At 39.6% G+C, this 288,358-nt stretch overlaps 2 protein-coding genes and 2 long non-coding RNA genes across 6 annotated transcripts; 2 read left to right on the forward strand and 2 right to left on the reverse strand.

Moving 5' to 3' along the window:
- Nucleotides 1-14,011: 14,011 nt before the first annotated feature.
- LOC141579692 (uncharacterized) lies at nucleotides 14,012-17,638 on the reverse strand. The gene is made up of 3 exons (XR_012511549.1): nucleotides 17,480-17,638; nucleotides 15,794-15,990; nucleotides 14,012-14,192 (listed from the first exon to the last, which is right to left on the reverse strand). It is a non-coding gene; the product is annotated as an uncharacterized LOC141579692 (long non-coding RNA).
- Nucleotides 17,639-44,846: 27,208 nt separating this feature from the next.
- Nucleotides 44,847-201,413, reverse strand: HS2ST1 (heparan sulfate 2-O-sulfotransferase 1). Of its 2 annotated transcripts, none has more exons than XM_045522998.2 (7): nucleotides 200,931-201,413; nucleotides 78,706-78,944; nucleotides 69,485-69,570; nucleotides 59,980-60,118; nucleotides 52,946-53,043; nucleotides 50,256-50,413; nucleotides 44,847-48,845 (listed from the first exon to the last, which is right to left on the reverse strand). In XM_045522998.2, exons 1-7 carry the CDS (start codon nucleotides 201,052-201,054, stop codon nucleotides 48,616-48,618), a joined length of 1,074 nt encoding a protein of 357 aa, XP_045378954.2. In that variant the 5' UTR covers nucleotides 201,055-201,413; the 3' UTR covers nucleotides 44,847-48,615. The 2 variants fall into 2 exon arrangements, with proteins under 2 accessions (XP_045378954.2, XP_010961605.2); XM_010963303.3 differs by having other exon boundaries at nucleotides 44,847-48,842; nucleotides 200,931-201,410.
- Nucleotides 201,414-201,948: 535 nt separating this feature from the next.
- On the forward strand, nucleotides 201,949-240,474 carry SELENOF (selenoprotein F). 2 transcript variants are annotated; one of them, XM_010963305.3, is made up of 5 exons: nucleotides 201,949-202,106; nucleotides 210,285-210,452; nucleotides 229,237-229,300; nucleotides 237,055-237,104; nucleotides 239,599-240,474. In XM_010963305.3, the coding sequence occupies exons 1-5, from the start codon at nucleotides 202,032-202,034 to the stop codon at nucleotides 239,728-239,730; spliced, it is 489 nt and encodes a 162-aa protein (XP_010961607.2). In that variant the 5' UTR covers nucleotides 201,949-202,031; the 3' UTR covers nucleotides 239,731-240,474. The 2 variants fall into 2 exon arrangements, with proteins under 2 accessions (XP_010961607.2, XP_045378898.1); XM_045522942.2 differs by lacking the exon at nucleotides 237,055-237,104.
- Nucleotides 240,475-273,488: 33,014 nt separating this feature from the next.
- LOC141579559 (uncharacterized) lies at nucleotides 273,489-285,083 on the forward strand. Its single transcript, XR_012511136.1, has 2 exons — nucleotides 273,489-274,629; nucleotides 284,530-285,083. It is a non-coding gene; the product is annotated as an uncharacterized LOC141579559 (long non-coding RNA).
- Nucleotides 285,084-288,358: the final 3,275 nt, after the last annotated feature.

The following is a 288,358-nucleotide window of genomic DNA, read 5'->3' on the forward strand; positions in this document are numbered from 1 at the left end:
CATTTGGGACGGTTTTCCCTTTTTATTTTATTTTTTCTCTTCCCTCTTTTTTCTTAAACAAGCTCTAAAAAACTCAAGTCATAAGGCGGAAGAGCCAGGGCTTGGATCTCTCTGCCCTGTTCTAATATTCCTTCTGAATCCAAACGGATCGTTTCCTTTTCCATGAAATCTTCAGCAGGGCGGCACTTCTTTTGTTATCAGAATGTTGTCGCCATCAGCAAGCCCGCCTGCCTCTCATGGAGGCAGTTTAGTGTCTGACACTGGAGCAACCCTGTGCGGGCCTAGGTTTGCCTCATGAGCAGGGATGCCAAGGGGACCTGCAGGAAGGCTGCACCGGCCCCAGGGTCACCTAGGGGGCACCCCTCACCCAGTTCTCTGAGTTCTCCAGCTGGCCTTGGGTTTCTTGGGGCAGGCAGGTTCTTTCTTTCTGAGAAAGTTCAGCCGGTGGCAGGGACACTCTACAAGCTTATCCTGACCCCCAGTGGCCGGCCCTGTCATCAGACCCACACCAGCTCCCACTTGAACCGCCAGGAAGGTTCTCTAGATCCCAGGGACCCAGCCACCATTCTCTTTAATTGACAATTAAAACAAACTTCGGTTCTCACAAGAATCAACCGGGTGAAATTTCGCAACTTCAAGTTTCACAATTCAATTCCCTTGAAGCCAAACCACCAGTTTCCCTGAGGTTTCACTCCACACCTCTCCCCTTGTTGTTGAACTTCCCCCTCAAGTTTCTCTTCCCACATCGCGCTTTATTTCAGAGTCAGTCATGGAAATGGTCTCATTACGCGTCTGGGGGTCCCCCCGGCCTGGTGCCTGCCCTGGCGCTGAGTCAGCATCTCCGCGCAGCCCCCGGCCCAGCCCGGCCCTGGCATTTACGGCTTCCGCTGTCCCGCCTGCCCGTTCAAGCTGTTTCATTTCGTCAGCCACCCAAATCAAACCACCTGAAATAAAGCATCCACAGTCCTGAAAAGGATGGAGTCAGCAAACCCATCCGACCCCGGTGGTAGCGTTGCTGGATTTAGCAAGCAAAAGTGCAGGGCTCTGTGGGACCCAGTAATACTGAAATCATTGCTGTTCATCTAAATTTGGGGTTCTCTCTCTCTCTCTCTTTTTTTAATCTCCAAAGCCCACCTTGTGAAGAAAGCAGAGGTTCTGTTCTGTAGTTTTACAGATCAGCTTCTGACCAGACCCTTGGATGGTCCAGGGGGCCTGGGTGCCCCCTAAGGGTTAGGTGAGGATTATTTTTTTTCTCAGTAGGAAAATAGAAAGAAAGTATTTTCCAGTGTCCTCTCGGCAGGCTTTGGCCCGTTTCTCAGACTTCAGTCCTGTTCCACCTCTCCCCCTTCCTGGCTCTCCAGGGCACAGGCCCGCCCCTGTCCTTAGGGTCCCTTTTACACAGTCAGCCTCACCTGACATCCCCAGTGTTCTTGCCCACAGATGTTAAAACAAAAGTCACAACCAAGGTAACTACTTTTAGGGGGCCATAGATTAAATGGCGGCTGGGTCTTGAAGGGGTAGGAGCAATGACTTTCTGAAGTGCTGTTTATATCTACTGAAATGTAAAAAAGCTTTGAAAAAACCCAAGTTTTGCATTACTGTTATCGCCCATTAAAAAAAAAGTCTGTTGCCTTGGGAATTCGGTACATATCTGTGACCGACAACTCTGAAAACCACCTCTGCAGGCTTGTCAGTTAAACCAAATGTTAAATGGAAAATATTTGGCGGGATTTAAAATTAGACCCGCACACATTACTTACAGATGTTTCCGTGAAAAACACTTGAAACTGAACCACACCAAGTAATAAACCCCACAATGGTGTACTTTTTATACCCCAAGTTAATTTTTATTATATAAGTAGCTCTAAGAAGAAGGTATTGCATACTGCTTAAATTAAATACGGAGGAATGAAATCAGCAGTGTCCCTTTACAGCATATGGCCCAGCAAATCAAATTACAAAGCTTTCCACATCTCATTAACTGCAATGAGTACAGTGAGTTTTCTAATAAGTCACATCTTTTTCATGTGAGTGGTGAGCAGTGACTTATTGTAAGAATTCACAGGATGACCCTTGTGCTGAAATTAAGAACTAATCTAAAAGGGGCAGGGTCATCTGGTCAAGACTGATCATAACATTTCCTCATTATTGTTTTAGTTGGCATTGAAGCATATGTTTTCCTGGTGCCCCAGCTGAAAAATGCCTTTGATAATTTCACTGACAGCGAATAACACACACACTGCCATTTAATGAGTTCAGGCAGGATTAGCTGACAATGAAGAATAGAGTATAAATGTTTTTATTAGAACTGATTTATTTTTTAGCTGCAAAAAAAAAAAAAAGAAAGAAAAGAAAAGAAACAGAAGAAGTCACATGGAGATGCTGAGCTGACCTCCCCTCGTGATAGCCCTGGCAGTGAAACGGGCAAAGGGCAGGAGGTGCCCGGAGCCCGTGATAGCCCTGGCAGTGAAACGGGCAAAGGGCAGGAGGTGCCCGGAGCCCGGGGCTGGCCAAGATAGTGCCTTTCGGCTGCAAACGGTCAAAGGCAAATACCAGCTGGAATCCACACTCAGATGTCGGGTTCCTGTTTTGCACAACAAGGAAAAAAATCCTTCTACAATTGCTCATCATGTGGCCTTTGGTGGAGATGAATTACCAATTTACAACCTCTTGTGTTTGGAGAGAAGCAAACTGTGCTCTTTTGAGGCGAGAATCAGGAACCTAAAATCATTCAAGCCCCCTTGTTTATAAGGCCAGAGTGAGGCCAAAAATCCATTTCCCTCTGTGCTCTAAGCCCTTTCAATGACGAGTCTCTCACCATCTGCACTAATAAATATGGACTGGTGTGTGGATAACCATACACTGAGGAGAAGGGAAGAATGAAAGGATTTTAAATGGTTGCAAATTGCTCTCCTGCCGAGATAACAGCAGTTTGCATGTGAGCCTCAGTCGTTACACATTAAGAATGGGCATTTGGCTTCTTTTCATGCAGCTGTGAGAGAAGTGGTAGGTTTCGCAACGACTGGAGAGGAAAGGGGTCTGTTGTTCTTAGGGACACAGGCTTGCTAGTGGCATCTTGCCCAGAAGCTCTTTCTTCACAGCTCCCATCATGGGGACTGAAGACAGGCTAAGCAGACCAGTCCCCGGCGCTGGAAGCAGAGGGGTCCCTGGAACTGGGGAGGTGAGCCCCGAGATGGGAGCCTCAGGCTCAGCAGAGACCAGGGGAGCATCAACAGAGGCAAGGCCAGAAGATCTGATACAGCCTAGCAGGTAAAAAGTTATCCCTGAAGTCAAGGATTGTTTCCTGGGAGGATCTGGAGGCTTGCAACTGGCCCCTCGGCACAAGGGGTTGTAGGGAATTCTGTCCTAGGAAGATGCAAAAGACTGACCGCATTAAGAAGGTAGGGTCAGTGGGGCGCAGCAGTGAGCAGCAGCCTAGAAAATCACCCAGAGCTGAGACTCGGAGGTCGCCTCCCAGCCAGAAAGAAGCGACTCCCTGTTCTCAGCACAAAGTAACGTCACTCGGGGGAGCTTCAGGGTGACGACCCAGTGAACCGTGCAAGAGTCCCAGGAGCAGAAGGGCAGCCACGGAGAGCGGGGTGCCCTGCACATCGGCAGGTGCGGGGAGTAAACGCTCGCGAGCACGAGAAGGTCTGGGGTCCAGACACCTCAATAGGGCGCCCCAGCAGGAGGCAGCCTGCCGGAGCGGGAAGGTGGGACCCGAGTCGCCTGCCTCCCCTGTCAGGGCATGAAGAGCTGAGGGCAGCGGGCTCTGGGCAGCCAGGGGGCCTCTGAAGCATGGAGTCCAAGGAGGAGCCGGAGACAGCAACCAAAACTGAGCAGAGTTTGCCACTGGGACCAGGCTCGGAAGACAGAGGCCAAAGAGACACCCAGAAGGGGAGACTCTTAAGAAGCACCTGTGGCTGAACCTGTGGGAAGAGCTGTGAAGGGTGCCGAGCCTTCAGGAACGCCCGAGACAAAATGGTGGGAGGTTGAGGGGCTGCACATTAAATGCCATCCCTGGTATAAAACACAACCCAGTCCCCGGTGGGAAGGGGTTTGTAGTTAGCACCCAAGCAACTGTTCAGGAAAACTGCACTAGGTGAAGCCCGCGCCGGAACCTCTGTCATCTAACCTCACCCATCGGTCGTAGCTGAACCCGCCCACCTTCAGTTACACGGTCCTGGCTACTTAACTGGAACCCAGACAGGGACAGTCCCTGAGGATTGCCAGATAACAGTGACAAACCAACTCATATTTGCACAGCTTTATAGTTTGCAGAGTGTTGTCATAACGTTTCTCATTTGCCTTTCGTTACTACGCTGTGAAGAAGGCAACTCAGCCGTAGCTAGGAAGCAAAAAAGCTGGGTCTCAGACCTCAGTCTGCAGATCCCAGCCTGGTGGAGTTTTTGTTATAGCAAATCGTTTTTATGGACTATTCAGACAACACTTAAGTGCTCTGGCAGCCTGAGGAAATATGTAGGTTCCACTCTTGAGAGGACATATTCAAGGCTTGAGGCAAAGTTCTCCAGAAGAAACCATCCTCTCCTTATCTCCCTCAGAATCAGTCTATATCTAAAGTGTATGTGACGAGCCTTCTGCCTTTATTTCCTCCCTGATGGGGACAGACAGAGCAGTGTTGCCAAGAAAACATTCTCAGGACAGATGACTTTGAGGACCCCTCTCGGTAGCTGCTTATTGACTGCTTGGAATCAGAGCCATAGTTGCTTTTGTGGCAAAAGAAGATCATGAGGGGAAACAAAATCACATCCAGACTTGCATGACAGACAAAAGGACATAGTAAAGGACCAGCATGGCTTTTAAGCAGCATCAGCCGGGGGCGGGCAGCTGGCCCAAGGGGACTGGAGCCGCCAGGTGGTGCCCTCTGTGCACACCTGTGCCCCGCTTCCCCAGTCCTTCCTCTTTATTCCAGCTCCACCGCCGGTGATGCTCAGAGTGTCGTCACCATCTGAAGGGAAATAGGAAGCTCCCTTGTCTCTCTGCATTCTTGCCCCCAGCTCTAATGGGTGACCAGGCCCCAATATAAAGAGGGTTCTGGCTGAAGAAAGAAATGCTCTGGAAGAATGAAAGGTTGATTGTGCAAGCAGATTATAAAAATTCTGCTCCACGGAGGAGGCTGCGGCGGCCTCGTGTCCACCACGGTTTCCTGAACGCAGCGCAGGCAGACCGCACTTTACGGTGCTTCGCTTTACTGCACTTCGCAGATACTGCGGTTTTGACAGATTGAAGGTTTGTGGAAACCCTGCCTTGTCAGATGATGGTTAGCATTTTTTAAGCACTGAACTGTTTTCTAATTAAGGTAGGCACATTGGATTTTTACACATAATGCTACTGCACACTTAATAGACTACAGTATAGTGTAAACACAACTTTTATATGCACTGGGAAACCAGAAGATTCATGTGACTGACTTTATTGCAATATTCACTTTATGGAGGTGGTCTGGAACTGGACCCACAGTATCTCTGAGGTCTGCCTGTACTGTGCACTCCTTATCCATTTACTGGAAGCAGCCAAGCGTAGTAGAGAAGGCCCAAGGCACCCCTGTGCAGATAATTGACATAAGGCACGAGCCTTGTGTCAGTGAATAAGAAAAAGGTTTAAGCTCAGGAAAACATCCCTCCTGTTCCTCCGCTTCCTTCCCAAACCTCCCCAGTGCTACCGCTCGGCCCCTCGCTATGCCTTGCAGCCCTCCTTCGTTCCAGCCAGCGACGGTCTCTGGCAGTCCCACCATCCTCCTCCATGTCCCCTCCAAGCTGCTGCCCAAGCTTCCCGCGAGAACTGGGAGCATCTCCTTTGTGTCTTCTGTGCCGCCTCCCTGTCTTCCTTTGAAGATTCTGCTCACTGACTCTAGGAAGACTTCGTGTGCAGTTGTCCTTCTGCACCTGCGGAGGACTGGTTCCAAGACTGCCCACCCCTCTGTGGTGACAAAACGTGGATGCTCGGGTGCCTGATATAAAACGGTGCTGTGCCGTCGGCCTTCTGGAAACTGAGTGACTGCACTGCATTTCCCAACTGGCAGGTCACCAAAGCCCGTGACGGGTGTGTTATTTTCATATTGAAAAATTCAACAGTCATTTACAGGTTAAGATTCATACAATCTTAGAGGCTGGAAGGGACACCAGTATCATGGAATTTGCCAGTTTTCAAACACTTCTCTAGCTTGTAACAACTTTCATCTGTAAAATGCGGGTTCCAGGCCTTCATTTCTAATGTTCTAGAAGTCTGCAGCTTGCTTACAGTCACACAGCAAGAGGGGACTAAAATCTGAGCCAGAGGGACAGCTTCCACCCTCGCCTCCATCAACCGTGTGTGCAGATACCCCCAGAAGCCAACCTGCCTGCCTCCACCCCTTTCTGAGAATGCTAGCCGATTGGAGACCAAGGAGCAATTCTTATCCTTTATATCCTTAAGGACTTAATACAGTATTGGCGACTGGACTGAGTCTTCTTAATTGCAGGCACTCAGCATCCATCTCTTGTTCCACCAATCACCCCCCGCCCTTCATGCTTTGCTTATGATGATGCCTGATAAATGCATCTGGATGAATGAATGAATGGAGAACCTCCCATTTTGGGTTATCTCAATGGTACTGCTCACCAGGTGACTGGAGCCAGACTCCCTAATTCCCAGGCTAGGTTTCCCTCCAGACGTGTTCTTCTACGGTCTTGGTTCCACCACTAAATAGCTGCATCACTCAGCAGTTACACAGTCTTGCTGCACCTCCATTTCCTCATCTGTAAAATGGGGATAAAATAGTACTTACCTCCTAGGTTACTATCAAGATTAAATGAGAGAATCCATTAAAAGCGCTGGGAACGTTGCCTAGCAATACATGGCAAAATGCTCCCTAAATATTAGCTATTGTCGTTTTATCCTTCATCGAGCATAACCTTTGTCACACATCACTGTGATTCTTCTTTAATTTGTGGACTTTCCAGAAAGATTGTAACGTCACGTCTGTCTTGGTCTTATGCTCAGCATGGTGGTCTGGCAGGTGGTCTGGGGGTCAATAAATGTCTAAGTGCAGCCATGCAAGGAGGGGAATACTTTACAGCTGACACAAATTTCCCCAACCTTTGGACATTTTAAATAATAGTTTTAACTTGTGCTCCTACACCATTTAAGAAGCAGGCGGGGGACCCTATTGCAAAGTGTTTAAGAGCCACAGACAGCAAAGCCAGAGAGAATGGATCTGAATCCCAGCTTCGCCACTTACCAGAATGCAACTTTGTATCACTTAACTTGTGAGCCTCTATTTCCTCATCTGTAAACTGGGAATAATAATAATAATAGTACCAACCTCAGAGGGGTCTTATAAAGATTCGATGAGTTAATGTTTGAAAGTCCTTAGCTGCTCTCATGACCATCATCATCATCACTTGTAAGAACGTGACCCAAAGAAGACCTGAGAAAGAAAAAAAAATGTGTGCAGCTTTGCACTTAAAGGAAAGCATTTTGCAGCAAATACAGAGAATTCGTGGGATGGCTGAAAGGCAATGTTCCAAATAAACACAGTGCTGTGCCATTAATATACTGTCACAATATTGTAGGTTCACACAGTCAAGGCCACGCTTGCGGTAGGGGGTTACGGGAGGAGGGTTTTCAGAAGAGTGTCTGCTTTGCAATGTGCCACCATTGCCTTGCCCACCCGCTTTCTCCGCAAACCCTGCTCTCCAGTTAGGTGGAAATACATCTACAGCCCAGCAACCCTCCTTGAGACTTGATGTGGCCGGGACCACCTCGCCAGCTCCTCCTGACGTGGGTGTTGTCATCACCGCAGTTCAAGGGCCCTTCAGGAACCTAGGGCGGCTGTTTGCTTCTTGGCTGCTGTGCCCCCAAAGGCACAGGGCCTCAGAGAAGGCCAGCTGCCCAGACGACAGCCGCCTCCCCACTGGGCCTCACCGTCGCTGGACCACAGGTCCCCAGGGATGTTCCAGAGCGCCGCCGGGCCTCTCCAGCATCCCCCACCCCACCTTCAGCAGGAGGCGGGGGTGCGGCTTCACCCTCTGACTGAGGAGGGCGGGCGTCAGGGCTCAGCTCTGGGACGATGGGGGACTCTGAAGCTCCAAGAAACCTCAGGGATCTTAGGGAAGGGACCTTAGGTCTCAGAGCAGCTGAAGAGCAGAAATGGGGTCGGAGGAAAGAATGCGAGAGCTTTACATGTTCTGCTTTCTGTTTTAATCAGATACAGTTGACATACAATAAGATGTCAGTTTCAGGTGTACAACACAGTGATTTGACATTTACACACGTTGTGAGATGATCGCCATGGTAAGTCTAGCAACCATGTCCCCATGCAATTATTACAATATTATTGACCATATGCTTTATGCTGTGTATTACATCCCTGTGGCCTATACGTGGTTTTATTCCGTTTCCGCACAAGGGCTTCCCCTGCAGCCCAAAGCAGTAAGGTGATGTGAAGCTCACCGCATGTAGCCACAGACTGACTTTAAAAGTATCCGTGATTCACCAGCTCACCACTATCTACCTGCCTCAAGATTAGATGCTGTCCCTATCTCACCGTCCTCTTATAAGAGGCTAAAATCAAAATCTCTTCATGGGTGAAATTAGTCTCTCTAGTTGTGACCAGGTGCTGTGGTTTATTATCGTAGAGTTCTCTATTCTAGCATTTGCTTAACCTGCCTATCTAGTTTGTTACATGCATTCGTTTTTCTATCGCAAGTCCTATGTTAGGTATGGGAAGAAAATCGCAGGGGAACCTGTCGTGGTTCTATTACAATCAGTACCTTACTTGTTGCATCCGTTGCATATCAGGACCTTTTGTCGATTAACACCCAGCCTCCCCCCTTACACGTACACACACACTAACATGGGTCTCTGACGATACATCGTAAATGGGTCAAATTTGCTCAAGATCCATGGATTTTACATAATACTATTAAATACTAGTGCACATATTTAAATCATCTTATGTTACAAGATGTTAATCAGTGAATCTCATCTCCTTGGGATGGCCAAACTATCGCATCATGAGACAACATGAATGCTGACGTGGATGCCTGGCTGCCAACAGAAGTTACAGAACCGGGTATCAGGAAGGGTCTCTGGAGGGACCCAGAATGTGGTCCATGCAGTTTCTCACTTGATAGAGCAGCATGGAAAGCTTCATTCATCATTGCCTGACCCTGGTGGGCACATTCTGTCTATATACCATACAATTTTTAAAAGATTTTTAAGATGCATAATGGCCCTCTTTAAATTGGCCATGCAGTGGTATAAAGGCTGAAATGAAAATTCCTCATGGCCTTCCCATGAGTGGCATCACAGTCTTCGGAGAGAGAGGCGGGGGGAAGGCTGGGGATACGTGTGCTGGAGTGTGCTGGGCTCGTGGCACCACTCTTCTGGGATACCAGACAGGTGCAGATCTCTTGAAGCCAGCTGGAGACCAAGGTGAGCTGCTTCACAAACACTCAGCCGATATATAATCAAATGTTTGGAAAAGCACTTAGACGTCATATGTTGCGGTGGTAACTCAGTGGAAGCTTCCGCTCCTGTGAAGAGGGACTATGTGGGAATGGAGTGATGTTGTGGGGCGGAAAGAGCCCTGCCCCACGCCGCAGGCACACAAGAAGGCCCCCTGGACGGGGTAGGCGGCCAGTTGGGCCCAGAATGATGATGGCATGCCCAAGAGAGGTCCGGCTGATACCCAGATGGTCTTCAGACTCCTCGATGCCTCTGGGTTCGAGTCAGGCTTCTTGATTCAGGACTCTCCCTGGGCTTACTATCCACCAGACCTTCTAGGACCAACCACTACACTTATCCCTCCAGCCCCTTCTTGGCCATATGCTCAAAAGCTGAGGACCATGCCGAGACATCCTGGAGTATATGGACTGTTTGCCTCCACTGGTTCCCTAGGTTTTGTATGACATCCCCCTAGAGCCTCTCACAAGCCGCAGGGACATCCTCCGGCTCAGGAAGCTCTCCTGCCAGAACATGACATCAGTTCTCCATCACTGCCACTTGGTGATTGTTCTTCTTGGAACGTCGTTTCCTATCAAAGCGTTGCCCTCAAAAGGATTTCAGCCGCCGAACTTCCTGTGACCGCGTCACGCCCTGAGCACCACTGCTAGCACCGGGGCCATCTGGCAGCCATCCTGGGCCAGGGGCTGGGCACCGAGGCCGAAGACCGGCTCAAACACACACTGCCCGACACACGCCCTCCCACGCTCTTCTGCGGTGCGTGATGCGGGGCTGAGTCATCGGCCAGCGCAGTGCGTGATGCGGGGCTGAGTCATCGGCCAGCTGGATGCCTCCCGGACCCACGCTGCCGACTCGTCCGAACAGCGTTCACAGCGCTGCGGTCGGCTCAGCAACAGCGTGACGCCGTGACAGGCACCCTTCAGCAGGGTTGCCCAGTCTCCTAGCCCGGGGTTTATAATGTTCACTGAAACAGATAATGCATCTGTTTAATGAAAGGACAAAAACAACATGATTGTTTACCTAGAGAAGGGGACAGACCTCTGCCAGCCCAGGTGAAGACGCAGGGCCCTGGGGTGTGATTTTCCTGATTACACAGAGCTTTCGGATCGGGCTGGTCGAAAGGACACTTTGTTCCCCTCCTTGTTGTCATGATTGCTCTGCTGAAGCTAATCACCCTCTAATCCATTAGAAACCCAGACAAGAAACAGAAGAGAAGAAGGTGCAATGGCTTCTGCCGGCCGTCCTAGCCCTGTGGGAAACCCTGGTTAAACCTGGTGCCCGGGCTGCGCTGCAACGTGCTCTCCGCGAGCGCAGAGGCCTCGTCCGGCTTGTTTACTAACATGTCTGCACTGCCTAGATGAGCTCCTGATGCACTGTGGTCACTTAAAAAGTATTTGCTCAATGAAGCCGTGAATGAACGAATGGACAAACCAGGCCAGGGTCATCCACAGCAGCAGAGGGGCCCAGGGTCATAGCGGACAGAATATGCCATTGAAATAAAACGCCTTAGGCTGAGTCCCAAGTCGTCTTCTTTTTTTAATTGACACATAGTCAGTTTACAGTGTGTCAATGTCTGGTGCACAGCATAATGTTTCAGTCATACATATACACACACGTATTCCCTTGCATAGTCCTTTTCATTATAGGTTACTACAAGGTACTGAATATAGTTCTCTGTGCTGTACAGGAGAAACCTGTTGTTTTTCTGTTTTATATATAGTAGCTAGTATCTGCAAATCTCAGACTCCCAATTTATCCCTTCCCACCCCCAAGTCTTCTGACTGCACGCACTTGAGTAAATTACCTGATTTCTCTGAGCTATTTCTCCACCATAAATTGGAAGTAACAGAAATAGATATTCCACAGGGCTATTTTATGGATTAAATGATAAAGGTTGTGTGAGTGTATTTCATAAAGTACCAGTTGCCCACACTTGTAATCTGGAAGTTACCCTGGATCCCGCTGACTCGCCCGCCCCCACGCTCCTAATATTTCCCATCTCCGCTTCCTCCCCAGCCCCGCCACCGCTGCCTTGGCTGTGGTTCTCATGACTCATCACCCAGACAGCTGGTCCCTTCCTAATGGGTTTCCTGCCTTGAGCCCGGCTCTTCTACAGCCCCCTCTGCCAAAAGCTTCATGGGTAAGGAACCCCTACAATTGCACAAAAGGGCCCCCCCATTTGAGGTTTAATGCTCTGTGATTGCCATCTTGAAATTCTTAATAATTTTGTGTTTTGGAAGTGAAGTCCACGGGATGACAGACCACGCGTTGGGGGCTTAGGGCCTCGGCTCATCTTGGCAAATTAAAAAAATACCGTGACAGACTGAGGGACTGCAGAATAAAGGGAAAAGCTCTATATTGTAGTACCTTCTTCAGCACTGTTTTTTCTTGGTTTTTTCGTTTTGCCCGGGGCGCCAGTGGCTGGGCCCGGCTCCTGGTATGACTCTTCCAGAGCCTGCACCTGAGCATCTCACTCACCTGGAGTCTCCTTCAGCGCCTTCCCGTTACACGCAGCATAAAGCTGAAGCTTCCTGGCCAGAACCCCGTACTCTTCCTCGTCTGGCCCGTGCTGACTTCCTTAGCCTCGTCCCCTTCCACTCACCCCCTCTCTCCCTCCTTCTTGGCCGTCGTGAAATATTAGCAGCTTCCCAGACGTGCCCTGCTGCCTTCTGTCACCGGTCCTCACATATCCTTCCCTCGGTTGCCATTCCCCTCCCCCGACTTTCATCTGACTGTGATCACTCAAGCTCCACTTCCTTCCATGACCCTCACGGACCACCCCCAGCCCGCCGGGCTGAGATGGGTGCTCCTCCACTGTGCCCTGACAGCAAGCCTCCCTCCCCACCGGAGGAACCTTATCATGGCCCTTATCACTCTGTCCTATAATCACGGATGTTCCTACCGGACTTCTCATCAGACTCATGCCATGTGGTCCTGAGAACAGGGACCGTGTCTCCTGTGATCGTCTATTCCTAGCACCAGGCAGAGTGTCTGGCACTTTAGAGGGGACTGTATTCAATATGAAGCCAGACATGCTGGCTCTGTCTGCTCGTTGCCTCCACTGCCTGCTTAGCGAGATGATTAGAATCACACAAGTCACTTTCACAGCAGCCACTGTCCCCTGAGAGAGGAGTCTTAATACCAGAGGTGCCCAAGGCACCATTTTAAACCCGTTTTATAGACCTCCCACTTTCTGACCACGTTGCCTTCAGTGTGCCCATGGGTGTCAGCCCTTGCTGAGCCAACCCCAGCCACAGAAATCGGGGGTAGGAGACCTGAGGCTCCCGTCGGTAAACAAACAAATCATCTCTACTTTTCAGCATATTCTTAACGGTCTAGCAACTCAAGCCCAGGACCAGGATCTCCCCCATCACGTCCCATGGAGACCAGTGCCCCCACCATGGGGTTCACAGTCTTACACCTGGGTCCTCAGCGTAAGCTGGCCCATCGTCTGGTCCACACCTGTCGCCTTGCAGTTGCAGGAGGCCACGTGGCTGCCGACCCCTGGGCCCAAGCTCCCTCCACGGCTCCATACAGTCTCTTGTGAACTGGGAATATTATTTCCTAGCTTTTAATTCACCCTTTTACCCATCTCTCTTTGAAGATCAAGGTCATGCCTCTGGGTTTCTTTTTTTCAGATCTCTAGAATGTTATCTATTGAATTACCCAGTAACTCAAAACCTACAAGCCTGTACTAAGGTGATCCACGATTCTGGCATTCTCCCCCGTCACTTCCCACCGGTGCTTCCCCCAGCCCCTGCATGCCCATCGGGTGGTGTAGTAAGAATTGGGAAGAGGAGGGGTGAGACCGTTGATAGCTATCAGCGATGAGACAATACAGCCGACTTCACTAAAGTACGGCGGGGGGTGGGGGCAGTGGTGAAGAAGTGATGCTCACTGACAAGCAGCACTGGCAGTGTCCACACGAGTCACATGCAGTCTCTCTAAGCCAGCCGCTCACTGGCTTTTGGGGGCAAAATAATTACTTCTACCACGATTTCATGAAGAACCCCCTTCTTATCCCACCCCCATTAATGGATGAGCTAAGCCTGTAGGTTTCTGTTCCAGGCAGAGAGCAATCTGCAAATCTGAAGCTTTCCAAAGAGACTGGAAATGGGTAGTTTTATCGTACACATCCCCAGTCACCTTTCTTACAGCCCTCAGGTGTCAGAAATGTCAGTAAATATTCTTTTCAAGAAAAACAGGAGCCCCTAAATCTGACCTCCCTCCTCACCACCACCCTCCCCACTGTCTGCATCCCCCAGGCACATTCCACACTCAGAGCAATGTGGCCAGGAGAGAGTTAGGCTGTTCCGTGTGATGCGATACGGCCTGCTCAACTTTTGCATAGCAATTCGGCAAACACAGTTTTAAGCATTCAATTCTACTTCTACAGCTTCTTAAAATTCCCTGCAATATAATTATACTGATGGGAATGCAGAAAGATAATTGCTTTTAGAGGAAAGTTTCTCCTTTGTTCCATGTTCATCTGGCTTCCAGAAATGGAACAAGAGCCCTTGAACAGCAGAAATACGCATCCATGTGTCTCTAGTTATCATTTATTTACAAAGATAGACCTTGACAAATGTAATTTGTTCAATAAAATTAAAAGGATGCACGATAATTCACTTAGACAAAGAGACTTGAAAGGGGACGTCATCGACAGCCGGGCCGTCCATCATTCCAAATGATCAGCTGACTTTGAAGAAGTGGCAGGTGTTCCCCTTTTGGAATGCAGCATTGAAATAGTATTTAGAAGGGGGGGAAAAGAGAGCTAGGAATTGGAGCAATTCTTTATTCAGGCAATAATTATACAAATTAGATCTATGAAAGCCAGAGAATGACTGTGCCTTGAACCCTGTCTGTGTGCATAGAACAATGGGGAAATTAATAATTAAATCTATTACATATGCTCATAATTCAATACAAAGGATACCTCCATAGTTCAAACACTCCTGTATTTTCATTTGAATGAGGCTTTCACACATTCTCCTCATTATATATGTATTATATTTTAAATTTAACAGCTTATTTTGTTGCCTTTATGTTTGAATTAATAAGGGCACACTTTAATGCACTAATGGGGGATTGCATTAGCCGGCTCTGCAGACATAACTTTGAAAAATCTCCAGTTTCCCGAGGGTGAAATCAATTTGCCCCAGAACGTGTCGTCTCACAGACACATCTGGAACCTTGGAAGAACAGCTCCCCTCTACAAGCTTCTGATTGGGTCTCTGTATCTGAAAGAGGATCCCCGGAGTAGAAACATTTGCTACATTGACCCGACCCATCGAGATCAAATTCTGGATCTGGCAACCTCTTAGCCAGCTGACATGGTTTCCCCACCTGGCCCATGTTATTTTTCCAGAGAGCAAAAATAATTTGCTTATGAAAAAGTAAAGGTTTATTTTGAATCCAATCATTCATTTTCCATTTTTTGCGTTCCCTCTTTCCCTCTGGCTCCTTCATATCCGTATTTTTAACTCTTCATATGACCTCTGAACCAGGGAGGGTGGCAAAGGGAAGTTAGAGAAGGAAAGAGAGAGAGAGGAAGGAACGCATATCTTATGGTGGGCGATGTTGGGGTTCAGGAGGGGGTGCCACAGTTGCCGGGGTGTGAGGTGCCAATTAACAGCTCCGGAATGACTGGGGTTCTGGGACACGGGGAACATTGGGTAACCTGGAGCACTGAAATCCAAGCGAGCAAAATGAGTTCACAAAGCGGGGGCCCCAGTTACCAAGAAAATAGAGTGACTCCACTGGGGAGATTCAGTGCTAAAGATGTAAGCAAGGCAAACAGCCATCCCCCTGCAGCTCAGAGAAGAGACAAAGGAATCAGTAGCTGAGACAGAGAAAGATAGGAAGCCTAACCAAATGCTCCTATTTCGGTGCGAAGCGGCTGCCAGCACCCCCGGCCGCCCAGGCACACGAGGAGGCGCATGCCGCTGCCACCACTGCAGGATGACGAGGAGTTCTGTGCCTTCGGAGGAGCACCAAATCCAATGATGCTAATTGCATTGCAGATTTCTAGCATCATTAGCAATTCTTAAAATTACATTTGCCCTGCTTAAGTTCTCTATTTCCAGCTTGGCCTATGGAGGGGGCAGGTCTCTGAAGGGGATATGGGTTACAGAGAAATTCAATCGGACACTTCAGTTTCAGGTGTGCAGGTGGAGGCTGGCCGGTGGGGATTCACGGACCAGGAAAAAAAAAATGCTTGTTTGTCTTATTTTAAATGCTGATTGCCGGGAGAATAAACAAAACCTGCAGCTAAATGGGCCTTAAAGGAACACTGGGAATTTTGGAAAGAAAAAAAAAGCCTTACCGAATGACAGTCGGAACTAGCCCTGTGGGTCCTATGGTGACAAGCACCATCCAAACACCCCGAGCGATGGAGTAACTTGCATTTGAAATAGTTGGTGCAGAAAAAACCGCTTCTCCTCTCTCCTTTCGTTTGTTTTCATTTAAGACAAATGAATAAAATCCAGATGAATTGATGTTTTTGCTTTGTTTGTTTGTTTCCTTAAAGAGAACATATTTGCTCATTAGGAAAGCTAGACAGTCAGCTCCGGAAACAAAAGCCCCAAGTCCATATCTCTTTTTCGCAAGGACACTTTGCCCCGACACATCCCAGCTCAAGCATCTCAGTACCATTGGGAAGGGAAGGGACATCCTGGTGCAAGAGCAGAGGTCAGAACCCGCCTCTCCCCAGGCTCCGACTCCCGACACTGGGGCAGGGCTCCGAGCAGATGGGACTTGCACCGTGGAGAAGCCACCAACGCCACACCTCCAGGATGTACCCCCTATGCTGATCTAGCAACAGAAGGGAGGCCAGCTCCTGGGCATTTTTTTATATCATGTAATTAAATACACACACATAGTATCTACACATACACACATGCGTATACACACAGACACTTAGAAATGAATGTTGTATGTACCAGCTCTACGTATACACACACACATAGAAGGGATGTACAGCTTTTGATTGGGTCATCTTTTCACAGTAATTAAGCCAGTTTTAATACAATACTGTTGATGGCTGTTGGCCATCTTTTGCAGAGCAGAAATAAAGTGAGTGTCTCGCACTAGAGGCTGGCTGGCTGGATCAGTCACGTTTGTAGTTATATATTCATTAACAAGCCTAGTTCTCTGCCCGGGGCCAAGGACCACAGGGTCAGGAACACTGAAACCCTGGCAGCAAGTCCGGGTCTCCCGCTGACCGTCACGGAGGGTCATCAGATCTGTGTGAGGGGTTCACGGTCTGCGAAGGACCGGAAGAAGGGTTTGCCTCCTGTCAGACAGGATCACAGCAAGAACCCAGGCCCATCTGTTCTGCCCATGGAATGACGAGGTGACCAACGCCAGGCTGGTGAGCCTTCAGAGCTGCCTGGAGTACCGATGGGCGCGCCAGACCAGGCCGAGGAAAGCTGGATGAGTGGCGGGAGGTCCCCCTTCTATATTCAAGTATCCTCATCTACGGAGTCAATGAAGATAACTGCTTGTCTACCCCATAATATCAGCAAGATAAAAACACAGAGAGGTTTACTCAGATGTGAGGTGTGGACAGTGTTACTATTTTAAACTCCTGAAAGGAGGGTCGTACACCTTAAACGAACACAGTGTTAGAAGTCAATTACATCTCAGTAAACCTGGAAGGGAAAAAACCAGGGCAGCCATTCTCCAACAGGACATACATGATCTCTGCAGGACAAAAATTTAAATAAGGCTTTTCTTTATATCTTTGGCGGCAAAAGGTATTTAGAGGCAAAGAAATGCTTGGTTTCATTTTTAGTCAAAGGGATGGTTTACACAGTCTCACACTGAGAAATTTTTACAAACTCTGACTCACAAAAGCTGAGCAATGGACTTGCCACATGCAGCTGCATTCCAATGAGATGGTACAGCAATATTGGGTGTCCCAAAATATTTTTTGAAAGGAAGGGGCCTGTGTGAAATCCCCCACCGTCCACACGAGGAAACCGACGTGCCACAGGGTTGCACCACTTACCGCCGGCGGCACGGCTACATCAGGAATCCCTCTTCAAGAGTCCCGGGAGGAGAGAGGGGGAAAAGAGTACGCCAGTTAACCCTCTCTTCCTTTCTACCAAGGAAAGGAGGTGACATCGTGGCTCATAAAACGAAGGAAAACACTCATATTTCAGGGAAAGTTACTCCTAACCTCAGACTGGGGGATGGGAGGGGCAGGTACTTCCGGAAGTCTGTGAAATCAGTCTGCGAGGCGAGAGCAATGGCTTTGATCTGATCGAGCTAGCAGCTATCACACTTGAGCCCTCCTTACTGCCAGGAGGGCACTTCACAGGCGTACTAGTTCGTAACCTCCACCACAACCCTATGAAGTCGGCGGCAGTATTCCCATTGTACAGAACAGGAAATTGAGGCTCAAGAAGCGGAGCGACTCACCCCCAGTCCCAGAGCTCTCGGCCGCAGAGGCAGCTTTCAGACACTGCCGCTCCGCAGCCACGGAGCCTGGTTCTTGTAACCCTTCCTGATCCTCCCTTCCCCTTTTCCTTCGGCCAACTCTTCACGCTCTGTCTGGCGTCTCTTTGGCTTCACAGCTGAGGCTTAATTTAGTTGAAGTTTCCATCCACTTGCCAGGCCTGCACTCCTAGGACATTGTACTCACCGGTAAAAGGCAACTTCGGGGGCATAAAAAAGAGAGAGAGGAGAAAGAAACTGCCCTTACCCTCAAATCACGCCCATATCTGACAGTCACGGTGAACAGGAAAAGAATACCTGAGGTGTGCTTTCCGCCCAGAGAAGGAAGGAAAGGGACCACACTTGGCTTAATTTCTGATTCTGCAGAATCGGGGAGTGGAGGGATGTCTTAGTGTGGGGAGGGGTCCCTGATCCGCCGGGTCCAGCCCAGCGAGCGGTCCTCGGAGGAAGGAGCGGAGATCTGAGGCCTGAGAACCAGTGGGGCCCAGAAGCCATTTGTGCGGACGGGGCAGAAGAAACGGGCGCGGTGTCGCGGGCGATGCAGACCGGGACGTGAGAGGACAGCAGTTGACTGAAACGGGGAAGCTTTATTGCGGTTTGAGAGGCACCTGAGAACCTGGGCGGGATCCGGGGGAAGGGAGCCCCGCCCGCCTCCAGGGGGCGCTCGCGGCGGCAGGGCCGGAGGGCACGCGGGTCCGGGACGCGCCTGGCGGAAGAGCCTCGCGACACCTCCAGGCACGGAAGCCCCCGCCGCAGCCTCTCTAGGCCTTTCGGGGGCGCCCATCAGGCAAGCATAGTTGGTATTACGTCTGCAGCCTTTTAACACTAGAGAGATGGGGAGGTCCATTTAGCGACCCCAAACCCTTGGAGCGGTGCCACTCAAAGCAAATGAACCGTTAATGACACAGGGGGCGCCGGCTGGGGCGGGGGCGGGGGGCGACGGAGGAGGAACAGACATCCTCGGCCCTTCGGTGTTTCCAGCGCTGGGTGATCCCAGCACCAAATGGGGCACCACTCCCATCGCCGGGCAGGACGACACCGGGCTCTCCCCTAGAGAGGAGCCGTCCTTCTGCTGGGAGGACAGCGTGGCGAGAGGCGGCCACAGCCGGAAGGAACCCTGACCCTGCTTGGAAACCCCGCGAACGCCTCGGCGCCGCGGAGAGTCCTCCCCGGCTGCGACCGCGCCTCGGGCCGCGAGGATGTTCCTTTGGCGCCACCTAGTGTCTGTGGCGGGGACAACGCCCTGGCCAGGGCTGCAAGGACAGGCTGACTCCCGCCCTGGGACCTCAGACTCAGGCCCCCGACCTTGGAATAGGCCTGTCATCTTGTGGACCAGTAACACCCTTCGGCTGAGCAAAAAGTCTCCCAAGACCCCTGTTCCTGCTGCCATCAAAGCGAAACAGAAAATTTGCCAGAATGAGTGGAATAAATGAGGCTCCCTTTCGATGAGACATCCATGAGGTGATGTCTGGTTTTTCCTAAATACAATGGCAAGTCCATAATTAATTCATCTTGAAAAAAAATACTGATGCTGTCATCGTATAAACACGAGTCCCGAGCAGAACTGAGCCTTAGACCATCTGGATGGGCTGCCTCTGAGAAACACTGAATTAGAACTTTGGGTGGGTCTAAGAAGATTTTTACTTTTTATTTAATGGTAGATGGAAGACCTCCAGGGAGAGATCCCGCAGTGCAATGGAAAGAACAGGGATCAGGGAGCCAGGATACTAAGGTTCTGACATTGGCTCTGCCCCCAGTTATCTGTGTGACCTGGACCAGGGCATCCAGTTTTTACCTCTCACAACAATGAAAGGTCTAGGTTGTTACCACTAAGTGATGGACAGAAAAAGGGGCTTCAGGAGGTTACTCAAGGTCAGAGAGCAGGTCAGTGTCAAAGCCAAGCTTCAAAGCCAGGGCTGCTCAACTCTAAAGAGACATTGACTCCCTCTGTGCTTGGCTTCCCCGTCCACAGCGTGACGGGGCCGTGCCAAGTGGTCCCTTGGTCCCTTCCACAATCAGCAAACCCTGATCTAAGGTCTACTCGTCCCTCAAAACTCACTTTTAGTGCTCACAGGCCCCATGGTGATAACAAAAGGGCCTTTAAAAACCTGAAGTCCCACCTCTAAAAACCATCGGATTTTATTTTCAGCTGTGGGCAAGAGAACACCGGAACAGATGTGTTGGAACATCAAACCTCCTTTGAAATTTACGATGGAGGGGAAAGAAAATCTGCAGGGGCCGGAGTGACAACTTCTGGGTCTGTGGCAGAAACCAGACATGTTGGGCATGGCTTATCTCTTGAGCCACTGGCCTCCCACGGGATAATTGCCTTCTGATAATTGTGTAGACTTGATAAATATGTGAAACCAAGCAGTGAACAGTTTATCAGGCTACCAGTTCAGATCTGGACAGAACTAGATTAAAGACTCAGGCACATTTGCAATAACCTCAAAGATAAACCCTTCCTATCAGAGACAGTTTATCTCCTCAAGGGTGATACCAGCCAGTAACTGTCCCCTCAGAAAGAAGGAAGGGAGAGACACACCAAAGGGCTGCAAATCGGCCTTGAACCCTCTCTTCCTGCTGACCCTCACAGGTCACCAGCTCCAGAGCAAGGGGGTGGGACTCTGCCCTTGCCTGGAAAGCCTGGGGAAATATGTTGGCCAAGTGGTGACCTCAAAGCCAAGGTCACCTGCCTCCGAGGCCAATGTTTTCCTCATGGGCTCTCCCTCTACCTCAGAGGGACAAGCTGAAGGAACTTCAGACGTCCCCTGCAAAGATAAGACAGGAACGGCGGCTGAGATCTTGGCCCTAACTGGGCCACGAATTAACCGTGTTACCAACGTCAAGTTCCAACTTCTCTGGATCTGTTTCCTCAAGTCTAAACTCAGGGCTTAAAGTTGTGTAGTCTCTAAGACCCTACTGAGCCATTTCATGGACCAGAATCAAAATGACACATATCCTTTAGGGTTTTAGAGGCCACAGGCTTCCCTGAAGTACCGTCTCCCTCACTTACATTCTCCCTCAGCTCCCTTCCCAAAGGCGTCCTCTCGTTTCCCAGCATCCTCCTCTCATTCCCTGGTCACACCCCTGCACCCTCAAGCCCCTCCTGCCTGGCTCCCCGGGAAAGCGTCGCCTCATGTCGCAGCCCCGCCGGGAGGACAGCTGAGCGCTTCCCATGGATGGTGGACGCACCTTTCGTTTTCCACCTGTCATCAAGAAGCGAAGCCCCGGCTCCCATTCCCTCCTCGCACCCTTCTGCCTCCCGGCCAGCAGACTCTGGAGCTTTCCCAGCGCTCTGCTGGGGGTGGCCGGAGTCTTCCTCAGACCAGGTCACTTGGCTCCGGTTACTGGGCCAGCCCCAGCCTGGCGCACCGCCCGCCCTCGCCCCCAGCCCTGAAGCAGGCTCCGTTGGGCTCAGCCGAGCAGTAGCCAACAGTCTTTTCCACCTGCTCTAAAGCACTGGCCTGACACCGTCTCTTTTGGGGACCCATAATTGGGCTATATTCCAGGAAAGAACCTTAATGAGAAAGCCATAAAGCGTTGTTTTTCTGAGAGCCTTTTCTCCCTCATCTTGCACCTTTTCTTCCCCAGCGGTCATAGGAGAGGGCAAGGGGTAGGGACAGTCTGTCCTCTGCAGCCACGGGTTCAGCCAACTTGGATTGAAAATGTTTGGAAAAAACAAATTCCAAAAAGTTCTGAAAAGCAAAACTTGAATTTGCCCCACTCCAGCAGCTCTTTATATAGTGTTCTGTTTTAGTAGGTGTCATGAGTAATCTAGAGATGACAGAGTACACAGGAGGGTGTGTGTAGGTTAAGTGCAAATACTATGCCATTTTCTATAGAGACTTGAGCATCCCTGCTCTTTGGTATCCACGGATTTGGTATCAGCAGGGGCCCTGGAGCCAGCCTTTCAGGATGCTGAGGGGCGACTGTACTGCCTTTTTTGGGAAAGAGACGTCCCAGAGGGTTGAGATAATTCCTTTGTGGTGACAGAATGCTCGCCTTTCAGAGCTCCCCCACTGTGCTGGCCGCACAACGAGCATTTATTAGGTGCTGGTTAATTGAGCAGATGCAACGTCCTGGTGGATCTCCTCAGTATAGCAGATTACAGAGCTAGACGCCAGCAGAGGCTAAGCACGCCGCCCCAGCCTTCAACCCACCCGCAGCCCCACCTCCCTCCCTGCCCAGCCTCACAGCAAAGCGAGGGGAGGAAGTGAGGATGTACCCCCAAGGAAGCTGCTCCCCGACCTCCAGGCCAGTGTGCTGTCCCTGGGGGCCCTCTGTTTTCTTCAGTGATTCATGAGCAATAATATATATTAGGGAGGAAACAGCATCCTTCAATTCTTTCTACCATTTCTCTTATCTTTTCAGGGTTCTTATTAAGCACTATCTACAGACTTATTTATGTGATGTCATGATAAGCAGCCCCATTGTCAACATGCCACTTGCCATGAGCACTGAGTTCAGTAAAAATAAAAGCCAAATAAATGCCACATTGTCTCCATGCAGAATCTTCTCTGTGTGTGACTGGGAGGCTGGCTATCCACAGAGAGAGAGGGGGAACCCCTGGAGATGATCAGATAATGGTCACTTTTGCTTCCTGGATAGTTGAAGAGCTCTCCTTCCCCCTCCTCCGGAGCGATGAATCCAGGGAGGCCTGCTTCTTACCGGAGCGCAACCTCCGTATGCTCTCAGAAGCCGACTCAGAACTGGGGGCACAGAATCATGGGGGGCTGTTTATTGCCAAAGAGCCAAGTCATTGTCCTTTGCGCCACGTTTTTGTTAGCTTCTCTCTGAGTGGTGGGAAGGACACACAGATACGTCTTTGATCCTTGTTTTCATATTGGAAATGAAGGGGCGGGAGGAGATGGGGAAGGAGCCAGCTTTGGGGCACATCGGTGCCCAGCACCACGCGGGGAGCTTGGACTCCTGCCCAAGCCCTCCGACCCTGGCCGGCGGGGTCAGGGGGCGGGCGTCACCTCTTCTTCCGTATTTGAATAAATGCTTGTATTTGAAAACGGCTTGAACCACAACCACAGACAGTGGGGCGCCTCCACACGACCCCCACGTGTTCTCCCAGAGCACCCCTTTCTTCTGGGCAGGGAGCCCGCCCTGCGTTTCTCGTCCTCTGATCGTGCATTCCCTTTCTGCAGTGCCTTCCCCCCTCCACGCCCTCATGCTCAACCCCCTTCTACTTTTCAAGACTTATGCAGACATAAACCTCGAGAAAGCTTCCTTAATCCTCCCTTGTCTGATTGACGCCATCGGGCTGGGCACCGCTGTGCACAGACGCCTTGTGCCACACTGGTCACCAGGGCGTTGTCATGCTCTGCTGGCTCTCCTCTTCCCCAGGCTACCCGGGGCTCTTTGAACACAGGGTCTTGTTCATGTTTGCATCCTTAGCACCTATTGGTTGAATTCTAGGCCCCACCACCACCCCTCTGTATTCTAAGGAAAAGATGCGTTTTCGGGAAGAAGGCAGATGCATCGCTCCCACCCACCCCATAGGAGACTCTCTGTCTGCTGTGGAGACCCCACGCAAGGCTTGACCAGCATATGACTCCCTTGTCCAAATCAGAAGAAGACACCCCTTTGTCCTCGCAGACGCAGTCCAGGGCAAGGAGCGAGGCTTGGCGAGCAGCACGTGAGCCGGATTTCTGCACCCTGCACCCCTGCAGCCTGCAGGCCACCTGCCAGTCAGTCACCCAGTCATGAGCACCGTGACCATTTCTCCTGACCTCCAGCTCAGGCTCCAAGACTCCAGGCTGCCTTTCTACTTTGCTTCCCACCACCTCACCACCGCCCCTCATGAAGGGAACAGTGTGTGTGTGTGTCCGAAGTCACAACACCCCGTGAAACCCAAACACAGACCCCAGGAGGGAGGCTGAAGAGGTCCTACTTTTTCCAGCCGCTGTCTGGGCCTGGCCACGTGGGCCCGTTTACATGGCTGGTTGCGAGCCTTTGGCAGACGGAAGTGCTCAGATAGTTGATACGTGTTGGTCATCATTAAACCTCCCCTTCAGGGTTTCTTGCCACCTTTGGTTTGTGTCTCAATCTGGAGCAAATTTAAGCCAAAGTTTAGGCCTCTGCGTTTCCTTGGTCTAATTAATAATTCATGATGAAGATTTAATCAAGGCACTAGCTTTTGTGGAAGTTTGTAAAACACTTTTATTTGCCCTGGAGATCAGAAGGACCACTTTCTAAATCTGTGAAATCATTTCTTCCCCCAAGATGAGGAACTTTTACTCTCAACTGTAAATTTCAGCTGTTTGCCATATGTAACCACAGAGAACCTGTTTATTGACTTAGTATATTAGAAGTAGTTAGGCAGGAAGGAAAAGGAACCCAAACTCCAGCCAGGAGAGGGTGTGGGGAGGGGATGGGGGGGCCGGCGCTAGAACTGAGCCTCGGAGAATCAGAGGAGGGACAAAGGCTCACGTCCCGAAGGAGAGGGAGACGGGCAGTCGGTGCCCGCTCAGCACAAGCCCTTTGGAGACATAAGCAGAGAACTTGATGGAAAATGGGGGACTGAAGGGGCTGTCAGACACTGGGAGGCCCCAGGGGATGGAGGCCTGTTTGTTAAAGTCTCTAACACGGGACAGGTTTCCACCCGCCTGGAATCGCAGAACGGAGTTCTTGACAAGTGACAGACAGAGGGTCTAGGCAAGGGGGGCTCAAGACCCCACGTGCAGAGGCTTTGCAGCCGCAAAGCCAAATCACTAGGAAAGCAACTTAAAGATGCAGATTGCTCAGCATCCACTTTAAATGCCTCTTGAAGCTCTGCAGGTGACTGATGTGCGGCCAGGTTTGGGAGCCAGTTGTCCAGATGACCTTTCAAGGACCAGCACTAACTCTGGGATTTTTTTAAAATTAAGTCAAGAGAGAAAGGACAAAGTTGGTGCAGAAGAGCTGGACACCATCTGAGAATTCAGGCGCTCACACACAGTGATCAGTGGTTCTTCAGAAGAATCATTAGAGTAATGACACCATATTAAGTGTGTGGTTACCCCCACTTAATCTGACAGCAATCCAGAGAGAAGGGGATCCCTGTCCCCAGTTTACAGAGGCGGGGATGGAGTCTCAGAGAGGTGGGGTGACTGGCCCAAAGCCACTGCTGGTGAGTGGCAGGGGGTGCCGGGTTTGGGGTCTCCTGATCGCAGGTGCCTTCCTCAACCCCGTATACCCTCTGTGGACCGGTCCTGCTTATGGCCTGCTTGAAGTTAGACAACATATAACAAGGAGGTTTGTAGGTGTTAAAAGTTAAAAGGAGAAGCCCTGCAGACCCCAGCCACCTCTGGTCCAGGCTTATGAGGACAGACCAGGATGAGTGAAAAGAAATGAACTCTTCAGGGGCTAATAGCCACCAACACATTTCTCATGTGGAATCATGGCCAAACAAAAAGTTGGGGGTGGGGAGGTGGGATCTGGTTTGTCAGAGAATTCAGTGACCAGAACAAGAGAAAAACAAACCTGGCTAGTGAAATAAGCCAGTCACAAGAGGACAAACACTGTACCATTCCACTTATGAGGAACCTGGGGTCGTCACATTCATCAGGACAGAAAGCAGAATGGCGGGTTCCCGGGGCTGGATGGGAAGGAACAGGGAGTTAGGGTTTACTGGGTACAGAGTTTCGATTTGGGAAGAGGAAAGAGTTCAGGAGATGGACGGGGGTGATGGTTGCAGAACCTGGTGAGGATATTTAATGCCACTGACCTGTAAACTTAAACATGGTTAAGATGGTAACTCCTATGTTCTGTGTATTTTTAAGATGTATAACGTAAAAAATGAAAAACAAAAAAATGTAAACAAACAAACGAAATACAGCCAGGCCCTCAGGAGAGGACAAACCACTTCTGATACTGAGACAAGGACAGAGTTTCTCCTTAGAGATCCAGCAGGGGAGACTTGGTAAGGCTGTGGGAGATGGCCTCACAGCAAGACCGCAGGAGATGCGTCTCCCAACCCTCAGTGTATGTTGATGACTTGACTCTAAAATGCGGTTCAGTGAAGCTACTCAGGGGGCCGGGGCGATGTCAGGCGTTCAGACAAGCACACTGTGGCTCAGGGAGGCCGGAGGAGCCATGGCCCACGTGGCTGTGGGACCACTTGGCAACCTGCCTGGCCGTCAGCGCCAGCAGGAGGGACCCTGTGGCAGCACCACTGTTACCCAGGCTACAGGAGACTTGCAAATAGTGTCACCTGACCACCCACTTCAGTCAACACCAGTGTGAGACTAGTGTCTCCAGGTTTTCCAGCCTCCAAGGCTGAACTCTGTCCTGAACCCAGCATCCAAGCTAGAAGACCGCTGGTCTTCAGTGCGTCCTTCCTGCCCCAGGTATTTCTGAGAATCCCCCCAGAATATGTCCACATCCTGGAGTTCAGGCCTGTTTGTCACTTGTCATATTGCCCCGGACTGTGTTCCACTCCCTCTCAGTCCCTCTGGATCCTCCACTGCATTAACACTGGCCCCTCCACTAGACCAGAACATAATCACGACCAGCCTATATAACCTTGATCAAGATTTTCTGAAAGCTTAAAGACAGCAGAAGGGAATTACAAAATACAAACAAAAGGTTTACACCCTGGAGGTAGGGAGTCTGAGCTGTCATAGTCCGTAGCCCCTCGCTTGACCCCACATTTCAGAGTCACCTACTTCCCCCAGGGAAATGCTGTGTCTCTGTCCCTGCTCCCGAGAATCTAGGTTCCTCGGTGCCTTTCACAGTCCAGCAAGATACAGAAACATCTCAGCTGGCCTCCAAGGCAATGCAATAATCATCTCAGAGACGCAGCTCTGCGCGCAGAGGAGACAACCCGTCACATGAGTTTACGGAGGCACCTAGTTCCTCTTTGTCTCAAACATCTTCATTCCACGTAGGCTTTGCTCGAACATGACCGAGTGCCCATTAAAGTGCTTCCTCCAAGATAAAGCGCCACTTCCCTCCACGATGAATCATGAACCTGCAGTTTGTCCCCGTTTCTAGTTATCATGTTTCCAGAAGTGGAGGGGGTGCCATCTAAGCTCCAGCCACACCCTCCGCCCACTCCCATCGCCGTGGAGAGGATGGGGGTCAGCCTCGTTCCTTCTGCCCACTGGACTCCTTCCGGCCGTGGGTAGGATGGCTTCAAATGTTTGTGGCTCAGTGATTTTAGGACTCATTTGCAAAGCAAATGCAGACCATCTCAAATGAAGGTTCAGTGAAGTGGGCGCTGGCTGAGGACTTCTTTGGTTTGTTTTGTTTGAAAACCGCAGTCTTGCTCTAGAAAATTACCACAGAGCTAGCAAGACGGCTGATAGCTTCTTTTCGCTGTATTCTACTCTTCCAGATAAAGCTGCGATGGACGTGTCCTAATGCAACAGGCTATTGAGGTGGGGTATTTGGCTGGTGGCAGCTGAGTACCGGTGCCCTTAGGGACAGGCCAGCCTGGAAAGTTGGCCTGGGCACTGGTCTCCGTGTTGGTGTGATGGGTCATGGTCCCCAGTGTGTGTGTGAGGAGGGGTGGGGTTGGGCTCTGATTCTTCTTAGGGAAGTGTGGTGTAGTGTTTGGTCAACTTCAAAGCCCCATGCAACTGCCTCAGATCTGTATTTCAGACGCAACCCAAGTGTCATCCAAATGTGGAGGATGGGGGCGGGGAGCAGCGCTGCCCCCTTCCACTCAGTTTACTCTTGGCAAAACAGATATTCCTGAGTCTCGGGGGGAAAAAGCAGCTTAGACAGACATAAACAGGCCCTGAGGCCCTTTGGACATCAAATAACGCTAGCAAAACAACATTTAGATGAGTTAAGTGTAGATCAGTCAAAAACATATGGACCATATTTCCCTGAAAATACACAGGGGTTTACAAATTACAGGCACGGGGGTTTGGCAAAATGCAGCTCAGGTTTTGCCAAACCTAAAATGTTTGGAGAAGATTTAAAGAAAGTAGACTGACCCCAGATGCCTTCAACTCTGCTCATCCCTGACACTGATAATATCCCACACAACCACAAGCATTTAAGTGCATGGGTTTTAAGAGATTTATATGTTGAATAAACTTAACTACTCACAACAAGCTGAGATTCTTTTCCAAATGAACGTTCGCAGAAAGCTGAAACTGCCAAGAGACCCGCTCACAAAAGGGGAAAATACCCACCTTCTGAGTTGGGCCAAGGAGACCTACGTCGGTGTTTAAACTAGCAACAAAGTGGAGTATTCTGAGCTTTACAGCCTATAATTGCACATTTGTGGAGCAGAGGCTTGGCTCTGCCCCAGCACGGGTCTGTCTTTGCACGACTAATGGTATGTGTCCATTGGCTGTGTATGCGGACAATGTGTGGATGAAAACACTCGTTCCTCCATTGTGTGGTGACATTCCCACATGTGGCAGGGCCATGAGGCATTCCTGTCTCGAAGGAAGGCTGTCCCAGTGGAACCAGGGAACCCAAGATCCAAATGTTTGGGTTTTGAGACTCAAAAATGGAGATATAAAAGATCTTGGCGGACCCCATCCTGAGATGAGATCAAGTCCTCAGGCTGGATGGGGCCAAGGGGAGCGAATGGAAAATAAGAAGACACTGAAAACGGCCCTGCCTCTCGGAGGACGGAGGGGAATGAGGGAGCTTGGGGCACAGAAGAGCAAAGGTCCCCTCTGCCCTTCTCCCTGAGTCCAGGGGACAGCAGTGTTACAGGGGAGCTGCCCCTCCCCACTCCCAACATGGGCGGGAGCAACGGAGTGAGAGTGATTCCCGAGTCCCCAGATCGAGTCCTGTGACAGCCCTAAGGAGTCCCCACAGCTCAGCGGCAGGGTGGGGGGGGGGGCAGAATTTCTCCAGGGCTTCCAAAGAGGCGGGGTAAGTAGTAGGAAGGAGGCGGGGCGGGGGCTGTGTGGGTCAGTGCCCAAGAATGGGAGGGGATGGTACAGACCTGGGAGGCTGGCGTGGACAGAGGGACAGAGGCCCTGGTCCAAGCTCCCCCCCACTCCCTACCCCCACCCCCCATACCACTGTGGCAATAACAAGCCATCCAGAATGCGGACAAAATCCCGAGGGATAGAAAACTATCCGGCAGTAACCGAAATTGTCAGCCACCAAGAAGAATGGGATTTGAAATGGAAATGACATTAATTTAAACACGAAGTCATGTTTCTTGCACACCTGAGCAGTGGTCCTAGATTCGTGCCCTTGCATCGCATGGATGAGGTGACAGAGCGGGTCAGGGGCAGGTCCCTTTATACTGTGCAGGACACACCCTGACCTCTAGGAGGCAGTCAAAGCTTCCGCAACCTCACTCCATCCCAGGGAGGAAAGGAAACAAACTCCTTTGGGTCCTCAGGGAGGAGCTGAGGGGCCGCGGGGGCTTGGAGAGGGTGCAGGTTTCCACTGAAGAAGGGGTTGTCACGGGACAGAATTTTAAAACCCCCTTTTGTTGTTTCTCTCCTCATGGAATCCCAGACCTGTGAGCAGCTGCTGGAGGGAGGTGGGGCCCACAGACAGGAGAGAGCCTCGTGCCACCCTCCACCCCCGCCCGCACGAGAAGGCTGAGGGCCTGGGGACGCTGCGGAGTAAAGCGGGGCGAGGTGGGGGCCCGGGGGGCGGGGAGCCAACCTGGGAAGCTCAGCCTCGCTTGCTTTGTCCCGTCACTGGGACTGGAGGCTCCCTTCGGTCTTCGGAGCCGTCCGCACCAGGCCAGGCCGGGCGCGGGCCGGGGGCTGGGGGCCAGGCAGATGCCCCGAACAGGGAAGACCCGCCCCTGGTATTTCGCTGAACAGGGTGAGAAAATGCAAATTACACCAGTAAAAACACAGGGGGTGTAATGTTGTGTGTTTGGTTACTAAAATCCCGTAGTGGGGACCTGGGACAGGGTTTGGGGAATTCTGCGTGTTGGTAGTTGGAGGAACAAACTGGCCATTCAGAAATGAACAGAAAATTGGCTTCCTTTGTCCTTAAGGCAGAAGCTGGAGTTCGGACAGAGGTTTTCCCTCTTCTGGAGGTTCCCTCTCGTGACTCTCTGGGTCATATAGATGTCAGTGAAGTGTCTCCTCTGGTTCTGACCTTGGCCAAGTTCTCCATGTGCAAAGAACATGCTTCAGACTGTGGCATTAGGAGCAGAAAGTCTTTGTTACCGACTAACTCTGGGATAGGCACTTCATAGGAGACGACTTGAGAGAGAGTTTTATAACAATTAGGAGGGGGAAAAAGGTTTGATTGGGGCTTGAACTTGAAAAATAAAACTCAGTTATGAAATTAAGTTTTTAAAAATCTAATATTTAACACAATTTCAGGTATAGTTACAAATGCACATTCTTAGACTAAAAAAAGATGAACCATTAATTTTAGAAAAAAACTTCAAAATTTAGAAATATTTGTGCAACAGCACCGCATCCTCTGCCTTGCATTTTACTTCTCTGGCCAATCTCACGTGAAGGGACATTTTCACAAAAGCATGCAAGGGCTTTATGAGTTTTCCCAAAGGCTTCTCATAGTGATCGATGGACACACTTTTCCCTTTGAAGTGCCTCTGAGGGTCACTCTCTCTGCCGATTCGTGAGTTTTCCTGTTGTTAAGTGGCACACCTCCACCACTCCCCTGTTTTTAAGGGCTTGCTGTGATTTGGGCAATGTTCCAACTTCATCCCCCTCGATCTTTTGCAAGACTTGAAATTTGCCTTTGAAATCGATTTGCATCACTTGCACTGTCCTGTCAGATGTGTGTAATCCCCACAGTCATCAGGTAACTAAGCCAAAAAGGGCTTCGTGAGGTGGGCAGGAGAGGGGCCATGGTGGGTGTTCGCGAGCAAATATTTCTGCGTTTTCATGACTTTCATTTCCCTGCACAACCTTGTAACTACAGGGACTCCAATAATGAATCTCTGGATAACCTCTATAATTCTGTTCATTGTTCATTAAAATAAGGGGGGAAGCAGTACTTCCCTACAGGAAGAGTTGCTGTTTTGTGGTTTGGTTTTAAACTCTTCCCTTTCCATGCTCCTTCCTCCTCTTGGCCTTTTTGAGGCAGACATCCAGCAGGTGCAGCCTCTAGTCGAGGCCTTAAATTGGCAATTCAGAATAATTCCCAGGCGTTTGCACGAGGTCCACGGCCGATCACCGAGGAGGAGCTTGAATGATGGTTGGAGGCCGACACTCTGGCTGAAAAGAGTGTTCGCTTGCCTGGGTGTCCATGGAATCAGAAATAGAAACAGTGAGGACGACATAATCGGTATCTTTAACAGGTAGGAAATAAAGGGTGTCATTGGAAAACCCTTGTATTCGCTCCTGCCCCGCAGCCCGTCTAGGCCGACCTGGCCCCTGCACCCCTGTGAAATCTCAGGTGCCCTAGAGCATATCCTTTCAGTTGAGATCATTAAGTCTCTGGCCACTTCCGATCACAGGAACAGACAGTTCAGGGACCAACGTGTCCAGTTCCGTGTAACATTAGAAGAGGGCTCCTCCCACCCTGCGGTGCCCAACCTGCAAAGGATGGAGAGCGAGTGAGAGGTCAAGGGTTCTCTGAGAGTGAAAGAGGGGCGTGGAGCAGAGGGGGGCGAGGGACCACCCCTGGGTTGGGCGTGGTTGTCCTTGCCCACGGAGGAGGGCAGTTCTGTAATCTCTTGTCCAAGCCCAGACACCTCTGAGACTGGAGGGGGAGCCCCGGTCTCCCAGGGGGCCCTCCCATCTGAAGTTCTGCTAACCCAGGCCGTGCGTCCTCCTCCACTGGCTTCTTACCCCCGCCGCCCGCCTCCGAGTTCTGCAGCCCATTCCCCACCCATTCTCTTGTGGGGGTCCCACAGCCCCTCCAGAAGGTCCTCTTAGACCTGGAAGACCACTCCGGGCCACCCTCCATGGGGCCCGTCAGGTCCGCAGGAAACATGCTCACTGCCGAGCTGGTGAGGGAGGGGTGCCACAGAACACAAAATAATTCTTTTGAAAGAAATTTTCTCTCCAATCTCTGCTGCTCTTTTGGCTTCTGAATCTTCTGATGGTCAGTCAGCCAGTGGTTGGAACACCGGTTCTGGCCACCTCCTTTGCACACTGTGCTTTTGTGGTCAGCGTCTCACTATGAAAAATGGAAGAAATTGGCACCTGTCTTACACTGACTACAACAGAAAGGGTCCATGTACACCATCCTTTTATAACAACAAAAATAACAGTTCCCCTCGCCTCCTGTTACTATAAAATAGCAACTGTGCTAAGGGCTTATGGGATCATCGCATTTAATGCTTACAGCAACCCCATGAGGCAGGTACTAATTACTAGCCGTAGTTTAGAGATGAAGAAAATGAGAAGTTAGTTGGCTGCACTTCACACAGAGCAGAGACTCACACTCGTATTTCTCTCACCAGAGAGGATTTTGGAATCCGGAACCCTGATTCTCTTGAGAGAGAACTCTTTGGGACTAGTTAATTGCTCCCCCCTGCAGGGTAGATTTGGAACTGGCTGAGGGAATCAAAACATCAGCTCTATCGCTGGAGAAAGCTGGGTTGGGGAATGCAGCTGAACTCATAACCAGACAAGACTTCCTGCTCCTTCTCCTCTGAGTGGACCTTACCCCCCTCCGCCCACTGGTCAGATGCTCTCTGAGGGAGCCCACCCAAGTGCACTTGTCATGGGGGCTGCGGGGTGGGGGGGCATGCAGGCCCCTCGGGGGGGTCAGCAGATCTCAAAGGCAGACCCGTGTCCCATTGCCCCCTCCAGCAGAAATCATGTTCCAGGCTTTCCAGGCTGTCAGGCCAGCCAGCTACCCCTGCCTGCTCTGGGAAGGCCAGGGAGGAGCTGAGAGGTGGAGTTCCAAGAGGGATGGTGCATAAAAGCTTTGCTTGATTCTGGAGTCAGCAGTGGCCTAGAAACATAAGAACTTTGGGGAAGGGGGGGAACTTGGAATTGTTCGTATATGCGCCATATTTGCTTTAAGGGGCTGGCCTACAAAAGGGAAGTTAAGTGTAAGAGAGGAGCCAGCGGGGACACAAGAAGGTCTACATCGTCTGCCTGCTTGTGTGGCACATCGAGTGGTTGAGGACGGCCCATAGTGGGGATTTTCCCTGCCTCCCTCCTCTTGGTTAGAACGTGGTGCGAGGCACGGGGACTTGCAGCCATTGACTGTGAGGTGGCACCCACGTCCAGGAAAGTACCCAGAGGTTTTACACATCTCCTGCCTCCTCCTCGGCAGGAGGGGCCCAGAGAGCTGGAGAACCACCCCACTTTCCCACACCCCCAGTATTTCACAGCTGAAGCCAGTTACTGAAGACTCAGTGACCTACAGATTTATCATCTTACGGTTCTCAAGGTCAGAAGGCCAAAATGGGTCTCACTAGACTAAACTCAAGGTGTCACCAGAGCTCCATTCCTTTCTGGAATCCACGTTCTTACATTTTTTTAGATTTTAGAAGCTGCCCATCCTCCTTGGCTCAGGGGCTCCCTTCCGACTTCAAAGCCAGAAAGAGCACGTCGAGTCTTTTTCACATTGCATCACCTGACACGGATTTTTCTTCCTCTTCCATCTTTGTGATGACACTGGGCTCACCTGGAAAATTCCGGCTAATCTCCTGATTTTAAGGTCAGCTGATTAGCAAACTGAATTCCTTCTGCAACCTTAATTCCCCCTTGTTCCCAGAACACGTTCCCAGGCTGCGGGCGTTAGGACTTAGGACGGGGACACTTTTGGGAGGTCATTATTCCAACTAGCACTCTCCCCTCAACCCTGCCAAGCTTCGACCGGTGTGCGCACACACACACGCACGCACACACACACAACGTGCCTAAATACTCCTAAAGAGGCAATTTGAACAATGAGCTCACTCAGGTCTACCAGCCTCTGCCTCCGTTCTGTACGGTCCCTCTTCCAAGTGAGGCTGATGTGTTACTTTTCCAGACGTTAGAGATTCACTGCTTGGTGGGTTTTAATCTTATATTAAGTTGGAAAGGTTTTAACCCAATTGGGAACAGCATGCTGCCTTCAGATGTGAGCTCAGGCCGGCTCTTTATTTCCACCAGTGTCAGCTGAGCAGAGCCCCGGCCGGCCGGCCCTCTCCCGGAGGTGTGCTCCGGAGGGTCTGTCCCAACCTCCACAACCACGTCTGTAGATTTCAGAGCAGCTTCCTAGCAGTGGAAGTGTTAACTGCATGATTAAAGATCATGAGAAGAAAAGAACTATTTTATATTTTTTAAACCCCACAGTTATCAATCTTTATTATAAAAAACATATGTGCCTCCCCTTCTGTAATAGACGAGTTCCTGACTGAGTATATGTAAATCAAATTCTTTATAAATTGAGTCATATTTTAAATGCACTAGGGGAGCTGGCTATTTAAAGGGATCCTGCTGTGAATATTTTTGTCAAGCCAAGAGGCTGTTGGTGATGTTAATTTTCACCCCTTAATTTGTCTGTTTCGTAGGTGCAGATTTTCATCAAACCCCAGCAATTCACAAAGCAAAGCAAGGCACACCTGTATCCTGTATTTCAAGGCTATCTTTTTCATGAGGGCTCGGAAAGCTGTCAGGTGGACTATCTCATTTATCTTCCAACATTCTCCCAGAGGAGTGGGGGGCGGTCATCATTATCCTCGAAGGAGGTGTAACTCTGTCCCCAACAGCCACCGCGTGGCGGGGGCCCCGTGAGAGGCGGAGGCTGCTCAGCTGAGAGCCATTATTCTCCAGTTCACAGCCAGCCCTGTGCCGGGAGGGGTGCTTGGGCAGGTTTTCTCTAGAGCGCGGAATGTTCTTTTGGCTCCTCTTCGCCACTGCTGTTCTGAGAGAGAGAAACTGAGGAGCAAAGAAATTAAGTGCTTTACAAAAGTCTTAAATGTTTACTGAATGCCCACTATGCACAGACATGGTGCTGAAGTTGAGTGGGGTACCAATGTCATGATGGCCTGACCACTGTCACCTAGAGCTGGCTGCCTAGTGGGGGAGGCTGGCAGGTGACGGCACCAAGAACCCAACATTAGGAAACACCGAAGCCTTCAACTTGCCCACGGTTTTCTTCTCCCAAGGACTTTATAGATGTGACCTCATTCAATCTTCACAACTCTGTAAGGTAAGGTTGGCTTTGGTTTTACTTTTTTCAGCACAAAGAAACTTAGAGATTGGTGATTTTTCAAAAGGCACATGGCAGGTAAGTGAGTGAGCCAGGATCTGAATTCAAGTCTGTCTCATCCAAAGCATGTGCTTCACACGCCACTGTTATTGAACATAAGCACAAGCAATGAGCTTTGTGGTTATCGTGGCAGGAATAATAGATTCTGACCATCAGGATGAAAGAAACTGTCACAGAGAAATGCTCTTTGATCCAGGCCTTGAATGGTGAGAAGGATTTCCACAGAGAACTGGGAAAAGAAACTGGACAAAGGCATGAAAGTATATGTGAATGGTCTGGTGCACCCAGGTTACAAGAGAGCTATAGTGCTAAACAAGGCTGAGAGTTAGGGACATATCATAGAAGGTCTTAAATTCTTCTTTAAAGGAGGTGAAACTCCTTCCCACAGTGGTGGGAAGCCACTGAGACTTTTCGGTGGGTGGGAGCAAATTCTTTCTGGAAGACATTCTGTCATCAGTGCGGAGAATAAATCTGAACCAGAAGATTGAATCTTGATCGTTAGATAGTATTTCAACAAAACCTTGTAGCACTGCTCGAACCCCTGGTAAGAAAAAGGGCAGGCAGAACTGGAAGCCATGTTGCCTCACTCCCCGCTGTCTCCTAAGCCACACACAGAGAAGCTGGGCTTAGAAAGCACAGCTCTGGGGCACGAGAGGCAAACGGAATCATCTGAACTTCATCTCTTCTTCTCAGACACAAGTCCATTAGACTATCCAAATGGAATTCCAAGGACTCTGAGCTGCCAAACCAGAGAAAGAGAAGATGGGAGAGCTGGTGGGGTCTGAGGCCACCAGAAGCCTCGGGTCTCCTTCCCCGAGTCAGACCCACCCACCAAAGTTTATAAATCTTTAATATCCACCCTTCAAAGCAACTTTGCCAGGCTGTGAAGGAGGAAGGGAATTGGAATAAGGTGTACATTTGCCCTCGGTTTCTATTTTTTTGGCCTGCAGCATACATCTTGCATTTGTTAAAGACCTCGGGGCTCCTGGAAGAAAGGAAATTCAAGTAGAAAAGCCATTATGAGCGTACTGCTATTAGCAGTCGTGGGTTTGGCAGGAGGCCTGGGCCACCCGGACTCCAGAGGCCTGAGTGACTCAATGGGAGGCTCCGTCTGACTCAGAGGGGCCCGTGCTGTCAGCCAGGGAGGTGCCGGGAAACCGCCCCTGAACACAAAGGGAGCTGGGGGGCCCGGGAGGTGGGTGCACAGGGGGATGGGGAGAGGCGTAGCAGGGGGTGGGACCGGACTCACGGGTCTCTGAGTAGTCCAGAGCAGGTACCACCTATGAAGTGGCCCTCCTACTCACTTGCCAATGTGCCCCCCCTCCCGGCTCCAGGGTGCCGGGCTCCCACGAAGCAGAGGTTTTTATTCCTTTGGCTGCAGGCCTTGTGTACACTGTAAGTTTCCAACTCTGCCTTCCCACCCTGGAAGGGTGAGACTCACCAGGCAGAGATCTCTCCAAACCCTTCTTTGCAGAAAGGGCCTGGGTACATGGTGGGAGAGAGTGTGTGAACCGTAAGCCCTGGCAGAGGGTAGCGAGGGCCAACCGGCAGGGGGCAGAGGCCCTGGGAGACCAGACTTTGCTGGGTCCCCATGTTGGATCCGGGCCAAGGCTGCCCCAAGCAGCACCTGGGGGGAGGCTCCGCACCTTCTCCCTCCCCAGAGCAGCCCGGACAACCTCCTGCCGCGGCGGCTGCTGTGCAAAGGCAAGGTTTGCACCCGGGGTTGCTCCCAGCACCAGAGAGCCCCAGGAGAATTCCTGAGACGCCCTGGCTGGCCCGGGACCCAGAACTCGGCCTGGCCCGCGCGTGGAAGGGCAGACCCAAAGCGCCTACAACGATTTTTCAGTGACTCTGGGAATCTGGTTGCCCTTTAGACAGCAACAACAGCAAATGCCCGTTTATGGACGGGGTATGAAGTATGAAGTCAGAAGTTAGAAAGACACCTTTCCAAAAACCAAAATGGCCCAAGCGTGCCCCTCCCAACCCTTGCAAGCCTTCCTGCTGGAGGCCTTTGCTGAGCTGCAGCCGCAGCTGTGGCCCACATGGAGGAGGCCGTCGCCCTGGGGTCTCACTGCCCCTGTTGCCAAGCCCTGTGGGGCTGTAGGAAAGAGGCTGGAACAGACATGTGGCAAGACTTTCAAAACAGACCCTCTCCCCAGCCTGTCACAGCTGTCAGAGCCTGTGTCGCACGATGGTTAAGAGCTAGAAATTTGCAGTCAGACCTGGATTTGAATCCTGCCTCCACCACTCCCCGGCTGTGTGATCGTGGGAAAGTGTCTGGACCTCTGTGAGCCTCATTTTCCTCATCTGTAAAATGGAGCTGATAGTAGCCTCTTCCTTGGAGCTTTAAGAGGACAAAATAACACAGGGAAAGTGCTTAGCACGGTGCCCGCAGACAGGACATGCTCTCTACACCGAAAGCAGTTTCAAAAAGAACGTTTTGAAGAGAATGCATTGCGCCTGAGGGTTCGGCCGCTGCTTGGCTGATCTGCAGAGCCTGGGGAAGGAAGGCTTTGCTGTGCAGGATGGGGACCGGTCCGGATTTCTCTGGAAGACCTTTGAGCTAGGGACTAAGCCTTGGTTTGGCCCCTTGCTTCATTTCAAGGAGAAAAAAAAAACTGCAGAAGAAACTTATGGGAGGCACGTGGGTGCTTTTGTTTATGCCGCACAGCGGATCTCAGCCAGTAGGGAGAGCACCAGGGATTTTCAAGTAGCTGCAGGGACTCCCACAGCACCTCAAGCCATAGCTACACAGGTGTCGCAAGGCGGGGAGCAGGGAGCCCTCCTGCCATTAACGCCTTCACAGGGAAAAATTAGGAGTGGACAAGGAACTTGGGCCAGGAAGGATCCGGGCGAAATGTGCTTATTCTGGATGGCTGCTTCGGACCCTCAGCTGTCTTCCTGGATTCCCTGGCCTCGGACATCCAGTAGCCTTTCTGAGGACCATCCCTCCTGTTCGTCTCACCTAGAAACTCATTAGATGGGGCAGAATGGGCGCCTTACTCCAGAAGGACACATTCAGAGACACTTTTCTTCTATTGACCTTCTCTCCTCCCTCCCAGAGGATATTTCAGAAAAGAATTGTCTAAAATGGAAAATCTAAGCTAGGCTAGAATAAGGGAGCCAAGATAGAAAACAGGTGCCGTTGGAGCCAGACAGACCTGGCTCACATCCTCGCTCACAGCTCCTTCGTTAGGAGAGGACTTGCACGGGTCACAGCCTCGGTGAGCCTGTCATCTCATCTGTCGGCCTAGCACTGGTGCTCTAGGCCAGTGGGCCTTGAACTTTGGTCGGAGTCAGGACCACCCCGAGGGCTTGTGAACACGCAGACTGCTGACCCTGCGCAGAAGGCCTGGGCTCATTAGCCTTTAACAAGCTCCCGGGTCACGCTACTGGTCCAGAGACAGGATTCCAGGTCGAGAGCCACTGAAGCTGTTACCCTGGCTCAGAGTCCTTGTTCACGCAAAGAGGCAGAGACAAGAAGGACATCAGAGTCTGGTGGAGGGAGACTCATGACTTCTGGGTGCGTCCGACTTCCTCTGACTAGCTGTGTCAGCATCCTCAATTGTGAAGTGAAGAGGACGCCCACCTTTCAAGTGAGAGGGTAGTGAGGTCCATATGAAACAGCCTCGTGAAGCGCAACGCTCTGGACAGCTGTAAAGGGTTAAAGGCGAGGACTGTTCTGAGGGTTAAAGTCCACAGGGCACGAAGAGGTCTGTGGTGCAGGGACTGGCACACAGTGGGGCTCAGTGAATATTAATTAAATCTAAAAACGCAGTAACTCAAAATAGCCACTGACTCCATGCCAGAGGTTTTGGTCTCTGTCATCCATTAAACAAAAAATGGTAATAAAGTTACAACACATGAAATTCACATTCCAGGCGTGGGTGGCAGAGACCTCCTTGGCTTCCGATCCAATTCATTATTCAATCCTTTTACCAGCAAGCTCCCTCCACTGCTTAATGTGGAACCAACTGTGGATCTTGATAAGAGGGAAAGACTGGGCTCTGTTTCCACTTTGCTCTTGGCAGTCCTCGGGCCTCCAGTATAACTTTCTTACAAAATGAATAGTGTTGGATCCCAGAGAGACAAATCTAATCTCATCTTGTCCACTCAGAAGATCCGTATCAAGCAGTGCAGACTGTCTGACTGCAGTCAGGGGCATCTGATCCCATCTGGATTTGGACCAGAGTTTAAATGATCAAGTGGGGAGCCATTAGCATGTAACTGACCCACTTTTTTAAACGTTGTTCTTGTCTAAAGTTTTATTTGAACAGCCCCCATGTAAGAGGCAGAGAGAGAAACAAAGAGAGAAAGAGCAAGAAGGGAGTTTCAAGTCCATCACCTCCTTTAGCAACATACGAATGCGTCAGCATCCCGCATTTTCACTGTTTATGGGCAGGGCGGTCTGATCAGATAACCGTGCTATGCCAGGAGACCTAATTACCAAGCCTCTGGAGAATGTAAATTACTCCTCAAGGAAAAAAATAAGTCTCTGGTTACTCTTGGTTGAATAAAATGTCACTTATTTCCACTCCGTCATTTTCAGAAAGGTTCTGCCCACTGCAGATGGAATTACTGGTGACCTGTTACCCAGAAAAGGTATACCTCAGCCAGTCAGTTTTGAGCGATGCTTAAAAACATCAGTTTTTCATGCATGACTCTCTACATTGTTTTTTTTTTCTTCTATATCTCAACCTGGCTGTGTTATTAAGGAAACACCCAGAATCAGTAAAAACAGATATAAACTAAATGTTGCTGCCACAAATGACATCTCTAGGGATGCGATGTGAAATTCCCTGATTTAGGTCAAACTGGTTCCTATTTGTGAAAGGAAACCGAAGTTCAGACACAAGATCACTTGGGGACTGTAGATCTACCCTTTGCCGAATTCCAATACTCGATTAGATGCAGACGAAGGCTTTAATTTGGTACTTTAAGAAGGCACCATCTTTTAAAAAATCATAAATTAGGTGTTTAAGTGTCAGAGTATCTTTGATGTTAAGTTTTCTCCTAAGAGACTGAAAGATTTAAATTGGAAAGAAGGAAGAAGGAGAAGGAGACAGAGAGGGAAAGAAAGAACTCAACTCTGGTTCCAGCCTCTCAGTGGACTGCTTAGGGAGAGGAATTTCTTAACATTCTTACAATTCAAAATACTTGGCATCATGTCGCCTGTTCACTGGGGATGGAGGGTGGGGGGTAGTACTGAGCAACAAAACCTGAGCAGGAGGTGTTTTACTGAACTTAGGGCTCATCCTGTTTCTTATCCAGCATCACTGAGAGGCTGACAAATCTGGTAATCTAGTTGCCCAAACCTTTGAAACCCTACGATGAAAAGCAATCCCACTATTTCCCTGTGAGGTCTCTCAGGGCTAAGGATGGGAAGCGTTTCCAGGCATGACTTCAGCTTTGGAGCGTCAGCTTTGGGGAAGTCACAGAGATAAGGTAGGGGCTGAAGTTGGCTGGTTTCACAAGATGCCTCTGTCATCAAACCACGGGGCAGTAGGGAATTTTGCGGGAGGTTCTTTTCTCGCCTAACCCAGGTAAAATCTTAATGAGCAAAAAGAGACAGGGGAATCAAATATTTGAAAGCAAGACAGTGAGTCCTGTCTTTGTGATCCTAGGTTCTTGGGCAGACACTAGTCTGTTTCATAAACTTTCATCTGGAAAACAGCCATCACTGGGGGAAAACAGCAGAAAAAGATGGTGAGCTCCTGGAATGACATGGCCCTCAGGTTGCTCTGCTCTGATGAAGGGATAAAGCCACGAGTGTTTAGATGAACATGTGGTTAGGCCCACATACATAATATTGGTTCTACATGGATTTCAAACAGCCAGTTTATACTGAATTCTGAGAATACAGCCCCTTTGTAGATTGGGACTAGGTGCATTGCTTTGTTCGTGTTACTTATTGTTTCAATGACTTTGGAATTAAAATGCACTGGAATTAAAAATTACATCTGAATGTCATCAATGGCTCTGGCGGTAAAACCTTATTCTTTTAACTTATGAACCCAATTCAGTGTCTAGATTAGTGGGAGGACCATTCACCTGTCGTGCAATTAAGCCTGTCATATAGATAAAGATCGAGTTTACTCGTTAGCGCAAAATAACAGGGACTAGGTGTCTAGAACTTGATTACCTGGGTGAGGTTGGCGCTTCTGCTAGCTCAAGGGTGAAACTAAGAGAGGAAGCTGTTAAGCGTATTAAAAGGTCCAGGGCAGTGGGTTATGAATCCTTAATAACAACATCAACAACAAAAGAGGTGGTTTGTCGGGAAGGAAGAGATTCTTGCATGATTTTTTGCTTTGTGTTTCTTCTTTACCTCCTCTCTCCTCAACAAACAGAGGCCATGTCTCTTTTGCTCATCGTTTATCTCCCTCCTGCCCGGCACATGTTAATGAGTGACTGGGTGGATACACGCTTCAACACAGCATGTCCAAGTAGGTGGTCTCTCATCTTTTACTTTCTTATTTATCATAGATGGTAATGTTGGTACTTCCGTAGTGTTTACTACATAGCAGGGGCCAAGTAAGTGCTAAGGAAGTTTATACATATATTATCTCACTTAATCCTCAAACTCAGTCTAGCTATTAGTGTTATTCCCATTTTACAGGTGAGGAAATTAAGAGGTGGGGACATTAGTTTGTTCACGACCAGACAGCTGCTCAGTGCTGGTGCTGGAGGGCCCATGTCCTCACATCCGTGCAAACTGCCCTTTCCCCAGCCCCTCAGAGATCTGTACCATGAGAATGCATCCTTCAAAAGTGCCCTCCAGTTGTCCAGCCTCATGAGCATCTCCAGAAGCAGTATGTATATGGTGAAGGACTGGTGGGGGGTGGGGAGGGAGAGAAGGAGGCAAGTACTCAACCTTAGAAATCACATGAAATCAGATGAGAGCTCCGTTTTCAAGGAAAAGGGAAGCAAAGCTATCGAGTCTCACAAAAAAAGGATATGGTGGTCTTACCAAGCCGGTCATCTGGTTTTGAATAAACACAGGACCAAAAGGTGGGAAGAAAGGAGTACCGGCTAGCCAGCTCTTAGGGGTTATCTTTTCATGGTTTCCCACTGTCCCTGTTTTCAGTCCAAAAATAATCTGTTCAAGGGACTAAGTATTCTCCCTCACAGAATAAAACAAGTGGAAGGAAAAAAAAATCCTTTTACATATTTCCTGTTGTTTCCCCTCACGGGTCTTAAGAATTAAATAGAGTACCTAGAAGTCCATTATACCTTAAATCGGGCCTTGAAATATTTTTAAAGTGTATTTTAGTCTAATGTTACTAGAACAGAGCAAATCACAAAGAGAACAGAGACTGTGTAGTTTCCCCTTGTTTGTTCATCTGCTTATTCCTGAAATACACAGTGGGGGAAACTCGCACTGTGATGTCAGTTTTGTTGTTGACGCTGCTCTTATGTTTTTGTTTGGTTGCAAGGTGCCAGGCTGACACAGGTGAGCCAGGGCGTGATGGAGGCGAGGAAACAGAACGGGTGAGCCAATGCCTTCCGAGAAAGAAGACAAGTGGACGGAGATCTGGAATTTGCATTTTTGCACCTGTTACCCCTGGAAGAAAGTCCAGGAAGTTCAACTGCTGCTTTAAAAAAAAAAAAAAGAGCTGGTGATGCTGGGAGTGCAGTGAAAATATGCTTAAGGCAATGACTGTTACATACTGAGTTTACTTTCCAGATATCTTAAAAGCCTGGGATTCTAACATGACCAGTTAACTTGTAACTAAGGCAAATGTCCTCTTTGCTTAGAGTATGGACAGTTTTCTTGCTGTTGAAAGACTGCAGATCATACTCCAGGCCTCCTCAGTTTTACACACGTACAACCTCGCAGTCTGCACTGTTCAAACATAGTAATATGTGAACACGGACCCTTCTGGAACGAGTAAGTCCCGTCTCCTTTAGAATCATCAGCAGCCCCCCGTCTCCTTTCTCATAGAAAATTTGTAGGTAGAAACAACAGTAGGGATCAGAACCAAGAATATTTATGCTATAGGCAAATAAAAAGTAAAAGACATTCATAGGTGGTCAGTAAAAAGTAAAACTCAGTGGTATTCAAAAATATTTATAAAAATACCTTCTCTAAAGTGACACAGCTGGTCTTCCCCAGAGCCCGAAGGGCAGGCCGGCTTCCTGACAAAACTCTCACGCAGCACAGAAAAGCTACCAGTTATTAGTCTGTCCTGGGCCAGTACTTGGTATCTGTCTTGTCCAACCTTTACACCAATATTGTTCTCCCTGCTGACTAGTCACATTGCTAAACGCGGGTCCATTTGACTCTCAAATCCGTGCTCTGTTCTGCCTCTGTGGATACAGACCAAATTCCCTGTTGAGAAAATGTGTCACTGAACTGGCATTTTATTTTAACCCAGTATCATCTAATACTTGCTGGGAACAATGAGCCAGTGGCTGAGAGCTGGGAATCTGTGCAGTTGAGAGTTTCTCCTTTAAGGGTCAGAAATGTGTATCTCTCAAAGAAATATTACAGACGTGTCTCAACTGTGCAATAATGTTAATCACATTAACTTTTTTTCTTTCAAATTCCCTTTTGATTCTAAGTTGATAGCTCTTTCCTTATTTCCTCTTTTTTTCTAATTAAGTATATCCATCCGAAGTCTACTTTGGAAACTTTCTCTCTGAAATTTCAGTTCCCATGATGAAGTCCAAAGCAAAAAGCAGCAGAGGCCTGTCAGTGTGCATGTCACAAATCGGCCAGAAAACCGCGACAGACCAGGGGGGACGCGCACCCCTTTCGGTGACAGTGATGCCTGAGGGTTAAGGTGATGACGCTGAACACTGAGGTCCGTCAGTGTCAAGGCTATGGAAGAAGATACGAAAACAGGACACCAAACCATTTTTCCCCTTCCCACTGAGTGTTTATTTTATAGCTTTTGCATCAGGTAGTCAACTGAAACACTTTGACAACAGAAAGCTGGCAGAATGGTAAGGAAAAGGAGTGATTATCTCTCCAACAGATGTGACAAAATGGTTTCAAGTTGGAAACAGTATTGCATAAATGAATCAACTGAACAGGGGAGGGAGAGAAGAGAGAGAGAAAGCAGACAGAGGAAGGAGCCAGTATCTTCCAACATGGATTGTGAGGGCTAAAAAGGCACTGTTTAGCTGTCTGTGTATTCATAAAACCAAAGTCAAAATATACAATCCACGTTTGTCAAAATTACATTCGACACTGCTTCAGAGATGCCCACACACCTGACTCCCAAAGGAAAGCTACAGAAGCTGTCTGAAAAAATCAAGTGGACAGGACCAGTCTGTCTTCCTCACAGGGTCACCTGCCATGTGTTTTAAAGAGATGCCCATCAGGATCCTTCTATAAATAGTACTGCAAAGGTCACAAAGCTGCGCGAACTTAAGTTACAGGATAAATCTGACTAGCTGATCGCCCAGTTCAGTCTTCACAATTCCCACTCCAGGAAATCAGAAAGGAAGCTCCACTCCAGAGGAGCTGAATTGGCAGTGCATCTGGAGCAGAGTTGCGTTTCTCCTCAAAAGGCTGCCTGAACAGCAGTTTAGCTGGCATCTGCTGGCAGCTTTGCGGAGGGTAAATGGATGCAAAAATTCAACAGCAATTGCCTTGCTTCCTCTCAAAAGCAAATGGCACTAATTTATGAAGAGGCGAATTTTCAGATCATGAAGTAGAAGCACCTGGGCCTCTTAAAGCCAGACTTTGTAAAAAGTTTACAGTACTGGGTGCTTCTCATAACAAAGGATTCTGGGACCATAGGTGTGTGTTGGAGGATGATCAATGGGAAAACCTGGATAGATGGTTTACACACATGTTCTCTATGTAGAATCTGAATATAAATTAAAGTACCAGCTATGCATTTGGGAACCAGCCTTTAGTTAAATTCTCTAGTGCTTTTAGAATTTTTATTTCATTTTATTAGAAAAAGAGAATCATTGTCTACAAACTATTTTCTTTCTAGCTATGCAAATACAATGAGCAAATCATTTGCAATATCAAAATACGTTTGTAAATCACTGATGGCACTGACAAGTTTAGGAATTTCCAATAGGACATATATTGAGGAAGAGCAACAGTAGATTTCAAATTATAGGCATTAACTGAATTTTTAAGAATAGAAAGTAAAATGCAAAGTTTAAAAGTCAGTAAGGTTTTCTCTGATTTTCAGTCATTTAAACCCAATCATCAGGGATTCGGAAGCACCCAATATGTTCCAAGTTGCACAAATGCGTATGGATGATAGAAAAGTAACCCCCATGCAATATTTTAAGTGTTGCTATCAGATATATTTAAGTGATACTTTACAGATTAAAGCTGGGTAAAATCAAAATATATCCTCCCCAGTACGTTTTAAAACAGTCACAATAATTTATCAACAGTTGCCATTTCACAGCAATTAGAAAACAGGAGTTGATACAAGTTGAACAAAAACATACTTTTTCCTCTTTCAGGAAATAAACATATAGATACATACACATACACACGTAACATCATCTTTTAAAATTCAAAGTGGTTAATTTGCTTTTGTATTATATAAAAAAAATTTTTTTTCTCCCATGATCAAAAGACTGAAAAAGCGCAAAGGCTAAAAAAAGAAAACCACATTTGCCACTTTAAAAAAATACATTATTGTCTCAGTGGTTCTATTGATTGGATTATAAAGTTAGGTATCATAAGGACTCTGCGCTTGTCAGACTCCTAGGATGACACTGGACCACACGGAGTTAGATGGAGCCCTTCCCCAGTCTCTCAGAAGGATGCTTCTAACCCACCCTAAAAGGTGACGGAGTAAATGCCCCTATTCTGAACTGCTACACTGGGAAAGAAAAACATGCCCACCTGGAAGCAATCTATGTCGTATAAGTTTATGAATCTGTGGGAGAGGCCGCCTGAATCAGAAAGCTATTCTTTGGATATATGTTAGGAGCTTTTGGGGAAGTATATAAACTCTTTGAGGCCCTCTCTAGAGTACAGGTTCAAAAGTGATTTCTCCATAAATAATCATGTTACAGGGATTGGTGAAGTACAACCCATGGTCCCTATCTGGCATGTCACCTGTGTTAGTAATAAAGTTTTATTGGGACCCAGCCATGCTCACTCGTTTATGTGCCGTCTACGACTGCTTCTGTGCTGAGACGGCGGAGCTGAGTCGTCATGAAGGCGACCGATGGCCTGCAAGGTCTGAAACACTCTTCATTCTCTGGACCTTTATAGACGAAGTTTACTGACCCCAGACCTAGTGCGCTATGTGCTACTCCAGGAACCTAACGGAAGTGATGCTCCTCAAGAGGAGGTCAGCATGTGCTCCAAGCACAACCTGCCTCCTGGGGCTCCTCAGCAGATGAGTGTCGGGTGCCCTGTCCTGAGCTGGTGCTTCACTTCCACGCAAGGAAACCACTCATATGTATTTTCAATAAATATCTGAAAAGAGTATTAAGTACACAAAAAAAGAAAGAAAGCCAAACAAGGAAAGTACGCCTGTTGGTGTCCTCTTAATATGTTCCTATTTCGGGGGGCAAGGGGTGCTAAAGTGATTCTTTCTGTCAATGTCCTTGAACTTCAATTTTGTTTATACATGTCTTTTAATTAGCAGTGTTCCCTCCTTTTTCCTCCCATGTAATTGATAACCTTTAAAGCAACCTGCCTAAAATGCTTTCATCGTTTGGTGAGGCCTTGTTCAGGAACATGTATTTAAACGAAACATATTAAAGATTCTTCTTTTAGAAAATGTTTCTAAAAATTCTTTATCTCTGTGACTCCAAGAAGCGGAAGAAGATAAAGAATGCACAGGGAAATTAAACTCTGCAAAATAGAATATACCTTAAAAACCAGAGGTATAAAATAGCTACCATTTCTGAATGGTTAACGTAAAGTCAAAACAGAAAAATCTTCCAAATTTGAAGAGCAAATTTTCCCCTGTCCTGAGTCAGCTAATGAAGTCTTTTTTTTTCCCCCCCAAACAGGTAACCTCCTGAACTCAAGCAGCTGCTCATGAATCTGTAAGAGTTCACAGGTGTTTCAATATTTCAATAGTTGTTGAAACAGGGAAGATAAAACACCGAGAAGCTATTTATCAAACACAAATTTATATCAGGGTTAACTTTTTTTTTTCAACCAGCTTAAGTGGACTTTTCTCCTTCTTTGTTAAAAAATGAATGGTGTAAACTATACGTTAAAGATGTTTCCATAACACCTTACATTTCTAGAGCGCGCTACAGTTTTCAAAGTGCTTTCACATGCCATCTCGTTTAATCCTCACAACACCCCTGTGAGGTAGGTACAGCAGGTATTATCATCCTCATTTCAAGATGAGGAAACTGAGGCAAAGAGAGGTTAAGTGACTTGCCCAAGGTCACACAGCTGGTAAGTGGCAGAGCCAGGAGAAGAAACCAAGTTTTCTGACTTCTTGTCCCGCACTCTTTCCACTTGAACTACCGCCTCCGATCATGAATAATGTACTGTCTATCCAAATGGAAAGGTTACTGAAGTTCATTTCAGTGATGTCTTAACAGTAAAGTTAAATGAGAAATACAAGAACAGTAGGTCTGATGGTCTTACTCGACATAATAAAACTGGTGCAAAACCACTTTTGTCTAATTACTTATAACTTTTTGGTCCAAATACATAAAATATGCAATATTTACAGCATTTTCCTTTTTTTATTTTTTGTAAATGCAATGCTTTAAAACACATTATAAAGCACCTTAGTAAAAATAGTCTACAAGAAAAAGTACAGAAGAAGTAGGAAAACCCTACCCATACCACAGCTCACTGATGGAATTATAATATGGAGTCACCGGTACCTCAGTTTACAGCTTGATAAATAACCCATGGAGAAACAAATGCTAAACTTACTTTTTTGATATGAATGTGTGGAAGCCTTAGCTAAAACTTCAGGCAATGTCAACATTCTTTGAAGTGTTTCCCCAATCCTAGATATGGGGGAGACAGGAATGAGAAATACTGCTTTGATTCTTTTTACAGTATTAGTAATGGTTTAAATTGATTTTTAACACTAATAATCTTTTTTTTTAAGAAAATAAAACGATCTACATAAATATGGGCAATTCCAACTGCAGCAGAAACATCCTCAGCAAACATGATCAAACATCCCAACAAATGTCATGAGACGTGATTCACAAAAACAAAAACAAAGCACGCACTGCCAGTTAATAACACTATTCAGTAGAGGTGTATAACCCAAACCTCCAGGTGAAGGTGGAAATAGCAAATGGATTCATCTTCACTCATGGTTAGTTGAAAAAAAAAATGCTTTATCAAAAACAGAGTATCAGAACTTTTCTGAAACTGTATTTACCTTTTCTGAATTTGTATAAACCTGCTATGTGTTTTTGTTAGCTGATGTGTAGGTTTTGTCTAGGCAGGAGGTTATGACTCCCACCAAAATTTAACCAGGAAAAAAAAAAAAAAAAAAAAGGCTGAAACTTAAAGTTCCTAGGCCACTGACATATCAGGCAGAATCTACTTCCTTGAGGTCACTGTATCCTAACTCAGCTCAGTACACACTGTCTTGTACACCGATCAGCAGTCCAAGTTGTGGAGCTGAGAACTAAGGTGAAGACGGGCTCAAAGTTTTAGCTGGAGACTCTAACTGCCATACCTTGGATTCAGTTCGATTTAGGGTAAATCTTTTCATAGAAAAAGTTTTGGGCGAGGATGTAGAGGTCTCCGTCTTTTTCCCGCACGGCATGGGCTCGGATGAACTGGAACTGCTCCAGTGCAAACTCGTAGAACTCGTTCTCCATTTTCCAAACGTCAGACTGCTGTAGCTTCGCGATGGTTTGTTTGGTAGGGAGCTTCTTCTCTGTGGTTTTCCTAAGATGGGATTTCTTTCCTACTTACAAAGGGAAAAAAGACAAGGAAAATAAATCCCAAGAACACACAAAAGACCAATGCCCCTTTATTTGAAGAGTTGGTTTAAGTTAATATGGCACATGGAAGGGAGGTAACGTAACTGTCTTGTATTGATATCATTCAGGCAAAAATGGTGCCCTAATCATACTAGAACTGTGATTTGTTCGTTTATAATGTAAATCCTTACCCTTGCTAAAGAATGAGATGTCAAATAACAAAAATTAGAATCGCCACTCCGTAAAGCGTACAGGCTGTCCTTACAACGCTGCATTCTCAAAGGCTTGCTGCTCTAACTAGTTTATTTTTTTAAAGTATGATAAAGTATCTATTTTCAAACTTGGTGCTAGTTTCTCATAACCTGTAGTCTCTAGAACTATGTGCTAGAAGCTAGGGCATATGCACACCCTAGGCAAAGAAGTTTTTTGTTTTTGTATGTTTGTCTTCTTTTGCTTTTATAATTTAATCAAAATAAAGATTGCACACTTTCAGAACTACAAAGTTCAGTAGTTATTACACGAGGTGAATTAAAGTAGTATATCTAGTCATAGTGATAAAACCATTTATCCACATTCCCATTTAATTACATTAAAATGATAATTATAAAAACAGGTAAAATTTTGTGAAAATATCCCTGTTTATTCTAGCTTAGAGGAGTTGTGCCCCCAACAATGGACCATCAGCACAGCATCAGGTCCTCAGTCATACACCAAGTTTTCCATCCACAGAATTTGTCAAACGGATTTGGTGGCCCGACAGCGATCTGTTAGCCCATGTACCAGATCAAGCATGCCGCTCTCCTCATCAGCGACTGCTCCTTATTTCTCTAACATGCGCTCTTCAAAGGTGAGGGGACAGGTGGAGAAAACCAAGGCTCCCTCACACATTCCCAAACCATCAATATCCATGAGTGTATCTTATCAAAGAACAACAACAAAAAAATCAGAATGAGCTGGACGAGCGCAGTCACATGCAGACGTGGAATCCGGTCGAGGCTGCCGGGGCACTCTCAGGAGTCCTGTGACAGACACAGCACAGGACCGTGACTAACGTGAGCCCGCCTCGGAACTCTGAAGGGAGGAAGGCATGGCCAGCACCACTGACCACCACACGTTTCTGCGGCTGGCTCTCCAGGCTGCCTTTCCACTGTTTCCACAATGCCTTTGAATTATCATCTCATGCATGTTTATTCCTTCAAAAAATATTTAATGGACACCATCTGTGCGCCAAATACTGTTTTGTATTGAAAATGGTGAGGAGGAACAGACAATATGCCTGCCTTTCCAGAGTTACTTCTTGTGCTTTACTCAAGAAACTTCAAGTTACACATATGATTTCATGTTGCCAACAAACAAAGTAAAGGACAACTTTAAAAAGAAACCCATCCTTTGTGTACCTGTACGGTAGAGTTCTGTGGCGCCCCTGAAGAACCGAGGCAAAGCTGCCTCCAATAACATGATAAAATCTTCAAGCTCTTCTGTAACTCCCACCAGAAAGTATTCATTAACCAGGTTGTACTTGGCTTGATCCATAGCCCACCTGCTTCCCACATTCCTAAAACCAAAGAAAAGGAATAAAAAAAAAAAACCTGATTGTGAAATCTGTTAAGTATTTTTGATGCTTTTGATAACGTATGTTATGGAAAAAAACAGATAAACACACGTTCATCCAAAGCCTTACTGCCCTTTTATTAATGTCCTTTGGGAGGCACTCCTGTTCCTAATTTCCTTTGCTTCTGTCCCCAATTTCTGCTCAACTATGCAGTGCTAATTCAGACTTTATTAGGGGATACTTAATATGAACAAAGTTGAGGGCAGTATAAAAATGCGCATATATATCCTCCCATCTGATTTAGTGTAAGTGCATTTAATTTTTTTTCAACTACAGCTGACCCTTGAAAAACATGGATTTGACCTGTGCGCATCCACTTCTATGCAAAGATTTTTCAGCAGTAAATACTGCAATACTACATGGTCCGTGGTTGGTTAAATCTGCAGATGCCAAGGAACCTCAGATACAAAGGGGCCAACTATAAATTATACTTGGATTAACCCCCACCTTATTCAAAGGTCAACTGTAAACGAAACTTTATTCATTTTGAGAGCTCTCTAGTAATTCTGTTTACTGCCTATCTTAATTTATGAGGTTAGGTTTTTTCTGAAATTTCTTAAAAATAGAAATAGGGTAAGCAAATGGTTCTGCTAAGAATTCTTTATTTTTATTTTTCACATTGTCAGCTAGTGGCTGGTAATGGAGATTTGGCCCTGAAGAAACTATGCCTTTGAGTTCTTTTTAGCAATGGCATTCGCTGATCCGAACTCTAAGCTCTGCCTTTAAGCAGTGTGATACTGCTGGCGACCTCGCCTTTCTAAGTTTGCCTTCTCAGCCATTAAAAGGCTGGGATGGGGAAGTAAAATAGTTGATTTCTAAGGTCCCTCCCAGTTCTATGAATCTATGAAAATGAACTTCTAAAGAGATAATGCCCAATACTCTTTATTGTTCTAAGATGGGGGGTTGGCAGACTCTCCCTATGGACTCTGCAGGCCACACGGTCTTGGTCACAATCACTTAACTCTGCCCTTGCACTGTGAAAACAGCCGCAGACAGCAAGCAAACAAATGGATGTGGTTGTCTTCCAATAAAACCTTATAAAAACAGTGTCCAAATTGCAATTTGCCAATTCCTGTCATAAGAAAATGATTAAAAATTGAGAAGACATCCTTTCTATGCTTCCAATTTTTCTTATGCTCCTAGAGTTGGCCCTTTAACAACATGGGAGTTTATGGGCACCAGTCTGATCCAACCCCCCCACTCAGCCAGTCAAAAATCTGTGGGTAACTTTACAGCCAGCCTTCCAGATCCCCAGTTCCATAACCACAGATTCCAACTGTGGATTGTGTAGTACTGTAATATGTATTTATTGAAAAAAATTTGCATATAAGTGAACTCACAAAGTTCAAATCTGTTGATCAAGGGTCAACTGTATTGTGCTTTGATGTAATCTACTGACCACGACCTTACAGTTCACAGTAACCCAGTGATGACCAGGACCTTACAGTTCCCAGTAACCCAATGATATGTCCCAAATAATGAAGTAAAGAACAGAAGGCATTCCTTTCATCTTTTATCATGGTTTTAAGGAAGATACTAACTTTGAATGTGTTCCTGTTTTTTTTTCTACTTTTACTTTTAAAATGATTGATTAGAACAAATATATATGTACATTATTTTTGTTTGTTTGTTTGTTTGTTTTTAACAGACTGTTTTTTTTTTTTAAAACAGTTTCAGGTTCACAACAGAACTGAGCAGAAAATATAGAGAGTTTGTACACAGCCCTCCCCACCCACACATATGTACTCCCCTACCCTCAGCGTCCCTTGTCAGTGTGGCATATTTAGTACAATCGATGAACCTACATGGGCACATTATTATCAACCAGAGTCCATAGTTTACATTAGGGCTCACTCTTGATGCTGTACGTTCTATGGGTTTTGACAAATGCATAGTAACATGTAGCCACCACTACAGTATCATATGGAATAATTTCATTGCCCTAAAAATCCCCTGTGCTCCATCTATTCACTATGTACCATTATTTTAAATTGAAAACTCAGCACATTCTGAGGAAATAAACCATTAAAAAATAAAGTATCTTTACTTTACCTTGGCATTTCTCAAAGTCAGATCGGTCTAACCAGGTGAATCATTTACCCAGTGAGCCTTTTTTGATCTAAGATGGATAGCTGAAGCATTAAGCTCAGGAGAATGAGGTTTATGAAATGACCCCGCCTCCTGATTCAGACGTCCACTAGGACAGAGCAAAGTACGTAGCACCAAAAACAAAACCAAAACAAAAAGAGAGAAAAAAACCAGCATCCGAGAAACCACTGCAGGCATGTTATATGTAAGAACCCTTTTCATGCACCTAAAGGTAACCACACAACTAGGCACTACTTAATTACGTGCTATCTTCAGTCTAGTCTCTCACTCATTCCTTACGCCCAGCCCCTGACTAACACATTCCCCCTTGAGAAACAGATTCTGGAGAGAACAGATTACTGATGGAGGCTAACTGCATTTCCCTACCAGCATTCTGAGCTGTGGCCGCAGAAGAACGGGATTTGAAGCCAGAGCTTCTCGGGAGCACAGTCTGAGCCGCCCTCAGCCACACATTCATCAAAGGTCTGGAATAAAGACAAAGCAGCACATGTGAGCCAGAAACCCAAGTCTCACCTATCAAGTATCTTAATGTGGTAAGTTATTAAATAAATGGCAGCAGTGGGTGGGATGAGATAGTGAATTGAAGTGATCGGTTACAAAAACATACTTGAGATACTGAAGAAAGTTAAGCACGGATATCTCTCACATCTTCATTTTATGCCAATGTTTACAAGGATTCTTTTACTATACGAATGGAACACTCCCCCAGATAATAACCTGTCCTCGAAAATAAGTAGTGGTTTATGTTGAATTTGTGTATTTATATTTTCTATCCCCTTACCAAAGGAAATTAAATAAAAACAAGGATAAAGATACTCCTTGTGAAATAATTATTTGTAAAGAATATGAAGTCGGACTACACAAGTCTTTTCCCCTTTTCTTATTAAAACAAACAAGAAAATCATCGTACAAAGCAGAAATGACCTCAGATTCTCATGACTTGCATGCCCTCCTCTCCAAATGCATCTCACTAAATTAATTAGAAGGGAAAGAGACTCACAGATTATGGATCTACAATTAAATCAACTCCACTTTCTTGAGTACCTACTGTCTGTCACAGGCATTTTAACAGGAGGCATTATCTATGTGAAATGACATCAAGATACCAGAGAACAAACTGAGAAGCTCAGCCTTGCATTAGACATCTATAAACACCACCCGTTATTTGAGGAGAGGGAGGATGAGAGAGTAGAAATGGAACACACCCAGGTCCAGATCCCCGAGTTTCCAGAACCATGTTTAACTCTATTTTAAGTAAGTCTTTACAGCCTTCAGACCTCACTTTCTAATCTATAAAATTAGATAAATTCAAAGGTCCCTTTCAACCAAAAATCTATTGAGAATAGGGCCCCAGATCCTTAGACCTGGCTATGGGTGAAGCTATAGTGGAATAATTATCTCCGCTCAGGCCAACATTTAAGAGGCATCGGCAAACTGCAGCCCACAACTGATCTGCCCATTTCTTTTACAAATGACCTTCGCCATGATTTAGGAAGAAGATCTACAACTTGGGTTTGAATCCTGAAGCCCAGAAAACCTAAGTTTTATGTTAGCTTCCTTATCCAAAAAAGGAGGGCACAATCTTCCTCTGAGGAGGAAATAAAATCATGGATGTAAAAGAATCCACCTCAAAGACTGGTTCACTGCAGGCATTCAATAAATGGGATGTGTCTATGTCTGAGTGTGTCTCTGTCCCCACCTCTCCTCCCTAATAGTCAAATATAATGTTTTGTTGGTCCTTATTCTCCCTGACCTGTATAGCATTTGTCTGTTTCCATAGAGTCACTATGGGGACAAATTTGGGAATGTAAACATCCACTATTGGAATTAAAACTGTTTAAATGAATAAGCACATAAAATGGCTATTTTAACCCAAATTCTCTAGTTAGCCAACTCCTAATCCTGGGTTGTTAGAAGTATTTTAATATTTCAAACAAAGACAATTTGTAGCTAATCTTCAAGCCTATTTTTGACCAGTAGTTTAAAATGTACTGGCCTCCTCTAGCAGTCTTAAGAGTTACCATTAAAATCCATTCCTCCTTTCCTCCACAGTCCTAGAGTTTAGCCTCTTGTGTAGTTAGGTATGGCCATATGACTCAGTTCTTGCCAGCGGACTGGGGGCAGAAGTGATGTGAGCAGGTTCTGAGTCACTTGGTTAAAAGGAAATTGGTGGCCCTTCACTTCCCTCCTTCCCATGAGCTGGAAGGCAGATGTGGTGGTGACTCAAATTCAACCAAGTGCATAAGGCAAGTCCCTAAAGGACAGCAGAGCAACAATATGGCAGGAACCCAGCTCCCTGAATGACAATGTGGAGTAAAGCAGCTCTATAGCCTGGCCCTTCACCTTTAGACTTTTAATGTATGATAGAAAAAAAATCTTATTTAAACATTTGGGTTTCTTTGTTTTAGAAGCTTAATATCTACACTAACTAATCCACCTATTAAACATTTTATTAGACAATATAAAAAGTAGAAAAACAGTTTGAGTTTTGCCTCCTTTATGGCTCCTTTTTACCATTTGGCAGAGGTGTTTCACTCCCATCAACTAAAAGAAACAAGCCAGAGATGGCCAGTAGCAAGGGAGAAGGAAAGAAAAATAACAACTATGAATTATCAAAAATTGGTGAGCATATATGAATGTACTAGGTCTTAGCATATAACGGAAATTCCTGTTTCTTTATAAATATGTGATGAATAAAACTTCCTAGTGAGAGAAGCCAAGTTAACGCAACTCCATACCATCTTTACTACATATAACTTGATGAATCAGTCCACTAAGGTTTTATTCAGGATGAACTGCTGCACTCACTCCAACAGTGACATGAGCCCCGGGCTTCTCATATCACAGAAGAAGACTGTCACTCAAACGCTGGTCACCAGAACTATCCCGCTTAGTTGCTAACTTCTACTAGTCTTCTCCTAAACATTTTGGTCACATTTGAGAAATAGAATTTTTCTATAAATAAATATTTCTCTCTTACAAAACTTCAAGTTCTTAAAATAAAAAGCAAAAACAAACAAATGACATAAAAACACTCCAGATCCCGTCCTCTCCCACAAAACCTAGTTCAGTATACCAGAGAAACAAAAAGTGATGGTCCGCTTTTCCACTTAAAAACCGTCAATGCTTAGAAAAAGCAATTCTTTGTGACCTAGATACAGATGTTTTTTACAGGTACAAAATATCAAAATATTCTTTACACTATTTAGATTATTAGCTCAGATACTTAATTCCTAAAATTGAAGGTTAAAGTCATTAAACAAAATTTGATGCTTGATAGTGATGGAAATTATATTTACATTCAAACCCTTTTCTGCAAATGATCTTGCTTCTTATCTTATATAGAAAACTGATGCTAAGAGTGAACTCCTGTGATTTCCTGCTTAGGTTCAAGCTTATCTGCATCTGCAGCCCCCACTGCTCTCATCTTTAAAGAAGCATTTCCTCCTATCTTTGAATACCATTCTCACTCCCCTCTGAGACCCTGCTCCATCCATTTTTTCCCAGTTTCTTCTATCATCACCCCTTGCTCTCTTCAGCTCTATTAATATGCCCAAGTGTCTGTCATCTTAAAGAAGTATTTTCTGATTTCTTTTGTTCCTTTCAAAGCCAAACTTGTATTCAAGAGCAGTCTTTCCTCTCGGTCTTAATTTCGTCTCTCATTTACTCCTCCATCTTTTTGATTCCACTTAAACTCCTTTCTCGGACATCCCTAATGACCTCCGTGCTGACAAATCTAACAGCCTCAATTCAGTAGCCTCTTTGCAGCTGAAATTATTTTCCCATGCATTTCAAGGACTTGTCAGGTTTGTCTTCGGATTCTCTGACCTCGGTCTCCTCGGTGTGCTCCCCTCCTTCCTCTGTCTACTCCTTAAATGTCGGTACTCCCCAGAGCTACAGATTTGCACACCCTCTCCTTCTTCATCCATTTTTCATTTAGTCCTCTCTTCATGCTCTCTGTGTCTCCCAAGGGCAATTTCATTCAGTCCCTTGTTTCGACTCCCACCTTATGCTGATGACTGAGACAGAGGAGACTGGTCTACGACAAAAAGTTACCAAACCTTTAAATATAAACTGCAGAGATATTACCTTGCTTTCCTGTGGCACTTTTTACATATAAAATACTTTCTAAGCAAACAGTAGTAAGCTCTCAAATGCCTTTGTGAGACAGGATAGTAAAAGCCATGCTCCACAAGTAAAAACCGTGGTCAGGGGTAATGAACTGCTAAGGACTAGGGAGGCAACACTTTGTAAGCCAGTGGTGGGACCACGTAGTGGCTAAGTATGGATTTCTTCTAACCTCATCAATATCTTTTATAAATTAATACATATTTTAGGTAGAATATTCTAAATTCATTATAATTCAAGAAGTCTAGTTATTTTAGAGTAGGAAATACAAAAAGCAAATTGGAGAAGGAACTAGGGTCTCTGGGACCAGTGGGGACTTCTTAAACATAACCAGATTGGCCCCTTAGATTGTTACTTACACTTAGGAAAAGAGTATATAGTTATGTGCAGTGACTCCCTTGCTGTTCTGCTGACAAAACAATTAATAAAAATGTTTAATAATCTATAGGGCAATACAAACCCAAAATATCTATAAAAGATATTTACATATTTAGAAAATGTGAGTGATGAGGTTTCCATGCATAGTTCTTTGGAAGCCATAAAAAGGCTCATGCTGAAAGGAGGATTGAGAAACAAACTATTCAGACTTGGGTATTTGGTTATATAAACAAATATATTTTTATATAAATATATATAAATAACTATTTATGAATAAATAAATATAAATATAATATAAAAACAAAGTGTGCCCGTCACTTGAAAGAAAACAACAGACAGTGGTTCTCAACTGGAGTGTTCCGACCCCAGGGTGACATCTGGCAATGTTCAGAGACATTTTGGGTTCTCACACCCAGAGGGTGTCAGGGGGGATGCTATGAGGCAGAGGCCAGAGATGCTGGTAAATACCCTACGATGGACAGCCCCACAACAAAGTGCTATCTGGCCCAGAGCAACAGTGATGCCAAGACTGAGAAATCCTATGGGAGCCAGTGATAAAAGTTAAGCTTTCAAGTAAAAAAATAAAAAACTTTAAATTTATTTTTGGAAAACTTCATCTGTCACCATAAGCCTGAAAGTGTCCCAATACTTCAAGACTTTTCTGATGAGGTCAGAGGTGATAGTAATGAATGTGAATTTTTGACACTCAAAAAATAAATAAATAAACAGGTGCATTGAGATGTATTTTATAATGACATAAACAGCCAATCCAAGCCCTATCATCATTAGGGTGAAAAATGGTTACATTTCCAGGCTGGAGATGGCATACTTACCCAAAACATTCAAAGATGAAAGGGAAATTAAATTAAAATATCTGCCTGCATTTTTCTGTGGAAAGTTTTTCCCATAGAACATTTTTCTCTGGAACATACCTCATAAAAATATCGAGTAACATGCTGCATTCCCTCCCTCCTTTTTAAAGGATATAGAGAGGTTGAGACTGTGAGCTCTGGAGTCAGGGTGCTAGGGTTTAAGTTCCAGCTCCCCCACTCACTGGCAGTGTAATGCCGGGCGCGGTACTTAACCTTTTCGTGCTCTGGCTTCCTTAATCTGTTAACAGAGACAATTACAGCAACTATCCCATAGAACGGTTGTGTAGACCACTTGCAAAACTACACAATATGACTTAAAACAGAGCTGGATACACAATAAGCACTCAAGAGATGTGAGCTATTATTGTTATTCTATTAAGTATTATTATGACCAAATTCCCCAAACCACACAGGACAGCAGCCACAGAACCAGGGTATCCAGGTGTGACGTGACAAATGGTGGACGCAGGAACCTACGTGACTATGAATCCGTTCCTTACCAACGTTAATTCTCCTTTAGTTGAAGGAGGGAGGTGGATACTAACAATTACCAGATGAGAGCTAGTGTAAATGATGGGGCTAAAATTAAAATAGAAAGCAAGCAGTTAGCACGGAAGTGAATTCAGAAATAACTAACAATAAATTCTAAAGCACTAGGTCACAACAGATTTTATAAAATTTTGCACAATCTCCATAGTAATATAATTACACATTTTTTTTCAGAAGATTAAATAATACTAAGAGATGAGTGGACAGTGGGGGAAAAAAAGGTACTGTTTGGCTCAGAACCTTCTGTCTAAAGCTTTGAGACAAAGGAAAGAAACAACAATTTCTAGAAAACATAAAAAAGTAAAACAACAAAAAAATTGCCTCCGCATGTGACACAAAGGGCACATCTAACTTAGAAAAAAACTCTTTGTTGGATGTTAGTTATTACAGTACATCAAGTATCTAGCATCACTACCACACATCAGTTTGGGTTGAGAAGGTGCAGAACTCCCTCGCTGAGCCATCTGCTCAGCACTTACAGATGACTCGGCACCATGCTAGATACGGGGCAGACAAAAGTGAATGAAATACAGCCCCTGCTTCAGGAACTTCACAGCCTCCTGAAGAAGACACACATGTGAACAAATAATTCTCGTACCACAAAATAAATGCTTAAAAAATAGAGATTTGAATGGAGTGCAGTGGTCTGGAAGCCTTGAAAGGGACAAGAGGTTAACATTTGAGTTGGATCTTGAAGGTGGACAAAGAGTTTTCCAGAATGAAGCAGAAACATTCTAAATACAGGGAACAACACACGTGCAAAAGGTATAAAGCAGTAAGTTTGGAGGATGGTGACATCTCACATGGCTGGGGTGCTGGGCGCCTCAGGGAAAATGAGGTGGAGAGGGTGGTCTCAGGTCACATCAGACTCTGTCTCCTGTGCCCTGGGCAATCCTGTGAGCAATGAGGTCCCAGTAAGGGCTTTCCACCAGAAAAGTGACACAGTTTGGTTTCTTAGAAAAACAACTCTGGGGCGACTCTGGAGGATGCACTTAAATAGAAGACAACTCCATCTGAACCTGCTAAGTAAGAACTCTTTTGAGCTACTGTTCTCGTCTTGCCTGAAAAAAAGTAGCTTCTTTAACAGAAGAATGTCCCTAAAGAGATGATCACAAATCAATATAAACCGCTATCATCAACACTATGAGAACCAAAGCATGTACACAAACATCTCAAGTGATAAATAACTATAATGGCCTTGTAGAAAATTCTTAACAGGACTATAATAAAACAAATATTCAGCTCTGGAACAAAAGTAAAATGGCTTTTAAAAGGACAAAACATCACATATACTTCAAAATATCAACTACAAAGTGGTTTGACTTTCGCTTCTTTGTACTGTTGGGTTCTTTTCAAAATTTCCTCAATAAGCAAGCAACGTCCTTGTAACCACTAATAAATTTTAAAAGCACCCTGTTCATTGCATTTCATAAACAATTATCTTTACAAAACATCTTAAGACTAAAATATTACCTTTTTGTCTCCTTGTTTTCGTCGTCTTAACCCTGGTCTATAATCATCTCCAAATCGCAGAAAGTAATAGTAAGAAACTAGCCTCTCGATAGGGTCCCTTATGACATTGATGTAAACTGGCTTCCTCTTCACACCAAACCTGAAACGGGACAAAGTTCGAAAGATGAAATCGACATTTTCACTCCCTGTGGGGTGTCCTGAAATTACGCGTTTGAGGTGTTAATTCTATACTGAAAGAACATGAATTAATGTAAATAAAATAGAGTATGTGGAGATTGACGAACTATTTTGTGATTATTTATGTTACAATCCAGCAAAAAATAAGAATTTTAAATTTACAACTGAAGATAAAGGAGAGAAGGGAAAATTGAATGAAAAATAATTTAAAATTTTACAGGCAAGAATTACATAAAACATTTCAATTCCACGGAGCAACGAGTCCTCATTTCTGGCCCATCAAGCTAGATAAACACTATCAATGGATACAGCAGAGGCCCACACACATGTGACCATTTGAGCCTACCTTCTGTGGCTGCTAATTTTTTTTATTTTTTTAAACATTTTTTATTGAGTTATAGTCATTTTACAATGTATGTGTCAAACATACATATATTCATTGTCACTTTTTTTTCGCTGTGAGCTACCACAAGATCTTGTATATATTAACAAAAACAGACTCATAGACGTAGAATACAAACTTGTGGTTGCCAAGGGGGTGGGAAGGGACAGACAGGGATTTCAAAATTTGTAGATACTGACAGGCTTATGCAGAATAGATAAACAAGATTATACTGTATAGCACAGGGAAATATATACAAGATCTTGCTGCTAATTTTAAAGATGAGATAGAAGTGAAAGCCTTTAAGTTCTCAGCATTATTTCCTTAAGGAATGACAGAAAGTTGAAGGAAAACAAAAGGCTTTTACTTCAGCAACCCCTGCAGACCCCAGACCTACCTAGCTGGTCCCTGTTCCTATCCTCACTCGTCCCAGTCTTGAACCTTAATGTTATCTCGACACTCTGCGTTCCTTCATTCTTCCTTTAGCAGTTACAACAAGCCCTTTTGTTTTTCTCTTTTGTGGGCCTTCTCACAGACTTGACCGGTCTTCATCATTACCGAGTTTCTCTTCACAACTGCCCTCTTCACAGGCCCCTTGCTTGGATGACTGAAACTAGCTGGTTTTCTTGAATCCAGTCTCTCCCCTTTCAACCCATCTTCATAACAATTCTCAACTGCTATTCCTAAAACACTGTTAATGGGCTCACTCATCTTAGGAACCTGAAATAACTCTGCTGTTTACGCTGACATCACACCCAAACTCCTTTGCCTGGTTGCTAATGTCTGTTTGCCTTACGCCTTGGGTACCACTTTACTGACCTAACTTTATTTTCAACTATCCTCAAACAAGAAACCACCTACCCGTGATGGTTAGGCCCCCCCCGTCCACCTTCACCAATGTACCATACATATTCCTATTTCTCTTTCCATGCCTTTGCTCATTGTATCTTCCTTAACTGGAATGCCATTCTTGTTTTCTATTCTTTCCTTCTATTATATCAATTCATCCAAAAAAACACCATTTTTGTGTGTGTGTGTGTAACCAATATATGCCAGGAACTATTCTAACACTAGGAATAGAGCAGTGAATAAAAAAAAAAAAAAAGACAAAATTCCTTGTCCTTCTGAAATTAGCATTCTACTTGGGAGAGAGAGAATATAAACCATTAAATAAGTTAGACAGTAAAAACACTAGTACCAATGTTAGACAGTAAACACACTAAGGGGAAAAGCAGTGCAGCGGAAGAGGATACAGAGACATGGGGAGAGCACAGTGCAAAACAGGGCATCACCATCATTATGTGATGAGAAGAGAGCCATGTAGATGCCTGGGAGAAGGGGTTCCAGGAAGCTCAGACTGCCAAGTCAGAAGGCCCTGAAGCAGCTAAGTGCCAGGCGTTTTGGAGGAATAGCAAGGAGGTCAGTCTGGCTGCCGCAGTCAGAAAGGGGAGAATAACGGAGAATGGGAGCGGAGAGACGGGGGTGGAGGGAGAGCAGGTCACGTGGGCCCTACAGGCCGTGAGCACCAGGAGGGGGCCTGAGTCAGCAGAGAAGGTCACAGTGCGGAATCTGACTTATGGCACGGTGACTACAGCTAACAGCACTGTACTGTGTACTTGAAAGTTGCTATGGGAATAGATTTTAAATGTCCTCACCAAAACCACAGATCGGCAGTCATGCGAGGTGAGGATGTGTTAACTAACCTTACTGTGGTAAACATTTCACAATATATATGTGCATCAAATCACCACACTGTACACCTCAAATGTGCAAGATTGTATATCAACAATGTATCAATTATGTCTCAGTAAAGCTGGTGGGGGAGGCCACTGGCTGGTGTTTTGGAGTCAACTATGGGGGCAACAACATCTTGTGAGGTCTAGGAAGTCTTGCTGGGGCTCGCAGGTAGTGCTGTCTGCTTTCCTTTAACACCTGCACCCAGGAGCTACTGCTGTCCCACAATTTCACTCTATACCTTTGCCTGCTAGCGCTTCTCTTTTAAGCCCGTTCTCCCCAGGAGCATTATAAGCCACCTGAGGGTAGGCACAGTGCTTCACTCTACCTTTATATATTTCACAGGGCCCAGTACACAGTACTTGCCCACTGACTAGCACTATTTGGAAGACTAAAAAAAATAGCAGTCTCTCTTAAAATGGGACTCACTGTGTGAGATGCAGTAAACCTAAGCTGTATGACTCTGAGCAGGAGGCAGTGAAAACTGCTTCCTGTTTTGACCAGTCTTGCTATGTTCACTCGTCTGTCCACAGAAACCCTGAATTTAGCTAACTGCTTACAATTTAAATTTCCTTTTTCTACCAAAATCTTTTTTCAAAGGCACTAAAAAGCATTCAGCTAACCTAACCAGTTTTACATTTTCCCCTTCCTTCTGCTTATTACAATGCATGTCTTACACACAGCAGGCATCCTATAAATGTTTTATAAGAAACTCTTAAGCAAATGAGTAGTGAAAAGAGGCCACGGAAGAGAAAAAAGCAAGGTACCTACATAACTCGTTACTTTCAGCCTCTGAATTACTGAAAATTAACTGAACAGGAAGTTCCTAACTTACAAACGGGTTATCTTCGATAAGAACTGCTTTGTGCGCAAAAAAAGGGGTCAGCTCTCTTGAATTCTAGCCTTTTTCTATTAAGTAAGTCTAGGTCATTAAACTTGATATATATATGGAAATACTGGAAACTACAGAGAATTTTTTTTTTGCAAAACATCATTACATTAATGATGTTGTTGGCTGATCAGAACTTAGGATGTATTTTTTCACTGAACAAACCATAAACCTATAAAACCAACAACAATGCAGTAAAAAATTTTTTACAGATTTTTAAAAGAGGAAACAGTATTGCTGCAAGTATATGCAAGGGAGTATTGTTGCAAATGCATTAGAGTAGACGCTCCAGGAGGGCAGGGGGCTGTTTCTGTCTCGTTCACGGCTGTGTCACTAGTGCTCAATGTCAGGCACAGAGGTGTTGGATAGTAGAACCAGGTTGAACAGACTGTTGGGAACTAACCACTTACAGAAGCCCTCCTGTGGGAGAGTGCACTCACTAGTGAGAAGAAGGTAGGGAGGGCAGGCAGAAGGGATACACAGTCGCTCCCTTTACTGAGAGAGCTGAGAGTCTTGTAATAGGGATGTAAAAGAAGGGGGAAGCACAGGACAGCCGGGCAACAACTCCATTCTTAAGACTATGGGATTCCCTGGAATCCAATTGGTCACCTCCATTTTTAGCCACTGATCCACCAGAACTATTCCCTTGGGAACTACATCCTCCCAGAACCTCTCCCACCAATGCTTCTGTCCTCTTTCCTCCTTTCCCCCAGTCCCCGACACGTGGAACAGACAGCAATTTACCACGGAGAAGTGAAAAGGGGACCTGGGACTTGACAAAACTCTTCTTGCTGTCTGGGAAATGACTTCCTGGGGCGCCACTTTGGGTGACACTTCTATGTATGAAACATAATTTTAATGCGATAACCTAGGTCAACTTCTTCTGAAAATGGATCAGAACTATTAGTTGTAGGTTAGGGTATAGCTGTGCAGACAAAGAGGCAAGGAATTAGAACTGGAAATAGGCACGATAAAATGGTAGCAGGCCATCCAGCTCAGTTAGTTAGGAAACAAATGTCCTTTAGGTTTGTAGGTTTAATTCTTTTACTAACCAGGTGGTTTTGTACAAGGGGGAAAAAACGTTGGGTAGTTGCAGACTCCACCTTTAACCCTGGCCAGGCATCTCAGCTGCTCCTCAGGAAGGCTTGGGAGGAGGAGCAGAAAATCCATCTTCACTCCAGGAAATAAAACTACTATTGACTTATTAGGTAAATAACATATTTGGTAGGAATCTGAAAAGTTATATGATGAGCAGAAGGGAAAAAATATAATCTGAGCAGCAGGGTGGTTAAGAAGACATCTCAGAAACTTTACTCCAGCCATGTCAGCATGCACAGCACGGCACAGCCAGGAGCACCAGCGAGCCTCCTTTCTTCACAACCGCCCCATACGGCTTTGAGAGATGGACCAACGAGAGGATGGTTAAAAGAACAAGCACGTACCCAGAACAGGTGAAAGGAACCTTGTCAGCTGGCTGGGCCAAGCCTCAATGGACGGCGGTGAAGCTGAAAGGGGGCTGGACCGCCTTTGGGAAGCATTATGCTTTGAGATTTCTGCTTCCTGCTAGATTGAACCTTTTTAGTCACGTGGCAGTCTCTCACTGGGGACGCTGACCCATGGTCAGGTGAATCTGGGGATGCGGAAGCTGCAAATACCAAGGGAGGACTGTGCACATTTCTTCTGGACTCTCTTATCCCTAAAGGGTTCACAGAAACTTTTTCAAATCCTTCTAGTGGTAAGTTCCCACTGTCTTGTTTCAAAAATAGTGAATGACCTGCTGAAATGTGTTGGTCCCACTGATACTAATGTTAAGAAGGAAAGATTTTAAAAGTATTTATCTCCTAAAAAGGGTGTATGTCTGTTAGAATGGCCCAAATTAAAAAAAAAAAATATATATATATATATATATATGACAGTAGCAAATGCTGGCAAGGATACACAGCAACTGGAACTCTTGTGCACTTTTGGTGAGATTGCAAAATAATTTAGCCACTCGGGAAGACAGCTTAGCAGGGTCTTAGAGAGTCACCACATAATCCAGGCATCCCACTTCTAGGTTTTACCCAAGAGAAATGAAGGCCTTGTGTCCACACAAAACCTGACTGCAAATGATTTTGGCAGCTTTACTCACAATCCGCAAAAGCCAGAAACAGGTGAGGTAACCAGACTGGTGAATGGATACAACTGTGGTGCTTCCATCCTTACTACTCAGTATGCATCCATCCTGCTCGGTCAGGAACTAACTACTGATTCAGGCATCAAATTGGATGCCCGTCAAAAGCATCAGACTAAGTGAAAAAAGCCAGGTTCAAAAGACTTGGTGACTGACTAGACAGACGTGGTGAAGAAAAGCGTTGTTCAAGACAACACTAAGGTTTCTTGCTTGGATGTCTTGATTAATAAAAATGGGTAAACCCCCCCAAAAGAGAATGATGTTGGCAAAGACAGAGCCCTGAGCAGTGCCTTCCTAGGAGCTGGGGATGAGGAGGGCCAGCAGAGATTCAGGCCGGGAGAGGAGAACACCCGTAAGACAGCGCGGTAACTGAAAGGAGACAGCGTTTTAAAAGACCCTGACAGCTCTGTGTGAGACCCAAACTCAGAGCTCCCCACACATGATCGTGTTCACTCCTCACAGCCACCCGTGCCGTAGTTACTTGAATGATCCTCATTTGGCAAACGGGGAAGCTGAAGCTCAGAAGGCGTGGGGCTGAGGCTGCCGAGCTGGTGGGGGACTGAGGGGCTAACGCGGAGCTGTCTGACTTAGGGGCTGCTCCTTGGCAGCCGGCAGGACTGAGGCTGCAGAAAGAGCCAGCAACACAAGGTGAACAACGAGGCAACCTCCACATACCGCCTATGACGGTGACAATCATTTTTAAAAACGTTTCTACAGTGTGGTGATATGCTTGCTGAAATGCTGCCAGTTTCAACCAGTTCAGCAGAGAAGTACAAGGTAAAAGGGACAATCTCACGTGGATCTATATACTACCACACTCTCCTCAGGCCTAAAATGTCATCACTTTGTTAGTTCTCTTGCATATTTTAGACCTAGGGAAGCATTCAGTTATTTGTTCTTGTCCCGACAAAGCTGCTTCTTTACTGATTCGCCTCAGTTATTCTGAAAAAGACAACGGGGGTGATATGAGAAACCAAGTGACAGTGATGAAAACCCAGACTCACTCCTGGGGACGCCACAAAGGCACACACCTGACGTGTGTCTGAATAAAACTGACTGCCGTATCGAAAATAATTTCCAAACATCTTCCTAAGACAGATGCTGACATGTGACCCTCGGTAGCTAAATCACAAAAAAATCTCAGCAGAGTCTGAGCGAAACCAGCATGAAAATAGTTTGCCTTCAGCTGCACATTTTTCTTTACAAAGGAAAATGTTTTGAGAAGGATTTTTGAAAGAGATGTTCAAATGTTTTTCTTTTGCAAATTTGAAGAAATTGGAAGTGGGAGTAACAGATGCTGTTGGTAAATGAGTGGGATGGATTTAAAAGGGAAGGTAATCTGTAATATTTTCATTGTTTATAAAGAAACAATAAAAAATGTACAATTATAGGGAAAAAAGGGGTTTCACTCATGACAAGATCTGCAACTTATTCAACTTTATATTGCCTGCACCCTAGGACATTTTGAAAATGTCCAAGCTATAGAATTTTTTTAAATTAGAAATTTCTAAATTTATGATGTTAGCATATCGACATTATTTTAAAATTGTGTTGTCTATCAATTAAAAAAAACTAATTAAACTCTAAAGGGAAAAACTGAAGGAAATGTGCTTAAAAAGTAAGAATACGGTTAAGACAAAAAGGAACAAGACAGGACAGGAATGCAAATATGTAACGAGAAGATATTTTTGTTATTATTCTAAAGTTCGGAATAAAACCAGATAAAGAAAACCAAAGCATGGCTTGAGCAGACTTAGGCTTCCAAATAAAATGTGTGCCTTTTAGTGATCAGTCTAAATTAGAGGGAACTTTTCACTTTTTATTTCTCTATCTCACTGCCTGGGTTTCCACTCCTTTCAGTGTTTCTGCTAAGGCACCTGAAAAGCTATGTGATTAAGTATTTCTTTCACCAAATTTGACCGTTTTCTCCTGAAAGCAAGTATTTTAATGGACTCAGTATAGTACGACACTAGTTAAGACTATGTTTTCAAAATTAAGGTATTTTAAAAATTAGTAGGTTGCTGTTTCTTTCCTCTTTCTTACACATTCGTGGTATGACAGTCAAACTAAAAATTATTTTAAAGATACAAGTTACATCTAAAATAGTTCATGACTCCATACATCAAAATATATTTCCTCTAGTTGATTTTTTAAGCTATTTGTTAGAAATCTTACAGAAGTCTATTACAATTTTTCATAATACTTTTTGCTCCCAATAACATGAAACACATTATGAAAATATTCAAACCCTTAAACGTTCATGTTAGTATTTAATCAGTGAGATTAATCTTTCCAAGAATCTTTATACTTTTTCAACTACAAGAACCCTAGCTTCATTCTAAGTCTAAGACTTTTGCCAAAAGCAAAAGCACTCAATATATTATTTTAATAATGAAAACCTCAAGTATGAGAAACCAAGCAGTGTGTGGACAAAAAATAAATCATTTAGGTGAAAGGGTAACAAACACTCAATTGAAGGATAATGCAGCCCGGAGGGAAAATATGCACATGAATGACGTTTATAAAATCGGTTCAATGCCTCTGCAAAGAAAAAATAATTAGTTTACTTTAAAGCTGCCTACAAAATGTTTTCAGTATTGCCGTATGAATCATTTATAGAAAAATGTGCATCTGACTTTAAAGCTACCACTTTGCTGAAAGATCTTGAGGGCTGCGGGAGGAACTAGAAAGAAGAACACACTGTGATATGTATGTAACATTTGGGGGGTTCCTTTTAATTACATGCTTTTCACAAAAGTTAAAGAGTTATTATCAGTGTGAATCAGTGATATTTCATTCAACTCTTTCTTTCCAAATTTCAGAGGTCAAAATAACAGTGGGAGATCACTTTACTTTTCAGATTTTATGCAGAATGCCCTTTTAAAGTTGACAGACACATGAGGGTGTTATTACTTTGAAGTCATGGATGCTAATGAAATGACTGAGCAAATATGTCTAAGCTGAAATAATTAAAAAAACACTTTAAATGTTTTTCAAGTTATTGCAGAATCTTATTAGGGAAAAGATTTGGATTTGAGGTTTTACTATAATGGTATTCTACGTGCTACCAAAAAACGTTCAAATGGATTCACCAAGTCACGTATATTTAGAATATTCCTTTTGACCAGTTTTCTTATTAGTATTTGTTTTGGATGTTTTGGGTTTTTTTCTTCTTTTTTTTAAATTGAAGCATAGTCAGTTTACAATGTTGGGTCAATTTCTGGTGTACAGCGTAACGTTTCAGTCATACATAGACATACATTTATTCCTTTTCATATTCTTTTTCATTATAGGTTACTACAAGATATTAAGTATAGTTCCCTGTGCTGTACAGTATAAACTTGTTATCTATTTTATATATAGTAGTTAGTATCTGCAAATCTTGAGCTCCCACCCCTCACCCCCGCCACCAACCGTGAGTCTGTTTTCCGGTGGCACAGACTCGAGGGGGAGCCACACAATGCTGGATACTGTACCCAGGACTGTAGTTTTTACGAACTTTTCTTGAGAGAATTATGACAGGAATACCCTGATCCCACTCCTCCCCAAAATTATGGAAATTGAGTTATTTATCTCCAGCTTCAGGCAAATCACTATAAAGGAAAATCATTTTTAAAAAAAAAAAAAGTCTCTTTAGAATATATCCCAACTTTAAAGCTAAAACAAGGAATCCCAAGGGGACCTGACTGCGTCTTGGCTGTGAAGCAGACGCTTCAGAGAACCAGTAACTGAGTGATGGCTTCTTTGCTTTCTCTGTTCTCGGTCAACGACATGGTTAAGTCATAATCCAACTGGCCTCTAGGTTAAAACTTGGGGCTCTCCTAAAATAGTGTCATTTGGCTGTACAGGAAGCAGAAAAATAATAATGATGAATAACTTTAAAGGGTATTACCTAAATTTAATCTACCTTGAATTTCTAAAACTAATATAATAATTATCAATTTATGAACACTAGAGGGCAGTAAAATACTAGAAGGTATACTTAAATTACATAGCTAAAAGTGGCAAAGGCAAGCCAAAGTCGTAATAATTTAAGTCAAAAATTGTAACTTTTTTAAAGTCAAAATCATAACAATTTAATGAATTTAGTCCTTTTTAGGCTGTTAAAGTACAAAGCATTCTTTTGTGTGTCATTTTAGGTATAACTTACTTTGCAAAATCCAGATAAGAAACGTGCCCATGATAAAATCCTGGCTTCATCTCTTTCCAGGAAGTTATATTCTTTACAAAGCGCACCTGAAAAGGGAGAACATATTCATTACTAAAGTACAACTTGAGGAAATTTGGTGATAGCAAAATATTTTCCACTGAGGCATTTATAACCAGTCACACCACTTTGACAATTACAGAGCTTGACATACAGTCTTCAGCTAAGGAAAGCAGAGGGTGACCTGTAACTACTAATTCATCATAGAGAAAGCTACTGTCACCACACTCAGAAAGGAGTGAAAGAGGACCCTGGAAACAAAAATGCAAACATTACAATACTGTGCAGTGAGTACGTTTATATGGGGTGAGGGGAAGGTGGGTACCAACACACACGTTGAAGCAGGCGCACTTCAGCACAGGGGTGTTCTATGCAAATCTGTTTTCTTCTCAGAGACTTGTTATTCATAAGAATTCCTATTTATCAGTGACTCAACAAATAAAACAAAAATCGCTAATCCTTAAGCCAAATGATTAAAGACGACTATCAGAAGACTTTGAAGAGCTAAGAGCAGACTTCATTAGCTTGTTGATGAGAAAGATGAATAAAATTAGAGAGGTAAATACAGGTAAAATTAAAAAAAAATCTAAATATCAATTCACTGTAATTAATTTACTATTAATTCACTGGAATTAAAAATATACAAAAGATAAGTTAATATAAAAAATCCTTTAAGTGTAAGTGTATTTAAAGAACTGGTGAATATAGAACTCAATCAACCAGCTGCAAAGCAGTGATACATAATTTCTCCAAGAAAAATGGTACATATTTTTGACAAGCAAATCTCTGTGTGATAAACAGCAAGTGACTGAGAATCCCTTCTGGAGACTAGAGACGGTGAGGGGGTGGGTGAGGGGTGGGCGCCCACCCCCCTCGGCTGCACTGAAAGCATCCACAGGCTGGGACCTCGGCCTCTAACGCACAGCCCTGTCAACTGCGTACTTCTGACAGTTTATCAGTCTTTCATTTACATTTTAGAATAGAGTTAGTCACAAGGAGATATTCTGGAACACTTCTTACCAGCTTTGCAGTAAATTAGTAGCAGTGAATGTTGATGGCTGCCTTCTGGATAAGGCCTATTGGAAGGACAGAGGAGGGAAATGGTGCAGAAGCAGCCTTATGTCGGAGGATGTGGACTAAGAGGAGAGGGGAGAGTCTGGAAGAAGAATTTATTTTTTTAGGGAAGGCATCACTAATTCGTTTACTGAAAGAAATAATGGAGTTTTTAGAAGGGAAATGAAATAAACCTTATTTCATTATTTTACACACCGACATACACACACCTTTAAAATAAAATATGAAAATTCAGTTAGAAAACAAAATTATATCACTTTAGAAAATTCAGATATTTACAGTAGATATTTACAGTTTTTTCCCCACCAAAACCAAGAGCCAAAAAAAAAAAAAAAAAAAATGAGATTCCCAGGTTCCTTCCTATTTGTTCTTCAAGTAAGGCCCCAAATGGAACAAAAATACCAAATGGCAAATAAAAAAAACAGAAAATTAAAAAATTAGATGACCCACGAACTGAACCCTTAAAAAACTGTACCTGTTGAATATGAAAAGTCCTTATAATTTCCACTTAATGGTAAATTATATAAGCCTTTGATCCTGTGAAAATCAATTCCAGTATTTCAGCCCCAAATGAGGGAGAAATCAAAGGCAAAGGAAACAGGAATGGGAGGTGGAGGTTCAAGGCTGCTTAAGACATATTTACAACTCCGCTCTATCTTCCAGAAGCTGAGATTTAGTATGGATGTGATGGTGTTAGAGGGAAAACAACAGGAGATGCTGGATTGAAGTCTGAGAAAACTGGGCTACAGAAGCCAAATGTTAGAGGATGCTGTGATGAAAGACTCAGGGACAAACTTCGTTCCCTTTTCCCCTCCTCCCTTCCAAAGGACAGTCAGGATCAAACTAAACCCTCCTAATGGCACACTTCATCCAACGTGTGCCCTTCAATGTGCGGTGAAGAGCCTGGGATGCCGGGTAAGATCTGGACTGCTGCCAGGCTTCCCAAACTCGGTGCGCGAATGAATCACCTGGGACTCTGGTTAAAACGCCGGTTCGGAGTCAGCAGGTGTGGCATGGGGCCCAAGACTCTGCACTTCTCATGGGTTTCCACCTGCTGGCCAGGTCAGTGGGCCACACTGAGGACCATGCCTCCAGCACGTGTGTGTGAGCTCAGCAGCTAGCTCTTGGTTTTAGGAACTTGAAGCCTGTTTCTATAGTGCCTGCAAAGGAGGCCTGGGGTCTGCAGAAGCTTTTTAGCAAGGACATGCTGTCACAGTCACTGTTTTCATGACTCGGGAATAAGTACACTGAAATAGAATGATTTTTTAAGGATTATCTTATAAAACAATAGATAAAACAGAATGCGGGACAGGAGCGGAATGGACCCTGCCCACTCAGTCTTCTCCTGTCACCCTGAAGCACACTGAAACCAGAGCATTTCAGGAAACACAGTTTAAAAACTAACGAAGGAAGAAAAAGGGTTGTGCCTCCACTTGGGCTCAGGGAAGAGTCTGGTGAAGGCAGAACAGAACAAGGCATGAATCTTCCACTGCAGTCACCGGTCTCAATCTGTCTTAACTACACAATCAGCATTTTCGAGGGGAAAGGGGCCGAGGATATCCTGTACTCTTTAATTTTATCAATAAAGAAACTGAAGCCCAAGAACCACCTACCTCAGATTTTGGTCCATCACCCTCTGTGCCACTAGCTAACTTCCTTCATCTATTACTGTCCAATTTAAACAAGGAGGGGAAACCAGAAGGATATGAAAGGAAAGAAGAGCAGACAGACATCATTCATATCGTGATTCTGGTCAACAGACTTGAACACAGAGAATTCCAGGTTTTATCCACTATGGAGGAAAGCCCTCAGATCCAGTCATTCAAGACTCCTCAACCTCTGAGATCTCAGAGCTCTGCTGACATCTCTCTCTCTCTCTCAGTTGCTTATTTTCCTCATTACATTCATTATAATCTCAACTTCCAATCTACCCTGTTCACAACTCTCATGTTGAATAACCCTTTTTCAACAAGACTTATTCATGCCTTTTTCTTGTCTTGAGTAACCTCGGGAGTCGCTAAACACTGCCGGTCAAAACTAAGAGACCCAGTCTAAATGTCCCTGTAGGACTTTGAATTGTATTTTCCTAAATTCATTCCGAGGTAAATTCCGGTGGGTTATTAGTGCTTTTAAATTCTCTACACTCTGTGAAAGTCTCTAAAACACACAGAATCTTTCTCTAATCTCCAGCTAAGAGAACACTGAAGGCCACAGACTTAATGTATGTGCGTATGTATTTTTTCTCTTTCATCTCATCAACATTTAACTAAGGCAATCTGTTAAAGTCTCATTAATAAAGCTGTGGCTGATTTACAATTTGCAATAAATCAAAAGATGCTGAGCTGAGATTTACCTACCCTTCCCGGGGAAGAAAAAAGTGCTAAGCAAACAAATAATGTCAATAAGGTTAAAGCGGTGGTTCACACTAATCTGGAGAATAGGCTGAGCGTTTAGAAGTGTCATTTATAAACGACTGAAATCCTACACCATCCTAATCTCCTCTTCAAAAGTAACCTCCAGGGACATAAGGGTCTAATTCATCCCCTTTGAAGAACCATATTTTTAAAAAGCTTTCCTTTCAAAGTATTAATTTAGCCCTTTCTCCTTTTAGCCATGTTTAATATTTATCCTCTCAGTTCTTCGCAACTTTCCCTGCCTCTCCTCTCCTCTTCACCTTCCCCCTTTCATCAGTTCCTGCTCTGTCATTTCCTGCCCTCTCGCCTCTCCTGCACCACTTGCCTCCACAGTGACTTTATTCAAAGAGGATTTTCATACTCTGAATGCAGTGGGCTATCAGGACAGACGTTCCAGAGGCAGTCGTCAGATACAGTACATGAAAAGAAGTGTTTTTATGGGTAGCCTGGAGCAGCTCCTCAGCGGCGATTTTCATTAGATTTCATTAGGCACAGGCAGGCTAGCAAGTGATCAGAAGAGGCCTTTAGGGAAAACACAAGAAACACAGGGAGTGGTGTTGTGACTTATTTATCAGCTGAACCAGACCTGAACCAGCACTTATAGGAAAAGTCAATAAAGCACCATCTTGCTAACACTGTATCTAGACCTACATTCTTAATAAGATTAATCTCAACATTATGATTATCTGTGATCACAAGGGAACTTATTTTCACTACCTAAAAGTAGAAATGTCACCCTGAACTTCCTGGCCGAATTCCATCTCTGTAATTACTACCTACTGAATGAACACTACCATTAGCTGGGTGATTACAGATTCCGAACTCCTACCCGTGCATATAGTGAAACATCCATTGTACAGCTGTGGGTAGTTTCATGAGACTAGAGAGGAAGTTTTCTGTGCAAAGAGAAAACCTGAGTGATAGTTGGATAAAATATAAGAAAGGTTCAACAGCAATAGAACACAATCTTGTCAGTAAAATTCAGAACTGCATTGTTCAATCCTTTTTTTTTTTTTTTTTTGGCGGGAGAGGATGTGTGTCCCAAATCACTTGAGGAAAGGGTCAATCATACTGCCTTCAACAGAGGGGCTCACTCTGCCAGTAATTATCATTGTGGTACTATGTTCAGCTAAGGACTACTTTCAGAATCTAAGTTGGTTCATTTGGTCATTCATTCACTCAACAAAGAAATTACGGACTCTCTACTATGTCTCAGGCACTGTTCTAAGCACAGGGATACAGTGGTGAACAAGAAGACAAGGTCCCTGCCCTTAAGGAGTTTATATTATAACAGAGGAAAAGACAGACAGCCAACAAATAAATCAATAAATAATAGGAAAGATACTGAAAAAGTGATGGCACTCAGTAACTTGGAACAGGAGTTTATATCTAGGATGGCCAAGTAAGGTTTTGCTATGAGGGTGTCACCAGGCTGAAACCTTACATGAAGCCAACTGTGAGAAGCCAGAAGTGGCAAGAAGAAACAACTAAGAGGAAACGCCAAGTGCAGAGGCCATGAAGTGGGAAAGGCCTGGTGTGTCCAGCGCACCAAAGGGCCAGCGTGGCTAGTACACGAGGTTGATGCAGTGGACAAGGGCTTGATTAAGAAGGGCCTGCAGGCCTAGGTAAGGAAGTTGGATTTTGGTGGGGAGGTAGAAATACGAACTTAAAGATAAGAAACTCACCATCTGGGGAAGATCATAATATGCATCTTCCCATCACCTCACTGAGAATCACATTCTAGATCTTTGCTATTCAAACTACGGTTCAAGGACCAGAAGCATCAGTTTTGGCATTGGCAAGAAGCCTTTTTACAAATTCAGAGTATCAGGCCGTATCTTAGTCCTTCTGAATTGGAATCCGTGTTTTAACTGATGATTCATGTACACATTACAGGTTGAGAAGCATTCATCTAACGCCTTGCTCTGAAAATCAGTATCTGCAGCTGATATCAAGTTACACATTCTAGTGCAAAGGACCAGAAATGGGCTTAACAGCAAATTAAAAAGAAAAGAAAAAAAATTACCATCTTGTCCTACAGAGAATGCAAATTCTAGATGTTACCAATTTCTTAGAAAACGGGTTAAATATGATCAGACCTAAATATGTGAGAGCAGAAGAAAATTAAGAAAGATCAAAAAGATGCTGTACTTCCACTTACCTTCCTTTAACGTTACTATAAGGCATATAGACGTAGCTACTTTAAAGACAAGGTGTTTTCTAGTATAGAGATCTCTTCGTGATAGCAGGGTAAACTTCACTGTCCACTGCAAGAGCTGACTTCCTGTCTCCTGCCACCTCCTGTCTATTAATGGAGTAAAAGCTCATCTCAAAAATGCAACTTTCATGACTGAGTCCACCTCATTCTTACGCCTCCTCATGCCTTATGTTCTCAAAGGTTTACCTTTTGATCCCCTTGTTCTAACTTTTCCTCTTATTTTATCCCAACTTCTTAACTTTGAAAAATTCCTAAACTACAGAAAACTTGAAAGAATAGTAGTCAACATCTATACACTTTTCACCAAGAGTCATGGGTGACATGTTGCCACTTTTGATTCGCCCTTTTTTCCCTCTCTCTATGCACACACACCACACACTTAATTTTTTCTGAACCATCTGAAAGCAAGTAGCAAACATTTTTGATCAAGGATCCAGCCACAGGTCACCAAGCACACGTGGTTTCCATGTCTCTTCACAGTCTCCTCTAGGCTAGAGAAGACTGTCCCACTCCAGTCCTGACCCCACCTTTCTTGTTGTTGGTGTCATGACATTGACACTTTAGAAGAGTTCAGGACAGTTGTTTTAGAGAATGTTCTACAATGTTGATTTGTCTGTTTCCTCAAGATGAGGTCCAGGTTAAACATTTTGGTGAGGATACCATAAAGTCATGTTTTCTTTGAAAAGTCTTCGTAGCTCCTGCAACTATGTTTTACGTTTTCTGGTAAACTATAAATAATCTCCTTGAAAGATGGAGACTTGCTTTTTATTTCCTTGATAATTCCCCAAAGAATGAAGCAGAATCTCTGTACACATGACATACTCAATAAATAAATGAAAACCTAAAAGCAGCGTTGAGAACAGTTTCTGAGGACAGCAGAATACAGATAGCTGTGACACACTGAATATTTTTACACCAGTTTTTGAGAGAAATTTTGAGGGAAATAATTGAGCATGTACACAATTTAGCGCAGCGTCTAGTGCAAGATACATCAGGAAAGAGCTTGGGCCAGAGGCAGATTCTAAGCAGACTGCACTGCTGAGACTGGAAGGCAAGGGAATAAATACTACATCCCAAGTATTTTTTTATGAGTAAACTGGGCTTTAAATGGAAGATGGGGACAACAGCAGATTTAATAAAAATCTCATCTTTTACGTCTCACTTGAGTTAGATACTGATTAGAAACTACTTCTCAGGGAAGAAAAAAGAGTAAAGTAGGCCATTTAATTCCTATTTAAGTAAGAAGGCAGCTGAGACCAGCACATAAGGACAGCAAAAATATGGTATTAAAATCAAAGAATGTTACACAAGATGCGGCTCAGGGAATATTTAAAAAATTATTTTCAAGGCACCGAGTATAATTTAAAAGTTTACATTTCGATGAAGCTTACTAGGTTGAAAGTGAAATTAAAATGTTAACATGTCACGCAAAGGAAAGGGAAGTGGTACCTATAATTTATCTGAAGAACTGCTTCTGTGCAGGAGAGACCAGTAAACAATTTAGATGTGATGTATTAGAACATTTGGTATATAAGCCATTTCTAATTAAGACCAGGTGTTGAACTACCAGCTGACATCTTGAAGTATGTCAACTAATGATTAAGACTGTTTTCCCCAGGGGGAGGGTACAGCTCAAGTGGTAGAGCGCACACTTAGCATGCAGAAGGTTCTAGGTTCAATCCCCAGTACCTCCTCCAAAAATAAATGAATCTAGTTACCTCCGCCAAAATAAAATAATTACATAATACAATAATAAATAAATAAAATACTTTTTAAAAAGACTATTCTTCCCCTCTGCCCTACACATATTTTAAGTGCTGCACATTATGTAAGTCAGTTGCCTTTAAGATAGTGTTTATGCTTCTCTTCTGCTGTGTGTGTGTGTGTGTGTGTGTATCTGTTAAGCTATTGAAACAAAAGTTTTATCTCAACCAAATGCAACTGGGAAAAAGTACCACTACAAGGTGCTTATAAATGCCTCTGTGATGAACTCCTGTAGATTTATATTTCATGGGAAAAAAAATAGTCAGTGTCGTTATTTGAAATCTTTTAGCTGCCAGACAACTTTGTAACGCTGAACACAAAACAACTCTAAAATCTGAACAAACAAGCTCACTTTATTTTTTTAACAATACTACTGAAGAAATCAAATTAGTATGTGAGTATTAAGAAATGTTCTTTTTAAACCAAGATATATTCTGAAAAGCAATCATGCAAATAGATTTAAAATCTACTACACACTGTATAAAAATGGATAATTTAGGATACTTGCCCTTGAGACATACAATATTACATAATGAATAGTTTTTATGACCCACTTAGCTAAATAAGCTCATGTTTCTTCTCATTTACAGAAGAGTTATTTGATTTGGCTGATGAATGTAGATTTTTGGTTCTATTAAAAAAAGGAATTGAGGACACTACAGAGAGCCAAGAATTATATGAGCAGATGATAGGCCGTAAACAATTAGCCTTCACAGACAGCTCTCCAGCAAGAAAGCGAACCTCGCCTGCGTATCAACGTCACTCTCCCGCTGCAGTGTGAGGACTCCAGGTAAGCTAAAAAGTGGGGTACAGTCCGTTCTGTGACAATAGAACAAGTCCAGCTATTTTCAAACAGATAAATAACATTCAAACTATGTGACTATCACAGATGCCTTTAATAAGCTCCCCCAACATGGTATTTGATCCTATCTAATACTTTCAAATATTACGTTTTCTTCTCATGGAGCCCGATTCTCATTCCCTTCAATATTGGTAGAGAGAACTTTGTTTATAATTACAGTCAGATCTCCATGTGTGAAGAAAATGTCTGCGACTGCTGCCAAAGAGGGGAGTAAATTTCATCTCATGGGATAACTTCCTCCACTTTTCTTAAAACCATTTCATACAATTATCTAGCCACCTGTTTATCTAAAAAGTCTTGACAATTTAAAAGGCAAGATTATGTCACAATCCCTGTTCCCCATGAGTTTATAGCTAATATTTATACAAATTATGGTGAAGATAAGATGAAATTCAGGAGTGTAGTCACAAAATTGAGCCATACAGACAAGAGAGATTCATCGAGTAAAGATTTCTCAATCATAAGTTGAGACAATGTAATGACATTGTAGGGTATCTGTTAAAATATATTTCACATTTTTAAAAGGATACCATACTGAAGAGTGTCAGTTTTCTCTTCAGAAAGTCAAGCTATTAATTAATTCATTTATTTCACAAATATTTGAATACACACTATATGCAAGGAAATGTACCAAACACTGTGAAGAAAGTAAAATTACAGATGAGTTTGGTTGACTTACCGTTCCCCTCAAGAGATTTAAAATTCCCCCAAGAGACTTAACAACTCATTGGAATCAGCACACACATCCCTTAAAATGCTTTATCTCCTTGGAATACAAAATTCGAATGAGGAAGTGTCAGGAAACATTACACATCCCCACCGTGGTATTTACCTGATCTTGTAGTGACATTACTGGATTATTTTTGGTAGTGTTGATGTGAAGAACGTGGTATTTGTTCTTTGCACACAGGTCATAGGCAATATTGGTAAAAGAGGTGCTTGCTGTTTTGGGGACTCTGTTATAAATGATCACCATGTCCTCTTCCTCATCTAAAGCTGCATCTTGCCGAGGGCCATCCATCGTGTGTCTCTGCTCAATTTCTCGGACTTCATGCCTTGCAATAGCCCTTTCTGCAGAGAAAAACAGATATGAACTCAGTTTTAAAAGACACTATGAGAAAGTTATAAAACACTGAAAATAACCTCCTATTCCTGGAACATCGTTTTCCTATTCAAGAACTGGGTAAGAACAGTTGAAATGGTCTGAGGACTAAAATTTCAGAATTACCTTTGAAGGCTAATGCATTACGCGTACGAGGAACAAAAGAATAAACAGAGTCATCAAGTTGAGAATACTGCAGAGCAGAGAGCCCTTCAGTGTAGTTCAAAAGTCATTTTACATTCTAACAGAATTTCTGCAGCTTGAATTAATTCTCAAACACACAAAGACAGATTGCACGGAAGACTAAACTCCACAGTAAAACAATGCACTCAGAAGATAAATCACTTATAATTTAAGCATGGATTTTGAAATGTATCACTCAGCATGTAGTTACTCCCTGGTTTATCAAAAGGTAGCAAGGCAGTGATTATAAACGCTGGTGTGATTTTCCGTAGCAAGAGCAAAAACAACACCATCAGAAAACCTTTTTCTTTTTGGTGTTGCATTACAGCTAACTCCTGGCTATGTTTATTCCTTAAATTCCATGGTTCCCCTAATTCAAATCACTGTCTACCAAGCAGCTTGAAAAGCAGTTACATTTTGCTTTTTCTACTATTCTCTACTTCGTATAAACGTCAGCTTCAAATATTTTTTAGAATAGGAAAGCAAGAAAGGGGGAAGGAAGAAATAAGGGGAAAAACATAACAAGATTGTAAATTACTTTGTACAAGACAATTATGCAAATAGCATGTACCCTCTATCACCAGATCTTTGTGCGAGCTCTTACCTGCCTTGAACTCATCCGTTTTCCTTCTACACTAACCATGCCTAGTGAGCTCCTCAAACTTCACATTGAATTTAATCATCATCTGCAAGAAAAGCATCATCTAATCTCCCTAGCTAGGTCAAGTCATACGCGCACACACACACACACAGAGACACACACACACACAATGTATGTATATGTACCTCATACTACATGTCTCATACTTATCATAACTGCAATTTTACATTGTAGGTGCATTAGCATCTGCCTACCATATTGCCAACAATTAAGTAAAGTGACATAAAAAAATCAGTGTGGTATAATTACAATAATAAGTTCAGGCTTCAAATATTGTCTGATCATGCATCTTAAATCTTGGTTCAGAAGATACAGTCATGACGTTATAGAGTATGCTCTGAGTTGAGGATTAGCATTTAGAAGACTTGAATTATTTTTCTTTACATTAAAAATTTTTTTTTAAATTTTTATTGAAGTGTAGTTGATTTACAATGTTAGTTTCAGGTATACAACAAAGCGATTCAATTATACATATACACACATACATATTTAATTTTTAGATTCTTTTCCATTATATCTCATTACAAGAAACTGAATATAGTTCCCTGTGCTATACAGTAGGTCCTTATTGTTTATCTATTTTATATACAGTGATGAGTATCTGTTAATCCCAAACTCCTAAATTATCCCTCTCTCATCCTTTCCCCTTGATAACCATAGTTTATTTTCCACTCCTGTGAGTCTGTGAGTTTGGTTTTTTTTTAAATTTTTTTTGTGGGAGGAGGTAATTAGGCTTATTTATTTATTTTTAATGTTGGTACTAGGAATTGAACCCAGGACCTCAGGCATGCTAGGTATGTTCTCTACTACTGAGCTATACCCTCCCCATTTTGGGTTTGTAAACAGAATTTGTATCTTTTTTTTTTTAAGATTCCACATACAAGTGATAGCATATGATATTTGTCTTTCTCTGTCTGACTTATTTCACTTAATATGATAATCTTTAGGTCCATCCATGTTGCTGCAAATGGCATTATTCCATTTTTATGGCTGAGTAATATTCCATTATATATATATTATATATATACACACAGATACACACACACACAGATACACACACAGATACACACACACACACATATACACACATACATACATACACACACACTACATCTTCTTTATCCAATCATTTGTCGATGGACATTTAGGTTGTTTCTATGCAGACATGAATTAAACTTCCAGGCCTGCTGCTTATTAGCAGTGGGCTCTCCAAAACAGGAAGAGAAGCACATACATGTACTTATATGTATCCTTTTTTGGGGAGGGGAGCTGGTAGGCAACGTGGGGAAAAAAGAGATGAGATTCATGTTGAACACACTGTTGGACTGGGTGGGACATCCAGGAGATGTTAGGTAGATAACTAGGCACATAGGTCAAGTGTTGAGAATAAAGGTTCATGTAGAGGAAAGACATTTGGAAAGACCATGGGAATAGATGAAACTATCCAGATAATGCAGAATACATAGCATGGAAAGAGAGCTTAATCTTAGAACAGAATCTTAGGAAATACTAACATTTCAGAGGCAAGAGAAAAAGACACAAGGCGAAGAAGAAATAGAAAGTAAAAGAAATCAGGACAGACTTCAGAAACACACATCACATATTAGAAAGCATGGTATTTTTCATATTGACAGTGCTTTCCAAAATGCTCCTATATATCAAGGTACTGTGTGATGTTACAAACATCTACGTAGGATTTGGAAGTTGTCTCAGATTAAATTCAGCATGTATCTATAGAGAGCCTATGCATATTATTATATTCAATGATTCTAAAAGGAATCTTGTCTTCCAAACAACTGCAAACTGCCACCATAGTCCAAAACTATTGTGGCTCTGTTATGTCCACACACCCTCCTTTGTGTACTCAGGAAAATAAACAGTGCTGCTGTCATTTAAGTGCCGACAGAAGTCGGAGAGGCTTCCTACAGCAGCGCAGATATGCATGAAATTACTTTCAAAGGCTACACCTACAACCAACAATGCTGAGTTTACTTTCGCTAGTTTTTCTGAAATCTAAGTATTTGGAAAAGAAGCAGATTTTTTTGTGTTATTTCACAAATGATTATCCATTTTACTTATAGGAAACTTAATATTAAAGAAAATCTATTAATAGTTTTTGTATTACTCCACATACTTATAAAATTTTACATGCCCAGTAACTACTTTGAAAATTAGCTAATAAATTAATTAAAATATTTTTTAAAGAAGTTATTTAGTCTGTGGTTTTTTAAATTTTTTAATGTGCTAAAACTCTAGCTGGGGCATGAAACTAGCATGTTTTAAGAATTAATCATTGTTCTTGGTTCATTATGTAAATTAAATCATACGAACTGTATATTTCACACAATTTTTAAAAATCTGTTACAGTAGGAAAAGATATAAATTCAGGTAACTACTTTCTTCATTTAAATAATATATTTACAGGCATTTTCTACTTTTCAAATGTTTTTACTTTACTTAAACAAACAAGACAATAAAAATTATGGCCTATTAAGAGAATTTTTGTTGTTAATAGTAGTCTATAAAGTCAAATCTCACTTGGTTGAACAGTAACAGTAACTACTGCTGATGGCAAACTGCTGTTTCTTTTTCCTGTGACAAGACTTAAAATCAGCACAGATGTTTGCAATACAGCCATTTTCTTTACTTAGTAAGTATCTGATAGTTCCAATTCTTTCTTTTTAATTAAGTTAAAAAATTTTTAATAGAGGTGCTGGGGATTGAACCTAGGACCTCGTGTATGCTAAGTATACACTCTGCACACACCTGAGCTATACTCACCCCCACCCCCGCCAATTCTTTTTATCACAGAGGCTCTGCACCTGATTAGTAGAACTTCTTCTGAGACTCTCTTAAATCAATGGGGAAGCTTTATTAGTTACAGCACACTTGGAGTGCACTTAGAAAATGGAGGCAGTATATTTAAAATACTAAAGATGCATTTTGAAGTAATGTATTTTTCATGTTTGAGTAATGAATGACAGTGAACCTGCTATGCAAGCTATTTCAGAACCACCACATTACGCACAGCCTACAGATGACATGGAGCGCGATCCGAGTCACACATCACAGGCAGGCCAGGCGCCGCTGGCACTACCATTCTCAACACTGAAGATGGACACTGAACTCCAAGGCAGTTCTAATTCTTCCAGGCTCCTGTTGAACATGACACATACCTCACCTCCACAAACCTCTCCACGTGGCAGAGTATCAACGTACTCAAGTCTTTTAAAAGACCATTCATAACAGCAATAATTACCAATTTTTGCACTGACAGGGCATTAAAGGCTTATTTATTGAAAGAATATAATGATCAAGCTAAGTATATAACACTGAGTTCAATATACCAAACTAAATCCTATACAGCATTAAAGTCACAAAGATATATATATTAGACTACAGAAAAAAAGAAAAAAGAACTGAAGAAAAGATTTTATTTCCTGAAATCACAACATATCTTTTCATGACCAGTTTTTTTTTTTTTAACATTAAAATTGTTGTTTTGGGAAACACCTTTTCTTTTTGAATATTTAATCAAATGTTCAATGTATTAAATAATTTATATAGATAAATAAATTTTGTGTTCTGTACAAATTAAAGGACCCATGAGTATAACCCTCTCTACCAACAAAGCTTAATTGTGAATGGTCTCAGCAAAAAATAAATATTTCACAGATGTGCAAAATTTGTAGTATTTCTGTACTGTGGGTAACACTTCAGGATTATAGGGATTAAAAAAAAAAAAGCAAATGGGAAGAACAGAAAATTGCCTTGCCTTCAAATACTGAATCTTGGGCATGTTAAAGTAAAAAATATATAGTTTTAGAGAATGGGTAAATAGATAATAAATAAAAGGCAAAGAACATTAAGGAAAAAATGACCAAATTTTTATTATCTATAATTATAGAAAGAAAACATAGAAATTGACAATAATAATATTAAGACTTCAGTAGATAATAAAGGTGGTTTATAAGAGATTTAAACTACATACACATAATACAGCAGAGCAAAAATATGCATTAGCGACTCATAATGATTTTGGGGTGGCAGACCCCTTTGAGAATATGGTGAAAGCTAAGGACCTGTCTCAAAATAGGTTGACTTGTGCATTTCAGAGCTTCCTCTTAGAAACTACGGGCAGGGGACTCCCTGACCTCAGTTAAATTACTCCTAAAAAAAATGGCTCCCAGGACAGCAAGGCCTGATGGTAAAATGTCTAAAAGCACTAATACGTATATTGAGAAAAAAGGTTACTCATAGTAAGGACTGCAGGAAAAGAGAAATGACTGAAGAAACTGGCAGTGTCTACTGGAGAAATGTCTACAGGGAGGGCGCCTTGGCACAAAACTTGACTTGTCAGGACTCCCTGGCAAATACGCCTACTGGAGCTGTAGGTAAGTTGGGCTCTTTGAGCTGGGTGCCATCAAATATCTGAATTAAAGTGGATCCTTAGCTCTCTCTAGGGTTAGATCCTGAGTTATTGAATCCCCAATACTGTTCTGAAGTGTAATTTAGTCCCCATAAAATGTGTACACAATGAGAAGCAGGAAGCAACAAAGCTGCACCAAAAAGCAAGCTGTCAGAAGGTTACCGAACTGATCCCTCTTCCAGCACCACTCACTGCGAATGTGCTGTCCAGCCAAACGCTGTCTGATCCTTGTGGAAGTAGTATTTTGTAATCATTATGAATTAAATAAATTGGTCGTCTGATGGTATACATCCTTTTCTTATGAATATTTTTAGCCTGAATCAGTCTCCTTGAACTCAATCACCATGGGGACTGACAAAATAAATTTCTACATGGAAGACTGAAGGCTGGACTCTGAACACTGGCAAACGCTTTCTTGTGTGGATTCCAGGCAGTCAGCAAGGGTTGCATGTATATATCATCAAAACTTGCAAGTATGTTTATGTGAGTCACCCTATAAGAAAGAGCTGATAGCACCTTCCACTTCAAGGAAGATGCAATGAACCTGTTTTGCTAGTCCTCCTATGAAGTGCAACTAAAAACCCCGGACATTTTCTACAAGACAAACATAAGACTCTAAAAGGTGGGAAGAAGAAGACAGACGAGTTAGGGCCTTTGGGGCCCAAGCAACAACAGAGTGATGAGTTCCTTAAGTTTTCTTTAGCCTCATACATCCCAGACTTAGAGCAGTAGAAGCTGGCAACCCAGAAGAAAGCATACATAAAAAGAAACCCAACGAAAGCCTGCCCTCTCTTGCCAACGCACCAAGAAAGGGATAGCACAGTAAGACAGAAATTTTCTAGACAATAACCACTCTGCTTTAGTTGAACTCCACAGAAGAAACTGTGGTCCCACTTCCATTCTCACAGGCCGGGTGGGGAGCCTAGACTTCCACCCTCACACGGCTGTAATCAGGTGCCCAGTATCTTTGATGGAGTGATGTCAGAGAAGACCAAATAGGGAGCCAGGACTTTCATCCCAGGCAGCAGGTGACAAGGCACCTCTGCAGTGCCAGTGAAGACCAAGCAAGGAGCCAGGATGTCACCCATTACATGGCAGTAATGAGAGGTCCCTTCCCCTCCCCACTTGGTGGTGTCAGAGGAGACCTAGCAGAGAGTCAGGACTTCCACCATCATCCTGTGTAATGAGGCCACTCCCAACCCTCCCCATCAGTAACAATGAGCCCCCAGCTGTTGATGGAGGCTGAGTGGGGAGTCCCGACCTCTACCTCCACTTGGCAGCAACAAAGCAGCACCCCTTTCCTTGCCAGAGCGGTGTTGGAAAAGTCAACTAAAACACAAGGTTTAAATAAGATCCAGAGTCTCCACAGATAGAGAACAACCAGTGGTTACCATGGGGAGAGGGAAGGGGAAGGGGCAACAGAGAAGTGGAGGGCAAAAGGGGTTAGTATGAGATTATATAAAATTATGCATGTGAAACTTTAGGAAATTGTAAAGTACTATAGAACTTAAAGAAGTTTTCATTCAATAATTTAAAAAAAAATCCAGAGTCTCACAACATAATATAAAAAGGTCCAGGTTTCAGTCAAACCCTACTCAACATATCAAGAACCAGGAGCATCTCAAACTCAATAAATACAGACAATTAAGAAATGACAACATCAAGAGGACAGAGATACATGTTAGAATTAACAGAGATTTAAAGCAGTCATGATAAAAATGCTTTCATGAACAATTACAACCAAGCTTGAACCAAATGAAAAAAATAGCCTCAGCAAATAGGCTCAGTAATGAAACAGGACATATAAGGAAGAACCAAATGGAAATTTGAGAAATTAATCACCTGTATGAAATAAAAATACTGTTAATAGCTAACACTTGAGTTCTCACTACGTGTTGTAAATGCATCATCTATTATATGCATGCTCTGTGTTAAGCATTTTATGTGCATTATGTTTTGATTCTTAAAACAACCCTAGGAGGCACTATTACTGGTCTCATCTAGATGACGAAACTGAGTCTCAAAGAAGTTAAGTGATCATCAGCGGAATGCTCATGTAAAGATACCATTCCAGGTCAGCCTGACCAGAGCCTGCGTTCCACGTTATGCTGGTTGTCTCAGATTCAGTCTGTTTCTGTATTAGGAAGGAGTACAGCCGCATAGTTAAACACAGCATGATGACACTATGGAAGTACCAACTATTTTCCAAGCACTTATCTTTAAAATATATCATAGTTAAAAATCACAGCTGAGCTTACTTTAAGACTTCACTCTTTACAGATCGCAATGACGTGAAATGAATACCGATGGAAAATGGGGACTCCAGCTAATGTGCTTTTTCCTTTTCTCAAGCTTTACCAAGATAGGACATTTCAAAACATCCCTCACATCTTTTTACATACTTCTCAAGTGATCTATTCCTATTTTAAGTTTCCATCTTAAAAGCTTTTAACACAATTTGTTTGTACAAAATCAAACAAATACCATTGTAATAAATGCTAAAACAGGGAACAAAATACTTCTGAAACCAAGAATTGGGGTAAAAACGTAAGGAGAAAGATACACTGGATAAGTTGAGCCTTGAAAGGATGGGGCAGGCTTTCAAAATGTAGAGATGGGTCATGGGGGAAGCCACAAAAGCCTGCAGAGTGACTACATTGATACATAACAAATATACTAGCATAATTTGATAATAAAGGTATTTAACAACAGTAGTGTGAAACAGCTAAAAGAAAACCTACGACAATTGTAGCCAACACTGATAAGCATATAATTATCACAGTAACAACTGTTCCACTTACTGGGGCTTTATTGTGGGCCAGAAGCAATGCTGCCGTCTGAGAATTCAGGGCAGGAGGAAGAGCAATTAGCGCAAGAGAAGAGAGGAATTCAGGACATTTGGAAATCTACACTGAAGTTCCAGCTGAGAAGTCAAAGATGTAGGTGGTTTGTTGAAGAGTATTTTCATAAGGGCTTTAATTTGAACTAAGGTAAGAATACTGCCAAATCCAACAGGTCTAAGAGACAGGGTAGAGCACTGCACACGGCAGGAAAGATCTGGACTGGAGAGTGTCATACGGCATCTCTCTGCTCCCAGCCCCATGGGTGACCATATAGCCAAGCGTCTGAGCTTTTGGAGAAAGAGAGTGCAGATGATGATGAAGGAGCTGTTTTAATGAAGGGCTCTGTAATACACAGGGCACCATTTAAGTTAGGGAAACATCACCTACTATAATAAATAAAATTTCTATTGTTTACTGCAACAAAAGTTTAGTTCCTGTTCAAGTTCCAATGTGAGTGCTCCTGGTTTGGTAGGTGGCCTTGTACACAATGATTCAAGGAACCAGGCTCCTTCCTTCTGGTGACGCTGGCATTCCCTCAGGACCTCAAAGTCTTTTGCATCCAGCTAGTTGACAGGAGAAGAGTAGAGAAAAAAATAACAGTTTCTAAACGGCCTTGGCAAACACGAGTCACATGGCTACACCTAGGCGTGGGGCGTTTTTAAGAAGCTTCATCCTTGGGTGGGCAGTTGCTTCCTAGAAATAAATAGATATATCAGAGGATGTGCAGGAACAGCTGGTGCATGGTGGCCGCCTCCTCACACAGGCACACAAAGCCGACCCACAAGTGATGAAGTACATCCCAGATGGGGGGATGTAAGAACTTTCTCCATTTGTACATGGAACATAGCATCAATCTCAACACCATGAGGGCTCTGGTATTTTCTGACATTTCCTCTTGGGGCAGCAGCAGAGATAATTATGCTTGCTTGATGGCAGAGGTTGCCCAGTTGACAAACAGGTGGCCGAGCACATGCCTGGACGTTACCAACACTATCTATACTAAGTATATGTGCGATCCTGAAACACATGGCAAGATCACGCCCTTACCTACCGATGACTATTTTAGGTGTTTATTGGCCATACTGTCCACTTTTAAATATCTGTACTTACTACACTTCGACATGTAAAGCAGTTTTAAGACATACACCCTTGCTTCACATCTTACTGATACACCTTTGGAATGCTTTAAGAGCTTGATAAATTTTGTAACTTACAAAGCACATATTTGAGCCTTACTACTAGAGAACGCATTTAACTAAAATAAATCTCTGCTAGTATCCTTTTTTAAAGTAAAAACAAAGATGTGAAAATGTGGAAGTTGTGAAGAAGGTAGAAAGTTATTCAGAGAAGAGACTTTTGTTCTTAAAATGTAAACACTTCAGGAAAAATACAGTAGGTGGACGTGATTATATGTAAGCTTTGGAACCCATTTAAAGTATTAATTTTGTTATTAAACTGGCAGGAAGATTCAGAGATTTGCTCAACTTTTAGCAGAGGTCCAAACTGTTATAAAATAGATGTGCTTCGACTGTTGAAATAAATGCCATACCAAAAAGATTAAAGCATTTTCAAAATCAAGAAAGAAATGCCAATATTGTCTACGGAGCTGAATTACCCTCACACTTCAACAACTGCACCTGGTGCTCCACTGACAAGTACGTGAAAGAGTAAGGAGTAACTGGGACTCAACTCCAGCGGGGCTGGAAGATCATTAACTAAAACCTATGCAGCAGCTGTTTGAAAATGAGCTTAGTGATGCTGAAAACTTGTCATTATTTCACGAGAGCTTGATACACAGCATATTCTACAGCAGTGGGTTTCAATTTGAGCATGAATCAGGGTGATTTGCAAGGTTTGTTACAATACAGATCGCTGACTTCCCGCCTTCTCCAGTTACTCATTCAGGGTCCAATAATCTGCTATCAAGTTCCCAGGTGATTCTGATATCATAGTTCAGGAACACTTTGAGAATAAATGTTCTAGAGAATATGTCTATTGTGGTTTATTAAGATACTGGGAGAATATTCTCTTTTCTATGTAATTAATTAATTTGTATCCCCGTTAATTTGGAATTTGCAGTAATTTTAGATAAAGTTTACAGATGTGGAAAACAACACTACTAAGTTTCTTGGTATAACCAAATGGTGAGGATGTTCTAATCAAAACGCCTGTTACCCTTTCACTCATGGCACTCATTCTGCTGAGCAAGGTGAGTGTTCCATCTCCCTCATGGCTGCCCACCAACCATTAGGTCCCCAAAGGTTAGCAGTTCCTCCTTCAAGGATGCTATAACCATTATTATGGATGCACAAGGGAAATGTTTCAACTGTTCCTGAGAATAAACTGTTATCAAACCCTTTAATATGCAACATTTATTAATTTTGACTGACTTTCACTACCCCTTACCCTTTCTGTCTGCAATCATTATTTCTGGATACATTCAAGAACCACAGGCATTCATTTTGTAGCACTCTACGTATATGGAGAAATTCTGATCAGACTACAGTTTCCAGTATTAATTTGCAAAAGAATTAGTTAAGTTCAGGTAGACTACACATTACTGTCAAGACTGAAAAAAATTTAATACTAATTTTATATTTTATAGTTTTGTATCTTCTGAGAAACTGTGTTACACTATAGCTTTCTAGTTGGATGCATATTTTTAATGAGTTTTTAAAAATTAGTTACAGGTTTTAAGATTCTAGAGAACTTCATCATTAAGTGTCAATTTCCAAAATTCTCCCTCTGCATTGTCTTGTGTAACAAAAAACAGTCAATTGTCCAGTGTCCTGTTAACTACAATTCTTTACTAGCAGACAATTTCATGTGCCCACAGTGCAATGATGATTGGTATTCTCAATAATGACCTAACATATAGGAAAATTCTAGATTGTAGTATCAATCAATGAAGACTAACACTTGATGACTTGGATCTTATGTGTGTTTTATTGTATTTTAATTGTGTGACACATTGATAATCCAAGTATCACACAGATAAAATTCTCAGTTAAGTAGCACATTCTTCATCTTGCCAATATTTTCCACACAATACTATTAATGGTCATTTTAATATGTACTTTACAGTAAACTATTGTAAAACAATCCGCACCTATCCCATATTAGCTTCAAATTCATTAATGTGAGGGAGGGGCTTATTTCCCTCTGTCAAAAATAAAACTATACTCTTTATGTAAAGGTATGAGTTGATGAAATTAATGGAGATGAGTAATTGTTTATTCTGTAAACTTATTAATCTATTTGAATCAGGCAACACAAATAAGTACATTCTAATTCTACACTGGGGCCAACAAAATTGTGGAAATTGGAAAATCACAGTAGAATTAATGTGACCTTTTTATTTTAAGAAGGGGCTGCACAATTTTTTACAAAATTACCTTCTTTCTTGGAAAAAAAATGGTGGTGACCATTATTACCCAGCATAGAGTAGATATTAAATAAACTTGCTTAATGAAGACCATATGGTATTACTAAGTTAATCCATACAGAAGATACAGTTCTTTACTGAGCAATCCAAGATAGGACAATTTTAAAAATAAGGGAATGTTTGATATGATTTGATCCCTACTAACTTAGCAAAGTCACACTCAGCATGGTCAAAGCTGAAGCTCCATACATATAAGACTATTTACACGTGTAGGTTTGATATTTGAGGTTTGTCAAATCTAATCCTCAGGATTTTTTCCACTAAAGGTGCCAAGACTGTGTGAGAGAGGATAAGAAGCAGAAAAGTTAGAGATTAAAGGAGTCAAATAACCAGGGTAGGACCATGGTTTCTAAGCCTAGATGAATCTAAAAATCCTAAGAAGAGCTATGTTATATTAAAATAGATTCCAGGGCATAACAAATTCTGTAGGGCGGGGAAGTATTAGGAATGAGTATTTTTACAAAGCGCCCAAGGTGGTAACGTGTCTGAGTGACGTGAAACCTACACAAATTGGAAACATTACAAAGCATAATAGGACAACACTGGAACCTGGCTAAAAATTTTTAACTCTGGTTTATGACCCTATAGGTATCATTCTCCATTTTATACATAAATAAGATATTATGGAAGAAATCTTAGTAGCATAATTTCTCATCTTTGGAGGCTGTGGTATTTCTTATTGAGTCAAGTTTCTTTCTCCATTTTGGCTTTTTTTTTTTTTTTGGTGGCTTAATATAAACTGAAAATAATAAGTCTAAATAAAACAAAGTGGTTTTAAGGAAAATTAAGATTTAGGAACAAAATTATTCTAATTCTTAAATCCTTATTTATAATTACAAAAATCGATGTTTAGACATTAAGAATAAAAGATTTATACACCCCAATGAAAAGGCAGAAATTGTCAGACTGGATCTGACATATTTCAACATAGTAAGAGCTATTTATGACAAATCCACAGCATAATATGGTGAAAAGCTGAGCGCCTTCTGGCTAAATTCTAGAACAGGAAAAAGAGGTCCACTCTCACCACTTCTATTCAACACAGTATTGGAAGTCCTAGCCACAGTCATCAGACAAGCAGAAGAAATAAAAGGTACCCAAAACAGAAATAAAGAGGTACAACTTTCCCTATATGCAGACGACATGATATTTTATATAGAAAACCCTAAAAACTCTAAAGAAGAACTATTAGAATAAATGAACTCGGCAAGGTAGCAGGATACAAGACCAACATACAGAAATCTGTTGCACTTCTTTACATTAACCATGAAATATCAGAATGAGAACATTAAACAAAAAAATCCCTCTTGAAATCGTTTCAGGGGGAAAAAAAAAACCCTAGGAATAAACTTAACCAAGGATGTGAAAGACCTATACATTGAGAACTATAAAACACTTATAAAAGAAACTGAAGATGAGACAAGGATATCCCCTGCTCTTGGATTGGGAGAATTAATATTGTTAAAATGGCAATACTACCCAAAGCAATCTACAGATTTAATGCAATCCCTACCAAATTACCTAGGACATTTTCCACAGAACTGGAACAAATAATCCTAAAATTTCTACAGGATCACAAAAGACCCATAATTGCCAAAGCAATTGTGAGGAAAAAGAACAAAGTTGGAGGTATAAACCGCCCAGATTTTAGACAATACCTCAAAGCTACAGTAATCAAAACAGGGTGGTATTGGCACAAAAACAGGCATATAGATAAATGGAACAAAGTAGAGAGCCCAGAAATAAACCCACACACCAATGGTCAATTAATCTTCAACAAAGGAGGCATGAACATATAACAGAGAAAAGACAGGCTTTTCAGCAAGTGGTGTTGGGAAAGCTGGACAGCTGCATGAATATCAATGAAGTAAGAACATTCTGTCACCTCATACACAAAAACAAACTCAAAATGGCTTAAAGATTTAAATATGAGACATGACACCATGAAACTCCTACAAGAGAACATAGGCAAAACATTCTTCCACATAAATCTTAGCAATGTTCTCCTAGGGCAGTCTACCAAAGCATAGAAATAAAAGCAAAAATAAACAAATGGGACCTAATCAAACTCATAAGCTTTTGCATAGCAAAGAAAATCATAAACAAAATGAAAAGACAACTTACGGACTGGGAAAAAAATTTTAACACCTTTATTGTGGTCTGGTTCCTGTACAGTAAACTACACTTATTTCAGATGTTTGATTCCATAAAACCACCACCCCAATAAAGATAGCTAACATTTCCATCATTCCCCAAGAGGTGCAATTATCAAATTCCCAATTTATTCCTTCCCACCCCCTTTATCCCCTGGTAACTATAAGTTTGTTATCTATGTCTATAAGTCTGTTTCTGTTTTGTAGATAAGTTCATTTGTGTTTTTTTAGATTTCACATATAAGCAATATCATATGGCATTTTTCTTTCTTTTTCTGGCTTACTTCACTTAGAATGACGATCACCAGGTCCATCCATGTCGCTGAAAATGATATTCTTTTATTCTTTTTATGGCTGAGTTGTATTCCATTCCAGTAATCTTCTTTATCCAGTAATCTGTCGATGGACATCTGGGTTGTTTCCATGTCTTGGCTGTTGTAAATAGTGCTGTTGTGAACACTGGGGTGTATGTGTCTTTTTAAATTATATTTTTCTCCAGATATATGCCCAGGAGTGGGATTGTTGGATCATACAGTAAGTCTATTTTCAGTTTTTTAAGGAACCTCCATATTGTCCTCCATAGTGGCTGCACCACATTACCTTCCCACCAACAGAGTAGGAGGGTCCTTTTCCTCCACATTCTCTCTAGCATTTATCCTTTGTAGGCTTTTTAATGATGGCCATTCTGACTGATATGAGGTGATATCTCATTGTAGTTTTGACTTGCATTTCTCTAGCAATTTGTGATGTTGAGCATCTTTTCATGTGCTTGTTGGCCATCTGGATGTCTTCTTTGGAGAGATGTCTATTTTGGTCTCCTGCCCACTTATTGATTGGGTTGCTTGTTTCTTTGATATTAAGGTGTATGAGTTGTTTGTATATTTTGGAAATTAGTCCCTTGTCAGTCACATCATTTGCAAATATTTTCTCCCATTCTGAAGGTGGTCTTTTTGTTTTGTTGATGGTATCCTCAGCTGTGCAAAAGCTTTTAAGTTTAATTAGATCCCATTTGTTTATCTCTGCTTTTATCTCCATTACTCCAGAAACTGGTTCAAAAAATATACTGCTGTGATTTATGTTCAAGAGTGTTCTGCCTATGTTTTCCTCTAGGAGTTTTATAGTATCTGGTCTTATTCACGTCTTTAAACCATTTTGAGTTTATTTTTGTATATAGTGTTAAAAAATGTTCTAATTTCAGTCTTTTACAGGTAGCTGTCCAGTATTCCCAGCACCATTTATTGAAGTATGATGTTAGCTGTGGGTTTGTCATATATGGCCTTTATTATGTTGAGGTATGTTCTATCTATGCCCACTTGCTGGAGTTTTTATCATAAATGGTTGTTGAATTTCATCAAAAGCTTTTTCTGCATTTATTGAGATTTCTGCATTTATTCAGTTTGTTAATGTGGTGTATCACACTGATTGATTTCCAAATATTAAAAAATCCTTGCATCCCTGGGATAAATCCCAGTCAATCATGGTGTATGATTATTTTAATGTACTGTTGGAGTTGATTTGCTAGTATTTTGTTGAGGATTTTTGTATTTATATTCATAAGTGATACTGCCTATAATTTTCCTTTTTTGTGACATCTTTGTCTGGTTTTGGTATCAGGGTGATGATGATGGCCTTGCAGAATGAGTTTGGAAGTATTTTTTGGAATAGTATCAGAAGGATACCTGTTAACTCTTCTCTAAGTGTTTGGTTGAATTCACCTGTGAAGCCATCTGGTCCTAGACTTCTGTATGTTGGTAGTTTTTAAATTACTGATTCAATTTCAGTATTGGTAATTGGTCTATTCATATTTTTTTTTTCTTCCTGGTTTGTTCTCAGCAAATAGCACTTTAGGAAATTGTCCATTTCTTCTAGGTTGTCCTTTTCATTGGTGTATAGTTGCTCATAGTAGCCTCTTAAGATCCTTTGTATTTCTGTGGTGTTGGTTGTAACTTCTTTTTCATTTCTGATTTTATTAATTTGGGCCCTCTCCCTTTTTTTCTTGATGAGTCTGACTAAAGATTTTATCCATTTTGTTTATCTTTTCAAATAACCAGCTATTAGTTTCACTGATCTTTTCTATTGTTTCTTTAGTCTCTATTTCATTTATTTCTGCTCTATCTTTATGATCTCTTTTCTTCTACTAACTTTGGGGTTTGTTTGTTCTTCTTTCTCTAGCTGTTTTAGGTGTAAGGTTAGGTTGTTTACTTGAGATTTTTCTTATTTCCTAAAGTAGGCTTGTATCAATAAACTTCCCTCTTAGAACTGCTTTTGCTGTGTCCCAGAGGTTTTGGATTGTTGTGTTTTCATTTTCATTTGTCTCAAAGTATTTTTTGATTCCTTCTTGGATTTCTTCCATGAACCATCGGTTGTTTAGTAGTGTATTATTTAGCCTCCATGTGTTTGCAGTTTTTTTCTTGTAGTTGATTTCTAACCTTATAACACTGTGGTCAGAAAAGATGCTTGGTATGATTTCAGTTTTCTTAAATTTACTGAGGCTTGCTTTGTGGGCCAGCATATGGTTGAGTTTGGAGAATGTTCCATGTGTACTTGAGAAGAAAGTGTATTCTTTGCTTTCAGATGGAGTGCCCTATAGATATCAAGTCCATGTGGTCCATGTCTTTTAGGGCCTGTATTTCCTTACTGATGTTCTGTCTGGATTATCTGTCCATTGATGTTAAGTTGAGTGTTAAGGTCCCCTACTATTATTGTGTTATTGTCAATTTCTCCTTTTGTGTCTGTTAACAATTGCCTTATATATTGAGGTGCTCCTATGTTGGGTGCAAAGATATTTACAATTGTTACATCTTCTTCTTGGATTGATCCCTTGAACATCATGTATATCTCTCATAACAGTCTTTATTTTAAAATCTATTTTGTCTGATATAAGTATTACTACTTCAGTTTCCTTTTGGTTTCTGTTTGCATGGAATATCTTTTTCCACACTCCTACTTTCAGCCCGGCTGTATCTCTAGGTCTGAAGTGGGTCTTTTGTAGACAGCCTATTTATAGGTCTTGTTTTTGTATTGATTTAGCCAGTCTACGTTTTTTGGTTAGAGCATTTAATCCATTTACATTTAAGGTAGTTATCGATATGTATGTTCTTATTGCCATTTTGTTAATTGTTTTTAGTTTGTTTTTGTAGTTCTTTTTTTCTTTCTTTCTTCTTTTTGTTCTCTTTTCTTGTGCTTTGATGACAAAAGAAGTTCCTCCAATATTTATTGTAAAGGTGCTCTGGTGGTGCTGAATTCTTTCAGCTTTTGTTTATCTCTGAAGCTTTTGATTTCTCCATCAAATCTTAATGAGAGTCTTGCTGGATAGATTCTTCCTGGCTGTAAGTTTTTCCCTTTCATCAGTTTAAATATATCATGCCATTCCCTTCTGTCCTGTAGAGTTTCTGCTGAAAAATCAGCTGATAATCTTAAGCGAGTTCCATTGTATGTTATCTGCTGCTTTTCTCTTGCTGATTTTAATCTATTCTCCTTCTCCTTAATTTTTGTCAATTTGATTACTATGTGCCTCAGTGTGTTCCTCTTTCAGGTGATCCTGTGTGAAACTCTCTCTGCTTCCTGAACTTGGATGACTGTTTCCCAAATTAGGGAAGTTTTCAGTTATCATCTCTAAAATTTTTCTCAGGTCCTTTCTTTCTGTCTTCTCTTTCTGGGACCCCTATAATGTGAATATTAGTGTGCTTCATGTTGTCCCAGTGTTCTCTTAAACTATTCTCATTTCTTTTCATTTTTTTTTCTTTTTTATGTTCTGCAGTAGTGATTTCTACTAATCTGTCTTTTAGATCACTGATCTGTTCTGCCTCATTTAGTCTATTCTTGTGTGTCTAGTCTAGTATGTTACACGTTTCAGTAATTTTATTCTTCAACTCTGGGTATTCTTTATATTTTCCAACTCTTTGCTAAAAACTTCACTCCGTGCATCTATACTCCTGAGTTCTCTGAACATTTTTGCCATCATTCCTCTAAACTCTTTCTCAGATAGGTTGCCTATCTCCTCATCACTTATTTCTTCTTCTGGGATTTTATCTTGTGCCTTGGCCTGGAAGATATTCCTCTGCCACCTCATACTATCTATCTTTCTATCTGTATTTTTAGGGAGGTTAGTTATGTTTCTTGACCTTGGAAAAAGTGGCCCTCTATGGGAGACATCCTATATGTCCCAGCAGTACACTCCTCTCTTGTCACCCAAGGGCCAGGGTCCAGCCAGTCCATCCCAGTGTAGAGTCTGGTCTGTGTTTGTGGATTCCTCCCACAGGCTTTGGAATTGTTGTTTTCTTATTTCTGGTATCTTCTGCCTGGTGGATGAGGTTGGACTAGAGGCTTATGCAGGTTTCCTGGCAGGAGGAGCTGGTGCCTGCACACTGTTAGGTGAAGCTTGATCCTGGCGGGTAGGGCTCTGCCTAGAGGTTTTTGTGGCTCAGGAAGTCTGGTGATGGGTGGGGATGCGTTCCCACCCAGTATGTTATTTGGCCTGAGGCTTCCCAACACTTAAGCCTACAGGCTGTTGGGTGAGGCTACATCTTGGTGCCAATGATCCAATCAAGACATCAGTCTCCAGGAAAGCTCATGTAGATGAACACTCCTGGAATGTCTGCCACTAACTTTTATGTCCCCAGGGTGAGCTACAGCCATCCCTTTCCTCTCCAGGAGACCTTCCAAAACCAGGAGGCAATTCTGGCCCAGGTTCCAATGAAATCACTGCCTCTGCCCTTGGACCCAGCACATGCAAGACCCCAAAAGAATGAAGTCTCTGTTTCCCCCGAGTCCCATGAGGTTCCTGGAGTTAAGCCCCACTGGCCTTCAAAACCAGACATCCTGGGTTCTCCTCCTCCCAATGCTGGAAATCTTGGCTGGGAAGCCTGACAAGGGGCTAAGAACTCTACTGCAAAAGCTAATACAATCCTGAAAAAGATGGATTCACAAAACTAGAAAGAAGAGGAAAAATAATATAACCTCACCATCCAAATAGAACCACTGTAAATATCTGGGAACATTTCTTTACTGTTTTCTCCTCTGTACTTTTTAAAAACAGTAATTATAACATACAAACACTTTTGTGGCTTGTCTTTTCCCCTTAAGTTTAGAAACATGCTAGTTCTCTCACATTATTGAAAACACTGTTATTTGGAATAGTTGCATCTGGTACAAGCTTTTAAAATTACAGAAGCCAAGCATATATGTGCTGATGCCTATCTATACTGAGGTACAAAGAGAGCCATTCATTTCTATTCTTAAATTTAAAAGTAAGAATTAAAGAAAATATGGATTAAGAAGAGCTAAAAATTAGATTCTTCATGAAGACACCATAGGCAATAAATAATTGCTATCTTACTTAAAAAAAAAAAAAAAAAAGGCCTGACCTGTTATTTTTCCCCTTTATTCTCATTTACTACCTCAGTTTATTCAATCTATAAGAACAGCTTCTCAGACAGACTAAGACAACCAGAAAATTGCTGCTAACTCAAATAACAACCTCTGGCAATTATCAAAGCACTTCCCACTTCAAAGAAGAACAGTGAAAACAATTACCTATGTGGAGTTTTTAAATAGAGTTTCAAAAACATCCTTCACTTCTGTAAAGACAGAAGCAGATTTCATGCCTGGTATCTAGCTGCTGCTTTCCTACATTTGCATTCTAGGGAATCAATCATGTAAATATAATAAAGATGACAGGAATGACAATGGTGTCAACTAGGAAGCTAAGAACAAGTAGAGCTGGAATGTCCAAAAATGTGAGTATGGACTGTAACTGCTGTTTCCTCACTGGCCTTTAGTTTCTTATTTTCCAGTTCCACATAAAAAGTATTGCCACATTTCAAAATTATATAACTGAATAGTGCTATTACTACCACAGAACGCTCCTCCTGCTGGGTGTTCTTGCTTGTTGATTATTTACCAAAGATTTGGTCTAAGCCCAAGTTTCAAGGGTTCTACAAAAATTTTAAAGCATTTATCTTAATTGCCCTGATGCTTAAAATATAAAGATGTTTTTCACTTATCCAAGTTTTCTAAAATAAACATTACTTATGGAATTCAAAGAAAATTCACTAACAGAATATATTATCAAATACAGTCACCCAGCTAAAATTTAAAAATAGACATTTCTATACATGCATTTTGTGGCTACAGATACACTTACATACATTTATTGAAAAATACTAAAGTTGATATATAGAAACAAAGACTTGAAACACTTAGTAAAGTCCTACTCTTGGAAGCATTTTTATGCATATAAAAACATACACATCCACATTTTTCAAAGAGAAGGATGCCATTTGGTTCCAAGACAGGACTGTAACAATCAAGTCTTTATCTACCTGTACTTCTTACTACATTAGGATGTGGTGAACACCAAATCTCCATCAGTTGGTTCTTCGAGATATGAAGAAAGTAAATCTAGTAACTGGTTTGCTTTTCAATAAGTTTAGAATAAAATCTTTCTGTTGATTATTAAATCAGTTATTTAAGCAGTTTTAGTTGATCTCATCAAATGGTTCAAGCTAAGGCTTAACTTGGAGGATATTATGCTAAATAAAACAAGCGAGTCACAAAAGGACAAATACAGCACAATTCCACTTATATGAGGCATCTAAAGTAGTGAAACTGATAGAAACAGAAAGTAGAATGGTGGTTGCCAGGGGATGGGGGACAGAGGAATGGGGAGTTGCTGTTCAACGCACACAGAGTTTCAGTTACACAAGATATAAAAGTTCTAGGGATCAGATGTACAAATATGCTTATAGCTAACAATAATGTACTGCACACTTAAAATTTTGTTATAAGGGTTAAAAAAAGGTTCATGATTATTTTTACTGATTTACTTTTTCCATCAGAAAATTTAAACAATTTACAACTTTACATAATAGGGATTATGTTAAATTTATAGATTCCTTTGAAAGGAAAAAAAAAAGCAACACACTTGAGTGATTCAGACATGAAGAAGTATTTCTAAAAGGCTGCAACAAAAAGTCTCAAGAGATTCTGTATCCATCTACCCAATTTCCATCCCACAGTTTATAACCAGTATTATTAGTTATCCCTTCAGAAATCATTTTATACATATACGAGCTAAAACAGCTCAACACTTCTTTTTTGACACAATTAGGATAACATATACTTTCTTCACCTTGCCTTTATTTCTTTTTAACATAAATGGATCTTAAAGATTTTTCCATATCAAAACATAAAGACCTTCCTTGTTCCTTTTTTTTTTCTTTTTTAAGCAGCAGAGCACTTTACAGTGTAAATATACCATGATTTACTTAATCAACCCTATTGATAGACATTTAACTTACTGCTATTCTTTCACCATAAAAAAAATTCTGATAAAACCTGGTACATACATTAAATTACGGAGCTTTTCAGATCCTTGAGAACAATAGTAAGAGTGCTAAAGGCTTTACAGAAACCCTTTTTCCCGACAGATTTGCCTGACATGACCCTTCAACAAAATTTTTCTTTCTCTAAAAATGGAGAGTGGAGGTTGAATTATCTCTATAGTCTCTTTAAATATAATTTTTATAGGATTTTCCAGAACATATGTACCATATAATACTCTTAGCTTAAATTCTGTAACCTTCAATTAATCTTATTGAACTTAAGTTCTCACTTGACATTTAATTTTGAAATATTTTCATGCAGGAACCCTAAAAGTAGATTTTAGAATAACATACAAGAGTTGTTTAATTACTTACATGTATATTGATTTTCCAGGGTGGCACCCCAAACAAAATAAAATGGACTATTAAATGTCTCACATACTGAAAAGAATTATTTCAGTGGTAGTGATGGACTTCACTCATCTGTATATTCATTGATACATTTCACTGTTTTTCTTAGTAATAGAAGACTCATTGTGAGATAACGGCTCAGTGTTAACACAGCATATTGTCATCCAACAACCAAAGCCATCTTGATCAAATGTATGATCATGACCTAATCAAACATAATCTGACTATTTTTTTAACTGTGATATTAAGAGGGAGCATAGTTAAGTCTGTGAACATTAATAAGCAAAGTTCCATTGGTTAAAATAAAGTATATTGATCACTAATTCTATAAAGCTTTTCATTGCATTCTTCTCCAAAAAGCATCCAAGATCAAATTCTACTAGATGAATGAATGAAACATTGACCAAAAAACAAGCTCCCAATAAAATGCTAAATGAGAAAAGAAGCCACAAAAGTATACAGACAATAGGATCCCAAATTTACTAAAAATAAAAATTACACAGATACATACAAACACACACAGTATGTTGTGAGTACAAACTGATACAATCACTTGAGGGCAATCTGGCAATATAAAGATGTGTGTCCTGTGCCAAGCAATTTTATGTCTAGGCACTCACTAGAAAAGCATTTGCTTCTGTGTACAAAGAAACATGAACAATAATGTTGATGACTGAACTGCTTATAACTGGTTAAAGAAAACAAGACAGATAAAACTTAAAAGTCCATCAGCAGAATAAATGAAAGATGGTACATGTATGCTAAATAGTATTTAAAAGAACTAGATTTAGAAATATCAATATGGCTAGCTGTTAGAACTATTAAGTGAAAAATACAAACTGTAGAATGAACATACACTATGATAAACACCTCTGCAAATCAATAAAAATATTTTTCTATGGTTACATACATGTGAGTAAAAATATTTACCAAAAATATTAGATAAACATACATCCGATATATAATAGTTATATTACTTCTAAAAGAGAGATGAGGGATCAGAATTAGAAATGGTCACCAAAAGGAACTTGAGCTTTATTTGAAATGCTCTATATTTTAAGAACTAACTTATACAAGCTTTAAAAATGTAGCTTGTAGTCTGAAAGTAAATATGCCAAATTGTTAATACTTGATAATTCTGACGGGAGTCATTTATCTCCTTTTTTGCACTTTTCTGTATCTCTAAAATGTTTTTATTAAGAGAAAAATGTTCAGGACAACTTATGCACAGATTTATTGGGCCAGAGAATTTTATTTTGTATTATAATTACAAACATACAGAATAAATGGAGTGAACAGAAAACAGTTTAACTTGTGCCTTTCAACAGCAAGATGCACTGAGTAATTGTAAGAGTTATCTAACTCATAAACCAACTTAGAATCTTCAATGGCTGTCTCACGTCACAAGACATTATTCATTTTTGGAACAAAAGAGAATTATCACCAAGATACTCACAATTCACAATATTGTATCATCAGTTAACATTCAGGTACCTCTTTTACAATCAGAAAATGAGCACATTCAAATGACAAAATGAATGAGCATATTCAAAAAGCAGAAGTTCGGAGCACATAAAGAAAATGTCAGTATTTATAAATGTGGTAAGTTAGACAATCAGATAAATGAATTTATATTATTTATTTCATTGGAACAGGAAAAAAAAAACTTCAATTACCAAAATGAGTAATGCTTCATTTAACAAATATTGTTGGGAAATGAAGTGACATATACAAGTGAATTTTCTAGATAACTGGAGCTTATCTATTAAAAATCAAAACCTTTCAATTTAACCATTCTGATGAGTATCTCTCAAAAATTATACACTTCACTGTGATCTAAAACACATATATTGAACTTATCCAAGGTTTTCCTTGAAAACTACAGGTCAGCATTCATTCATTCACTCACTTATTCAGCAAATTAGATTTGTCTTCAAAGAGCTTGCAATCCAGATATTCTGGATTAAACAGTCTGATTAAGATAATTTTACAATTAGTTCATCAATTGAATTAAAAATAAAATTCCATAAAAATGAGAATATCTAAGCACTTTTTCACTTTATTCCAGTATTACCTTCCACCTTTTCCCTAAATAAGTCTTCTAGTCAAACTGTTATGTCCCCATAAACTAGCCTGTATTTTCCCATCTCTGAGCCTTTGCTCCACTCGGAATCTCCTCCCTCTAACTGCTGCCAGAAACCTACTCACAAGTCCATTTCAAACCTCAACTATACTGTGAATAGTATTTTTATCTTCCCAATTAAATCAACTGTGCTAAAAATGTAAGATCCTCACTTTCCTGAACAACCTGTTTTACAACAGTACTGGGCAGGTGAATTTTAAATCTTGCTGGGAGATAAAGAGTTGCACAACAAATAAAAATTTACTTCAAATTAATGAGTCACAGGGTCATATTCAGGGTACAAACTCCCTTGTAAAATACAAGGAGCATCAAACTTGCAAGGTTATTCTGGAATTTATAATATATAAGGCCTCCACAGCAATGATCACTACACAGCAGATGCACAAAAAAATTGATGATCACTATGATCTACATCAAAAATGGAAAACCCAACCTAAATGTCCATCGACAGATGACTGGATAAAGAACTTGTGGTATGTTTATACAATGGAATACTATTCAGCCATAAAAATGACAACACAATGCCATTTGCAGCAGCATGGATGTCCCTGGAAAATGTCATTCTAAGTGAAGCCAGAAAGAGAAAGAAAAACACCATATGATATCACTTATATGTAGAATTAAAAAAAAAAAGATGACAAATGAACTTAAATATAAAACAGAAACAGACTCACAAACATCAAATACAAACTTGTGGATGCCAGCGGGGAGGGAGGTGGGAAGGATAGACTGGGAGTTTGAGATTTGTAGATATTGACAGGTATACATAGAATAGATAAACAAGTTTATACTGTATAGCACGGGGAACTATATTCAAGATCTTGTAGTAGTTCACAGTGAAAAAGAATATGAAAACAAATATATGTATATCCATGTATGACTGAAAAATTGTGCTGTACACCAGAAATTGACACAACATTGTAAACTGATTATAATTCAATAGAAAAAAAAAAGACAGCAAAAAAAAAAAAAAAAAAAGGAAAACCAAGCCAAGACGCCACTTACCAAATTATCCTAATAACAGTATTCTTTCATGGGCATGTAAGAACATCAGAAAATCTTCTAGGCCATGGAACTCAAATATGTGCTAGCTCTAAGAGACAAAAGCAATTTGAGGCAGGGCTCATTTATTTTCCCTGAGTACATGAAAAGTCTGAATAGCAAAGGAGAATAAGGTTTTTAAGGAAAGACGTATTTTCTAAAAAGTGTTAGAAGTAAGAAAAAGAAAAAAAGTGTTAGAAGTAATGTGTACAATACCAAGGGTTCAATGCCACTATTGAAAACTGTTCATGGATATATTAATTTCCTACTGCTGCTTTAACAAATTATCACAAATGTAGTGGCCCATAAGAACACAAATTTATTATTCGATAGTTCTGGGTATCAAAAGTCCTAAAATCAAGGTGTTAGCAAGCTTACGTTCCTTCTGGAGGCTCCAGAGTAAAATCCACTCCCTGGAAGCTCCCTGCACCTTCTAAGCTCTATCTGCGTCCCGTGGCTCATGCCGTCTCCCACCACCTCCACAGCCAGTGTCAGAGCATGCTCAAACAGCCCTCTCAGCAACTCTGCCCCCTGATTCTTACCATCATATCTCCTTTTCTCACTCTGACACTCCTGCCTCCCTCTTACAAAGACCCCTGGGATCGCACTGGGACCACCTAGATAATCCAGGATAATCTCCCCATCTGAAAATGCTTAATTTAATCACACCGTCAAGTACCTTTTGTCATGTAAAGTAACATATACACAGGTTCTGGGGGACCCGCTTTTCAGCCTACCGCAATAGATATTTTTACCTCTTTCATTTTATAAAGATTACTGACACTTGAACTCTTCAGTCCAACTTTTAATAATCTTTTAAAAGCAAAAGCTTACTATAAATAATTTAGTAAAACTGTAATAGTGTCTCAACTGATAGAATGTTCAAAAGTTTTAGAATATTCAAGATTTTTTCCAAAACGAGATTTTGATTTCTTAGAGCTTCATGTTACTAGCCGGACACAGTATATTTGCATTTTTGAAAATGTAGTTCATTAAATGGTCACGCTCATTAGCACATTTACAACTTGAGGATAACTGTGAATAATTTAAAGTTTCTTAGTGAAAAGAATTACAATAGCTTGAAGAATAAAATTATCAACCCATTATTAATTTAGTTTCTCCCCTTCAGAATCTGGGAAAACCATACATAATAGTTACCCCAGCGGCCACAGAAGACAAACACTGAAGGGAAAAAAGTGCCCGACTACTCCAGAATAATGATTCTCCAAGTGTATATTTACTGTACAATGGCTATTTCCCTGTAATACTAATATTTGCAATCTACAAGAGTTTACATTTTCATTTGGCATGATGTAATAACTTACTGTGACCTTCACTGGTATCTCATTAAGCCATTCTCATCACAAATTCCATTTCTGTTTTAACACTTTGAAATAAATTAAAGGGTAGGTGGTCTATTCAACTTTTAGCTTTGATCAAGATTAAAAATGACTTCTTTTATCTTTGAAAGTTAATTCTTTCTTATTTGCCAAATATCACTCACTAGATAGGTAATACAATCTGTTCAGCCGCAGTGTCTCAGATGATAAATGAGGAAAACCGTCTTTCCACTCCTGTGTCATGCCTAAGCTCGCTGCTCACTGCGGTACTGCACACTGCTATTCATTATAAGGAATTATAAGTCCACATAACACAGTAATAGCATTATACAAATGAAAAATTTACCATTTTAAATTAAAATCTGCATTGAAGAATTAGAGAAAGAAGATAATTTCAGAGTTTTACTGTGGAGCTGCTGTGAGGGCATTTCAAACTCACACTGCAGAGTCTTAGTACGTACTACATGACAGTCTTTGAACTTCAACAGAAAATTCATATTCCCTCCTAGCAAAGATTCTTCATTACCTATTATTACTTCTGAACACCCAACAGGGTTCTTGGACTCCATCCATTCTAGTTCATCAATTATGGGCCAGTAATCAAAGGAATATTCATGGATAAATTGTATGATGTCTGAGATACGCCCCAGTGGGGGTAGAGATGGATAAAGATTATATGTGAGATGATAATTGCTGCAGCTTGCTGTTAAATACAGGGATTCATTTTACTATTCTGGTTACATTTATCTTGCAAACATCCATAATAATTCAAAAAATACTCTCAACTTCCATAATTTATAACATTTAAACAATGGCATTTATCATTATTTTTCAACCCAGAGGCTCATCATGATTAGAAGACTGAGTTTACAACACATTAAATGGATTAGAAAAAAACCAAAGATTGGGAATGAGTCAGATGAAAGGAAGGAAATTATTTTTATAAAGGGCAGTAATCACAGATGGTCAAATTGAACCAGCTGTTCATCCAGAAAATCTGTGGGAGTTAATCTGGAGCCTATTCAAAACTTTTCATTACACTGGCCTTTCATATATACGTTTCATAGCTTTTTAAGACAAGAATATTTGTTATTGGGACTACCTTCTCTATCAAATAATTAGGGAAAAAAAGCAGTAAGAGGAGAAGCAAAACAAAATGCATTTTTATTAAAAACAAGAAGTCCGAGTAGGTAAGCAGTCTGGTGGATTTTGGTCCTTTATTCATCAAACATTATGTGGCATCAGTGTGCTTCAAGGGTAAATACCATGTTTCTTTAAATGTCTTTCAAGATGTCCAGTTCTGCAAAATTTAAGATAAATTTGAACACATTTTATTTTACATATTGCATGTAACTTTTATTCAGTGTATACACTGACTAGATTCATTCAACAAATATGTTGTATTGGACACCTGCTGTGTGCTAGGCACCTTCCTAGGTACTGGAGTTAATAACAATGAATTACACAAAATGCTTTCTATCATAGAGCTTTAAGCAGTAAGCAGGACCGTGGATAAATAGAATCCTGATTATTCTGGAAATTAACTCCTGCCACTAAAGAGCTGTTACTACCAATCTAAAATAATCTATGACAGTCTATGAGTGTTTGCTCTGAGATAAAATAATTTCCTATAATACTCTATAAATGAATCAAAATAACAAAAGAAGAAAATCTCAAATGTATCAATAACAGAAATAAAGATGACCTTAATTTTATCTTAAAAGTTAATGGTACAATTTAGATCTTTGATTAAACTAGCAGTTTAATATGCAGATCTATTTTTTACCTTTAACATATAAAATTATGCAGCATTGGGAAAGAGAATAGACACACCACAAGTTTCTAAAATAGATTAATTTTCATCCAATACTGTTTATAAACTATCTTCAAAGATAAAGACATTTATAAATTTACAAGTTTCACATCATACAATTACTTTAAATGGTTTTCTATAATAGTGAAAACTTTCTCGTGTGCCTGCTATTCTCAGTCCACTCACGAACAATCCTTTTGGTATGAGTTAAGTTACTTGCAGAACAATGTTTATTGATTAACTGATATATTTAAAAGCAATTATTTTCTTAATTTTCTCCACTTATCATTAATGGAATCCTATTTAAATATATCACAGAATTTTTTACATTTTAAAACTGCTTTGCCATCATTTTTAATAATTAACCATGTGTAATTCAATTATTTCTTGTGACCACGAAGAAAGAATGGTGCACTGAAGCAGGAAATTGTGCCATAAAATATTAGAATTATAATATCACGGTGGTAGAAGACTGACACCTAAACTTGTTCTTTAAAAAACATTTGTTCTTTAAAAAACTGTGACCCAACATTTTTAACCTTTCAAACTTTGCCATTTCCCTTATCTAAGTAATATTCTTCTGTTTATTGTCATTTTAAATAATACTGCAATAACAATTTAAACCAGTAAATTATAAACAACTATATAGGTCATATTCAGTTACAAAACTAAGAACTAGGAAAGCAGTGCTACTCAAGTGCTCATCTGAGACCAAATAAGGACCTTATACAGGAGTGTCAATTAAATTCACTACTTCCTTAATCAAGTCTTGCTACTTAAAAAAAATTTAGCCAAATTAAATAGTGCACAAATGCTTTACTTGATCTGTGTTCTGGCACAAGCTGCACATATCCTTGTGGGCTGGAAATAAGCAGTGCAAAGACTGGCAGGCAGTCTGTGAACCACCCTCTGAGCAGCACTGCATTGTGGGTCATCCAGTTCAGAGGGTCTCAACCCTGGCTCTGCAGGAGAATCCTCTGGGAAGCTTTAGAACATGTGAACACCTAGGCTTCACCGTCAGAGATCCTGATTTCATAGGTCTTGGTTAGGGCTGGGACATTAAGTATTTCTGATTTAGGCCCATTCCATTCTGCAGATGGAAACACTGAGGCTTGGTTGAAAACCAAACAACTTATAAAATCTCAGTTTCTAAGACCTGAGAATCACAGAACTGACTTTCAATACTATACACTTTATACTCTACTCCCTATATAAGATCAGTCGCAATTATTACAGCGCCACTCTACATTCAGGACACTGGGAGAGCAAAACACTTGTGAAATTTTTGCTTTCTCATTAATAAAGTTAGGAATAATGAAGTGTAAAGAAAATACTGCATGGTTAAGTTTAGGTTACTTGAAAGATTAATCACCTCTTCCTTAAGATACAAATAAATCAATTTCTGTTATTTAGAAAAATTCAAAAAGGAATATTAACAAGTTAAATACTGGTTTCAAAATATTGACTTATTAATACTTAAGCAATAAGCTATTATCAAATTAACTTGATTGTTCTCATGTCAAGTGGAAAGGCATATATATATATTTTTTTCTAATTTGAAAAGATTCTGTGAGCATAAAAGCCAAATCGACTTTTATCATCTTTCTCTCCTGTTTAATGCTCACCACAAAGCAGTTAATCAGTCATCCTGGTCAGTGCCTAGGATGCGTTAAACAAGGAGCCCAGAGCTTTGGTTTTCTTTTTTTAAGTCCTATCAACCAGCAAAAGCATAAATGGGAGCAAGCTGGGGCTAATATTTGGAACTGCTGAAGTGCTTTTCTTCCTACTCATTTGAAAGAAAAAGTGTGCACTAATTTGCTTTCATTTTTACTAAACCGCTTTTCTTCTGGAGCATGAAACCAAAAAGTAGTGTGCATATTGTAAGTCAAACTCAATTCTATTTATAAGACCAATACATTTAAACCTCATTAGTATGCGTCCTTCGAAGATGTTTCCTCACCTTTTGGAGTTTCAGCTTCCTCATCTAGATACATCTTTTAGCCACTTCCCCTAATTTTGTCTTCCTGTCTGTCCTGCCCCAGCTCAGTTGGGAGCCTCTCCTTTTTGTTATTTTAGACTCCAATACACAGAGGGGAGAGTACATGGAGTCATTAAAGAAGAATGGAAGGCAGGGTATAACCAAGCACTCAACTGTGTGGCTCAGATAATAGAAAAGGTATACATTTCAGAAGAAAGGGGGATAAATGAGACCTTGGATTCCTTTTATACAGGAGATAAGATTTGAGATGGGCTTGAAAAATGGGTAGAATTTTAAGACAGAGGAAAGCAATTAAGCAGGATTACTAGCCTATTTAGGGAGCCATAACAAAATTCCACAGACTGGCTGGCTCCAACAACATGCATTTACTTCTTCTGGCCCTGGAGGCTGGGAAGTCCAAATTCAAGGTGCTGTCCATTTGGTTCCTGGCGGGGGCTCCCTTCCTAGCTTGAAGATGGCTACCTTCTCCTGTGTCCTCACATGGTAGAGAGAATGCTCTGGTGCCTCTTCCCCTTACAGAGGCACTAAATCCCATCATGAGGGCAGCACCTCATATAAAGCTAATTATCTCCCGAAGGCCCCATCTCTAAATACCATCACACTGCAAGTTAGGGCTTCAATGGATAAATGGGGGGTGGGGGGTAATGGAGGACCACACAATTCAGGCCATAGCACAGGGTTTTGCAGAAAAGAAGTAACCTCAGTGAAAGCACTGGCGAGGTAACGAATACAGGATGTTAATAGAACTGGCAGAGATCTGCTTCTTCAGATCCAATAAGTCTTGGAATACAGTGGAAAATTTAGGGGATAAAAAGAATAGGATAAGATTATGAAGTTTCAGTCTTAGTTTAAGATTTGATTAAGCAGGAAATAAGAAAATACCAAATGTTACAGAGAAAAGCAGCGACAAAAGGAAAACATTCTTTAAGATTAGCGTGGCGAGCTGCAGCATGGCTTGCAGAACGTGTCACACACACACGAACACCCCAAACAACAGCTTTAAACCACCCTGTGCCCACAGTTAACTCTCTATACAGGGACCCGAAAGACCCTAGAGTTCAGGTGGCCCAGGGAAAGCTATGAACTGAGATGTAGTGCACACTGTCACCCATAATTTTGTGTCAGATGTCAAGGGAGTTACAGAACGGTGTCAAGGTAGAAAACTGGGGTGAGGAGCTTCTGGGATAATTCACTGTTTCACAGGCAAGCCTTGTTTTTGATCGACTTCTCTCAGACATCATCCTTATCCTGTCACCACCGAAATAAAACACAAACCAAAGCAAGGAAGGAGCCCCTGCACCATTACCCCAACAACAATTAACTCAGCCTAAAAGAGACCACTTAGGAAGGTTTCTCTCTCATGTCCAAACTAAGGATATGTAGTTATTTCAACCAGGAATTAAATATTAGGGCCAAATTTGTTTTGTTACTTTTGTATAGAATAACCTCTGATTTCAGTAGAGGTTAAAAAAAAACTATTTTTTAGAGGAAATATTCTTCAGTAGAAAAATAATAAGTGAATGGAGGCAGTAAACTTCAGTAATATCAGCTTATACTGTTTTTTTTTTCCCCATATAGCCCTTTTCAAGCATCCAGTCTAAAAATGGTGGGCTAATTTACCTTTAGGCCTGGGGAAAGAATGGCACTATTGCAGTCAGTTCCACTGAAACAGAAAATTCGCTCTTTAGAAACTCCCTTAAGAACAGGTTGCTAGTCTCCGCAAGTTTGTGTACATATCCAATATATAGTATATATCCACTGTTAATATATCCAAAATGCAACGTTTTAGTTCACTAATTTTTCCACAATTTATTTACAAGATATTAAATAAAACAACACTGTCAGTTCCATGTGGAAGAACAGAGAGTGAAAGCTCTTTGGAAAAATAAAATTTCCCAAACTGAGTGGGCCGACCATGAAAAAGAAAATGGTGTTATTTGCGGGGATGCTCATCAATGGTTAGTCAAATTATTTTTTTTAAGACAATGGAATTATTTCCTTCTTTTGCAAATAAACCAAATAGATAAAAAACAGAAAGTGCTCTGATTTGAAGTGTGATTGGAAGCCCAGCAGGCTTCTACCCTGGCCCTCAGAGATGGCCTTGAAGCAGGATGGCCTGTGAGACCCTGCGGCTCCCTGGGGCACTGTTTGGAAACCACGGCCCACATTTATCTCAGCTGGGGGTTTCTATCTGGAGTTCTACTGACAAGAAAATCACTTGCCTAATAAAGGCGCCTGAATGTTCTACTTAAAGTAATTATTCTCTATTGTTATCCTCTACTGTTTGGCTTTTCAAAGGAATCTTACTAGACCCAGCAGAAGTGGGAGGTAACAGTTAATGCCAGAAACAAGCAGATACAGTCTAAGGCAGTATTTCTTAATACTTAATGCCCTATTCTAATAAACATAAAAAAAAAACTTATGTCCTATTTTGATAAACATAGAAAAACCTTTTTGCCATCCTTGTCAGTCGAGGATCTGCAGCATTTCATCACCACCAGTTACTGAATTTTACTCCTGTAGATTGTATTAGAAAACAGTACCTTCTTAATTTTCATTTTCCCAGTATAAAATTATGCTATCATGTTAAATATGCTTTCTCAGGCCATATCACCACTTATTTTGATCTACCACTAGGATATGATTCCTATTTGAGAAATAATGACCTAAGCTCTAGGTGCTGAGTCCTCATTCAGGTTTCCAAAATGATGCCTCTTTCCTATAATTTTCAAAAATGTTGTCTACTATGTCCTTCCCTCCCACTGATCAGTATTAAAGTGATTTAATTATAGTGTCTGTCTTACAAATATCCAAGACATTGAGAGCATAAAATTAAACAATCTAATTATGTAATTGTCCTTATTTGATAAAAGAAAGTAAATACCATATAAAAACTGGGGAAGCAGCTCATGAGAATAAACACCATTTAGACAGAATTCCAGTTGAAGAAACGGTTAACGGGGAAAGCTATACAGTGCTTGAACACTGACACTGGCATTCCAGTGGTATTCCACAACCAAAGATCTGCACTGTTCTCAACTAATGTTAAGTAACTGACTTTCATCTTCATCAATGATAAAAATATGAAGGAAAATATCTCTATGCATATTTCAGCCTCTTTCAGACTATTAGCAGCATATGCAACATTGTTGTGTTCTACTTAATTTCTATAGATCGCTGGAGTGCTATGTGTGACCAATTCATATAATTTACCCAAAGTCTGCCCTCAGGCAAAAGAAAAGGTGTTTTACGGTCCTAGCATATTTTTACAAAAGCTTCAGGCTAAAGCATGCTTTTAGAACAACTGTGAGTATTCTTCATTACAAGACAAGAATGTATCTCAGTGAAAGCAAGAGCCAACAGACAACTGTGGCTTTAGTGGGAACTATGTAACTAACTGAAATTTAACTGACATGTCTATAGTTGTAACAGAGTTGTGTCTTAATTATATCAGCTCATCTGCCATGAATACCAGTATCTGGGAAAAAAAAAATTACTCTCTTCAAAAATACCAAACTATTCTTAGTGAAAAATGCAGTTGTAATCTATTGGCTCACTTTTGTAAAGGGGGATAAGAACATTAATCTTTAAATCATAAAGACAGCCTTATCTCTACAAGTCCACCCTGCTCTAACTATAAGAAACAAAAAATGCACACTAGTAATTTTACTCAAATAATAAGTCTGTGATTGCAAAAAGGAAGTCAGATTTTAGGTTATAATTTTTAATTCAGGTTACATCCTAAAAATCTTAACACTTGGAAGAATCACATACAATAAAGAAGGGAAAGGTTTTCTAGAGACTCATGAAAGTTTAGATCAAATGTCTAGCAAAATTTGAGGTGGGTGGGTAAGTTGTGTGGAATTTTTAGTGAACTCAGTCTTCGTTTCTGAGAACAACACAACTAAATCATTGATGAAAAATGTATGAACAGCTAAATCCCTTCTAGAGACAAAAGGATTTCAAAAATGCAAGTTTTGACATGAAAGCAATATATAAATGTCATATTCAAATTATGATAATAGAAATATTCTACAGGTCTCTGTGCCATTTCTTAAGTTATTGTCTCTTAATTCCAAATTTACCTTTCTCTACTCTGCCCTGGGATCCTGGGGCTAGAGATCTGCAAATGACATTTATTTGTTCATTCAACCCTCCAACACCTATGTAATTCCCTATATTAAATCCCCTCTGTTGAAATGCATAGTGATTTTCTGTTTTACCGACTGAACCCTGACTGAACCATCCCTACTGTGATATTTGTAGCCATTTAACCTTAGGTAATTATCTTAACTGCAAAACATATCTTTTCATTATTAAAATACACATTAAGCATGATTAGCACACTATAGGGGCATTTACCAAATAATTTCTCACAATTCAAAATTACATTTTTGCTATGATAATTCAATCACAGACATATACAAATGTATACTTAAAACAATATGTAAAATAAAACTTACAAAATAGCTTTAGAATGGACCTTAGAAGCCAAATAGTATAACACTATATTGGAAAAAAAAAAAAAGTTCCCATTTCAATGGCAACAGTCACCATTAACTGAGAGCTTCATATAACATGGTGTTGAGTACTTTACCTTTTCTCAATCCTCACAGCAATCCTATACGATACATTACACTTGTTTCATAGTTAAGGAAATTTTAGTAGTTGCTTCTCGCCCAAGGTCACAATAGTTCCTAAGAAGCACAGCATTTTAATCTGTATCTTCTTGATTCTAAAAAAGGACTACAGATCCCTCCATTTCACCTTTAATCCTGACAGGAATCTCTGTACAAACTATTGCTACCAAATGTCCTTACGGCAATGCTCCTTCAATTGTTAGTAACGATTAATTAGCATGCTCTCATATTAGGCTGAAATCTGTCTCCCTTTACCGTCTGTATCAATTCACCCTGTGTCTGTCCTTTGGAGAAAGACACAACTAACTTAAACTAACGTCTCCTAGTGTCAGCTCTTCAAACATTAAAGATGTAACATGTCTGCCCTTTGTCCTGTTTTCCCCCTTCCCCAGTCTCTTCAGGGGCTCTGCATCACTGAAGTTTCTCCAAGATGGTGGTGTTCCGGTAGCATGACACCCAAAGATACATTTAAATAAAAACCTTGAAAACAGAATAATGTTCTGAGTACAGGAAAAAGCTCCCTTTTTATGCAAGTGATAGTATATCATACACACTGCTCTAAACATATCCTGAAAACATCACATTTCAGTTTGTATAAGTGGCTGTTCTGAACAGCAGCATGGTATTCCTCAAAATACAGGAACTATAACTTATTTAACCACTGATCTGTTAATAGACATTTAAGATGTTTATACTTTCTCTTATTACAAACAATTGCTGCAATGAATATCCTTGTGAATGCATCATTTTGCGTAAGTACTTATTTATCTCTAGGATAATTAGAATTTGTGGGTAAAAGGGTATGTGCATTTCAAATTTAATATATATTCTAAAATTACTCTCCATAAAAGTTATACCAATTTGATTAGTTCCCCTATAACGCCGACTTTGAAATGTGAATTTGTTCTAACACTGTTGATGTACTGGGAACAATTTAGTATGGCCCTGATTTCATCTCCAGGAAGTTCTACATAAATACAAAAGATCACACCCAGCTAAATTGAGCAGGGTAGGAATACACTAATCACACACACCTCAAACATCGACCAGCTACCTCAGTTTACTGCCTGTGTTAATAAGCCACGCTGTTTACAAGTTCCGCCCCATTTCAGAGAGTCTTCCTTCCACCACTTCACAATAACTCACAAGGTGCAACTCTTCCAACATCCACTTCCGCAAGGACACTTCATGTCTTTTGCAAGGTAAAGTACCATATTTATTGTAGTTTAACCATTTAACATGTGCAACACTGTTGCAAATTTATTAGACTCTCATATTTTTCATGTGTGCCACTGACGAAGTTTTTGAGTGTAGTATCCCAACCTCATTTTCTCTCAAGTCCTGTTTCCCTAGCGCAGTGACTTTTAGGAACACATCAAATTACAGCAAAACGGACTGTACTCTCTCATAACAACATAGGCTGATGTCTGTTTTCCCATACTCATGTACCTCGGGGTAGTTTATGTTTTAATTGTATCTTTAATATGAAGAAAAATTATCTTTAAAAGATAAAACTATCCATTTTTCCACTTAATAAAACAAGTCAATTATCTGTCAAACTAAAATAATCTCTGGCAAAGCAGGCCTACTGACTTCAGCCATGCTTTACTATTCCTTTCTAATCTCTCAGAGGAATTTTGGGAGTCCTGTGCCAAAACCGCATACTTGCTTCTCCCGTACGCACATATTATTTTCAAGTACAAAACTGTGTTACCTACAGACACTTCTGTGACTCTGAACGCCACATAAGAAGCAGGACACCACCTTCTAATTGGTATAAAATAAATGAGAACAAAACTTCTGGTTGAAAGGATCTGTAATATCACTATAAAAAACTGTCAACTACCAACTGTCAAATAAACCTTATTTTTTGTTTCAGAATCATGAATTTGACAAGCAGGCTGAGTACCCTGGTTTAGAAGGCCATAATTCTTCATTATCCTAAAAAAGAGGTTCAATGAAGAAGATGGAACCTTCACAGAGCACGCAATTACTGGCTGAAAGGAGAACTCCATGTCACAGTCTCTGAACAAGGTCTAAACTGTGTACTTAATGCAAACTCAGAACACGTTTGCTGGGAGTGGGATGGGCCTGCAAGGAATTTATCCGTATGTAATGAAAGAACATGATACTAAAGACAAATCAGTGGAAACCTGCAGGTAAAGTCTCTCCACTAAATCCCGCAAGTTACCCCTTAACTAACCTCCTGGCCAGCGTCTGGGGTAAGGGGAGGGGAAAGCCACCCCAGACAGGAGGAGAACTACAGCTAGGATACAGAGGAACTTGGTTTTAAAGATACGGGCGGAGGCTCTTGGGAGTATCTCCATAGACTGATGCTCAAAACTGTTTCTAGTCACGGTTCATTTGGATGAAGGCTAAAGACACTGTTATGGGCTGAACTGTGTCCTCCTTGTGATAATATAATATTAATATTATACACACACACACACACACAGTTGACCCATGAACAACATGGAGGTTAGGAGCACTGACCTACTGTGCAGTTGAAAATACACATATAACTTAAAGCTGGCCTCCCACCTCTGAAGTTCCCCTGCATCCACAGAGTCCACCATCCACGAGTTGTGCAGCATTGTACCACTGACTATTGAAGAAATTCGCATGTAAGTGGACCCGCTCAGTTCAAACTTGTGTGATTCAAGTGTCAACTGTATATATTCGGTCTTCACTCCAGCCCCTGACCAGAGCTCCTAAGACCCTTGTAATTTCCTAAGCAAAAAGAATGAAAGGAGAATCTTTTGTTATAATATTTGGCCTTTTGTCCTCTGTTTCCAAAATAGCTCCAGAGCCACAAAGGTGAAAAGAGTGTCTTGTGTTATTAATAACAAGCCCTTTTAAACACATCTGAGTACTTGTTAATGAACTGATTTTTGGAAAGCCCCTAGACAAACTCAGGGTGAGGCGCTGGTTGTCAGGTGAATCTGGGAAGGGGAGTGGGGCCTGAGGTTGAGTTTATCATTAACCAATAATGATTTAATCAATCATGTCTATACAACGAGGCCTACGTTAAAAAAACAAAAAACAAAAACACAAACAAAAGCAACCGTAACCAAAGGGGTTTGGGAGAGCTGCCGGACCGCTGAACACATGGAGGTGCTGGGAGGGCGGCAAGCCTGGAGCAGGCGCGGGAGCCCCACACGTCTCCCCCTGCTTTGTCCTGTGCGTCTTCCATCTGGCTGTCCCTGAACTGTATTTTTTAAAATAATAAACCAGTAATCTAGTAGGTCAACTTTTTCTGAGTTCTGTGAGCCATTCCAGCAAATTGTCAACCTGAGGAGGGGGGATGGGAACCTCCAACCTGGAGCTGTTTGTCGGAAGCACAGGTGACAACCTGAACTTCTGACTGACATGGGGGAGGTGGGATGGAGCCATTATTAGCCTGCAGGGTCTGATGCTAACTCCAGGTAAGGAGTGTCACAAATGAATTTTACAACACCCGGTTGGCATCTGGAGGTTAGCAAACTGGTTGGTGTGGACAAAGTCACACATCTGGTGTCAGGCACAGAAAGCAGAAGAGTCGTCTCCTCACACACCCCCAAATTCATCTCTCTAACCTCTGCTACTTCAGAATGTCACTGGATTTGGAGACAAGAGTTGTTAAAGAGGTAAGTAAGGTAAAATGAGGCCATGGGGTGGGGGGGCTAATCCCATCTGACTGGTGTCTTTTTAAAAAGAGGAGACTAAGACATAGACAAACACTTTGTGGAGACAGAGGGAGAAGACAGCCATTGTAAAGCTGAGGGGAGAAGCTTCAGAAAACTAAAAAAAAACAAAAAACAAACAAACAAAAAAACGCTACCAACACCTTTATCTCAGACTTGTAGCCTTTGAAACCACAGGAAAATAGATTCCTATTGTGTTAGCCCCCAGAGTGTGGTACTCTGCTATGGCAGCCCTAGCCAACTACTACAGACCTAAAGAAAAGGGACAATAAAACAATCAAACTAAGAACTGCAGTATCTAAAATCTGAGACTCGGGGAACACAGTGGTGCTCTGTGATGAAGGCTGGTGCAGCACGCTGATGCAGCGCGTTGATTCGCTTTAGCACTGCATCTACTAGGGCAGGAAAAAATAAGTAAACGGCCAGCTAGCAGCTGGTCAGACCTGAGGATGAGAGCTGCATTTGTAACAGTGGAACAGAGGCAAACACACATGGTGGGAACGAAAAACCTTGGAATCACTCGGCACTTAAGGACACTCCAAAGACCATCATTTTTATCTCCTTTCTTCTACCCCTCCACTTTAGAGCCAGGGAAATGTGAAATGGCTAGAGCTCCACATGATAAGGAAAGTGATTTCTGTTTAGTAAATGTGAACACATTCAGAATAAAATTTAGCAAAAACTACACTGCGAAATAATAAAAAACTCAAAATAACCACCCCACCCATCCACAGTTAAGCCTCACAAAATAATGGAAGATACTCTTGATGGTAATAGAAAAATAAAAAATTTTTAAAGATATTCAAAGGGACTTAATACAACCTCCTGGCCTGCCCAGCTGCCATTAGTAGTATACACACGGGCGAACCGACCAACTTCCACGGGAGTCAGAAAAAGTTTTTACTGTTGACAGCACAAACACACCCAGCAGACCAGATGCTGTCATCAAATTGTACTATTCAGTTCCTCTGCTTTGAAATTAAGTGAAGTACTTGTTTAAAAATGTTTTCTCATTAGACTGTACAATGATCATTTAGGATTCTATCTGCTATAATAGGACATTTCTGTCACACTGCAATCTGGACTATTGCATAAACACTATTGTACTTCAACAGATGGAAATCATAAAGTGATATTTAGCTACAGACTTCGTGTCATATAGTTTTGCAAACTGAAAAAAAAAAGAGAAATCAACATTCACAATCAACTAAAAACAAAATACTATGTTGTAAGCTAAAGTGATGCTCATGTGACACAGGACTATAAATGCCTTCAACTTAATGTACTGTGGCTGTTGGGGAAAAAGAAAACATAAAGTGATACCTCATAAAGTTAGTCAAGATTGTGAGGTGTGGAGGCAGGGCTCCTGGAAGAGAGGACTGTAAGGTGTCCACAACAGACATGCCTGGCATCGTGCTTAACAGTTTTAACTGATCAAGTGACGTATGTTCTAGTGAATTTACCATTTGATGGTTAAGAAATATCCAAAGCTATTACGGAATACCCTTTGAACTCTAGAGCCTTAATGTCTTCTTATAGAAAATGGATACTTACAACCTACTTCATAAAATTACTAAAGAAATTAATAAATCTATGCAGAGAACTATATAGTGCAAAGTGATTATAATTCCAAGGAGGGTTTTTTTTTAACTCATTAGTAGATGGATGTCTAATCTATTAATCGCATGACATAAGATCACACTGCCGCATATATCTAAACTTCTGAGTTCAAAACTTACAGTTTGAAATCAATAAAGTCATCAAAACTAACATTGTGGTGAAATATATTCCACACTCATGTGCTCAAGAATAGCAATCTACACAGGGAACTATATTCAATACCTTGTAATAGGTCCATAATGAAAAAGAATATGAAAAGGAATATACATACACATATATATATGTACACAAATGAATCACTATGATGTACACCAGAAATTAACACAACAATGTAAATCGACTATACTTCAGCTAAAAAAAAAATCTAAAGAAACACCTTAATTAGTAATTTATATATATTAGACTCTGCATTTTACAGTGTTTCAGTCAAGGTCTGATCAGGAATTAGAAACCAACCAGCCATTTGAACAGGAAAAGTTTAATATAAAGAATTATTAATTCTTAAGAGTATCGGAGTAATAACAGATTGACTCCTAAGGAGTAAAGAAAACACTACAGAATATAAAAAGAGCAACTATTAAGGAGCAAGCACCACCCCCAGGACTGAAACAGAGTGACCGAAAAAGAACCCCACACCCCATGCCTTGCTAAGACCCAGACAGCTGGAAAGGGCACGTGGTGCCCTGGGTGATAAAGAAGCTGCTGCGGCGCAGCACTTGCAGAATTTGCTGGAAATCTACCCTCTAGGGTGTGAAGGAAAGCCATTCATTGGGAGGTGTCCTACAGGAAGCACGCCATTATGAAAGCGCCCAGAAGCTGCTGCTTGCCGTATACTACAGGCGCCAAACGCTACTGCAGCAGCAGTGGTAGCAGCAGAGGCACTGGGCTGCAAAACTGCCCGGTGGGCGCAGGTCGGGGTGGTACAGGGTGAGGAGGAAGCTGCTGGCTGTTAGGTGTTGCTGACCATCGTGCACCGCAGGAGGCAGGGAAGCTGCAAGCACTCCAGAACCATGCAAGATCCCTCCCACCTTCGATGGGACAGTGCCAGCACCCTTAACCAACAAAACCTGACACTGTGCCAACCGGAAAAAGGAAAGCAATCAAAGGGTTCGCCTCAATTTTTCTAGATCAGCCAATGAAGGGTGACTACAGAGTAAGAGGTAATAAACTGGAGAGTGGAACACTGAGCTACAATTCCTAGAATTCAGGTAAAATATGCATTTTATCTCGGAAACTAAAAATAAAGACAAAAGTGAAACAGTCAAAGACAGAAAAACCTTAGATAAAATTCCTTGAACCTCAGTTTCCCTGAGGAACTAATAACGGAGGAACAACCATTCACGTTTGACTCATTTGAGTTGGGGCAGCTTAATAAAATACAAAATCTGAAGTTTCTGATTTGGGGCCTCTTTTCCCACTGAAACTTAGGCCAAACCAGAAGAAAGGATACACTTGTAAAAACACAAAAACAAAAACAGGCACCTTGTATCTAGTTACCATGCAAGTAACCGTTTTTACCAAGTCTACTCGCAACCTCTTGACCTAATGGCTGTTTCCATTCCCTTCTGCTACCATGTCTGCTGGGCAGGGCCAAGCAAAAGTAGCTGATACTTAGAATGTTCTCCTTGCCAAATAGGTGCAACATATTGGTTACAATGATTAAACTACGGTATATGATAAAAGTGAAGAAAAATGCTAATTAAAAAAAAGAGAGAGAGAACGGCATAGAAGCTGCTAACGCAAAGTTTGTTCTTGGTTCCCTTCACTCTTAATTTTAGAGTCTTGGCCTAGAAACCTTATTCACTCCCACGCTGATGACTAAATCTCCAGGCTAACTTCTTTTCTAAATTCCAGACTCTCAGATGCCTTAAATACAGCATACCATATGAAATGACCAAGCACCTAAAAATATGTGATAAAAATTGACACCCCCACTTCCCCCCTCAAAGAAAGAAAACCTGAAAAAAATCAACACCCATGAAACTAAACTGTAGCCGAAAATCTCCACCATCTTTACAACAACACATATGCTGTCTCAAACAGCATTCAGTTCAGATCGTTTACCAGTGATTTTTACCAACTCTTATCTTTTTAGAAGAGTCAAGTTATAGAAGGAAAAAGAAATGCCATTTTTGAGGCATTTAATACCTTATACCAACTTTAATAATAAAAGTGGACACACGTGGTACAATAAAAGAACCTTACAGACCAATATACCTTATAAGCATAGATGTAAAAATCCTAAGTATTGGGAGATTTTAAATATAAATAGTAGTAGTAGTAGTTGTAGCACAGCAAGACCAAGCAGGGTTACGACATCCAAGACTTGGAAACCACCTCAGTGCCCATCGGTGGATACGTGGATAAAGAAAGTGTGAGTGTGTGTGTGTGTGTGTGTGTGTGTGTGTATACACAAACAAAATGAAATACTATTCAGCCATAAAAAAGAAGTAAATTCTGCCATTGCAACAGCATGAATAAACCTTGCGGGCATCGTGCTAAGTAAGACAGAGAAAGACAAATACTGTATGATCTCACTTATATGTGGAATCTAAAAACAAAACAAAACATACAGAAACAGGGTAGAAGGTGAATGTCAGAAGTGGGGGGGGGGTGCAGGGTGACGGAACTGGGTAAAGGGGGTCAAAAGGTACAAACTTCTAGTTATAAGATGAATAAGTTCTGGGGATGTAATATACAGCATGGTGACTATAGTTAACAATACTGGTATATTTGAAAGTTGCTAAGAGAGTAAATCTTAGAAGTTCTCGTAACTTGTAAATTAAAGAAAAAATTTTGTAACTATGAGGTGATGAACGTTAACTAAACTTACTGTGGTGATCAGTTCATAATATATACATGCATCAAATCGTTATGCTGTACACTTAAACTAATGCAGTGTTCTATGTCAATTATATCTCAATAAAGCTGGAAGAAAGCCTAGGAAGGGTTTATTCTAGAATTAATGGGATGTTATTAATTGGAATACTTCTTAGGAAAACTTATCATATTAATAGACTAAAGAAAAAAAAACCAAGTTACCATTTCAATGCATACCAAAAGCTGTTTATCTAAAACTAAATTTAGGAGCTCTGCTTTCAATTTTATTCCTCTTCCTGTGTTTTATGTAAACGTCTACATATTTCTTTGTGAACTTTTACCTTTTCCTCACTTTTCTCTCATCCAGTCTCTCTTGATCATAGCTCCAGAATGTCTCTGTTACTAGAATGGAAATACAACAGCTCTCTACATTTTTTATGAAATTTTTTTCAGTTTTTGGGGGGGGGGGCGGGTGGGTTAATTAGGTTTATTTATTTACTGGAGGTACTGGGGATTGAACCTGGGACCTCGTGCATGCTAAGCATGCACTCTACCACGGAGCTACACCTTCCCCCACAGCAGTTCTCTACATGATTCCTGCCCCCGAACAGACCCCATACCCAGGTTATAAGAGTCTACTAATGAGTCTCTCTTCGTCCAGCTCCTTTACATTTAGGTACTTAATGTTATTACACACTTCCTCTCTTCCCAAAGAGAAAGCTTATTTTAAAAAGACATCTGGAATAAGATCCATAAAAAATCAATAAAAAGAAAAAAATTAGCTGAGGAAAAGAAAGCAATTATGTCAACCTTAAGGCTCAACATATCTGCCATAACTGTGAAGTTTCCAAGCACTTGAGGCAAAAAAAAAAAAAAAAAAAAATTCCATCCCTTACAGAAATCTTTGTTACCAAAAATGAAGAAATACATCATTTCCTGAAAGAGGATAATTTCTCCCTAAATAAACTCTCTTAGAAATTTTTCACATGTTAAATTATATAATATAATGAGTAATGTCCTCAACAATAATCTTCCAGCAAATAAAGAGATTCATAAAGCTAGCTTTTGCAAAGACTTTCAAAAGTGCAAAGTATAAAGCTGAGATACAGCTCAGTAATTTTCAAGAACCCCAGGATGATTTAGTCCAAGTATATATTCTCCCAGTAACCCAAATGGATCCAAGGAGAGGATTTCGGGTTCCTAAGGGAAGGATGGATTGCCTGGTCTTTAGACAAAAGTCCTCCAGAATGCTAACAAGGGCAAGTCGATACACAGGGCAGTGAGAGAAGGCAAGGTGGAATTCTATTCCCCGTCGTAAATCAGAGCCACTTCACTTTTCATGTTTATATACAGACATTTAAGCTATAAGGTACTAATATCCTCCGAGGATTGGTTCCAGGACCCCCACAGAAACTAAAATCCAAGGATGTTCAAGTCTGTTAATGTAAAATGGCACAGTATTTGCATGAAATCTATGTACATCCTCCTGGGTACTTTAAATCCTATCTAGATTATCTAACTTATAACACCTAGTGCAATGTAAATACCATGTTAATAGCTGCCAGCATGCTGCAAGTTCAAGTTTGCTTTTTGGAACTTTCTGGAATTTTTTTTTCCTGAATATTTTCCATCTTTGGTTGGTTAAATGAACAGATGCAGAACCCACAGATAAGGAGGGCCGACCACAGCGTAAGACTTCCTAGGAAAAAGTCTTGCATTCTGCAAAGTAACACACTGCACATAACTGGATTTGGGAGGAAAAACACGGTTAGTACGGGCCACTCAAAACATACACAATTTGGACTAAAGAACCAACAGGCATAAAAACAATTCTAATAAAAAGGCTTGTTAAGTTCCTAATAAATAATTACCTTAGCAAACATAGAGCATTATTTCTAAAATAGAAGTGAAGATGGCTCGACAGAAAAGGATATAAGAAACAGCTGAGTTATGGGAAAAAAGGGCAAAGTGAATGAAAATTGTGAAGCACAGAGAATAAACCCTAAAAAGATACAGTACATAGTCAAACAGAACCAAATGACAGAGTGTGTGGTGAATGGGCTGCAGGTATGCAGTTTCAACATTCAGTCTGTTTCGCATTCAACTGCTCCAATTGGGAGGTGCTGGGAAATACCACCATAAACCAGCTCTACTGACATCATCCCCTGGTGCGCCAGCAGTGTGCAAGCCAAATTGTCCTCTCAAATGAACAACAGAATCAGTTGTGCTGTGTTTCCAAGACATTTTACTTGAAAAAGAATTCTACTGAAAGGAGGAAGAGGGAAGCAAGGGAGGAGGAAAGAAAGAGAGGAAGTGAGGGAGAGAGGAAAGAAGAAAAAGAGAGTAAGAAAGAGTAACAAACTGGTTAATTAATTAATTGACTGACTGACTAATTTGGGAAACAACTGCATGACACTATCTTCCCTAAAACTGACTCACCTCATCCAGGTTTCTAACAGGAAGTGAGTAAGTAACAACCGCAAGGCTAAGCACCACCGATGAGAAGCCAGGATCCCGGAAGTTACGCCTTCTGCTGTTAACTGTGTCTATCCAGAGTGGGCTGGTACATTTGGCTTTAAATTCTGAGTTAAATGAAGATGAAACAACTAGAAAAACCTTCAGTCTAATTGAGAAAAAAGAGCTAAATGACTTCTTACTGGCTTTACTTTTCAACTCTATGATAGGAATTCAAAACAGTACCACTCCAAACCAGGAAGTTTAACTTAGAGTAAAATGGGCCTCCTTAAGGCATTTTTTTTTTCAAATGCCCTTCCAGAAAATACCTAACAAAAAAAAATCTGATACCAAAGGAAAGTACTGCTGAGTTGAGGCATGCTATATAGCTATTTCAAAATTTGAATGTTGACAGTGATAGAAAAATTTATGATTTGAATACAAGTGCCAATAAAAAGGTAGAATACTGATGGGGAAGAAATCCCTAAATGAAGAAAATAAATACGGGAAACCTCTAAGCAGTTTCTGTTCTCTGAAAGCATTGCAAGACAATACTGTGGAGAGGAATTAATCAATTAGCTATGAATAAATGCACTGCACATACACTGAAGGAACACCTTCATAATTCGATGTTACTATGCAGACACAAAACATGAACTGAGTATGAATTCAAGTTAACCTTCCTCAGCCACTAAAAAATATAAATAAATCAATGTGTCCTAGATATGCTACTTGCACCTCCAAAACCAGGTATAAAGAAGAAACCTACTGCATCAATTCCTCCAAGCACATACCTGAGACCTAAATCTGTCATCCTGACAAACTACTTTTGGCTTTGGATGGTGCTACTACTGAATAAGAAAAATTCTTGTCTACCCTGATAGAGGTGCTCAATATGATATTAAGATTTAAATTATGCTGATTTTGGTAGGTAAGACAGATGGCTGTCCTATAAAACAATGCCCTGATTCTATTACTGTTGAATGAGTTGAGGAATGAACGGAAAGAGAAACTGCTTATAAAATTAAACCTTTCAAATGTTATTAAGAATACTGAGGATACAATTTTCATAAAAAGTAAAAGTTAATAACTAACTGAACAAAACCATAGGAACTGGTGCTCTGTTGACTTGACAGAAAGGAAGTTCAAGATCTCTATTTTATGTTTAGAATGGTTTGAAATTCATTAAGCAGAATATTTCTCTATAACAGATTTTAAGAAGTCGGCAAAATATCTAGATTATCGGACTGTCACTATTCCCACACATCCTAATATATTTTTATGCAGGGTCATTTTTCTTTAATCTCACCTGGTTATCACCGGGACACTATCCTGCCTACAAATTTCCTCAAAGAGCTTACCAATGACACTACGAGGTAGGTACTATTACAACAGATGAGCAAATTATACCATGAAGAGGTTCAAGAACTTATTCAAGATGACAAAGTTGGTAAGGAAAAGAGCTAAGCTATACGCCTAAGATAAAAGTGTCTGTTTTCTAGCTATCCTGTGCAATTCATGTCACCAGCAGGTAGTTTTCTGGGTAAGTTGTTATTATTTGTTAAATGCAATTTCCACATGGAAACAAATTCTGGATTATAAATAAATAAATTTTACAGAACAAAAACTTTTTTTGTTGTTTGTTTGTTTCGGAATTTGGGAACTCTTTCTGTATTTCATCACATCAACTGTCTTAGATGCAATAATTGTGGGGAATAAAAGCCAGGCAGGTGTCTGCGGGAACTTTAAAGAGCAGAGCCAGGGAGGACAGCATTGTAGTATCATAAATGCTTTTGAGCTTAGTAGGGATATAATTCAACTAAGTTTGGCTCAAATACTAATTCACAATTTACTTCATTCTGGTTTTTTTCACCTTGAAGACTTTATGAAATTCAAGAATGAAAGCAAGCAACAGAAATTTGAGGGTTCTTCCCCTAATGGGTCTGTCACTGATACTTTAAAATCTGTTTGTCACTTTGTTGCTTTCTCATCCTTCATTCTCCTACCTCTAGGAATCTCCTATGGCCCTATAGGGTACCTTTTTAATCTCTTTCTTGCTTCCTATAAACATTTGGTTATTAATTCTTGGCTTCATCCCAGAAATCTTCATCAAATCCTATCTTTCCATCTACATGGCTACTGTCATGTTATCACTTTTTCTTATCTTTAACTTGGATGCTGCCACTGGTTCCCCTAAATGCAGTGACTGTTAATTGTTGTTCACGTTCCACAAGGGAGACAGAATTTTGTGAATGGAGGGAGCAAGAGAGGTTATTCTTTTATCCTATTTTTTTAAAAAAAAACTTCCTGATGCTCTAAGTCCAAATGCCTTAGTTGGCAAACAAAGCTGTTAGTAATCAAGTCCCAAGTAACCAATCCAGTTTATTTATACCCATTTCCTTCTCCTTGGTGGATTTTTCCCTATTCTCTGTTTAACACAGTCTTGCATGGTTGCTTCTAACGGCTGTTCCCTCTTCCTGAGATGTCCTTCTAAACTTCCTGCTCAAATTTCAAGGTCCAGTTCAAATCTCAGCTTCCTTGAATACATCATTCCTCTAGATATTAAGTTACAATAATTTGTTTCCATCTAGATGACAGCAGTACACATTTTACAATTACTCACTATTTACATGTCTGTCTTCCAAACCAGAGGAGGTCCTTAAAGATAACAAACATATCTAGTTCATCTTCATAACCCAAATTTCTCATCCACAGCCTGGCATATAGTATGTACTGAGTGGTTACTGCGCATGGGATTAAGAGTACAATGTTGCAGTGACATCAGCCAGGTGGCAGAATAAGAAATCCTAGCCTGCACTTCCCCATGGAAATAGCAATTTAACAATAACACAAGAAGAACCAAAAGACCTTTATAAGATTTCCAGATTCCAGTTAAGAAGACGCAGTACCCCAGGCAACATTAAGCCAAGAATAGCTGTACTGAAATGGATAAAAAGAAAGTTTCACTGTACTAGCAACAGTTCCTCCACGAAGCCAGAACAGATGAGCCCCAGATCACCCTGACTTGGAACTTCTCCTGGTGGTTGGCTGGGGTGGGGGATGGAGCATGCATCCAACATTATGGCTTTTTGGAAGGAACACTTAAGGGACTCATTTCTGTCTTGCCTAACTCTTATTTACTCAAGGAGGAAAAAGACTTGTACACTGAAAAATACAAAACAGTGTTGAAAGAAATTAAAGAAGACACAAATAAATGGAGAGACATTCCATGTTCATGGACTGGAAAATTTAACATTGTTAAAATGCCCATACTACTCAAAGTGACTTACAGATTCAATGCAATCCTTATCAAAATTCCAGTGGTATTTTTTTACAGAAATAGAAAAAACAATCCTAAAATTCATATGGAACCCTAAATGGCCAAAACAACCATGAGAAAGAAGAACAGAGCTGGAGGTCTCAAACTTCCCAATTTCAAAACATTACAAAACTTCAGTAATTAGAACAGTATGGTACTGGCATAAAGACAGACATATAAACCTATGGAAGAGAAGGGAGAGCCAAGAAATAAAGGCACATATATGCAGTCAAATGATCTAAGAGTGCCAGGATTAAATACTGGGGAGAAGATAGTTTCTTTAACAAATAGTGCTAGTAAAACTGGATATCCATATGCAAAAGAATGAAATTGGACCTTTATTTACACATACACAAAAATCAACTCAAAATGAATTAAAGACTTAAATGTGAGACCTGAAACTATAAAACTCCTAGAAGAAAACATAGGGAGAAAAGCTTCAGGACATTGGTCATGGTAATGATCTCTTGAATAAGATACCATAAATACAGGCAACAAATGCAAAAGTAGACAAGCACTACATCAAACTAAGAAGAATCTCCATGGAAAAAGAACAATCAACAAAGTGAAAGGCAATCTATAGACAGGAAGAAAGTATTTGCAAACCGTATGTCTGATAAGGGGTCAATATCCAAAATATATAAGGATCTCCTACAACTCAATAGCACAAATACAACTCAATTAAAAAATGGGTAAAGGACTTGAATACACTCTTCTCCAAAAAAGACATACAGATGGCAAACAAAGATACACAGATATTGGAAAAGATGCTCAACATCACTCATTATCAGGAAAATGCAAATCAGAAACCATGATAAGATGTATCTCATACCTGTTAGTATGGCTTTTTTTTTTTTTAATGCTCCTAAAGATGTGGAGAAATTGGAACTCTTGTGCACTGTTGTTGAGAATGTAAAATGGTATAGCCACTATGGAAAACAGTATGGAGGGTCCGCAGAAAATTAAATATAAAAGTACCACATAATCTAGCAGCCCTACTTCTGGGTATTTATCCAAAAGAATTGAAATAAAGATCTCAGAGAGATATTTGCACTCCATGTCCACTGTAACATGATTCATAATATCCAAGAGGCGGAAACAACCTAAATGTCCATTGACAAATGAATAAAGAAAATCTTTCATACACACACACACACACACACACACACAAAATGGAATACTATTTAAATAAGCCAGTTACAAAAGGACAAATACTTCATGATTCCACTTATGTGAGGTATCAAAAGTAGCCAAACTCATAAAAGCAGAAAGTAAAATAGTGGTTGCCAGGGACTGGAGGAGTTGCTTTCAGTAATAAAAAAGATGAAAAAGTTCTAGAGATCAGCTATACAACATCGGCCTTACAGTTATAAGTACTGTACTGTACATTTAAAAGTTTGTTAAAAGATCAGGTCTTGTGTTATGTGTTTATTGTGTTTTTTTAATCACAAAAACAAACGGAAAAACCAACTACAATGTTGATGACGTTATCTGCTGGAGAATCTACAGACTATCTCAGAAAAAGGAAGAGAGCACGCACGAGGTCTAACAGCAACAGGTGGTTCAAGGTTGTTGGGACCAAAGTGGATAATTTTACCAGAAGGAGAACTGCACAGAGACACAACTTCCAGAGTGGGAATATGACCAGAATGAAGTCTTTGTCAAGTTACTATTAAGGTGAGTTAGGATATGTAAGCATAAGGAAGCATACGTAAAATCTGAGCACAGGGGAAATGGGGAGGAAAATTCATCTTGATTGACAGAGTTTTACACACCTGAGTGCAGCCTGAGCATTTTCACTGGGCAGTAACCACAAACAAAGAAACCATAAATAGGGCAGGGGTGAGCAGAGCGTGGGAGGCAGGAGATAGGAACTAGTATTCCAGATTCTGGATGGTATGTAAGTAAGAAGAATTAAAGTCCTCTGCAGAATTTTTAGAGACAAACCTTGTTTCAGTATCTAAGCCAAGAATTACTAAGAAATTTGATTTACTGAGAACAGTGTAGCCATCATTAGGCTTGTGGATACCAACTCTGGAGCGCTGGCATGGACTCTCTCATTAAGAGAGAAAAATAAGTAGCTTGGGACCATAGACAAAGCAGCAAATTCTACCCTAAATCCAAGATTCTCATAAATAAGACATCACGTATAAAAGCGCACTGTAAACTATAAAGATATATATGTTAGTTGCAGATACATGGGTTTATATAGTTACATACTGTTAATAGCTTAATATTCATATTCATACAGCAATATGCAGATACTGCTAATTTCTAGTGCAACCTGTGAGTTCCATTATTTTACGACCCAGATAATCTCAGCCATAGCTGAGATAGCTTTAGTTTCACACACAAATGTTATTACAATTATAGTTATCTTCTGTTTACTTAACAGCAAAGGTAAAAATTACCAGTCTGTAGTGTACTATATTCTAGTTGAACTAACATTCTATTTACCTCGTACTTCATTATTTTCTCTTACATATACCAATCTTCTGTACCAATCCTCCCCAAAGCAGCTAACGTAACATTAGACGCAAGACACTGAACAGGCACATACACACAAAAAATCCTGTCTTTGTCTAAGTATCATTTTGTAACTCCACATCCTGGAATCCAAAGACCCTTGCATTCATTGGCTGGCAAATAATTGTTAATGATAGGTTTTGAATTCTAAGCGGAAAATCCAGCACTTTTAATAATAACACAGTACATAACACTTAACATATTAATACAAAAGCCATTTTAAAATTGCTAGACCCGTTTTTATTTTCTTAAAAGCTCTCTGTAATAAATAATGTGGCCTTTATGATTTACATACATGTTTAGTCTTTTCCCTTTCTCTCTTCCTCTAATTAATATATTTTCTAGTCTAGAATATTTCCCCCCTGTAAACTGACTCAAATGCTTTGTATATTCTGAGAAGTTATAAATAACTGTTTAACATTTAAAAAGTAAAACAAATTATATTACTTAGAATTTTTTTTTAATTTCCACAAGTATTTTGGATTAACTGTATGACATTCTGCAGTGATGCAAAATGAGTTGGAATTTAATGATTTAATTTTAGACAGAAGACTACATCAAGTAAAGCAACAATTCTGCTTCATTTACTCCAGCAACTAAACACAGCAGTTATTATTACAATCATAACATTTGAAATGTGTTGACAAACTGAAACTATCAAGGATTTAAATTTTTTTAAAGAGAACAAAAAGCTATCTATTTAATATGTGGCTTATAAGGGTTTACTCTGACTACCTAACTTTTCAACTTTGTTTTGTGTCTATACCCAGTATCTTGAGACCAATTTTCTTTTCTAATCTTAGAAAACTGTCCAAAAACCTAATTAAGAAGCATAAGCACTGTTTTCTATCTGTTTTAGTGAAGGATGAGCAGAAGAGCCTGGAAAACCTGAGACACATCAATGCCAAGTCTTAGTCACTATACGCGGAAGGAGTACTCTTCAGGTTTTGTTCAACTTCGTTCCAATGAGAGGACCTCAGCTCAACAATGCCATTAATCTGTATGGATAAAGGAAGCACTTTTCCCATTTACAGTGAGGAGGAAAAGGTACTGAAAACCTACATGTGAGAACAGGGTTTCAGATCTGGTGTTGCTAAGTTCTTAATGAGGTAGTGTAAGGAGTGGGTCTTGAGAAGTCCATGCGGAAGTGTAAGACCATTAAAATGTTACCAAATCCCAAAAACAGTTTAATAACTGAAATGGAACCTGGTTTTATAACATATAAAGTCACTAGCACAAACCTCCACTACAGCACTTACATTGTATATGTATTATCAGTCTTTCTCAGAAGAACATCCCATGACCTAGAAGATTAGAATCAGTCAATAGTCTGCTGAATGAATGAATGGTCTTGCTTTTTAAAACACTTTGAAAGAGTCTACTTTCCAAAAGGCACTAGTTGGTTTTAAACCAAATAAATGCAAACCAAGCAAAACTCAAAAATAATTTTTTTAATCAAAAATAAAGTCAAGGTACCCAAACCAAATGCAGGGGATGATGAAACAAAAAATGCAGAGAACTACTCTGGTATACTAAAAAATAAAACTCTACAATCTACAAATGAAGCAGGACTCAAAATATATTAAGATGTACCATATGGGATGCTTTTTTAAAAAGACAATAGGACTTATAATTTAATTTCCATGGTATAGTGATTTGTGTTTTAAGCAACTGGCTGTTAAATTTGTGACAGATACTACATGTACCCACTAAAATTATAGTACTTATTGCCCTTTTCCAAACGCTAACAATAAGTGCTTGATTAGCATTATGTAATATATACCTCTTTTCTGATCAGGACCAGGCAGAATATTTCAATACAATATGCACACAATACACTGAATTCAGTTTATATTACCACAGTAACATTCGACAGTAATAACTAAGTACTAAGCAGAATGCAGGTTGTCTTTTGGAGGGTAATACCAAAAACGAACACCAAACAGCAAAAATAAGATGTATGTTACTTTTACCAAAATGAAAGTACGGAAGTCTCTTCTTGTTTTTATGTGCTTTTCTTTCATTTTAAATAGTACGTAAGAAACCTACCTTAAAAGCTTTGGTACTTTAAAATATTTCAAATTTATATCCATATGAATACAAGAGGAGAACATTACTTTTAGTCTACACATGAAAATATTTGACATGAGATATAAAAACGTATAATATGAAGTAATTGGTTAATCTAAATTTCTCTATTGGTTCCTTCATCCCCTGAAAGAAGCTCTGCCAAAAAGAGGAGGGAAAGATCTTTTTTCCTACATTATTTTCAACTTTTTGTGGTAGTGACTCAGAAGAGGTCACCAGAATGAATATGAATAACATGATATGCTCTGTAGACTAATCTCTCTACATTCACCAGTATCTCTGATTTTTACTGTTCCTAATTTCTGTTCTGTAATACATAAATGGTAATTAAGGAAAAGAATCAAGAATCATATAAAAGCTAAAAAAGTTTTTCTGTACTTCTCTACCACAAGCAGTAGGGGAGGGGCAGTGGTGGGTGAGGGTAGGGAGACAGGAATGTTAACGCCCGTGTGATAATTTTGTTACTGTCCTAATATTAGCTGCCCCGCCTTTACTGGGACTTTTCCTACAGGAGAGTTCTATTTTCTGCTTCCATCTGACCTGCTTTTTGCCAATGAAACATGAAAATGGCACGTGCTGGTCCCAAGCAGAAGCTTTAGGAGCTGTCATTCAAGTTCTATGACTCTTTTCCCCCCTCCTTCATATGTCTCGGAAAGAGGGCAGAGACCAAAGCCACAACTGATCTGCAAAGTGTAAATGAGAGCAAGCAAGCCACTGAAATTTTGGAGTTGTCCATGGTTACAATTTAGCAAACGCTCTCTAACACACCCTTATCTATAGCAAGTGAGAGAGGTACCCAATATTATAAGCACAGACATTAAATGGTCAGATGGTACATACCCATGGCAACTGTTCAATACAAACTCCTTTTGCGCCTACAAGTACTAGCCTAATCGAGTATTAGGAAACTAGCATAACAAGGCCAGTTGCTCCCGTGTTTTCAGATATCCCCCAGGTATCTGTGATTACATTTAATTTGACCCTGCTTACCTTTTCTTTCCACTACTTTCCAAAGACTACTGGAGGTCAATAATCACACTTACATACAGGATACTGGGATGGGGAAAGGTAAAAACGTAATACATGTTGCACACAATTAGCCAGTGGCACTAGCCAGCTGGACACTAGCAATACTGGACACAGCAGCTTCCCAATCTCAAACTCCTGCATTTTGCATTTGGGGAGTTACAGCATTAGCACCTAGACTAACATTAGCCATGAGGAATTTATAATGTAATGAGGATTGCCTAATCTTCTTAAGATACAGCCAGCCAAATATAAAGTACACCTATTCAAAGTCTTTTAAATTTTATTCTGCATTATTTCCTAATAAATTCACCTACATGCCATTTTAAAAGGCTTGTCAGAACATTAATTTATGCATTGGGCTAAAAGGCTACTAACTGCTGAATTTAGAAAGTTCACTGAAGAACTGTGTTGAAGCCTATAGATAACTGATAGTGGAGTGAATGCAATTAAATAAGGCACTCACATGTCATTTTTGCTCAGCAATTATACTTCAAAATATTACAGTGTGTAAATGCTTTGTCAGATCATGGCACAAGCAATCAGTCTTCACTTTCGCTTAAGTGCTAGATACAATTTATTTCCCAAAGTCCAAATATAAGGCATAACTAATGGTATGTGTCCTTCATCATGTCAGCACTCTTTTGCCCTAAGAACATGAGTTATGAAAAGAAAAATGAGACGGATCTCCATGTAAGACTTGTTGAATTTTTCGTATTTTTTTTAGTCACCCCCGTATATGCTGATTCTATCTAGGGTTCTATCTAGGGAAGATTTTAGGTAAGTGGACTTGGCTTCTCTAAGATTTAACGGAGACGTTTGATTTAAATCACTTGTCAGGAAGACTAGACCTTATTTCTGCTTTAAGTAACCATCGTTAGGATACAGTATTATTTTCCTTTCTCCACAGTTAAGAAATCTGAGTACTTTTTATTTTTTTCTTTTTCAAGAGGTCTTCTAGGTGTTAGGCCTCTTTTTGTTTTGTTTTTTTTTTTCTAGGGGGAGGGATTAAGTTTTTATTTATTTATATAAACGGAGATACTGGGAATTCAACCCAGGACCTCGTGCGCACTAAGCATGCACTCTACTGCTGAGCGATACCCTCCCCGCCCCACTGAGTACCTTTTTTAGCTGTTACATCCTACAATTTAGGGAAGCAACTTTTACTTCTAAATTAATTTTGCAAATAAGTTTAGAAGGTAGAATGACTTGTACCATTTTATGTTACTGAAAATAAAGATAACATGATTGAGAATGTTGACAGTTTTAAGGATGGATGTACAGGAGCACACACACACAAAACATAAACACAGCATTTCTATGCCATTAAGTTTAAAAGAAAGAAAGGCAAGGGACCTGGGCACCAAGAGGGGATGGTATCAAGTATCAGCACTGTGCATAAATCCACACTATCACGTACTGCTTAAAAACACCAAAAAGCCACGTATTGTGCAGTAGGCTTACAACGGAAAAAATACTGTATAGTTGCATGTCACTGGAGATGTCCGAGAAATTCTGAATGGAAGACAACAGGTGAGAAGTTAAACAGAAGATGTGGTTTCATCCATCACATTGTAACCAGCCTTGCCATGACAGCAGTGCATGGGGACCAGTGCAAGGCTCCTACTGCCTGAGTCCATGCCCTTCTGTGTATTCTCTATAATACCCAGAGGCATAAGCCAATCATTGTGGGAGTCTTGGCAGGAGCTACCAATTAAGCATGTGGTAGCTCCTTTTATTCATGTGCTAGGAAGCCAAGGACCATGAAACCTAAAGTAGATTCTAAAGCAGATGGAAAGATGCACACACATACATATGTATCTCTTAGGATTTCACATGAATACATGTGTGTAAGGGTATGCACATGAAAGTATCTTCTAGAATATAGATTTTTTTTTAAAACTAAAACAAAATAGTCTCAAACACTGATGAATGAGTTCCTAAATGACTTTTATCAGCTTCTGGTGTGATCATGTGGCTGAAGGAACAAGACTGAGAGGTTATTTAGGTACAATCCATACAGAATTTGTTGACCTACAAGCTATTATGTTATTGTTAGAAGAGAATTTAACTCTCCTACTGCGTGGACAGCATTACTCACTTAGTTAAAATGTACTACTTTAAAATGCTTTCTCTTTTACAAGATTGTTATTTCACTCAATCTACACAGTAAAAGGAGAAGTTCTAAGTTAAAAAATACTAGTAACCATATAGTGAAAGGGCTAGAAAAATTATATTGAAAAATTAATGACGATTTTTCTTCTCTAACTCAGCAGCACAAGTGAACAAAAATTTTGCTAATAAAGAGATTAAGCCATTATCTTATGTTAACAAATATTTGAAAATTCATTTCAGACTAATCAATATACTAGGAGAACTGACTAAAATCAATCAAACTTTACTCAGAATATTCATAGCATGACTTCAAGTAGTAATTTTAAGCTTTAATAATGTCAAGTGAAAAATGTTAGTGTAACGCAATGTGATTCAATCTATTTCATTCAGAATTTTCATCTTGACCCTTCTAATTAACTAAAATCTATAATCATTTGACTATTAATCACTTGTGCATAGAATTGCCAAAGTGTTGCCTTTAATAAATACAATCTCATGGTAATAGACCTAATCCATCAGTAGGCAGGCAAAGCCTATCTATGCAAACCAGCCTCTGTTGCCCACTAAGTGCTCTGTGCACTTTTACTCTGATGCCCTTGGTTTAAGGATTCCCTGCATCTTTGGGTAGTGACCTAATACTGACCTACCTCAGCAACTCCTGTGGCACACAGAACTACTAAATGTCTTCTGCTGAATATTTTGGCAGCAAAAAATAAGCTGACTGGGCTAGGTCAATGCTAAAAGTTTTCATTAGTTCACTACTATTCCTAGGCATTAATGGTGCACTTTAAGGCGATGAAAAACATTACAAGGAAACCAGTAAGCATTTCCCCAAATCTGAGTGGGACACTGAATATGAAACTTGCCAGTATGTTTTAAGAATTTCATAAAAATATTTCTCTAAAATTTTTTAGTAATAACAGATTGGACAAGAATTTCTCCTGTTTCACCTAATTTCGAAATATTACAAAAACCATATTCTTATACAAAAATAATATGATTCGAAATACATCTTTCTCTTCACTCAATTAAAAACATAATGAGGATATTTTCTCCACATGGGAAGAAGTAGAGGCAGAGGTAATGTAATTTTCCACTGCTCACAAAATTGCTAAGAGAAATCTACACTCTTCTGCAATTATGCTCATTCTAAAAACTTCTAATAAAATGTATTTGGCTAGAGGAGAATTCTTCCAAATACACAGTTTTCGTAATCTGATTAGAGGAAAACAAGGGTTGGCATATGAGGATATCTTTCACTAATTAAATTTTAGGAGCATCTCAGTTCTTCCAGTAAAAGAGGATCTCTTAAATACATTACAAAAGTAATTTAAGTACGCACATACTCAACAAGTAATAATTTACAATGGAAGAGTATTAAAAATATTTATCTCACTCCTTTTGTACAATCTATGATTGAGTGGGCTGGAAAAACAGCAGAGGCAAATGTATAGAACTTGGCCATTTATGCCTCTGCACAATTAATTTTGTTACTATATTTTTCTTAAGATTCTTCTTTTTATAGCTACTTTGCATCTCCCTAGGATCTTTTTTCTCCCCAGTTTTCTCTATTAATGAATGTTAACAAAAATATATGTTCATTAATCTTTAATTATTGAATCCAAGGACTGCTGCAGAGAGATTATGTACAGTGTTCTTTTGCCAGTTGGTGTAAATCACTGACACCTATTTAAACACAGGACTTTAATATCACTCAATTTTGGCTTTTATTGTAGTTAATTTTTTAAAGACTATACCTTACTATTCACTGTATCAATAAATATAACAGTTCTTAAGAGTTTTTAAATATATGACTATAGATTAAAATATTTTCTTTGCCTAAAAAATTATCAGGATAGATTTATTTGAACACTTAGGAAAATTATAGGATCAGGTACCCCCCAAAAAAGTTCTCAAACTATCAAGGCATAAATTATGAAAAGCTCATGAAAAATACAAAACCAACATATACAGAAGAGGATTCTGCCTCTAAGTGGGCAAAAGAGAATTCATATGATAAATGATCCTAAGATGCTTCTAAATTTGAGTTTTATAGCAAAAGACATACACTAGGTATTAAAAAAAAAAAAAAAAGCTAACTAAAGGAACATAACTATCTCTAAAATGACAACTGCCATGTATGAAGGCCAGATTAGATTAGGTTTAGACTGTTAACTCCACAGGTCAAAAATGAGACCAAAGAATAGAAAATAAGAAGCATCTTTAGTTCAACTGACAAGAGATTTTCCAAAGAGAGTTACTTAAAAACGAAACTGATTACCCTTTACTTACATTACAGTTTCTTGGAATTTCAAGTAGAAGACTGATGCTGGCTTATAAAAAACAGCATGGAGTCGATTTCGATCCTGGTTGACAGGGTGAACTATGTGGCTTCTAGCTCTCATTCCCAGAAACATTCCTGGAAAAACTTGAACTTCTACAAGCACCTTAGTATTCACCATGAATCCACTCCTGATATTCCTAGCCAGGATATTTTTTTCTTTTATGTTCTCATATCAAACCATGCATAAATTAGTTCAGGGAACACATTCAAACTGCTACCTAAAATTTTATTTTGTCATAATTCAAACGACAATGACTCCAAAACAGAAGTAAGTATTGCTTTATAAAAGCTGGTAAACAGTCTTTGCTGCAGCGTGCACTCCTGACAGAGAAGCATCTCCTTAGTCAACAATGACATAATCATGGTTTAGGGGCTAAAGTTTAAAGTTTGAGACATATGGCTGGCACTCAATAAATACTTTTGAATCAATAAATGAATAACAAAAAGTACTTGGAAACTATTTTAATGGCATAAGTAAACATATTCCTTAGCTACATACTAAGAATCCTATTGCTAAAAAACACAAAAGGCTGCTGACTAAAAAACGTACAATTACATACGTAATAGTATCTGTAAAGGTAAGAGCATCAAGCAAAATTCAAGAGAGGCATACAAGAAATTACAAAAATGAACTATATCTGTTCTAATATGCACCCCCTAAGCACATTTGATTAAATGGGCCAATGGTAATACAAGCACTTAACTTTATAATGCTGTTTCATGAGAAGAAAAAAAAAAACCTCAATAGCTTTTGTTCATGAACACTGTATGCATTCAAACTTTATTTTTAAATTTTGGTTAACTGCATATAAAATCCCATCTACTAAGAATACTACTGTTAAGTTTCTATCTAACTTCAAAACTGTGTAAACATTATTCTACTTTTTTCTCCTGAACTCTGACTTCAATTAATTTCGTATCTAACACAAAACACAAAACCTCAAACAGCTTTTGACTTAACTGTGCCAACTTCTAAGAAATCAACCACAATCAAGTATTTCTTCAAAATTTATGAGGCAGGAACATTTTGTACTCCCTGGTCAAAGATCCTTCTTCACCTGACTCGCCTCTCACTAAAGACCCATTCTGCGGTCATGGAGCCCAAGGGGCTTGGGTCCCACACTGCCCCTGCTCATACAAGTCTTTGGGGCTCAACCCCAGCTCTGTACCCCCTGCTTCAAAAGAACAGTACACTTCTGTGCCTCATATTTATACACTATAAACTCCTATGAAAGATTTTAATTCAAGAGTTCCACAACTTATGGTTACCAGACGGGGTGGGAAGGTGTAAGTTGGGAATTCAAAATTTGCACCTCTCGGGGAGGGATGGAAATGTGAGCTATCTTGACTGTGGTGGTGGTTTCATTGGTGTGTACATCCATCAAAATTCATCAGATTGTATATCTGAAATATGTGTACTACTGTACAGGAATCATGCCACAATAAAAGTGTTAAAAAATTTAAAAATAAAATAAAAACAAAAAAAGGGCCCCACTGCTAAGAAGTCGGAAGAGTGATTGCTCTAAGTCTACATTCTAGACTAAGCAATGACTCCCAAAAGGCCTCAGGTGACCCCCAAAAGGTCCGATCGTGAGTAAAACAAGGATTTTCAGGACTGCTGGTGACCAAAAAGTAGACCATACAAGATATTCAGTGGAGAAAGGAAAAGGAATTAGTATTTCGCTGAAAGGGTAAGAAAAAAATAGGAATTTTTTATAATTAAAAAAAAAAAAACTACATTGAGATTAAGATACACAGACTTAACATTTAAGGGTCTGATAGTAGCTACACAGGAAGTTGTCACTTACCAAAGGATTTAGAATGAAGAGTTATTTTTTTAAAAATAGGAACTGATATCACAATACACAATCTTCTCAGTCTTTTTAAAACTATACTTTATCTTCAAAGCTTTTTATTCTAAGCCCTAAAGTTCTGAAGGTTCTTTCTCTTAATTTTCAGAGCATAACTGTCTTGGATTTTTCTTTAACCATTTAAAAGTAAATATTTAACGTCACATTAGATTTTGGATTTTATCCTTTCCAGATAGCCCATATGAAAAAGGACAGAGCAAGGAAGGTTTGTAAAACCACCACTAAAATAGACTCTTTTTTCAAAAGGAAATAAAGATTTGAATCTCATGATACTAACAAAATTTCATTCAGAGATTATATGGGTATGTTTTAGAGACAGGAACTTCATTCAAAAAAGATCTGAACAGATTATGAGAAATAACCTATTTACACTAAATCCAAAGGTCTTCTTATATAGCACCTCTACTCTCCTGACTATCCTAACATTTCAGCCTTTCAGAAAAGTATATTTTGAAAAAATATTTTTGCTGTAGCTTTTAATCTATTTTGTCTATTCCCCAAATTAATATAGTAAGATCGCCAGGGTTCCGCTCATTTGAATAAACACGAAAATGTTCCCCCATTATAACTGAGACCAAGCTTCTATGGACCTGCACACTGGGTACCCCTCACTGCCCTGGCCCTTCGTATGTCTGGGGGGTAGAGAGTCTGCATGATCATTGTCAACTGCAGAAACCCCCTCCCCAGTAGGGGTTGAGGCATCTCTTCCCCCTCACAGTGTCCCAGGCTCCCATGGGAACCCCCAATCCACCCACCCATTAATAAAAAGACTGATGTACCTCGTCAAAAAACAGTAACAACAAAGGAAACAAACCTGGAAACCAATATACTGTAGACATTAGTTTTGTTTTGTTTTTTAACAGGGGAACAAGAATTTGATTTATTTTAATAATTATTCAATAAAAATTCACAATTTTATTCCATTTATTTATTTCTGGTTTCATTAGAGAAATACAAGTATACTTCAGTGGTTCAGAAATAATTCTTTTCTCACTGAAGTATAGCTAAATTACTGTATTATATTAGTCTCAGGTACACAGCACAGTAAATCAGTATTTTTTGATTATATACCATTAAAAGATACTACAAAATAATGGTGATGAGTCTTTGCTCTGCATATGTCCTTGTTGCTTATCTATTTTTTATTTATTTTCTGTTGAAGTACAGTTGATTTACAATGTTGTGTTAGTTTCCAGTGTACAGCAGAGTGATTCAGTTATACATATTAACTTTGATTCCTAGTTACTGGAATTTTACATATCTTTAAAATAGTAGTAGTATTTGGCTACTCTTCAATTAAAAACAACTGCGGGTAAAACTGTTAAAACTGTTTTAGTTATAACTGTTTAGTTATAACTACATAAAACCGGAGAGTATTTTCCGAAGGCAAAACTGCATACATTCCCACTGTGCTATATAGCCGAAGCATACAAAAGCTATAAAAGGTAAAATGCTTGCCATACATAAAGAAAAAGGCAGTTGAAAAAATGCACAGAGTCAAACTTGGCAAAAATCTTACAAGCTTTTAAACACATAATTTTAGATGTCTCCAACAATCCATTAACCTCACACTACCAAGTACACCCTCCTCTTGGATCATTTTTCAGAACATGAGGTCTTTATGTTAAAACTACTCACGTGCACAGTCTGACTCCAAACGCTGTCATTTAATCCAAGTGCTAACCTTTTATTCCAAATTGGAAGTGAACATAATTTGCAAATTTTATATCTTCGAGCTTCCGAACTTTAGACTGAAACCCAAAAGCTAAGAGATGTGTTCTGCATACTATTTTGGCATGAAATAGAAGCAAACATTGAACTCCTGTCTCAGCTTCCTTTGCTGTAAAATAAGAGGGTGAGGATGTAGGATGTTTAATGTTCCTCCATCCTAAAATTGTGCGTACATTAGTATCTATTAGTTTCCATTTATATAATTTAATTTCAGCCTTAAGAAATAACTACCTGTCCATTTTATGCTAAGCAATCATACGGAAATATTAATTCCTCTTCTTATGTACCTAAGGGTGAGGGCACTGATTATTTCTTCATAAGAACCACTCTATTTTGCACAGTTTGAAAAGTTTGATGATATGTATATTTGGGACATGGTGAACGTCAGAAATGTAAGATAAGAACGCAGGTGAAGAAGTTAGGGCTGATGTTACTTTAAGAAGTACAGCAAAGAGCTGAGGGCCGAAGAAATGAGACTAAATGAGATAAGCAAAAAGAAAGGAAGGGATACAACAAATGACATGGTACAACCACCCGGAACAAAATTAATATTACTATTTTCTAAAAAGCACAGCACAGATTACCTCCGCCTCTGAGATAGTCCTTAAAAGCTTTAAAAACACTTTGATTTTTGATTGTACTTTGTGTGGGGCTCTAGGAAACACGCTTTTAGATCAGTGCTTTTTGGACTTCAATATGTGCAGGAATCACTGTTTATTAAAATGCAGATTATAAATCAGCAAATCTACAGTGGGGCCCAAGATTCTGCATTTCTAATAAGTTCACAGGTGATGGCCACAGAATGCTCTTCTAAGGACCACAGTTTGAGAAGCAAAGTTTTAGGTGAATTTCTAAAAACAAATCCTGAGATTAGATTTTGAGACAGAAGTAACAAAATACTACACTTAGTGAATTTCACTAAAAAATTGAATACAAGATCCTTAAAACATGGCAAAAATAAATTCTGATCAAAAGAACATGTTTTAAAAGTTGTATTAAATACTTGTCTGTGTGTGTGTGTGTGTGTGTGTGTAGGAACAGAAACCTAAGAAAATTCAAGACCTCAAGACTGAATAAAATCAATCTTATTTAAAAAAACAAAAAACAAAAAACAAGCTAGTAGTTCCCACTAATAAGAGAACAGGAATGACTTTTGTGCTTCTGAAGTAAAATTACTGTCAACAGTAAGTAAAATAGAGACATTATGTTCCTTGAGAGAATAACTATTTCGTGTTTTGCTTTCTGTATCGCCTGGAAACTTTCTAGCGCAATAGACTTATTGACTTAGACAAGCATATTTGCAAAGGTACTTTAAAAATAATTCTCAGCAATAACTGTAGAAAATGCATTGACCTATTTAAAAAAAAAACAAAAACAAAACACGCTCCTGAGTGCTCATGTTCCTGTGACCACTGAATGCATCTGGTCATGCATTAACTGTGCTGGTCAATCCTGAGGACACTTTGGTGCTTACATCAAATGTCCCTAAGCATTTAAAAGCAGGCTGCGTACAAGAGCAAAGAAGAACTGGAAACACAGCTTTCAAGTTAAATTTTTTAAAAATGACTTAAAGAATTATGTATAGATCAACACAAGGATATCCTTGACCTCTGATTACTTCTCACCTCCTGTAGCAACTGGGTATAGCAAATGAAACGTTAACAAGGATCATACATTGTACTGGGCAGACAATGTACCATTATGACCCAAAGATGTATTGTTTCATAGTCTAAAAACTCAAGCAATATTTGCATTTGAGACACAGCCTAACTCTTCCATATTTTATAAGACAAAAAAAAATCAGTATCTGGCCTATTATTTTATTTCTTTAAACAGACTCATCACTAGCTCTTAAAAACAAAGAAACTATACACATGTGAATATATCCTAGCAGTGTATATAGATAGATAGATAGACAGACAGACAGACAGATAGATAATGGCTTAAGTGTGCTTCTTACTAGTCTTTGATGGACTTGAACCCAAATACGTCTCCCTCAAGATTGCAGAAACCTCACATTGAGTATTACCTGAATCCCTGCTCTAGTAGGTATTAAACGACTATACTTGACGGGGAGTTTATTTGTGGACATTCTATACAGAATGTTCAGTCCTCTGCAGTTGTCTCATCTCCAGGATTTGGCCTCATTCCCCAGCTTCTTTGAACCCTTAGCCCAGTAAAACTGCCTCTTTCTGCTTGAGCTTTATCTGGCACTGAGAACTGGAAAATTACCTCAAGGGAAAAAACAATAAATACGGAGATCACTTCATGAGCTTCTCTCTTTTTTCAAGAATCACTCATAGTCCCCCAAGTGCAGCTTGCACTGGTTGCTCTCCAAGGCCTTCAACTGGTTGTTTTATACACATGGCTCAACTTTATAATCAATCTCAGTGGGTGGGTTCACTCGACACAAACCAATCAATAAAGCCCTGAACCAGAAGGCTCACTGACTTCATTACTGTGTATTCTCATTTCTAAAACTTTAGTCTATTCCTTTACAAATCTGCTGTGGTGCTTCTTATGGTTTCCTTGCAGGTATTTTCATGTGTGTCATAATTTGTAAGCACTGCTGTTTTAAATCTGTGTTTAATAATTTCAATATCTGAGGTCTATGGAGTTCCGAGTTTGCTGTTTACTCTTGCTGGTTCAGTTCAGTTGTCTGTTTCTTTGTGCGCCTTACCTTCACTCCTTGCTCAAAAAGGTATTGCAGGGGTTCACTGTAAGATAACGTGCCTCAGCCATAGAAGCTTCTTCTGCCTTGGGGGACACTACCAGACAGGACCGTATCCAGCCACAGCGGGCTACGTGAACCTGCGACACGGTATGTATGAGAGGCAGTCTGTGGCCATACTTAGTTACTCCTTTAAAAACAAACCTCTTTCCATTTTATTGTCCTGTTCTGCTCGGCATTCAGTCCCTATCAGGTTATAGGCTGTTCTGAAAAAAAGTGGCTATATTTTTAGAGCTTAAGTATTTTTGAAGCATTTAAAAATATATTTGATCCAGTATATTTCTTTAATTTCAGTGAAAAAGCTGATCTAAGTAATTCAGCCTACCATTTTAAGAAACCAAACACCACTGGTGTCCTCTCATCACCTTAATGATCACCTTTGCAATACGATCATCCGTGGGGCTCCCCGATCACTCTTCATCACTCCATCCTCTGTTGTTTCCTTCATAGCACTTATTATTCTATGAAATTATCTCATTTGCTTATTTTTTCACTATCCCTGAATAAGAACATAAGCTCCAGTGAAGCAAGAAGCTTGTTATCCTGTTTTTATTGTATCCCCAGAATACTGTTCTTCCAAAAGATATAAAAGGAATATGTTAAATCAATAACCTAGATTACAAACCTGAGATTTCCAAATAGCCTAGTAACGCCTGGGGGGGGGGGGGGTAGGAGGAGACATTAATTTCATTTCTCTCTTTAGACAAACTAATTTCTAACAGTCAGTCCCAAGTGTCCAAACCTAATCCTCTTTTACTCTCCATGTCATCTCTATATCGCCAAGGAGCTGCTAAATACAGAGAGAAATAAAATATAATGTTGACACTTTTAAGAGCCTTCAAGTATCAGAATGGGTACCATTGTAGATCATATCCCGGTAGACAGATTAATACTCATCGGAACTGTTAAACACCAAGGTAACTCATATATGCAATGAGAGTAGCTATTTTTATATAGAGATGTTAATGCTGAGAGTAAATGGTCTACAATGGATTTAATTTTTATATTTAAATGTATACTTTTGAAAACAAACAGGTCAATTATAAAAATCAACAGTAAAGTTTTGTTTTAATTTCCCAACTGATAAACAAGAAATCCAGCAGTTAAATAACCATACAGGTTTGGACTCTTTCATTCCTAAGAGCACTAAGATGACAGAGTTGAGAGAGAAAAACTTCCTACAAATTCTATCAAGTTGAAACTTACTATTTTTAACACATGTAGCATTTTCTTCTAGGCTAAAAAATTTTAAGCAAGCAATAACTTTATTCTTTATTCTGAATTAGTACGGTTAATGCTACAAAGAAAGTTTGGTCAAAAGAATGGTTAGAAATTTGAAATATTCCTATTCCTATTCTAAGTATCCTTGCTCAGTTAACAGAATTTCAGAAAACCTTATTCAACAAAAGTATGTACTTTCTGTTATTTGAAAATACACAAGCAAAATACTGCAAATCAGTGTTAAGCAATAGCATACATTTTTAGTTTGTTAATTCTTCAAGAAACAATACAGCTTCCATTTTGTAATAACAGGCAGAGCCCAAACATTAGCTTTACTTGTCCCAGCATTAGGCTTAATCACTGAAACCCACTGCAAACTCTGACATCTCAAAGATTACAGTGTACTTTCACACTGTGCCTTCTGAAACCATCACTATTATTAAACTATTTTTAAAGAAACTGATGAATCCCCCGAAAGGGAAGGGAACCATCTTTGTGCTGAACATTTCAGTCTCACTTTACAGTTCTTATCATCACAGGTGCTTCAGCACTGCAGAATTAGCCAACTGTCAACTGGGAGCTGTTTTCACTACGGGACCTATTAAGACGTAACACATAGTAAAGCAAATGCATTTTGTTGCCCGTAATGAAATAACGTACCTCATCCACTCTCTTTACACACTATACACACATATCCAACTGAAGAGCACTGAAAAATAAAATGTAGACAACTACATATTGTGTGAAACATTTCTTTTTATCCAGACAAACACCAGTTTACCAAATTGCATCAAGAGAAAATGCAATCATATTGAATAGATTATCTGATTATGAAATGATTATATCAAGTTGTCCCTCTTGGTGTAATTTGGCAAATGTGAATTTATGTAAATGCGCAATAAGGCTTCACAGATAATGTAATTCACACAGAAATGGGACCAAGGTCCTCCTTTAACATACTTAAACACTACATTTATACACTTAAGTGTCCATGTAGGGGGTGTGTGTGTATGTGTGTTTGTGTGTGTGTGTAAGTACTGTTAAAATACAAGGACATGACCCACATAGAACCTACATGGGTAGAATAGTAAGCATATATACCTTAGTGATAAGACTATATTTATAAGCCCTTATGAAGAGGGTATGTAACCAACTTTTAAATTATCTAGAAATAAAGGCAACAAAACTTAAAAATTACATGTTCAGGCAGACATACAAACAAACAAACACCACTGCTGTATTTCTGCAAAGGGAAAACAATTTTGTTCTACGTACTAGATAAACTTGTGTAATTGATAGAGGTAACTCCCCCCACCCCTCCACCACCACCACCATTCCTCAAATACTCTTGTTGGTTTTTTGATTTCTAAGTATGGTTGCATAAATTACTAACAGGACCTTTATGGCAGAAGTCTGTGTATGGACTGCAAGTCATACAAAGTAGGTCTATGAACTTGAATGTGTAAAGTATAAATAAAGCTTCAGATCAACCATGGCCCCTTATGAGAACCCTGATGCAGTCAAATCATGGTCCAAGCTTTCTTAACAATATATCCACCATCAGCCATATCTACAAAGGAGACAATCTCGAGGGTAATATTACCTAGCCTTGTAAACTGTGATGGGAACAAGGGGAAGAAGTGGTAGTGCTCCTTCCTTCTCTCCAGGTTCTAGAGAATTCATTTTCTTGCCTTTTCCAGTTTCTAGAAGTTGCTCTTAATCCTTGGCTCATGCTCCAGCTTTAAAGCCAGCAACAGACATATCTTTCTCACACTGCATCATTCTGACATTGACACCTCTGCTTTCCTCTTCCACATTTAAGTATCCCTGTGTTTACCCTGGGCCCACCTGGATAATCCTTGAGGCTCTCTCTATTTTCAAGTCCATTGATAACAACCTTAATGTTACCTGTTACCTTAATTCCCCTATGCCATGTAAACACATTCCAGAGACCAGGACACAGACATCTTTGGGGAAGGGGGGCGGTCATTGTTATGCCTACCATAGACAAGAGAATCAGAAGACTGAAAGGGTAATAATGTACTTAGGATGGAAAATTGCTTAGCAATAAGATACCAACCTAGTGGAACTAACTCAACCCTTTAGGTGACAAAGTTACATAGCTAAGGTAACTGTAACAAACATGGGCCAGGAAAGGCTTTTTGTTTTTGTGAATTTACATACATAAGTATTTACATTAAAAGTTCTTTTAAAAACCCACTAAAAGATATAAACCTTAAATTACATTATTTAATGAATTACTTTTAATAAATTTAGAAGTGAAATAATATTTAGTGAATACATCAGAGAAAATGATCCCTGACTGTATGAAATTAGGGCTGTTCTGAAAATCTGGGAGGCTTTTCTTTTTAATTTTTGAAGAAATAAAGCTAAGCCCATTAACAAACACCTCAACTTGCCAGGCAAAGTTCATAAATTTAAGATGATTTCATAGAAGTAGAATAATTTGTGATACTTTCTTAAAAAAAAAAAAAAACAGGTGTAAATTCCTGCCTTCTAGGTAAATAAAAATGGTTGGTTTCCTTTGTATGGTTGCTGTAAATCAAAATTATTAGATGGGGAGGTAAAATGGGTGAAGGTAATCTAAAGGTATAAGCCTTCAGTTATAAAATAAGTAAGTCCTGGGGAAGTAATGTACAGTATGTTGGCTATAGTCAATAATATTGTACTGTACATCTGAAAGTTGCTAAGAGTAGATCTTAGAAGTTATCACAAGAAAAAAAAATATGTCACTATGTGTGGTGATGGATGTTAAAAAAAATTAGTAGTAGCCTGAGTTAAGGTAGAGGGGGAACAAACATGAAGTAAAATATGAAAGGTTTTAAATGCTTGAGAATATGGTATTCTTACAGATAAAATTTCCCTAAGCTAATGAAACTGAATGCATCAAATATTTTGTCAAGCTAACAACGTAGGATGTTTTACTATTTATTTATTTTATGAGAAATAACCTCAAACACATTCAAAAAATCAACTGTAAATGTATGCCAAGATTTGAGGTGGGATTATTCAGTGTTAGAAACGTACGGAAATGTATATACTTTTAGAAACTGACCACAAATACCAGAAGCAACACGCAGAATAGGTTTAAATTAACAAATTCCAACACTTTTACCCAAAGAGCACTGGAGAGAAAACAAAACTTGCTTAAGATGAGCCAAGAACTGGCTTTACATAGATTTTTAAACAACTTGAGGAACTAATTCACATTAAGCAAACACAGAGCAACCTGATTTATAAACCAGAATACCAATTTATAGTATTAATTAATGGACAAAGCTAAGACAGAGTCTCTACCCCTGTCTTCCAGTAACTATTGCAATAAGCATCTCCATACAAAAATACATATAAAATATATTTAACTGATAATTAAAGGATACTAGCAAGACAAAGTGAGTGGATATCAACATCTAGGGAACTGAGGAACTTTTACACATCTTGCAAATGCTAATAGGATACTTAATAATTCATTGTGTTCAACTGGATTAAAGTATTATCTGTAAGAAATGTCACATATTTCTCTTAAACATTTAACTTACATGAAGCTACTAAAATCCCACAAGAAAACAAGATTAAGCAAAGTATATCTTAAATCTCTCATTGTCCTTTGCTTTCAAGCTCTAATTAACCACCTTACCTCCATTTCCTCTGATTTCAATGTGGTGGGGGTGGAGGGGGGGACAACAGGGACAATGACTTTTGAGAAATGCTTCCTCTTAGAGAAAGCTGAGGTGACAAAAGGAATTCAAAGCTAGCTATCACATAAATTAGGCGGGTCAGGTCAATAGGCAGCTAGTAATTTTGAGTCAGACATTCTATGCATATGAATCAGAATTCTGTGAATGCATTCATTTGAAAGCCTTATTGGCTATTTTATCTTAAGTCTCTTAATAACTACTTTTTTAAACCTGAAATATATATTACTTTGTGACTTTGGAACAACTGAGTAACACTGCCAGGCCCCAGTCTTCCCATCTATAGTACCTTCTTTTACAGGGCTAGAGGCACTGTATGCTAAATGCTTCCAGCAACGCTTGGTAATTATCAGGCATCTAATAAATGGTTATTACTCAGTAGAAAAACTGTGTTTCTAAAGAAGGGACATTTTATGTGCTGGTCAGGAAAAATTAAGAAGAAGGGGTCACTGTAAGGTTCCCTAGCAGTGGTGACCTTCAACAGTCAGAATTCCAGTCCAGGATGAAAGGGAGTGAGACGGCGAGGGTCAAGGCTGACTGGCTGGCCCTCTTCCTTTCTTCCTTGAAAGACATCTGAAGCTTCAGCTCCTGCCATAGCTTCAGTTTCTGCTCCTCTGCCATAGCACCACCCTGCTCTCTCTCCAGAGCCCCTTCCTGAAGCACTGCTCTATCACTAGGCACTATCCTACACCTGTTAGGCTGAGAGGTCCTCTTTAAATCAGAATGTGACATCAATTCAGAAAAATAGGGTTATTCAAAATTCAGTAATATTTATGGTGTTACATATTTCTCATGCTTTTTTTTTAAGCCAGAAAGAATTGACTGTAGTGAATTTTCCACTATTTCTTTCCTTGTTGATAAAAATGACAAGTTCTCATTAATAAAAACTAAGCTGTTTTCAAAATGGTACTTCTTATTTAGGCTAAGATATTCTGATAGTGCTGGAAGGAAATGGACCAAAAATAAAAACTATTTTCCTAGAGCTAAAATTAACATTCTTCTTTGATCACAATAAACCTTGAATTTATTCGGCATAAATTCAAGGCAGACCAAATGTTCATTAATTGGTCAACATTGGCAACATCAGAGAAAGCAGAACTAAGCAGCATCCCTCTCCTTTATGTAATTATTATAACTTCTAAAGTAATAATACATGTAAACTGCAGAAATTTTAGGGAATTGAGAAAAGGGGGAAAAAATCAATGAAATGGCTCATTATCTTAGAACAACTGTTACCACTTTTTGACATTATCTAACAGCCTCTTTTCACAAGCATTATTTAAAATGAGATAACTGGTATACATAAAATATATAATTATAATCTGTATGCTTTATTTACTATTACTAAACATCTTCCCTAAAAATTGTATACATTCTTTGAAGCCACACTGTTTTATAGATATATTCCACAAGTTATTATATTTTGTGTATTCATTAACTTGTTGTCTCTCTCTCCCATTAGACTACAAGTTACCTCAGGGAGGGGCCATGATTTTCTTATTCATCACTGCATACTCACTGCTTAGTGTAGTGCCTAACATGGAATAGGTAGGTTTTTGAATTTTTTGAATGAGTGAATTAACGGACTAACTAGCCATTCTCCTATTGTCAGAGATAATTCTCCTTTAAAGCAACAGTATAGAAGTTTTCATGCCACAGCTTACACAGTGTAGTAGTTTGTCTTTTATATTAAAAGACTGTCTAAGGAAAACAGAATAAATCCAGGGAAGAGAGGGATAATCTGAAGCAGAAATAAAGACAGACAAGGATATACTTCACACACGTTTGGATGGCTATTATCAAAACAAACAGAAAGCAAGTGTTAGCAAGGATGCGAAGAAACTATAACCCTTGTGCATTGCTGGTGGGAATATAACACGGTGCAGCTGCTGTGGAAAACAGCACGGTGACTCCTCACCACAGTGTATAATCAAAAGAAGTGAAAGCAGGGAATTGAACAGGTACTTGCACACCCGTGTTCATTAGCAGTATTATTCACAATGGCTAGAAGGTAGAAGCAACCCCAGTGTCCACTGATGGATGAATGGATAAACAAAATGTAGCATACACATAGAATAAAATAACATTCAGCCTTAAAAAGCCGTGAAACTCTGACATATCACAGCAAGTGTGAACCCTGAAGACATTATGTTAAATGAAATAAATCAGGCACAAAACCACAAGTTCATTTATATGAGATACCTGGAACAGTCAAGTTCATAGAAACAAGGTAAAATAGAGGTTACAACCAACTAGGGGAAGTGGGAAGTGGGGAACGGTTGTTTAATGGGTACAGACTTTCAGTTTGAGATGATGAAAAAGTTCTGGTGACAGGTAGTGTTGGTGGTTGCACACAATGTGAATGTACTTAATGCCACTGACTGTACACTAAAAAATGGCCAAAATGATAAACGGTTATGTTGTGTCTATCTTATCACAATAAAAAATAAAATATAAAACCAAATAAGGATATAGGTTCATAATGAAAACAAAAACCTAGGAATCAGTGTTTTCCAATTAAAAGATTTTAGGTAAAGCACTGTCAAAAGGAACTGAGATACAGTTCAATATCTATTTTACCACTATCAATATACTATATCCTCAATTAAAAATACTTCCATCTTTATTATTATATATGTATAATTATTCAGTTAGGAATGTAATTAAAACAAAGTAACATAATTGCAATGTTCAGATCTTCTGCAACATGCCAGATTATACAGTGATTTATTAAATATTCAACCATAATAACCTCTGCTAATTGAGATAGTAGTCTATTTAAATACAGTGAGTCTGACTCTTGATCACTGTTAAATAACAAAAACTCAACTGAGTAAATCTGAAGATCTAACTGGACTTATTGAACAATTCGTGAACCAGGCAGCATCCATCTAGCAAGCAGAAAGGTGCTCCAAGGAGCTGTACAAAAGGCAGAAGGGGGAAGCAGTGGATTGCTCCAGGCTGAAGTAACCTGCCTGTGGGGGACAGATGGGGTTATGTGCTTATACACGGAGCTTAGCACAAGTGACTCCATTTGGCGCCTGTAGCTTCCTTTTAACACCATATACGGAAATAGAATGTAAGGAATAGAATATTTCTCAAGGATTTCAAAATTGATGTTATACACTTAAAAAAAAAAAGACTAGAAAAATTTTAATATGAAGTATTCCTTACCTTTTACAGTAAAACTTGTCTAGTACAGATAATTTGAATTTGTTCCACCTTTTGACACTGACCAGTATTATCTACAGATCAAAGCATGCAAGGTATGTAACAGTTGATAAATTCTTAAAATTCTCTAAAAACTTTAAAATATTTATAGAGTTCTCAAAGATTTTTATTAGCTTTTATATGTGTATGAACACACAAATCGATGTTCTGAACTTTTCTTCAGTTACTGTTTAATTTCTGACATACACCTCTATATTTCCATATGTCTCAAAACAGAAAATGTTATCTTCAGCTAATATATTTTTTCTCTTAAGTAATTTTCCTTAAAAACATTACCAGATAGCCAAAAGAAGAGAGAGACAAGACTTAATAAACTGATGACACTGTCTTGGCTTTCTTTTGGGCTTGAGATTAAAGGCCTTTCCTATTTGAAAGGTTGTTTAAGTATTAAGTGAGTACCCTCATTTAAATACAAGACTTTTGATATTTTATTAAATGGTCTTTCACATGCTCAGATAACCAAGGAATCATAATTCTGTCTCAGTAAATGTCATCACAGTAGCTTATCTCAGGACATGACATTACAAATATGCAGTGTGTCTTAACTGCTAAGCCTGTATGACACAAAATAGTTCAAATTAATCAAAGACATGTCTGTTAGCCTCACAATGCACTCAGATACTGCACACAGTATATATTAAGAGTCAAAATCACACAACTTGATGGTAATGGCAAATAGCAAACAGTCATTTGCCAACAAAGGTTTCCTAAGTAAAAGAATGTGACTTTCAGAGGTACACACAATGAAGTGAGAAGATTTCCTCAGCAATTCTACATTGTCTGATGAAAAGAACAGGTAAAGAAAAAGACTAGGTTTGAGTAGATAATTATTAGTCTGGCAAGAGGTGAATTACTATTCTTCCTATCAGAAATAAGTTAATGGAAAACAAAAATACCATTAGTCTTCAAAAATCACTTATACCAACCAGATTATGATGCCATGGTTTTCAAGGGAACAGGTGGAAAACTGAGGGACCATGGGGCACAAGAGGCACTGTCACTTTCTTTAAAAAATATGGATACATAATTTTACAAAGAAATGATCAATTTACACACTGTCTAATGCTCTAGAAATAATACCCATTCAAATAAAAGAAAATCATTTTCATAACATATAATTTGGATATATTACCCATTGAATTAGTCAAAAGTAATGTTAACTTAGGCTCACATTTTTCTCCTTTAAAAAATTTTTGCTTTATCTTGCCTGTTTTTAAATGAGAAGAATCAATTTTAATTATACCTAACAAAGCCAATGGCTTCAAAAAGCTTTAGCCTCTCTAACTTATATCCCATTAGGAAGCATTCAGCATTGTCCTAGTGAAAGCTTTCCAACAGAACAGTGAATCCTTTTCACTCCTGGGAATGAGCAGCCAGATAGATCACTTCAATAGCAAAGATAAAAGATGAGATAGCAAGTTACTTTGCCATGGCAACAACTTTTAAAATTCTAAACAGATCACTTTCTCCTATTTAAATACAAATGTGTCTAAAGCAGCTGCTACAATGACTGACAAGTTCTCAATCAAAATTTATCACCCCAAGGGTTTCCAACTTAGACTGCTTAACAATTATTGGCTACTGAATAGAGACAGAAGCTTAAAATGTATCATTCCAAACTATGTTTCCACTACAGATATTTAAATTCCAGCATTCAAGTCTAATCTTAATCATATGTTTAATAAAAGTGTATTTTGGCTTTATTTCAGAGAATTAGGACACACACAAAAAATCTGCCATGGCATTTTAAGTTTGAGTTTATAAGGCTGGATGTTTTGAGAGCTATTTAAATCTCCCAAAGTATTTGGTCAAACACATATAGCCTGTAGAAATAGGTAGTGAAGGATGGTATTTTTATTTATTAACCCTTGTATCCCACCCTGAAGTAGTCAGGCTCCTACAGAAATATAACCTGGGAACAAAATTTATAATATTTCTCTATTAATAATTCTGACACATAAAGATTTACTAAATGACATCAGTTACATTTTTTTTAAAAAAACATGATTTTGGCAGAAGGTATAAAATATACAGTACCTTAAAATGAAGCTAAATCTCTGGTAAATCTGATTTTAAAATCCAATCCTGATTTTCTTCCTTCAGATTTAAGTAGAACACATATTTGTAATTTATCCAGCACCATTCAAGGTCATCTTCATACCATCAAAAGAACTGTATTAAACACCAACTACACGTGTGATCAAAAGCTCTGCCCTACCTTTAAGTAGTCTATCATTTGGTAGCTCATCTGTAGATTCAGAATTTCTACTTAAATATAGGACTATCTTAAAAACTATGTCATTGTGCTTACCCTTTCAGCCTTTGATTTTCCTTGGGGAAGAGCTACTAAGTTTACTTCAATCAGGAAAAACAAAATTAAGCTGCTTTTTCTATGCTGCCAATTAGCACTTTGAGCACCACAAATCCCAACAGCACTCCTTCCTTTGCCTAGTATCAACATCCGAAAAGCCAGAAGTATAAAACGCTGATCTCCCTTTCACAGAATATGGTTTTAAATTATATGGAAAGTAACATGATTTTTAAATACACATATAAAAATTATTTCTCTACCAAAGTCCTTAAGTACTCAGAATAAATTAAATGTAAGGTACATACACAACACACACATACACATACACTCACACAGGGCACACCAACGAAATCAATCTCAAAAACTACAGATAGACGAATAAGAAGTTCCAGGAGCTTATCAGGATCTAGGTAGCTCTGGAGTGGCAAATGGAAGGATAAAATTCTGTTCACAAAGAGCCCCAAGAAGTTGACTTCAGTCAATCTGATCCCCTAATCAACAACAGCCCTACTCCCTGAATAATCAACTTAAAAGATTTAAGAAGACCAAAGGCTTAGAATTCTAAGGAGATCAAAGAAGAACCTAAGAGTTTGGAATTCACTTAAGAAAAAGAGTAACTTAAGAGCCTTAGATCTAAGACATGCTAAGATTTCACTGAGGCATAATTTAATACAATAAAATATGCTACTTTCAAATGTATAGTGGGATGGGTTTTGAAAAAATAATTAAAATATAAGATATTTCCTTCATTTCAAAAAACTCCCTCAGTCCCCTGTAAGGTCAACGTCCCATCCTTGGCCCCAGGCAACCAATGATGCACTATCATTACAGATTAGTTTTGCCTTTTCTAGAATTTCACATTGATTCTTAGTATTAATTTTGTGAGATAATGTGTGGCTCAGTGAAGCTAAGCAACTTGCACAATTTCACACAACTCCAAGAATCGAATTAAGGATCTGAAGTCAGGTGTATATGATGCCAAAGCCTACTCTCAGGTGACATTATGGGATTTGGGTCTCTTTCATTTTTGCATTCCTAGCATTTTTGCACATCTGGTCTCTGAATGATGAATTAAAGTAAGCTGATCTGAATGAGGTGGGACACCAAAAAAGATAGATCTTGAATGATAAATCAGTGTCAATGTTTAAAGGGAACAAAGAACGATAAAGGGTCCTTGAATGTTATTTTCACAGTCTCAAAGTATCTCCCAAGAAATTTATTAACTACAATGGGAAAGGTAGTAGCTTTACAGTGGAAAAACCCAGCAGAACCCACCTCAACCCAGTGATCAAGAGCAACACCACTAGTAAGACATACTGGCTTCATGACCACCATGATAAAAGACACACATCATATTTGTGGTACTCTTGTCAGACATGCATAACTTTAATCTAATCATGAGAAATCAATGGACGAACCCCACTGAGGTCATGAAAGACAAAGAAAGTCTGAGGAACTATTACAGACCACGGGAGAATAAAGACAAAATAATAACTAAATCCCATGTAGGGTCCTGGATTGGATCCTGATCAGAAAAAGGGCATCAGTGAAAAAATAAGTGAAATTCAAATAAGGTCTCTAGGTAACAAGATTGCACCAACGTTAATTTTCTAGTTTTGATAACCATCCAATGGCTATGCAAGATGCTGATATCTGATGAAGCTGGTATGGGACATTCTATTTCCGTAACTTTTCTGTAAGTCTGAAATTAGTTCAAAACAAAAAGTTAACTAAGGGAGAACCTTGAATATTTTTCTGCAACTTGTGAAAAGAAAATAAAAAATGGAGTTGGTATTGCTGAGAGAGCTCTCTAAAACGGAGCCAGGAGGCTATGAGGAAGTGTGACTTATGCACATCTCACTGAGACAAAATCTGACCTTTTGACCATTCATTGTCCTCCTCAAGATAATTACCAAATCATGATCATAAAATAATTCATAACAGCCTATCTACTTATTGGATCCCTACCCCAAAAGAATTTGATTCCCTAAAGTCAAATACTTCCTGACTTGTATCAGAGTCTATCACAATTCTCACCAGGCAATTTTAACAGCCATGTGGCTTTTTTTTTAAATTGAAGTATAGTGAGTTTACAATGCTGTGTCAATTTCTGGTGTACAGCATAATGTTTCAGTCATACATATACATACATATATTCATTTCCTTAATCTTTCTCATTATAGATTGCTACAAGATTTTGAATATAGTTCCCCGTGCTATACAATAGAAACTTGTTGTTTATCTATTTTATGTATAGTTGTTAGTATCTGCAACACAAATTCCAAATTTATCCCTTCCCACCCCCTTACCTCCTTGGTAACCATGAGTTTGTTTTCTATGTCTGTAAGTCTGTTTCTGTTATGTAAATAAGTTCATTTGTCTTTTTTTTTTTTTTAAAGATGTCACATATGAGTGATATCATATGGTATTTTTCTTTGTCTTTCTGGCTTACTTCACTTAGAATGATGATTTCCAGGTCCATCCATGTTGCTGCAAATGGTATTATTTTATTCTTTTTATGGTTGAGTAGTATTCCATTGTATAAACATATCACAACTTCTTTATCCAATCATCCATCAATGGACATTTTGGTTGTTTCCAGGTCTTGGCTATTGTAAATAGTGCTGTTATGAACACCGGGGTGCATGAATCGTTTCAAATTAGAGTTGCCTCTGGATATATGCCCAGGAGTGCGATTGCTGGATCATATGGTAAGTCTATTTTTAGTTTTTTGAGGAATCTCCATACTGTTTTCCATAATGGTTACAGGTGTTGTTGGGAAACCTGGACAGCCTCATGTAAATCAATAACGTTAGAACCCTCCATCACGCCATACACAAAAATAAACTCAAAATGGCCTAAAGACTTAAATAATAGACAAGACACTAAAACCTCTTAGAAAAAACCTAGGCATTTTCTGACATAAATCTTAGCAATGTTCTCCTAGGGCAGTCTATCTAGGCAATAGAAATAAAATAAAAAATAAGCAAATGAGACCTAATTAAACTTAAAAGCTTTTGCACAGCAAAGGAAACCATAAGCAAAACAAAGCGACAACCTATAGAATAGAAGAAAATATTTGCAAATGATGCAACTGAGAAGGGCTTAATTTCCAGAATATATAAATAGCTCATACAACTTAATAACAACAAAAAAAAAACAACCCAATCCAAAAATGAGCAGAAGTACTAAATAAGTAATTCTCCAATAAAGACATACAAATGGTCAATAGGCACATGAAGAAATGCTCAATATCACTAATTATCAGAGAAATGCAAATCAAAACTACCACGAGGTATCACCTAACACCAGTCAGAAAGGCCATCATTAAAAAGTCCACAAACGATAAATGCTGGAGAGGGTGTGGAGAAAAGAGAACCCTCCTACACTGTGTGGCATTTGCCTTTACAAACCCAGCTCTTCCTCTTCCCCAGACCACTCTTTTGGTTTTATCCAAACCTGTGTCTGAAAACTGCAATTCTTAAGACCCCAAATAAAGCTCTTTTGTTCTTTGCAGCCTCAATAATGATTATTGTTCAACAAACTCAAACATACCTCATAATCTTGCAGTAATGAGCACTTAAACCAAGCATATGATAAAACCATATACGTTCAATTTTTGTTAAATTCAAATTATGTCAACATTTACTGAACATCATCTCCATGTAAGTTAGTACAGAATGTGGTGACATGGTGACTGCCTTCAAGCTACTTAAGGTTTAAAAAGTGGGCCATGACAAATACAAAAAGCTGAAGGTCAAAATCTTAAAAGAGATAGTTCCAAATACAAAACCAGTTATTCTGAAAAGTAATAGTTTTCATATTTTCTGAGATTTGAATGGTTTCGCTTTTCTAGTCTCTTAAGAATGAAGAATTCAATTGCAGACAGACTATTAAATACAAGTACTAGATCTTCTCTCTTTGCAAAAAATTGCTACAAGTTCTTAATAAAAAATGAAACCATGGAATAAAATCTGAAAGTCCTAACCAAACACAACGTTACATGAGGGTACATACTGTTAGGGAGTTTGTTTTGTCTGTAGAGAACACAATGGCACAAACTTCCTACTGTGAAATGCTCATTTCCTTAGGTTGGAATTGTAAAGAAACTCCCATTGGTATTAAAATCTCACTCCTTCATGGCCAGGAGTCTGGCGGGTCTAGAAGTAGACTTCTGACCAAAGCTGATTCCATCATAAAACCCCACTTCAGGTCCAATTTATATATTAGTTAAGCTCTTTTGGTTTAAAGCAAATTGAAGAAATTATACGTAAGAGTGAGAGGGAAGCAGTCTTATTGGAAAGACCAGAAGATACTGGGGTAGTTCACAAAACTGAAGAATTAAATCATCAGGCTTTAGGATGGAAGAACCGGGGGGGGGGGGGGGGGGGGGGGCTCTGTAGACCTTAAATGCATGTATTCATGGCCCTGCCCTCTTGGATGCCACCATCTCTATGTCAAGCCACAATTTACTTGTTTTAGGAGGGCAGGCCACCACTGTATCTCTAGCAATGAAAACAATGTCTATCATAACAGGCCCTCAATAAACATTTGCTGACAGAATGAACTAATAAAAATCGTTACAAAAGTTAACTCCTGAGTAAGAAATGCAAAAAGCCCAGTTTATTTCAGGGACCTGCCCCTCTATCAACAAACTGATCTAGGATCAGATGAAGCCCCTCTAGGAGCTTTTCCATAAAAGAGAGGCTTATAAATGCTAACTGGCACCTATTATGTATACGAATATTAAAACAGTTCACATGTAAATTACTCTATCACAACAAAGAAGGCATTTTTATATACATTTTAAGGCCTCTAGATTTGCACATATGTATCATCTCTTATTTTACTTGTATAATTTTCTGATGCTTTTTTATCTCATAAGTAATAGGCAAAGCCATGCGTGAACCAAAAAAACTTTAAACATGGGCACCCATGCCATCACTGGCAAAACTGAATAAAAAAAATATAAATGCTAAAATTAGGCTTAAAATCATTTAACTTGGGTTTCATTAAGCAGATTTATTCATTCAGTTTTTTGATTCATCAATGACCTACATTTTTCTTAGTATTTAGATTGCTTATACAAGAAATTGTACTAATCATGTTTATTTGAATTAATACATTATTAATTGTAAAACATCCATTGATAGAATGAATAACCTAAACAAGATTTAATCATTGTCATAAAATGTTAAAGTTGTCTCTTTAAATATTCTTTTTTGTAAAGTCTTTTATTTAATTGAAGTTTAATTGACTTAGATTAGTTTCAAGTGTACAACATAGTGATTCAATGTTTTTACATATTACAAGTCTAGTTACCATTTGTTACCAAAGTTATGACAATATCATTGACTATATTCCCTGTGCTGTACATTACACATCCTAACCAATGCTCTTCATTAAAAGATTTTATGTGTCAATCTTGTTAGTGAGCAAGTTTAACCTAATTGTCCCAGCTAAAAATCAAAAGCCAACTAAACAAGGAACAATTCATCAAACTGTGTTTATAAATTTATAAAATTAGCTCCTCTGCATTCCATGATCATAATTCTAAATGTTGGTAATACTTATACAAGTAATTCATTTGTTTGTGTTTGAAAATATGACACAATTATAAAAGTCTAGCCTTTAGAAAAGAAAACCATTAAATCGTTCCCACCTTGAACTGAGAACAATTCTATGAAATTAGCTGAGAAGGAATAACTTGCAGCTGAATCCTTCCCTCAGCCCACACCTCTTTGTACACATGCACGATTGTTTACAAAGCTACTGCAGCAAGTCAGAATTAGAGAAATGGGCTCCATTAGACAAATTACGATGTTTGTTTCAGAAAGAAAATGTATAGGAGGAAAATTTATTCTTAAAAGAAATTCTAATTGAGGCTTTAGCAGAACCTAACTAGATACCTGTAACTGGGCACAGGATTAAGAAATAAAATTTTAAACCTAAAAAGCAATTTTAAACCTGAAAGATTAATGTAACTTTGTTTATGAACAGGCTTTTAAGGGAGAATCTCTGTAGGTAGATCAAAGTAAAACTGTTCTAAGTCAAGTAAGAAAAGTCCCCCTTTATACTTAGGATTTTGGAGTACAAAATGTAAAATCAAACTGCCTCTGGGTCCTGGTTGACCTTGTATTAGCTGTTTCCTCATCTGTAAACACCTTTTAGGTCTGTTGTAAATATCAACATCATAACACAAGCAAAAGGCTGGGAACTGTATTTACTATGTGGTCTTCAATACATACAGGCTACTGATTTTTTTGTTGTTGTTGTTGGTAGATAAATTAAGGGGAATTTTTTTACATTACATAAAGACATTGTTGTGGCATTTTTCTAAGGACCAATTAGTTGTCCCCATATAAAGCTCAAACCTGGATTAACAATAACCACATCAACCTAACAAGATAATTCTCATGAGAGGTAGATCTAAGAAGCTCCTTTTAACACTCCCAATGCTAATTTTTCAAATAAGATTGATCAACGAATACTACTTCCAGGAATTGGAGAGATGTATAAAAATTTATGAAATGACTGTTTATCATAGCATTATTTACAACATTTAAAAACTGAAAATAATATGTGTCTACTAATAGAGGACTGGTTAAAATTGTAATCAAAACAAATGATTATCACCACCATCACCACCATAATCATCATGGATAATAATTTTTAAATGCTTACTAAGTCACTGTTCTAATAGCTTCACATACTGCAATTCATTTAATCCACAACTCTATAAGGTAGATGGTATTATTTTCTCCAGTTTCAGAGATGAAGTGATAAAATACCTTATCCTGTATCAAATGGCTAGAAATGAAAAAAAAAAAAAACAAACAAAAAAAAAAAAACAAGATTTAAACCCATGTGGCTCCAGGACCAATGCTCTTAACCATTAGGCTATGCAACTAACACTGCAAAAAATTAAGTTACTGTTTTGACTGGACTGGGCTATACTGTCAGTACTCTGGAGAGCTTGCGCTTTGTTTTTAATCTTTGCCTGCAACATCTATTCCAAATGTTTCTTCAAAACAAATAAAGATAATAGACATCTTTGATAGCACTTTGATATGGCCAACAAAGGTTATCATAATCTTTAAGTCAATAGTTCCTAATCTTGGATGATTACTAAAATTTTCATCTGGAAAGCTTTCTAAACATACCAATGCCCAGGTCCCAAGCCCAGAATTCTAGTTTAAAAGCCATCCTTACCCTAGTCCAATTAAATCAGATCTCTGAATACAGGGCTTAGGCACAATTTTATTTTTTAATTCCTCAGGTAATTCTAGGTGGAAACAGGGTTGACAACCACAGCTTTAAATAGTGAGGGTCTAGGGGAAGAGATAATTTACATGAGCTTTCAGCAGCTCCTGTCAGCAACCATGAGAAATGAGAAATAGATGTTCCTACCTAAAGAATACACGTATGTCAAGAAATCATATATTTGGAAGAACCTTACTTACGTGGAGTAGGTACAAAGAATTTAATGAAAGTATTCAATTTCTTTGGCAAAAAACTTAGTTTTCTACACTACTCAGCTGAATGGTACCAATGACTTCATGCCTCTACGCAATCAAGAGAATAAAATTAGTTTACACTTATTTTTAACAGGGTTGAAATTAAATTTCCAAATATATGATTTCTTAACGTCTTAACTCTTAAAATGTAGCAGCATGAAATTTTGATTTTTTTTAAGCAAACCGAAGACACTGAAACAGTACACAGAAATAGAGGAGGTTAGAAGAGCCACTTATGTTTCAAAGACTAGAGAAATAGGTAATACTAAAATGACCTGAGTCAAAACAATACAAATATCCATTACGTTTTTGCCAGGACTTCAAGGACTCTGCTACCAAATACACACATTTGCTCTGGATATCATGCAAAGCCTACACCTGAATAAACGAATCCCACAGCAAAAGAAATACAGTGAAATGGTCACATATTAGTGAACTAGCTAATATCCCCTTAAAAAAATGAAAGATTCTATAACTTGTTCAAGTACCAAATGATGAACTATAATTATATTAATAAACTTAGCAAATGTCACAAGTGTTTGCTGCCTTAGTATTATATTTCCAAGAACTGTAATGGTTTGTTTTTTTTTTTAATCAAGAGAATTAATCAGGTAAATTCTCAATAATATGCCCTAACAAATAAGCCAATATAACTTACTATAATCTTCCTTTTGAAAGAAAACTAGAGGTTCTTGTTAAACAACTCCCTTGTGCACTATAGTTCTAATCCTAAATATCTAAAGAATGGAATATATTCTATCATTTAAAAAAATAATCTAAATTTAAGTTTGGTTGGAGATCTATACCACGGGTTAGAATGTAAAGACGAAAGAGATACCAACCATATTCTTATCAAAATAATTACTGGGCAAGAAGTATTATTAAAAGCGGGATAATTACAAATGGTGTTGCAACAAATTCTATTTTAGAAGTCATGATAAGTATATATTTCCCACCAGGTTTCTAACTCAACTAAGAAATAATCATATAAGGGCTCCTTCCATACTCATCAGTATGCGTATCCTCCAGTGGCCAAATCCAGGCTATGGGTTCAGCCCCGGAGGCAGAAAGAAGGAAGTGAAAATTTGGAGATGAATCTAAAAGCAAATAGGCAAATGATAAAACAGAGTATATCCAAAAACCTCTTTTGGTATTTAGTAGACATTATACAGACTTTGTATTTCATAAGGCCTTATCCATATCACATTGTTGTCTAAATTATGCCTTTCCTGAAGAGCCTGGGAATCGTCCTATATTCCTTAATTTAAATTTTTAATCCACTACATCTAAAAACATGAGGACTGTATCTAGGCAGTTCAAGTTTTAAAGGATTCCATGGGTCATCTACCCCAGTGGTTAAATTTTAATCAATGGCTGGAGATTTTAATCACCTAAAGAGTTTAAATACACACACGCACACGCACGCGCAAACACACACACACACACACACACATCCCTAATACCCAACCCTCACCAACCCCACCCCCAGACCAATTACATCAGAATCTCCAAAAGCGGAGCCCAATCACTGGTAGTTTTTCTAAAAACTTCTCGAAGTGATTTTAATGTGCAACTGAACTTGAGAACCATTAGTTTATTCAAGGTATTACCAGAATTCTAAGGATTAAAAATTAAAATATGCTCAATGATGCACTAATATCACAGCCAGAAGAGGGCAGCAAGGAGCTGCTAAGGAAAGCCACGTCTGGAAAACTAAGGTACTAAGTAAGGAGCTGTCCTCAAGGAAAGACCCCATGGAGATTCACATATTCTGAAAGAAATGTCATGCTTCCAGTGGAAACTAATGAATGGTAAGGAATCAAACAGAGAAAAGCCAGCAAATAGAGTGAGTTGAAGAACAAGAGAAGTCCAAAAATGGTAAAGTACCTGGCACAAAAATGACCACTCAGTGAATGAAGAGGCTAAAAATTAAGAGTCACCAGGAAGCAGAAGGAAATTCTCCAAAAGAAGGCAGAAATTAGAACAGCTTCCTGAAGTCTTCATCTTCTACAATAACAACTCCAGCTATACGAGAAAAATAGTGTGAATCTTGAGAGGTGGTTTGGGGATTCACAAAAATATAATAATGTCAGCATTAAGTGAGTAGCTTAAAAACCATCCTGGACAGTATAATAGGAAGAACCAATCAACGTGAGATGTCAGAGGGACCCACAATAAAAACACATCCCCATTTTAAAATTGAAACTACAAAACTTACAACCTTTAGCAATGGGTATATGACTTCATAATCCTGTTCTACAGGATGCTTGGGAAAAAACAACAACTAGATGTTCCAATTTAGGCACTTATCTACAGCTGTTTAGAAACCCGTATATATTACACCCCAAAAAGCAAACAAACAAAAAATTTACACCGCTTCTCTTTCACACCTAATCCCTCTTTTCACTGGCCATTAGGAAACTCAAGGCTTTTAGAAGTCTTTTTTCTGGGTCTTTTAAGGTTGGATGTCATGGTGTACATTTTTGAGGATTCATATTATCCTTACAACTACTTAGCTTCCTTGTGCTCATTTTCCAGTCATCCAGATTTCCTTAGCTATTTATATCACCTTATTGCATCACCGAAAAATAAATAAAGTCCTTTTCAAAATGAGACTGAGATTCAGGGAATCAATTAAAATAGGACCCAGACCCATCCAACCTTTACTTAATGGCTCCCTTAGTACTCTGTAAACACTAGCAGTAATGCTACAAATACATGACGTTCCAAACATGTCTAGTATAAACATACCAGTACAAAACTATCATGACCACTAAAACAACAGCTCTAAGCGTACAGGAGAGTTTACAATTCCTTATACATTAAGATAATATGTCTATTACCACTAATATCTCTGCTACTGACCATATAACAAAAAAAATAAATTGGGGGGTTCAAGATGGTGCATAGGAAGAGCCTAAACTTACCTACTCCCACAGACATGACAAATATACAGCTACATATGGATCAGTGCTCTCTGAGAAGAACCTGAGAACTAGCTGAACACCTACTCCACAAAAAAAGGATAAAAAGGATCACATCAAGATGGGTAGGAGAGGCAGAGAAACACCCTTGCTAAAATCCCTAGACCTGTGGCTGAACACAGCCAGGAGGGATCTCATCAGACGGGCACTTTACCTAGGCGAGTGAGGGCTTGCCCCACATAAGGCGCCCCAACCCCTGGGATCTACACCAGACAGACGAACTCCTAAAATCTCTGGCTTAGAAAATCAGATACCGGTATCTGAGGGCCCCAAAGTGCTATAGGACACTGAGACTCCCCTCTTAAAATGCTCTCATGCCATCTTATTCACCCTGAAACCCAGTGAAATAACAGCAGTTTAAAATAGTGCCAAGACTTATATGTGAAGAGTCATTTTCAAACCTAAAAACTTCAGCTGGAGGGCTGGAGGATGGTGGAAATGCTCCCTAGAGTGATGTGGCACTATCTCAACACATCACTGAAACTGGAGACCTCTGGCTGTGGCAGCACTCACTCCCACCTCCCTAGGTGGGGAAACAGAGAACCCAAATAAAGACAATTGGAAGTCAAAGAGAAGTCACACTGATACCACTGAAATACAAAGAATCTTAAGAGATTTTATGAACAGTTATATGTCAATGAATTGGGCAACCTAGAAGAAATGGATAAATGCCTAGAAACAATCTTCCACGACTGAATCTGAAAAAATACAAAATCTGAATAACCATTACTAGTAATGAAACTGAATCAGTAATTTTAAAACTCTCAATAAAAAAAAGTTCAAGACCAGACAGTTCCACAGGGGAACTCTATCAAACAGTTAAAGACTAGTTAATATGTATCCTTCTTAAATTATCCCCCCAAAAAAATTGAAGACAGGGGAACGCTTTCAAACTCATTTTTGAAGGCCAGCATTACCCTGATATCACAGCCAAGACACCATGAAAAAAATGAAATTACAGGCCAATATCACTGATAAAAATAGAAGCAAAAATCCTCAACAAAATACTAGCAAGCCAAATTCAACAATACAGTAAAAGAATCATATACCACATACCATACACCATATACCATGATCAAGTGGGACTTATTCCAGGGATGCAAGGATGGTTCAACATCCTCAAATCAATCAATGTGATACATCATATTAAAAAAACAAAGAATAAAATTCATACCATCATCTCAATAGGTGAAGAAAAAGCTTCTGACAAAACTCAACATCCATTCATAATTAAAATTCTCAATAAAGTGTGTATCAGTGGAAACATATCTCAACACAATAAAAGCTAACAACACACTCAACAATGAAAAGCTGAAAGGATTTCATCTAAGATAGAGAACTGGAGGAGAATGGCGACTCTTGCCACTTTTATTCAACATAGAATTGGAAGTCCTAGCAAATTAAGCAATTAAGTAAGAAAAAGAAATTAAAGGCACCCAAATTGGAAATGAAGTGGTAAAACTGTCTCTACTTGCAGATAACATTATACAATATACAGAGAAAACCCAAAAACTCCAACAACAAAAAAAAACTATTAGAACTAATAAATGAATTCAGTCCTTTATCATATATGTTTTGCAAAAAATTTCTCCTCTTCTGTGGCTTATCTTTTCAATCTCTTAAGAGTATCTTTCACTGCCATTAATTTCTCATTTTAATTAAATCCAACTTACCAATTTTTTCTTTCATAGATAATGGCATTGTTTCTAAAAAGTCACTGCCAAACCTGTGGTCATCTAGATTTTCTCCTATACTATCTTTCAGGAGTTTTATAGTATTGTGCTTAACATTTAGGTTTATGATCCACATTGAGGTAATTTTTGTGAAAGATGTAAGATCTGTGTACAGATTTTTTTTTTTGCATAAGCGTGTTCTGTTGTTTGAACAGCATTTTTAAAAAATGTTCCCACTGAACTGCCTCAGTTCCTTTCTCAAAGATCAATTGACTATAATTTTATTATTTCTGAGCTATATTGTTTCATTGATCTACTTGTCTATTTTTTCACTAAATACCACATTGTCTTGGTTACGTCACTTTATAATGAGTCCAGGAGTGTCAGTCTTCCAACTTTTTTCATCTTTAATACTGTGTTGGCTATTTTGGGTCTTTTACTTCTCCATATAAACTTAGAATCAGTTTCTCAATATCCAAAAAAATAACTCCATGGAATTCAGATTGGGAGTACATTGAATCTACAGATCAATTTAGGAAGAAATGGTATCTTAACCATACTGATTCTTCCTATTCATGAACATGGAATATCTTTCTGTTTATTTAGATCTTTGATTTTCTTCATCAGAATTTTGTCATTTTCCTCATAAAAATCATGTACACAATTTGTTAGATTTAAAGATGTCAGATTTTGGAGTGCTAATGTAAATGGTGTTCACATTTAAATTTCAAATTCCAATTGTTGGATTTATACCGATTTCGAGTTTTTGTGATAATGTAAGTGGTATTATACACTTAATATCAAACTTAAATTGTTCACTGCTACTATATTAGAAAGCAATAGATTTTTGTATATTAAACTTGTATCCTGCAACCTTGCTATCACTTATTAGTTCCAGAAGATTTTTGTGTTGATTCTTTGAGATTTCCTACATAGACCATTATGTCACCTGCAAACAGAGTTTTATTTATTCCTTTCCAATCTGTATATTTTTTATTTCCTTTTCTTGCACTACTACTTAGTTAGGACTTCCAGGACGATGCAGAATAGCAGCAGTCAGAGGGGGGACAGCATTATCTTTTTTTCTGATCTTAACAGGGAAGCATCTACTTTCTCACCATTAAGTATGTTGTTATCTGTAGGGTATTTTGTAGATTTTTTTTTTAATCAAGTTGAGTATATTTCTCTCATTCCTAGTTTGCTGAGAGTTTTTAATCATAAGTGGGTGTTGGAATTTATCAGAAGTTTCTTCTGCATCTACTGATATGATCATATGATTTTTCTTATTTATTTAGCCTGTTAATAGTAATGGAGTACATTAACTGCATCTTAAATGTTGAGCTGGCCCTGCATACCTGCAATAAATCTCATTTGGTCATGGTAATCAATTCTTTTTTATACATTTTTAAATTCAATTTGCTAACATTTTGTTGAGGATTTTTACATCTATATTCATAAGAGGCATTGGTCTGTAGTTCTCCTTTCTTATAAAGTCTTTGGTTTTGGTATTAGGGTAATGCTGGCCTCACAGAATAAGGAAATATACCTCTATTTCCATTTTCTGGAAGAGATTGTAGAGAACTGATATAACTGTTTTCCTTAAATGTTTAGAAGAATTAAAGGGATTTAAAAAAATATAATATTTAGCTTTTCAGGTAGATATGTGAAGGCAATAGTTGTTGCTTATTTTTAAACCCTTAATATCTTCAAGGCAATAATTCTAATAATACTATATTTGCAATCTTTTCAACAAACCTATGAGTTATTAACTCCCTTATTAGTTCCTTATTATAATGTCTTTAAAGAAGTGAGTTCATATAAACAAGTACCTTGCCCACGGTCACCCAGCTAGTGTATACAGATTTGGTGTTTTAACCTAAGTATATTTAACCCTTAACATTTCTTCTAGTTCTTCTAGATTTTATTTTTATTAAAACAAGAGAAAATTTGGGGTTAGAAAACAAAAAGCGAAGTAAATTAAAAAAGCAGATACCCTGGCAATGCAGCCTTAGGAGAAAGATAGAAGGTAACGTCACAATACTGTTAGCTCCATACATTTTGAGAAGCATAACATAGTGGTTAAGAGTAAAACTGCCTCGGCTTAAATCTTCATTCCATCACTTGTTAGATGTATGATTGTGGGCCATTTATTCTGTTGGAGCCATGTTTTCTTCTCTGTAAAATGAGTCGATTAACTACTTGCCCTTATAAGGTTTTTGTAAGGAATAAATTACCAAATTAAAGAATCTAATCCATGTAAAGAATTCAAATAAAAGTCAGGAGTTCTCTCCTTTAATAATCTGTCATTACTTTTTAAGATAAAATTTTTTCAAGAAAATTACTCTACATGTTCATAAATTTGCTCATTACCTAAAAATTCACTTTGCACATACTGACAACTTGTAGCCCACAACCCTTGATAATTTAGGTTAAATTATCTCCCCCTTTATAACATAAAGCTTAAAATGTGGCAGATCTTTTCACAGCATTTCTCATCTGCAATTTCAAATGACAGTATCATAAATGATTTCAACGTTAAATATAATTCATTTTTATTGTCCAAAGATTCAGGAATGAGAAGAAAAGTTCTATTCTATAGTTTCAGAATATATCCCCTAATCCCCTAAATTCAACTAGCAAAGATCTGTGTGTAACTAACAAGCAAACGTTACTCAAAGTATAAAGAGAGAACCATGCAGCAGTATAAACCTCTCTAAATGCAGGGTAATTTACCATGTAGACGAGCACCGCAGACCAAAGCGGTATTTTCCTGGTAGGAAAACCTTCTTAAGTGGCACCCTATAAAGACACCACCCTTCCACCTAAACAATAGGTTTTCCTTTTCAAAAAAATCACAAGACAGCAGAGCAAAAAGTCAGATCATAGAAACTGACTAAAGCAAAGGCATCACGAGGGGACAATCCGAAGGGAAAAAAGTTCCTTTCACCAACAGTTCCTTTTCGGTAGGTTCACACTGCTCAAAACCAGATTTTTATGAAAGCATTACTGGTACTTTACTGCAGCCACAATGGCCAACTGGGAGTATTTGTTTGAAACCATCTTCTAGCTAAACGTAACTAGGCCATCTATGTTTTAAAGAACATTGAGGACTTGACTGATTCCTTTTCAACATTAAATCAGACAAAAAAAATTTGGTCCTTCAGAAAAATCCTGGCTTTACCTGGAGATTCTCTATTGGCCTACTTTCCTCTAAATGTGGGACAACCTTGGATTCAAAAGACAAAATTTTTAAATTCTGCATTTCCAGAAAAGGAAATTATCACTTGCCTATTTCTTCTTTTTTTTTTTTTTTTTGGTGTATATATATATATATATTTTTTTTTTTTGGTATATATATATATATTTGTTCATTGAAGTATACTCAGTTTACAATGTGTCAATTTCTGGTGTACAGCATAATGCTTCAATCATACATGAACATACATATATTTGTTTTCATATTCTTTTTCACCATAAGTTACTACAAGATACTGAATATAGTTTCCTGTGCTATACAGTATATATATATATATACTCTTCCTCCAACCCCCTGTAACCATAAGTTTGTTTTCTATGTCTATGAGTCTGTTTTTGTTTTGTAAATAAATTTGTTTGTCTTTCTTTTTTTTAGATTCCACATATGGATGGACCTGTAGATTGTCATTCTAAGTGAATCAAGGCAGAAAGAGAAAGAAAAATACCGTATGATATCACTTATATTTATTTCTTAAAATAATAAATCCACCCCTAGTTGTTAACCCAAAATAACTGCTGCTTAAGCCCTTTCCTTGCCCAATTCTTATTAACAAAGAGATTTAAAGAAATCATACATATATATATATATAATAATTATACAAACTTTTATACAAATATATTTCATGAATGTGTGTGTATATATATAGAGGCGGGGAGGGTGAGCTAAGTAATCTTTATACAAAATCTTTATATCATTTTTGATACACATTAGGTTTTACTTTTGCATAAAGATTACTTACTTAGCTCCCCACCCTTCACCCCCAATAAAATTACACCTAAGCTTCGTTAGCTTTCACTTACGGTGATGTAAGAAACGAGCTCTGTGAAACACACTACATCATTCCATACTCCCTATATGAGGCCCCCTTTAAGAACTTTCTTTCAGAAATAGGCACTAGGAATAGTTTTGCCCCCTCCAAGGAACTAGTGTGTTTTACTTCTGGCTTTAAACAGGAGGAAATTCTGAGAATCAAATTCCCAGCAGCCCAAAATCATTAAGCTGTACACTTAAGATTTATACATTTTACTGTAGGCAAATTATAACTCAAAAATTTTTTTCAGCTCAACCTTACTGAATAAATTCTGGTGAAACAAACATGAAACACATATGTAACATAGAAACTAAGATGCTTTTACTTATTTTGTTTCCTTGTCTGAAATGCCTTCCTATTAACTGGCTGAACCAGCTTACAACTGCTTATCCCAAGTTCAGCGCAATTCCACCTCCTCCTGAAAGGACTGCTCCAACTTTACAAATCCATCCTGTGCAACCATCAGGCAGAAGAGATGGAGGGGCATCTCTTGGAATTGTCTGCTGAGCAGACAGAGTAAGAAGCAACTTCTTTTAACCCCAACCTTTTACTTCAAAAAAATTCAAATCTAAAAAAAGTTTGTAAGAAAGTACAGTGAACACCCTTACTTACACTCTTCATCTGTATCATTCAGTCTCAGTGGGGGAAATACTGCCCCTCAAAGGGCAAAACTGGTTCATGGGAGGGATGTGGAAAAAAAAAAATCTATGACATTACAAAAAGGTTGAGAAACCTAGACTGACTGATTGTTAACATTTTGCCACATGTGCTTTCTTTCTTTACACATACAACTTTCTTTTTTGGTTCAACCATTTGAAAGTTACTTGCAGCATCATGACATTTCACTCATAACTAAATACATCAATATGTACTCCTCTAAGAGCACAGGTATTTTCTTCTATAATCACAATACAATTATTATACCAAAAATCTATTATTATTATTACCATTATTATTATCACCACCATCCATTCTCAAATTTTTCCAATCATTCCAATATTATCCTTTATATCCTTTCTACCCTCCAATCCAATATTCAATAAAGGATCCAGCACACAACACAGTTAATTGCCATATCTCTTTAGTCTCCTTTAATTTCCCCGTTTATTTATTTAGTCTTTCATGAAACCAGTATTTGTCAAGGGTCCAAGCCAACTGTTCTAGAGAAGATTCCTGACATCAATTCATCTGATTGTTTCTTCATTAAATTATCATTGTTTTTAAACTGACAGAAATGCCACACGGGCGAAGTTTTATTCTTCTTGGAGCATCACATCAAGATGCATTTAATATCAGTTCATCCTATGATGTTAAGTTTGTTTCGATAAGCTAGTAAGATTTCTCCACATTCTGTCCCAACAATCTTTCACCCCATGGTTCCAGCGTCTTATCTCAATCAATTATTTTTGAGGTGCTTATTCTATTTACAGATGTTTCTATTTCTATAATTCTAGCCACATTTATTAAATGTAGTTTAATAAAAAGAAGAGCAAAGGAGCACTTTCCAACCATGGACCTAAGGGCCCTGTGTTATAAGGGCCTTGGGGAGGTCAAGTGGAGTAGTGGAGTGATTCTTGGATCTCCTGAAGAGCATCTCTGCTTCTTCCCACCTTTTATATTGGTTTCTGGTTAAAATTTCATGAATAAAAGGTTCTACTAATTGGGATGAAAATATTGAAAACCACTAGGTTAGGACAGCACTGTCCAATACAACTTTCTGCAACAATGAAAATGTTCTGCACCATCAACAGCAACTACTAGACACATGTGGCTACCAAGCACTCGGAATGTGGCCAGGAGCACCAAGAAACAGAATTTTTAATTAAACTTAAATTTAAATACCATCTGTGGCTGGTGGTGTTTATTAGACAACACAGGTTTAGACAATCTCCACTAAAATTTTTATCATGTTTGCCCCTTAAATGCAAATACATGCAACAAAAATCTAATCAGCTTTTTAAAACAATAACGTGGTAAGAGGAATAGTAACTACCATTTGAGAATCTTTTACATACCAAGTTTTATATAAGGTGCTTTAAATATATTTTTACTTAATCTTCACTATGACCCTCCAATCAAGAATATACCGTTCTGAGAAATGTTTTGTAATTAAATTAACCATGTAATTACAGCAAAGTTCTGTTGAACAAAATACACTTAGAAAAACTAGGGTCAGCTGAACTGTTAACTGATCTGTTTTTAATATACTAAAACTTTTAGTACTAGAGTAAAAGCATCAGTTGCAAAAAAACCTACAGTTAATGAAAACCTCTAACAGGTGAAGTTTTTTTAAAAGTTAGCAACACCTTTTCTATCCTGATTAAAAATGAATGGCACCAGGGAAACCTTAATTTCTAATGTCACTGGATAACTTAAGAATATTGTGTGGACCATATTGTGCCTGGAGCAAGCGGTAAGCTTTTCAAATGAAAAACCAACCACGATTTCTGGTCAACAGGCAATATAGCGGTCTAGTTAAATAAAGCTATTTTGAACATTTCATTACTGATACACAACTACACAGTAATGAAAACTACGCTTTAAACAGCAAACTCGTAAGCAATCTCCTCCAAAAACTGGTACCTTTAATACTGCAGCATTCTAACACTAAAACATAAACAGCAAAATATTTCTCCCCCTCCTCCATCCTCCTCCCACCAAAAAAAAAAAAAAAAAAAAAAAAATTTTTTAAACGTCTGCATGGAAGGTTTCACATATGATAAGCACAACCACTGAAATCCATAAAATCAGAACTTCACTCCCTGACAGACTACAGCCTGCAAAGGCCTCAACAGGTTTGAATTTGAAACTTCAGCTTTAAAACTAGGTTAATATCAGTATCATGAAATACTCACAATTCTACATTCTTTCTTCTGAACCTTCACACGTACTGCTCTTCTTCTTGGGATGCTCTCTGCTACCTGTCTTCCCCAAACCCTCTGTACATGCTGCTCCCTCCCTGAAGAAAATTCTTCTAACCTTTAGCCTATGCAGTCTCGTCTCCTTAAATGGCACAGGATTGGAGTGAGGGTTAAATAAAAATAAAAACGCCTGGCATATAACAACTGTGAATGCAGGACACACAATCATACGTAGATACCCTGCTAGCACACAGATTCTGGTCTGTGACAGGAACACTCTAGGCATTTCCTGAAATAGCACAGAGGGAAAATGTTTTGAGACAAAAAGATGGGGCCAGGGGAGGAACAGGGTGTATTCTTTTGGCATAATGGAATTTGAATATTTTAAAAGAAAATCCAGTTAACCAGAATACCCTTCATCAAAACTAAGCAAGTTAACTTTCATGGTACTGTAGTTACAGGGGCATGTAACATACAAACAACAACAGTTTTCCTCCAAAATAAAAACAAAGTACACAGAGATCACACTTCTGAAACCCTGTTTATTTTAACATATTTAGATTGAAGAATAATCAGTGACCAAGTCTGTCTAGTATAACATAACATCTTTTGGGAGACAATTCTCCATTGGTCTCTCGGATTTCTCCATGCCCTGCAAGCAGAAGCACCGACAGATCTTTGCTCCAGGCTATCTTTTCAAGGGTGGCTGTAAAGCAACAGATGGAAGATAAAGACAGTGTCTCCCTTAGGAGCAAAACACATGTGCTCCCTACGCTCAGGGCTCCTCTCCAGCAATGCAGCCCTCCTGGTGTGCAGGTGTCACCCAGCCCACTTCATGTCCCCTGCGGTAGGAGGAGCTCAGGAAACTGGTACAAGAATGCGGATACTCATGTCTTCTTACCAGCATCCCTGAAACTACAGCAGGCTAATTAGTTGGTTTGCAATAAAAGCCCAGAATCTGTATATCCATAAAAATAATCATGTGGAAAAATCAGAGATCTCACAAGTCTAATTTTTTTTTTCCTTCGTTTTTCAGAACATGTATGGTAATGCAATCAAATGTCTTTTGTGAGCACTGGAGAGAATAACTTTATGGTATCCATCTGCAGTGCAAATAGTTAGATTATTAAGCTACCTGTTTTCTAGACACCTATTTCCAAACCACAAGGATATTCTGCATGTTTCCAGCCACAGGGCTATGCTTAGTGATTAGAGATGCTCTTGAAGTGATGGGCTCTCTAGCCAAATGGTTTTCAAAGAGCAGTTGATGTATGTATTTTGTCAAAGGTTCACAGGAGATTGTGACAGATAGCTTCCCATATCTTACCCAGGTAAGACTATACATTGCTTTAGGATTCCAGCCTCATAAACAGTAAGAAACTTCTACTAGCAGGGCGCTGGTCTACAGAACTCCCTCTTGTTAAATACTTGTTAAATACAGTAGTGCAGTTTAGTAATAAGAGTTCTTGCTCTAGTTCTAGTTCTAACAGCCTTAAACGAATAAGTAACCAAAGCCACATCACCTAGTTCCATGCTTCATTTGCCTTACCTGCACAAGAAGACTTCACTGGACAATTACTAAGATCCCTTCAATGGTAAAATTATTTAATTCACATGCTACCAGTTATCAAAATGGCTGTGATTCAATGGAAGACATTCACATACTACAACAACAACAATATTTCAGTTTGACATTCCTGTAAGATACAAATAATGCTATCTCTGGGTTAGAAAAAAATCAGAACCAACGCATATGAATCAGCTTCTAAATTCAAGGAGCCGAGGTGGGTGCCCACGTTATGACGAAAACCAGACACTTTTCGGTCCAGATCTAACCTGTCAAATATTTATAGCCTAAAATAGAGCAACGAGGGTCTCCCTGAACACACAGGTTTAACCATTTGTCTCAGAGACTTTTTTTGTTTTAAGAGTTTCGGACATCAAGACGGTGTTTTGTTATCCAAAATAAACACAGCCTTCTTTCTGGGGCCATCAGTTCATGTGTCCTGTAGCAGCGTATTTATATTTGAAGTTCTTCTGAAGCTTGGCACATGAATGATCATAGTTCTTTCCTCAGTCCAATATAACAGTAAATCACCTCGTCTATAAGAAGTTTGTGCTTGTTGCAGATTTCTTGTGTAAAATCTACAGGTCACTGCGAAGCAACTTTAATCAGCTAGAGAGGACTGATAAGGTAGCATAGTTTAAGAGAGATGTGGATTCAAATCTAACTTATTAGCTGCTTGAGTCTTTTCAGCCTATTTAGCTTCCCAAAGCCCCAGTTTCTTCAAAGGATAATGTCTGCCACATAAGACTGCTTGTAAGAATTAAATGAGATTATTTCCTAAAAGGCCTGACACAGACTTGGACACACAGTAAATATTCAATAAATGACAAGTACTATTACCCAATGAGCTGGGACTCACTGTGTTCCATGGTCTCTTCCCTATCGTCCCAATGGCATTCCACTGTTTCCTGACAATACGGTACATTTCTAACATGCCATACTACATCTCATACGCTGAATATACCTTTTGTGCCCCCATCTTCATACCTTTGATCATGCCATACTCCCTGCCTGAATTTTCCCCGTCAAATTTTTATTCATTCTCAAAACCCTGATCGAATAACCCCATTCTTCTTCAAGAGAACTTCAAATACCTACTTCTTTTCAGAAAGTCAGTTAGACCCCTGGTGCTTGCAGCTGGTGCTCAAAGGGAAACAAATCATTAACCCCCAAGAAAATTTAGAAGGCTATACAAGGTAACAGGTGTGGGCTTTGTGCAAAGGAGAAACTAGCAGCTTGAACACGAGAAATAGGCCAAAAGGATAAATCTTCATTTTGAAGCTAAACTTATCATGAAAGCAGGGCAGAGACAGCAGAGTGTCCAGTATACACCGGAGTTGCTTTGTGGCTATGTTAGGTAGTGAATGTCAGGAAAAAAGCCTACAAAGTTTAAAATATTATTTTTCATGGGTCTTTGCAGATTCAGGAATTGGGATAGCTATGTTGGAGACACAGGCTCACCCTAGCCTTAAAGCAAATATGCTTTCCACCATTTAAAAAATCCTAAATAGCAAGATACCATTCACTCTCCCAGACGTCTCCTTCCACTAATTTTTTCTTAATTTTATAGTATTTGCATTAAGGTCAACCTATTTAAGTCTCTTTTCATAATTTAGGATCCCCAAAAGAAATGACAGGCATTAAATCTTTCAAAGTGACTCTTGAAATCCTTTGTAAGAAGTCTTCAGAACTAAATATTTTGAAATAAAATTTTTATCTTTGGGGGCATACCAGGTCCCCTCGGGGTCAGCAGCTGGTGGGTCTAGTTCCACCTGCCTGGATACTGACTGATGAGAGCAAATTAATTCCTCTTTCTTCAGTAAGAACTTAGAGCTTTTTCTTCAGAAAAAGTTAGATGTAAAGTTCAGTATTACACACTTTCGCCATATTAATAAATATTCACTGATTCATATGTAATATTGATACTAACATTTCACACTAAGTACAAATTTCTAAATGTCTTATTCTGAATTTTTAGAATCCTTTTTGAGAAATCTGATCTAAAATCAGTACTTTTCATTGAACGTGTATTATTAATATTTCTTTATCAGGCTTTTAATATTATACTCCAACATTTAATTTTAGATCTTAAAAGTCATCATAGTATTTTAAAGCTGGAAAAAACCTCGAACATCTCGTGCTTCTTATGAAATGTAATAAAGCTTAAAGGAAGCCTAGAAGAGGTAAAGAGGTAGAATCCAGAAAGTCTGATGACTGGGGAAAGGAATCAAGGATGACTCCTAGCTTTCAAGTCCAAAAGCTATGCAGACATTAAGAAATCATTTGGTAGAGTTTAGAAATGAAACTAATTTTGCGGGGGCAGGAAGAGGGGAAGAAGAGAAAGGTGGTTTTGTTGTTGCTGTTTTAAATAAGCAGAGGAGGACACTAATCTTACCTTAGTGCAGAAAAGCTCATTCCTTCTTAGAGAGGAGACTGGAAGGGGGTACGGGGGGGGGGGGGTTGGGGGGGAGCAGACGAGGGTGGGAAGGGGGTCCAGAGGAGGGGGAGGGGGAGGGTAACTAATCACTGCCTCAGCAGGAAGTAGGAAATCTGTCTCCATTCTACACATGAATCCTTTTTCATTTCCCACAAATAAATACCTAAATTGCCTGAGAAAAAAAAAAAAAAACAGCCTTCCAAAATGTTGGTTTTCTTATAAATAATACAAAATATTTTCATTATTTCTGAAATAAATGTACCCATATTTTTGAACTCCAGACAGATTTATAATCTTTGTTCCACCCTCTTCAGCATTACTTCAGCCCTTTTCATGTGAACCAAATGCAACAGCACAGAGAACCAAGATAATCTAATCAACAATAACCTATTTCAGCTGCACTGTAAATTAAAGGCTAAATGAATTCTATTCATTATCTAAAATTTAAAGGGATTGATCTCTTATTTGACAGAGAATTTACTAAAGATAAAAGAGCTGGCTGGTTTTGGAGGTGCTGGCACTGTGAATTGTGCCTGCCAACAACCTAGTCCCATAAACATTGAATTCTGTTCATCCAGGGGTTCCTTGTCTACAAGCCATAATCACATTTCGACACACATTAGTAGATTTTAACAAAGGAGAATTAATCCTTTGTGTCTCCTTATAGCCTAGGTTCTCAAGCTTTCACAATTTTTTAACAGGAAAATCTTTAAACAGTCAGCACTGAACATTCAGATATAGACAGATGAAAAAAATCTAGCTGCAGAATTGGTTTTATCACTATTAACAGCCTCGATGGGGTATCCAGTTTCTGCTCATAAACACTTCCCTTCCAAATTTCATTCCTTTTGATTCATTACTTAAGAGATTGATTTGGTTTATGAAAATATTTCTGAAAAAGATAAACCCCACACAGTGGTTACCTGTGCAGAAGAAAGGGAAGCAGGTTCAGTGAGAAATTCCAAAGGCCTAGACATATCTGTGATGTTTTATTATGAATGTGGAAATATATTAATATTTAATAAATCCAAGTGGTGGGTACACAGGCTATAAATTAAATATATGGTTGGGGAAAAAATATGGTACAAACTGCCTTGTCTGTCTCTCAACCTACCTGTCCCACCTGCCCCGCCCAGAGAAAACTCTACAGCTAAGAGAAACCTCAGTGCAGGGGAGAGAAGAAACAGTCTGGGGATATTACACCTTTCATAGGAAGACAAATCGAGTAATGTATAGAAGTCAGAGGGACAGGGTCACAGGACTACAGACAGAGTAGGAAAAACTCCAGAAAACAGGCAAGTACCAAATACAAATTATGATATAATTTTGCCAAGAATTACCCATATCAGTAACTGTTCTTAGTGACGCTTCTAAAATTATCCTTAATATCATTTTTCCAGTTGTACAGCAGATTATAGATGTTTGGGCCACATACGTTTGATCAGCATGTGAGCAGCTTTTCTACCTTTTGATGTGTTTTCAATAGTCATCATTTTCCAAAATCATATGAGATTTTGGGTTTAGTTAATTTTCCCATACCCAAATATACTGAAATACGAAGACGGCCACCAGCCTTCCCCTAAGCTACATCAATTATTCTGAGTAGAACACTGAATGTCACTTTGAGTCTAATTGGACTTCCCACCATAGCCTACTGAATTTGAAAATAACATATGAGAAGTTATCTATAGAAGATCTTAAACATGTACACTTAGTAAACAGTAACGAAGTGTTAGAATGATGAATCTGTTCCAGTAACGTTTGCACACACAATTTCAAAAACCTCTGCTCAGGTTTTGAGAATGAGAGAAAAAGGACCCGAAGGCAGATGGGGGACTTACAAGACACCTTGTGGAAAAACCATGCTGGCTGGAAACGGACCAACTGGGATTTTACTCATCCCCCCGAACGATGTCAGATGTGGGGCTGACCAAGACAACAGTATTTCTCTGCCTATCTTGTTACTTCTCATATTTTGAAGGAAATAGCAGCTCACTATTAAAGGCAGTTCATTGTTAGTAGGCTTTTTGGTCTTTTGACCAAATCTGGTAAATAACTATCAAAATATAGGGAGGATTAACAATGTTCACTTTAAGGTGACCATGGTAAACTCAAAAATGTAATTTAAAATATTCATGATACATTAGTCTTGTAACTATGACAAGGATTTTTAGGAGCTAATTAAAAAAAAATGTTTCTGTGCCTTTGAACTAAATAAGTCCAGTATGAGTCTCTAGCCTCAGCTGCACATGAGAACCATCTAGAGAGCTGAGGTCCAGGCCACATCCTGAACCAATCAAACCCATCTTTGAAGGGCAGGACTCAGGCACCAGCATTTTTGAAAGCTTCCAAGGTGATTCCGCAAGTAACTCTGGTTAAGACACACTGCCCTGAGGTCCTAACAGTATAAACCTGTTATACCGTTATGGTATTCCACAAAGGGAAAACACAAACACATACAATACGCAGTTGAAAAAATTAAACAGTCCACTTGTTTTGTGGGGCAACACACGGTAACTTCTGTCTAAGTGATCCTGACATCCTTCAGCTCGGGTTAATTTTCCCGCCACAAAAACAAATAGCAAATCCAACAGCCAGAGAACTGGGAGGGATGAAAACACCTTTCTGTACAACTGAATAGTGCACATACCTGCATCTGGTCTGCACCCTGAAGTAAGCGTGAGATGAAACATTTATTTTTCCTAAGGAATTATATTTCACTTTTCTCCTTAAAGAAAATAAAAGTCCAAGTGGTAATAATGAAAATTCATCCCTATCAATGAGAAAATACATCTGAAAGCAAAACTCAAGAAGCCCTCCTACACATTTTATATGGCAGGAGATTTAAATTGAATCTATCTGCATAAACACTTCACAACTTTTTTTTTAAAAAAAAAAAAACCACTTAAGTTTTACATATGTTCAAGTACTAATTAGTATTCAGAATGAGAAATCATATAGAAACTCAAATCCAGTCTCTCCCTTAAAGGAAGTTTTTTCTACTAGCTGAATTACATTTTTTTTCAAAGCAGCTTTTACTTTGTCATAATAGTAGTTTGCATTTATACTGTTTTGACATTTCCTAGGCTCTCTAAGAATCAATCCATCCAACATCTCTGTGAGGTGGATACTAATCAGTTACCCACACATTATTCTCAACTCCTTATTTCCAAGACTGCAAAACTTACTCGTAAGCAGTTACTGAACTGAGCCAAGGTGAATGAGAAAAAAACGAAATATCTGAACACTTGCCAACATTCACTGTTTTGTTGTTCTGTTTTGTTTCACTAATCCACTCCATCCCAGTCAAAAAAGGGAAGTTATAACATGTGAACATTTATCCCACTGTTTTTCATAACTGGGGAACCACAAAAGCTGTGTAGGGAGTCCTCGCCTTCCAAAAAAAGAAAAAAAAAAAAGCTGTCAAAAGAGAGCAAATATAAAGAACTCAATTAGAAAGAGAATGAAAAAGCTCAAGAGAAATGGACAGGAGGAATTATTCACAGCAATTTAATTGAAAGTGACTGATATTTTAAGTATTAGGAAAAAAAGATTCTTGTTTAAAAATTAAGCAATAGTGCTTTAATCAAGTCCAGAAAATACCCCATTCCAATACAGAAAAGCGTAGGCACATTTTAATTTCAAGCGTGTACAACTAAGTAAATAAGCTCACCCAGTTTCTCATTAACGTAGCACAGAACTTCTGAAAAAAATGTCTCTGGATACAGTCCACCTTCAAACATAAAACAGAGTACACTTTATGCACCCTGTTCTACCAAAGAACCTTTCCTCTGACCAGAAGAAATTAACATACAATCATACCTTTCCTTCCAGAGGATTTCAGAGTATTAATGTTATGGTAACAGCTCAGGGTTAAGGCATGCAAGACAAAAAACAGCTAACAAGGGATCTAGCTAGATACTAGAGAATGACTATTGTTTGAGTACACATATAACAAAGGTTAGTGACAAAAATAAAATGCTTTTTAAAGGATTGATTACATAGTTAAGATCTGTAAGCACAAGTGTGGTTTGACAGCTTCTTCCTAATGAAGTTACTGAAATAAGTGTAAGACAGGTAGACGGTACCAATGAATGCCAATGCGGAAGACAAAAGCACCTAAAGAAAAGCAATATAGCCACACTAAAATTGATCAGCTCAGATGTGAAAGGGACATACAGGTACAAGGTATAAGAAAAGGCAATCTGACAACAGTAAACGTAAGAGTGACACAGAATTAAGAAAACTGTTAAAGATTGCAACTAAGAATACAAAATTAACCCTTTCCCCACAAATAGCATGCTAAAAAATGTCAGAGAAGGAAGCATTCCTACATGGGGAAGAATATTAAGTAAAATGTCCTTCATGGCTCCTTTCAAATAAAAGATACTATTATTTTATGATTCATCCACTAAGTCAGTAAAGCCTTGATATCCTCTTGAAGTCATCAAAAATAAGAATGCATACTAAACTTAAACTGCTGAGGAGTTAACTTTTGATGTTTCTCAAAAAGGTTAACTATACACTGTTCCTCATAATTAAAGATAAAATAATTTCATTGGACCACCATGCTTAATTCCACATCTATCTAACTAAAAAAATTTTGCCTTATTTAGATACTCAGTACTGGCTATACCTTCCAACAAATACCTGTGGAGGGAAGACACAGAAGGAGAAAGGAGCAGGCTTAGTACTTCTATCCTTTAAAAAAATAAAGACATCTTTGATATCTACTTAAACACTGAAATATCAGTTTGCAAACAGTGTTTAATCTGAATTTTATAAAATTAATTTATTCACTTCTAGAATGCTATCTTCCATAGAATAAATGCATGCCCTAGAATCAAATTCATCTGAGTACCTTAAAATTCATCTTTTCTATTGTTTATAGGGGTTAATATAAAAGAATGGTTACATGCAAAATAAATAAAAAATTTAAAAACCTGGTTTGAGCCACTCCCTACACAATGTGACCTTAAGCAAGTAAATTATTTAACGTAAGCCAATTACTACTCATCTGTACACAAGGAAAATGCTGATGCCTGTCTTAGGAGATTGTGAGGATAAAACAAGACGATTCATTTAAGGTGATCAGAATTCCTGCAACATTGTATATGCACTCATTACATATCAATGATTAATTTTAATGCCAGATATTAGTGAAACCAATTGTACACATTTGCCACTAATTTTCCTTAAAGGTGAAGCCTAAGGAAAATTACATAAAAATCAGGCACAAAATACGTAAAATTTAGAAATCTAGCCAATGCAATGTGGCGTGCTTTAAAAAGAAACAAAAATAACATTATTAGTAAATAAGATTACATTCCTAAAAATATTCAATGAAAGCAACTTAAAAACCTTTAGAATTTAAAAATCTATTAGCCAAGCAGCTTCCTGGAAATAAACAGCATTATCGCTCTCCAGCAAAGAGCAAGAGGAAGAAAAAGAAAAGCGGGTGGGAGGGGAGTTGGGATGGGAAGAGGTGTGTAGTGGAAGGCCATTCCAATAATAATGTCATATGTAAATATATGTGTTTAAAGAATGTATGTAAAAATTGGTGAAATCCAAATAAAGTCTATAGTTAACAGCATACCAATGTCAATTTCCTGGCTTTGATAGTGGCATTATAGTTTTATACGATGTTATCACTCAGGGAAGCTAAGTAAAGGGTACACAGGAACTCTAAACTATTTTTATGCTACTTCCATTAGAGTTTAAAATTATTTCAAAACAAAAAGGTTTTAAAAATGCAGAAAATAACACCTCACAAGAAACTTCTGTAACTGAGACAAAGTAAATTATAAACTTCTAAAATGTAAAAGAAGACCTGAATGAACAAAGAGAAATATGTTTCCAGATGGGGAAGTCCAAATATAACACTACCATTCTAATCATATTATTAATCCTTGGAAATGACCTAAAAGTCCACCGACAGATGACTGGATAAAGAAGCTGTGGTATATTTATGCAATGGAATACCACTCAGCCATAAAAAAGAATAAAATAATGCCATTTGCAGCAACATGGATGGACCTGGAGATCGTCATTCTAAGTGAAATAAGCCAGAAAGAGAAAGAAAAATACCATATGGTATCACTCATACGTGGAATCAAAAAACAAAAACAAAAAAAGACACAAATGAACTTATTTACTAAACAGAAACAGACTCACAGACATAGAAAACAAACTGATGGTTACCAGAGGGTAAGCAGGGTAGGAAGGGATAAAATGGGAGTTAAATATTTGCAGATCCTAACTGCTATATATAAAACAGATAAACAAGTTCATACCGTATAGCACAGGGAACTACATTCAATATGTTGTAGTAACCTATAATGAAAATGAAATAACATATGAAAAGGAATATATATGTATATGTATGACTGAAACATGTACACCAGAAATTGACAGAACATTGTAAACTGACTATACTTCAATAAAAAAAATTATTTAAAAAATATGATTAATCTTAAGCAGTTCTATTTATAATCCTAATGCTTTTTTCTTTTATTAACAAAATGATTCTGAGGATCAACTGGAATAATAAATAGACAAGTAAAGCAAAGAATTATTCAGGAAGCATTAACCCTACCAGGTACTGAAGAATATAAAGCTCTAAGAACTGGAAGTACTGTAACCTAACATAAGAATTATTAGACAAAGCAGTATAACAGGATGGCCTAGAAATATATGTTATTCCCTACATCCCTACAAACCTAAATTTCAAATGGACTGAAAAAGAAAAGCCCCCAAAATAAAATAAAATTATGTGACAACCTATAAAATATCATTAAGGGTTTCTGGTCTGACATATAAACAGCTTAGATGTCATTACTACCATTCTCATGACAAGAAAAAAGCTGAACAAATGGAAAATCACCAGCTCTTCTTAGATCCATCAGAGAATTGAGATCCAAAGCAAACTGCTGCCTGAGAACTGGAGAGACAGATAAACACAGAGAATCACAGCTTACAGGATGCCGAAGCCCATAGTTTGGGACAAGTATCCCCAGAAGCACTTAAGCTATAACTGATGAACTGCTGAAAGCTCAGTGTGAACTCGCTTGAGAGCTAAAAACTCAGGGAATGGGCAGTCTTGGGGAGGGGAACTTCCCTGAGTTTTATCTCCAGGTGCAGCAGCAAGTTCCACTATGAAGAAGTGAGAAAAATCCCCTTATGCTCTTAGCAGAGGGGGAGTAACTATTTTGAAATAACTTAGCACTCTCTGTTCTCTAAAACAAAGTCCTGCTCACAAAGGAAACTTTTCACCAAAGACTAACCAACCTGAAGGAAAGGGGAAGGAAAATACCGAATTTCTTCTCTAAATGTCTCACCTAAATGTCGAGTTGGGAGGGCAGGGGAGCTAAGAAACACTCAGGAAAGTCACAGCCAAGAGACAGAGGCTCAGTAAAAGACTGAGACCTAATCACAGGATTGTAGAATGCTTCTTCTCCCCCTAGCCCCCTAACCCCCCCTTACCTACCATCAATAAAGTACCTATATAATAAGGGGTATAGCTGGAAGAACCACAAGCCTCAGGAATTACTTGGGAAGCCCAAAGACAACCAAAAGGAAATTTTAGCCTCTGACACCACAATTACAGCAAATAGTAAACACAGCCGAACTCCTAACACAACACCTCACACTAAAGGCCTGTTTTCCTTTACTCAATACATCATGTCTGGCTATCAACAAAAAAATGACAAGCCATGCTAAAATGCAAAAACACAGTCTGAAGACACAAAGTAAGCATGAAAACCAGACTCAAACTTGACAGAGACCTTCAGAATTACCACAGTGAGAATTTAATAACTATGACTAATTAACGCTAAGAAGTTCAATGGAAAAAGTGGACACCATGCGAAAACAGGTAGATAATGTCAGCATTGTAAGCAGAGACTTGGAAACCCTAAGAGTCAAAAGGAAATGACAAAAATCAATAACACTGTAACAGAAGTGAAGAATCCCCTTAAAGGGTTCATCAATAGACTGGACACTGCTGAAAAAATAATTGGTGAGCTTGAAGATATGTCAACTGAAACCCCGCAAACTGAAAAGCAAAGAAGAAGAAAGAATCAAAAACACAGAACAGAATATCCACAACTATGGGACCATTACAAAAGGTCTAACTATGCATGATGGGAAGATTAGAAGAAGGAATGGAAAGGGACAGAAGAAATATTTGAAGTAACAATGGCTGATAATTTTCCAAAATAAACGACACACACTAAACCACATTCTATGAAGTTCAGAGACCATCAAGTAGGATATATACTGAAAAACAAAAAAAAATCTACAGTTAGGCATATCATATTCAAACTGCAGAAAGTCAAATACAGAGAAATCTTGAAAGAAGCCAGAGGAAAAAACACCTTCCCTAAGAGGAACAACATGAAGCCTTAGACTAAAATCCTCTTCAGAAACCATGCAAGAAGAGACTGAAGTGAAATATTTAGTGTTGAAAGGAGAAAAATAAACAAACAAACAAAAAACACCAACCTAGACTTCTGTATCCAGCAAAATGACCCTTCAAAGGTAAAGGACAAATTGAGATTTTCTCAGAAAAACAGAGAGAATTTGTCACCAGTAGACCTGCCCTCAAAGAAATATTAGAAGTTCTTCAGAGAGACAGAAAATGATACGTGTCAGAAACCAGATTTACATAAAGGAAGACCCTTACAGAAAGAACAAATGAAGGTAAAATACCATTAAGCACATACACATTTAGATAAGATTTTATATATACATATGTATTTATTACATCTTTATTTAATACATATAACCAAAGGCAAAAACCCAAAGGAAAAATGATTTGGACTACATCAAAATTAGAATCTCAAGATCTATCACATAAAAATACCACACCAAATTGAAATGTCAGTGTTATCTAGGGAAAATTATGAAAACAGACGTAATACACTTTTTTAACAAAGCAACCACAGCTTGGAAAGGGGGCGAGTAAAGGATCGATTGCTTTGAATACAAAATAAACGGGTGTATTACATTAACTGTGAAATTTTATGTACTGTACCATGGACAATGAGAAGAATGGTTTGATCTAAAATATTTTAAAAAAGGAAACAGCTCTCCTCAAAACTATCTGTAATTTACACTTTGGCAATTTCACATTAGCCTTTAATGTTAATCTAACAGTACTTAGCTTAGAAATGTCAAGTCAATCCATAGTTTTCTTACCTATCAGGGCTACATTAATCAGTTATAAACTACTTTACCAGATTTTCTTAAACTAAAAACCACCAAAGAAAAAGATTACCAACATATCATAAATAATTTTCTTCTAAATAACAGCATGGTCTTAAATTCTCTGTCAAAACATAATTAATACATAAAAGTTCTACCTCGATGGATTTTACATTGAAAATGACCTCATATCACAATCAGAGCTTCTGGGATCACCGTAAGAACAGTCCTGTGGCATAAGCAATACCCTAACCTTCATGCTGAGGATTAGAAGACGGAATTCCCAAACCATCCTTGTTACCACTAAGTTAAAGGACCTTCCCATTTCACTTTTATTCTGTGATCAAAATGCAAGTATGGAGTATGCTTCCCCCGGCTCCTTAAAGAAAAAGGCAGCACATACAATATTACTCCAAAATTTACCTCAGAATCTGAAGTAAGGGTTGTATATCACTGTAGTTAAAAAGACCATCTACAGAAATCTTTTTGGTATTTTAATACCTCAATGGCCAAAAGAAAACAAAATGGGCTTTAAAAAACCCCATTAAAATGGCAGTTAATACTTACACAAATACTTCTTTTCCTACTTTTTGCCTTCTTCACTCATTCTGTATTACATGTACATCTGTAAATCTCAATTTTTCAGGACAAGTAAATGAATAATAAATGTGAAAATGCATAATTCAAATTTATAAAGTCGACTGCAAACATTTAACAATACTCATCTCAAAACCTGCTATTCCACACGTCACATACAACTCCATTTATGTGAGACCATAATTAAAATTACCTACTATTCTCATTTAGTAAGTTTTTAAACTACCCCTAATTTCAAGGAAGATTATTTCTAGAGACAGTAACTTCGTTTAAGGATGGGGGAAGGTTAGGTGAAATCCAAACGGTTCACAGAGTTCTTCCATTCTATCATCCTCAGTCCTGGAGAGGGAAACTCACTAAGAAATAAATTCAGAAAAATCTTGAAGTACAGCTAAATGCAAGTAAACAGAGCTCCCAACAAACCCAGCGTCTTGTTCAAAATGTTTTCACTGCTAATTAGGACAATCAAAAGTTCTTCATAAACATAAAAAGTTACTATAATATGCAAGTCAAATCACTGCTCATTCATGTGTATAGCAGTTATACATTAAACCTTCAGTAAGGCTGACCTGGACTTGTGAATAACGCTCTAATGCCAGAAAGGAGAAATAACAATAATATATGATGACAGAGGTGGTGACACCGCAGTTTCTCTCTCACAGTCTCCATCTCCCTGGCCTACCAAATTTTCTGATTGCAGAACAGCAAATAATTGTTGACCTGAGTTAAGAAACCTCTGAAGCTGTGTAAGAGCCAAGAATTCTGTTCTTTGGAATTCTCATCATCCCAGCAATAAATGTAAACGTACAGCCTATTCTGTTCTATATCTGAGTGAAAAAATAAGAAAAAAATTGAAATTCATAAATTAAAATTACGGATACAAAACACATTGTTCCCCTCTATTTGAGAATATGACAATGAATCACTGTGGGAAAATGGACAATAAAGGAACTACCATGTAAAACTTTTTCCACAGGGAAGGAATAGGCTTTTTCCTCCACTAATTTGACCATCACTAATGCTCTAAAAAAAAAGCACTCAGAAGCCAAAGAGTTGTTTTACCATACATGTGTATACATACACTCATACAGAAATTTCCCTGTCACAATTCAAAATTAATTTGCATTTTATAAAAACATATCCTTAAGGGGAGGAGGGTATATCTCACTGGTAGAGTGCACGGGCAGTCTGCACGATGTCCTGGGTTCAATCCCCAGTACCTCCATTAAAAATAAATAAATTTAATTACCTCCCCCCACCAACACATACACACACATAAAGCACATATCCTTAAACAGCCAAGGTGCTGAGAACTAGTAAGAAAGCGGGAAGGTTTCATCATGCTAAAAGGCCAGGAGTTTTCTATAATTTATATGATAGCAAATAGATTTCTATCTTTAAGAGCAAATAATAACATGAATTGCTAGTGATTTTTACTCCTTCGTAAGAGAGGAAAAAAATGAACAGCCAATCTGAATGCCAAATCTATAAGTCATGGAAAATCATCATCTGATTTACCTGAACTCTTGTCAGACAAGTGTGAGCCTATGAGGTGGGGCACTGCGGAAAGCCTACAGCAGAAAGAAATGTAAATTCTAAATTACATTAAACCAAAGACAACAACAGCAAAGAGAAAGCAGATGTATTATTATCACTATCAAAAACAATTTAAAATTATACTTTTCATCGTTTACAAACATTTTCACATTCACTATATTGTTTGAAAAATTATTTGATTCTCCCAGCAACTGAGAACAGCAGAATAAGCATCATTTATATTAAATAAAGTTATACATTTACAAAATACTTAGAATATGCCTAGTACACAGTAAGTACTCAGCAACTGTTGGTTATCACTGTCTGCTACAGCACAAGGTTTAGAGGTCATGACGGCAAGCCACTGGTGGGAAGGGCAGAAAACCATTTAAGAAACATGGGTCTAATGGCAAAGTAGGGAGAGATTCTAAACAACAAAAAAAAAACAAAGGGAAGTCAGAGTGGTCATGAGGAAGACTAGATTATGAACTAGTCACAGGCTTACTTAGTCACAGAGTTCCAACCCAGGGCAAAAGGAAAAAGGCACGTATCTCATCGATCAGACATTCCTGGACAGATTCATCCCAAGTCAAACAGAGGCCATGATCACTATCAATCCCCAGGTTCAGGAGCAAAAAGTCACATAGACTCCTAATTTTTCTCACTGAGAAACCTACTTTGAGACACTAAAATATCATCACAAGTTTGCTTTTTCCCTTGTTTTAACCTTCAAAACACGAAGGGAAGATAAGAAATTTACCTTCTAGAGGACGATGGTGAATGGTTTTTATTCTATCCTATGTAGCAAAATGAAGAAGCTGCCTATTAAAACATCTTCAAGATCATGTCAAGCCAGGCTTTCTAATCAGTTCTTCTGTGGAGGAAACAACTGAGCTAAGCTGGTTTTCTGCCAAAGATGTAGAACACACTGGGAACATGCAACACTTTAATAAAGACATGAGTGTGTTTTGTTAAAAAGCAGTAACGCTATGCTGAAATAAAAAAAATACTGGCAACCGGAAGCAGCTTCCTAACATCCAAATACAGAATAATCACAAATTTGTCAGTCACATTTGATCAAGAATCTTCGTGCCAAAACTGACTGCTAAACTAGTTTCAGTCTGACATGGACAAAGATTAAATAACAAATGCAAGGTTGAAGGAGGATTTTATTGATTTCATTTAAATCCAAGAACTCAATTTACTCAAAGCTCCAACATTCCTCCAAATATTCAAAATATTATATCTTTATCACTCAATATTTGAGATATTATCCTTTTTTTATCACATCTTAGAAATGTAAAGAACCGTATCAGCCCTAATTAATCACTAAGCTCTTTGCAAGAACAGAAATAGGATAGAACTTACAACTCTCTTTATTGAAGATCAAATAAAAATTCATTTTTTGCAGTAGGATCTTAGTTATAATGTTCATGCTGTGCAGCTAGTTTTTTTTTAAGACTTTATATATTTTTTAAAGTTATTATTAACTAAAATAAAAGTATACTATAATAAGGCATTATTTTGAAAGCACAGTACTAACAGAGAACTCAATACAGAATTCATTGTTTAAAGACAAGTATGGAAACCCGGATACCAACACCTCCTGACAGATTTACCAGAAGAAAGTCAACTAGAGTTATCAGCCCATTGCCTATACTGTCTTGCTTCAAAGCATAAAGGGAATATACACCAGGAATATGTTATCAATGAACCAATATCATCTCTAAATCAATTCAAACATAATTTATAGTTAGAAATAAATACGCCAAGAACTAGTCTGCACCTGCACAGTCACTTAGCCTCATTGCTCAATACTGAGCAAAATTTTAAGGCATTTTCCAACTCAGACGTCTGAAGAGCCTCTAAATTCATTTCTGTGTGCTTAACTGTGCAAATGACTTATTTTTAGCTATGTCATAAACTTAGCCAAAAATAATGGAAATACATCAATGACATGTGATATGATCATGCATGATTCTTAAACTCTACTGGAATTTAGAAAAATGGGCATTTCTTTCCCTCTAAATTCAGATTTAAATTGCTACATAAGTATCAAATCAATTTACAGTTTTTCAAACCACTAACTCCCAAAAGGAGAATCCAACAATTTCTATTAAAAATTGTCATCCCTAATGCTCTGTAACACTCATAGGGATTCAGTACAACCTAACTACCTTTAGCAAGAATTATATCATGCAAAGTGGACGGTCTGGTAACTGTAACAATAATGTTCACCTTAAGGTAAACTAAGTACATTTTCTGTTGATGCAACATAGTGATTATAACTACTACTGGTACCATCATCTCTTATGATTTTCTTCTCTACTACTTGGCTTAGAATAGGGGTATTACAAAAGGAACACAGTTCAAAGAAGTCTCTGAAGAGGACTATTCATCCACCCACCCCAGCAAGGATATGACCAATTAGCTCAAGAACCATTTTGACAGGAAAAGCAGAAACCTCTTCAAGAGCCAGAGACTTCACTGCCCAGTTTGAAAGAGTGTCCTTTGGGCTCAGCTGTATCTAAAGGGATGCAGTAAGAACTAGTCTCTTGCCGTTACAGTAAAATTGGTAACGTCTTAAGAAATTCATTGCAATTTACTCGAAACTTCAATGGGGAAAGGAGGAGATGTGTCTATCGTGGACAAGACTTGCCTCTAACTTTGAGTAAACAATTTACTAAGGGCCTGTACACAATACCATGCTAGAAATTATGAGGAAACAGAGAAGATAAAACATTATTTCATCCCTAAGTTTATAATATTAGTTTTAATCATCAATTATTATTCAAATTATCCAACTTCACTACTTTCCCTTAAGTCAACCTAGGGACACACCATCAAAGACAACTAGGCCACCTCGTTTCCTCGTCCAGCCCAGACAGAGCAACTGGGCATTTGCCCTCCAACCTGAAACAACTGAAAGAGAACAGATAAATACACAACAAAGTTTTCAGACACTGGACATTAGACAGGAAATTAGTACAGGACGGTGATCCCTAAGAGAGAGGAGGGAAATGAGGTGAGTCATATGACTGAACAGAGTTTCCAGGCTACAGCACAGAGAAGGGGAACTCGGAGCCCAGCAGCCTCCCTGGGGGCTCAGGGAGGCCAAGGCAGCTGAAGTTTGCTGGGCAATGGGCTAAAGAGGACAAAGCTGCAAAAAGAGAATTTCAGCAGGGGACCAACCAATGCATATGTGTGAAGAAACCAAGTGAGGCCACCCAAAAGGAGGGACAACCTCTGGGATTCCCTCAACCACCACTCCCACTACCCAGGGTGGGAAAAACTTGTAATACACCAGGCACTGAGTAGAGCACCCCAAAAAAAGCTGCAAGGGTACTACTGCCTCAGTAGTGGAGCAAAATTAATCATAGGCTAAAGGCTATTCCGGCCCCATCTAACACACGTAAAAGCAAACCTAGGAAAGATCAAACTGTTTCTAGGTAACTTGAACGTGTCCTAAAACAAAGCTTAAGAGTATATTTAGGCATCTGAAAATACCCAGCACCTAAAAGGTACAATTCATAATGTCTGGCATCAAATTAAAAATTACCAGGCATGTAAAGAAGCAGGAAAACATGATCCATAATGAAGAAAAGAGTAAATAAACAGAAAGCAATCCAGAAATGGCACAGATGCTACAATCAGTAAACGAGAACATCAAAAGAGTCACTATAACAATATTCTATTTGTTAAACAAAATAAAGAAACATAGAAGCATATTAAAGAGAAATAGAAGTCTGTTTTTTTTTAATACAAAATGAACCTCTAAAAATGGAAAAGAAATGATTGAGATGAAAAATGCACTGGATGGAATTAAAAGTAGATTCCACACTGCAGAACACAGAATTGGTGAACTGAAGACATAGTAAAATAAAAAAAAAAAAATTAAACAATAAAAAAGAAAAAAGACTGGGAAAAATGAACAAAACATCACTGAACTGTTATGACAATTTGTATAGCCAATATGTGTGTGATTTGAGCTCCTGAAGGAGAGGGGAAATGGTACATAAAAACCATTTGAAGAAATGATGGCCAAAAATTTCCAAATTTAATTTGGAAATATAAACTGACAAATCCAAAAACTCAACAAACCCCAAGCATGAGAAAAATGAAGAAAACTACAGCAAGTCCCTTTATAATTACTTAAAACCTAGTGAAAATCTTAAAAGCAGTCAAAGGAAAAAAGACACTATGCACAGCTGAACAAAGACAAGAACGATGGCAGCCTTCTCGTCACACACAACGCAGACCGCAAGACACTGGAGCCATGCCTTTACAGTAGTGAAAGAAAACCTGTCAACCTAGACTTCTATACCCAACAAAAATTTCTTACAAACACTAAGGCAAATACAGACTTTTTCAGCCATGCAAAAGTGAAAAGAATTCATCACCAAGTTGAATTTCAGCACAAGTAATTTTAAAAGAAGTCCTTGAGGATGAAGTTCAAGAGCACCAGATGGAAATCTGCATCTCCACAAAGAGATGAAAAGCATTGGAAATGATACATGTATGAGTAAATATAAAATACTTAAAAATATTTTATATCTTTTTAGAAGATAATGGGTTGCTTAAAAGAAAAATAATAACAATGTATCATAGGACTAATAGAAGTAAAATATATAACAACAACAATGTAAAGCCAGGGGAGAGAAACTGGAAGTACAATGACTAAGGTTCTTATTCTATGCATGAAGTACTATAATGTAAACCATAAGCCCTAAAGAAACCATTAAAAATACATAAGAAAGAGCACTGCTAATAAGTTATCAAATGAGATGACATGGAATCAAAAAGTGCTCAGTTAATTCTAAAGAAGGCAGAAAAAGAGAAAAGGGGAACAGATGGAACAAACAGAAAACAAATAATAACTCAGAAATTTAAACCCAATCATACCAATAATATTAAAAGTAAATGCTCTGAACACCCTCATTTATAAGGGAGTTTGTGAAATTGGATACAAGCCCCAGCTAAACATTGCCTACAAGAAATCCACTTTAACTAAAAGGACACAAACAGATTAATACTAAAACAGGAAAAGTTACACCATGCTAACACTAATGAAAACTGAAGTGACTATATTAATAATAGACCAAGTAGATTTCAGAGCAAAGAATATTACCAGGGATACAGAGGGCCATCTCATAATGAAAAGGGGATTAATCAATCAAGAAGACATGACATCCTGAACACTCATGCAGCTAATCACAGTACTTCAAGAAACATGAAGCAAAAAGTAATAAAACTTTAAGGAGAAATAGACAAATCCACAGTTATCACCAGAGACCTCAAAACCCATTTCTCTACAACTGATGAAGCAAGTAGGCAGAAAGAAAGGCAAGGATACAGAAGACTGGAACAATCTGACCTGACAGTTACAGCACCTGCTACCCTGTAACAGCAAAATATACATTTTTCATGTTTACACAGAACATTTACCAAGACTGTTTATATTCTGAGTCACAAAACAAGTCTAAATAAATTTTAGGATTTATTGGAAAGGATTCAGAAAGTCCTATGTATGTCCCCCACCTTCCACAGTATACAGTTACAGCTGATAAATGACTGCCATCTAAAAAAAACCATTTCCCAGCCTCCTCCCCCTGCATATGGACAGTAACCTGTCCTCATGCACGAACTGAGGGTGAAAGAGGTCAAAGAAGTTGAGAAGGGGGCACCTCCTCACCCTTCTCTTGCCCCTTCCCCAGGCTGACAGCAGAGAATTCCAAACCCCGAGGGGATGGCCTTACTACAGGACAGAAGGCACTCAAAATCCTGAATCACCATTAAGAGGAAAACCATCCAACAAAATGATCACCTAAAACAGGTATGGGGGAAAAAAGGTCATTTATTGTGTTTAACCAATAAAATTGTGGGCATGGCTTTAAAAGCAGCTAGCATTACTCTAATTCAGGAAGCTTCTAAAGAGTTTTATGCAGAGGAGTGACATGGTTTTTTTAACATTTTAAAAAGATCACCCTACTATTGTATCAAATAGGCTGTGGGAAGGCAAACGTGGAAGCAGACAGACTAAGGCAATAACTCAGGTAAGAGATGATGGTATCTGGAATTAGGGTGAAAGAGTGGAAGTGCTGAGTAGCAGTCATATTCTAGAAATAATTCTGAAGGTAAAGCTAACAAGATTTTTTGTGACAAGTTAGATGGAGAGTGTAAGAAAAAGAAAAGTCAAGTAAAACCCTAGCACATGGAAGGCTAGAGCTGCTATCAACTGAGACAGGGAAGGTCAGAGATCAAATGAGTTGGTGGGAGGGAGTCGAGGCAGGGGACAGAGATATCAGAAGATCCATTTTGGCCATACTGAGTTTGAGAAGTCTATTAATGACTCAAAGAAAATTTCAAATGGGCAGCTGAATTACATGAATTAATGTTTAGGAAAAAGGTCTCAATTAGAAATATATATTTAGAAGTTGTCAGCATGTAAATCGCCAACTAAGGAATAGTAAAGAGAGAAGAGTTCCAAAGACTGTGCCCTGGGGTATTCTTATGTTAACAGGTTGAAGAGTGAAAAAAAAAAAGGAGAATCTAATACAGGAGACAGAGAAATGGCCAGTGAGGGGTGAAGAAAACAGAGTATGATATATTGGAAGCCAAGTAGAAAGTCTATCAAAAAAGAGGAAGTGATCAAATTGTGTCAAATTCTGCTGACAGATCAAGCAAGATGCAGACCAAAAACTGTCCGTAGGATTTAGGGAAGTTACTGGCAATTGTGACCATTAGAGATGGCAAAAATAGACTTTTTTTTTTTTTTTGAGTTTTAGAAGGGAAGCTGAAATATGGGACAGAAGTTGGCTGAGAAAGGGGGAGTCAATAGAAAATATCACTTTGGGTTTTGGTTGGGAAAAAAATAATAGCATGTACACATGCTAATGGGAAGAATCCATCAAAAAAGGAGGAAATGATGACTATAGGAGAGTGAGGGAAAACTTCTGGAACCATGTCTTTCAGTAGGTAAGGGAACAGGATCAGGTGCACAAGTGGTCCAAAAGGCAGTTAATCAATAATTAACAGTCAGAAAGGTGAAGTACATAAATGCAGTTACTACAAGGTAGGTAGATAATTATAAATAATTAGGCTACAGTGAACCATGATTATCAAGTCCATCCGTAAGTACATCCCTCAAAGTGGTCTTTCTGGAGAGCAGTGTTTGAATATTTACTGCTATTTCAATTTCACTAAGTGCCAAAAAGCTCTTAGAAGGTTTACCAGGGTGGTAGAGAGATATCCTGGGATTACTTTAATTGAGATCAACTGTTTCAGTTGACTACTCCGTAGCACTGGATATCGTATCCAGGACTCGTAAGTGAGACGCCACTTAGCAATTCCAGAATAACTGCGTTCCAATTAACCCAAAGCCCTCTAAACAGTAACTACTGTGAGGTTTTCATACAATTTCATAAGTAGAGAAGTTTATCATTCTTGGGAACATTTTACAGGTATGTATGGTTTCAGGCACTCATAAAAACTACCTAATTCCAAACAGCAGTCTCAACCTTGGCCCTGGAGTTAGTTCATTAGTTTAGGAGGGTTTTAAGAATATAGGGAGTAATATAATTTTGACCAATGAAGACGGCTACATAATCCATTCTGAGTTGCTGTCCTCATTTAAAAGATTATGTCCTAATGCATTCTTAAATTTATGTGGTGGTTATAAGCATGTGAGTAACAAATATTTTAAATGCCCAGGCCCTATAGAAAATACAACTACAAGCATATAATTCTAACATCATATAACAAAGGTTTCATTGACTATTCCATCAGTCAGCATTCGCAGCAGTGTGCTCTTAAGATTCAGAAAGAACTATTTTGTAAAAGCAGAAAATTCTGAGATGCAGATTCTAAGTAACAGCTAAGCAACTGAGTAGTAAGCTAAGTTATAGTTTTCGTTTTGACTCCATGTTATCTGCATCTCATTAGAAAAATTATGTATACATTTCAATAAAATAGAAGTTTTTTAATATAACATCACAGAGAAATTTTTCATTACTAATGTACTTGTATCCTAAATTTAACTCACAAGTTCTTTGTTGTAATATGGTAATATTAAAAACAAGCAAAACACACACTTACTCCATTAAATATAAACCATCTACTACAAATCATCAGTGATTCTTACCATTAAGAGGACTGCATACTCCTTTGCAAATCTGATGAAAGCTATGCATATAATTTCAGGGAATTCATGGATGCCTTGAAGGCTATATATGGGTCCCCGAGATTTAAAGAATCTCTGATTAGTAGAAAAGAATGGTGTCCAAAGTTGATCCAAGAACATATGAAAACTAATATGCATAATATACGACTAAAAGAACTATAACACATAGTGGGAAAAAACAGATTAATTATTAATATAATATTTGCCATAAGTGGCTCTTCACCAAGAGAAATTACAATAAATCTCTATAAACATACAAAAACTTTAAAGAGCTAAATGTAAAAAAAGTAAAACCTATAAAATACTAACAAAATACCCAGAATGCACATAATCCTGGTTGAGGGAAGTCTTCTTAAGCAATGTAAGAAACCAACTTTCCTAAACTGATCTGATTGTGTAAATTGTTTAACTTCTACATAAGCAAAATACAACATAAAATCAAGGGACAAATGACAGACGGGGAGAAAAACAAATACAAGATACATGACAGATAAAAGATCACTACTGATAATTTTTTTAAAACCCTGAAAATTGATAAGATAAACTACTACCCAGCAGACAAATGAAAATGAACTAATAAGTAACCGATGTTCAACCTAATTAAAAGCTGAGGAAATTTAAATTAATGCAACAACATACCATTTCACAGCTTCAGACTAGACAAAAATTAAAAGCTAACAGCACCCAGTGCTTGTGTGTTGTCAGCGTAGATTACTGTAACTATTGGGGAATGAATTATTTGGAAAGTAACAGATTTTAAAATCTGTTAAATTATAAAATACATACATTCTTTGTCCTAGTCATCCCTTAATGGGAGAATTTATCCTACTGAAAAATGACACCAACAAATAAGGAGTTAAATAAACACATAAGGAAGTTTCTCATAACATTGTTTATAATGCCAAGAAAGAAAATGGAGAAAAAAAGCGGGGGGGGGGGGGTTGGAGAAAAACAGACAAATTGAATGTTCATTATTGGCATAATGGCTTAATAAGTTATGAAACATGCACACTATGGAATACTATATAGCTGTTAAAATGAGTCAGTCAGATTTATACATATTGACCTGGAAAGATACCTATGATATTACAGTTTTTAAAAAATGATGCAAAATAACATAAATCACCATGCCATATTCCTTGGGAAAAAAAGATAAAAGAAAACTATTATGTGATAGTCTTTTTTTAGGAATTTCTGTTTATATACTTAATGTCCCAACTGGTCACTGAATACATCAAAGTTTTGAATACATCTATTGCTCTATTAGAGATCTCACCATCAAAATATTCCCAAATTATGGTGCATACAAGGCATTATCAGAAAATGCAATCCTTTGGAATCCTCTACAATAGAGAAGATAACAATAAAAACTAATTTTAAGAGCAAAATGTTTAATAGTTTTTCTGACGCCAAAATAAAAATGCTTTTAATGTTGTGATTTTTACACTTACAGAAAACAACCAGAGATTTTTTTTTCCCACTGTAGCAGAAATAAGCTATCTATTTCAGTCCTTCCACTGGGTAATATAATTATGTTCATTATATGGATATAAACAAGCAACAGACATTACACTAAACTAATTCCTTTGGGTTAGAAATTGTATTTTCTAAGAGTGATATTCATTCTTAGCAATAAATGCAATTAAACATTGGTATTACAGTTTAAAAATTCTATTCAAACTGCTAAATTTTAGTGTAATGTCAATATAAAGTCCCAAGCAGCCTGATATAATTAAAGGGAAACTTGATTTGGAATCAGACATACTTGGGTTCCAGTTCTGGCTCTGCCACTTAATAGATATGTGGTCAAGTTATATAACCTATGAACCTGTTCCTGCATCTGTAAAACATGGTTTTCTGTGGTGTTCTTGGAAGATTAAATAAGAACATCACATACAAACTGCCAAGTACAGCATCTGGTTGTCAAAATATGCCTCCTTCCACGTTCCTTTCCTAAGGAAGATTACTAACTGGCAACATCTGTTTTAGTACTGCCTGTTTCATAAGGCTTTTTTTTTTAATCAAAAGACTGCTGAAATAAAGTTACATTTTATTTGCTATGATTTTGCTTCTCCAGAGAATTATTGGCTCCTTCTAGTATTTGTATCTGAGGCTCCTTTTCTTGGTTCATTTTTGAGAATTTCTTAGTTTAAGCCATATTCATTCACTATTTCTAATTGAATTTAATGGTTTCTTTCTTGTAAAAAGAAAAAAATCATGAAAAAACACTTTATCTTCTACCTGTGGCTTTCTACATCCTCAGATAACTCTTTTTAAAATCATTCAGGTTGTGCCTATAGAAAGTACTTTCAAGTATTAAAAAAAAAAAAGGAAAATCAAACTTTGAAATTATTCCAACCCATTGAAATATGTCTAAGAAATTCAAATAGCAATACAACAAAGAACTAGTACAAATTTTAATTTTAATAACAACTTTCACCTTTCTTTAAAAGGAGAAATTTCTTCCGTTAAGTTAGATCATTAACCAGGCCAGAATATGACCCTGAATGCTGCTAAATAGATACAAACAAAAAAGAAAGAGTGTATTGGCTAACATTCAATATTTAAAGTGAGTATGTTTCCATCATACAAGACACATTAATAAAATCATAGTAAAAAAAACTTGGTATTTCTTCAAAACTGAACAGGGTAAGTTTTATTCTAGAGTTGAGGTGCGAAATTATCTCTAGATCCTCCACAAATTCAGTTGCACTTCAATTAGATTTATTTGATGCTCTTTGATAAACTATTTTAAATGTCTCCAAGGCTTTTTGCAAAGTCTACCGAAACTGGAAGTAGCTACTATTTGAAATATTACAATTATTTTCTGATACATTTTCCCTAAATATTAATCATCACCCAGAGCATCATCTGTTACTTCTTAGTCTAAATTATAATACTGCTGGTATTTCATTGTTTGCTTTTAAATGATGCTGAGGTGAAAGTGTATGCATAAAAATACTTCACATTACTTTTCCACATTACTTTTCCACATTCAAATTACAGCCTCTTCAGCTGATTTTTAAGTGCCATGTACAATTTTTAATCAAAATGTATTGCTGACATTCTTTTAACACTCCCTCCCCATCCCTAGTTCTTCCCAAATGCCAAAGTTCCCTACTAATCTCTAAGTACCTATTATCTGTGCATTCTTCTGATTTTTCACATCACACTCCAACTTTTTGTTCTTCAGACCTCTTCTCCCATGGAAGTTAAGTACTGATAACTCCCTAAGGTACTTAACCGTAGGGTAAACAACTTTGCATACTCTTACTTTTCCTTTCATAACTTAAATCTCACTGTAGTAATTCCCCTTCAGCGTTTCCTCGTCTTCTAACTTCACTACATCAACATTGCCGCGAAGCAACGTGCACATATATCCCTGTTCTTTAGCTCAAAATATTCATCAGTTTAGCGCCTCTAAAAAAGAATTTAAATGCTTGGATGCCACGTTTCAGTACTTCATTGAAGCTTTTTATTTGCTTTTCTGTCCTACCTGGGCAGCCTATTTCTCCAGTTGTGCGGTCCCTTGCTGCCCCCAGCACAAGAGTGCAACTCACTACAGTGTATTTCTTCTACTCACCATCATTACAGTATCTCCCTCCATTTCTGCGCATCTACACCTTCGTGAACCTCCCCTGCCCCAAAATATTCCGTATCTCGGTGCCCGCATCTCCAATTAGAATACCCCTCGCCTGACACTGCCGGGGCTTTCTGGACGACTTCAAAGAGAACACGCAAGCCTGAGCGTTTCTGTCTCCTCCAACAGTCAGCGCTCGTTCCCCAACGAGTTCGGTCTTCTGTTGCTCTCTCCCTGTGGAATGCCTACTTCGGGGTAACCCTTTGGCTCTGGGAAGCCAAATCTTGCAACCTCTGCCCCGCGACCTCGCGAGCCCAGCATGCCACTCAACCTCAATTCACACCATTCTTGGAGCTTGTGCTCTCGATAGCCCCAGTCTCAGCTCTCTCTGCAACCTTTCAGTCTCCTGCCGCCGAGCCAGACCCCAGGTTAGACGGACGCCCAGTTGCTCGGGTTGCAATGCCTCCCCGGCCCGGCCCCTTCCACACACCACTCAGCCCAGAGTGGCTCGGCTCCTCACCTAGCTTCGATCGGGACTCCTCCAGTTTCTGGATCTGGTTCTCCAAGAAGAGCATCGCCACTGCGAAGGCCACCACCGCCAGCAGCTGCAACTTGGGCGGCATCATAATCCTGAGGAGCCCCATGAAACCCGCTGCTCGGGATCAAGACATACCGCGGGGGGCGGGGATCGGGGCCCCGGAGGCGAGGAAGACGCCGGGAGGAGCCCCCCGAGCCGGGAGAAAAGCAAGGAGAGCGCGACAGCGAGAGAACCACCGCAGCGACCCCCCTTCTCGCCTCCCCAGTCCCCCGCCCCCAGGCGCCAGCACCAACGCCGCCGGTGCCCGCTTCTCCTCGGCCGACTCCACGGCCGCCCCCTCCAAAAGCCCGCGCAGCAAACAGCGCGAGGCGGCTGCCGGGCTCTCGCCTCCCTCTGCTGCCTTAGTCCCCGACCCCCGCGCCCGCCCGCCTGCCCGCCTGCCCGCCTGCCCGCCTCCCTCTCTTCCTTCCTTCCCTCCCTCCTTTGCTCGCGGCCGCGCGCTCCCCGCCAGCGCTGCGGCTGCGGCTGCGCCGCCCTCGGCCCCGCCCCCTGCCCATCCCCCTCCGCCACCACGCGCACGCATCCACGTACGCTGCTCGGCAACCAGAGGCTCCGCCCTCTGCTCCCTTTCGGTGGGGCCTATTGGACCGGAGAACTCAGCGGTTCGCTCTCGGTTCGTGTTACGGTTGGTTTCCTTTGCCATAGGTGTCAACCAAAGCGGTATTCGATTGGGTAAACTTGGAGAAGGAGGCGGGCTGAAACTGTCGAAGGCGGGGCTTCTTGGCTGCTCCACGAAATGTCGTGAATGAAAGGAAGGAGCCCGGAGAAGCACAGCTTTGGGGAGTTTACGAAAATGCCTGATACGAGTGTTCGAAAGGACCCAGTGACTTTATGTTTATATGAAATATGAAGCTATTTTGGCACCTTGACGCTTCCATATGTCCTTAGTTAATACCCGTCTCTGCAGAATTAGAGATTTGATGGCAACGGCCTTTAGCCGCCTGTTTTGGATCAGGCTCTGGAGTGGACGCCCCTAGCAGAGGGGTCCTCTGGGCAGCCCGAGACCGACGGGAGACGGCAGCGATGGCGTCGGGGCCGGGCGGATGGCTTGGATCGGCGTTTGCGCTGCGCCTGCTGCTGGCCGCCGTGCTTCAACCGGTGAGTGCAGGTCACCTCCGCGGCAGCCTCAGGGCGAGTGGGAGGGATTGCGCTAAGGAAGACAGAACGTTCGGTCGCGTTTGGGAGCCACACTTGGGAAGGGTGGGAGGTCTGGACTTCCTTGGCGACTGCTGCTGCCGACATGCGACGTGGCTTAGTTCCGCGTCTGATGCTTAGCCTTCCCTGCCCCCGGTTTCTAGCGGCTCTTTCTCCTGATTTAAGACTCTTGAATGCAATCTGTAAGACATGGTGAAGGGGAAAAAAAAGGCACAAACTTTTGCAAAGGAATGAAGATTGTTTTTAAACGGGCAGAAGTGCAAAGAACTACCGTTACTTATGACTCCCAAATCTTGGAGGAAAGCCGTCAAATCTTTGGTCCAGGGTACACTTCCTTTTTACTTCTTTCTCTCAATTGTTTATGGTCTCTGTAAGTCACTTTGAGGAGGCCTTTTACCCCGGTTTGCTGGCATTCACATGCCGCTGGGTGCACTTCAGTGCCATTTGTGGTTTTTAAACAACATTGTTGCAATAAAAGCAGCTACTCTATACCGAAGCATAATTTGTTTTTGAAATTGATTTTCTAAAATAATAGCCTTTATCTCGTTTAAAATCGAGGAGTGTTTAACCAGGTTTTAAATTTCGTTTTTCTCCATTAACAGAACAGATGTGTTCTTTATCTTTGAATGGGGAAAGGCTAATTTTGACTTATTTACTCACAACTTACTGTTTGTTAATTCCTCGTTAGAAGTTTTTACTCTGTTTTAACTGAATAATAAGACGTTTTAATAGGCACTGTACTCGGAGTTTTTACAAATTTCTTTTGTCAGACTAAGTTTCAGGTGTTCTCTTTACTGAACCTGCTGAAAAGTATTCTCCTAGAAACCTGGTTTAATTAATTTATCCAAGGTTTGGAGGAGTTAAGGCCTATACTGCAGGTCTCTATAAACACCTGGGCTTTTCTTTCAAGGAATTTGAAGAGCCTGCCTGTTTCCTTTTGCAACCTTACCTAAAAGGTGAATTCTTTGCTTCTCTAATTAGCTTTACAGTACTCCATTATTCAGGCATTTGGTGCCTTAGAAATTATTGGGAGATCCCTCTCTAAACTTTGTACTCAGGAGGTTTTTTTTGTTTTTTTGTTTTTTGTTTTTTGTTTTTTGTTTTTTGTTTTTTGTCAGTCTTAGGCAATTTGCGTTCACCATCACAAAAAAAAAGATTTAAAAAAAAAAGAAAGACTAACATTTCCAGTTGCCTTCTGATTTCCCTGTCTCTGACTGTTTCATTATCTGTAGCTGTGTAACCACCCCAAAATGTAACGACTTAATATAACGATTTCTCGTAGTTCTCTGGTTCTGCTGAGCACTTGTTCTGTTGGTTTCTTCTGGCCTCGTTTATGCAGCTGTGCTTTAGCTAATAGGTCAGCTGAACTGAAGGGTCCAGGATGGCTTCATTCTTAGTGGTGCTGACTGTCCACTGGGACGACTTGCTTCTCTTCCCAGTGACCTCTTATTCTCCGGTAGGCCAAATCAACTTCTTTTCATGGCAGTCTTAGGGCAGCACTCCTGAAGAACAAAATCTGCAATGCCTTCTAAAGCATAGCCTTCAAAGTCACATATATCACTTCCACCTCATAATATCTGCCAAAGCAAACCACAAGACCAGTCGAGATTCCAGGGATGGGGAAATGGACTCCATTTCTGCATGAGAGCAGTGACGTGATCACATTGCAAAGGTTGCCCAAGTGGTTCTGAGGCACAACTGTAAATGTAAATATGTACTGTTGTCTGTGTGAATGCAAACTATCTTCCACCTTTTTTTCCAGAAACCAAAACTCAAAAAAAAAAAAAAAAAAAAACAGAATAGCAGGAATTTATAGCCATTAAACAGTCTACCACAGTGACCATCCACAGAATTCAAGCCAGAAGCTTGGATGTCACCTTCGACTCCTTCCTTTCCTTACATACCTCATATCCGTATTTTGCTTCCTAAATATCTCTCAAATTCATCCACTTTTTTTTTATTAATTCCTCATTTAGGCCACCAACCACTCTCTCCTTAAAAATAGTGGCCTCATGGTTCACCCTTTGAATTATCAGAATCTAAATGGTTGATTTTGCCAGCTTCCCAATTGCCCAAGCCAGAAATTAGTCATTTTAAATTCTTCTCTGAACTCAGTCAGTCATTAAACCCTTAAAAATCTCCAAACCAGTTCTAAGTTTCTCTCCACAAGTGGTACCTGAATTCAGGCTACCATCTTTGCTTGCCTGGAATTACCACAGCAGCTTCTGTGACTGGTCTCCTTTCTCATTTTCTTCCACTTCCTAATCCAGTCTCTGCAGTGCATCCCAGTCATCTTTCTAAAACTTAGATCTGTCATTGTTAAACAGCTCTTCAGTGGCTCCCCTGCTTTTAAGGTGAAGTCTGTCCTCAGCGTTCCTTAACAGAGCCTCTTCGACCTGATGCTTGTTTATGTATCCAGGCTTAATTCCCAGCATTTACCTCTACTGGGAGAGCACAAAGGTAGAAGTGGAAAATTGGGGTCATTTGTTTTAGTTTTTCTCACATAACCATGTTCTCTCACCAGGCCTAAAGTAAGGTGTTTAGATAAAATGAAAGGCTTAACTTACATCCCATTTCCAGATTTGCGAAGTCTGATATACCCTCTGCTTTACATATTCTGTCATCACACGTTGTGCTGTATTACACAGATTCACAACTGCACCGAAGCTGTGTGTGTGGTCTGTATCCCTCCAGTCCCCCACACCCCTGCCAAGTAGAATGTAGCCAGAGGGAATACAGGGACCATTTTTCTTTTACATATTTTTTATTGCACCTCATAAGTGCTTGTTCATTTAAATCCCTCAGAAATGGGAATGGCCTCCTAGTTCACTTGAATTTGTTTCTTGTTCTCAAAGTCACTAGGATATCTGTATTTTATATAGAGCAGTGATGAACCCAGCCAAGCCCTACAAATACACAGTGGCTGTAAAAAAAGAAAGGGTAGCCTGAGCAACTCACCTTTGTTGAACTGTTTTAACTTCCCTAAAGCTTATTCCCGTCACTTTCTTCTGTAATGCCTAGTGTTTTTAAGAAAAGAAAGCAATAGAATGAAAAGGGAGGTGTAGGGGATGGCTGGAAAAACTCTAAGAAATTAGAAAACGCTGCATTTCACAGTTTCAGCCTGAGGGGGGAGAATGGCCAGGTGGAATAAGTAATTGACAGTAATAAAAATAAGCCAAAGCTTTGGAACCTGACAAATGAATAAAGAGAATGAAGGAAGAATTTCTTGGTGCCTTGCAGTTGAGCTGCTGGTGTGGATAGAGGACTTAGCTCCTACTTTGTTAACTGACGCCTCTGAGTCCTCAGACTAGACAAGTTGAGTTTTTATTACTGTCTGTGCCCCTGAAAAGCTCTAATTTAAAGTTAATAGCAACGCACAGTTATCAACATTCCAACGAGGTGACCACTGGGAGGATATAAAATGATTTAATCTGAAGATGTATCCTGAGTATGCTTAAGCATTAGAAAAAATATTTTAGTATGGCCTAAGGGAGCTGTTTTCTAGAGAGCCCCAGAACCAAGTGGTATTCAGTTCTTCAGCTATACATAATACTGCTTCATTCAGAACGGCAGTGTACTGAGGGCAGTATAAAATGATTTTATGTATCATTGATTCTGAGACACCACACCCCATCCCCTACCCCCTTTTCTACACAACTTAACATCTGGATCGGTCTTATCTCAATGGTGGCACAATTGTAATTGCCAGCATTTTCGTTGTTATTCTTAGCGGTACATGCAGTAATGGTGCATGATGGATTCTCTGAAGGGTGGTAGTTAGTAACAGTGGTAAAGTGTTTTGAGGGCAGGCCAGGCTTAAAATCTTGATGCTGCCACCTATTGTTCGCTGTATTGTTAGGTTACCTCAACTATCCCAAGCCTGTTTCCTTCTCTATAAAGTAGGACTAATACCTATTTCATAGGGGATTAAGATTAAATGGAATAATGATGTAACGTGTTAAGCAAAGTACCTGGTGCTTTGTAAGAGCTTGCTATAATGGCTGTGTTTCTGGTATTCGTTTTTATGGGGTTTGTCTGTAAACCCATGTATTTGCTTTTGCTTCCAATTTGAAATCTTAGAATTACATGAGAAACCTATGAGTTTATGCATAAAGGTAAGTTAAGAGACAGCTAATCTTGTGTATGTGTAAGTATAATAAAGTATATAGCTGTATCAGGCTTTTGCCTGAAAAGGTAATGTTGCAATATAGTTAATACAGTTTCCCTGCCAACAGCCCTTATGTTTGTAAAGAACGTAGTTATATCAAAAAATAAATCAATGCATAATGCAAAGGAGTCTCTTAGCTTGTCAATCCTACTTTGAATTGGAGAAAGGTAAACTGTTAAATGGTTGTATCCCAATCAATGTTATCCCACCCTGTCCTTAAAATCTGTCTTTGTTACAAGGGTAGCTAATTATTTTAAAATTTAATACTTGGCCTTACTATGCACATTTAAGTGCTATTCAGTTTTTTTTTTTGGTAATAAAAATATGGGTGGGTATAATTTATAACTCTGAACTTTTCTATATTATTTAGCATTTTGTACTTACCTATGAAGTTAAAAATATGTTCTAATGTTCTTAGATTCAAAGCAGTGGGTCTGCAAAATCAATGACAGAAGACCCCAAAAAAGATCAGTTTACTCATGAAACTCAAGATACTTTCCGTCTCTGCTACACTTATCTCTATCCCGTGTCTAGTATAATGATTTAAAAATAAGTAGTGTTTTGCAGTTTTTAAGTGTGCTTTCACAGTGGAAAGTGGGAATGATTCTAACATTAAGTACTCACTGTGTACTGGGTAGGATACTAGATGCTTTCTGTACTTTTTTTCCTTTAATCCTCAAAACTCTGAGATAAGTGGTAATTACTCCTATTCAGAAACTCACAAGATTGCTCTGTGCTGGTATTTGATTCCAGATGTCATCAGACTCAAATATGTGTTTTGGATGTTCTTGCTCCCTGTCAGTAGGTACTCAGAAAATACCGGAATAGAACCAAATATTACCATCACATGAGTATTTGAGATTCTTGGTTTGTAAAAGAGGCTTTGGTAACAATTGCTTACATTAGATAAGCAGTTCACAGTTTCACAGTGATTTCGTTTTTATTACTTGGTTTAGTTACTGCAAGTTATTTGGCTGCAAAACAAATTACCCTAAAATTTAGTGGTGTAAAACAGTTGTTTATTTTGCTTTCAGATTCTGTGGGGTCAGCATTCATACAGGGCACAGCAGGATGGCTTATATGTTCCATGGTGTCTCAGACCTCAGCCTGAGACTAAAAGACTAAAATGTGAAGGCTTTTTACTCACATGTCTAGTAGTTGATGCTGGTTGTCAGCTGGAGGCCTCAGTTGCTCTCCACATGGGCCTCTCCACATTCTCTCTGTAGTTTAGGCCACCTTCCAGCATGGTGGCTGAGTTCCATAGTCGAGTGTAGTAGAGAAACAGAGACATGGCACCTGCAAGCACTAGCCAAGCGGAGATTGTTTCTTTTTTTTCTGACCTCAGAAATCACAGAATACCCATAGTATCACTTCCTTGACACTCTGTTGGTCAGAACAGTCCCAAGCCCCTTCCCAGATTCAAGGGGAGGGAACATAGACTCCCACTTCTCAATGTAAGACTGCCAGTCATATGTAGGATGGTGTGTGTGTGTGCGTGCGTGCGCATAAATACATATTTTGGTGTGGCCATCTTTGGAAAATAGATATTAACCTGTGAAATAAATCAAGAAGATCACTTTACTAGTAGATAAGTTACACAAAGTATAGTAGCAAGTGTCTTAGGTCCCTCCCACTAGACTGAAACACTTGATCTGTTTTGAAGGTGATGTACATTCCACATTAATACTGAGATAAGGTAAAAGATGGTTGTACAAGGTATCAAGTTAGGATGTTGACTTAATATAACGCCATTGGGATGTCAGCCTTTTGGAGGAATATGCCAGCAATACTTAAAGTTTTTTACTTTGGAATATGCCATTGAATTCTAATCTGCCTAATCAATTAGTCAAATCCAGCTAGCCTTGCTTTTGTAAATAAAGTTTTATTGGAACACAGACATCCATTACTTATTATTGTCTGTGACTATTTTTGTGCTGCAATAGCTGAGTTCAGTAGTTGCTGTGGAAACTATATAGCCACCCAAGCCTAACATAATCACCACATGGCACTTTACATAAAGTTTGCACACACTTCCTTAGTCTGGAAGGTCAACCAGTCACAAACAATCTGAAATTCTCCCTACTTGAGGCTGTGGTTTTGACCAATTCATTTGTTTAACACACATGAGAACTAGCACAAGTGCTGGAAATGCAGAGAAGTTACTTAATGCTTGTCCTCAATGCCCTTGTAATATTCTGGGGATTCCGACAATCCTAGGTTTACATAGTACGATGTTATGAGAACTGCTGCCTTACAGCTCTGCATAAATTTCTTTCTCAGAAAAGTCTGCGACTAAAGATTGAGATCTGACTTTTTTCAGAGAAGCCTTCCTAAGAAGACTGACACCAGTCAGGGTCTTGGAAATAAGTAGAAGTTAACAAGATGGAAAGGTGAGAAAGAGCCTTAGAGTAGAAAAAGTACGAGCAAATGTATGTTTGAGTAGAAGTTTTATACTTCCAGGTACTGTAGGAATTCGTTAAAGCTGAAAAGTAGAATGGGATTGGAGAAGTACTGAGAGGGAGGACTAGCTGACCACTTAACGTACTGAGGCGGGAACAGATTTGGGAGCTGTTGAAGAGAAGAATTGTCAAAACACATTAATTGATTGGTTGTAAGAATGGTGAAGAGTATGGAGTCTAGGATGACCGACCTGGACAACTACATGGTCAAGGAGAATGGTGCCTTTTTGCTAAGATACTCAATACACTGGATGGAATAGATTGAAGAAGAAAAGATAAGTTTCCCTGTTGGAGAGTTTGAATTTGCAGTGCCTGAGCAACATGTAAATGAGACCTCAGGTGGGCCGTTGGCTTTGGAAGCTTGGAAGTTTTCAATAAATGAGTATTTGAAGCCATGGAAAAGATGCAGTCATCTATAGAAAGTATGCAAAGCAAAGAGAATGCCAGAAATAGAAATGGGAAGCAACAGTATTTAAGAGATGCATAGAAGAAGGAGGAGGGCAAGCCATGGAAGGAGCAGTTGGAGCAGAACAATTTTGAATGCCGTTGCATTTAGTGATTTGGGGTAAGTTTAGCTGAATGGTGTGGGGGGATCAGAACCCAGACTAGCAACAATTCAGAAATGACAGAATATGGGGAGAGACCATTAGAACCATGGGGCTTGAATACACTGACGATTTAAATTATCAGTGAAATTAAATCCCTGTGGAAATGACAGAGATAGAATTCAAAGCAGAGGTAGAGGGACTGACTTTAGACATGGAGGTGTACCACCATCACTGAGACGTGAGAGAAGAATGGATACGGAAAGACAGCTAATACTCTTGAAGGCTTTTTTTCTTTGCTAGTCATCCTGTTTGGTTACTTTACATAAGTCATTTCATTTAATCTTTACTGCAGTCTGATTTATTTGGGAAGTTCTATGCTTTATCAGTGAAGAAATCAAAGCTTCGGGAGGTGTTCTTGCTCAGTGTTACGCACCTTGTAGTTGGTGGAGCTAGCGCCTAAACCCTAACGTATTTTTGATGTGCTCCTGCTCTCCCTCACTTCATCCCTTTCTGCATCCTCCCCCTGCAAGATATGAATGTAGGTAAGTCTGTAGGGTATAGTACGGACCTAGAATTTAATGTTACTCCATAGAGCATGTGAACAGGTACTGAGTTCTTAAAATGAAATGGAAATTCGTTTTTCTTCAAAAGATATATAATACATCTCATAAAATAACATATAATATCTTTTTTGTTAATCCATATTTTAGCCAAGCTGTAATATGACAAATTTTTAAGGAAAAAATTTGTGTGGGAGGTGGGAAAAACCAAAAACTCATATAAGAGTATAGAGTTTAAAAACAATTAAACATTTGCCTCCAAATGAGGCTATTTCACAAACTCATCACTAGTGTGTGAGATTTTGACAACCCCGGTTTCTCCTTTTTCGGAAGCTTTATAATTTAAATGTGGAATTATGGGGGTTTTTCTTATTTTTTATTTTCAGGTGTCCGCGTTCAGGGCAGAGTTTTCATCAGAGTCTTGCAGAGAGTTAGGCTTCTCCAGCAACTTGCTCTGCAGCTCCTGTGATCTTCTTGGACAGTTCAGCCTTCTTCAGCTGGATCCTGACTGTAGAGGATGCTGTCAGGAAGAAGCACAATTTGAAACCAAAAAGGTATTTCTAATATCTCTCTTCCATTAGACAGTTTAGTTGAGGTAAGGTAAAATATTAAGTTGCTTAGTCAGCTTAAATAAAGAAGTCTTTAGCTTTTACATCTTGTAGTTTTGGAAACTCAGTTGATTTCTGGCCTGGCCCATTGGGTCAATCAAAGCAAATAAAAGGAAAAGTATGGTTACATACTGGGACACCATCCTACCATGGCTGTCCAGCAGAGGGGAAGCAGAATTGCTATAGCATGCTTAGATCCTAAAGCTATCCACTCTTCCTCACTTCTGGCCACATGAAGCCAAAGAATAATGTGATGCTTTTATTTCATTTATAAGAATCCAGTCTTATAATGAAATTTGAGGTAAAAGTAGAGCACCTATTACCTGGCACACAATTGTGCCAACAGTAAATTGTAACTTTTAATCTGGTTAACAAAGGATATGGTCTGTTAACTTGCACACCTCTTACCAATACTTTCAGATACCTAATCTCACCTTTAACACCTGAAAACAGCCAAGGTTAGGTAATATCCAATACAATCTGCTGTGGTTTTACCTACTGTTCAAATTAATACGAAACTTCCTCAATTTTTAAATCTTTTCATTATATCCTTAGACTTCTTTAGTTTATAAAGTATCATGAAAAGATCATTTACATTATCCAAATAAAACTGAATTAATGAGGTCCCTGTGTTTGGGTGAGAAAAAAATGTTAGCATCACTCTGTTTCCTTCTAATATTCTCTTTCAGTTGTACATTGTGAATCCTATTTGAGGTGTTACGGTTTGTAAAGCTTTCAAACAGTAATTGTATCTTATTACTAGGTAGTAAAGGTTTATTTCTAACACTGAGTAGTTTTATAGTTCTAAAAGAAAAAGCAAGCAGACAAGCTTTGAAAATGTTAGTATTCAACGAAAATTTGACACTTGATTTTTTCGTTGTGAACCTGAAATTCCTGTGTCCCGAGAGCAGCTTCCATGTCTTCATTTTCTTGATTCACATATACCAATAATCATTTTTAATGTTTAGAAGATTTCCATCCATGTAAATTCGTCTTTAATGCAGGTAAATAAAATCTAAACAAGTTTTTAAGACTCAATTTTAAATCTCAAATCTAAATTTTAAAGAGATCTAAAACATAGGACTTAACTTGTTCTGTAGGACGCTTCCCACTTGTTTTTCTGCTTTTTTTTTTTTTTTTTTAAATGAGATTCACATGCAACAAATTGCTGAAGTGTATCATCCTCTCATCTTCAAGCTATTACTCTATGGTCTGTACAACTACTCAGCCAACAATGATTATTTCCTGAGACACCAAACTTACAAGGATGAATAACAAGGGGTATTTTATAATAAACAATCTTTATCACACACACATCCTTGTAATTAAGGGTATATTAAGAAATTCTTCCATTTGATAGCAAGTGTGTCTAAACTGTAATCCAAGTGCACATAAAAAATACTTTCATCTATTGCCCTTTCTCAGTAACTCTTTATTGTACCCCAGTATAATTTTAGCAGAACCAAACTTGGATCACATGCTTCTCAAATTAGTTATATTCCTGTGCAGTTTTCCTTATTAGTTGAGCTACATGTGGTATCTTGACACCTTTCACACCTTTCATCAGTTACAGCTCAACAATAGTAGTAGGCAAATAATCCACCAGTTAATATATGCCTAACTAATTACAATCTGAAATGATTATTGCATCTAAGTACAGGTGAGCCTGTATCCTAATGTATCTTTTATACTATACCCAGTGGTTTTTTTCCCCTTAACTTCTTGTGCCTCACCTGTAAGATATACTTCTCATTAAGCATTTGCTAGCACAGTACGGCACAAAATCAATGAATGGTTTTCTTTAATAGCCTAGTGGAACTAAAACATAGGAAAACACTTAAAATAGTGTTAAAAATATTAAAGTATGGCATGTTAGGCAAGCCTCCATTTAGATGCAAACCATATTCAAATGTAGCAGTGACACTTGATTTAATCTGTACAGTACTACTCTCTAGATTATTGGTGCATAATCATAGGTACAATATATACAATATTTTTCCTGTCTCAACTCTGGCTTGATGCTTAATTTTGAAATCATAATTTAATTTAGTCCTAGTTTAGTGAAAGTAAAAATATGCAGTATATAGACTAGTGCCTTACATCAAAAACATTAAAAAGTACTTAAACATGGCAGTGTGTGTTGTAAATCATTGGGGATATAAATTCTTTAGAGGAGAAAAATTGTGTTTTATATACGGGAAAGTTTTAGCAATTTATAATGAGGAAATTTTACCTGAATACTCATTTTGGTTCTCACTTAGTTGCATACTTTATAGGTTTGTTCAAGGATGAGGCTGATCATTTTTTGCATGCTTACTCATTTAGCAGGCTGAATTTAGCCTTTGATAGGCAGAAGCATAAACTTTGGTTAAAAAAAAATTACAATAAAAGCAGAAAATGTCTTTGAAATCCTTTATCATTCTGCAAATAAATATTCCATTATTACTTTTATTTGCTCTTGTATTTTTTTCCTCCATTTTTAATCACAAATAGCCTAAGTAAGCATCACAAATACTAGCTAGAATGAGATTTTTTTGATAAGTTACTTTACTACTATTTTCACTAGTTTTGCTCGTAACTGTATGCCTAGGTACTGTTGACAAACATTAGTAAGGATGTTGATTGAATTATAAAAAGCATAGGAATTTGCAGCTTAAGAGAAAAAGAAACTAATGAAGGAAAAAATATTTAAATTTTGGTGGTATTTTTATACAGTTAATATTACTAAGTAGCACAAGTGACTTCAGCTTTCTGTGTGTAGAATCTTAATATGGAAGGGATGGGTTCATTCTTTTTTCCACTACTGACTGGCTTTTTCCATGTGATGGGAATATATAGTAACTGCCAGTTCCTGCGTGTTTTATCTCATGGCTTTTCCCACCAGAAAAGGACTAACTCTTCCCCGTTTACATTTTTGAAATATTTTAGACAAGGATTACTGCTGGCTCAAGCTGGCTCACCAACCAGTTGTTAGCTAGGATTATGGAATGATGTAAGAACCATTAGTGCCACAGTAGCTGTGTGGAGTGTTGCACTAGGGAGCAGACAGATGAAGCAACTCTCAGATACAGAACAGGCTATTTTTCCTTCAGTTACTAGAGTAAACCACTTCTACTTGAGCCATTTTAAAGATTTAGCTTAAGTGCCTCCTATTCTGGGAAATCTTCCCTAATTTTTCTTCCTTACGCACTACCACTGCCACTCCCAAGTTAGGTTAGCTACACCTCTGTATTCCCGGAACACGTGAGGACACCTTGATGTGCACCTTACCTCCACTATACTGTATCTGTTGTTTGGTTTTTCTTTCTCTGCTAGTATATTATGCTGTTTGTGGTCCAGGACTACTTTTTGTTTCTGAATCCCCAGCCTTTAACTTACAGTATTTCACAAGTTTTTGTCCTTGAATAAGATTGTTTTTACTAAGAATAGGTTAGAGTAGGTCACTTTTTTAAAAAATTATCTTGAAAATATACTTGAACTTTGTAGATGCTTGTAAATACCTTTTTCATATATTTAACTTGTATGTCCTAAATACAAAGAGTAAGAAAGTTTGTCTTCATGTTGTCAGTTATTTATTAGTCATATTTTGGTTATAATTATTTATCTAACTATAAATATAGGACTCTCATTTCTATATTTTAAGGATTTCATAAGCATCCCGAATCTATCTAAAAGGGAGATGTTAATTATTTAGCACAAATTTTTAGTGATTCCAGTCTGACCACTAACATTATTTTTCAAAGAGTTAAAAGTTTCTGGGGATTTTCTGTGGTGGGGTGGGGGATCAATTCACTTTTATTTTCTGTTAGGAATTTTTTGACTTATTTTCTAAGATTTATAAAATTAAATGTAGTCTTACAATAGATGGGTTATTTTTCTCATGTTTTTTATATTCCCAGTTCTGTGAATTTGAACTTTGTGAGCTAGGTGCTTTTTTTCTGTCTCATTCATTTAAGATTTTCATATCTTAATGATTTCAGCTTCTTCCAAACATTATTACTGTATAACTTTTGTATTTCTCCTTGTTTGTATTCCCCTATTTCCTTACCTAGTACCCGTTCTTTTTAAGATCGTGACTTCACCAGAATCCTTGTAGTTCAACTGCTGTCTTTTTTCTTCTTTCAAATTATTTTGATTTAATTGGTTTTTAGTTCTTTCTGTTCTTTTGCATTCATATCTACCTTATCTCTGAACTACTATTCTGAAGGTTTGGGAGGAAACAATCCACTTAGCCGAATTACTCATATATATGAACCAATAAGTGAATTATTTCAACCTAATTTGCTGTGTTCATTCAGTATTGACTGGATTGGGAGAGTTGAGAGCAGTGATTAATAAGAGCACAGGCTCTGATAGGAAACTACCTCAGCTCAGATCCTCCGCTCCTCAAGTTCATATCTTGAACAAATTACTAATCACTCTGTACCTGTTTCCTCATTTACACATCGAGGATAATATTAGTTCCGATCTTCTAAGGATTAGATTTGCCAGTGATAAAAATTTGGAACAGATCAATAGGCACATGAAAAAAAGCTCAATATCACTAATTATCAGAGAAATGCAAATCAAAACTACAACGAGGTATCACCTCACACCAGTCAGAATGGCCATCATTCAAAAGTCCACAAATGACAAATGCTGGAGAGGCTGTGGAAAAAGGGGAACCATCCTACACTGCTGGTGGGAATGCAGTTCGGTGCAGCCACTGTGGAAAACAGTGTGGAGATTCCTCAAAAGACTAGGAATAGACTTACCATATAACGCAGGAATCCCTCTCCTGGGCTTATATCCAGAAAGAACCCTACTTCAAAATGACACCTGCACCCCAATGTTCATAGCAGCACTATTTACAATAGCCAAGACATGGAAACAGCCCAAATGTCCATCAACAGATGACTGGATAAAGAAGAAGTGGTATATTTATACAGTGGAATACTACTCAGCCATAAAAACCGACAACATAATGCCATTTGCAGCAACATGGATGCTCCTGGAGAATGTCATTCTAAGTGAAGTAAGACAGAAAGAGAAAGAAAAATACTATATGAGATCACTCATATGTGGAATCTAAAAAAAAAAAAAAAAAAAGCATAAATACAAAACAGAAATAGACTCATAGACATAGAATACAAACTTGTGGTTGCCAAGGGGGCGGGGGGTAGGAAGGGACAGACTGGGATTTCAAAATTGTAGAATAGATAAACAAGATTATACTGTATAGCACAGGGAAATATATACAAGATCTTATGGTAGCTCACAGCAAAAAAAAAAATGTGACAATGAATATACGTATGTTCATGTATAACTGAAAAATTGTGCTCTACACTGGAATTTGACACAACATTGTAAAATGATTATAAATCAATTAAAAAAATGTTAAAAAAAAATTTGGAACAAAATTCTCTTACTATTGCACTTTCAAGCTCCTGGATCAGCTGAATCAGGAGGAAATATCCTCTGATGACAGAATTAGTGGTATGAAAACTTTTACCGTTTGTAATTACTTGCTGATATGCAACAAAACACAGAAATAAATTATGTCAAACATAACCTTAAATTTCAAAATTTTGAATTTGACACATTTTTAATAAGGAGAAAAGTGTGCAAATTTGAACTTTAAAAATGTGTACCCTTTTAATCATTTTAAAATACCATATGAAAAACTGCATTTGAAGAGAAAAGGTTTTTCCACTAAAAAAAACTCAAAATCATTGGTAAAGTGGAACTCAGTTTTATTAGGACAGTCTATCCTGAAAATTGAATGAGACCCATATTTTAAAGTCAATTTAAAATAAAGTATATTATTGACTTTCAAACTTTTTCAGATGGCAGATCAGGTAGAAGACATGCAGTATTCTTTGAAATCAGAAATAACAGAAAATAAATTGAACTATATGTTTGAGTTATAAAAATAATCACTTTGCAAAACCAGCAGGCTGTCAAACTAATCACAGTTATTTCTAACTTTCCTACTAACATTCCTCTGCTACTTATATTTTTAATCTAATACTTAGTAACAGATTTCAGAGGTTTAAGAGAATTTTGGAAGAGAAGAGCTTAAAAGTGAATTTTTATTTCAAGACTACAGATTGAGAAGAGATTTCTTTTATTTGAATTTGGAACATCTTGGTCTCACTCACAGAATACCAGTAGAGCCCTAGGCTGCAGGTCACCAAATCATACCATTACTGGTTCTGGAAAATAAATCAACAGTTAAGGTATTTGATAAGGGAATTCTATTTTCACTGAAAAATCTATTTTTTGGATAATATTAAAAAGTTTAAATATTTGTCTTCAGTAATGATTGTATTACCCCAGCTTTAAATAAACAGACCTTAAGTAGTACATAAAATAATTTTAAGAATATAGTTTTAGATTCCCTCCGCTTCCCACTCCATTACCTAGTTGGAGTTATACTAGTGTTAATTGACCAGCTTTGTATAGCAACATTCCATTTTCTGTGTGTATAATATTCTGCCTTCACATAAACACGCACTACCGCAAGATGGAGACAGGACCCAGGTAATATTAACATATGTATGGGTCATTAGAAGTTTATCCTCTTCTTCCTTTTATATAAAAGTTTTTGAAAGAGTTGAATTTTTAATCTCAGCTTCATTGCTCAATGGCTTTTGTGACTTTGAGCCAACAAATTACTCTGGGATCTTCAGTTTTGTTGTAATAATTACACTGGTTCACCTTTTAGTTATTATTTTACCTTGGTTATGTGCTGAAGTGTTTTACCTACATTATCTTTAATCCTCACAACAACTCTGTAATGTAAATAGTATTATCCCTATTTAACAGTAAAGGAAGCTAGGGTGTAATCTGGCCAGAACCTGACTTCATCTCAAGTCTGTTTGACTCCAAAGCCCCAAGTTTTTATTTTTTTCTTTACTTTTTTTCATTTTCATATTTTTTCATTGAAGATTATTACAAGATATTGAACATAGTTCCCTGTGCTATACAGAAGAAACCTTTTTAAAATCTGTTTATATATATATTGGCTAACATTTGTAAATCTCAAACTCCCAAATTTATCCCTTCCCACCCCCTTTCCCTGGTAACCATAAGACTGTTTACTATGTCTGCAAGTCTGTTTCTGTTTTGTAGATGAGTTCATGGTGTCTTTTTTTTTTTTTTAAAGATTCCGCATATGAGTGATATCATATGGTATTTTTCTTTCTCTTTCTGGCTTACTTCACTTAGAATGACAGTCTGTAGGTCCATCCATGTTGCTGCGAATGGCATTATTTTATTCTTTTTATGGCTGAATAGTATTCCACTGTATAAATATACCACAGCTTCTCTATCCAGTCATCTGTTGATGGACATTTAGGTTGCTTTCATGTCTTGGCTATTGTATACAGTGCTTCTTTGAACATTGGGGTGCATGTATCTTTTTGAATTAGAGTTCCCTCTGGATGTATACCCAGAAGTGGGATTGCTGGATCATATGGTAAGTCTTTTTAGTTTTTTGAGGAATCTCCATACTGTTTTCCATAATGGCTGCACCAAACTGCATTCCACCAGCAGTGTAGGAGGGTTCCCTTTTCTCCACAGCCTCTCCAGCATTGTCATGAGTGGGCTTTTGAATGATGGCCATTCTGACTGGTGTGAGGTGATACTTCTTTGTAGTTTTGATTTGCATTTCTCTAATAATTAGTGATATTGAGCATTTCTTCATGTGCCTATTGGCCATTTGTATGTCTTCATTGGAGAACTGCTTGCTTAGTTCTGCCCATTTTTGGATTGGGTTGTTTTTTTGTTATTAAGTTGTATGAGCTGTTTATATATTCTGGAAATTAAGCCCTTGTCATTCGCATCATTTGCAAATATTTTCTCCCATCCCATAGGTTGTCGTTTTGTTTTGCTTATGGTTTCCTTTGCTTTGCAAAAGCTTATAAGTTTAATTAGGTCCCATTTGTTTATTTTTTCTCTTATTTCTATTGCCTGGGTAGACTGCCCTAGGAGAACATTGCTAAGATTTATGTCAGAGAGTGTTATGCCTGTTTTCTTCTAGGAGATTTATCATGTCTTATATTTAAATCTTTAAGCCATTTTGAGTTTATTTTTGTGTATGGTATGAGGAAGTGTTCTAACTGCATTGATTTACATCCTGCTATCCAATTTTCCCAACACCATTTGCTGAAGAGACTGTCTTTTCTCCATTGTATATTCTTGCCTCCTTTGTCAAAGATTAATTGACCATAGGTCTGTGGGTTTATTTCTGGGCAGAGCCCCAAGTTTTTAAATATCTATACTGTTTGGCTCTCATCTTGAAAATGTTAATAGTAATACCTACTTCACAGAGTTATTGTAGGAAAATGAATGAATTAAACATAAAACATAAACATTAAGGGCTTTCTGAAAGTCCCTTTTGCATTTATAGTTTAAAATTTTTAAAGTACCATCCCATTACTAGTTTCTGTTTAAAATTATCAAATCTTTACTCCTCAGTTTACTACAGATGCTAATGGCTTCCACTACTTGGTGTTTTTCAGTAATATATGAAAAAATTGGCTTTATTTAAGGCCCAACCAAATATTTTAAATAAATTACATGATTTTTCTTAATTCTGGTAAAAGAACATTGAAACATTTAGTTATTTTCAATTTACATGGAAATTTTGTAGCCAATTTTAGAGTGATTTAGAAGTCATCTTAAAAAGCATTATTCAAAACAGTGGCGAGTTTTAATCTTTATCCTATCAGAACCAATGTTACTGGTGTGTAAAACATAGAAGGATGAAATGGAGGTTAAGCTAACTGTGCATGAAATTGTAGTCGCTAAAGAAATTTCACAGTTGCTTAAAATAGCTCCGCTTTGGTAGTGTCTGTAGCATCAAATATGTGAACTGATTTCTTCAAAGGAAACAAAAATATAATTCAACAGATTATAATATTAAAACGTTGTTCACAAAGAAGCTTTTTTTAAGACCTCAATGATGTTTGGCAACAGTTCAAATGCAGTGTAAGAATCTCTAAGACTCCTGAGTAGCAACAATACTAAATAATGACACAAATACTTAATAATAATAGCTACTGACATTCAGTATGTTCTTATTATATGAAGACACTGTTCTAAGACTATGCGAATTATGTAACCCTCACAACAGCTCTGTCAGGTAAGTACCATTATCATCCCCACTTCATAGCTGAGTCTGAGGCATGGAGATCTTGCCTACAGCCGTACAGCTGATAAGCGGCAATAAATATATGTGTCATAAGTTTGTATAAGAAAAGTTTAAAGTTTCTTTTGTGTAGCCATTCAATTGAACTGAAAATATTACTTAAATTTATTTTTATATTTTCTAAATGTGGAATTTCATCTGCCTTTAATATAAAAAATGCAGTCAGTTTTTTTTTAGATATTTACAAATTAGGATCGGCTTCTATCTAAGCACCTTAAAACAGTCTGTCACATTTGCAGATTGTAGTATTTAAAAGGAAAACAAACCCTTAAGGTTACTCATGATCTATATCCAGGCTGTCTTACAACTACATTTCTTAGACATACCTACCTCAGAGTGAAACTTTCTGTTTATACACTAAATAGCACTTCTTAGTATAGTCTCTGAGAATGCCAGAATAAGACAAGTCACTGTCCTCGAGGAGAAGAAGAAATAGACGTGGAAATTGGACTGCTAGAATGCTGCGGGCAGGATATTTTGTTGAGCTAAAACATAATATCCAATGTAATAACCGCTAAAAGAAATAGAAATAAAAGTTGGAAGGAGGAGGGAATCAATAAATCTCTTAAAATTGACATAATCAAGCCCTATAGATTTAACCATATTAATCATATGGATGTGACCAACAGAAGAACTAAAAACAAACAGCTTAAAAGGTATTGAATGAGAGATAGGAGGCAAGGGAAAATTTTTGCTTCTTATTTATTATTTCCAGATGCATTGATTAAAGAACTCGGTGAGATGTGTGCTGTAAATAAAATACTTGTGTAGTGTGAAAGCACGCAGGAGGGGCATAACCATTTGACAGATCAGGTAAATATTACCACTTGCTTATGTAGAAACTGATGCTTATGATAAGATGGAAAATGATTAGGAGAAGGTCATCTCTGGCAGAAGAAGTTACGGAAAAGGTACAGAGTCATCGTGAGAGAGATGGCGATCTAAGATAAATCAGGTAGCTTTTTACAAGGAGAGATGAAGATGGTTAAGTAAATAGGGCCTGTGTGCCCTGTTAGGTTTAGACTCTAGTCCATAGGCAGACAGAATTTAAGGATTATAAACAATGAACTGACATCAGATTTGTATTTTAATAACTTTTGGTGGCGGTATAAGTGATAGCTGATAAGGCAGAGGGGAATACTGTTGTCAGAAAAAGAACTTACGTTGCCATTTTCCAGAGGCTAGGTACAGGGGCTTAAGCTAACACCCTGGTAGTAAAAATGGAGAAGAAACAGATCTGACATAGATTTAGGCAATAAAGCCTGCAGGATTTATTGACTGACTAAACTGGAGGAGGAAAGAGATGAGTGAGGATGCTTTCCAGTATTCTTATTTGAGAAATTGGTAACCCCAACAGGCTACAAAAGACTTCCACTTAGCTACAAGGTGGCCCCTTACGCCAGTGGAGGTGGGTGGGAGAAGGGGCAGCAACAGAGTTAATTTTTAATAAAGCGTACGTCCCTTAGCTGCAAACTGCTTTTTTAGTTTTCTTTTTGAAGAAATATGTGTTAAGTTTTAATTTAGCAGGACGTGAATTTGATCTGAGCACCATAATGGATTCTAAAATAGATAGTATACTTATCCAAAGAGTGGGCAAAAAATAAAAATATGTGGCGTGATCTAGTTTCTTTTGTTCTAGTTTCATACTGCTTAAGTTTTATATACTATTTAACTTTTGGATTACTATTGCTTTTTTAAAATCTGTTCTTAAATATAAAATATATTACATGATTACATTCTTTGATTTTTAAGAGAACGAAATCATCATTTAATTTGTGCCATTGTTTCTCTTTATTTCAGATACTTGTAACCTTTCTTAAAGATGATCATAGTTGTCCCCTTTTTTGACAAACAGCGATGTTCAGTATTAGAGTGGGAGTAGCAACACTAACACAAAAGACTCAGTTCTCTTTTGAAAAGCAGCTTTGCTGCCATATATGTCACCTTCATGTTTGTTTTTTAAGGCTATTGAACGTTTGAGTGTTGAACTCTATTTTAACAGGATCTCAGTTTTTCAAATTAACAGGAATATGTTATAATTTTCAAACATTTTAGGTTTAAAGAGACATCGCTTTCTCTTTATTATTGAGTACTTGTACTAAATAGCTTACCATTTTCAAAAATATTTTTACTTATAATACTTATAATACTGATTGGTTAGTTGGTCTTATTTAAAAACTATTTACTAAAATATTTAAGCTTAGGATCATTTTTATCATTCTCTGAGTATTCTGACCTCAGGAAATACAGTGACATTGTATAATTTTTTTCGTTGTATGATATTCTCTAGGTAGCAGTAGAATTGAATACATTGTTCCTAAGTGATACCCTGAATTATTCATACTTGTAGCTAAAGTATGTATGGGAGTATGTGTGTGTCTGTATCTGTGGGTATATTAGTTTCCAGGTGAAATTCTCATCCTTACAGTCTTAACCTCTTGCAGATAAAATTCTCTTTGTTTTAGGTATATACAAATTCTGTTCCTCATCACAGTATTGAAAGAAGCCTCCTCCTTTTTTTCCTCAGATTTCATGGTCTAGTTTAGATTGTGGTGATGTTAAAGAAACTTTTTGGGTACATTTTCATTGAGCATTTTTGGAAAAGCAGTTGCATCTTTAGGGAAAGATTCCCCCAGTGTATTTTTACCTTCTTTAGAGCCTAATTTAAATTAAGGTAGATGTTATCTTGCTAGTTCTGTAGTTTTCTCAATCTCAAGGCAGACACTAAAAATAAAAAAGGAATAACAGTGTAGGAGATAAAGTTTTAAACTTATGGAGCTTCCTTAGGCATAGTCATTGCTTTGTATTTTTTGAGAGTTCAGTAGAAAGCACTTAAAAATGAATAGTTTAATCTCGGGTATAATATTAGAGAGTTATATTTAACAGCTTGGTTTGCTATAATTGTAAAGCTTAACTTATTTCCCTAATCCTGCATATTCACTCATTATTCCTATGCAAGAATGTCATCAGTCAGAGCGTGTATGAAAGTGTCAATAAATACCTTATACATCTGCTCTTCAGTGACTTAAAGTGAAATCTTGACAAAAGCTTACTACAAAGTCCCAAAGAATTTAGTGCCCTAATTATTTGTTCATGTCTAATTGGAGACTTATTGTTTCTAGCACTACAGGCACTTTAAAAAATATCAGAAAATATAGGAATGACTTGGTGATGATAATTAAAATTTAAAACATCAGCAGCTCAATAGTTGGATTTAGTTAGAACTAGTGGTTTTAAGTAGAAACATTTTCCCTGAGGATTAACTAGCTGAATTTTGCTAAAAATAGCTTATACATGATGTATTTTTCCACTGCAGATGGTCCCCAACATACAGTGGTTCGACTTACGATTTTTCAACTTTATGATGATGCAAAAGCAATACACGTTCAGTAGAAACTGTACTTTGAATTTTGAATTTTGATCTTTTACCCGGGCTAGCTGTACACAGTACAGTATTATGATGCCACAGCTCCCAGTCAGCCACTCCAACACAAGGGTGAAAAAACCAATATATTTACAACCATCTGTACTCATATAATCATTCTATTTTTCACTTTCAGTATACTATTCACTAAATTACATGAGATATTCACACTAAATTACATGAGATATTCAACACTTCATTATAAAAAAAGCTTTGTGTCAGATGATTTTGCCCAACTGTAGGCTAATGGAAGTGTTCTGAGCACATTTAAGGTAGGTTAGACTAAGCTATGATGTTCGATATGTTAAGTATATGAATGCATTTTTAACTTACGATATGGTTATAGGAAGATCTGTGTGTGAAAGGAGTAAAGTTGACTTTAAGAAATTACGCTGGATGCGATTAGTGTTTGGCAGAGTGGCTCACATGTATTTGGATATATCATAATTGCTTTTCATTTATCTCTAATATCTATAGCTTTCATCATATTATAGTCATACTTCTTATTTTAAAGTTTGTACATTTTATTTAAGAGCAAACCTTCAGAAGACCTGTGAAATAGTTACTCCTCAGATCTGAATTTTTTTTGGCAGACAAAATTTTCCCTTTTGCTCACCTAACATTAGAGCATTTCATCATATTGCTATTATATATAGTCAAAGTTATTTTTCTAATGTTTTGCTTTAAATAAAACATTTCAAAAATAAGAATGTATGACTGCAAGCAGTACTTCATTAGGGAAGAAGAACAAGAGTCTCACAGCATTAGTCTTGCTTAGTCAGTGTTTACCCGGCTTAGCTTTTAGAATTGATTTGGTTTAGTCTATTGAGCAAAAGCCTATTGTTTGATTGTTGTGTAATTTTTGCCTCATTAATAGTTGAGTATAGTCCAAGGCAGTGATTCTCATCCTTGACTGCCCATTACAATCACTTGGGTAGCTTTAAAATTAGTAATAATAATTAAGATACTGATGCCTGGATCTCACCCCCAGCTATCCTGATTTACTTGGACTGGGGTGGGTTCTAGGGAGCAGTAATTTTCAGAATCTTCCCGGGTAATATACTTGTACGGTCAGGGTTAAAACCACTGCTCTAAGGTAATTTGAATTTGAAAGCTTGAGAAATTTTGAAGTGGCCATTCTAATTACAGGGGAACAGTGAACAATAGCCCTGAATAGCCCCTGAACAGAAAGCTCTGTGAAAGTAGGTTTCAAGCACACAGCTTACATAACCATAACCAATAGTGTGAAAGAAAATACTGTAATATTCACTGTTGTTGTTGAGCATCTGAAGAATCCAGGCTTTTTGCATGTTTGGGTTTTTTTTTTTTTTTCTAACTCCTTTTATTAATTCTGGAAGGCAGGGAATATCTCTTGTTTAAACTATAAACTGAAGCTTGAAGAGAATGACTTATCCAAGGGGACATGCTGCTTGTAAGTGGCAGAACCACAATTGGACCATATACACATTTGATTTTATAACTTGAGCTTTTTTCACTATACTCTTAAAAGATAAACTGAAGCATATTAAAACTTTTAATAGGTTGTGCAAAAATCGATTCCAATTGAGCAGTACCAAACTGGAGGTTGATTAGAATGCCCCACCTACAGGAGTTAGGGGCAAAACTTACAGAAAAGATGCAGAGCAAAGCAAAGAAATTTTTTGACTGGCTGTAAATTAATTGGTTGCCTTTCTTCGGAAAGCCTAGTTCATTGTTTGTGATTGGTTGTCTTTAGGTTTTTGACTCAGGTTAAATAGTTTATTTCAAGATTTTATTATTGTCAAGTTTCTTTAGAGCCATAGATTTCATCACCAACAAAAATATATTAAGTGCTTATGTTGGAAAGTAGTAGAATATTTCTGACTTGGACTAGGTTTACAGATTTGCTGTGATGGTGGTGGAATGATGGTAGCAGTAAAAGTTAACAAATGCAACACTTTGCAGGAAAGGTGTAGCTCAGTGGTAGAGCTTAGCATGCACAGGGTCCTGGGTTCAATTCCCGGTACCTGTATTAAGAAATAAATAAATACATGCATGCATACATACATACATAAACAAACCTAATTGCCTCCTCCCCCCAAAAAATAATAATTAAAAAGAATGCAACACCTTTTAAAGAGTCTTCAGAAAATTTACATAACTCACACGTGTTGCCTTTGATTTTATAAGTTAAACTATCTAGGAATCCAGCTATCTGGTGAAAAACAGCATCTGTTAAATCTGAACCACTTTATGGCACATAATTAGACTTTAATTATAGCAACGTTATCACTACAAAATAAACATTTTGGCCTTTTTCTATATGGGAAAACCTTATTATAAACCCTTATTAAAATTTTATAACAACAGGTTGGTCCAGTGGGAAAAAAATCATTATATTCCAACAATAAATTACCAGGGAAATCCTTCTGCGATAAAGGGAGGACATTGTCCCAAATTATTAGGAAAATATGTGAAATGTACAGAATCTAAAATTGAGATAGGTGCAAATAATCTTGGAAATGCTTAAAATATACTTATTAAAATTGTGAAAAAGTTAGCCACCCACAAAGCTGAATTTGAATTTAAAAATAATAATTATTATTTTTAAATGAGAGGGAAATTAGCATATTAAAAAATCCTGCTACAAATAAGGTAACTTGGTTCTAGAGCTGAAGCCGTTAGATATTTCTGATTCCCACCCAGAGGACCCTATCCGAGGTTTAGGAAAACCTGGCAATAATAAGTAATATGGAAATAGGTGTGGATTCCGAAGGGGAAAATGCAGTTTTGTGTATCATTCTCATATTTTTCTAAAGGTGTTCATATATTTCCGTTTAAATTATTTGGGCCAGTATAATATGACCCTAATGGAATACTGCCGGGAGTTAGATTGTCTGTACAAATAAGGCTTCTCTAGTGCGTACAGGAAAGAAGCCTGCCGGCTTGCTCTCTAAGCTTGCTGTGTAAAAGTGATGTGATTTGTTTCTTTGATTTCTCTTCTGTTGGTATTTTTCCACAAATGTTTGAAGGTCAGTGTTTTTGTATGCCAGTGATGTTACTTTAAGAAGTAAAAGTGCTAAAGGTGAAATTCAAGGAAATTTCAAGTTTTAACCTTTTTTAATCCTTTCATACTTTATGCCCTTGAGGAATTCTAAGTAGCATATATTTCCTTGTGTGAATTTGTGTGTTGCCAAAGATGCTTATGATTACCTTACAAATAATTGAAAATTTACCGCAATTTGTAGTTTATTTATTCACCATGAAAAACAAATGTTTTCCTATGAACACTATAAATTCTTTAGTAAAAAAGGCCAAACTAGCATCACAAATTAATGCTTTTAGAATTGAATTTTAATAATGTTAAGCAGCTTTGAGTTACATTTTGTTTACCCTAGACTGGAACTAAACATAATCTACAAAGCATGTCAAAGGAGCTTGAAATGCTTTAAAGTTACATGATGAAAAAAAAGAGTCATTTAATTCTGTTAAGTGAATAATTCTGTCCATTCAGCACACACATATTGAACGGCTTTGTGTCCATTTCTGAGGAGAATTGTGATTAAATAAGACATTTCCTGTCCACAGTCAAGTTATGGAATATTTATAGTACATTATGACAAGGGCAGAATTCTGCGTAAGTTTACTAGGAGAGTAACTCCTAGTAGGAGTCTCCTAGTGAGAGAAGGAGATAAACAAGTTTTCCTTGCAAAGCTCACATCTAAACTGCCTGTTAATTAAAGAGTATGTTCCTAGTATCTTTAATTAATGAGTCCATGTTTTGTGGTGCAGAGAAGGCCTTTCCATGAATGGGTTACAAGTGTGCTAGGATACTGAGACCATCAATCCTTGGAACAACCAGATGGGGGCTGAGATGAGCAGGGGCTCCCAGGCTAGTCATCTGTAGTTATTAGCAGCCTCCTCCTCTTACCCTAGTACTCCAAACAATTATTATTTTCATCGTGTCATGATAATGAAGAATATTGAGAAACAGTGATATAGAGAAATACCATTACATAAAGTAATGGGGTCTCCACTGAAAACTCCCAGGGGATCATCAACTTATAAATAAAAGATAAACCTAATAACGAAATTTTAATATGGCTTTACGGTTTTTTTAATTTTCTTAATTCTGGTAAAATATACAGAACACAAAATTCACCATTTTAACCATTTTTAAGTGTACAGTTCAGTGACACTACGTACATTCACATGGTCATGCAACCTCCGTCACCTTCTGTCTCCAGAACGTTTCCATCTTCCCGAACTGAAACACCGTATTTATTAAACAATAACTTCTATTCCTCCCTCCCTTAGCCCCTGACAACCACCATTCTACTTTCTGTCTCTGAATCTGACTACTCTGAGTACTTCATACAAGTAGAATCATACAGTATTTATCCTTTTGTGGCTTCCTTATTTCACTTAGTATAATGTTGTCAAGGTTATTCCTTGTTATAGCGTGTAGTAATTTACTTCCTTTTTTAAGGTTGAATAGTATTATTCCATGGCATGTATATACCACGTTTTGCTTAGCCATTCATCTGTTGATAGACGTTTGGATTTCTTCCACCTATTGACTACTGTGAATAATAGTTGGTATACAAATATCTGTTTGAGTCCCTGCTTTCAGTTCTTTTGGATATATACCTAGAAGTGGAATTGCTGGATCATATAATTCTATTTTTAATTTTTTAAAGAACCACTATTCTGTTTTCCATAGTGGCTGCACTGCTTTACATTCCCAACAGCAGTGCACACTGAGTGCATTTTCTCCACATTCCAGCCAACCACTTATTGTTTTCTGGTTTTCTGAAATAATAGCTTCTCAAGAGTGTAAAGTAGTATCTCGTGATTTTGATTTGCATTTCCGTAATGATTAGTGATGTTGGACATCTTTTTATGACCTTATTGGTAATATGGTCTTGTATTTTTTAATTAAAGACTTGGGAAGGGGAGGGGCTGTGTAACCAAGACTAGTCAAATCAAATTCAGAAATCTTAAAGATCATCAGAGTTCTTGATCTGAAATCCATCAGTGATTTCAAAGAATCCATGAACAGCCTGGAGTAAGGCAAATTCCATAAGATTCTCACTATCTTTGAGCCCCTTAAAACTTAAGAACGGTTACTGAGCTAGCCCAGAATCACCAAAATATTGAAAAGTCATTATTTCAGGGGAGTTGGAATTAAAGTGATTGTTAAATTTCTATTTTGTGCTTTTCTGTATTATCTAAAGTAAACATGCGTAGTGCATGTGATTTTTGTGCTATTTTAGAACTTGGAAAATAAAATCCATCTTTAACTCTTGGACCTACAATTTAAAAAAAAAAAAAAAAGGCCAAAAGCTAAGAAAAAATACAATGGATATAGTATGTCCTTATAATTGCCTGCCTTCTCTTGGACTCAAGGCATTCCCAAGTCAATACCAGAATGGGCAGGGCTCTACAGCTACAAAAAAGTGATGTTTACTGTTGAATCCATTTCAGCTGAATTCATTGCAGTAAAATATTTGCATCTGAGTTTTTTATAATGAGCTTTTACTATAAAGAGAATACACAGGTTCTATAGCTAGAAAAGCAGTATTTACCATTGAATCCATTTCAGCTGAATTTCATTAAGGGAAGTATTTGCATTCAGGTTCTTTATAATGAGATTTTACTGGTTTGTCTATAATATCTTTACGTAGTACTTAAACTCTACTTTTTTAAAGGTATTGAGTTTTGTTTAATTTTAAAACATCGATCACTCAATTTTAAAACCAACCGAAAAGAATTCTCATTAAGTATTTATGTTGAATAGATGGATATATACATGTGTTCAACTTAGCATCCTAAAAAACCGTAGGAAGTCCTTCTTTGTGAATAACTTCCTAGTTACCTATTCAGGTTCATTGTCAAGTCTCCATATCTCCTTCCATCTTTTTGGCTAAGTTTAAGAATACTCAAAGTAGGGCTTGATAGCTCAAATAATACTCCTCTACTATTTAATATGTAAGACCTCCATTTTCTCTTCTGCTATTTGTTTGATCTGTATATCTGCTTAATTTTAACGTTTATGCTATAAAATTTTATATTTATAGCTGTGTATTTTTAAATTTATACAGTTTTTTTAACTCCTGTTTTTCCTTTTGCAGCTGTATGCAGGAGCTATTCTTGAAGTCTGTGGATGAAAATTGGGGAGGTTCCCTCAAGTCCAAGGTACATGAAATTAACTAGTAAAATTCCAGTTAATAATTTAAAATCAGCAATTCATAAGAATAATTTTCATTAAATATTCCCAAGAATAAGAACCTGTAAGGTTATATTTTCTCAATAGTATATGAATTCTCTCTGCATGTTTTTGTAGAGGTGGAGTTTGATAGGAATTGTTGAATATTAGGTTACTTTAAGCAATCGTAAAATACGAAATTTAGATTTAAATACAACACATGATGAAATGGTTATTTTCTTAAAAGGAGAGCTTTTTCTTTTTTAACCAAGTATGAATTTTATGAAAAACTGTCTTTTACTAGATGGAAATGTAATATTTCTAAATAATATATCATTTAGTATATTTTAAATGTAAATTTATTTATATAAAACCCCTAAGGAACAGTTGCATTAAGTGAGAGTAGACAAATCAAGAAGAGAACTAATTGCCGTAGAACTTGAGGTGCAGAAGAGAGGAAGTCATACATGTGTATCTTCACAGGAATTAAAGATAAATAGGTGAAAAGGTAATTGTGAAAGTGTATTCTTTTGGTTGACATCAAACAGTAACGGAGCTTTGTATCTTCAAAAAGACTTGGACTAAAGCTTTTCCATTCTGTCCTTGCACATCACTTGAAAATCAGTTTTATGAAACGGAACTTTGTCTAAACGTAATGAAGTTGGGTTTGGGGTATTTTTTAACTGAAATACATAAGTGTTCTATTTATATACCTCATTCTGTTTTTGTTTCTGCTGCCTTTCCCATGATTGCTTGCCTTGTTTACTTAATGGCAAGAGAATTTCTTGGGTTTAGTATTTTATAAAATTGCCTATATTAGTACATGCCCTTTATTGCTAACCAAGAATTGTTTATAATAAAATATTGCTCATTTTTGGCATAGAAACAAAATTGAATAGTTTAACTTGGGGACACTGTATATGAGACCTAAAGCAGATGCATGTCTAATTAAATACATTGTTTGTTAGAATAAGTGCATATTCTGATGTAACACAGAATATAACATTAACTTCTTCTGCTTAGGGAGAAAATTCCTTACTCTGTGATTTATCTTGCCTCAGACACTTCAACTCAGAAGTGTACCAGAGTTGTTTTGGCTTTTTTAATATAAGTTGTCAATGTGAGCATTCTAACTCCTAAAAAGTTTTTGCATATCCTTTTTAAATATATTGATTTATATTTACTGACTTAATAATCTTTTGTGACTCAGATTTTCATGAGGTCAAGAGTAGCTTGCAATTAGCTGTTCTGTTTGTGATATCAAGTTTACTACGTCCATTATAATCATTGCTACAGTTGCTAGTTGAGTCTTTAAAAGATTGAGTTGTAGATTATTCATCCTTGGAGTGCAACTTAATTTTTTATACATATTTCTTATGTATAGTTAAATTATTAAACCTGTGGGTACATGGAGTCATACAGTCTTTTCCTTTTGAAAACAATTGGATTTTAATTCTGTGTGTAAATATTTAATTAGCACAAGCTTATTTAAATTAAAATGATTACTTCTATAATCCATAACCATATTTAATATAATTATGTATAATACCAATATCTGAGCCCATGAGAAGCTAATATTTTTTAAGTTCACTTAATTTAAATTAGCCATGTCATAAAACAGAGAAAAAAATAATGTTAAATTATTCCAGAAGAGAGAAGGATTAAAATTTGAAATGTGTTGTCCACATTAAATAACTTTGTAGAGGGGGGAGGGAAATTACCAGATCATTTTCCATGTTCTGGTTTTTTAAGTAGGAAAGGCAATATATGTAATAATTCCTCATAATTGGACCTAGTGTTTTTTTTATCATTTATGGTGACATCAAAAGTGATGATGTTAAGTAAGTATGCTTTCCTTCTCAAGCATGAGTCTTACCATGTTAAGGATATGTCTGTAGTCTGTCTGTCTGTCTCAAAAAATGTGAATTTTCCCTAGTTTTGTAGATCTTGGCAAACTTTTTCTGTAAAAGTTCAGATAGTAAAAATGTTCAGCTTTATAGGCAACGAGGTCTCCATTGCAACTATTGAACTTTGCTTTTGTGGTATGGAAGCGTCCATAGAAAATATTTAAATGAATATGTCTGGCTGTGTTCAAAAAAACACTTTGTATACAAAAGCAGGCAGGCCAGGTATGGCCTACAGACCGTAGTTTGCCAACCTCTGTATTAGAATCATAAACCTTCAGACACAGGAATTTTAAAATAATGTAGAACTGAGATAGCAAATAGCTTTTCACTTCAGACCAACTGTGGCTGACTGGGTAGTGGTGCCGAGGATTATGATGCGACCTTGGAGTTTTGCTGGAAGGAATACTGAGTCATTGGTACTATCTTCATCAATTTTTCTCATTTATAAAATGGGTTAATAGACAGTATAAAATTGGTTAATACCTATCTTACAGGACTGTTTTGAGAATTAAGTGAGGTAACATGTAAATCACTTAATGTGTGTTCGGCACCAACATACAGAGTAAGTCATTCACTAATTCTGTGAATATTTATTGAGTGCTTGTCATATGTCAAGCACTATTCCAGCACTGAGAATATTAAATGGTGGGTATCGTGGTTCTATCTTATACTCTTTCTTTCATGAATAAGTTTCAGTTACTAACCAACAGGTATTCACATACTCATTTATTGGCCATCTTTTTAAAAAAAAAAAAACAGTTCAAATCAGCACATCAGTTATAGCAGCAGCCTGACTCCTCATGGTATGCAAAATTTTATTTGCTCCCAGCCAGCCATTCCTGAGTCTATGACAGGCTGGCTTCTCTTTCTGCCGTTTTTCCTCCTGGCTATGACCTCTTACTTGACTCTGTAGCATTTGAAACTCTATCCTCTTCACTTGCGCTATCAAGTCTTCCCATTCTCCTTTCCTGGCGTCTCGTCTGCCACACACAGTTGCAACGTTAGTGTTCGGGTCTGTGTTCATGTTTTCTTTTTTTCTTACTGTCTTGAATGATATCCTGCTCCCTTAGTTACAGCAGCAGTGTTTACCTGATGACTCAATCTGTATTTTTAAATCAAACCTTTCTTTTGTTAGGTATCACATTTCTGACTGCAAATCGGCATTTCCCCTTGCATGGCTCATAGTATCTTAAAGCAGTGTACGTATGTGTCACCTGGATCGCCTGGGATCTTGTTAAAATGCAGAGTGTTACTCTGTAAATATGGTTTGCACCCTGAGATTCTGCATTTCTTAACGATCCTACAGACTGTGGCCTGCATTTTTGGTAGAGAGGCCTTAACCCCAGCATGTTTAAAAACCAACTCCTCTTCTCTGATAGTAGTTTGCCATTTTCTTCCCACAGATGGTAGTATCGTCACGTAGGAGCGTGAGCTTGAAACCCAGGAGTCATGATTAATATTTCTTGCACACTTTATACCCAGTTAGCCACCAAGTTGTGTCTCTTCCCTCTCCTTAATGCCTTCATATCTTACTCCCTTGGCCTTCTCTATGATTTTAATCAGCCACTTAGCATCTTTATCCCAAAGGATTAGTTCACTTGTCTGTCTGTCTCTGTTCCCTTTTCTTACTTCTGTTATCTCTTCTACACAACTACCAAAAAAAATTTTCCATGAGACAGATTTGATTATGTGAGCCTCTTGTTTAAAATTCTCTATGGTTCCCCATCACATACAGAGTAAATATCAGACTCAGTGGCATCCATGCAAGGCCTGTCCTGACATGGATTCTCTTTCCTCGGTTCACATCTCTAGTTTATGGGCAGAACTATTTGCAGTTCTCTGTACTCGTAAGTCTTTGCACACACTGCGTGTCTTCCTGACCTGCTATACCCCTTATGTACCCCTTGCCCATTCTTGTGATGAACTCCTATTCAGTCAAAATGTAATTCGAGTCTTATTTTGGATTTGCCTTCAGACAGAATTTTTCACTCTCCCCATGTGTTCACAGCAGTTTCCACGTAACTTGTTAAGTATTTATTTGATTTACTGGTCTTCTGCCTCTGCCAAACTAGGAACTCCTTAAAGCTCAGAATAGTTAAAACTTTTATCGTTAATTTACTCTAAATCTTTCTAAATCTGCACCTCGTATTAAGATGACTTCAAATAATTATTGAGCAAGTGAATGGATTTTCTAAATTTATCTAATTCATAGGTGCCTCTACTTTTGACAAATGGGAATCTGGTAAAAAGCCTGTGTTTACGTTGGTTCTCTACCCTCTATGAAGTTATAAATTATAAAGTAATAACCTTTTTAGCTTGTGTGCGTTATTGTACCTCCAGGCTCCCCAAATTCTCTTATTTAAGTTGCTGTTCTCTGAATGTTTTTAAGTACTTTTAAATTGTCTTGTTGGGAGGACCGAAATGACTTAAGACTTTGCACCGCACACAGTTTGTATACAATAGTAAGTTTTCTTGTTTTAGGAATACGCTTAGATGCCCAGCAGCTTCCCTTGAGCACAGTTGGGAATTCAGTTCCCCTGTTTGTTGCTGCTGCTCTTCTCTTTGCATTGTCGTTTCTGGGTCTGCTGAGACATTTTTATTCAGAATACAGTCTGATTCAAATAAACTTGTTTTCAACCAACAGGAAAACATCTAATTATCATTCCATATAATTTATACGGCAGTTTACAAATCTTAATCGTACCTGCCATAAGCCCTTATTTATTCAGTCTTAAAGCCAGTAAAGTGTGTTGACTGCTTGTAATGTGATCGGAGGTACATCATTAAATTCAGCCATGTATGTTTTGCCTCTTTTCATGTTGTTACTTGTTTATGATTCTGAGAATAACATAGTTCCAACATTTTTCTTTGACCTCAAGACATATCCTTCCTATTATCCCTCGTCCCCACGTATCCTCTTTGGAATGAAGAGGAGGCTAGGTTTTGATTTTTTAGTACTCTTTATCGTTAACTTGGAAGAGCCTCTGAGTTATGAGCGTCCCCTGTGACTTTCCAAGCAGTGTGAATAGAAAAACTTAGCTCTTACTCGTCCTAGCAGCTGCACAGATGGCATCTGATAAGAATCTTGAGAACAAAACAAACATTTAACCTGTTTTCTAATCATTTCTGTATATTTGATCACTTTGAAGTATTATTTACAAATCTGCCTTTGTAACTGACAATTAAATGTGGCATAAGAACGTTCTATTAAAATAGAGTGACTGAATTAATTTCTTTAGGAATCTCCAAAATGATATCCTTTATCTATTTTTAAAACAGCAAAAACTAAAATAGAAAATAAGTTTCAATGGGGTCTTTTTGCAAGTCCCTTATATTCTCATATAGCCTATCCCAGCACTATGTGTATATAGTAAGTACTCAAATATCTGTTAAAAGATTAATTTGCTGCCTATAAAATGTGATTTGCTCCTACAGGACATTTAATAGCTATTCCCCTCATTCAAAATTAGGATGCTTATGGATTTATACGCAGCAGAGAGACGAGAAAAGGACTGATGAAAATAGTCATTAGTGACTAATCTTAATATTCCTCTTAAGTTTGTTTGCTCATTCCAGCCTGTTAAAAATCTTTTGAATGACAGAAAGCTATTAAATGTGCTAGGCTGTGTTACAGATAGAAAAAAATATTTAAGAATAGTCCTTTTCCCCAGGAAAGTTTCTTACATAATGGTAAACACACTTACTGTGTATTATTTGGTGTTTTGCATAGGTGTGCATGTAGCATTTGCCAACGGAGTGGTGTAAAATGCAACCGGACATCATAAGCTCTTTTTTGTTTGCGGATTCAGGAGTCTGTAGGGTATTTGGACAAATTTTAAAGGATGAAATTAATAGAGAAGATACTCTAATAAGCCAGAATAATATAATCAGTTTTATTTTGAAATAAATTTAGTAGGGGAAGTCTGCAAAACCTTCAGTATTTACTAATCTTTATTTTATTGTCCTGAATGCAAGTATATTAAGATCTTCATAATGAAACATGTCTATTGTGCTAGTTAATTATAAGTTTAAAAAATAAATTTTCAAAAGTGTGTCACTATAAAATAGGGACTGATGTAAACAATAACAGAACTGGTATTATGAACTGTCAGGTATGGATCTAAGTGAAACATCCCATTTGTGTTTATTTTAGAAAAATGTATTCTAAATTCTTTAACTTGGACAATTAGACATGATCATTACTGAAGACTTGGTAAAATTAGTAGGTCAACAACCCAAAAGGGAAAACATTTAAAATTTTCACAAACCCTATGCTCCATATGTAATCCCCTATTAAAGTAAGAAGTTATTTTTGAACTGCTTTGTGTATTGTATTTCTTAATCTTTAAAAAAATATATTATTTAATACTTCTAGGCTTTTTCATTTGCGAACATATATTTATGTAAGAGTTTACTTCTGTATCACTAAATATAGATTGTTATAATTTTTAATGATTGGATGCATTCCATAGTGAGGTCCATGTTAATTTATTTAACCAGTAGCTTTTTACACACTTGGATTATTTTGAAATTTCCCTGCTTGGTTAGCAGGACCTTATATAATGTATCTTTCATTATCTTTCATGTTGTGGTTATTTCCTCAGAATAAAGAAATTCCTAGAAAGGGACTTTGCAGATTTCCAAGACTTTTGGTTCATTTTGCTAAATACCCTTCAGGAAGGATGTGTCCATTTATATTTCTCCCACAACTAACCTGCAGCAAAATCTTCTCTTCCCCATCTCTAACCTTAAATATTCTTTTTATTTTTTGTCACTCTGAATGAGGTTACCTCGTTTTCACATTCTTTGATTATTTGTGAGGTTGGATATTTCAAATGTTCAGTGGCCATTTGTGTGTTTGTATATTGTACACTTCTGTCCTTCATTCACTTCTCTACCTAGTATTTATTTATTCTTATTAATAGGAGCCCTTTTATATACTGTGTTAGAGATAAAAATAACATATTGGGGAAAATTAGTTTTAATTTTGCGTATAGTGGTGTTTTGCTGCACTGAGGTTTCCTTTAAGTTTCCATTTTTCTATAGGCACATCTATAAAGCATTTTCTTTAAGCTCATGCACAGGAAAAGAATTTTATATTACGTATCTGGGTTGTCTGTGTTAAATGCTATGATAGTTTTCTGAACTTTTTCTTTTTTACAACTTATCATGACTGAAATGGCCAGTTACACAGTTACTTGTTTAGCACCTTTCTTCCCCTCCAGACTTAAACTCCCACCAGAGCAGGAATTACGTCTGTTTTATACAGCTTTATCTCTGCTGTCTGCTATACAGTAGATATTTAAAAGTATTTATTGAATAATTCACACACACCCTCCCCAGACACCCACAACTGTAATCTCTCCCTCCCCACCTCTCTCTCTGGTTTGTTAGCTTTACCATATTGAAAAATACAAGTATTTTTCTCTCTGTAGATTTCCTAATCTGTTTGTTTTATCCATTGTGGTATAAGTATCACATAGTATATTAATGAACAGTTGAACAAATTCTCCCATATTTTACTTTTTCTAAACTGCCCTGACTATCCTCAGACATTTACTCTTATAACTGAGCTTTACTGTCATTTGGTCAAGCTTTCAAAATTCCATTGGAATTTAGGACTTCGATTAATTTGAAACAATTATCATCTTAAAATATTTAGTCTTCCCCTGAAGAGTATGGGATGTCTTCCCATTTATATGTGTTTTAATTTTGTTGGTTTTTCCATATCTGGGAGCTAATTTTTTATTGGGTTTATTTCTACTTTTTGTATTGATCTTTGTAGCTAGCTTGGATTTGAGAGTGAATGATTTGAATCTTTTTTTTTTTCTCTTAAGCTTTTGTCAGGAGTGATAAACCCAAACTATTCAGAGGACTACAAATCAAGGTAATGTAATTTTAATGGGATTTTTTTTTCAGCATTAATTTAAATACTTAAATATTTTAATTAATAGGTAATTTTTTAGAGCAGTTTTCGGTTTACAGAAAACTTGATTTGAAAGTTCCCGTTTACTCCCACCCTCAACTTCCCTTATTAACATCTTGCATTGATGATGTACATTGTGACAGTTGATGAGCCAATATTGATACATTATTAACTAAATTTCCTAGTTTGCATGAGGGCTTATTCTCTGTGTAGTTCTAGGAGTTTTTCCAAATGCTTAATATCATGGATCCACCATTACAGTATCATACAGAATGTTTTCACTGCCCCCAAAAGCCCCTGTGCTCTACCTGTTCTTTCCTCTCCACACCCTGCCCTCCCAACTCCTGGCGACCACTGATCTTTTTACTGTCTGTGTAGTTCTGCCTCTTCCAGATTGTCATATAGTTGGAATCATGCAGTAGGTACAGGAGGCTACAGCAGATAGCCTTCTCAGATTTCAGTTTGAACTCAGTATGCATTTGCAGTTCCTTTGTGTCTTTCTTGTAGCTGGATAGCTCATCGTGAACAATAGGCATAGTCTTCTGTTACACCATGGTTTGTTTTTCTACTCACCTGTGGAAGGACATGGTCACTTCCAATTTTTGGCAATTATGAGTAATGCTGCTGTGTATTTTGGGGTAGACATAAGTTTAACTCACTTGGGTAATTAGGAGCACAGTTACTGAATTGTATAGTAAGACTGTTTAGCTTTGTAGGAAACCGCCAACCTGTCTTCCAAAGTGACTATACCACGTTGCATTCCCACTGATGATGAATGACAGTTCCTACTGCTCCGCACTCTCACCAGCATTAGTTATTGTCATTGTTTTGGATTTTATCCATGTTATAAGTATGCAATGTTACTCATTGTTTTAATTTGCAGTTCCCTATTTGAACATCTTTCCATAAGCTTATTTGCCACCTGTATATATTCTTTGATTTATCTGTTGAGATCTTTTGCCCACTTTTTAAAATTTTAATTGTGGTTGAAAAACAAAACTTAACATTAAACTTAAGCAGCTTAACACTACCAAACCGTACACTTAACATAGCTAAGTGTATTCACACTCTTTTGCAACGTATCTCGATTTTTTTCATCTTGCAGAACTAGAACTCTGCCCACTAAACACTAATTCTCTCCCCTCTTTCTCAGAGCATTGCTGAGGAGCTCCTCCAGCCCTTGGCAGCCACCTTTCTACTTTGTTTCTGTGATTGACCACTTGAGATACTTCATAGGAGTGGAATCGTACAGATTTGTCCTTTCATGACTGGCTTATTTCACTTCAGCATAATGTCCTGGAGGTTTATCTGCACTGTAGCATGTGATAGGATGTTCTTTCTGCATCTGTTGATATGATCATAGGATTTTTCTTATTTAGCCTGTTGGTAGTAATGCATTACATTAATTTTCAAATGGTGCACCAGCTTTGCATATGTGGAATAAATCCAAATTGGTCATAGTATATAATTCTGTATCTGTTGTTGGATTGATTTAATATTGAGGATTTTTGCAACTGTGTTCTATAATTTAAGTTTTTTGGACTGAAATGAGTTTTTAAATAAAAAACGAATCACAAAAAAATTGAATTTTTTAAAACAATCTATGTTCATAACCTGACCCAAAAGATTTAAAGTAGTAATGTTACTGCTTCATTAGCTTAAGAGGGCCTATTTCTAAACTCCACAAATGGGTGAGAAAATACCAGATGCTCATAATCACAGAGCTTGTCTCTATCTCTGGAGTTCATAGCCCTGGAAGACCTAGAAAAACGAAAGTATAATTGCTGAAAGAAGTTCTGAAAGCCCCCTTCCTCATCACTGCTACATTTTTAGTTACACGGCTCTAACTTAATGTATCATTGAAGATTGATCGCTTAACAAATGGGATCATATTTGTGTCACATTTACCCAGAGTCAGAATTCCTCAGGGCTCTCTGGCAAAACATTGGACCCCACTAGTAGATCTGAAGTTTCAAGAATCCAGTTGAATTATAAACTAATAACAAAATCGTCAGATTTCTTAAATCAAAGAAAAATGTAAAGTCCAATACAGAATAATAATTTGTCTGGTAATTTGTATGCACAGCCCATTTCAACATGATTCTCTCATTAATCATTTTGAGCTTGTCTGCCTCCTGCATTAGATTCAACTCATTTGAGAGCTTGAGTGTGTTGTGTGTGCAATATTTATTACATTCAGCAATAAGCTTACATCCAAAGTAAACTGTCTTGATCCCAGCTGGTGTTTCTCTTCAGAAGTAAAATGAAATTTTTTTTTAATTCTCATTTTTTATGAAATCCCATTACACTTTTTTGAAAGACTTTCTTGAAGACTTCTCATGATATTATATCTAAAAGCCTATTACTATTAAATTTAATAAAGCTGGAATTGGTTTGGATTGTGGTTGAAACTGGAAAGACACTAAGCAGAGAATGCTCTTCCTCTTTTTTGTAGTATGTTCGTGGTTCAGACCCTGTGCTGAAGCTTTTGGACGACAATGGGAACATTGCTGAGGAGCTCAGCATCCTCAAATGGAACACAGACAGTGTAGAAGAATTTCTGAGTGAAAAGTTGGAACGCATATAAATCTTGCTTAAATTCTGTCCTATCCTTTTGTTACCTTGTCACATGAAATATTACAGCACCTAGAAAACAGTTTTGCTTTCTTCCATCGATCAGTCTTTTACTGTGAGGCATTAAACCGCTAATTAAAAGTTGAAGTGGCAGCACAGCCCATGATACGTGAGGAGTTAGCAAGCTTAACAAAACCCATTTTTTATAAATTTCCATCCTCCTGCATTTGTCGATACCACTAACAGAATGCTTCATAATAGTCTTGTGGTTGATTATGCAAATGATAGTTTGTGATAATCGGTCCAGTTTTACGAACAACAGATTTTTAAATTAGGGAGGTTAATAAGGGAGGTGAATACTCTGCCTCGTGTGCTGTGCGCTCTTTGAACGCAGTGACAGAAAACCACAAAGCGGGTGAGATTACACAGAGCCTCACCAGATTGCCTGCTGCTCAGATCCTCTCTCATTTTTGTATTACCCAGCTTTCCTTTTAATAGAAATGTTATAGTTTATAATGAATGCACTGCATAAAAACTTGATGGCTTCATTATTGTGAAACAGATTCAAGATCTATGGTAAGAGTGAAACATTCACACAGAGATTCGCATTAATGAAGACTACACAGAAAACCTTTTTGAGGATTTGTGTGGATCTGATATTTAGCAAATTTTTGTGCTTTACATTCTTACAGCAGAGTCAATTTTAAAATGAATATGTGTAAGACCAAATATAAATAAAAGGTTTCTAAAATCTGAATTTGAAATTCTTTGCTTTTGTCCTTTCACATTTCTCAATTCATCTTTTTCACATAAGCCTTTTTTTAGCCAAAAGACACAAATAGCTTTTTTGTTTAAAATATAACTTCTTGTTGTTATATATATACTGCTTTATATTTGTCTGAATTTTTTTTAATTTTTCAAAAAGTGCTTTCATTTATGAACAGATTTTCGCTGACATATAAGGAGTAGCTCTTAAAATACAGAATTTTTATGAGCTATTAAAATGATTTTTCTTTACTTATTTAGCTTTCCATCTGATGAAAATGACTTCTTCATTAAAGGTGGTTCACTAAGACCAGCATTCGTCCTCATGACTTTGAATCATATAAACCTCTTTACTAACTTATCAAATTGATCTAATATCGTATTATGTCAATTCAATTTTAGGGCAAATTCTTTCAATCTGGAAACTTTAATTTTTTATTTTGAATTAAATTATCTTAATGAAAGATATTTGAAAGCTTTTTAAAGACAACTCTACCAGAAAATGTTTATGGAATATTTATTTTGACAGAGGTCAGTTATTAATCTTTACTAGCATTTTGTGTCATATTTAAAATTAAGACATTTTAGAGCCAACCCGAGAATGAATAAATCCTGGGCAGTTTGATTAGTCAAAATAAAATACTATGAGAAATCCTGGCAGACAGGCTGTGGTCTGTTTCCGATCATCCGTAGTAATGGAGAGGGCCATCACTTTGACAGTACGAGGCTCTGAGTGATGACTAGTCCCCAGTGGTGGTTCTTACTTCAGAACAAGAGAGAGTGAAGCCAGTCATGGGCAGTGGGGAAAATACCAGGAGAGGAGTTGCTACCACATTCACAAGAGTAGCAGGATGGAAGGGATGAAACTTCAGAACTGCTGAGGTTGGCAGAGAAAACTAATTTGTTGTGGGCAAGAGGGGCCGGTTAAATGAATATCTAGCCTTGAGACTTAAGAATGAGAAGCCTATTGTATCAAGTTATTATTAGAGATCAAAAGAGACTGAAGAACCTTGAACTTTCAAGAACTTAAAGTTTTAAGTTCTTGAGTTGATGAATAAATGATTATCTCTACCAAGCTCCACTGTTTTAATTGGGAAGTTTGAGTTAATTAGCCAATTCCAACTGTTTTTTGCCAATTCCAATCCAAAAACGGCTAAAAGCTTTTTAAAGACATGAATCTTGATTACCAAGAAAGGGGCATAGAAATACTGATCCCAAAAAGTACAATTTTATAGCCAAAATCTGATGTTTAAGCTTACTCAGGTTCACAAATATGGATATGCAGTAGTCACTTGATATTTATAAATTTGCTCCCCTGCCAAAATGATGTTACTTATAATCTAAAACGGTTAATTTATCTCTAAATTCCTGAATTTGGCAAAAGCCTCTTGCAAGAAGCTATGAGCAAGAACTGACATTTCCTGTTTTAAGAGGATTTGAGACTCGAAAGCCAATCTAAAATTAAAGTTAATAAAACTGCAGAAAATATTTTTGAAAGAAAACACTGCAAAACTTTGGAAATTTAAATTAGCAGGAGCTAGCATGTGAAAGCATGTCTACAAATATATGGAAAGTAGGAGTACAGATTAGAGATTAGCCCAACTTTGTATTTCTTTTACTTGAAAATTAAAGTAGCTTTTAATTACATTCTGTGGTAACAGAGGACTTTTCCTTGGAAGAGAGGGCCTACGTTTGTGATCCAGGATTCAAATTAGACTTTTGCTGATTAAAATAAATATTTTACCTTCAAAATGGTCCTTAGCCCAGGAATCAGTAGCAGGAAACATGGTTATCTAGAAATACCAAAGAAATAAAACTAACAGCTGTCTCAAATTTCTAAAACTGGTTCTTTCCCGTTAGCCACTCTGGAAACTACAAATACATATAGCATTTTATCTAGCATTATAAAAAGATTGAAGTTTAGATCTTGAAATTCAAAACTTTTTTTAAAAACCATATTTGCAAATTCACCTACTCGTTAAAATTGTAACCCCATGATCACAATACTCTTGGTGCTTTTGAAGCCATTCACGGATGTGCATAGAGCAGTGAAAACTTTGAGTTCCCCCGCCTTGCACACATTCCCAGCCAAGGTCAAAGTGACAGTCTGCCTTGCTTCAGTTCCTGCCGTGAACAAGAGTCCTTTTTATAGTCTGTTTCGTGCCACATTTTTTTGCATTTTTATACTTTTTGCTGGTGATTTAGCTCTTTAAAGTGGCCCCCAAGTGTAGCACTAAAGTGCTGTCTAGTGTTCCTAATGAGTGCAAGAAAGCTGTGATGTGCCGCATGGGAACAAATACATGTTTTGAACAAGCTTTGTTCAGGCATGAGTTACAGCGCTCTTGGCCATGAGTTCAGCGTTAGTAAATCAACATTTTAAATTAAGTGTCTTTAAACAGAAACACATAAAACAAGTCTATGTATTGATAGGTTGGCAAAAATGTGACCAGAGGCTTCCAGGAACCTAACCCCGTGTGTCCCCTAAGAGCAATGGTTTGGTGTTCGCTAATTCAGTACTTGCAGCAACTTTACAGAACATAATTACTACTATGAGTAATAATTTAACATTTTTATTGGGACATCATTCATATTTAAAATTCAACCACTTGGAGTATCCAATTCAATGATTTTTGTTGTTGTTGTTAGTATATTCACAAAGTAATGAAACCATCACTAAAGTCTAAATTTAGAACATCGTCATCACTCCAAAAAGAAATCCCTGTGCCCATTGGCAGTCAGTCCCACACCCATCCACCCTCAGTCCTAGAGTCTGTCTAGGTGGTCTGTATGATTTCTGCCTGGATTTGCTTGTTCTCTATACGAACTCTATATAAGTTGAATCATACAGTACGTGGCCTTTTGTGTCTGGTTTCTTTCACTTAGTTTGTCTTTAGGGTTCATCCATATTATTTCATGTGCCAGCCCTTCATTCCTTTTTTTTGGCTGAATAATATTCCTTTGTATGAATATACTACATTTTATCCATTATTTGGTAGATATTTGGGTTGTTTATACCTTTTGGCAATTATGAATAACACAGCTACATACGTTGATATACCAGTTTTTGTGTGGAAATGTTTTCGTTTCTCTTAGACACGTAACCTAGAGGCGGAATTGCTGAGTCATATTATCTGTGTTGAACCTGTGGAGGAACTGCGTAACTTTTCCAGGATGGCTGCACCATTTTACATTCCCATCAGCAGTGTACAACAGTTCTAATTTCTGAACCACCTATGTTCTTCATCGCTCATTAAGGGTACTCATTTTACAGTCATCAGGGGTCATTGAGATGTGTTAAGCACATTTCCCTCCACTAAATGGTCTTAAGACTGCAATTCTTTTAATTCTTTAGATGGTATGTTCTATTCCCTCAATTTTTCCTGCCTCTTCTGCTTTCTGTTACTTTACTGGATTTTAACTCCTTTTTCTCTTTTCCAGCTTCAGTCGTGGAAAGAACTATAATGTCCCCACATCTAACAGAGATCACATTCTAGAGTGAGAGGCAACCATTAAACAAAGGTACAAATATATGCAATTATGGTAAAAGCAATGAAGAAAAAAGTTAGAAGAGAATTACAAAGGAGACTGGTGAGTTTAGAGATCTCTGAAGGATGTGACTTTTAAACCAAGGTCTAAACGATGAACAGAAGCCATGCAGGAAAAGAGTAAGCTGAAATGCCTTTCAGTTAGAGGGAAGAGTACGTGCAAAGACCTAGACTTAACAGAAAGTCTGGAGGCTGGGAAGGGAGGGGGATCCAGCTCATGCTACCTTAAGAATTCAGCTGCTGCTTTCAGAAAAAAAAGAAAAGAAAAGGAAAAAACCTCAACCAGAGGAGTGACAAAGTCCACCAAGATCCGCTCCAAAGTCACGATCGGCAAATACTGTTACGCCTATGTAAACACGTGCTTTATCTAAGTACACTACCAACCTCTTCAGGAGCCTCTAGTGTACATTTTGTTCTTTAAAACTACCTATCAACTTGCCTTGAGAACAAAAGACAAGCCTAAGCAAAAATGTTAAGACTTTATCAGATTCCAATATTCATTTGTGTCTATAGTCAAAGAATTATTAGAATATTCACTAGTTACATGGACTAATAGGAGATGCCTAGTCCTCCTTGCCCCACCTCTAAGCTGAGCGCTAATCTCAGTTCTAACTCCAAGGGAAGAACGTGGAGCTCAGCCTTGGGACTATTTGACTTAATAGCCACAACAGTCTTTCCATCGCCACCTCCATCGTAACCAGTCCCAGAGCGCTTGAAGCTGGTTCTACCCCCTCCCTGTAGACTTCTGAGGCAAGCCCCCAGTTCCTGTTACGTGATCTCCCACATCATGAATGCCCATACGACCCATCTAGACGACTCTGTCTGCTATTCCAGATTTTGGAATCTATTCTGCTCTGAAATGTGTTTCCTTGCCTTCCTTCCTGGCTTGAACATCTGGACTGACCTGTAGCCCAGACTCTGATCTAAGTTCAGTGTTTTCCTGCCTCAGCTAACCCTATGAACAGTGGCTACCTCAGCCACTTTAAATTCACGTATCTCTTCATCTTAGCCCAACAATACAGTGTTTTTCCCCATAGACAGTGAATCTCTGTCCAGCTCTACCCCTTGCCGATCTGCTCAGTATCAGAACTCATCCCAGCTCAGATCCCAACCAAGCTCTTCTAGTCTAGTTTCTCTTGCTGCATAACAAACCGTCCCAAAGCTTAATGTTTTTAAGAATTTGAATATCTCTATATAGAGAGGGAAAAAGATTCTATTGATTTTTTTCTGTAGAGAACTCTAACATACCTCTTGCAATACTCTGTGTTAATGATTAACTTTCACTTATAAAGATTTGCAAGAAAAGGATCAACATAAGTCTAGATTATAGGCTCTTCATACGGCCTCTGTTCAGAGATTGTCAGACTGACAGTTTCAGTGTTAACAGAATTTTGACAGGCTCCTCTTCATAGGCACCTAGCCAAAGCGTCTCTGTCAAGGTGGTGGTATTTTCCTCGTTAGCCATAACATACAAGACTGTGTTTATGTCTGACTGTATACAGTGCATACCATCAAAGCTGATTAAACGAGTCACTTAAAACTGTTTACAGGAAAAGTGTTTAACAGATGTCAGAAAGAAAAAAAGTCATCTTTTGAGTGTAAACAATGATGTCAGTTGGTTCAGAAGTTTCTGAAAAGCAAAACAATAGAGGGAAAAATATGTTTTGTAGCTGATTTGTAAATGGAAGTGGAAAAGTTACTGGGTAGTAAGCTAGCATGGCTCTGGAAGAAATACTTCTTGTCAAATTAATGTAATCATGTTCAGTAGAGTTATTGGCCTGTTAGAACAGGGGGAAGTGATGGGTGAATCTGTCTTCAATGTAGCCAGGTATTTTTTCCTGTCTGACATCACACAGTTATTTGTAAACTATGTGAAAATATGATAGAACACCTCGGTTCTTAACTGGGTGCATTCGAGAATGCTGAGGTACTGTTCTTAGTTATTTTCAATGGCTCAGTATCAACAGGGCAAAAGCAAGTGGCGTCTTAGGTTTCCATCATGTATGACTTGCTAGAATCACGGTACTTGTCAGTGATTAGCCAAGAGAGGGGCGGAAAGTTACTGACAACTGACGATTCTCTTACTCCGTGTCAGCTTTTCCATTGGCGTTTGACTTGTTTCCCCTTCATGTGACGTCTCTTGGAATAGACTACATTTGCTTCAGTCTCACACTCTCTGATGCCAGCTGCCTGTAGAGGTAGCCCCTCTGCCCTCTTTTTAACATTTTGCCCCATGTTGATTTCTCATGATCACTGGATACATTAGAGCTTTGTCTCTTCTGTGCCCTCATCCCTTTCCACGGTACTGATGGTTAGGGCTTCAACAGATGAGTCTGAGGGGACTCAATTCAGCCCATAACACTACCAGCAACCAGATTTCAAGGAAGTGAGAGGAGAATTGAGCTGAGCAGAGATTGGGAGGTGGGAAGCAGGGACAACTGTTTGGAGAAACTGGAATAAGATGGGAAGAAGCTAGGTTGGATTTGAGAGTCAAAAGAGGAGGTACTTTTAGCCTGAGAGAAACTTGAGTGTGTTATTAACAGAGAGGAAGGTGCCAGTGAAGAGGAAGTAAAATGAGGGAGAGGCAATGGGTCACATACATGTGTGGAGAGACTTGGTTTCAAACAGAAGGGAGAGTGTAGAGGACAAGTGATGAGGATGGGGGAGAGGGTAACAGGGTAGGAAGATAATAGAGACAATTCAGGGACATCCGCTTCCGCAGTGACCCAGGAGGCAAGCTTATTCATCAGGACTGGAGAAATCAGACAAAGGGTTGAGCAAAGGACTTGTAAAGGTTTGGAGTAGTTGCTGAGGAAAACAGAAGAGGAAGCAGAGGGAAAACCAATCTCAAGAAGCACCGATCTTCCTATTTGGAGTCGAGACTAACCCTGGCTCTTCACTAACCCACTGTGTGAGTTTGGCTTCAATTATCTAATTATTCTTTCTCATGTCATTTTCATCTGTGAAATAGGGTTAATCATAGCTATGGTGAACACTCCACATTATTTTGAGGATTAAATAACTGGTTAAATTTTCAGGGACATTGGGAGCATTCTGGTTCTTGCATTGCCCAACACTGTACCCTAGTTGGAACAAATTGGTTCCGATTTCTCATTTTCTTTATTCAAGCTTCACCTGGGCCACATACCAAGGACTCATTTGTCTGATTGTGTAGATTTGATGCTGGTACCCTCATTTCCCATTCAAACGTTAAGCCAGGAGGTGTTCCCTTACCTGTTTAGTCTTAAATATTCCCAGAACATCCCAAATGCAGCCTGTTTTTCCTCAAAGGAAATAAAACATACACATACCAAGACATTTTCAAATTAAAATCAGCACTGAACAGACATATTTCTGCCAAGAATAATCTCTGCTCAACTCAAAGCTGGTTTACAGGATTGTAAATTGAGACCAGCCTTTGCTTCTCACTCTATAGGGGCAGTGAGTCAGGAGTTCCTGAAATTAACCAATCATGTAAAATGCATTAGTGGCTTCTAGAAGACCTCAGGCTTTCTTGTGCCAAGAAATTAACCTAATTCTTGGCATCTCTTTCATATCCACCAGTGACTTTGGTTAAGAACCTTCTATCAAACTCACATTTACTATGACAATGTAGCTAAGATTCGTCAATGAAGTTTATTTTTTTTCTAGGAACATAAGCCTGGTGATGATTGCTGCATATCAGTGAGAAGGGTGGATTTTAAGTCTGAATTTTTTAAATTTTTTTGGTCAAAGCTACACTGGCTACTAGTCCTAGCTCAATTCCTTGCATCACTTAACCCAGTTACAACCTCGAATGGCAATCTCCTAATTGCTAATCCCTTGTTCTCACTCTATTTGAACTTTCTGCCCCCATTCCACTTCTGTCATGAAACACCTTTTGCTTTCCTAGTTCTCTTCTATCCTTTGTTGGTTATGTCTCCTGCGCCTACCCCACAGATAATACACCTTGTCCCTCATTGCCCCTCCTCTCTGTCAAGTGTCAGAAACTCAAATGGCAGCAGGGGCCAGGTAGGTAACATGAAGGTCAGATATAGTTAATAGGGAATGATAAGAACTCTGGCAAAGAGAAAAGGCATATTCCATATAAAACACCCACAGCTGAAAAATTTTTTAACATCTTGGCCAAAAATCCTTTCATGGGTTGGACTGTACAGGTGTTTCATGACAGTCATCCTCAGAACCGAGGTCTTTCCCTCCAGGACTCTGAGGACAGGGCCTGTTTATAGGGTGTTTTGTGTACCACGTAACCCGTGCACAATAAAACAGCAATCATTCCTAACTCTGAGTCCCGGGTCCTGGATAAGTCACCCAACCTGATTTATTTTTAATCTATGAAACAGACTTCCTTAGAGGTTCACTTAAATTGGTTTCTCAACATGTTGCAAGCAGCCTTTTAGTAAGTGGCAGTGACATCATTCATATCTTATGTTTTCCACAGGGCCCTTTTCCATTTCTCTAACTTACAAGTGTCACCTCCATGCATCCTTAGGTTCTTTCCCACCTGTCACCCGCCCAGAGTTTACTTACACTGTCACATCTGAAACTTGTGCAGAACTCATTAGGAAGCATGCAACTCACCTTCTCCATCCAGAAATCTTGTTTTTTGTTCTATGCCTGTGCAGTATTGGAAGATTCTATTCTCTTGGGCTTAGCACCACAAATGTCTGTTTCTTTAACATCCTTTCTCATTCAAATTCAATTTTCTATGAGAAAACAGTTTTAAAGACTCTGAATGAAAATCGTACATCTGAAGATACTTTTTCTTGCACACTCAGAGTAGACGTTAAAAAAAAAGTATTTTCTTGACAAAGTTCTTTAAATGATGCATAATCTGAGTAGTTTTCATGTTTGCTGAAGCTGCTACAAAGACGCCAGAGACATCACCAGCAGAGACTAAAAAGATACAGCTGCTTCTCCATGATGTGTTGTCCGCAGCTCAGCAGAGCCAGTTCAGTTTGCCTCCAGAATCACTGGTCCTCATTTTGCAAGATTCTACACAGGGAAACACTCCCTGCCCTTAGTCTGAGATGAAAGAGGATCTAGGTTGTCAAAGTATTAGACAAGAGACAGGAAGAAGCATGAGGCTGAATTTCAGGCTTCCCACCACCATCCCACACTCGAACTCCATTCCCCGCTTCCCCCAGCTCAACCCCTCCCCCCCCACCAGCATACCACAGATGAAAATGCACAGGATTTTGATTACATCCTCCCTTTAAGCTGTCACCTCATTTCCATCTTCCTCCAGCTCATCCAGCCTGCTCTTTCCTTCCACCTTTGTCTCTAACAATTGATACAAATCAATTGTCTCCTTACACCAGTGTTCCCTGCCTACCCCACTAGAGGGCGAGGGCCATGAGGACAGCTACCCTGTTCTTATTACTGTTGTCTTCACGGGGCCGAGTCCAGAGTCTGGCACAAAAGAGATGCTTCATAAATATTTGTTAAAATAAATGGAATGTTCATTCACAGTGCAGGTCTTTGTCCCAGTAATTCTCTCTACCCAGAACGTCCTCACTTTTCATCTCCAAAGTCTCAAGGCCACATTAATCTCTGTCGTGGGCTGAATGTTTATGTCCCCCTACCCTAGATTCATCTGTTGAAACTCTTAATTCCCAATGTAATGTTATTAGGAGGTGAAGGCTATGGAAGGCATTTAGGGCGTGAGGGTGGGGCACTCGTAAATGGGATTAGTGCCCTTATAGGAAGGACCCAAGGGAGCTCTCACCCCTTCAGCCATGTGAGGACACAACAAGGAAGGACCCAGGAAGCCAGCTCTCACCAGACAGCAGATGTGGTGATCTTGGGCTCCCTAGCCTCCAGAACAGTGAGAAATAAAGTAATAAAGTTATGTTAGTTACAAGCCACCCAGTCGTGATACTTCGTTGTAGCAGCCTAAACTGACTACGATAATCTCATTCTTCTAACACGAATGGCATTTCAAGTTTGCTCTGTACAATTTAGTGCTTCTGAATATATCCCACACTGGTGAGATCCATTCAATTTTCAGGAAAAGGCATAGTCAACTGTTAAGTTCTTTGCTGCTCCTGACACGTTTGGTTGCTCAGTGAACACTGAAACTCCTTAAGTAGACACTTACTAATATCTGCAACTTGCCAGAAGGAACTCCACTTAATGTTTTGAGATCAGGACTGCAGTGTTCGGCTTTCAAATAAGTCAGCTTAATTGCAGGGAAGTCTGAGCAACTGCAAGAAATTATTCAGAAAGGATAGAACAAGCCGCCCTGATCCAAGGAACAAGAGCACTTTACAGCAAAGTCATTTCCAAAGAAGCAAGAGAAATTCCCTCAGCAGGAACGTTTGGGCCTGACTTTTCTGAAGATCCAAGTCTTCCCCTCCACACAATAAAGCCTCGCTCCCATTTTTACATGCACCAAGTAAGAGCTCTTCTGTGGGTTTCCTAAGTGTTTGTGGGTGAAGCCTCTGGGATCGTCTTGTCCTGCAATCACTCAAATGAGTATTTTGGTCTCTTATGGGCCACTTGTTCTAAGGCAGAGACTCGTGGGGGTACTTGTTTCTCCTTCCTGACAAGAAGGAGATAAACACCAGTTAAATTCCACCTTCTGTGACAATGACACATGACCCTAAACAACTAGCAATTGCAGAATGGATTTAGGGGTTTTTTTTTCCCCAGAAGTTTCTATTTGATAACAGAAATGACCAATTTCTCTATAATTATGCAAACTACTAGATTAATTAAGGTCATATGTTTTCAAGTGGAAACTTGTGTCAGGACTCATCTCATTGTAATGCTATAAATCTAAGTCAAACTAAGCCTAAAAGGGAATTTAGTGGCAAATCTAACTCCCAAGGTCGTCTGGCTTTAGGTATGGTCTAGGGCAGGAGTTGGCAAACGATAGCCCATTGCCTGTTTTTGTAAATAAAGTTTTATTGGCACACAGTCATGCTGGTTCTTTCACATAGACAACAGTCCACAGCAGCTTTTAAGCACAAACAGTAGTACTGAGTACTTGCAAGAGAGACCTTATAGCCAGCAAAACCGAAAATCTTTGCCATGCAGCTGTTTTGAGAAAAATATTGCACCAGCCCCTGACCCGGGGGCCCAGGTGATGTCATCAGGGCTCTCTAGCTCCTGCCTTTGATCCTCCACTGAGGTGGCTTCACTCTTGGGCTTTATGAGCATCTCCAGCAACTCCATGCTGGTATCATTCCTTGGTGCTAACAGTCCTAGTTGAGAAGAGCACTTCCTTTTCAGTAACTCTTGCCAAAATCCTAGAGTTTACTCTAAACTGACAACTTGGGCGAGGCACCCATCCTTGGATTGATGCTTTATCACTAGGAGGATGGCTTTTCACAGATTGGCTAAGGCTGAGTCACACCATCCTGGTGCTGGGTTTGGCTTAGCACCCCAAAGCAATGGGGACTAGGAATAAGGGAGAGGTTCTCCAAGGGGTGATGCTAGGAAGGCACAATCTACAAATGTCCATTATAAACCTTTACCCTCCACCTTGTGCTTGGTCACATTCTGGTCCTGGGTATTTCTCAAAGTCTGTCAATGAAACGTTCGGGTGATTTTAGAGAAGCTTAAGGAGTTACTATTAATAACAACCACCACTTACTATTGATCAGGTTTCAGTGCCAGACACTATACTAAGTATTTGATATTATCTAGTTTACCCTCTCAACAGCTATAAACACTAGGCATTTTTATTTCCACTTTACTAATGAGGCAAATAAGGATGAGAGATTTAATAAATTGTCCTAAAAGTCCCACAGTCGGGATTGGAACCTAGAGCTGTCTAACTGTGAGCTTGAGTTATGCTGGCCTCCCTCCCCAGCCTTATAGCCTCACATTTCTGGGAATTCCCAGCCACACCCTCTGTGTCTGAATAGTGCTTGTGCACTGCACTGGTGATCAAGAGGCCTGAGTTCTAATGATCATCTCTGCCACTAACTCACTGGGTGACTTTTGGCCAAGTTAATCAGTTTTGGGAACCTCAGTTTCCTCATCTGTAAAGTGAACAGCTCAAATACCAGTGACATTCAAATTATGTTCTTCTAGTTGAGGGGTTTCTGCAGAAGTGCCTTAGAGTTTGCCATAGAGAGTGAGGGACCCCCTACAAGGGCTCCCTCCACACTCATCCAATCTCATCATATCTGTTGCTTACTATTGGGCTCCTTAAGGATAATATATAAAGAATAAAAGTTTCTGTTGCCAAAGTAAGTAAATAAATAACCACGGGACTAGAAGACCTTCAGGATCTGTCAATATCCTCTGCTTGTTCTTGCACCCCTCTTTTCCTGTCTGTGTCCTGGGACGCTGACCTATATGGCTGGACCACATCAGCAGGTTCCCTGCGCTCTGGCCAATGGGAAAGCAGCAGAAAAAGAATGGAAGTAGAGAGAGGTTGAGGCACTGATTCCCCTGGCTCAGTGGCTGGGTTCAAAGACCACAGCTCTTTGTGTGGCCCCCTCATCCAGCTCTTTTTGGTTTTGGGAGATGTGTCTATTCTCTACCCCAGTCTCATCTAGGAGTAGTCATGGCTCACTGCTGTCACCAGCCCTGGGGTACACTGCCATCCCCCAGAATCTTGTTGCAATGAAAATGTGTCTGGTTTATGTAGATACTGTTGTAAAAAGTCCCTTCTTTAAATACTCCTCATTGGAGAAGGTGGCCGAGATGGCAGAGTAGGAAGACCCAGAGCTCACTTTCTCTTATGGACACATCAAAATTAAAACCACTTACAGAATATCTATGAGAATGACCTGAAGGCTAGCAGAAAAGATTTTCCACAGCTAAAGACAGAAAGAAAAAATATCACAATGCAATGGATAGGAGGGGCAGAGATGTGGTGCAATTAGGGCTCACACCCCTGGGTCAGTGACCCACAAATGGGAGGAATATCCTAACTGTACAGCTCCTCCCCAAGGAGCAAGGGAACTGAGCCCCACGTCAGGCTTCCCAACCTGGGATTCCTACATTGGAAAGATGGTCCCCCAGAACACTTGGCTTCAAAAACAAGTGGGGCTTATGTTCTGAAGAGCCAGAAGGCTATAGTAACCAGAGAATTGCTCTCAAGGGGCACATGCAAAATCTCACATGCTCCAGGTCCCAGGGCAGAGGCAGCAGTATGACAGGAGCTTGAGTCAGAACCACATGCTGATCTCAGAGAGCCTCCCAGAGAGACAGAAGGCAACTGGGACTTCCCCTGGGGATGAGGATGCTGGCAGCACTCCTTTTAGGGAGCTTGTTTTACCACAATAACGCTGGCACTGGAAAGAGTCATTTTGGAATCCTTCCTCTAGTCTTTTAGCACCAGCGGCCTGGCCCCTCCCACCAGTGGACGGGCAGCAGGCCTGCACCCCCAGGTTGTACAGCCACCTAAGCAGGAAGCCTACCCCTCCCTCCAGTGTGCTTGCAGCCACTACACAAGGCACAGCCTCGCAGCCAACTGGGCCAGAGGCCAGCCCGCCTGCCCACCAGCGTGCTCGCAGCAGCTGGCCCGGCCACAACAGAGAGGTCCACACAGTCCACACAGCGGGCACCTCTAGATCACATAGCTATGGTGATCAAAGGGGAGCACGCTGCTGGGTCCCAAACAATGTTTTCTACATAAAGCCAATTCTCTGAAACTGGGAAAGGTAGCCGACCTACCTAACACATAGAAATAAACACAAAATTGGGCAAAATGAGACAGAGGAATATGTTTCAAATGAAGGAACCAGGTAGAACCTCAGAAAAAGAACTAAATGAAGTGGATCTACCCAATAAAGAGTTCAAGGTAAAGGTGCTCAACACACTTGATAAAGATGTTCTTACCTGTAGAGATAAAGACGGTCAATGAACTTGAAAGAATGGATCAACAAATTACTAACAAATAGTTAGTAAATAGAAACAACCAAACAGCTGGAGATTATAGTAACTGAAATAAAAAATATATGCTAAATAAAGTGAAAAAATTACAGATAAAGAGAATCTTAAAAACATCAAAAGAAAAGTAATTAGTTACACACAAGGAAACCCCCAAAAGACTTTCAGTTGACTTTTCAGCAGAAACCACAGTCCAGAGTGAGTGGCATAATATATTCAAAGTGTTGAATGAAAAAAAAAAACTGAAAACACCTCATAACTAAAAATGCTCTACCTGGCAAGGTTCTCATTCAGAGTTGAAGGAGAGATAAAGTCTTTTAGACAAGCAAAAGCTAAAAAGAGTTCAGCACCACTAAACCAGCATGTGAGAAATGTTAAAGAAACTTCTCTAAGTGGGAAGGAAAAGGTCACAACTAGAAATACAAAAATTATGAAAGGAAAAATCTCACTGGTAAAAGCAAACACAATAAAGCTAAAACATCAACCACTACAAACCTAGTAAGGAAGGTTAAAAGATAAAATTAGTAAATATCATCTATATCCACAATAAGTAGTTAAGGGATATACAAAACAAAAAGGATGTAAAATATGACATCAAAAACATTAATGTTGAGGGGGAAGGGAGTAAAAATGTAGGATGGTTAGAATGTGCTTGAACTTAAGAAATCTTCAATTCAAAATTCAGCTTAACACACATATATAAGTTGTTATATACAAATCTCATGGTATTTACAAACCAAAGATCTATAATAGATGCATACCAAAAAAAAAAAAAAGAGAGAAAGGAATCCAAACATAACATGAAAGATAGCCATCAAATCACAAGAGAGCAAAAGAAAAAAGGAATAAAAGGAACTACAAAAACCAGAAAAAAAAATTAACAAAATAGCAATAAGTACACACTTATAGATAATTACTTTAAATATGATGAACTAAATGCTCAATCAAAACACACAGTAGCTGAAAGGATAAAAAGAAAAATGACCCATATATATGCTGCCTACAGGAGACTCATTTCAGATCTAAAGACACACACAGACTGAAAGTGAGGGGATGGAAAAGGTAACCCATGCAAATGGAAATGAAAAGTTAAGGTAGCAATATTAGACAAAAATAGACTTTAAAACAAAGACTGTAAAAAGAGATGAAGAAAGACATTACAGAAAAAAAGACATTACAATGCAACAAGAAGATGTAACAACTGTAAATAAATATATACCCAATATAGAAGCACCAAAATACATACAGCACATATTAAACACAAAGGGAGAAATTGGCAGTAATACAATAATTGTAGGCAACTTTAGCAACCTACTTGCATAGATGGACCGATCATCTCGACAGAAAGTCAGTAAGGAAATGCTGGCCTTAAATGACACATTAGACCAAATGGACTTGATATATACAAAACATTTCACCCCAAACAGTGGAATATACATTCTTTTCAAGTGTACATGGAACACTCTTCAGGATAGATCACATGCTAGGCCACAAGTATCAGTAAATTTAAGAAGATTGAAATCATTTCAAGCATCTTTTCTGATCATACTGGTATGAGACTAGAAATCAACTACAAGAAAAACTGCAAACATACAAACATGTGGAGGCTAAACATGCTACTAAACAACCAATGTATCACTGAAGAAATCAAAACAAACAACTTGATTAAAAAATGGTATAGGACCTGAACAGTTGTTTTTCCAAAGAAGATATCCAGATGGCAAAAGACACATGAAAAGATGCTCAAAATCACTAATTATCAGGGAAATGCAAATTGAAACCACAATAAAATTCCACTTCACACCTATCAGAATGGTTGTCATCAGAAAGACAACAAATAATAAGTGTTGACAAGGATGTCGAGAAATGCACGTTGGTAGGATTGTAAATCAATGCAGCCACTATGGAGTATACTATGGAGGTTCCTCAAAAAGTTAAATAGAACTGCCATATAATCCAGCAATTTTATTTCTATGTATTTACCTGAAGAAATCACTAATTGGAAAAGACATATGCACACCAATGTTTATTGCAACATTATTTACAACAGCCAACATATGGAAGCAATGTAAGTGTCCACTAATAGATGAACACATAAAGGAAGTGTGGTATATATACACGAGGGAATATTACTCAGCCATTAAAAATGAAATCTTGCCATTTGTGACAACATAGATAACATAAAGGGCATTAAACTGAACAAAACAAGGCAGACAGAGACAAATATAATATTATCTAACTTATATGTGGAATCTAAAAAATAAAAACAAAATAAACTCAAGTACAGAGGACAAACGAGTGGTTGCCAGGTGGAAGGGGATACAAACTCCAGTTATAAAATAATCCAGAGGGATGTAATGTACAGTGTAAGAATATGGTCAGTAATATTGTAATAACTTTGTATGTGGCTGATGGTTACTACACTTACGGTGATCATTTCATAGTATATGCAAATGTCAAATCACTATGTAGTACACCTGAAACTAATATTGTATGTCCACCATATTTCAACAAAGGGTGAAAATTAGTTAAAAACCCTCCTTTACCCATTTAGAGGGGACCATCAGACTTCTGACGGTATAGTCTTTAGGACTTCAGGATCTACAATTCGACACATAGTAAACTTAAGTCCACCCTGCCACTTTTATGTCCATTCCCTCACCACTTGAATACCTACTAAGTGGCAGACACATTCGACAGTGGATGGTGCCTTCAGCGCTACACTCTAATGGACTATGACTCAAAACCTGATATCAGAAGTTATTTTTGTGCTCTTGTTTTAAGCAGATATTGGCAAAAGATAGCAAAATAAACTGACACCTGGGAATTTCTTTTGAAACATTTTTAAAAGCACCTACTTTTCCTATCATTATTGCTTTTATTCCTTCACTCTTCCATTTAATATTTATGGAGTATTTGTGTCCTAGGCATTGACTTGGTGCTAGAGATACAGGACCAGCACAAGTGTCAAGGATGTCACAAACCCATGAGGGACAGACAATCTGAGGGGGGATTTACCTATTATGTTTACTCAAGGGGAAATACCCCTTCCCACCCATTCCCAGAATGACTCACTTTCCAACACTGAGATATCCTGCAGTGTAAAAGGTGCCTCAGTATCTTTCAATAAGGGTTGCAAAGCAAGCTTGTCTGGTTAACTTTAAACTGAAAGTAAAACTTACTGTTAAAAGGTAATCTATCTCTAAATATAATTCTCTTGCACTTAGACTCTACTAACTCAGATTTTAAGTGATTTATTAAAGTATTCATCTTCACTATTGATAAGCATAGTAATTCCTTCCTCTGCAGATTACCAGAAGTCTTTTTTCATTAACATAAGGAATTCAATCTGAAATTTAGGGTTAGTTAAGACAAACGTAAATAACTAAAATAAGATGGCGGATGACAAGAGAAGCATGAGAAGTATTGGTGCTTGGGAAAAGGGCAGTAAAGTAACAGTACTTGAATTGTCAGGGCCAAGTGGAATTGGTTGGCAGAGCTTGGAAGAATGTTCCAGACCAACTGTTCCAGAGGAAGAGAACAATGTGACCAAAAGCCTGTCAGCAGGGAATTACAGGATGTGCTTCAGACACTATAAATAGTTCAATTTGACTCTAGTGTAGGTGTGGGAGACATCTGTTTCTGCCACTCAACAACCACAACCATTCATTATTCTAATGGAAATGATATCCCATATTGTACTTGGAGAATAACCCCTTCCTGCAGTTATCCTATTAGGTATGAGAAAGATCGACAACCTTCATGTTCAAGTGTGGTCCCCCACTGGTGTCAGTTAATCAGGAAAGTCTAGCCCGTTGGCCAAAGTGATTGGTTCAGTGATGGGTGTGTAATTCAATTCGGACCAATGAGAATCAGATACAGGAGTTGTGTTTGAATGTGGCAGAGTTCCAGCCAGAATTCAACTGTGAGAGTCCTTTTCCCATTGGATTTGAAATTCAGAGGCTGTAGGGGCAGGAGCTGCTGGAGCCAGTTTGTGATCGTGAGGTGAGAGGCTAAGAATAGAGCCAGCACAGAGGAGAGGCATCCGAAAGGTAGGAAGAATCTGGTTTCTGATCAGTCTACTCCTAAGACTGAAATAATCCTTGAGTATTCCATTAACCAGCCAATCATCAATCAATGAATTCCCTTAATTTCCTAAGCCAGTTTTAATTAGGATTTCTATGTCTACTTAGCATGTAGAAGAAAACAAGAGACAAGACAGTAAAGATGGTTTGAAGCCAGAGCACAAAAGACCCTGAAGACCAGGTTTTGAACTAGATTCAATAGGAAAAAATTTTTAGCAACGGTAGACATAACTCTCAGATTTCCCTTTAGGCTGGACAGAGTGGCTTTATGTAAGTTACTGTACTGAATCTTCTAGTTTCCCCAGACAGTTCGCATTATCTACCATTCACAAATGAGGAAGCGGAGTCCCACAAAGGCTAAATGACTTGCTTAAAATTGTGCAGCTCATGAAAGAGCAAAGCCTTAGTCTTGGATCTTTTGATCCTGAATTCATGAGCTAAAACCAAAGCTACCTCACCAACATGCACAAAACACTGAACCTGATGGTCTCAGATGATCCTTCCCGCAGAGATGCCTTTCTGATTTGATAGCCCGTCGGCTCTGGAACGCCTGTAACCTTTGGACAGAATGCGGTCATGCTGGTCTGGACGTCTTCTGATCCTACGAGTCATCTAGATTGCGTGGCCCTGGAAAGAGTACGGGCTTCAAATACACAGAGCGCCTGACCACTCCTTATTAGCATGGCCGCTGGGAAATGCACGTAATATTTCCTCGTTTGTAAAATGGTGATGGTACAACAGACCCTTCCTCACTGGGTTGGTACGAAAACTGAATACGTGAAATTCCTGACACAAAAGAGGCACCAGTAAAAGTCTCTTTATCATGGAAGGCAGCAGACGCGAGGGTTTTGAACCAGACAGCCCCGGGTTTAAGCCCTGACACGGGTCCTAACTAGCTGTACGGCACCAGCTAGTCAGTAGTTCCCGGAGAGCAGGGACTATGTTTGTCCTTATTCCTGCTGAATCCACAGTGGCCCGTAAATGCTTAACCAAATTTAAGTTTTCTGTGCTTAAATTTAAATAATTGAGATAGTACAAGACTACTGTAAGAAATAAAAGATACAACACAAAACAATTCAATGCCTGGCCCATGGACAGTGCTTAGAAGTAATTTTAGCTAATTTCTATCGAATGTTTACCATGTACCAGTCCCTGTTCAAAACACTCTACGGATATTCGTTCACCTAATTCTCAAACCCCCATCCCTACTTTACAGATGAAAATCCAAGCCCTATTTTTATTATCCAAATACTAGATGTCCACTTTAGGCCTCAAAACTTGTGAGTCTAACTCTTTTAAAGTTTGGGACTCTCAAGGCGTCTGATTCAGGGCCCCCTCAGCGATGGCCTCTTTTTTCTCTTTTGCATTATTAGGAAGGAGTAAAAGCGTCTTTCTTTAAAACACAATGAAGACTTTCTCTCAGTCTTCCTCCTCCCTCCCCCATTATTTTCAGAAAGTGAGGTTGCACTGCCTGAGGTTTTGTCTGGCAGGAGCCCTTTAATTCAGAGCCAGCCAGCAACTCAACAAGCCAGCGGGCCTTTGCCCTCTCCCAGCCCACGCTGAAGCAGCCAGCGTGGGACCGCCCAGTTCGGGTTGTCTCTGGTTCTCTCTCTGAATTGCCTGCTGCCATCTGCTGACCAAATTAAGTTAAAGTCATCACATGGATGCTTTCCAAGTTTCCAGGTGAGGCTCCTGTTGTCTCTCAGAACTGCTTCCCAAGGCACCTTCAGGGTCTGCCCCAGAGGCGGGATTAGCAGACAGACCGACTTGGCAAGTCTGCAGATCTTGGTTCGAAGCTAAGGCGCTCAGGCAAAGACGGCTGACTTCCATTCAGGAACATGGAGGTGAATCTGTTCGACTACACCGGTGAAGTCAGGGAACTTCTCGAACCATTATCCCTAAACCAGTCCTCCTCCCAGCCTACAGATGTGCCATTTTGTCCAGAACCACAAGTTTCATACCCGCCTCCACTCCCACCAACCTCCCTGGCGTTAGCATAACAATCACCTACTTAAGTGTTCTGGTAAACAGTTGCACTTGGAAAAGGTACAAGAAGAGTACAAAGTAGTCCCCTCTGTCCTCCCAGATGCCCCATTCAAGTTTTCCCGGTTGTCTCCAGAGCTCCCTTAGAGCAGTGGAGTCTGTCCAGGGTCACGTGCTCTCCAGTTGTCATGTTCTCCTAGTATCTTTCACTCCTCACTCTTTCCTGGACTTTCATAACCTTGGCAACTGCTGGGCTACACCCCGCAGGCTGCAAGCCTTGTAGTTGCCAAGCCTGGAGACTGAAGAGCGAGCTGGGAGGCAGTGACAGAGACATGAGTGGTTTAATAGATGGGAATCTTAACACGTCTGAAGTGAGGTCCTGGAGCGACACCCCACCACGTGGGACAGACGGCGAACAGGACATGGCGACAGTCTTTGCTACCCCCGGGGAGAAGGAGGCTACCATTTACAGGGGGAACTGACGTCAGGTTGCCTTATCAGTCACCAGGGGAGCCGGCAGCTGGCTCCTGACAGCCCCTCAGGTTAACAACCATCACCAGGGCAGATGCCTCCCTTTGATAAACTAGCAGATGGAGCCGCTCTGGCCTAAGGCATGAGCCTGGGCACGTGAGTAAGTGTAGGTGAGGCAGGGACTGGTCGAGCAAGGGCTGAGCAGAGGGCGAGAGAACAGCCCCCTGGAGCGGCCTGATCATACACTCCACTCCTCCACACCCTGCACAGCCCTTATGGTCTCGGTCCCCCCCTTCTGTGATCCCCTGGGGTCCAGTGTGTCAAGGGGCGGTGCAGCCAGACGCCACAGATGCAATACAGACAGCAGCAGCTACAGAGTAGCAAGAGAGCGAGACGTGGGCAAACTCTGGAGCCAGGCGATTGTTGGGTCCGTTTTTCACGGAAGCCCAGAGGCAGAGGACAACGGCATCTCTCTTTAGACCCCACAGGCAAGCTTACTTCACAGCGAGGTCACTGTGTTCGTCCCTAGTCTGAGCGGAGGGACTCTGTTCTCAGACTGGGCAGCCTGTACGATGTCTAACAGGCACAATACAGGAAAGATCATGACCACTAGTCAAAATGCAGGCAGCAGCAGCACTCTGAGATGACCCCGCCTGCCCGTGGGTTCTGTCCTGACCTGTAGAGCTAAACCGCCCGTCCACGCTCCGTCCCCGCAGCCGGTGCTGAACGCCGGCGAGGTGTGTAAACGCAGACCAGGAGGTTAACGTAACGGTGGCTCTACCAGTGGGAGGCCCCAGTACATCACCTTTGTAGTCTCAGGTGCGCAGGGTAGAAGACAGGTGACATTTGTAATCCCTTTCTAACCCTATTCCCCACAAGGCAGCAAACCCAAAGCACAGGGCCATTTTATGATGTGTCACCTGGGGGTAGGTCCTGGGCAGGGGCAAAAGGGAGCTATTGTCCCGGCCAATAGTTGGCAGCAGTCCTTCCGTGGCCGACAGTTGGCCTCAGATGCCGTGGACTAGTTCATCTGGGCGAACAGGGCGCAGGCACTGGGACGATCGCTCCTGGGATGTGTCCACGTGTTGAGAGCCTTCACTGCTGAAGTGCCCGCTTGTCCTTCCCGCTAGCTCAGCAACGGTGGGTTGTAAGGCAGGTAGAAAGGCCAGTGTTCGCCATCTTTATCAGCCCATTCCTGAACTTTACGGCCGGCAATGTGGGTTCCTTGTTCACTACAGATTTTCATGGGGGTCCCGTATGTCACACATAGCTGTTCTGGACCTCAGCAGTGGCTTTTTTGTGTCGCACAAATCGGGAAGGCCTCTTACACTGTCTCCCACCCGTTGTAAGGCTCTGTAGGCCGCACACAGCTGCGTCTCCATCACACTGTGTACTCGCTCTGCCCCTGCCCACAGCTGGGACCAGAAGCCCGAGGGCCCTCTTTTCCTTTGCCACAGGCCCCAACCAAACCCTTCCAGGTGACTGGCCACATCCAGTTCACAGGCCTGTCCCTGAGTTAATATCCCGAAAGCCTGTGTCACAGGCCTATTGCTCGGGGGTGGTGCATGAGGGATACGCTTGCCTTACCCCATCAGGTAACACCCACGTATTTGATAACCAGGTCCTTGCGTTTTGTCTGTGTTCACCAGCCATCCCCGTGCGGGTGGTGAACCATGAGCAGGGGGCTGCTAATTTAAATCGGAAAGAGACTCTGAGATTAAGCAAATGCCATTAATGTAAGGGAAGAGAAAGACACCTCTCATGGGGGTCAGCGGCCACAGGGCCCCTCATGCCAGTGGGCGGCCTCCTCTGATCACGCCTACAACTATCCTTTCCTGTCCTTCTGTCCCAGCATCTCCGCGCTCCCGGGAATCTCCTTGGCCTCCTGGCTGGCTTGACAGTCCTTGGGCCACATCCTGCAACCCTTGTAGTTGCCCAGCCTGGAGACTGAAGAAAGAGCCAGACATGGTTGAATAGAGGGGAAATCTTACACGTCTGAAGAAAGGTCCTGAAGCGACACCCCATCGTGTGCAGCAAATGACAGGCAGGACATGACAGCAACCTTTGCTACCCCGAGGGAGGAGGCGGCGGCTACGATTTACAAGGGGAACTGACGTCAGGGTGGCTCATCGGTTACCAGGAAACCAGCCGCTGGGGCACGTCCTGCACAGCCCCTCAGGTTAACAGGCACCACAAGGGCAGGTGTTTCCATTTACTGCACTAGCAGGCGGAGCTGCTCTGGCCTAAGGGCACATGGGCAAGCACAGCCCTGTGAGGAGGTATGGGCGAGGCAGGGACTGGGCGGGCAGGGGATGAACAGAGAGCAAGGGAGCAGCCATCTTGAGTGGCCTGAACACCCAACGTTTGTCAGAAATGACAGGCCAGTCATTTTATAGAATGTTCCTCAATTTGTATTGTCTGATGTTGCCTCATAATAAAACCCAGTTTATTCAGTTTTAGCTAAAATATAACACATGCTGTGTCCTCTCACTGTATGCTGCCTGCGGTGCACAATGTATATTGATCTGTTTATGATGGTGTTAATCACTTTCGTTCTGGAAGTGCCTGTCAGATTCTCTGTTGTGAAGACACTTGTTTTCATTTTGTGATTGTATTAGTTTCCTACTGCTTCTGTAATCAATTACCACAAACTCAGTGATTTAAAACAATACACTTATCTTGCAGAGGTCAGTCTGATGCGCCTCACTGATGTAAAATCAGTGTCATGGGCTGTGTTACCGCTGGAGGCTCTTGGGGAAGATGTGTTTTCCTTTTTTTCCCCAGCTTCTAGAGCCACCTGCATTCCTTGGTTCCTGGCCCTTCTTCCCACCAGGTCTGTCCCATCATGATCCTACAAGCATTTTTTAATAGCTTTAATTATGTCCCCAGCTTCTACCAGCAAATGTCAAACACAGTCGTTAACTATATGGTGTCTCCCCTCCCCTGTCGCTGTTTTCCTCTCAGACACCAAGTCCTAATGCATTTGTGTTTTCCCCAAGTGAAAGGCGTCCTTTTCAGTGACAGATGGAAATAAGCAGCTGACCCTTTCAGAGGGCACCTAGGAAGCGAGGGCTTGTGCTGAAACGCAGCTGCTGTAAGCGCAGAACTTGACTGCTCAGCACAAAGGGCTGCAACTTCAGGCATAAGGAGCCGCACTTTCTTCCCTCTCTCAGGGAACCTGCCTGTCGGGGGTCATGCTGGGTGGGTGGAAAATGAGCATAAATGGTGGTGCTGTCTCCCTGAAGTGAGAGCTCTGGCTAGGAGCGCAGGAGAGGGACCGAGCCCAAGCACGCAGGATGCTTCTGGTGCCAGGACCTCGCAGCCTTTAACTGTCTCTGTGATGAATGCGACCCGCACTCCCCCCCGCCCCCCAACCCTCCAATATCCCAACTACAGCCCCGGCTGCCTGGCTGTGTAGACCCAGGGAAGGTAAAAGATAGGAATCCCAAGGGCTGCCTCTGACTCCAGGCCCCTGCGAAAGCCCTCCCCACTGTTAACTGTCTCCATCTGCAGCCGGAATTTCTAGCCCATGGTTCTCGGCCCTGGCTGCCCAGAATTATTGTATGGAAGTCCTAGTGCCCAGGAACCAGCACCACAGATTGTGACTTAATTAGTTCGGGTGGGGCCCAGGGTCAAGTCCACTCAAAAGTGGCCCAGGGATCCCTCTGTGCAGCTGGGGCTGGGCAGCACCATCCCCGCCTTGGGCCTCCCACAGGCTGCGAGCGTGAGGCCAGGGGCTCTCCGCCTTGGCGCACGTTAGCATCACCCAGGGAGCCTTCTAATAACCCCCAGTGTCCAGGCTGCTCCCCAGATGACTTACATTGTAATCTCCGGAGGTGGGAGCCAAGATCTGCATTTTTCAAAACTCCTTAGGAGATGAAAGCGGGCAGCTGAGTTTGAGAGCCTCAGAGCTCCGTGTGCTTCTAAAGAGTCTTGATTTCTGTACTTAAAGGCTGTTAACAGTTTGTGGACTTGAGCTGGTCTGTGGGCCACACTTTTAAGAAGCAGCATTCTGAGAAACACCATTACAGGCACTGTATAGCTAAGTATTGTATGGTGGGGGGGGAGTCCAATAGATTTGATAAACGCAGTAGATTATATCCCAGGTTTAGGACATCAATGGCTCTAGGCTATTAAGGACTCAGAATATCTGAGGCAGCAAAACCTGTTTCGTTTTATTTGTTTCCCAATCTTATAGAATGGATACATTCCCCTCCTCAATCTGCCAGCAACCCTATAATACATATATGAAGTGTAACCTGTTTCACATTTCAGTCTCAGTCTTATGAAGCATGCAGACTCACCAGAAACAGAGAGGCACATTTTTGCAGAATTATTTCCTTGCATTGCTTTATACCCAGTGGTGCCTCATTCATCTGTGGCTCTAATCCCAGTGACATCCAGGCTGTCATCCAGTCCCGCCAGCTCTTCCCTAACTGTGCTGGGGTCTGTCCAGTTCTGCCCACTGGCTCTACCTGAACACCTGCTCCTTGCACTGAAACCAGAATGGCCCTGCTGAAATCCAAACCATGGTCATGTCGCCCCCTGCCTACAGCTCTTCTTTGGCCTCCCATTGTCTTCCATGTCTTCACCCTGACAAACAGTGCTGCCTTCTGCCTACCCCTGCAGCCTCATCTTCCATCGCTCCCCACCTGTCCACACTGAATTGGTAGCATTTCATTCCCTAAATACACGAAAGCTTCCTCTGGCTGGCCCCGCCTCTCCCTCTCACCCTGTCCTTCCTGGCTCATTCAGTGTGCAGGGTCGGCCTAGATGTCCCCTCCATGGGAAGCTTTCCCTGCCCACCTAGTCTCAGGTGGGCATCTCTCATGTGATCCCTCAGGACCACTCATCATACATACTGTGTTGTGGCTGGCTGTTGACTCCACTAGACTTGAGCTCCTTCAGGACAGGGTTTGCGACTTACTCATTGTTCTATCCTTAGTGCCTGGCACCCAGCCTAGCACAGATGAGCTAATCAATAAATACTTGTTGAACGAATTGATTAACAGAAGAGCAATTGAATCACATGCCATCCAGGCCTGAATCCTAAGGGCCCTAGAAAAGCCCTGAAGATGGCATTTCAGCATCTCAGAAAGTCCCCAGTCCCAGCGAGTACCTCCATTTCTAACTTTATTATCAATCAAGTCACCCAAGGGGTCTCTTTGTTCCTTCTCCTAGGATTCTGACTCTCTGTTCAGCTCCCTCAGGCTGACACCTCTGTTGGACCTGGTTTGTAGTTTGCATTTTGCTTTTTTGAAGCTACCTCTCAGATCATTCTCATAGTCCGTATCCCAAGGATCATCTGGGGTCCTCATTTCCTGACCCTAGACCAGGAATTTGGGCCCCCTTTTTTCCTAGTGGAGTTAGGGCATTTATTACCAGGCCAATGCACCTGCTTAGCACAACCTTCCAGTCCAGGAGGACCTGACCAGTGCAGAGGGGGACTTTCTGAGACTTGTGGAATTATAAACCCGCTGGGCTGGCTACTCTGTTTGCCCTCTGCTCTCGTTCCCTACCCTCCTTTGTCCTGCTCTGCGCACCACGTCGGCTTCCCTGCCCTGTGGGTTCCCGTTGGGTTCAGCTAACATGAGGCACCAGCAGGACGCTGGAGGTAGGGAGGAGGGAGAAGTCTGGAACACATGCCTTGTCTCCGTCCTGCTAGGCTGGGGGGTTGGTAGTGCCCGGATTCCTCTACGACCACAGGTCCTGTGGGCTGGCTTCTCCTCCAGGGCTCTGGCTCTCACCAGCTTCCAGTAACACTCGCTGCCCTTGCCCCTTTCAGAAGGTGGGGGGCAACGGCTCCCTGCTGTGTGAGTCCCTGGACGCTTCATGGTCTCTTGCTGGTTCCCTTCACCCTGCCCCATACCTTTGTTAAAACTCCCTCAATGAAACTCGCTTTAATTCACCCTCTGAGTGAACCATCTGTGTCTTGCCAGGACCTGTCTGGTGACAGCCTGTTATTGTACAGCAACTAGAACAGACATGTCCTGGGCTGGTCCAGTGCTTTTCCCTCCCACTGTCATCACCCCCATTGCTCTGGAATCTAGAACCTAAATATTAAAATAATAATAATAATAATAATAATAATAATAATAATAATAATAATAATAATAAGCATTCATTTGCTTTTTTCTTATATGCCAAGCATTGTGCTAAGTGTTTTATGTGAATGCTTTCGTTGTATCCTTACCTCAAGCCTGTGAGGCAGGTGCTGTTTATTATCCTTATTTAAAAAATAAAAAACCTGTATCTTGGAGAGGTTTAGTAACCTGGCAGAATTTGTGCTGCAAGTAAATAGCAGAGCAGGGATTTTTGTCTGACTCCTTGACTCCAAAGCTAGTACTTTTATAACTACAAGGGGCATTTGCTCTCGGGATGACCTCACAGCACTGTTGATTCTTTGAGCCCACTGTCAACTTATGTCCCATCCAGTGATAGATGTGGTCTGGCTGGGGCCTGCTGGGAAATCAGGATGAGGGGAAAACCAGCCCAGGAAATGGCACAGAGATGAGATAGTCCTGCTGAACAAAGGAGCTGGCAAAGAGAGTTTAAAAAAAAAAAAGAATAAATAATGCCATTTGCAGCAACATGGATGTACCTAGAGATTATTATACTAAGTGAAGTAAGTCAGACAAAGACAAATATCATTTCTCTTATATGTGGAACCTAAAAAAAATGATATAAATGAACTTATTTACAACTAGAAATAGAGTCACAGAAATAAAAAGCAAACCATGGTTACCAAAGGGGAAAGGCGTTGGGGGGAGGGATAAATTAGGAGTTTAGAATTAACATACACACACTTCTATATATAAAATAAATAAACAACAAGGACCTACTGAATAGCAAAGGGAACTATATTCAATATCTTGTAATAACCTATACTGGAAAAGAATCTGAAAAAGAAAAACATATATATGTATATGTATAATTGAATCATTTTGCTGTACGCCTGAAACTAACACAACATTATAAATCAACTATACGTCAATAGTAACTAAGTAAGTAAGTAAGTAAATAAATAAATAAAACAGAAGCCTGTTTTAAAAAAAAAAAAAACCAATGGCTGCATCTCAGCAGAACCAGGGGCAGAGGCTTCAGGTGGAAAAAACTGTAGGCAGTTTAAAAACACCCAGAAACTGACCACCCTCCTCGCCCATACAGCTGGGGACCAGAGCTCCGGAATGCCCAGAGAGAAAGCACACTTGTGCTTGGGATTTTTAACAGCAGTAGAAGAGAGTTTGCCACTCTGTATACTGGGAGCCCTCTCAGGGCATCCAGGCCAGTCAGTCTTTGTTTATTTATTACTGCCGTCTCTGGGTAAAGGAAAAGAAAGCATAAGCCTTTGAGCACAGAAAGACCACGTTTCTCTCTTGCGTTGCTCTGTTCTCAAGTGGCCCAGAAGTGATCAAGGTGAGCCCTTTATCTTGTCCCCTACTTGTCCCCCAGTAAGAGTCAGAAACCTGACTTCTATACTTTTCTGAGCCTCCTTATATATGTCTGTTTAAAAAAAAAAATAAATTTTATTTTTTCCTCTTTATAAAAATATGTTTTTATGGGAATTTAAAAATATATAGATGGAAAAGTGAAATAAATGAATCACCTTTAATCTCACTATCCATATATAATCCCATTAATCACATTGACATACGTAGCATGATTTTCAAACTGCTCCAGAGGACTCTTCGGAACATGAGAGTGTCTGGCCCACAGCACCCGAGAGGACGCATGGACGGTGTTCCTGGCCCCTCACCTGGATTGCACCAGAGCTGTTCCTTGTTATTTGCTCTATGATGTAGGATTCTGTGTAAGATTTTCGAGTGGGGTAAACAAAGCTGCTTTAAAAAAGGCATGAAAACGACTTATCCGCATCTTTATTTCTAATGGCTTCATAGTACATAGAGAGCTCATAATTTGTTAAAATATTCAGAGCTCTTCAGAGAGTTACCCAGGAGAAGACCATAATAGATAATCATTTTGAGAGATTTTCAAACACTCCCAATAATAATGGCATTTATCTTACTAGAATTAAAGCCTAAACTCTCCAGCTCTCAGATTCCGTAACACCTCAGTGTCCTTCTCCATCAAATACTTGATTAAACTCTATGAGGAATAACCCTTTGATGAAAGAAAAGCAATGACATTTAATAAGTATCTGTAACTTTTGCTCCTCCCAATGAGTTGAGAACTGTGGCTGAACCCCTATATTCCTTCCAAAAATAGAGGGTAAACTTTATATATATATAGTTATTGAAGGTTAGTCAGTTTACAATTTTGTATCAATTTCCGGCTTGCAGCACAATGCTTCAGTCATACACGAACATACGTATATTCATTTTCATATTCTTTTTCACCGTAAGTTACTATGAGATATTGAATATAGTTCCCTGTGCTATACAGTATGAGCTTGTTGTTTATCTATTTTATATATAGCAGTATCTGCAAATCTCCGGAGAGTGAACTTCTAAGATGTCTTCCTACGGAAGGCTTTTTTCTTCCTGTTCTAAATTACAAAATGCAGTTCTTGGAGTTGGTGGTATTTCTACCTTGCAGGCTTGGCTACAGATGAAGGAAATAAACGCCCTGTGTTAGAAGCATTTTCCCAAGCCCGCTTCATTACATGTTCTCTGAAGAGTGAAGTTCTCATTGAGGACTCGCCGTCATGAGTGCTTCTCCATGGAGAGCTATGATTTCAGAAGCACTACATTGACAAGGTGGTAATTTTGGAAACCGGCATTAAACGTATGATGAAGGAGTCATCATGGCTGTGAGACGCAGTGAGTGCTCTCAGCAGCTCGGCAGAAAGTGCACTTCTAGAAGGAAGAGGGAGGCTGAGGAGCCAGGGGAGGGGAGAAAGAAACAAGGGGTCGTGGCGGCCGGTCAGGATGCTGCCCTCTTGCACACTCACCCTTTTAAGAGGCTCAGGCTGCATTTCCTCCCAGCGCCTTGTGCTAAGGTGTAGACCTCGCCTTCCAGGCCAAGCCCAGTTAAGAGCATTTCCTTTGTAGAGGAGTGAGTTTCAGATCTTTCTGGTTCTTTTTTGAAGTAGCAATCTCTCCATTCATTATTCCAGTTTTAGCAGTTTTGCTTCCACTCATAATTGTGTAGAGACATTTTAAAGCTTTAATTCATTTTGTGATATTAAATAGTCCTCCTTTCATCGTTCATGTCAGACACCTATTAACATTTCTTAAAAATTTATAAAACAATTCTAAGCTGTCAGAAAAGAAAGTCTCTTTAACATTCAGAGTATTAACTTGCCGTCTGCTCTCCATGTTAATGTGTTTTCTATCAGTCACTGGTGTCACAAAACTATTTGTACAAGGCTTAATATTCATAAAGTAATTTTATATTTTTATACATGGGAAATGTTTTCCTAGACTCCCTTCGCCTTAAATATGCTGTCTGTCAACCTCTCCTATTTGTTACACTTTGCTTTATCTTTGACCCTTCTCAGTGTCTTTCCTCTGAAGGGGCTGTTGACCACTCCCTGTGGGAAGTGAGGCGGCGTGTGTACAGCGCTTAAGCCCGCGGCTTCGGAATCAGGCAGGCCTGGGTCTGAATCTCAGTGTGGCCTCTTCCCAGCTATGTGACCTTGAGGAAGTTAGACTCTTCTGAGCCTCAAGTTCTACAGCTGGTAAACTGAGCAACGGTACCCTTGTGTAGCTCATAGTAACTGCTTCATAAACTAACTAGACACACGCACAGAGACACACACGTGCGCACACAGAATGTACGTCTGGTGACACTGCAGCGAAGTTCCCGTCTATCCTTCATCTCCAAGGTAGGGTAGTTGAGAACCCTTTCTGTCTCTCTTAGGAAGCACTGGAATAAAGCCGTCAAGAGAAGGCATCGGAAAAAGCTCCATTGGTAGGAATCTTGGGCATGAATTACAAGCGTATGTAGACGAGTAAATCATGAAATGAAGTACAAAATACCATTAGACATTGAGAAGATTATGTCTTATCCTCTCCCATTTATAAATACTCTTAGATAACTACAAATCAGAGATTTTAAACAGGCATGGTGAATGTGTAGTTAATAAGCAATTAGTCTTCTACATCTAGCACATGCTAAGAAGAATATAAGAAATATGAAAGCATTCTTGCTGGTGTAGTGGAGAGAGAGGCCCTCAAGCCTGAGTAGAAATCCTGGGCTTTATTCCCATTCACTCTGGGAATAAACTTTCCTTGTCTGTGAAGCAGGGATAAGAGGAAATACCACACAGAGGTACTGTGAGAGACTGGATTACAAGTACCCAGCCCTATGCTTGGTCCCTAGAGAGCACTCAAGCCGCTCTCAGCCCCTTCTCTTCAGAGAGCCGACAGGTTTTGTGAGGTGAAATAATTAGATAAGATGGTTCAGATGTTAAGATGCTGAATGTAATTAAGGGCAGAGAGAGAAAAATAGATGTGCCTACAATGGTGAGTGAAGGCTCCTGGAGGCGGGGGTCTTAACCAGGTAAAGTGATGAGAAAGGTCTCTCTCATAAACCCAGGGACCCTCCAACTTTCTACTCTTAAGAAAAGGAGGGGCCTCAGTTTGTTCCCTAAAGAGCATGACTCTGTCTAGAGCCTGGTTGCTGTGTGCCTCAGGATACGACAGTTTGGGTTAGGAATCCTAGCATCAGGCTGAGATTCTTCAGGAAACACCTTCAAAAAGCCAGTGTAAATAGAATATTAGCAGGACCAGCGGGGAAGGCCCCTGCCTGCCGTTGCCCGGTTTTTAAAATAGACCGTTGCTTTTGTCTTCAACTGTTGTATTTCAGTTTTTTCAAAGGAATGGAGGTGATTCAAGCAGACAAACCTCCTCTGTTGCCTCCTTTCATCTAAGAAAGTGCCCACTCTCCCCTCTTCTTGCCTGCTCTGGAACCCTAAAGAAGTTCAGCATCCAGCAGGGGAGTCTCACTGGCCAGTCACAGCGACTCCGGGGCACAGAACGCAGCCATCCCTCCCCTGGTGACCTGGGGCTTCCCCCGCGCTGTACTGCACGCATCCATGCTCTTCCCCCTTCCCTCTGCCTGCAGCCCAGGAAAGGCTCACGGGAGGGGCAACAGTCCTGAGAAGCAAATTGAGGGCCATCCTAGGCTTTTGAACTTAAGCAATGTGTGTTTACACTCAGGCCCTCTGCAAATGGTTCTTGAAGCCACTGATGGTTTTCCTTCCTCGGATGATTCTCCCCAACAGCTAGACATTTCTGTTCGTTCCAGGACACCCATTAGAGAGAGAACTGTGGCCATGCCTTCCCTTTCCTCCAGGGAGCAAAAATATGACTTAGAGGTGGATAATAACCACAGATATGCTTTTGAAAGCTCAACACTTGCCAGCCCTGGGGTGCTTTGGTAGGGATATGAAAAACCCCAATTTAGTCCCCATGGGCCACAGCAGCAAGAAACAACTCTGCCCGCAGCCAGCAGACGCTTGGCCCAGAGCAGCTGGAGTGGGCAGGGCACCCAGGAAGCTCACTCCCAATGTAAAGGCTTCCTGGGGGCTTTGGAGCAAACCAAACAGGTGGTGAAGGATCATAAAACCCTGCCACCTGGAACAGCTGAGAAGAAGCAGGACGGTCGTCTGCAAATGTGAGAAGAGTTTCTATGGGGAGGAGATTAGGTCTGCTCTAAATGAACTTGGACTGGGTTCTGGATCCACCACCAGGATCTAGATTCAGATCCCTGTATTTTCAAAGGCTGAATTGTCCAAAGAAAAGAACTGTTTCAGGAAGTAGGAACATCATAAGAGAGGTTGTATGGGTCAGCTTTGCAAAGCCCCTTCCAATCCTGAGATTCTGTGAAGAGCAGCGGAGAGAGACCCATTCCCTTCCTCTCTCTCCTCAGCAGGGTCACAGGAGAAACGTGGCTGCTGGGAGCCGCTGACTGTTAATTATGGGGAAGTGGGCAAGTCCGTGTCCGTTCTCGCAGAAGAAAGCATGGCTCATGGGTGGATCAGATACCACCAGAGGAATCAACCCCAGCAGGACTCTAACTCAGCCTTGAGTCAGAGGCAGCTTCCGAGAGGACACCATGTACAGGCTGAACATGTGAAGACTAGTGGGAATGGGAAAAAGGTGAAGGGGTGGGACAACAGGGTTCTTGTAACAGAGAGAGTCGTGAGCAGAGAGGATCTAGCATGTCTGGGGAATTTCAGGGAGGTCAGTGACAGATGCGCATGGAAAGATGTGCAGAAGTTAGATCATGAGGAGTCCTGTAAACTTTTTACTGTGTTTAGACTTTACTGGGAGTTCAGAGGGAAAGCCTCACAGATTTTTAAAGAGAAGTGAGGGGCATGATCAAATGTTTATGTTGGAAAATTATTGTAGCAACAATATGAAGAATATATTGGGGCTGGGCGAGACTGGTGATTAGGTGAGTGGGGTGTTGCTAGTCTGAACTGAGATCACAACAGGAAGAATGAAGAAAAGAGTTGTGTGGCTCCTAGGACACCCACAACAGCACAGTGCCTGATGTAGGTTGGGACGTTTGCTGAACGGTAGCAGCACAGAAATCAGATAAACCGGAGCTGCTACCTCTGGTTCAGATACTTCTTGTTGCTTCAGTAATCCATGAGGCTAGGCTGGGGGACGGGCTAGTAAATCCCGGCTGCAGGTCAGCACCCTGGAAGGCAGATTAAAGGTACTCTCTCGCATCATCATTTGTAAGTGTTTGTACTCCTTGACGTGCTAGGGAAATTTAGCTTTGTCACTCAGGAAGGAGAGAAGAGTTACGGACGAGGGCAAGGCTGGGAGGAGGAGGAGCAGGGGGATGAATGATACAGAGCTCCATCCCAACTGGTGTCTTCCGTTAAAAGAAGCAGAAGGGCTTGTTTCCCAGTGAGTCTTTGTGAGGTGTGGGAGGGGGATGAGGACAAGATGACAGCTGGTCACAGGAAATGTGGGGGAGCCAAGCAGGAAAAGCGCATGGTGGCTGCTGTGAGAGATGTAGCTGTTAGAGGGTTTCATGGGCCCACATGGGATCCCCTCTTAGAAATACCTGGGGAGAGAGGGAAGGGGCCCAGGGGAAAAGGCTCGGTTCCTGCTTCTGTGTGTGTGTGTGTGTGTGTGTGTGTGTGTGTGTGTGTGTGTGTGTGTGTGTGTGTGTGTGTGTGTGTGTGAACACCAGGAGGGTGGAGTGGAAGTTTATGTGTGCCTTTGGAATTTGAGCAGAACTTTAAAGAAACCTCATTTCCTAGATTGGAGGCCTGGTCTTTGAACCAGACAATCGAGGGTCAAGGAAACCTATAGAAAACATACTGGGAAAGTAAGTATTTATTATTTTGTTCCTATGTCTCCCATGTGGGGGTATTTTTGCTCACGCTCTGGGTCTGCAGGACACACTACCTTGCCAGTGTGGCCTCAGTGTGGATCTTCCAAATGCCTCAGGGCTGCACAGCTGAGCTGGATCACCGGTAAAGTTCCCCAAGCTCACAAAGACATGTTCCACCAATTCAGCTATATAGAAGGTTTCCTTTTATAAATCTAACAGTGGGGTCCATAATCTTCCTTCTTCTTCTTTTTTGTATCTAGAAATCTCTTTTAAAGTAAGTAATATTTATTAGTTTTTATTTTATTGCACTAAATCAATAATTTAAAAAATTAATTTAGGACAACACTTTGTAAAGGTCTTTGTTTAATTATGAACAATTCTATATGTAGCTTGTAAAAATAACTGATAATAAAATATTTGATCAGAAATTTCCATTCAGATTACAAAAAAATATTTACCATCTTATATAGTTAAATTTCCTTCTGGTGGCAAATGTGTTACACAAGAGCCCACAATGGTCTAGAAATAGATGTTTCTTTTAGAAAATCAACTGTATTGTGCTCTGGGTGGTTTGAATTTGACTGATGATGAGGAAAATTTCTTTGATGAAAAGATTGAAATCTGGATATTTTCCCATAGATATTTTGCCTTTGTTTTATAAAGAAGTTGGTGCATTTAACTTGTGTTTTGGTACCTTGGGGATGACATTATTTCCTGATAGGAGGAAATGCCTTCTTTTTTTTTTAATAGGAAAAAGTTCTCAAGTGCCCTGCCCACATCCCTTGGATTGAGACAGGAGGGAAGGGCACAACTGTTGGAGGAATGACACAGCCATTGAGGACAGGACAAACTGCTCAGAACCAAGATGGCGGGAGATCCGACTTGCAGCAGACCTGGAGCCTCATGACACACCCACAGGCGCCATGACAGTTCCTAGGCTAATCACAAAAGGTAAAAAAGTGGGCGGGGTCCCAATTCCTGGAACTCTCCACCCTTTCCCCCAAAATAGTTGGAATAATCCTCCTACTTGTTAGCATATGAAATTACCGGGCTCATAAAATCTAACTACCTGTACCTCGTGGTGGCGCTCTCCCTTGCCTTTTGAGGTGGCCCTTTCTGCCTGTGGAGTGTGTATCTCCTAAGCTGCTCTCCGTTCTGGGTGAGACAGAGCACACTCTGTGTATTGAATGTGTGTTTCCCTGGATAAACTTACTTTCACTTTACCATGCCTGGCACTTGAATTCTTTCCTGAGCAAGGCAAGAACCTACTTTCCAGCAACAGGACTCCACTATTTCAATAAACTTCAAGATTTCCAACTGCCTGTGTCTCTCTCTTCATGTTTGAGAACTGTCTCCAAAACTGAGAAAAGCTGCCACGGAGCAGGCAGGAAGTGCGGGAGAATTAGCAGTAGTCGGGAACAGTCCTCAGCGCATGACTAACGGGGACTGGCGTGTAAATACCCCAGCTCAGTGCCCACGTGGGTAGGATAATTCTGACATCGGTGTTTGTACAGTTGCTTACGGTTTCCTTGTGGGCTTGAGCTGCAGCGTCGCTCATGACAGTAGTTGCCTTAATGATCCACTCTCAAATTAATTAAACCAATAAGTTATTAGACTGAGGTGGTTTTAAGGCCTTTGTTAGCAGATCAAAACCTAAGCTGTAATGCCCCAAGGTTAAGAAAATGAAACTAAGGACAACAAATCGCAAACAGTGAATCAGTCTTTCCCAAATAACACAGCCACGTAAGCTACAGCAAGTCATACAATTGCTTTTGCTTCTCTATAAAAGCCTTCCCTCTAGCTTCTGTCAGTGGAGCACTCCTAACCACTTCTGTTTTGGCACACCACAATTCAAATCCGTTTTTTGCCCCAATAAGCTCTTAAACTTTTGAATATGCCTCTGTTTGTCTTTGAACAACCCTTTGTTAGCTGCCTTCCATAGGAGAGGAAAAATTCTCCCATCTACCCTTCTAGGTTCTGTGGCTGGTCTAAGAATTAAATTGACAGAAGACGAATTAGCAGGGGAAAATTTTTAAATTACCCACCTGCACATCAGTTTGACAAGTCTTATATTCCATCCTGAGGTAAGGAAAGCAATAGGGGTTTGGACTTCTGCGGAAGATGGGGGGAAGAGGCAGTTCACTGGAAGGTAAGAGAAGGAAATGAATGGTAAATAAATTTTGCCTTGCTTTGCAGATAATTCTCTTGGGTGAAAAAAGTTATCTCTGACAGTCGCTCACTTCTTGGTACAAGTACTCTTTCTAATGGAAATTTCCTTTATAAACGTAGAATTCCCTCACAAATGGGGAAATTCATACTTTCTTTTAGACAGCTAAAGAGGAGTTAAGCACGTCTACTGAGTCTGCTGGGGTTTGATTGCCTCCAGCTCAAAATCACCCACCTGCCAAAGGGGCGTATTCTTTTTTAGCGGAAGGGCATGTTCAGGGCCCCTTCACTTAGCTGTGTCACTTCCCCACTTCCCTTCCAGTAGTCCTTGTACCTCCAAAGTAAGCTACTTGTGCTCAGACCCTTGTCTTAGGGTCCACTTCTGGGGAACTCAACCTAAGACAGTTCTGTTTGTTAAAAATGGGATCATTCTGCTGTTTCAAATTCTGTTAAATGCTGGTAGAGTGTCAAAGCATAATTTTCAAACTATTAAAAAGATGATAATTCTCAAACAGTAGATAACATATGTCAGGGTTTTATTTAATTCATTGATGAGGGAACTGGCAGAATAACAAAGCTGATTCAATGTATAGTGTCAGTAGAAAAAGGAATGCTGAGTAAGACTGCTAAATTAGATCTAAAATTAATGTCCTGCTGCAGGGCAGTAACTTCATAACCTTTGAGTTATACTATCACTTAGAGGAACAGATATCATCATAGCATCAGCTTTTCTGCAGAGATAAACTCTAACTTTATAGGCTTATAAGAGATCTGAGCCCCTGATCAGTTGGTAATGTAGGGGAACAGAATCTGCCATTCCAGACTGTGTCTCTTTGGTCTGAAGATGAATTTAGGCTGATTATTTTTAAGACCGAGAAGACTCAGGAATCTTTGATCTTCCCCCTAGCTTCCTAAAAGAAGGGAAATACAGGACCTGTTGCAGGAAAGGAGCTATTGCCACAGATAACTATAGTGTGAGCTAGGTTCTCTCTCTCTATATATATAGTGTGAACTATAGCGAAGAAACTAGAAAGTCTGTTTATTAAAATTCCTTTCCATGTCCCACCATCTCTTCATGGCCTAGCAAACATTTGTTTACCAAACATACTTTTCCGTCTCTATGTAAATTACCTCCCTCCCTTTTGAAGTCACAACTACCCCCAACCTCTTCTTTTGTCTTTAGCTGAAGATGGTATTTAAGGTGAGGGCTTAAGCCATTTTGGCGAACTACTCAGTTTTCCTGTGTCTCTTACATGCACACATGTTATCAACCTTTTGTTTCATTTTTTTCCTGATAATCTATGTTATGTCAATTTAATTCTTAGGCCTCCAGAAGAACCTAGGAGGGTAGAGGAAAATGTCTTCCTGCCCAAAAGTAATGGTTAATCAAATAATGTTACATACCACATGGGCTTATTAGAAAATGCCTGAACATGATCAAAAGGTTACCCATTAATCTTTTTCACTTACTTCCAAGTTTCTAATCATTTTTCTGAACAACAAGAAAATGTTTAGGATGGTTTTTAAGTAATCTACAGGCTAATGAATTCAACATTCTTAGTGGTAGGTCAGTAAGTTGTGAAATGTATATGGTTTTAATGTATTTTAAAATGTTAATTTTACTTGTTTGGGACCAAAATATACTTTAAAGACATTTTTTTAAATAAGAAATGCTGCACATTTTGATACAGATATTTAAAAAGTATAACATAGACTATCAAAAAACAAACTTCCCCTCTTCTGTAGGGATTTGGTCTTTTCTGTTTCAATTTTTATTAATTGTACCTAGTATTTTTGTGAAATTACCTGTAAATTATAGATCTGGAAACTGGTTACAGGTGTATTGTCTCCAGATTTCCCTTACTGGTACAGGGTCTTTGTGAAAATATCAATTATACTAGTTTTAAAAACAAGACAACAGACCCCAAATAAAGTCACTTATGCTAAGTGCAATGTCATCAAACCAAAACTTAATTAGAGTTTCAGCCCTCCCAGAAATGGAATCTTAAACCAGTCAATCAGGAATCACCCGATCAGCACTAGTGAGGTAATTTGCCTGATAGACTCCTGCCACCCCCTAAATGAAAGTAATCTTGCAATAATCAATCCACCTTTTGGGGCTAGTATAACTTCCTTATTCCTACTCCCTTCTGCCTGTGAAAGTCCGTCATTTTCTCCAGCTCCTTGGAGCTCCTTTCTGTCTGCTAGGTTGGGTGCTACTCCATTCATGAATCATTGAATAAAGCCAATGAGATCACTATAGAGGTCTAAAAGTAAATAAATAACCCAGGACATCTATCACCACCCTCTGAAAATTGTCCTTTTCTTGGTTTTATCTTAAAAGAATCCAAATGGACTTCTTTAAGATCACAGTATGTTTTCTTTCTCACGTCAAATTATGATCAATGACGTAAAAAGATGAAGATAATCTTCCTTCCACTCTGCCTTGTTAGGGAGCCCTGAAGGGTTGTCCCATTATCAGCTTAACAAGACCCACCTGCAACACTCAGTTGGAAAACTCGGAAAAGATAAGCAAGGAGCATCCTCTGCTCTCAGATACCAGAGGATCTGGAGTGGAAAACCTTTGCATATTATCAGAAATTAAGAGGAGGTAGTTTAAGAGACATTCTCAAAGGCTGAGTTCAAATAGGCTCTTTCTTCTCTTCCTCATTCTTTTTGAAAGCCAGCATCTCTGAATGCTGGCAGGAGACAGGAGCATTCTCTCTTTGTAAATTGAATGACCTGATTTTTATCTCTAGTTGAATTCCAGAAGGAAGCATGATGTCATTTCAACCACTGGCCAACAAACTTCTTGCTTAATGAGCACTTTGAGCTTACTGGCAGCCAAGAAGGCCTTTGTTTACAGTGCTTAGAAACAGAGGTCAAAGATCCTCTTTCTCAGACTTTAAGAAACAAAGGATCAGGCTTGCTAACCAGCCCCTGTCTGTAAGCAAGTTTCAGACAATGGCAGACAGATAAATACAGCAGGCTCCCCAAAAGGTTGTAAAGTCCAAGAGGTCAATAGGACAGGAGAGAGAGAGCGCTGGACTGCCATCGAAGACGGGTTTTCTGCCTCATTATGGTACACAAGTCTTCCCTGTCTGACCCCAAGTGGAGGTGGAGTTTCAGCCCAGCACCCTGGGGCAGGTGTGGGCCACTCCCCTGCCCCCCGAGGCACTGCCTCCTGCACTGTGCTTCCCCCCTGCTCCCCCCCTTGGCCCCCACCGGATTCCCTCAGCTGTTGGAGCGGCTGCGAAGGGTATGGATGGCCTCCACCCACTGGCAGCTGTCGAGATGTGTTCTGTGGGTGGAGGCGGATCTCTGGAACTCTGGTTACTAACTACTGAGGCCAATACCAGCAATAGAAGCAGAGAAAAGGTGCAGTGTGTTGACTCCTACTTGTGGTACATACTAAATTATGTATTAGGCCAAAAGGCTGAATATTAAGGGAAACACACTGAAGCCCATTCTCCAGTAGGAATACTGAAATCCTCTGATAATTTTTCTTTTTCAAAAAACTTTATAGAGCTGAGATGCAATAAACTATGCGTGATTAAAGTATACAATTTGATTAGTTTTGACATATGTATATGCTTGTGAAAATTCATCACCACTGGCAGGGTGGTGAGTCACCTCCGAAAGCTTCCTCCTGCCTCTGTGTAAGTCCTCCTTTCCACGGCCAGCCCTTCCTCAACTCCCATTTCCCCATCCCCATGCGATCACAGCTGCTTTCTGTCACTAGAATTTATTTTGGATTTCCTAGAGTTTCATGTAAGTGGACTTATATGCCCTTTTTCATCTGGTCCCCTTCACTCCGCATCTTACCCATGTCGTTGTGTGTATCAGTAGTTCATCCCTTTATTCCTGAGTCGCATTCCGTTTGTGTTATACCTCAGTTTGTTTCTCTGTTCACCTACTGATGGATATTTGGGTTCTTTCCAGCTTGGTATTATTACAAATAAACCTACTATGGAGACAAATGCCACAAATACGTCTCCTACTAAGACTGGTACACTGTTTATGTAGCAGTCCTAGTATGGACAGATGTTTTAATTTATCTTGAGTAAATACCTAGGAGTGATCTGGTTGAGTCATATAGTTTAACTTTTAAAGACACTGCCAAACTCCTTTCCCAAGGGACTGCGTTATTTTATATCCTCCCAGAAGGGCGTGAGGGTCCCAGTTCTTCAGCATTCCCATAAACTGTTGGTATGGTCAGTCTTTTTAATTTTGGGCATTCTAAAAGGTAGGTGTGCTTTTATCTTTTAAATTCTATACGTGAATTAGAAATGATTTATAACTCACAGTGACAGTATTCTAATATTCTGTATTTGTCTATGTATTTCCCTTTACCAGAGAGCTTTATATTTTTCTCCTCTTTCATGTTGCTGTCTCGCATCCTTTGGTTTCAGCTTGAAGGACTCTCTTAAGCAATTCTTGTAAGTGTAGGTCTAGTGATGATGACCCCCTCTGCTTCTGTTTTTCTGGGAAATTCTTTACTTCTTCAGCTTTGAAGGACAGTTTAGCCAGATATAGAGCATTCTTTGTTGGCAGTTGTTTTAAATCTCAGTGCTTTGACTGTATCATTCCACTCCCTTCTGGTCTGGGATAGTTCTGCTGAGAAATTCGCTCATAATCTCACGGGACCTCCCTTCCTTTCTTGGGAAGCAACTCATCACGTACAAGGAAGCTTCCCAGATAAACGAAGGTTGACGGGGTTTGTCATCACTAGATCCGTTGATGCAGCTGAAATGAAACAGTTTTCCTTACCCATTTCAATGTGGCTCTTCTTGGCTTTGAACCTGCCTTGGGTACTATGACTTCCAGACCGCTTTCTGGCATTCTCATCAAGGCTTTTTGACTGTATACTGTCATTCAGCCAATATCTCTATTGGGGAACAAGTTCTGGGGCTTTCCATTTTGCCATCTTGCTTATGTCACTCCATAATCTGTGCAGCATTTTTGCTAAAAACGTTTAACTTAAATCTAAACACGAGGAAAGGAACAAATCCAGGGAAAATCTGAAGACAATTAGCATGAATATTTCAAAAATGGTAATGTCATAAAAGTCCCCTACTCCCTACCAAAAAAAAAAAAAAAAAAAAAGCAGAGAGAGCGCTTAGATTAAAGAAGGCAAAAGATGTATGATCGTTGATTAAGTGTTTGAAGCTTGATTGGATTCTGGATCTTTAAGGCAGACACAGAAATCATTTTGGGGATAATTAAGGAATTTGGATATCTTCTGCTTATTTAAAATCCACGATAAATGTCTTAGGTGTGATAATGGTATGGCAAATATACAGAAGCATGCCCTTGCTCCTTGGAGATGCAGGCTAAAATATTTAAGGGGGAAATGCCATGATGTCTACAACACACAGACATCCACAGAATGAGCAGCTATGACAAAATGTCACCCGTTGGTGAATCTATGTGAAGGTTATAAAGATATTCTTTAACATTGTCAATAGATTTAATTTTCAAAATAAAAAGTTGGGAGGGGGGGACCCTATGAGACGTTATTCCTTCCGGTCATCCCCACTTTACAGATGCGAACACTGTGGCTCACAGTGCCTAGAAGGCTTACTCTAGGGCACACAGTAGCAAAGCTGGGGGCTCCACCTGAGGCGAGTCACACAGCTTTTACACTATATTAAAGTGACTTCACAGCACTTGAGGTAGAAATCGTTGCTGCCATTTTTTATCGTGAAGGAATCTGTGGCCCAGAGATTAGATGGAAGCGCCAGGGTCGAGGGGTGTGGGGGGCTTGGCCAGAGCCGCAGCCCTGGGTTTTCTCTGGAGCTTGGTGCTCATGCCATTGTGTGTTGCTGAGAGGGTGAGAGCCAGCGTGCCAGAGAGGAGGAGCTGGTTGACTGATTGGACAGAGGCTAAAAGCTTTACATTTTCTCTCCCTGATAAACTCCCCACCCTTTACCCTGACAAGTATTCCAGAAAGATCTGAGATAGGGCCAGTCATGAGATATGGCAACTCTTGGCTCAGTTTACAGTCTGATGAACACTCCGCGTGTGCTGTTCTCTTTACTTGCGCCCCTCCCCTCCCTGCCCCTGCCCCCACTCCCCAACACTCCCCACCTCCCCCGCCCCACCCCCTCCCTTCCCTCCCCTTGTGCGCTCAGCCCTGCAAGCTTTACTCCTTCTCACCCTCCAGGCCTCATTTTAAACTCCATTTGTTTCAGGAAAATTTTCTTTCCCTATAGGTTAAAACCCCCTTTCTTTCAGAGCTTCCAGTAATCACAGCTAATATTAATTGGGCACCGTGAGTACTGAACACACATAGATTCATTTAGTCCTCAAAACCTGTAAGGTTCATAGGAATATGTCATCCCCTTCTTGTGGTGGAGAAATCAGGGCTTGCAAAGCTTAATTACCTTCCCTAAGTCACACAGCTAGAATTAATTCAAACGCAGGAATCTGGTTCGGAGCCTAAACTTTTAACCACTATATGGTAATTGTTATTAGCACGAGGAACAGTTGGAAGTGTTTGTTAACTGTTTTCCCGAAGCTCCAGGCTTGCTCACTAGTGCATCCTGGCACCTGGCCCGGGGCCTGGTATCACCCCGGAGTCAGAGACCGGAGTCTATCACTTGGCCGCTTACCAACGAGGTGATTCTGGATAGGTCCGCTGACTTTGCAGCGCAGTAGTTTTTGCATCCGAAAAATGAGAATTCAATTATTGTGTGAATTTGTTGCGGCTACGTGGGAAACTGTGCGATGAGCTGAACACCTGCATCAGTGTCGGTTCTGATGGTTTGTTGCACCTGATGGGTGGGTACCTGGAGCATATGGTTCTTCCCAATTCCGAACGAGAAACAAGGCAGAGGCTGTGTCCAGAGAAAAGTCACTCCCTGCCTACGCCGAGCACACCTCCAGGAGAGGCCTGAAATTCTAGGTTAGGCCACAAGAACCTGGCCAAAGAGGCCTGACCGGGGAGGTGGCCAAAGTACCCACCTTGGCTCCTGTCTTTGTGAGCTCTGCTTAGGGTGTGAGACTCAGGGTGTCTGTGGAACTGAGGGCTAGTCTGGGGCTGAAGCAATACGTGGGAACAGTGCTGGGCAGAATCCAGGAGCAGGAATGCAATGAAACCACCGTCCCTGTCGCTGGTGGATGTAGCCGACATCCAGGTTCTTGTCCTGTGCCAGAAAGAATTCAGAGACAACATGCGGCGGTTAAGAAAGTAAAGTGAGGATTTATTAGGGGAGAGATAGCGCACCCTCAAGGGGAGAGCGGGCAGGCTCAGGCGAGCGGCTGCCCTGAGTTTCTTTGGCAAGTTGGTTACATGGGGTGTAGAAATGAATGGGCTGAATACTGATTGGGGACGGAAGGGTTTGGAGTGTATTCCCTGATTTTCATACCAACTCCACCTCCCCGAAGGGAGGAGGGATTTTTGTCCTTATTTAGTCTGGGTCAGAAGTGTCACGGCCTCAGTGCATGATGGGTACTTCTAATCTGCAAGGCTAATTTTATTGTAATGAGGGCATAATGAGCAAAAGGTTACATTCAGACACTAGAGATTCCCGCCTTTTCCCACCCTTTCTTTGTTGGCCTCCAGGCGGCTCATCACCCCAAAAGGTGTGACCACTTAGCTCAGAGGTTCCTGCTTTTCTTTCTCTGCCCAGGGACCCCTGTTGTTTACATGATATATGGTTTCCTGCATTTGGCCTGTGCCCGTCCTTTCGGCCCAGTTCCTGCCATTTGGCCTGCGTCCCCCTTTCTCTGCTCATATCTAGCTGTCTGCCTGCCCTAACATCCCCAGTAATGGGCACAGCCACTCAGCCGTGAGGGAGGATCTGACAGACAGACCGAGGGCTCTGCAGAGAGTATGCTGTGAGCACTAGGAACTTTGTTCCCTACACATGCCCTCTTCTAACTGCCCATGGGCCACTGCCCTCTGCTCAGACACAGGGTTTGTAAGCCCAGGACAAGCAGGTAATGATGAGGAATGATGATTAGGCCCATCCTTAATGCTGTTGGGGAAATAAATAAAACAAAATAAAGAAATCCTGGGAAAACTTGGGCTCGCTTGCATCAAGCCTGAAAGTTAAGCTAGTTCTTAGCACATATTTCTTAGTTGTCTCTGTCTATGAGTCGTAGGTTACTTACAAGTTTGGCAGGATTCTGGAACGATTATTAAACAGAAGTTTTGAGAAGACTAAGAAAAGAAAGTGGCACGGCTCTGAGCCAGGATGAGTGAGGCAGGAACGAACGATGCCCTTACTGAAGGGGTTGCATGGGACCATGGGAAGCTGCAGAAGAGATCCCCGTTCTCATCCAGTCGCGCCTTTCATTTCCCTTTTCCTGTCTAGATGACTTAGTTTGCTCCCCATTACATGTACAGGCATCGTAGGTCCTCAGGTTGCTGATGCAGGAACTCCCTGATCAGCCCTGTGGCTGTGAGGCCATGAAGCGGCCACACTTGATTCTTACATGCAGATCTCAGTACATCAAGCAGGCAGCTGTTCATTACCCAGACCAGACTATTATCAGTGTAACATGTTTCCTTGCTGTTTTCTAAGGGGAGAAGCTATGTCGCAGTGAAGTTTAGTGACTCATGTCAGGTCACACAGCATTCAGTGCCAAAACTCCAAACGGGGTCTGCTCCCAGGGTTCCCCATCCCTGGGGACTCACCTTTGTAGCAACTGACATCTGACTGTGCGTGTCTCTTCAAGGAACAGCAGGAGGCAGAGCCTGAGCAAGAACAGACGTGTGTTTCATCTCTGTTGGTGAGAGACGGGTCCACAAAAGTGCATCCAGCAAGGAGATGCTAACGGCTTAGTACAACCTCACAACTCAGGCAACTCCTTACCACCTGGACATTAACGGCTGCAATTAGTTTACACCTTGGTCTGACCCTCAGAAGATCTGCCAAGTGCTGTCCTGCCCCACAGAAGCTATTTTGCTGCCAAAGAAGAAAAGGCCATTTCTTGCCACTGAATTCACAGGGGGAAGCAATTCTTTCTAATAGGTCTGGAATCTGAACTTTCATAAAAGGCACCTTATCTCCCGACTTTCTCATATGTCTTCATCTGTTCCATTGACTCCCTTTGATGGAATGTACCAGCAGGCGCTGCAAAGTGCTTTTTAATACTTTAGTAAACAGTCGAGAGAGGAACCTCATTACAGACAAAGTGAGAAGTGAAGTTGGACAGCCCATTTATCTTACTCAAGATGAAATAAGGGCTATTGTTCAATTAGGCTAAAATAAAATCTCTCATGTTTCTTTCCTAATGTCTTGTTTGGGGGCAGCCGTGTGGGGGTGGGGGAAGTGAGTGGCAGGATGAGTGAGCTTCTGAAATATTGCCCAAGAATGTGACAACAGGAAAATATCCTCTTTTGAGGAGGGGCAATGGGTGTTGGAGGGAGGGGAACGGACCTCGGCAGCTGCTCCTACAGAAGTTGCTTTGCTTTGGTTTCTGCTGGCATGTCCAATTAGGAAGCTGGGGCTTGGGATGTTTAGGGGTCCATGGGGGAGGGCCAGCTCAAGTCCTTCTTCAGTGCTGGCCACGGAACTTCAATTAGCATTCCTCAGGACAGAAGAGGGAGGAGGTGGGGCGGGTGGCAGAGGGCTATTGCTGGGGCCTTAGGAAGGAGGAATCGAGTGTCTGTTTGATCCTAACTTAAAATGTATGAAGACCGTACATCTGTTCTCCTTTAGCCATTAATCATAGCAATTTTTTTTTTGGTTGATTTTTAGTGGGGATGGAGGAGGAAAAGGGTCGTGGTGCAGGCATTGGAGAAAGGATGGTGGCAGAGGAGGAGAGAAATAAAGCTTGTCTTGGCCACAGCTTGCACCTGACTCTTTCTCAGCTGCTCTGCTGGTTAAGAGAATGTTTTAGTTATTTTTTCCCCTCAGATACATATTTATTCTCAAAAACATGGACGGAAAAATCCCATTTTTGCTTCCAGACTGTTAATCTGGCAGAAGGTTAAAATCTTTGCTCCGAGATCCCTCTCCCCACATCCCACAACCCCTGCCCCTAACTTTTTCTGCTTTGCTTGAATCAGATCAAATGTAGCCTGAGATATCTGATACATTTAAAAAGGAAAGAAAGAAAGAAAGAAAGAAAGAAAGAAAGAAAGAAAGAAAGAAAGAAAGAAAGAAAGAAAGAAAGGAAGGAAGGAAGGAAGGAAGGAAGGAAGGAAGGAAGGAAGGAAGAAAGGAAGGAAGGAAGAAAGAAAAGAAGAAAGAAAGAGGCAGCCAGAAGGAAAGCCCAGGTTCTGGCTCATTCATTCGACGTTTCAGAACTTTCAGGGACAAACATCCCTCCTGCCCTCAGTGCTGATCTCATTTTAACACGATGTCCAGCATCATAAGTACTGATGTTCGGTCAGCAGGCCCTGGGTCCCATCCACAATGTCCATGGAGGCACTTGGTCCTCGCCAAAAGGTCCTTGATATTTGGTCCTGTCCGAAACCATTTGTCACAGACCACATGCTCACAGATATTTTAGAAAGGACCAAATTTCCTGCAAGGCTTGTACTTTGTACTATGACTCCAATGTCTTTATAAAAGTTTATCTAGATAAAAATACAACCATTCACCTGTTTCTTCAAAATTTTCTTGTTAGCCTTAGAGAATCATGCAGGAAGGTACTGCAAATGGTATTTTATTCAATTCCTGATTAGGTTCTTAAGCTAAGAGAATTTCACTTCCTCAAGCCTTCCTGCCCTTCAAAGGATAACCAAGCACCCCTGGTTGGGAGGCCAGCAACGTCCCTGTCAGCTGGCCCACAGGACAGCGAAAACCGAAGCAACTGTCACTGCATCACACCTAAATCCAGAAGCTCCGGAGCTATGTCCCAAAGCTGCCTCTCTCGAGCCTCCAGGAAGGAGAAAATGCTTCAGAAATCACTTAGGATACTTTACTCATCATATGTAACAGAGCAGGATGAAAAATCTGGATTCGGTTTATGGAATGGTAAAGAAATAGCACCTCATTGTCGGGGTAGATTAGAGATTAATTTACCAGGAACACACCATAAAGTCACACTAAGAGGCTACTGTGAGGTTCTTCAATAGAGCGATCAGCTACTGAAGGGAAAATTCAACTACTCGAATGTTTGTTGGGGTGGGTACACCAGGGCGAGAGCCAGGCAAGACTCAGAGAGAGGAGCCAAGTGGCCAACTCCCAGTGCCTCCTGAAAATCACGCTTAAATTTCAGAAAATTTGACAGTCCTGGGGGAGGTGATCAGAGCAGCAGCCACTATAACTGCCACCATACGTGTGACTCTCAGCCTCACCTGTGAACTGTGAGCTGCTTGAGAGTAGAAGTCTTGTGTCTCTCGTTTATTTAGTAGATGCACAGAACGTCATAAATTTGGCTGAACCGGCTTGAACTCAGTGAACGGCTTGACATGTCCCACTACTGTAGACTCTAGTACAGCGTGTTCAACTTTTCTAGAAAGTCCAGGAGGAAAACCTCATAAAATGGAAGGCTGAAAATCACCCTGCAAGAAGAAGCGTATTTTCCCATAAATAGTTCTGTCTCTGCAGAGGGGCGTGTGGGCTGTGCTGGGAGGGGAAGTTACTCAGGCTTTTCCAGTTGATAACTTGTTTGACCATCGTTCATCAGTAAGACCACCCAAGTCCAAAGTCAGGTTCTGCATTCACCAGCTCACCCTGAAATTACCCAGTTAGTTTTCCAGGTGACTGTCAACCACAGAGGAGATGCCCTGCTCAGGACTTTCTTTTTCAAGGGGAGAAAAGGTAAAGCTGAAGTCATTTTTCACAAGTTCTTTATTCAAGAGGATTAGAAGTCCTTTCAGAAAACAAAATGAAAATAAATCACAGTAGTCATGGAAAACAGAAAACCAAGGAATTAGGTGAGTAACTGTGAGGGAGTTTCCTAAAACCAAGATGTGGATCAGAAAGCTCTAATGCTTTAGTGGCCAAGTTCATGTGTTGAATTAGACCTCAGGCCACCTCGTAGGACCTCAGGATGGTGGCATCCAACCCACGGAATGACACCCATTGGAGAAAAAGTGACTTTCCATGGGATCTTTACATTATCTTTAAGGGACTCAATTTCTAGATCCTCAATTTCCAACTGTGTCTTTTCCTAAAACTGACCTGCCCAGTCTGTGGTCTGCTGATTCTTCCTACCTCTCTTTTAAATACTTTTCTTTAAATGAAGGACAAACCTCCCACCCATCCTAAATCTTATGAACATGCATTGTCTCAGGGCACCAAACAAGGGGACAATTCCAGGATGCCTTGCTCTTGAGGGAAATCCTATGAGTGCCAGCAGGAAATACGGAAGGGAGACAAACTCTGGGTTGAGACAAACTCACAGCAAGGCTCTGAGGGCTTGCTTATCTATTCACCCATCCATCATCTTCTAGTTAGAATCCAAGAGTGAGATGGTTGTCACAGGACTGGGCATTAAATGCTTATTTGAATGGAAAAATGAAGTAAGACTTTTTCTGACAGAAAGCAGTTCTGATCGGGATGATAGGTTTGACGATGAGAACTGGGTTTGCCAACTTATGTGTGGATGT

Source organism: Camelus bactrianus, chromosome 13 (genome assembly GCF_048773025.1).
Source record: "Camelus bactrianus isolate YW-2024 breed Bactrian camel chromosome 13, ASM4877302v1, whole genome shotgun sequence".
Taxonomy (NCBI): Eukaryota; Metazoa; Chordata; class Mammalia; order Artiodactyla; family Camelidae; genus Camelus; species Camelus bactrianus.

Excerpts from the sequence above, each read along its gene's own strand:
- HS2ST1 (XM_045522998.2), bottom strand. The coding sequence starts at position 201,054 with ATGGGGCTCCTCAGGATTATGATGCCGCCCAAGTTGCAGCTGCTGGCG. Across the intron at positions 69,571-78,705 it reads TAATGTCACTACAAGATCAG|GTGCGCTTTGTAAAGAATAT; the intron begins GTAAATACCACG and ends CTCCCTTTTCAG. Across the intron at positions 48,846-50,255 it reads CACAGAACTCTACCGTACAG|TAGGAAAGAAATCCCATCTT; the intron begins GTACACAAAGGA and ends TCCCTTTGTAAG.